At 39.4% G+C, this 288,358-nt stretch overlaps 10 protein-coding genes across 20 annotated transcripts in view; 7 read left to right on the plus strand and 3 right to left on the minus strand.

Moving 5' to 3' along the window:
* Positions 1-18,611: 18,611 nt before the first annotated feature.
* dnajc24 (DnaJ (Hsp40) homolog, subfamily C, member 24) lies at positions 18,612-27,971 on the minus strand. Its single transcript, XM_084934351.1, has 5 exons — positions 27,343-27,971; positions 26,004-26,139; positions 22,651-22,719; positions 20,142-20,348; positions 18,612-19,672 (listed from the first exon to the last, which is right to left on the minus strand). The coding sequence occupies exons 1-5, from the start codon at positions 27,442-27,444 to the stop codon at positions 19,566-19,568; spliced, it is 621 nt and encodes a 206-aa protein (XP_084790477.1). The 5' UTR covers positions 27,445-27,971; the 3' UTR covers positions 18,612-19,565.
* Positions 27,972-34,342: 6,371 nt separating this feature from the next.
* On the plus strand, positions 34,343-35,468 carry LOC146383158 (uncharacterized). The gene is made up of 2 exons (XM_084932549.1): positions 34,343-34,479; positions 34,594-35,468. Exons 1-2 carry the CDS (start codon positions 34,405-34,407, stop codon positions 35,251-35,253), a joined length of 735 nt encoding a protein of 244 aa, XP_084788675.1. The 5' UTR covers positions 34,343-34,404; the 3' UTR covers positions 35,254-35,468.
* A 26,589-nt stretch (positions 35,469-62,057) lies between these two features.
* Positions 62,058-109,992, plus strand: ripor1 (RHO family interacting cell polarization regulator 1). Of its 6 annotated transcripts, none has more exons than XM_084934357.1 (25): positions 77,555-78,018; positions 85,694-85,817; positions 86,127-86,279; positions 86,355-86,433; positions 86,520-86,543; positions 86,691-86,744; positions 87,524-87,673; positions 87,869-87,932; positions 88,117-88,160; positions 92,813-92,938; positions 94,080-94,228; positions 94,402-94,519; positions 95,846-95,962; positions 97,931-98,035; positions 98,412-98,566; positions 98,677-99,298; positions 99,698-99,831; positions 101,177-101,297; positions 101,855-101,990; positions 102,406-102,555; positions 102,632-102,790; positions 103,743-103,939; positions 104,232-104,315; positions 104,466-104,556; positions 105,113-109,992. In XM_084934357.1, exons 1-25 carry the CDS (start codon positions 78,000-78,002, stop codon positions 105,208-105,210), a joined length of 3,273 nt encoding a protein of 1,090 aa, XP_084790483.1. In that variant the 5' UTR covers positions 77,555-77,999; the 3' UTR covers positions 105,211-109,992. The 6 variants fall into 6 exon arrangements, with proteins under 6 accessions (XP_084790481.1, XP_084790480.1, XP_084790483.1 ...); XM_084934356.1 differs by lacking the exon at positions 77,555-78,018 and adding an exon at positions 82,631-83,050 and having other exon boundaries at positions 101,192-101,297; XM_084934355.1 differs by lacking the exons at positions 77,555-78,018; positions 95,846-95,962 and adding an exon at positions 62,058-62,152.
* Positions 109,993-110,673: 681 nt separating this feature from the next.
* On the plus strand, positions 110,674-128,906 carry ctcf (CCCTC-binding factor (zinc finger protein)). Its single transcript, XM_084934358.1, has 16 exons — positions 110,674-111,006; positions 114,112-114,292; positions 114,428-114,564; positions 114,758-114,877; positions 115,324-115,503; positions 120,914-121,129; positions 121,216-121,378; positions 123,118-123,288; positions 123,410-123,543; positions 123,626-123,746; positions 124,016-124,165; positions 124,268-124,428; positions 125,088-125,270; positions 125,389-125,524; positions 125,615-125,857; positions 126,107-128,906. The coding sequence occupies exons 2-16, from the start codon at positions 114,124-114,126 to the stop codon at positions 126,349-126,351; spliced, it is 2,529 nt and encodes an 842-aa protein (XP_084790484.1). The 5' UTR covers positions 110,674-111,006; positions 114,112-114,123; the 3' UTR covers positions 126,352-128,906.
* Positions 128,907-137,528: 8,622 nt separating this feature from the next.
* Positions 137,529-201,129, plus strand: carmil2 (capping protein regulator and myosin 1 linker 2). The gene is made up of 41 exons (XM_084934359.1): positions 137,529-137,848; positions 142,974-143,077; positions 144,209-144,259; positions 144,770-144,829; positions 144,994-145,115; positions 145,637-145,734; positions 145,977-146,047; positions 146,197-146,270; positions 146,350-146,425; positions 147,287-147,375; positions 147,920-148,014; positions 148,522-148,608; positions 149,166-149,275; positions 149,918-149,995; positions 150,467-150,543; positions 151,399-151,503; positions 152,299-152,368; positions 152,485-152,566; positions 153,306-153,402; positions 154,790-154,844; positions 154,959-155,131; positions 155,319-155,387; positions 156,225-156,318; positions 156,631-156,717; positions 156,953-157,081; positions 157,273-157,389; positions 158,679-158,854; positions 159,388-159,475; positions 160,253-160,342; positions 160,446-160,512; positions 164,409-164,944; positions 180,061-180,164; positions 185,798-186,665; positions 187,185-187,289; positions 188,536-188,572; positions 190,306-190,374; positions 191,748-191,998; positions 193,078-193,210; positions 193,334-193,423; positions 194,237-194,338; positions 194,447-201,129. The coding sequence occupies exons 1-41, from the start codon at positions 137,821-137,823 to the stop codon at positions 195,010-195,012; spliced, it is 5,580 nt and encodes a 1,859-aa protein (XP_084790485.1). The 5' UTR covers positions 137,529-137,820; the 3' UTR covers positions 195,013-201,129.
* A 3,302-nt stretch (positions 201,130-204,431) lies between these two features.
* ric8a (RIC8 guanine nucleotide exchange factor A) lies at positions 204,432-228,612 on the minus strand. 2 transcript variants are annotated; one of them, XM_084934360.1, is made up of 16 exons: positions 228,551-228,612; positions 227,285-227,562; positions 221,711-221,758; positions 221,446-221,463; positions 218,016-218,229; positions 215,968-216,119; positions 215,783-215,863; positions 215,101-215,200; positions 214,601-214,788; positions 214,380-214,474; positions 214,138-214,288; positions 213,743-213,838; positions 213,503-213,647; positions 211,044-211,188; positions 209,466-209,585; positions 204,432-207,866 (listed from the first exon to the last, which is right to left on the minus strand). In XM_084934360.1, exons 2-16 carry the CDS (start codon positions 227,375-227,377, stop codon positions 207,725-207,727), a joined length of 1,788 nt encoding a protein of 595 aa, XP_084790486.1. In that variant the 5' UTR covers positions 227,378-227,562; positions 228,551-228,612; the 3' UTR covers positions 204,432-207,724. The 2 variants fall into 2 exon arrangements, with proteins under 2 accessions (XP_084790486.1, XP_084790487.1); XM_084934361.1 differs by lacking the exon at positions 221,446-221,463.
* Positions 228,613-228,999: 387 nt separating this feature from the next.
* ppp6r3 (protein phosphatase 6, regulatory subunit 3) lies at positions 229,000-252,903 on the plus strand. 5 transcript variants are annotated; one of them, XM_084934362.1, is made up of 26 exons: positions 229,000-229,207; positions 233,230-233,401; positions 233,580-233,813; positions 234,567-234,753; positions 234,902-235,039; positions 235,275-235,340; positions 235,797-235,909; positions 236,644-236,757; positions 237,052-237,178; positions 237,513-237,665; positions 238,901-239,050; positions 239,261-239,325; positions 239,430-239,545; positions 240,043-240,128; positions 240,706-240,792; positions 241,339-241,436; positions 243,471-243,525; positions 243,905-244,035; positions 245,063-245,178; positions 245,810-246,002; positions 246,132-246,229; positions 246,452-246,647; positions 247,626-247,643; positions 249,641-249,748; positions 250,680-250,754; positions 250,893-252,903. In XM_084934362.1, exons 3-26 carry the CDS (start codon positions 233,587-233,589, stop codon positions 250,942-250,944), a joined length of 2,769 nt encoding a protein of 922 aa, XP_084790488.1. In that variant the 5' UTR covers positions 229,000-229,207; positions 233,230-233,401; positions 233,580-233,586; the 3' UTR covers positions 250,945-252,903. The 5 variants fall into 5 exon arrangements, with proteins under 5 accessions (XP_084790488.1, XP_084790489.1, XP_084790492.1 ...); XM_084934363.1 differs by having other exon boundaries at positions 250,683-250,754; XM_084934366.1 differs by having other exon boundaries at positions 241,390-241,436.
* Positions 252,904-254,367: 1,464 nt separating this feature from the next.
* tmem170a (transmembrane protein 170A) lies at positions 254,368-260,249 on the plus strand. Its single transcript, XM_084934368.1, has 3 exons — positions 254,368-254,644; positions 255,293-255,463; positions 257,170-260,249. Exons 1-3 carry the CDS (start codon positions 254,530-254,532, stop codon positions 257,298-257,300), a joined length of 417 nt encoding a protein of 138 aa, XP_084790494.1. The 5' UTR covers positions 254,368-254,529; the 3' UTR covers positions 257,301-260,249.
* Positions 260,250-264,570: 4,321 nt separating this feature from the next.
* Positions 264,571-266,525, minus strand: cox8b (cytochrome c oxidase subunit 8B). The gene is made up of 2 exons (XM_084934369.1): positions 266,293-266,525; positions 264,571-264,850 (listed from the first exon to the last, which is right to left on the minus strand). The coding sequence occupies exons 1-2, from the start codon at positions 266,398-266,400 to the stop codon at positions 264,755-264,757; spliced, it is 204 nt and encodes a 67-aa protein (XP_084790495.1). The 5' UTR covers positions 266,401-266,525; the 3' UTR covers positions 264,571-264,754.
* Positions 266,526-277,043: 10,518 nt separating this feature from the next.
* The window catches only part of c7h11orf24 (chromosome 7 C11orf24 homolog), an 11,645-nt gene continuing 330 nt past the window's right edge, over positions 277,044-288,358 (plus strand). The window contains exons 1-4 of the mRNA XM_084934370.1: positions 277,044-277,150; positions 280,331-280,383; positions 280,505-280,665; positions 283,820-288,358. The exon at positions 283,820-288,358 is cut by the window's right edge and continues 330 nt beyond it. Of these exons, the coding sequence (XP_084790496.1) occupies positions 277,091-277,150; positions 280,331-280,383; positions 280,505-280,665; positions 283,820-284,742 (1,197 nt within the window). The 5' untranslated portion in view covers positions 277,044-277,090 and the 3' untranslated portion in view covers positions 284,743-288,358. The remainder of the gene's footprint in view (positions 277,151-280,330; positions 280,384-280,504; positions 280,666-283,819) is intronic.

Below are 288,358 nucleotides of genomic sequence, written 5' to 3' on the forward strand. Positions count from 1 at the left end.
AATCCATGCACATCCTCTTCATCCTACGAGGCAGGTGCAGAGCTGCAAAAATGGGAAATGGTTCACATGGTTCATTTCTATATGGGCATTCGTTACACATCTTTAAAAAATGCCTTACTGTGTCTCAGATCCACTGCATATGTAGCTCTAATGGTGACTTTAAAGAGGAAACAGCAGATTTAGAACAAAGATTTTTAAAAAGGTTATATAGGTTATATAGGCCCCTGAAAACATAGGTCTGCTATTAGAGATCATGATCAGAAAAGTCCAGTTGCCAACCATTTTAAGAAAATGAATCACAATGCGCCTTGTCTTAGTTGATTTGGGGTTGAACATGTAAAGCTTCCATAAAGAGGAGGGGACATCAATACTCCATTTTTCCTTTTTTGAACTTCATTGGATTTTTTTTGCTCTGGACACTTTGGCCCCAAAAAGTCTTAATAAAAATATGAACATTTGTCCTTTTCTGCAACTCTTTCAATAAAATATAAGTTTAAGCTTTTCTGTATATTTCCCATGGATTCGTGAGTTTTCACTTGAGGGTTATATTGTATTTACTGCATCTAATAATGTAGGCACCACTTTAAGAGTTTTTCTTACACTTGATTACAGAAATACCTGATGGCAGTGTAAGAGATTTCAAAGGTTTTTGATATTGTACATTGTGTATATACATTTTAATATTTGCACCACTGTCAGATTTTTTTTTCATGTATCTGTCATTTGTCCTGTATAAGAGCTGATTTTTGATTTGATGTAACTGGTCGTGTGATCATTCACAGGTGACACTGATGACACTGCTTGGTGTTTCAGTGTCTGATAAAGAGCACGTGTGCTGGAAATCACTAGATGGAATGAATAAGGAATCTGGAGTTTCTTTTCTTTGTCACAATCCAGGCAGCACCATGCTTGCCTGGGTTAACTAGTCTGTAACCTCACTCTTACTAAGTCTTTCAAAACTCCACTATCAGTTTGTTTTTTTGCACTGTGAAAGCTGGAGAAACATCTCTCCATTATTATCATGGGACCCACAACCAGTGGACTCGACGTATTCATTTATGAAGTTCTGCAAAAACGTTCATGCTTTATGCAGCTGCTTTTAATGACTCTTCACTGATTTTGGTCTTATTGTTTCTGTCAAGAAGCCTGATGGATTTAAATAACTGTTGGTTATTATTATAGATCACTGGATGGACTGTATTTACAAGCTTTGTGGTTAAGAAGAGAGACTTGCAAACAAATCACACTTCACATAAACTGACACTGATACCAGTTTTTCAGAAATGAACAAACAATTACTCAGTTAAGTTGAAGCTGAACAGGAGCTTGATTAAGAGGCGTCAGTGGTGTGAGAGTCATGTGAAAAGAAGGCAGGTACCCATTACGTACTAGTACTTACTGGCTCCTTTGGCAATATAAGAGGCTTTGATTGCTCTCTAGCTGTATGGAAGCCAAACAATAAACAACTCTAGAGAGCATAAAGCAGTCTAATACAAATGTTGCTATGACTGGGACTTACCCTAACTGGCTAAAGCAAGGGAGGGAGGTCCAGTAAGAGGCTTTCACTGAAGACCTCAGTTCAATAGACAAAGAGGTGATGAAGACATCTAGCCCACCCCGGTCACTTAAGGCTGACAGACAAAAAGATGTGGTAGGGCTTCAGCTGATCCAGAGTCTCAATAAAGACTGATCACAGCACCACTACCACTTTCAAATCATGTGTGACTGTTAGTTAATGAGATCTCAGTGCCTTGGAAATCTGACAGTTTTATACAATTTAATAAATGAATAATAGATAACAAATTGTAAAACATTTGCTTTCATAGGCGATGCTAATAATTCTCGTTCATTTTTTTGTTTTTCTTTTTTGTGGGTTGAAGAAGAGGTCGAGCAAGCTGACACAGACACTCCAGTTTACATGTCAAATTGCCCTTGAGCAAGACAGCAAACTCAGAAATCTCAGAGAACTAGAAATCTAAAGTACTGGTGCTGAATCGGTACGACAGAAATGTATTTGCACATCACAAATAAGTGGTTGCATGGGGAAAAAATAAAACATTAATTAGTTTGTCTTTTAGAAGGAGGTGAAAAAAAATGTCAGAAAATTTACAAAAATAAAATAAAATTTTGCTATACACATATAAAACAAAGCATAATCAAGAGCAAAATGTGTTTTAAAGTAAATCAAATACACAAAAGTAGTTCAGAATCAGCATTATCAATGCTTCAGCTTTACACTGATAAATTACACATTTTGAATACAGTGTCATTGAGAGACGCTAGAATTATCATTTAATGAGATCTCTGTCTGTGTGTGTGTTCTTCTGACACATGTAGTGTTTTGTGAGTTTTTGAGACTTCTATGTTATCGATGTGATTGTTTTCCCCTCTAAATAAATTGCACAACACATTTTTAAGCAATTGTTGTTGTTGTTTTTTAAAAAAAAAAAAAGCTAAATGTAGCACATGTAGCAAATTAAAAATGTATGGAATTAAAAAATTTGTATTTTTTTTCAACAAATTTGTCAGATGGTTTATTAAATTCTCAATTTTTAACAAATTGGAATAATGTCATATTTCGGGCCTTAAGGGGGTATATACAAGCAACTGGATAAAAACATGACATTAGGACAATTTATTATATATATATATATATATATATTAGGGGTGCAACGATACACAAAATTCACGGTTCGGTTCAGTTCGATACTTAGGTGTCACGGTTTGATATTTTTTCGATACAAAAAATGTTCATGCTTTTTTAATTTGTCATTTATTAAAATTATAAATATATATTTTAACTCAAGAGTACAGTTTTTAAATTTAATGTTGCTGAAACAACAAAATAATAATTAAAAAAATAAATCTATCTGATCGAGGAATCACTCATCTTTGGAAAAATGAGTTTATTACAGAGAAATGGCTCTTTCCAAAATAAAAGCTATACTATACGCTTCTTCTGGTGTATACTCTCAGCAGCATATTAAACATATCAGGTCCCCATAAGGAGAATCATGTGCTAACGGCTGTCTAAATGACTCGGGTAAAGTTTGTAGCATGTGTGCTTGTTGTTTTTGTCTGCTTCCACTTGTCTTTGCACTAGGATGCTGTCGGAGTAAATGTGCAGTCATATTCGTTGTGTTCCCACTAGTGCTGTCAGCGTTAATCTCGTTGAAATGACGTTAACGCCACAACACGGCAAATCTCCATTAACGAGCTACCGCGGATCGCCCCGTGCGTGCGGCTGGACGGCGTCAACACGTTAACAAGCTAACTGCGCTAACGCACTAGTTCCCACTAATGTAATTGAGCATTGCGTGGCACATCCCACATACTGTTTTACTTTTGTCCATGACGCGCTTACCTTCAGGGTCATACTTCACATGAAGACCAAAATAGTTCCAAACGCCAGATCTGAATGAGGGTGGGGGAGGTTCAATTTGCCATGTTGCAACTAGCTTTGCTTCTGTCTTGCTAGCTTGCCCTGCGCTCAGTGGATCTGCGCTTGACAGTGCAGCCTAGGCGGAGTAGTCGAACGCAGATCCACCGAGCGCTCAACACAGACAGCATCGTCAGAAGAAAAGTTGATAAAATAAATTAAAAATTTTGTATTGTTCGATACATATGCGTACCGAACCGAAAGCACTGTATTGAACGGTTCAATATCGATATGAGTATCGTTGCACCCCTAATATATATATATATATATATATATATATATATATATATATATATATGACAGCACTGAGCAGCTCCTTCAGTGGGAGACTGCGGCACCCACGGTGTGGGACGGAGAGATTTCGCAGGTCTTTCCTCCCCACTGCTGTCAGACTCCACAATAAAGACTTTAACTGATCAAACACACACATCCACACATGTGCAATAACACTAAGTGCAATAATCTTTTCTGTCATCGTTGTATTTTTACTCAGTTGTATATAGCATTTGTATTCTATTTTTATCTTATTGTATATTTATTTTATTTTATTCTACTGTATATAGTATTTTATTTTATTCTATTCTGTACAGTTGTGTACTGTATTTATTCTTATTGTATCCTAATTTTTGCCTCATAACTTTTGCACTGTCCACTTCCTGCTGTGACAAAACAAATTTCCCACGTGTGGGACTAATAAAGGTTATCTTATCTTATCTTATCTTATATATATATATATATATATATATATATATATATTTAAAACAAAATGATAGAGGGAGAGAGAGAGAGATAGTATTTCCTGCAAGGCACCCGTCATTAATTCAGCTGTTCAGAGCTTTCTAAATTAGTAGTCATTTAATTTAGAAAAAAGAAAAAAGAAAGAAAGAAAGAAAAGAAAAAGAAAGAAAGAAAGAAAGAAAGAAAGAAAGAAAGAAAGAAAGAAAGAAAGAAAGAAAGAAAAAGGAATGACAGCCTTGCAAGGCTGAGAAAAAATCAGTGGGTCACATCATTAAGACTGATAGTCTATTAGTCTATTAGAATACTGAATCAAACTTTACAGTAAATGTGATATTCTGCAGGGTAAATGAAAACGTGATCTTTATGGTTCTGGTTCTGTATCTGTACTAAATTTCATGGTAATCTGTGGAATAACTTTTGAGCTTTTAACAAAAGCCGAGAGTCTCATTTTCCTGGTCTTACAGAACGAAGAGTACAATTTTATTCAAGCAATGCAAAGCAGAAGTAATATAAGCACACTAAGTATAATTTAATTACATTTAATTAATTAATTATATTTAAGCTTAAAACATATCATTTAAATACTTTTTTCTTCTTTCAAGTCTGGAATTTCCAGAAATTGTCTCTTTAGGGCTGCAGATTCCAGTTGCTAATATCAATTTCTGTCCTCTACACATATACAGATACAGAATTCACACAATCAGTCTCCCAAACAGTGTTTGTCATCGTTTAGCTGGTGACTACAGTTGTTTTGCTTTAGGCCCTGGGGACTAAACTGACACACAAAGGGAACCTGAAAGTCTCTGCTGTGTTTCAGCCAGCCAAACATATGTGTGCATGTGCTCAAACACATAAACTTGTGTGCGCACGCGAACACACACACACACACACACAGAGGAAAACAACACCGTTTATGTGTGCTCCTCAGGGAATAGACATGATTCTTGACAGATAGCCCCACCCAGAGGTTTCTATAGCAACGGGCATGTCATAACAGTTCCCTCATTGGTGTCACAAAGCTACACATACACATATGCACAGACATAAACACACACGCACACACACGCACACAATCATCATTATCATTACCATTATCTTGTCAATGGAGGCTTGACCAGCTCTTGAATCAAATGTTACCATGGGATTTAACAAATTAGATTTTACCTGCTGCTTTCATTTCCTCATTTCCTTTGAATGCAGCTAAAATATGTTTAAAAACTCTCAAAGGCAGAATTATTTACAGTACAATCATTTGCAATAATTGTCTGTGAAGGTTCTCAGTCATCCAGGTCATCGTAGTCAAAGGAGCTTGCAAAGAAAAGCGTCTGGACTTCTTTAAGTTTACTTGAAGACGTTTCACCTCTCATCCGAGAAGCTTCTTCAGTTCTAAGGTCAAATGGTGGAGAGTCCCAGATATAAACCTAGTGGGAGTATCCCCCCACAGAGGGACAAAAGGACCCCCTGATGATCCTCTAATCGCCTGAGCCAAGGTGTGAAACTGGGTGTGGGTCCCAATCAGCCAGAGTTTCGGGTGTGTTCATTGTGAAACCTGGCCCCACCTTATCATGTGAATTCCTGAGGTCAGATGGCCCAGGATGTGAGTGGGCGTTAAGGCGTCTGGGAAGGGATCTCAAAACTGGATTATAGATGGCAGAGAGTTGGTGTCGTAAACCCCCGCCTCTGTTCAAAGATGGTCGCTCACAGTGGACATAGATGGCTTCTTTCACTCCTCTTTCAAACCATCTGTCCTCTCTGTCCAAAATGTGAACATTGGCATCCTCGAAAGAGTGTCCTTTATCCTTAAGATGCAGATGGACTGCTGAGTCTTGTCCTGTGGAGGTGGCTCTTCTGTGTTGTGCCATGCGCTTGTGAAGTGGCTGTTTGGTCTCTCCAATGTAGAGGTCTGGGCATTCCTCGCTGCACTGTACAGCATACACTACATTGTTAAGTCTGTGTTTTGGCGTTTTGTCTTTCGGGTGAACCAGTTTTTGTCTGAGCGTGTTGCTGGGTCTGAAATGCACCGGGATGTCATGCTTGGAGAAAACTCTCCTAAGTTTTTCTGATACACCGGCTACATAGGGGATGACAATGTTGTTGCGTCTGTCCTTCTTATCCTCCCTCGTTGGTGTCTGGTCTTCTTTTCTGTGCCTCTTTGCTGACTTTAAGAACGCCCATTTAGGATAGCCACACGTTTTGAGTGCTTCCTTTACATGTGTGTGTTCCTTCTTTTTTCCTTCAGGCTTAGAGGGAACATGTTCTGCCCGGTGGTGTAGGGTCCTAATTACTCCAAGTTTGTGTTCCAAAGGGTGATGGGAGTCAAAGAGGAGGTACTGGTCCGTGTGTGTGGGCTTCCGGTAAACTTCGATGTTGAGTTTGCCGTTCTCTTCAATGTGCACAGCGCAGTCCAGGAAAGGCAAACAGTTGTCCTTTGTGTCTTCCCTGGTGAACTTGATGTTTTTATCCACAGCGTTAATGTGCGCAGTGAAGGATTCCACTTCTTGTGTCTTGATTTTGACCCAGGTGTCGTCCACATATCTGTACCAGTGGCTGGGTACTCTTCCTTTGAAAGAGCCAAGAGCCTTCCTTTCCACTTCCTCCATGTAAAGGTTGGCTACAATAGGTGACATGGGGGAGCCCATGGCACAGCCATGTTTTTGTCTGTAAAAGCCTTCGTTGTATTTGAAATATGTAGTGGTGAGGCAGAGGTCTAACAGTGTGCAAATCTGATCGGGTGTGAAGTTGGTCCTGTCCTCCAAGGAGCTGTCTTCTTGTAGTCGTTTTCTGACAGTCTCCACGGCCTCCCTGGTGGGTATGCAAGTGAAGAGAGAGACTACATCAAAGGACACCATGGTTTCATCTGGATCCAGGGTAAGTTTCTGGACCTTGTCGGTGAAGTCGGTGGAGTTCTTGATGTGGTGTGGGGTGTTCCCCACAAGAGGAGCAAGGATGGTAGCAAGGTGTTTAGCAATGTTATAAGTGGCTGAGTTTATGCTACTGACTATGGGTCTGAGTGGGACAGCTTCCTTGTGGATTTTAGGAAGTCCGTAGATGCAGGGTATGGCATCCCCTGGGTAAAGGCGGTGATATGTAAGGCGGTCAATAATTTTGTCCTTTTCAAAGTCTTGAAGGCAAACTATAACTTTCTTTTTGTAGCTGCTTGTGGGGTCTCGCTTTAAGGCTTCGTAGGTATCGTTGTCACTGAGGAGAGTAGTGATCTTTGTATGGTAATCTGTAGTGTTTAGGACCACGGTGCATCTTCCCTTATCAGCTGGTAAAACAGTGATGTTGTGGTCTTTGCTCAGGGAAGCGACGGCCTTCTTTTCCTGTATTGTGAGGTTGGATGGAGGGACTTTGGCACTGGAGAGCGTGGCTGAGACTTTCATCCTGATTTGCTCTGCTTCTGTCTGTGATAATTTATTAATCCGTATGGCAGATTCTGTGGCTGTGATGAGGTCCACTATGGGCAACTGTTGTGGAGAAATGGCAAAATTGAGTCCTTTGGCTAATACTCTCTTTTCAGGTTCAGTGAGAATCCTGTCTGAAAAGTTCTTAACCCATTTCTCCTGACTGACTTCAGGTGTGTTTTCTTCTCTGGGTTGTGTAGGTTCAGGATGAGGAGTGTGTGTTTTTGAAAGCAAGGTGTGAAATTTCCTGCGTTGTCTTTCTTTTCCTTTAGAGTGTTGGGCCCGCTGAGCCTTGTCCACAAACTTGTAAACCTCTTCTAAGATTGGAGAGGGTAGAAGGATTTCCAGTTCCTGCAGGGTCTGGCTGATCTTGATCTGGAGGGCATCTATGGTGAAATGGACCTGTCTTATCCTTTCACTTAAAAGGTGATTTTGTGCTCTCTGTAGAATCAAGTCTGCTCTGTATCCCCTGACAGTGGATCCAAGGCGCAGGCTCTTAGGAACAACTCTGCTTTGTCTACATCTTAGGTTGAAACGGAGATGGTTCCTATAATCCGCTAGTTTCCTTGATTCCCTTTCATACTCCCGCACCAGTTGAAGGGTGTTCCTCCCAAAATGTACGGCAATATGTCTGTGAAGGTTCTCAGTCATCCAGGTCATCGTAGTCAAAGGAGCTTGCAAAGAAAAGCGTCTGGACTTCTTTAAGTTTACTTGAAGACGTTTCACCTCTCATCCGAGAAGCTTCTTCAGTTCTAAGGTCAAATGGTGGAGAGTCCCAGATATAAACCTAGTGGGAGTAACCCATTTGCAATAATTGAAATTCTATGATTGTAATAGTACAAAGACAATATGTGAAATATTGTAATTATTTAATATTTAAAAAATATATATTTTCACAATAGGGACATATTTACCACCTTTGTGCACTTTTGTACTGTTTCCTTTTAGAAACACTTGATCTGGAACCGAGATCACGTGTTATTACAGGCAAGCAAGACAGCTGAATTCTACTCTTGCAGTATTCACTGATTCAAACTGAAAACTCTTTTTTTCAAACTACTTTTAAAAGGAAATGTCCTATTTCCACAAGCTAATGTCACTGTAGCTCTAAAGTATACTCTCTCACAGTTAGTATATACTGGTTTTGTTTTGGTTATCACACTTGATTTAAATAACCAATTGTGAAGGGCTTTTATTTTGAAAATCAAACTGAATCGATATAAACTAAAACTAATTTTTTTTTTTTTTATGCTGCATATGTAATTATATAAATATAAATTCTAGTTTCACACAGGTTTTAGTAAGTTTATCATATTTCAATATTTCAGTTTCCGCATTGTTGCATATTACATTATTTGTTTTGTTTAGTGTTAGTGAAAAATTTGATGTGTTTGTTAACGCTAAAACCACATTAACTTGAAGATCGGTTAAAAAAAGATCTTACTTTATCTTACTGCAATGCAGAGTATATATGCATAATGCAAAATAATGTGGAGGCTTGCTTGACTGCACCACAGGGTACAGGGTAGGGCCTCACAGACAGGCTGTAGATTTGTCAAATCCAAATACAAAGTGTTTACAACAAGTGTAACAAACCTTTTGGGTTATAGCACCACTAGGGGGGGTTGCCCAACTATTGTAGTAGCTATGGGGGTCTCCTAGTGGGGGGTGTGTGTTGTTAGCGGCAGCCATTCCATGCTGCTCATGTTCCATGCTCCAAGAAAACACCTTACTGTTGTGACAAGCTGGCGCTGGCGGTACCAATCCCCGCGCATGTAGGCTCGGACGGGTACAGCCGAGGAGACCTGGCTTATAAAGTGTAATGTTGCTGACGGCGAATAAAGGTCTGTTATTGGATTTAACCGACTGGCTCCGTGTTATCCGGCTAACCTCCACACCACATGCCCGCTGGACTGGCTAGCCGCTCCTTCCTCGCCAGACTGCTGTTACACAAGCTGCAAATCTCTGGTCACACCCAAAAACAGGAAGGCCGATTAGACTTTGCCCAGTTATGGGAAAAAAAAATTGGGAACCGATATTTTCAATCACATTCAAGTCTGGGCTCGGGCTTGGTTTTCTGTAGGTTGTGGCAACTTTACATGTTCTGGTTTGAATTCATGATTTGTTTTGTTCATTATTAGGTTTTTTCATTCATTTCATTTCTTTGACCCCTGCCTGTGGCCCTGTGTCTGTCTGGCCTCTATGTGCCTTATCTCCGTGGTCCCAATTTAATTCAGCTTCATATGCCTTAGTTTTGGTCTCTATATTACTCACTTCCTTTTTTATTTTTTTAGTCCCTCATCTCGTGTCGTTTGTGTTTGGATTTGCTTCCCCTGTCTTGTTTTTCCTGACTTTGTTCAGCTGTGTTCCCTGGTGTTTTAATCTCCCTAATTACCTGGTGTGTATTTAAATATCCACTTTTCTATTCTTGTTGCAATTTTCCTCATGTTGTGTGCTTAGTGTGTTTTTTAGTTCCCCAGACATATTCCTGGATTATTTGTGTCTTTGTTTTTTCCCCCCCAGTTTACAGCATTAAAGCTATCGTCTTTAGTTCATTTTCCTATCTCACAAGTCCTGCATTTGGGTCCACTACCTGCCTGTCACACAGCAACATGTGATAGAAGTTTAATACCAGTATGGACCCAGTGGACTCAGCTTCGAGTGATTGGGAAGAGGCAGTTCCTTCTTTCCTGTAAAAAATGTTGTGGTAGGAGTTTAGGTTTGCCCTTGAGTGCAAGTTGCTCTATTTTGGAGCCTAGCTTGAAGGGGGCTCAAAGACACTGAGTCTCATCTTTGACTGCTCTTCCTGTACCCAACCCTTTACATAAGAGTGGGCAGGTTCAGTCTACCACCTGCCACTCACTCTCCAGCTTCTCTCTACCACTGCCGCCATAGTATTGCCTGCAAATGAAGGCCTCCTGTCAGCAGAGGAAGAATTTTTTTTGGCTGAGTACTGTGGCTTTACACCAGAGCAAGCGTTTTTCCAGTTTCTGGGACTGAGTGCTGGTCAGTACTTCCACTACGACAACTCCACATCGACAACACCTTGCTGTCCTGCCTCAGCAATGCGTTGTGCCTGGGCTGAACTGGATTATCTTAACCTTCTAAGACCCGAACTCTTTCATGGCATGCATTTTTAATTTCTCTTTGCTATTTGGGCTGATTGGGACCTGACGAATGTAAAAACAAAGAATTACCAGATTTTTTTTTTTTTTTACCTGTTTTTTTTTTCTCAGAAAAATGAGATCCACATGTGAGGACATTCATTTTAAATTTTGATAGTTCTGTGTTTTCATAGCTTTTAATTGTTTTTTTGTACATGAATAAATAAATAAATAAAAAATACCACCACTTCCCATTGTTAGATAAAAGAAAAATGGTCAATGTTTTTCGGTAATAGTTAAAAGACAGGCAGTACAATGTTGGATGTTTTAGTCTGGTCCTGTTTTGTTTTGTTATGTGTGTGTGGTGGTGGTCGCCACATTGTTTTTGCCTTTCTGTAAAAGTCACTGCACAATAATTCACAACTATTTATAAAAGTACATAATGGAAAATATGGAGTGTGATGAACAAATTCCCAAATCACACTTTGTAAACATAAGTTTGCTAAAGTAAAGTATAAAATGGAATGTGCAATTATGTTGAAATATTTTACTGTTTACTCATTTGTTTTGTTTTTAATGCCTTACAAATCACTATCATTAATTACCGTTGAACTACTGAACACTATGGAAGAAAACTAAAGACATTTCTTCTCTGACATTTCGTTGACTGCTCTGTTCAAATCCTTTTTTGTCCTGTAGAGAAAGAGAAGGAGTGACAAGAAGTGACAGGTCTGCTGTCCTCTGCGCTTCACTTCATTTATCAGCACATGCAGAAGCGCTGTTAATAACAGGACATTTGCTCTCAGCAATCAGGTCACATTTGAAAAGCTGCTCCTGTCAACGCTTTTATACTGTTTGAATGTCAGAACAGAATTCGGCTTATGCTGAAGCGAGGCTTCCAGCTGTCCACAGAGCTGCTCAGCATGTAATGATGGACTCTCCGCTCTCCACTTGTCTGTCTTCTTCCTTTTCTTTTAACACTGTACAGGTTTTAGCAGGGGAATGGAGTTTATGTAGAGTACTGTGAAAGACTCGAGCCATCCCTCCTTTATTTCTATATTCCAAAAATAGGAAATGGGTCCATTGATTTATTGAAAGATGTGCAAACATACAATTAAATATAGCATATAAGGCAAAAACAGAGTTCATACAATTGTAACATGCTTGAAAGTCATTATTTGTTATGACCACCTTTATTCATCAGCACAGTCTGACGAATAAAGGTCTCAGTCTCTTAGAATTGTGTTTGTCTGCCCACGTATGCTTTTACTGCCAGTGCAGCAAAAGCATAAACATGGACCACCTGAAGGCCCAGATGCATCTCTCACATCATCCAATAGGTCTTTCCTCTTTTTTACTGAATCCCCGTAGTTATGCTACAATAAGCCTAGGCTGATGGGTTTCTTCTTCAGCAGAGATGGGCAGTAACGCGTTACTGTGATCTGATTACTTTTTTCAAGTAACGAGTAAAGTAAGGGATTACTATTGCAAAAACGGTAATTAGATTACTGTTACTTTCCCGTAGGAACGCTGCGTTACTGGGTTACTAAAGCCGTGATTTTTTTGCAAGAATGTCTCATGACAGTGACGTAAGCGAGTGCCACGTTCGTGACAACAGCTGTGTGCAGATCAACAATGGATCATATATCGAGTGCGGGAGAGAGTATGAGCGTGCAGCGTTTAAAGCGTGGAAGTACTGACCTTACTTTGAGTTTGATTCCATAAAAAGTGACAAAAACATTAGTGTCCATTGTGCGTGGGAAGAAAACTTCTTTTTACACCGAAAAAACCCCCTAAACAAGCACCGAGTGCGCAACGACGTAATGGGAAATTCACAGAGAAACTCGCGGATTCTTCCACTGACCGCTGCGCCACACCTGCACCAGGGTAAACCTCCGCCTACCCTACTCCTGCTTTACAGGTGAAAATAGAGCAACAGGACTGCTAGTCTTTGATTTTATTTACTTTCTGCTGTGTTTTACTTGCATCTATTTGAAAGACTGAGTGTAAACACAAAAAATATTTTATTTTATGTGCTGGAATGTGCAGAAAATAGGTTTAAATGTTAAACTAATTTCTTCAAGTCAGAGAATGGTGCATATAATTTTATTTTTGCTTGATGCATAAAGTTAAAAGATTAAAACGGATAAAACAAGTTTAAAAAAAAGAGACTTTTCCATTTGATTACATTTTGTATGATGGATTATGCAGACAAAGTAGAATTGGGTTGACAGATCTATCGCTTTATCACCTATTCGGGTTGTAAATCGTGTTTTTAAAAAGTAACTAAGTAACTAAGTAATTAATTACTTTTGAAAATAAGTAATCAGTAAAGTAACGGGATTACTTTTTTGGGGAAGTAATCAGTAATTAGTTACTGATTACTTTTTTCAAGTAACTTGACCAACACTGTTCTTCAGTCATCTTTTTTCACTCATATGTTTACACATCACTCTGCATTTAATCATTAGTTATGATTAAATGCTTTTCAGCTTGTGTGTTAGAACTTCGCCTTCCTCCACGGCTGACAGACCAACAACAAGAGCAAGAGTGGCCCACAGACCATCTGACTGTGGAAGGCATCGTGCGACGTTCCTGTACCAAAGACGTAACCTAACACCACTAACTGCATGTCTTTGGACTGTAGGAGGAAGCTGAAGTACCCATAGAGAACTCACCTATACACGGGAGAACACGCAAACTCCACACAGAAAACACCCCCAAAACTTTATTCTGTTCATCTGAACGTAGCGTCCCACATAGAAAAGCCCCAAACAGGTGGTGGAGAGAAAGAAAGTAGAAATAATGTGTGTGTGCGTGTGTGTGTGTGTGTGTGTAGATATCAGATGTAAGGGAATTAAGGGCAGGAGCATTAGAGGTGGATTCAAACTGTTGTACCATGATGTAGATAGGAAGAGATTAGGGGTATTCTTGAAGGAAGAGTATAGATTGCACATTAACTTATAATTAGATAATCAATATGATTTTGTTTATATATCGTCATATATCTTTTATCAAATCTATATGTGCTTTTAAGCTACAATCATTACAGAATATTTGACACTGGGATCATTTTTTATTGAAATACAAGTTGTTTTTTTTTATTGTTTTCATGTTATCAGTGATAAAACTAAGTAGAAACCAAAACAGTCAAATAATATATTTTATGTAGTCAAAATCATGTACCAGAGATTTTAGCCAAATAAGACTGATTTTTTTTTCCTGTACATTTTCCTGATTCACTTTCTGTGGAAAGAATTCAATTAAAACACATAAAGCATTAAAGCATTAAGAAAAAAATGAACAAAAAGCAACCACGTTTAGCTGTGCTTTTTAGAATATTATTTTCTGTTAAATTAATAACTTTATATTACATGTTTTATATTATATCATAAACAGCATACAATTTGAGAGATTAATCTAAAAAAAGAAAGTAATCTGTTAATAAAGTACAACTGATAATTACATTTTCATTTAATGAGCTGAAATTCTGCATATCAACAGATCTCACTGATAATAAAAAGACAGCAGCGTTCTGGGGGGTGAGTGTAGAGACACAGGGGGCAGGCAGAGAGGGCAGACTAAGCAAAGCACACACTGAAGTGAGTGGTGGCCTGAGGCCTTTTGGGGCCTTGTGAGCCATCAGAGCTTACTCACGCTAAACCAAGAATGAAGCAGCTTAACTTCAGCCAGGAAACACTGCCCTCTATTCTGTGTACCTCTACTCAGTAGGCAGCCTTCCCTCTATGTCCAGTCCAAAAATGCCAAAACATAGAGGGGTCGGTTGTGTTTTGCTATTGCTTGTGCCATTTGTGACTTGCTTTGTCACACAAGCCCTTCCTAAATGGTTATAGTCATATTGTTGTAAGTGCCCTTTGTTTTTTTTTTTAAAAAATAGGCAAAATACAATACCAGCCAATTAATTAGGTATGTCGCACAAGCAGCAATTTGGACCTTCGTTTGCTTTTCTTCAGACTTAATTCTTCCTACTATAGATTCAACAAAGTCCTGGTAACATTCCTAACCCAGAGATTTTGGTTCATATTAACATCACTAACTGGCTGCACATCCATGATGTAAATCTTCTGTTCGAACACAGACCAAAGCTGGATCCAGATCTGGTGACTGATGCCACTTCAGTACAGTGAACTAATGATCATGCATCATCATGTATTATTCTGCTGAAAACATCCATCAAAAGATGGGTACAATGTGGACGTGTCATGGTTCCAAAACTCATGGATATGAATGACTTCAACTTTCCAAAATAAGATACTTAAATACACTGGATTCTATATATATAGTATACATAGTCTTCTTTGGTAGTAGCAGGGTCATATACAGTGCCGCTAAGCCATTTTTTTCCAAAATAAATAAATAAACAAAAGAAGGATTCAAGGATTGGCACATTCTCAAAGGAACAGCATTGCTAATATTTGTATTTAAATCATTCTGATATTTAAATGTATTAACCTTTCAATTAGATTGTAAAGAATTTTAAGACAGAAATTATTTACAAAGACGTTACTCAATCGAAATGACATTTTTTAAAATATCATATTATTGCTTGGTTCTATTCTTATTATGCTCCATGTTGTTCATGAATCATTCCTTCCATCAAAAAGGTCTTTCATTAGAAATCATCATGCTCTCTTGACAGGTTGATTGGCTTGCGTGCGTTTTCAGTTTACATGATCCAGAAGACTCATATCACTGTAGCAGCGATTTTACTTTCAGTGAGGCATGTTGACGCTTTTAGCTTCCCTGCATCAGTTGTGACTGAATCAATAAACTGATCTAAGGTCAGTTTTCTGTAAAATATTACTGACATGATTGGAGTAAAATTAATAATGAAACAGATCCAAAATCTAGTCTATATAATTTCACTCTGAACTACAGTCCAAAAACAGTCCAACTTTATTCTAACCTTATTTATTTTTTCCATACATGTTAAAAAAGATAAGTTGAATTACATTTGGTTTAATTAAATGGATTTTAAGATTTTACAGTGTGATGAGAAAAGGGGGTCCTAACAGGGTGGGGTGTAATGAGTTTTTGTCCAGAAAATGGTTAGAAAGTGATCTAAAGGAGCCTAATTGTAGGTGGTGAGCAGGTGAAATGGATTTTGTGTCCCAGCACATCTCAGCATGTCTCTGTGTCTGTCACATCAATATTCTACCAACCCTCAATTACACATCAGCTGTCAACTCCTCCTCCTGCCCACTCCCTCAACACACACAGACATATACACACCACTTCCCCCACCCACATAATCTCCCCTGCACTCTTGACTGTTACTGCTAGAGAGGAAAATAATTAGTGAAAAATTTAGACAATATGTGTCACTCCTTCTCATCTTCTTTTCTGTCAAATCTCAACTATTTGCCCCTCACCCCTCATTTTGAACTCCTATTTTTGAAAAATGCAAAGATGGACGGATGGATGAAAGATGATCATCACTCAGATCTCCTGTTAGATGTGACCTTTGCAGGCTGAGTGACCAAAGATATGAGAGTCATTACCAGTCGTTATCCCTTTGTGTGTCTGTCGCAGCCCTGCTGAGGGGAGAATAGCTCTGTCATTTAGGGTGCTGGGTTCAACTGGAGGGTTAGGACCTCTATGTAGTCACAGGATAATTTTTTTCTGAGTCACAGCATGCTTGTGTGTATGTGCACATGTGTCTGTGTTTTCTTTTATAGTTTTTTATAACCATATTATCAGTGTTTTGACAATACTCAAGGTTGTTTGAGTGTGTATGTATTTACTTAATTTATTAAATCATAAATGTATATATATGACATCGGAGTGCCATTTGGACTGAAGAAGTGTAGTTGGATCACAACAAAGAGAAGGAAGGTAGTCAGAACTTGTGGGATTGTACTCCAGAAGGCAACACTGCAGAAACTGACAGCTACATGGGAATCCCACAGCCAAATGGGAACCATGAAGAGGCCGCTAGGAAAGCCGCTACCACCAAATAGCTGCAGAGAGTGAGGCAAGTGCTGAATGGGAAGAACAAGATCCAGGCAATCAACACCTACGGCCTGCCAGTCGTCAGACACCCTGCTGGGATAATCAACTGCCCAACGGAGGAGGTACAAACCACTGACATCTAGACAAGGAATCTTACCTTACCATGCATGGAGGGTTTCACCCCAAATCCAACACCCTGAGACTGTACGCTAAGAGGAAGGAAGGAGGCAGGGGACTGGTGAGTGTAAGAACCACTGTCCAGGATGAAACAACAAAGATCCCCAAGTACATCAAGAAACAGGAAAATGGCCACAACTGATAGTGAACAGCTCAGGCAGCAGAAATCACAGAAAGAAGAGAAGCAAGAAAAAGAACCATCATGGATGAACAGGCTCGTGCATGGCATGCCCCGCTGGCAGATAGAAGAAGTGGCGGATACCAAGAAATCCTACCAGTGGCTGGACAGAGCTGGACTGAAAGACAGCACAGAGGGACTTATCATGGCAGCACAGGCAAACGTTTTAAGCACAAGATCCATAGAGACACACCAGGAAAAATCCCAGTACAGGCTGTGAAAAGATGCGCTGAATGACTCGAGCAGATCTCAGGAAAAACATGTGAAATCACTGTACAGAAGACCACAATCCTAGGAACAGCAAAGATAGTGCGCAGGACCGTCAAGCTCCCAGGCCTCTGGTAGAGGGCCTGCGCTTAAAGGATAAAGACCGCCATGCAGGGAGAGTGCGAAATTATTATATATGTGTAAGTACATGTATATACATTTTGTATAGGATTCAAAAATAGTTTACTAACGGCAGCAGAACGGACACATGCATAGTGCAGTGGTTGGGTGTTGACAGCAGCAGGGGTTCAGTGAAGTATAACACTCTAATGGGCGGAGCCAAACATAAACAAACATGGGACAAGATCATTGGCCATACACTACATTTTTCAACTGTATGCTTTCTTGTGAATACAGTCGAATCCTTAACCAAGTTACACTGTGGCAAAAGATATAGTTTTGAAAAACATGGTGAGCTCTAAACTGAAATTCAAGCAGGAGGCATGTTGCTGTTGACTGTGTGCAGCGCGTAATTCTTCTAAACTAAAATATACTGCTTAAATTGTCTATTTAAGATGTTGTTTTCCAGTGGCACCATAGCAACATCTTGTGATGGGACTACAAAAAAGATCTGTTAGTTTCTGTGCTGTCTGATGCACTTGAAAAGAATTGGTTATGCTCAGCACCATCATGCCAGCCAATAGGCACGTTCAGACATGTAGCAAGGGCCACAGCAAGTATACAGACTCAGTTCATTGTGTCTATGTAAAACCTCACAGGTAAACTCCCGAGGGGATGAGACCTCATCCTCTACTTCTTTTGAGTCACATTACCTTGGAACAATTCCCATGATTCCATTACCAGCTTCCAAATAACATTAATCTACAATAGCAGTAAAAGCAGCATCACCTTTGTGATTCAACTGAGCAGCCCTGCTGTCCAACATGTCATTTTATCCACCAGAGGTGAACATGACTTTTGACGGCATGGATTTAAAACCACATATAAGAATGACAGGAGAAAGAATATGATTTATAAAGACAATCTGTTGGTCAGTACATTAATAATGTCAGCAGCTGCCAGAAGCTGTCATTTCAGAAACAAAGAGCAGGCAGACTGAACACTGACTAGTGACATATATATATTCACTTACAAATTTAATAATTAGGAATCACCCATTTTCTTTACTGAAGTAAGGAGCAATTAATAGCTTCCTTTTGAATTAAATGATACATCAAATGGCTCCTTTATTGGAAGCGTGACAAAGCAGGACCAAGAAAGCCTGGATAACCAACAATAATATTACTGATAATCACTGCCATCGCACCAATTATCTCTGCCTAGGGTTTTAGGTTCTGTTGAACCCAATAACTCAAAGAAACTCTGGCACATTTGTATAAAAAAATTTTATTGTAGAAAATTTGAGAATTTATAATGATGCTATGAAATTTTGGAATAATCCATCAAATACTTTAAGATATTCTTTTTTTAAATAAAGGCAGCCACAAGTGCTCCCCCTCAGCCTCCCAGCAGATGCACCTATGGCAGGGGTGTCGAACTCCAGGCCTCGAGGGCCGGTGTCCTGCAGGTTTTAGATATCACCCCAGGTCAAAACACCTGAATCAAATGATTAGTTCATTGCCAGGCCTCTGGAGAACTTCAAGACATGTTGAGGAGGTAATTTAGCCATTTCGATCAGCTGTGTTGGATCACAGACACATCTAAAACCTGCAGGACACCGGCCCTCGAGGCCTGGAGTTTGACATCTGTGACCTATGGTGATTTCCTTCTTGAGTTATAGCATTCACACAATCGTTAGAAAACCTCTGTCCTTGAGTTTGAGTTCGCAAGTTTCAAACTCATCCAAGATTTTTAGTATGCACCTAATGGTAACAATTTTAAAAAAATCCTACATAATCTTGTTCTCGGGTTACTGCATTCACAAACTTGGTTGGCCATACCGCCCACCTCGCCACCAGGGATGGATGACAATGTCCCATCAGGTTTTTACAGCTGAAGGGTGAAAACGTTGCAGTGAAACGGCACAATTAAATAAAATACAACTGTATACTGCACAATATTTCAGATGATCTTTCCATCTTGCATTTTTGGAATCCAAATACTGTTTAAGGCAATACATATATACATCACCACAACAAACAACAACAAAAAAACAAAACAAAAACCAGGGTTTTTTCTTTAATTGTTTATCTGTTTCATAACTACTTTGTTATAGCATGAATGGCTGTGAGAGAGGTCTTAATAAGCAGGAAAAGCTGGCTATCAAGAACACAATGTAATTATATTTTCCATAGATTTTCAACTGTATGGAAATAAAGTTAAAATTAAAAATCCATGCCCCCTTTCACATTTTCCAAAGCTATCCAGTGCTCCAGATTGAAGTCTTTGCTGGGTCGATTCTGGATCCCGGGCCGCATGTTTGACACCCCTGCTGTTGGAGGTAGGCATAGTTTTATCAAAGTCTACCCTGAAGAGAAAACTTTAAGAGAAAATATTTTCTCCACAAGGTAAGAACCAGTGAGTTTTCTTATCTTGTCTCTTTCCATCACTCACCCTGAACCTGCTCTTGTCAGAGGTCTCTTCCTGTTAAAAGGGAGTTCTTTCTTCAAGATCTTCCTGCTCGGATTGTTGTGGTCCTTGCTATAATATTGTAGTATTGTATAATATTGTTTAGTGTCGATTTCTCTAATTACATTTGAGATACTGAAAACAGGGGATTCCAAAATAAAGGTTTGTGGATAATGCAATACATTTAAGAGCTGAGAGTCTCAGCTTTAAGCCAGTATTGATCATATAATTGACTGGTGCACACTTGAAAGGAAAATGTCAATACTAATGATTATAAGAAGGGCTCAGAGTCAGAGTTGGAAATTATAAAAAAAAGTATTAATATTACTGACATTTTTGAGCTTTTTCATCAGTTGACCACGTCACATACACACTGAGAGAACAGGTATCACAGCAAACAATTGCTCCTTTGTGCCGTCCTTCCTCCGTTTCCTTTTCACCTTCATCTTGCTGTTTCCTCTGTGGCTCCTCCTCCAGTTCCTCCTCAGTGACACTGAATACTCCTCCACAGCGACAGGAGTGTGTATATAGACCCTGATCTGAAAGAACATACTTTCAAAATTAGAGATGGAAGAAATTTACCAGCTGTAACCAAGTACATCTGGGACAGTACTCGTGAAAATATACAGACAGAGCATGAAATGGTAAATAAAAATCGAGAAAACAAAAATAGTGCTGAGCCTGAGCCTGAGCTCTTGTAATATTTTAAAGTGGTATTAAGTAAGAGTCCTTTCTGAAGGTCATTCAAAGTTTTCATTTGGACATTTTTAGTCCACTTATTGTAGCTAATTATTTTCAGGGAACTTTGTTGTTGTTACAGTCGCTGACCTCTAGGGGCTCTCCCCATGTGAGAGAGCTTTTTCTCCTCCTGTGCTCCAGGTCTGCCTCATAAGCAGCAGCTGAGATGTTTTGCAGCTCGTCAGCCGCTGTATCTCAAAATGCCGCGCCTTCTTTCCTTCCCTTTTCCCTGGGCTGTGAGCTGCAGTGGTTTGGGCAGCAGGTTGTATTGTGTCAATTTATGAAACTTGGTGTAACATTGGTTTTTAATATTTGTGAGTAAAGGTGTCCCTTTACAGAGACAATTGTGAACCACAGTGAAAGCACATAGGGGTTTTCTGCCATTTTGTTTCAACCATTTTTCTCATGTTTTGTGGCAAGACGTGGAGCACAGCCATTGTATTTTGTTTTCTTATAGATAGAGTGGTCTTACTTTGTTTTTTAGCTAGACTGGGCTGTTCTGTTTGTTGTTTTGGCCTTGGAGACCCTGACACTAGGGGTGCAATGATACTCATATCAATATTGAACCGTTCAATACAGTGCTTTCGGTTCAGTACGCATATGTATCGAACAATACAAATTTTTTTATTTATTTTATCAACTTTTCTTCTGACGATGCTGTCTGTGTTGAGCGCTCAGTGGATCTGCATTCGACTACTCCGCCTAGGCTGCACTGTCGAGCGCAGATCCACTGAGCGCAGCGCAAGCTAGCAAGACAGAAGCTAAGCTCGTTGCAACATGGCAGCCGCCTCAACGCTACCCGAAATTGAACCTCCCCCACCCTCATTCAGATGTGGCGTTTGGAACTATCTTGGTCTTCATGTGAAGTATGACCCTGAAGGTAAGCGCGTCATGGACAAAAGTAAAACAGTATGTTGGATGTGCCACACAATGCTCAATTGGTGGGAACTAGTGAGTTAGCGCAGTTAACTTGTTAACGTGTTGACGCCGTCCAGCCCCACGCACGGGGCAATCCGCGGTAACTCGTTAGGGAGATTTGCCGCGTTATGGCCTCAACGTCATTTTAACGAGATTAACGCTGACAGCACTAGTGGGAACACAACGAATATGACTGCAGATTTACGACGACATCATCCTAGTGCAAAGACAAGTGGAAGCAGACAAAAACAACAAGCACGCATGCTACAAACTTTACCCGAGTCATTTAGACAGCCGTTAGCACATGATTCTCCTTATGGGGACCTGATATGTTTAATATGCTGCTGAGAATATAGCCCAGAAGAAGCGTATAGTATAGCTTTTATTTTGGAAAGAGACATTTCTCTGTAATAAACTCTTTTCCAAAGATGAGTGATTCCTCGATCAGATTTATTTTTATTATTTTGTTGTTTCAGCAACATTAAATTTAAAAACTGTACTTTTGAGTTAAAATATATATTTATAATTTTAATAAATGACAAATTAAAAAGGCATGAACATTTTTTTGTATCGAAAAAATATCGAACTGTGACACCAAAGTATCGAACCGAACCGTCAATTTTGTGTATCGTTGCACCCCTACCTGACACAGAGCTTCCCTGTGTTTTATTTGGGCCCAATTGGTTCGTTTGGAATTGTGAAATAAACAGTGTTTTAACGACGTCAACTTTGTGGCAGTTAATAATTACCCCCACCCCACCCCTAACAGTTGTCATTTACCACTAATCTATGAATAAGTTAAAAAAAAAAAAAAAAAACCACCCAACTCAAGTGATGAGACCGCCTTGTGTCGATACAGACAAACAATTTAGCAAAAACTTAATTTTACATTGTAGCTTTAGGCACTTTGTTACCAGCAGCTTGTAAAAAAAGAAAACAAAACATTATTTTCTTTCCAGTTTCTTTAGTAGAATCTATTTAAAAAAGGCCAAAGATGACACAGTTTCACAGGCATAAGATAGTATTTTTGCACTATGGTGGTTCATAAAGGTAAACACATAATTTACTTTAAATTTTTGTATAGAGCATTTCTACTCTACATGAGCACTCAAAGAGCATTACTTGCACCTGCCACTCTAAATATGGTTTCCGGGGGAATGTTTAGTGTACATAATGTGTCATTACCATCATCCCAGGTCATGTCATCCACATAGACTGTAGAATCTATTGGCCAATCCTGTTTCAGTGTCCATGCTGCAGAAGTGACAATGCATCATTATTAGTAGCTGCAGTTCTAGAAAAAACAAGCAATATTATTTACCATTTGCTGTTAAAGTTATTATGTCAGAGTCTGCTCTCAAAATGTAAATCAAAATGTACTAAAAATGTAAATCATTCTGAACTTTACAGTCTTTTTTCCTACTTAACCCCCACAGAAAAGTTGAATTCATTCAGATAACATCTTATATAGGGTTTTTACAAGTCAAGTGCATTGGGATAGACAGATAGTAAGGACTACAATAGTGCAAATGACTGTAGGGTGGATAAATGAACTGAGTGACATACTGATAATGGAAGGATGGACAGACGGGGGAAAAGATAGATGTTCACACTTACTTTTTCTTTGTTTTTACAATTCACTGAGAAAACAGTCATTATCAAGTTATGCAGTTTGACAGTGATAATGACTCTGAACCATGCATAATTAGTGCTAAACTTTGATTAGCTTTTAATTAGCGTAACACTGTGTGAAGAATAATTGCTGCTATACTAGTCCGAATTTAAAATAGGATAAAGAATGAAGGAGAGACGAGTGCTTTCAGGAACATACACATAAAACACACCAGAGGTAAACAAATATCTTGTTTCTTACAGTTTTGAAACCATCTATGGATATTTTATTTTTAACAAACCTTTGCCACACAGTGACTGCAGATGGCAGTGAATCCATACTCACCACGTGAGTAAGTTAACACCTTGGCTAGGCTATAGCCAGACTGATACGACTTATTTTGAAATAAAATCACTTAAGTGAAAATTACGTCTAATCATGGGTTCCCTATTTGAGTAGCTGCCGGGGCCCAGAGCAGAGGTGGAGAACTTGATGGAGCTGTGTGGTGTGAGCTTGTGTGTGGCAGGTGAAAAGCTGCCCAGAGCTTCATCCACAGCGTCTTTATCCCGTCTTCCTTCTCTCACCCCAAATTGGTCGTGTTAGATGGCCGCCCCTCCCTGAGCCTGGTTCTGCTGGAGGTTTCTTCCTGTTAAAGGGAGTTTTTCCTTTCCACTGCCTCCAAAGCGCTTGCTCATATGATTGGTCATATGATTGTTGGGGTTTTCTGACTTTCTGTATTATTGTAGGGTCTTTCTCCCTACAATACAAAGTGCCTTGAGGTGACTGTTGTTGTGATTTGGCACAATATAAATAAAACTGAATTGAACTGGTCAAAAGGACAAAAACTATTATACATAAACATTCAGGCATCCCATAACGTTATGTGCATTGGGTCCTTGTGTCATGAACCCATTCAGTTTACCACTTGTATGACGTGCTTTCTGTCTAACATACACATTAACACTCTGATGGATGCATCAGAGAGCAACTTGTCTAATTCCCAGGGATATTTGGATTGTAGGCTGGAGTAGCCACACACAGAAGAACCAACCTACTGATTAGGAGATGACCTGTTCTACGTCCTGAGCTACAGCCAACCCATAAATCCCAATGTCACTGGACACTTCATACTAGGGCTGCCACAAACGATTATTTTGATAGTCGACTAGTCACCGATTATTTTTGCGATTAGTCGACTAATCAGATCATCATCCATTGGACGTAAAACGCACAGCTTATTGCACCAGCAGCATCTGCTCTTATATAACTATCATTAGCTTACAACTTTAAGTGTTTAAGGTATGTGCTAACTAAAAATAAAGACAAGATGATAGTTTATTAAATTTTAATGAAATTTGCAGATTGTTTCGGTGAAGTTCAATAAACTCCTTGCTATCTAAAATATAACGGGACACCGGAGTATACTCTCGAGCATCTCACACTTCTGATAATCAGTTATCTGCTGGACGTTTATTCAGCTGTGTAAAAACTATAACTTTGATCTCAGCCAAACCGATTTACTCAGGAACAAATAAAATACTGAAAAAAGCCAAACAATAACATTTTTAAGTTATCTAAGTGACTTATATATCATGTTTAACCTGAGTAGCGAAAGACGGTGGTGGGTTTGAAAACGATTTGCCGGGAGTCCGGTGTTCTCACGGGCTCTAGTGAGCCTTGCCCCCGGCTAGCTATCGAGCTAGTGGGTAACAGACGTCTCCGAAAACGTCGGAGCGCTTTTGAAAATATGTGGTGTCTTGATAACCTGAGCAGATATTTGAAGTTTACACAGATAAATTCTCGCCTGAAAATATGTTCAACGTTTATTTTGTGACCCAGAAAGAATAATAAGAGTAACATTAAAACTAACTAGCTGCCGCCATTGTTGGAAACTGAGCTGTGCCGCGCTATGAATTCTGGGATAGGTTGGGCCATGAAGTATGCACCCGACCCATCCTTCAAATCTGGGGAAATGAAGGGCGCATTTGTCGGAGTCTTTGAATTTGGACAGTCTTCATGGTGTCGCTGTAACGTAATCGGCCTACAAATGCGGCCACAGGAGGATGCGGCCCCTGAATTTGGACACAGCTACGATACCAGACACTGCTTCTTCTTCTTCGGGGTTTAACGGCAGCTGGCATCCTTGTACATGCAGTGCTGCCATCTTCTGTTTCAGTCCGTTATTACACTCGGAAATCCTACTACTTATTCCTGCATCTTTTGGGATCTTACAAAGCTTCAAACGACGTGTCGACAATTTTGATAGTCAACGTAATCGTGACTAGTCGACTAATCGTGGCAGCCCTACTTCATACATCATTACTTTCAGAGCCAGCATGTTTAAATGACAGTATTCATATTTGGTACTTGTGTATAAATATTGTATATTTTGAAGTACTGGTACTTTATTCCATCCATAATATTTGTCAAACATATCCAGCCTGCTGAAAGAGATTCCTTTTCTGCTCCAGGACTGAGGTTAGAGCAAATTTTGGTGGACTGTGCATTCACTGTACTCTGCTGCTGGTAAATAAACCTAGGTTATTAATAATGTCTGGTGAGCTGTAGCATTTCGCTGATATACTGCATTCATGCTGAACATTCAGGTTCAAATTAAAAAAAAGATGATTGAGTTCGGAAAGTTGGGGCGAAAACCAGGGAAAAAAGTCTGAATTTTCAAGATTAAAGTTTTACATTCCTTAAAAAAAAAAAGCAAAAAAAAACATAGGAAAACTGTGTTTTTGGTCAAACAACAACACGAGATGTAAAGAGAAGATATGCATTTTCACATTTTTGTGCCAGTCTTGGTCAGTGAAAAATGAAACTACATCAACATAAGTAATACTAAACATTTTTTCCCGTCAAAGAAAACCATCACGAACCTTATCAGTAAATAAAGTAAATGAAGCACAATTTAAAGTCCCACCTGTTCTTTGCAAGTCATATTGTGTCCTAGTGGTTTGGTCACTAAGGACCTTCCATGCAGCGTCAACTTCTAGAAACTTCTTCACACCAGACTCTGCTTTGGAAGAACAATCCCCTCCAAGACGGTCTGGGTGGTACTGCAGATTTGTGCACACACAAACAAACGTATATTCAGACACCTCATCTTCTATGTATGAACTTGTTGCAAATATTTGACATTTGGAGGGCTCAGAAGACCCAGACAGCTGTCCAAAAAAAAAAAAACAAAGGGATTGGCACTTACACAGTGCTTTTCTACTATGAGCACTAAAAGCACTTTTATTCCTGCCCAAGTGTCTTGTCTAACATTCACACACAGTCACACTCTCATGGATGCATTGGGTTATCTCTCCTGCAAGTTGAAAGACACTCTGATATGCAAACTGGAGGGGCTGCGAATCAAATTACCTTGTGATAGGTCGATGTCTGCTCTACCACCTGAGCTACAGCTTATTATTGATACTAGATACATACATTCTAATGGATGCAACAGAGAAATACACAGAAATTAGTTAAGACAGCACAGTCTCATCTGGGCACCTTTTGGCACCTAAGGCAGTCAAATGTGGGTCAGTTGGCTTAAAAGTCTTGGCCAACAATTTTCTAATAGCTTTACACACTTGTCGCTAATAGCTATCCTCCAGCTAAATATCTGTGCGCCATTTAACAAAACTGATGACAGCATTTTATTGCTAGCTTCTCTTCATGCAAACAAAATCCTTCCATGCACAAATGACAGTCATGGAGTTCCACATGTGCTGGGGCTGATCCCTTATCCACCTCCTCTTAAGATATGTTATTAGAAAAAAACTGCATACGCTTCCACTGCATTACTTATCAGGTGTAAATGCAGTGGTGAGAATGAATACAAACGCCACATTTCATACAATCTTATCATGATGACAATGCAATGATCAGATGCTTTCCAAATGGTATGAAGTGGTGGCTCAAAACAGGACGACTTTTCTGTTTTCAAACAAAAGAAACTGGCTGCTAGTAACAAAGTGTGTAAAGATAACATCTAAAGTGGATTTGTTCCCAAATTGTTTATGTATAGACATAACACTGGTTCATCACTGAGTTAGGAGCCTTTTTATGCTTAAAAAATACGCAGGTTAGCCTTAAGTTGCCTAGGCCAAAAAAACAAAAACAAAAAATCTGGTCAGCTCCAGGGACTGAAATGAGGGAAAAGGCACACAATGTGGACAACAAAACAGAAATACATGAGGGTAGACCGCTTTTGCATGCATATAGGTAGTATGGGTCTATAGACAGATGGAACAAATAGAGAATGGATTTACCTGTAAGGCCAGCTGCTGGTACCTGTGTCTGAGCTGCTGAACCGAGTCTGAGGGGTTTGCTCCCAGGACAGCATACAGGTCCTTCTCTATTGTTTGGTTCATTCTTGCGTAAGTGCGATGCTGACATCAGACAATTGCATTCACCATCATAAGGAGAGTCTTTTGCAAATATGTGAACTATTTTTAGGACCTTTAGCAGACAGCTCAGTAAAATGTGCTCACTTAGAAATGTCAAATCAAACCGCAACCTTTGAACGGGTTACAGTTATTCCACACTGCCGCAGGACGAACTGCAACAAAACGAGAGCTCTTCGTTTGAAATTATTAGTGATTACAGTGGGTAATCTCGGTTAACTTGCACAAACACAGTGTGGTACACACATGACAGGCAGTTATTCAGTGTGAACCTGCGGGCTCACGTGTGCCGGGGTCAGGAAAGACGCGAGCTTCACGACAAAGTAACGCTTAGATAAGTTTAACAGACGAAATGTGGTCGACGAAGGAGCTTATGATTTCACATTTTCTATATTTCCCAGAGACCTACATTTAAAGGACTAAACATACCTCTAACACACGAGACAACATCGCGTTCTACGCTGTTATGAGTCCCCTTAAAAACAGCCCGTGTATTTATGGTCCGCCTGCTTGAGTTCCGCTGGGAAAATGAAATACAGAACACTTCGAGTACCGTTTTGTACTCAGACTAGTGCAAAACAGTGCTAGTGGAATCCATTAAAATAAAACTACTTTTGTACAAGATGTAATAAACATACGGAAGAGGATTGGGGCCACTGGGGAAAAAAAGTGGGCACGTCTTTTTTTCATTTCCAGATGAAAAAAAAAAAAAAACGTGCCCACCCAGTGGCTCTAATCCTTCTCCGTAGCAACGTATTTGGTTAACGAACTTTATCAGGAAATAAAATTTACATTTTATTTTATTTTTACATTAATAGAACAATAACGACGAAAAACATTTTAAAAACAAAAAGCACAAGATAAAATAAACAAACAAATTTACGCTCGCTCCTGATTTAGCACAACTTGAAATGAATAAACTTAGAATAATGGGTCCTACATCATGTGCCAAAGCCTCTTACTCAGTGACATCTGAAACTTACAAGATGAAAAACGTTTTAGTTATTTCTTTAATTTGTCAGTCCCCTGTACAACACAATCCTGTAGGCAGTGTGAGAGAGTGTCAGACACGTCTTTGTCTACAGATATGTCAACAAAAGGGAAAAGGCTCAGGTAAAAAACTAATACCATAGTGTATGATTTGATACTTTATTATATTATATTATATTATATTATATTATATTGTGAAGTAGATAGATAATCTGGAAACCATCCCAGCTACCATAGGATGAGGATACCAACCAAATTCTGATTAACTTGGAGCATTTGGAGAATTTTCTTGGGAAAACAAGTGTGAACAACAGCTAACTCCCTTTATCCAGAGAACAACAGTAATTATTGCAGAATATGATTAGGGGCAAAATAAGGACAATATGGTTGCTATGTAAATAGAGAAAGTTGTTGAATAGTTGAACTCTGAAAATATCATGGAAGTGAAACAAGTGTTAGTGATTGTTTCAAACTGTGGTGCAAATAGATAAGATATTTTACTTTAAAGTATCGCAACAACCAATATAAAGTGTTGAATTTCACTGCCAAATGTCTGAGCAAGCATCCAGCAAAGAGCAGCGCAGGACCACATGCTGGGAAATCTGTCCTGAAAATACAGACCAGAAGTGATCTGTTAATTGAAATGGGAACAGAAGTGATGAGGTGACATGATGACACTTTTATGATCTGATTTCCTGTCTGTCGCTCAGTCGTGGCTCTTAACGAGACCACAGAGGGAATGGGTGAAGAGGAGAGATCCTGGGTGAATGACATTGTTGTACAGTTAATTATGTCGTCATTTTGGGTGAATTAAGGCTCAATTAGTGAAGTGACACAGTATTCATTGTCAAACTGTGGCTGCCATCGTCACTTTATTAAATACCAAGGTCTGTACAGCCTCCTGTAGTGTCATCCAGCTGTCCTGAAATACGTCGTGTCTTTGTGAACCTTTTGGTCACACTTTGGTCAAAGGTGTTGATAAAATTCTGCTCTTAGTGGAAGTTTTTGTATGAGACTTTGTTATTATGGAAAAATGAAAAATATTCTAACATGTATAAGCAGGCTGTGTATAATATTAGTCAGATGAAGCTGTTCAAAATAGAACAATTTTTTATATTCCCACCTATCATATAACACATTTTATACACAAAAAGACGAGTAGTGCATTATTATAGTGCATTTCTCTCTATAGAGAGAAATGCACTATAATAATGCACTACTCGTCTGCAAAGTCACCCGAGTCCAGATACAGGCCATATATGGCCTGTATCTGGACTCGGACACTCACCTATCACCTACCTGCCTGCCCTCCTGGAGTCCTTTGCTCTCTGGACTCAGTAACAGAAGTGGTTGGTTTTTCTGGCCCAAACACCCACAAAGCTTGCCTAGCTGCCTCCTCCTGAAATTTTCCCTCCTCAACTCACAAGTACACAATCCTCATATCTACAACATTCATGGATCTCTGGAAGCTTGGAATTAACTCTGCTCCTCTAACGTAGTGCTATCCCTCCCATATACAGGTAACAATACCAGCAATGAAATTCTTAGGCCCCTCAATATTGTACAGAGAAGAGTAAAACTGCACATAAGTAACACTAAATAAAAATAAGATAAACTATATAAATAAAGGAAATATATCCTCCTCGATATTTCAGCAGCTCAGTTGGTTGATGGTTTGTGGGTAGAAACTGTCCCTGAAGAGTGTATGGCTGGGGTGGCTGGGATCAGACAGGGTCCTCTGGGCCTTCCTCCTACAGCGCTGTTTGTAAAGGTCTGGATGGCTGGCAGTTCAGACCTGGTGATTCGTTGTGCTGATTTGACCACCCTCCATAGAGCTTTGTGGTCCAGAGCATTACAACTGCCTGCCAGGTCATGATGTAGTCAGAAGGAATACTCTTGATGGTGCATCGACAGAAGTTGGCGAGTATTCTGGGGTCCATGCCAAACCTCCTTAGCCGCCACAGAAGGAAGAACCACTGTCTCATTGCTTTTGTGATCACATTTGTGATGTCAGCAGCTCAGATCCTCACTCAGCAACCTGAAGTATCTGACTCCCTCCACCTCTGTCCCCTCCATGTAAATGGGAGTATGCCCTCTGCAGTCTCCTGTAGTCCACAGGGAGCTCTTTGGTCTTTCTGACATCCAGACACCGTGATGTCAAGTCTCTCATCTCTGTTCTGTAAGTGGGTGTCGTGCTTCCTGCCAGTCGAAAACATCATACAGCTCATTCAGTGCCTTCATGGCTTTGCCATGGAGGGGAATATAAACAGTGGAACAGAACACAGTTATAAACTCTCTAGGCAGATAAAATGGTCTGCATTTGATCATGAGGTGTTCAAGATTAGGAGAGCACCCTGATAAAACTGTTTGTACATCCACACACCACCACTTCTTAGTCATTATGCATACACCACCTCCCCTGCACTTACCAGAGACCTTTGTCCAGTCCTGGTGGTGAATGGAAAGACCCACAAGGACAATAGCTGAGTCAAGAACTGAGGAATCAAGCCACGTCTCCGTAAAAATAAAGAAATTACAGTCTTTAACAATCCCAGTGCAAAGTCACCCTGGCCCACAGTTCATCCAGTTTGTTTTCCAAAGTTTGGACGTTAGCAAGAAGAATGCTGGTAATTGGGGAATGGGGTTGTCATTCTCTGGCTCATTTCCCCTTTTCCTCCAGGGTAGTTTCCACTCTGGTAAGGTAAGCCACCTCCATTCATTAAAAAGTATGTTGGTGTGGTCTCAGATTGTGAATGCTGTCAAATGTCTATAAAGAGTTTGTCTTTCATAGATTATCAGTGCACTGCATGTTACAAAAAAAAAAATAGAAAATAGTGTTAAAAACACACAAAACATGCAAAATTGAGGTAGATGCCGAGCAACAGCAGCCATCCTCACTGGCGCAATCTTCTTTAGATCCGGAAGTGTAACAAAATTTGGGAGAAATTTTTACGTTTAAGAATTTCTTTAACATGGAAACAATATTTTGCATTAAAAAAAGTTGATTTGTATATTTTTAAAAAATGGAAAGAAAATTGCAAACAGTCCATTTGAAGAAAATCCAATGACAGGGACTCACAGATACAAACAAGAAAAAGGCTCATGTTACCACATACATAGTCAGCATGTGGGTACTACATTAGTCAGTGATAAAGCAGCGACAGCAGGATTGTCAGAAACATCTTAATCTTTGCCACACATAAATATCCAGCTTCCAGTAGATAGATGTTTTTGACAGAAATATTTTATCTGTTTCCCAGGCTGTCACACATCATTTTTTTTACTAAAAAATAAATCAGCTCAGTGTTATTCAGGTTTCCCATTAAAGCTTTACCAACTATAACTTATATGGGATTTATTTCAAACTTGTTCTTATTTAACTGTCTACTGTCTTGTAAAATGCACTGTATTTTCTTTTTTATTTCTTCTATGATATACAATATTCAGAGGCTGATTTCAGCAAAAAAAAAAAGGGCAACTAAATGTAATAAACATCGAGACAATGAGAGAAATTAAGTCTGGAGGGTTGTGACATAGATGATATTCTAGATATGTTAAGTTTTATGTGAGTCATGGTTTACAGAACGATAGGAAGAAGACCCAGTTTCATGGAATATCTCTGTTTGTTTGGAATGAATTGTATAAACGGAGGAATATGATTAAAAATACACGTGGGTGTGTGCTGGCTAGCACTCTCAGTCATAGCGCAGCTGTTCATTAGAAAAGTGTGAGTTTTTCTAATGAACAACACAGATGATTATAGCAGCCATCTCTGGCTCATTAAAGATGGAAAAGAACAGCCAGGCAAATATACCTGTCTACCTGTTTGTGATCATGAAGCTGTTGTTAATTATAAAAGACAATAAAAACATGATAAACAAGCAGAATAATACAAGCAGCTACAACATGTCAGTCAGAATCACTGACCCGTATGCCAGATTCTTCTTCTGCAGCCAGTCTAACTCTATATAGAAGAACTGAGTGATACACACACCCAGCAAATAGAGAACAGCTGTTCATTAGAAAGGTGTTAACTAAAATAATAATCAACACAAAAAATAACAACTACATAAACAGCCATCTCATTACCAGAATCCACTTCTGCCTGTTATTGTCTCTAACATTCAAATGCCTGCATCCAAAATAAAATGTTAGTGAGTTGGTCAATCCACCACTTCTACAACTAAAGTTTTTATGGAAGCAGAGGAAATAGATGAATGAATGAATAGAGGAGTTAGGGTCCAACAAGGTGCATTTTTTTTTTTTGATCTTGGCAGTATTTGTGTGTATGCACATGTGTGTAATTACTTCTATCTTTAGACACAATAGTGTGAAAAGTTTTGAATGAATTCTGATAAAACTTTGTAGGGGTGTAGAGTGGGGTCATGTTAACAATCTGTTCAAATTTGAGTTACATCCATGAAGGTCGTCAAGATCAACTTAATGATTGGCTGATAATTGACAGAAGGCTTAGAAACTACAACTCTTGCAAACGTGCTGTGCATTTTTAAGATATATTGTCACGGCCTGGAGGTTCAGCTGGTCGCTGATCAGCTGTTTCTCTCTATCTCTCTAGTTCGCTCTCTCTCTCGCTCTCTCGCCGGGGCGGAACTCATTATGGGTTCATGCCCTTGGCCCACGCCCTCGGAGGAGGAAACACCTGTGCCTCATCAGTGTGGATGGCATTTAAGCCAGGAAGCAACGGCTGTTCTTTGCTGGATCGTTGTGAGAATCGCCCTCTGGACTGTTTGCCCTGGTGTTCCCTGAGTGACGAGTGTTCGAGTGGATTCGTGTTTGGATTGTTTGGAGAGAGACAAGAGTGTTCACCTGGATTTCCCCCGGAGCCCTGCCCCTCTCACCTTTGTATATAGCGCTGCCCCTCTCACCTTTTGTAGATACACTCATTGGACATTGTTCATTACAGTTTTTTACAGACGCTAGGACACATTTCTCAATACTTAGGTCACTTTTGCAAAACTCCTCACACAGTGAGCACAACAGAAGTCTATGTGGGCTAAACTGAGGATCAGTTATCATTGTTTTGGCACAAAATGCATTCAATGACTACATCTCTCAAATTTCATGAATTATTTTCTCACTCAGACACAACAACTGCCAAAAATCTTTGTACGTACAGGACATTTTGCATGTACTTACATACTGTTTTCAAAACTGTTAAACTTATGGTCAAAACAATAACATAATGCAAAACTGAATAAGACAGCAAAATTCAACAGCAATATTTTATTGAAACATATTTTAAATCTAAAAATGCAGTTTAACCAGCCACAGCTGATTCTCATTGTAGATGAACATCTACACAGGTGTTACTCCTTCAATTTCATTTCAAAAGGAGACAACTGCCGAATAGGTTTGTTTTGTGACATAAACATGGACCCAGCCAGAAATGGAGAAGTGGCTGAAAGAGGAAGAAGAGTGGCTGGGAGGGGGCGAGGAATACGTATGCGTGGTGGAAGAAGAATAAGAGGAAGATCAAGAGCTGTAGTCTCAGATGAGATCAGAGCTACTGTAATTGATCATGTAGTAAATCATGGTCACTCAATGAGAGAGGCTGGTCAGAGAGTGCAGCCAAATCTGCAACGCTCTACAGTGGCATCTATTGTTAGAGTTTTCCGGCAAGCCAACAGGTAACTTGTATTCTGCAAGGGCATTTGCACATTTCAGAAGTAAATAAGCTTTTGTGTAATTGTTGTTGCATTTCTGCTTAGGACTCAACGGTTACCTCACACAGGAGGGAGAGGACGGATTTTCACTGATGTGCAGGAAACTGCCATTGTTGATATGGTCATCAGAAACAATGGGATAAAACTCACTGAAATTAGACACAGAGTCTTGGCAGACAATGTTACTTTCGCAAATATTCACAGTGTAAGCATAACAACAATTTCTAGAGTCCTGAAAAAACATCAGGTCAGGATGAAACAGTTGTACACTGTGCCTTTTGAGAGGAACTCTGAACATGTCAAGCAACTCAGGAACCAGTATGTCCAGGTAAGATCACAATAAAATACAGATCTGTTTTTGAACAAAACCAAACACATACAAAGACAATTTTTACAAATTTACTACTGTAACAGCTTATGTTGCCTTGTGGATTTATGTTAGAGAGTCATGGAGATTGAAGGCAGGCAAACACACCACATTTTCATCTTTGTGGATGAGGCAGGTTTCGACTTGGCCAAAGCACGGCGACGAGGGAGGAATGTGATTGGGAAGAGAGCCACAGTGAATGTCCCGGGCCAGAGGGGTGCCAACATCACAATGTGCGCAGCAATATCCACTGATGGACTGCTGTTACACAGACCACTAATTGGGCCATACAACACTGAACGGCTCCTTGCGTTCCTGCATGATCTCTATGGAAGGGTTGTGCTAGGTGAGGAAAGGGATGCGGAGAGAAGGAATCAGCCAACATTTATAATTGTATGGGACAATGTGGCATTTCATCACCCCCGTGCAGTCACCGAGTGGTTTGCAGCCCATCCCAGAATGGAGTCTCTTTTCCTCCCACCTTACTCTCCATTCCTCAACCCCATAGAGGAATTCTTTTCCTCATGGCGGTGGAAGGTTTACGACCACCATCCACATGATCAAATGTCCCTCCTGGATGCAATGAATGCTGGATGCCTGGAGATATCAGCAGAAGATTGCCAGGGATGGATCAGGCATGCCAGAAGATTCTTTCCTAGGTGTATTGCCCTAGATGACATAAGATGTGATGTGGATGAGAACCTGTGGCCAAATGGAGAAGACCGAGTAGATTAGCATTACTATTGTATGTGTATCAGTGGATGGTGTGTATACAAATTCTTGTATTTTGGGATTACTTAGTGCAAAAACATAAAAATACATAAACAAATATTAACGAATTCTGCATGATGTCTGATTCATTCCAGTAACATATATTGAAATTATAAACAGAGATGTGTCCTTGTTTTACACAAGAAAACACTGTGTAATGCTACATGTTGTTAGTGTTTTTTAGGTCATTGTTTTGTGGGTGACAAAGTGTGTTTGTCGACTGTCAACCTTTGCTAATGTTCTGGAAGAATGAGTTTATTTGAGACCTGAATAAAGTGTTTTGGTAGTTGTAGTGCATTTTGAATGTGAAATGAACTGCTTTGCCAAGCTGAAGGTCAGTTAGGAGAATTGTGTGAAGAGTTTTGCAAAAGTGACCTAAGTATTGAGACATGTGTCCTAGCGGCTGTAAAAAAACTGTAATAAATTCTCTTGTGTGCGTCAATCCCCGGAGTCCAATGCGTGAGTCCACCTTGTACACCGTGACATATATAGAAAGTATCATGTAACATTTGACCTCTGACCTCTCCATCAAGGTCGATAAATTGATCTGAAGGTCAAAGTGATAATGATGCTATATAGAGCTATTTAAAACTATGTTTCGGCCATTGTTTGTGTTGACAACATGTAGGCATATAGATTTAAAGATCTCTACCTACTTACAAGGACAACTATTCCTCAATGAATTTAACGTGAACTGAGTTACCTACACCTGCCTCACAGAGCCCACCGTATACACTGTGCCTCAAACTCAACCACACATACGCTCTAAATACAATCAACTGCAAACTACTAGTGCATAAAAACACACTGAAGTGGAAAAAGACATCTCATCCTCACTTCAGCTGTGTGACATACACACAGATATGGTCACAGTCTGCTCAGCACCTGCTTCCCTCTCGTGGCCTGGTGGCACACTCAGTTATGTGTGTGTGTGTGTGTGTGTGTGTGTGTGTCAGTGCTTGTGTGTGATTGATGATGGGTTGCATCTTGCTGTGCTCTGAAGCACTTCGTTGATTTAAACTGCTGAACCAGCAAGATCCTCTGTATGTGTGTGTGTGTGTAGGTGTGCGTGTGTAGGTGTGTGTGTGTGTGTGTGAGAGAGAGAGAGAGAGACATAGTGAATCTAAGCCAAAGAAACACAGCTGGTTAACAGCAGTTCCCCGGCAGATGTTTCCTAAATAAAGCTTGGTGTAATTCAAAAGCCATCCAGTCAGCCAATCTTTTAGCAGGTTCTGACACATTTTCAGGCCACAGTACATGTTTTAAATAGTACCGCACAGTTTAGTTAAGCTGTAACTAAATTTGTATCAGTATCAAATCTAATTAAACATTAAAGGATAATTTTGCTACATTTCATTCTACAAAGCCAATTATCAAGACCATCACAGATTGCTCCTGTAGCTGCTCTATCACACCTCTATCACAGCTGCTTTGATCACACAACCAGGGATTGTTCGGCCTAGATGAGCAGGTATACACAGAAACTATGCTTTTTTACATGCAAACCTGTGCTACTATGATACAAAGAGCATATTCCGACCTTTCCCCATTGAAATTCAACACACTACACTACAAAACCAACAACACTGTCTTCAGGTCAGCTGACATAGACTACTACACAAGAGTGAAAGTTGACTTGAAGAGAGGGAAAAGGGTCCTAAAAGAACAAGACTGAGGGATTGGGCTACAGCAATAACCAATAATAAAGGCAGCACGAACAACGCTGTAAACAGTGACATGGAGGAACCAAATAATTTATTTGCATGATTTGAAGCTAATGAAGTCACTGGCTCCAGTATGTGACATGTGTGCTAAGCTTAGTCAATCCTAGGAAGGCAGCTGGACCCAACAGAGTTCCAAGTAAAGTACTCCAAGCATGTGCTAACTAGCTTTTTCACAAAAACCTTCAACATCTTCCTGCCACTAGTCACTGTACCATTGTACCATAAGTCATCCACCCCTGCAACCACTGCTCCAAAAAAACCCAATGCATCTGAACAATCGTAAAGCCATTGCACTTACACCGGTGATCACGAAGTGCTATGAGAAACTGGTCTTGCATTACAATTACATTAAAACTACCTTGCCTCCCACATTTGACTCACATCAGTTTGTTTACAAAGGTAACAGATACACAGAAAATGCCATTGCTATAGCAATTCACATGATACTAAATCACATAGAACACAGGGGGAGCTCTGAGAGGATGCTTTCAGTACTGCAGTCCCATACATCCTAATCGGCTGACTACAAGACAGGCCTCTCCATGTCCATTTACATTTTCCTGATTAAAGACTTTCTCAGGAGCTGTCCACAGAAAGTCAAAATAAAACCTCATGTCGTGGTCCTTGGTCTTTGAACCAGCATACTGAGTTTTGGGATGTTTTGTGTTTGTGTGAGCTCATGATTTGTATATGTCATAGTCCTGGTCTCAATGTTTCTTACTTCCTGTTTTATACTGATTGTCCCTCAACTTCTGTGTGTTGTGTCAAGTTTTGTTTCCTCTGTCCAGTTAGATTCTTTTCACCTGTGTCTTGTTTTCCCCAGCTGTTTGCCTTCTGTTTGTAAGTCCACAGTTTCCCTCTGCTCTTTTTTGTTTCCCCCTTTTAGTTGTGTGCCCTTTAGTCATGTTTTAATGTAAATAGTTATAGTTTAAGACTTTTGCTCCTGACCAGCTTATCTTTGTATTTTTGTTTAAGTTTAGCAATAAAGCATTTTTTGATTTTTATACCTTCCAAGTCCTGCATTTGGGTCCTACTCAGCTCAACTTGACCTCTCCTCTCCCACTAAGGACTGGCAAACCTCAAAGCTGTGAGGGGAGTCCAGCCCACTACTCTTTTACACTCATGACTGCATACCAGTCTACTTCTCTAACTCCATATTTAAATTTGCTGACAACACACCCACCACTGAGCTCGTCACAGGTGAAGGTGAGTCTACATATCGGGATGAGATAAAAAAAAAAGAAAAAGAAAAGACTCTCAGGATCGCGCTCATTAAATAACCTGACACTAAACACTACAAAAACAATAATTAGTTCTGGACAGCAGGTGGAAATCAGACACTAATCTGGCCCCTCCATGCATGAATATGGGATCATTCTGGGGCTATCGTATATGAAAATCTCACCAGGTTGGCCAATACGACTCCAACTGTAAGAGGCCACAGCAACGACTGTGATTTCCTGAAAGTGTCCAAGAAACAGAGCTCAGAGAGGAAATTTCTGGTAGCCCTCTGCCAGGCAACCATCAAAAGCCTGCTTACATACTGCATGTTGGTGTGGTATGCAGGCTGCTGAGAAAATCACTAGATGCCCACTGTGTCAGCAGGGCTACCAGCAGGATGTTAAAGTGAATTGTTAAATGTTGTCATTTTTATGCTTACCATCTCTACATTTTTTTTTTAACTCTGTGATGAAAGGAATTCTTTTATCCCCTCCCCAGCCTCTCGAGGTTCTGGGGGGGATGTAGTGTTTTATTGCAGATACATTCTATCTGGAAGATCTGTTTCTTGTGATGTTGTTTCCTGCTTTTATGACCCTTTTGGTCAGCAGGAGGCCACACACACACACACACACACACATTCTCACATGCATACAGATGTTTACACATACACACACATAGTGCCTTGTCTTAGAACCATTTGGGGGGTTTTATGGTGGGCGTTGTTTTGCTGTGATGTGTATTGTGTGAACTGTTTTCCCAATAAAAGGCAGCAAGCGGAGGCCGGATTTGGGGTCATTTTGTGGTAGACACCAACGAGGCCTCCCTTGCAAGTAAATTGATCGATCGCTGACTGTCTTGTTTTCTTCATGATGAATAAGTCTCTAAACCAGCGGGGCTTGTGGAAACACAGACCCAACAGAGGACTTTACATACATCAGTTGTCATCTCTTTGACCTGTTGCCCTCTGTCAGTAAATGAACTGCAAAAATTGTTGTCATTGACAAATACTTATTGCAATAGAGTTAAAGCTTGTTTGTCAGCTTCACTTCCGTTATATTACATTAACTTCAAATCTATTGTTGTGGTCTACAGAGGACACAGCCAAGATAAAAAAGAAGTGGCTTTTGGGCCAGCCAGAGCCCAGACTTGAACATCTCTGGAGAGATATCTACTGACGCCTTATCCAATGTGATGGAGCCTGTACACTGTGCACTGTAATTCTGTATGAACACTATCTCTTAATTAACGGGTGGGCCAATCTCAACAAAACTTTGCATGAGCATCATCACATATACAGCAATCATTACCCTCATGTTTCTTAAAGAAACCATTTATGAGAGATCCCAGTTCTTTGGATTCATATTCATCCCCCTGCAAATGAGAAGTTATGTCCTCGTTTCATGTGTCACATTCAACTTGTGTCGCCCTTTATAACTTAACAGTCACAAAAAAATGAATGAGTAATGTCTGTAGACCAGAATCAGCTAACAGAAAGTGAGCAGTTTATTGAGGCTGACTGATATCCTGACAATAGCAATGCAAAAGGGAGCTAAAACCTCAACTAACAAACCAAAACTGGGAAAAACACCAAGACCATACAAACTGAGAGACACGAGGGAAAGCAAACAGACATTCCAACAAGGGACAAGAGGGGAACAAATGAGACATAACAAGACAGGAGAAGCAAAACTGACTGTCAAAATAAGGCAGGAAACATGCAAACGCAGAGCCAGAGACCCAGAGACCAAAGATAACAGACACATGATAGACAGAGATGACAGAGCTGAGAGAAAGGAAGTGATGAACAGAGAGAAAGACAGATACAGAAAGACATGACAGGGTGGGGAGACCGAAAGGAACAAATATGAAGACATGACAGACTTAACATAGAAGATAATATGGACGCTATAGAAAGACAGGAGGGGGATACTAAAGGGAATGAATAAACCTAAGACATTTAACTAACCTAGAGACGCATAAGGAGAACTATATGGGATGAGAGACACTCACAAAGAACACAAAGTAAATAGAACCTAGGAACACAAACCATTTCTTAACAACTCAAAAATGAAGAATTAACTAGATTCACAACCTTAAGCACCTCAGCAGAATACTAAATTAAACCGGAAAGCCAGAAGTGAAACTCTATTTTAAAACTGATACAGAGGGAAACAGTGAATAGGAAAAACAAAAATAATCAACAATTATAACCGAATATAATCGTCAAGAATGTAAATATTTTACACAAGTGGCAACAAAATAAAAGATTGTAAAAGAACATCAAGAAAAGGATGAGTGAGGATGTGACAAAGTCTTAGAAAGTTTAGTAAAATTCATTTTTAGAAGTATATTGAAGGAATTCACAGATTTTGCAAGACTCATTCAGCTCATTGTAGAGTTTACAAAAGTATGGCCACCTTTAGATTGAAACCTTGGTTTTGGAATGGCCGGGGATTCCCCAGATGAGCAGTTAAGGGTGCAAGCTAGTTCATTTAGGTCAGCATTTCTTTTACAAAGCACCTGACCACGAGGGGCTTTAAAGGTGAAGGAATAAAAGTAAAGATTGAAATAAAAAACCTGCTGGGACCCAGTGAAGAAAAGCCAGAGTAGGGTGTGTGTGAGAACAAGAGCTGCTTGTAATTTTGATTTAATTTTGTCGATGGATCTTATTTAGAAAAAACAAGACCAAACAACTTTCCTGATGTGTACTTTATAGTTTAGGGCTGTGTACTGCTTAGGTTTCTGGCAGCTGGTTCAACATTTGCAAATAAGGGGCCACTGACACTTTCACAATGATTGTTGTGGTTTTGACGATTGAACTGTGAGATTTCTGATTGAGGTATTTCACAGAAGAAGATTTGTGATAAATATATTTCCATGTTTAACATGGAGATTAGCTGGATTGAAAAGATAATCTCTGTGAATACAGCCAAACATTATGATTTGAACTCTTGCTCACTTACTCTGCAAATAACGCTTTGCTTATTTTTTCCTTGTAGCATCGCAAAGTATATTTCTGTAAGGTCACTGTACACGGAAGTGTGCATATACTGTTTCTCTATGTCTGTTGATCTCATTGTGTGTGCTGGGAGGAGTGTGTTAGCAGCAGACTGGGTGTCATGAAGGTGCCAGCGTGTGTGCTGAAGCGTAAGTGTGGGGCATGTGTATGTATTCATGCATGCAGTGAGTTAATTCCAAGTGTGTGTGTTGAAGCATGCATTGTATTAATTGTATGTGTGTGTGAAATCAAGTGGAGCTGAAGTTCATACAAACTCAGACAAGGAACAGCTTAAAGTCTCAACTCCTCATATGTGACTGCTACATGAAAACCCAGATCCATATCTACATTTTAAATGGAAATTGCATTGATTTCCAAACCATATCTATAAAATTAGATCCAAGAATTCGTAATTGCACATGTGTTATGATTTGGAATACTTTATCTTGTCTGGGTCCATTAAAAAGTTTGATGACAGCATTTTGGAACAAACCAAGAAATCTTTACATCTACTTGAAACCACAATAAAAACCTTACCATGTACATTTATTAAGCTCCCTGATGATTTTGGCAAATCCTTAGAAAACATATTTTACACACAAGAAATGTTTATTATCTACCTCTGTCCATGACCTTCATCTTCTGTTGTGGGACATAGAATACATTATTATTATTATTTTAGCAATTTACAAAAAAAAAGCAAAACATTTTCAGAATGCCTGTAAATGTATTAGCAATACAAACTCAAATATAACTATGCAGAAGGGTGTTCCTTATATTTATATATGCTAAGTTGTTATTTGAGATGTTTTTGGAAGCATATACTTCACAAGTGTTTTCTGAAATAACTCCAAATCAGATGTGATGTGAACACAAAGACTATAGAGATCTGTGTTTTGCATCTGAGCATGTTGTGAACCTATGAAATTGTGGATTCCTGAGTCCTAATGTTTCACTCATCACATTCCTGATCCTGTGGCTTTACCTAAGAGCAACGTGTCATTATTGTATATATCTGCTCCGGGTTTCCATATTGTTTTCCTCCATATCATAAAATCAGTCCCATTTTTCACATCTGATGAAAACGGCAACTGCATCATGATTTAAGCAACAGAAGCAAGTAAACAAGTGAGACTGACAACTTCCAAGAAATATAATAGGAGTGCACAAAGATTTGGTGTCACCAACTCAGCTTGCTGCTCTGTTCCAAATATGTTTTTGGCCATGATGTCATTGTGAAACAGGACTTCTTTGAGTTATGATCAATATTTTGCTAGAGCACTATGACCTTTAATTTCTGATCACTCACCAACAAATTCTAATGTATTCATTCTTGAGTCCAAGTAAATGTTGCGTTTCAGCAAAATTTAAGAGCTTTCATAAGACTGAGAGAGGCTCTGGCCAAAGCTGTCACTGGCACATGATAAAATCATTTAAAGGTCCATCAACACTTTGGCAGTTTTTCTCTCCACCTCACATCTTCATCCTCATCAGTAGCAATTACGTTCATATAACAAGAAGCAAAAAATTGTGTCTGAATACAGAAGTAGAAAATTATGGGTCATCCAGGCCTTGAAGTCATGTTTGAAGTGTGACTAACTAGATTAACTATCGTCAGCAGCTTATTAACAGGATTTTTTGCTTTCATGGATCATCGGAAGTATTACAGTGGGGCCTTCCTACATAGTGGGGTCCAAGTACGAGGCTTTATGTCATGAGGAGTCACACTTACCATGTACCAATTAACAACTGAACCCTAACACCACAAAGACAGGGACCCCCTGAGGTGGGGGCACAGTCTTAACATTTTATGCAGAAGGCTGCTCAGCAAAAGTGCACAACCTGACCTCCAAAAAAGTTGGAACGCTTCAAAAGATGCAAACACAGCGTAATGTTATACAAATAACTTGAACCCAATATTTATTTGGAAACAGCTAAAATGAACAAAAATGAAAAACAAATGCTCAGTTTAAAGTTGATGTTTGTGTGCGTTGTGTGGACAGCTACACGCTTAGCATTTTGTTGCATCACTTCATCCTTTAACAACATTTTTTAAGCACATGTAAACTGAGGGGAACAAATACTGTGGCTTTGGTCCATAAATTATATTTTGTTTTGTTTTTTTATTATGTCTTTCAGTCCAGGATTTTTAATGGTTGGAATGCAAAAATAAGTCTGTCTAGTCTTAATAACCACACTGACAGTAGATATGTCAATACAGAAAATAAGGTTAATAATATAAACTTTACATGACCTGCAAATTACAATATTCGGATTTTATTTGTATGAGCATTTTGTGGGAAACTGTTAGAATTCAGATTTGCCCTAAACACAAACAGACACACACAGATGATTTTTTTTTGCGCCCGGCCCAAGTGTTTGTAATGTAGCAGCCCTCTAAAATGACCACTGGACTACAAATCAACTAATTAAGCACTTGTCAACCAGCAGATTATTGTATCATGCCCTGCAACTGGCAATTTTCTGCTTGGTTGTCTCATCACTGTGTTCACTGAGGTGGCTTCAAAGTGCCTCTGTGTAATTACTAATCTTTCTCTGATGGGAGCTGCAGTAAATAAAAGTTTGTGTCTAACTTTCTAATTATTTATCTGACTTCAATATTATTAGTTTGAGGGAATGACCTGTCTTCACATCATGATTACACAGAGAACTGAGCTGTGGAAAACGTCAATTCACGTCTAATCACTTTGTGCTGTGAAATGGATCAAATATCATTCAGCGTCCACATTAGTTCTATTTTAAGTTGACTGCTTTTTCTGATAAAGCAGTTACACAGGATGGGATACTGAATCTGTAAACAATAATTCAGTAATATTAACTTCAATTTTGCAATATTTCAAGTACTTAACTAGATATCCTGCAATCTTTGCAAGCTTGCATTTCAAAACTGTTTGAGTGTTTGGAGTTTTGGGGATGTTGACAGTCACAGTTTGTATGATGTAGAGCATGAATGCCAATAAATCCTAAATCCTAAATTAGCCTTTCAAGTGTTTAACTTTAAATAAGTCAAAGACAGCGCTGATTATTACCAGTGGCATAATAATTATATATAGGGACATTCTTTCATTGTCTCATCCCAGAAAGAAAAGAACATAAATCGCTTCAGTTTATTTTGTAGTTGTGATCTTTGCAGTATATAAAGTCTGCCTGTGCCCTGAGTGTGTGTGTGCACGGCAGGTTTTACAGTACTGTCCTTCATCTGCCCACTGCACACTTGCTTCATGTCACTAATCAGATCTCCATCTATTTGAGGACCAATTCTCCACTAACAGTTTAAGGTCAGTTGTCTAGTGTGTCTCGTCTGCTTGCTGTCTGCTCTTCTTTGTTCCCAGCCAGAGTTTTTAATTCACAGAGGTTAACTATCCTGAGCTCACTCACCTGCCTGAGTGCTCTCCACCTCTCCACTCCTGTGTTTATCCCTCGACTGGATTGAATTCCTGGAATTGCAATCTTTCACCTCCTCAGCAGAAGTATTTCCCTGGCTCAATCGGGAATTCCCACAATACTCTACTTTGTATGTTTAAAAATAAAAGCAGCAAACCTTTTCCCTGCCTCTGTCTCCACTTAGGTCCACAGGTCTGATAAAATTATGACAGAAAATTTTCTCACTTGAATAAGACTTGAGAGAAGTGTTTTGTATACTCTATATGCTTTATTAGTATGTAAAACTAATATTTGATATAATGAAAAGCAACATTTTCTTTTAACTGTTTTTTAAATTCTATCATTGAACTAAATGTATGTTTTTAACCCCTTTTCACTCTAAAGGTCACTGTACCTACCAGGCTGTGCAAATAAAGCAGTAACATCACTCACTTACTGTTAAGGCTGTCATTTTATTTTCTTTCATCACATTTGCAGCTTTTATTGGGTACAAGACTTATGGACTTTTTAAGTTGTCATAGTTGTGGCACTGTCTGACAGTAATGATAGGAATTGGTGCTGGGTTTTTCTTTTGGGGGGGTTGGTACAGCTTAAGGGAAACAGTTGGTAAAGACACCATTCAATGTCATGCCAACACTTGTCTCACATGTGCTTCTTAGTTTTTGCAGTTAAGTTAGCAAAGACAAATGCAGCAGGATTTTCATGACAACTAGCAGTACTTTCAGTCATACACACAAACTTTCTGACATCCTAAGTGCTCTGACACACAAACAACACACAACACGCACACACACACACACAGGTTGATAGGTATTCTTTCTGCTTTCTTTCGCTCTCTCTGTCCACACACCCAGCTCCATACCCAGCTAATGAAGTGTAAAAGATATTTTCTCCAGACCATTGCTACAAAAATGGAATTTGCACTTTATGAAACAAGTGACGCACACATGCACACACACGCGCGTCGCAGCTTTAAAAGGTGTCATTTGTCCGCTTCAGTAACCAAGGTGAATATTCACCCTGACAGCTCCCAGAAAAGAGACAGAGCAAAGTCAAGAGGAACCGTCGTCAAAGAAAGAAAGAAAAAATAAGAGTTGCAGAGAAAAAGGAAACAGAGAGAGATTATTGGACTCATACTATCCCCTCCTGGACCATCAAGAAACAGCAGGCTTGCTTTGCGTGTGTGTGTGTACTATGTTTTTATATCTTTGTGGGGACCAAAAATTGGAAGTTTACTATACTTGTGGGGACCAAGAGCCCTATGGGGGCAAAATCCCCGTCCCCACGAGTTTGAAGGTATTTTTGAGACTCAAAATGTGGTTTCAGTGTCAGGGTTACAATTATGGTCAGGGTTAGGATTACGCATTAATTTTTTGACGGTTAGAGTTAGGGTAAGCGGCTAGAGAAAGCATTATGTCAATTAGATGTTCTCACAAAGATATGAAAACACGACTTTGTGTGTGTGTGTGTGTGTGTGTGTGTGTGTGTGTGTGTGTGTGTGTGTGTGTGTGGGAGAGAAAGGTACCAGATGCTCTCATTTTCACTTCCAAAGCTGTGAGTATACTGTCAGCATGGCAGGTGTGTGTGTGCGACAGCCTACTATTTCCTGCTCTTTCCAGATATATGTATGTATTAAAAAAATTTATTAAAGTGAACATTTTCATAATTGACAACAAAATTATCTACAATTTTATAACTAAAAATTTTCATATTTTTATTTTCAATGAAACATTTTCCAAGTTGTGAGGTAAGTTTTCACCATTACACCGGAGGAAAAAGAATTTCAGACTTTATTTCACAGCTGAAATTCATGCACAACATTAAAGTATGACCAACAACTTTTTTTTGTTTGTATTCTGCCCTAATTTCAGTCAGTATTTCATGTACCATTATTGTGCATGCTGATTTTGAAAGGATTATATCAATATGTAGGATGAGACATCTCTGACCTTTCAAGTGACTGACTAACAAAATGCGATAGGTACTCTATCTACACTATAAAAGTATTCACTCACCCACCCAAATCATTGAATTCAAGTCTTCCAATCACTTTTATGGCCACAGGTGTATAAAATCAAGCACCTCGGCATGCAGACTGCTTCTGTGATAGCATGCCACCAATCTCTATCTATCTATCTATCTGTTTGTCATTCTTTCTGTTTCTGTTTCACACAACATAATCATCACTGGACAGCCTAATACCATCTAAAGTTAAATGGCTTGGAAACAGCACCAGTGCCCTCAAACAATACACATGTACAAACATATAGTGCAGCTGATGTGTGTGTGTGTGTGTGTGTGTGTGTGTGTGTGTGTGTGTGTGTGTGTGTGTGTGTGTGTGTGTGTGTGTGTGTGTGTGTGTGAGAGATAGTGATGTGAGCGGGTGCTTGTGACCTGTGCTGTTTGCTTGACTGACTGCATGTTGACTTGACAAGTCTCTTTGTCCTTTTGAATGAAAGCCTGTGGAGCCACACGTGTACAGAAACACAAACACGCACATCCACATGTCACAGCAGGAGGTGTGAGGAGGTGAGAGAGGAGCTTTTAGCTAATGAGCTTTTTTCATCCCTCATTTACTATCACACCCTGCGCTTCAACAGTTACTTTGACCACTTCCTCGTCTATCTCTGCCAGTTTTCAGTTGTGTCTCAAATTCTCCATTTTAGCGTATTTGTGTGTATCAGGTTTTATTTAATTTATTTTTTGTAACAGTGGATGCAGTGATAACTGCTGAGTGGAATACAAATGGGAGCACATGGTTGTTAATAAATTAACTCTTGGCCAGACACATCATGGGACTTTTAGCTCTAAAACAATGATATATGTTAAGAACAGCATAATAAATGGAACGATGCTTCTCCTGAATGGAAGTGCAACCAGAACAACACCTCAAATCAGTAAACAGATGTTGATGTTTTCATTTTTATTAATCAAACTGATGTGAGAAATAAAGATAATTTTAATTAAAGTATTTCACCTGGTTTTAAGATATTCAGGTTTTGATTCATCTGGCTTAATTTTAAAGGTTTCTGATGTTCATTTGGTCTGTTTCAGTACCTATAATACAGTCTAATCAGGGGCAGTTTGAGCCCCTTTAGAAAGGGACTCTGAATCAGTGCAGACGTGCTCTGAGTAAACTGTTCTAACATTCTTATTACATTATACACACATACTGTACAACAAAATGCAGATGTAGTTCAGATATTTTACCTGCAAAAAATAAATGTAAACTTGCCAAGAAGATAATTAAGTCATAAAAATGAAAGTTTTTGTTTTTTCCTGAGAGAAAAATTGAATAAACTGATCTCACTGCCTTTGAAAAGAAACTACTTTAAAGCTCTGTGGTTTGTGAGGTTTATAGTTAGGACGCTTTGATTTGCTCCTCTCTAAAATACAACAATAACTTGGCACTGAAACATCATAATGTCACTTCTGAGCTTTCCTAAGCGTGGAGACAGCCATGACAGACAGCCTGTGATATGTGCAGGTGCGTCCTCCCCTGTTACAGTGTAACAGCTGTGAGATCAATAAGAATGAGAGAGGATGCCCAGTGATCTGCAGTTCTGTTTGTATTGTTACACATCCCAGGTATTTTTGGTTTCTACTATACAACTAATTTGTGGGTTTTACTTTGTGTACTTTATTTTATTATGTAACTAATGTGGTTTTGAACTGCCACTAAATGCAAATGTGAAAACATATAACATAGGTTGAAACATGTAGACATTTGGTATATAACACAACAACAGAGTCTGTTACCAATCAGGCTGCACGGTGGATCAAATTTTGACGCTACTTCTGACAGTACGATGTCCATCACCACTGGCATAAATACAGCCCAAACCATGACAGAGCCTCCACCGTGTTTTACAGAAGGCTGTAGAGTAACTGTTGCACCTTTAACCTTTTCAATACATAATGACAAATTTCAAGACTGAGTTCATTACTTCATCAGAGCTGCCACTAATTTTCAGTCCAGTTCTTGTGTAATTTGGCAGACCTCAGGGTTTTTTCTTGTTTCCCTTACTTAAGAATGGGTTTTTGTCAGCTGTCCCACTACTACTTTGTGATGAGGCTTCAGTGAACAGCAGATAGATCAACTGATGCCACTTGTCCAGTTTTCTCAGAATGTTTAAGGAAGCACTGCACACCATGCTGTGACATGCCAAGAAGAAAGAATTTCAAAAGTGTTACAAGAATAATTTGCCAAATCAAGTAAAAAAATGTTCCTGCCACCAATTTCTATCAGTCATATTCAAACAACAGGGAAAAACAGCCTTTCAGTTTGGAAGAGTTCTAGGGGACAATGTCTTTTAGTAGTTAGGTTAGTAAAGAAAATGGACAACAGCAGCTGAATTTTTGTTTTCTTCCAGAGAAATTTTATATGCTGCCATAAATGCTGAGGCTATGCTATTATACACCCACTTAAATTGCAAACATACTGTACAATTTGTGCCAAAAATGCTTTAGTAAATTCTTAGTATATTAAATATTCTAAAATTTGTTTTTTTTTATTATGGTCAGCACCTCTGTACACCTGTGATATTACTGGGAGTAATGGGAAACATATAGAAACAAAGGCAATGGGCCAGGAGGCAAAAACTAAAGTGAAAGTAATATGTTTTAAAATAAGGAGAAATAGCAATAGAAAAGTGAAGAATTGAGACAAATGGGAAAGAGTGGTAGATAGAGTGATGGTGGGGCTGATAATTGTGTTTCTGGCAGAAGGAGAGAGACAGAGAAAGAAGAAGCATTGTTGCTAATAGTGTGTGTGATGGTATTGATCAGTCTCACAGACAGAGAGGTGGGACGTGACACCATGACCTGACACTGTGGCTAATCGAAAACTAATTCCCTGTCTCTATCATCATCATCATCATCATCACCATTGTCCTGTCACACTCTCACGTTAACATGTGAGAGTCAAATAGCTATCATCTTTGCTGGAATTTAGGTTTAAGAAAACTTTGAGGAAATATATATAATTCTGAGATTTTTTTTAAAATAATTGTAACTATTAACAGTAATGTTTGTTATAAACAACTCTGGGAAAACAGTTAATCAAACTATAGTTCTTCATCATAATTCCCCAGGAGAAAATGCCATGTTAGTTGCTTGTGTAGTTAAATATGGGTAATTTAAGGTGCGCATAAGGTGTACATTTGTGACATACCCTTCTTCAGTCATATAAATTAGACTACACACATTTGATCTAAAAGATGTGTGTTTCATATCCACGGTAAACTCTACTAACATAAAACCTGAGCTCTGTAAAAAAGACTGAACATGTCCTTGTATGAATATGTTATATTACTGGGCTGGCTCACAGGGGACAAACCAGGACAATGTTGTCAGATTTCAGCTCATGCATATGCTGCCAGTCACTGGTGGGTGAAAAATTAAGTCAACTTAGAAGTGTGTGAAATGGCAGCTCTTCGACTGGCCACTTGATGTTGTGTTAGAGGTGGGAAGTCCTCCGCTATCCTGTATAACTCAACAGCACACATATGCACATTTACAGACTTAAAATTAAAAGAATATGGCTGCTTTGAGTGATGGGTGGGTGCAATTTGGTTTTGTCTTTCTCACCAGCCAAAGTTAATATTCAGTTTACATTGACTCTTACGTATGTGTATGTGTGTTCCTGCAAAATCAGTTAGTCCTGAGGGAACGTAATGTGAAGTTGTGGGTTTTGCTTTGTGCAGTGCTGTCCTTTTTCTTTGTTACTGTAACTGTACTTTATTTTATTATGTAACTAATGCTCCTCAGGTCTGTGATACATTATTTATACAGTAAAAAACATGCTGCGTTTTCAGGGCCTCTTGTTCAAAAATTCTAAATAAACTTTCAAACGAGGAAACTTCAAAGAAGCTTCCAGTCTTTAACAGCCTTACTTCTAGAAGGCATTTCAAAGCCTAAAACACAGTGATACCTTTAAAGTAGCATGTGCAAAGAATGTGTGAACGATCCCATCATATACAGACTGCACATGATGTTCACAGGTCTAATTTCATTCTCTGCTCTATGCTTTTTAGTTGTCTGCTCCCTTCTCTCTGCAGTATGTCTGTCTCCATCTCTCCGCTGTCTGCCACACTGTTTCCATCGCTCTGCTGCCCATTAGTGAAGGTGTCTCCTTAGGTCGATACTTAGCGGAGTGACAAACGGTGACGCCCACTTCTGTGTGAACACCCAATCATGGACCTTATGACTCCCTACTGCCCTGTGACCCTCTCTCTCTTTCTCTCTCTTTCTGTGTGTGTGTGTGTGTGTGTGTGTGTGTGTGTGTGTGTGTGTGTGTGTGTGTGTGTGTGTGTGTGTGTGTGTCCGCTCATGGCAGACTGAGAACAAGAGAACACTGAGTGATTACGTTGTCAATAAATGTGTTTATTTGCCGGGACACACTGGAGCTTTTCTTGGAGTTGAAAAAGTGTTTTGAAGCACTTTGTTGCGAGGCAGAGCAACAAACACTGTAATCAGATCACTTTCTGGAGAACAATGTGTGTTCAATATAATCAGCAGAAATTACAGGCTAACAATTGTCAGCATACAATCAATAAAAGTGATGGCTGCGACAGTGAGAAAAGCAGAGAGATAAAGCAGAGAGGCCAGTTATTAGGACTTCAACAGCCTGTGTGGCGACACTGGGAGTGAGTGAGTCTTTAAAGCCTTTCATTTACATCTGGTTCATAACAAGCATCGAGAAGAAACTCTCCTTTCTTTTGTTCAGTGGATTTGAAATCAAACAAGCAAAAAGCGTTAACTTTCAACTTCAAGTGCAGTGGGTCAACAAAATTTACCATTAACTCTTTAGAAATTGCAGCCATTTTTTACAGGCTTAAAACTTGTTGAACAAATGAATATGACTTTAAACACGAGGGTTGTTTTTAATATAGGATGAAAATCTTGTGAGGTCAATGACTGCCTGAACCCATGGACTTCACCAGATGCTGTGTTTTCTTTGAGATGCTCTGAAAGACTTTCACTATAGCTCTGTGTGGGTTTATAGTTGGGGTGGCTGTGGCTCAGCAGATTGAGCAGGTCAACCACTAAAGGTTGTTGGTCTGATCCCCGTCTGCTCCAGTCTGCAACCAAATACCAGTGGGCAAGATATAAACCCCAAGTTACTCTCCTATGCATCCAGCAGAGAGTGTGAACGTTAGATAGAAAGCACTAAGAAAAAAAGCATAGAAAGAGAAATAGAACATGCTTGTGTTAATGAAGCACGTTTAAAACAAAGTGCTTTGAGTGCAGAGTAGAAAAGCACTATTTAAGAACCAGTCCATTTACCATTTATAGCTACCTTCCCTTGCTGCTTGTTTGTGGGTCTGTGGTAGCAGTAACTCTGATTTTCCTTGACTATCACAGAAACACAGATAAGCTAGGATTTATTCAATGATTTAGTCAAAATGAGAATGTTGACAATTTGAGGGAGCTCTAACATTAGATAATATACCCTAAGGGCACTGCAGTAAAGAGAAGAACATCAAATTTTGATTTAAGGTAGACAGCTTAGAGCACATGATGTCAGATTGTAGACTGGCTGTTAGTCTTATTGCTTCTGACGATGTCTGGCCCTTTCATTTCATGACAGAGGCAACCCTTCAGTTTGAGATGATAACGAGAAAATTATTTTAATTGAAGGAGTCGCCAATCTTGAATGAGGGGAAGCTTTTTTTTCTTTGTGATGTCAGAGTGATTCATTCAGCAGCTTTATTAAGCACATATAGGCTCTCAGGGGTTCTCATTTTAAAATGAGTGAGACAGTGTCCATTGAGATCATATTAGAAAAAATACTGACTCTAAATGTAACACATAAACATTTGTATATCAACTGTAAAAAAAAAAAATAAAAGAAAAAGGGGAAAAAATATAATAATAAAGAGGAAATAAAGAAGAAGTAAAGAAAGAATAAAGAAGGAATAAAGAGTAGAGCCAGACAAAAACATGATATTCATAAACATTACAACATCAGCAGGATGACAGGATATTGTGGCCCATTTAATTGCTTTGCACAGTTTAAAAATATTACAGAGAAGAGGACTTAATTTTTGGCTATACCCCTGTATGTTGTACCAGAAACTTTACATTGCATATTATTATCAATCACCTGTGGCCAGTGGCCTGCCACACTGCACCAGTTAAATTTTTTTCAAGCAAGCCCCATGCATGTCTTTGACATATTGTGGAAACCACACTTATTTTTCTTAAGATATCTGTGGTAGATATCTATAACGTGTTGAGCTATAACACTAATAAAATAATGATGTTTGCATTAGACAACTCAGTAAAGCGCTGAGGTGTTTAATTATTCTCATATTATCTCTCTCTCCTTTGTCAAAGGAGCTTGCAAAGAAAAGCGTCTGGACTTCTTTAAGTTACTTGAAGACGTTTCACCTCTCATCCGAGAAGCTTCTTCAGTTCTAAGGTCAAATGGTGGAGAGTCCCAGATATAAACCTAGTGGGAGTATCCCCCCACAGAGGGACAAAAGGACCCCCTGATGATCCTCTAATCGCCTGAGCCAAGGTGTGAAACTGGGTGTGGGTCCCAATCAGCCAGAGTTTCGGGTGTGTTCATTGTGAAACCTGGCCCCACCTTATCATGCGAATTCCTGAGGTCAGATGGCCCAGAATGTGAGTGGGCGTTAAGGCGTCTGGGAAGGGATCTCAAAACTGGATTATAGATGGCAGAGAGTTGGTGTCGTAAACCCCCGCCTCTGTTCAAAGATGGTCGCTCACAGTGGACATAGATGGCTTCTTTCACTCCTCTTTCAAACCATCTGTCCTCTCTGTCCAAAATGTGAACATTGGCATCCTCGAAAGAGTGTCCTTTATCCTTAAGATGCAGATGGACTGCTGAGTCTTGTCCTGTGGAGGTGGCTCTTCTGTGTTGTGCCATGCGCTTGTGAAGTGGCTGTTTGGTCTCTCCAATGTAGAGGTCTGGGCATTCCTCGCTGCACTGTACAGCATACACCACATTGTTAAGTCTGTGTTTTGGCGTTTTGTCTTTCGGGTGAACCAGTTTTTGTCTGAGCGTGTTGCTGGGTCTGAAATGCACCGGGATGTCATGCTTGGAGAAAACTCTCCTAAGTTTTTCTGATACACCGGCTACATAGGGGATGACAATGTTGTTGCGTCTGTCCTTCTTATCCTCCCTCGCTGGTGTCTGGTCTTCTTTTCTGTGCCTCTTTGCTGACTTTAAGAACGCCCATTTAGGATAGCCGCACGTTTTCAGTGCTTCCTTTACATGTGTGTGTTCCTTCTTTTTCCCTTCAGGCTTAGAGGGAACATGTTCTGCCCGGTGGTGTAGGGTCCTAATTACTCCAAGTTTGTGTTCCAAAGGGTGATGGGAGTCAAAGAGGAGGTACTGGTCCGTGTGTGTGGGCTTCCGGTAAACTTCGATGTTGAGTTTGCCGTTCTCTTCAATGTGCACAGCGCAGTCCAGGAAAGGCAAACAGTCGTCCTTTGTGTCTTCCCTGGTGAACTTGATGTTTTTATCCACAGCGTTAATGTGCGCAGTGAAGGATTCCACTTCTTGTGTCTTGATTTTGACCCAGGTGTCGTCCACATATCTGTACCAGTGGCTGGGTACTCTTCCTTTGAAAGAGCCAAGAGCCTTCCTTTCCACTTCCTCCATGTAAAGGTTGGCTACAATAGGTGACACGGGGGAGCCCATGGCACAGCCATGTTTTTGTCTGTAAAAGGGCAGAGGTCTAACAGTGTGCAAATCTGATCGGGTGTGAAGTTGGTCCTGTCCTCCAAGGAGCTGTCTTCTTGTAGTCGTTTTCTGACAGTCTCCATGGCCTCCCTGGTGGGTATGCAAGTGAAGAGAGAGACTACATCAAAGGACACCATGGTTTCATCTGGATCCAGGGTAAGTTTCTGGACCTTGTCCGTGAAGTCGGTGGAGTTCTTGATGTGGTGTGGGGTGTTCCCCACAAGAGGAGCAAGGATGGTAGCAAGGTGTTTAGCAATGTTATAAGTGGCTGAGTTTATGCTACTGACTATGGGTCTGAGTGGGACAGCTTCCTTGTGGATTTTAGGAAGTCCGTAGATGCAGGGTATGGCATCCCCTGGGTAAAGGCGGTGATATGTAAGGCGGTCAATAATTTTGTCCTTTTCAAAGTCTTGAAGGCAAACTATAACTTTCTTTTTGTAGCTGCTTGTGGGGTCTCGCTTTAAGGCTTCGTAGGTATTGTTGTCACTGAGGAGAGTAGTGATCTTTGTATGGTAATCTGTAGTGTTTAGGACCACGGTGCATCTTCCCTTATCAGCTGGTAAAACAGTGATGTTGTGGTCTTTGCTCAGGGAAGCGACGGCCTTCTTTTCCTGTATTGTGAGGTTGGATGGAGGGACTTTGGCACTGGAGAGCGTGGCTGAGACTTTCATCCTGATTTGCTCTGCTTCTGTCTGTGATAATTTATTAATCCGTATGGCGGATTCTGTGGCTGTGATGAATATAAAATATAAAAACATCAAGTTCACCAGGGAAGACACAAAGGACAACTGTTTGCCTTTCCTGGACTGCGCTGTGCACATTGAAGAGAACGGCAAACTCAACATCGAAGTTTACCGGAAGCCCACACACACGGACCAGTACCTCCTCTTTGACTCCCATCACCCTCTGGAACACAAACTTGGAGTAATTAGGACCCTACACCACCGGGCAGAACATGTTCCCTCTAAGCCTGAAGGAAAAAAGAAGGAACACACACATGTAAAGGAAGCACTCAAAACGTGCGGCTATCCTAAATGGGCGTTCTTAAAGTCAGCAAAGAGGCACAGAAAAGAAGACCAGACACCAGCGAGGGAGGATAAGAAGGACAGACGCAACAACATTGTCATCCCCTATGTAGCCGGTGTATCAGAAAAACTTAGGAGAGTTTTCTCCAAGCATGACATCCCGGTGCATTTCAGACCCAGCAACACGCTCAGACAAAAACTGGTTCACCCGAAAGACAAAACGCCAAAACACAGACTTAACAATGTGGTGTATGCTGTACAGTGCAGCGAGGAATGCCCAGACCTCTACATTGGAGAGACCAAACAGCCACTTCACAAGCGCATGGCACAACACAGAAGAGCCACCTCCACAGGACAAGACTCAGCAGTCCATCTGCATCTTAAGGATAAAGGACACTCTTTCGAGGATGCCAATGTTCACATTTTGGACAGAGAGGACAGATGGTTTGAAAGAGGAGTGAAAGAAGCCATCTATGTCCACTGTGAGCGACCATCTTTGAACAGAGGCGGGGGTTTACGACACCAACTCTCTGCCATCTATAATCCAGTTTTGAGATCCCTTCCCAGACGCCTTAACGCCCACTCACATCCTGGGCCATCTGACCTCAGGAATTCGCATGATAAGGTGGGGCCAGGTTTCACAATGAACACACCCAAAACTCTGGCTGATTGGGACCCACACCCAGTTTCACACCTTGGCTCAGGCGATTAGAGGATCATCAGGGGGTCCTTTTGTCCCTCTGTGGGGGGATACTCCCACTAGGTTTATATCTGGGACTCTCCACCATTTGACCTTAGAACTGAAGAAGCTTCTCGGATGAGAGGTGAAACGTCTTCAAGTAACTTAAAGAAGTCCAGACACTTTTCTTTGCAAGCTCCTTTGACTACGATGACCTGGATGACTGAGAACCTTCACAGACTCTCTCTCCTTTCTTATTTCTCACATTCCCAATTCCTCCTCCCAATCCCTCTCCTCGTGTTGAGGAGTTGAGGTAATGGGCATTTAACAAAATCTGATCCTTCCTGTGGAGCGTCATTGTAAGGTGACATTTTGCAAACAGCATCATAAATTGTTTCTCCTGATTTGTATTTTCCAGCTGTGTGTCATTCCTCGTATATACACTGAATATAAAACCAGTCCCCCAAGGATACACCAGTGCATCCTCAATTATAGCTCCTGCAGCAAGACTCCACTGTCCTATATCTTCCAGATGCACTCTGTATGCCATGTTGAAGAGTCCATCCATCTATCCATTATCCAGGGGAACAACAAGGACTTTTGAGGCCACTCTAGAAACATAATCTCTCCGGCATTTGCTGGGTCTACTCTGAGCACCTCTCAAATGACTTAACTCCTCTACCCACCAGCAGCCAGCAATGCTTCAGAGAACGCTCATTTCCACCTCTTGTATCTGCAATCTCATTCATTCAGTCACTACCCAAAGCTCATGACCATAGGTGGGGTAGGCTTTGCTTTTATGCTCAGCTCTCTCTTTACCAAAGCTGATCCATGCATCATCCAAAGCCTCTGACATTGTCCATACATTGCACCCAACCCCTACGGTGCCTCCTGGAGGTGGTGGGCCTACAAGAGTGTGGGTTCATGTGTCCACTTTGGTCTGCACAAGGCCAGGCCTGCTGGACTAAGGCCTAGCCACCAGGCTCCTCTGAGCTCCTCCCCGGGTTTGGTTCCAGAGTCTCAGATTCTTAAAATTGAGACATTCTTCAACATGGCATACTGAGACTTATTACAAATCAGATAAAAAGAGAAAAGCCACATTTTTGAGTAGAGCATGCCCAGTCTTCCTGGAGATGTGAGGCACACCTATATTTTCAGCAGTGTGTGACGTTCACGCCGTTATCGCCCCCGCCACGACTTGAGCACCCAGCCCTCCGCAGTTCTGGATGAAGCTCCAGAAGCTGCTGCTGGCAATTTTGTGTTTGTTTTGTTTGTTTTTATCAAAACTTATAAGCTAAATCATTAAACTTCTTTTAAGTTTTATTCTTTTCTTTAAAAAAAAATGTATTAAAAAAATTGTGTTCCATTTATACAAATAGTCTGACTGTTGGCTTAAAGGATATGCAGGGATTTAATAGTCTTTAATGCTTCTAAGGTTAAATATTCACTTGCCTCTCCAAGTCCCCCATCCTTACTCTTTCTTCAAAAGGTTGATTTGCCTAGCTATCCAGTAATTACAGGCGGACAGTTCTATCTATATGAGGATATTAATTACACACTGGCCTGCATCCATACACACATATAACAGTGCAGAGACTTAATTACATACAGTTAACAGAGTGAGATAATTGACATCTCAACATAACTATAAGGACATTATTTGAGGTGGGGTCTTTAGCTGATTTAGAAATAAAAATAAAACCCAATTCCAGTTTGTTTCCTTGAAACTTCCTGCATAGTGGAAGTAACAAAACATATGTACATTTGTCCTTTGTGTGAGGGGGCATCATAGTGTTTTAAAATAGTATTATATAATCAAAAATTATGATAAGGCTATAGATGTGGTTGTTTGTCACTGTATAATATCATATCCATTTCTGCTTTGTGCCAAATATAGTTTAAGATTAAACATGTGATTTTTTGTTGTTGCTGTTTTGGTTTGGTGCCACTAAACAGACACAGTTCAAAGAGCTCCACAAAGAAAAGTAAAACCTGTCTCTGTCACGGAATTGTGATGTTTTGTCTTAATATGATGCAAATTAGAAGAGGGTTTGAATTTTCTTTTTCAGTTTTTCAGTCTTATTTATGAACCCATCTATCAGGATTATTAGAAAATCACAAAATCACATTTAAAAGTTTGCAGTAAGTGTTTTATATTCATATAAAACTTCACAGCTTCGGTCTCTCTTTAAATATACATTTAAAAGAATCTGAAAAAAGATTTCGGTTTAACGACATCAGAAGGATTCATATCGCTAATGCTAATATACTGCCAGTGTATGATACACACGCTTTAGAGGCGTGACCTCCCAATCTTTGTAATGAGGAGCAGCAAAGGGCCTTTCAAAACAAACATGGTGCTACAAGATCTCAAGATTTGATGCTCTACTGTATATCCAGTGGCGAAGTACTTTGTGTATATTTATATGTACTTGTGTATCCAAAGCTTTCACAGAAGTCTAACCAGCCTATTAAAAACTAACTCCACTCATACTGCTTCCATAGGAATATAGAGGCTAAGTAGCAGCCAGGAGACATGTTCATTGAGTCATTGGTTTCAAAATGTCTTCCCCTAATGCTTCGACAGGCAACCATCTCACTCCTATTGAAGCCAAATAAGGATCCATTAGAGTGTTCATCATATCGTCCTATATCACTCTTAAATGTAGATTTAAAAATACTGTCAAAAACACTTGCTCTCAGGCTAGAGCAATATCCACCATTGTTAATTTCTCCAGATCAGACAGGTTTCGTGAAGGGTAGGCATGGTTTTTTCAACCTGCGCAGGTTTTTAAACATATTACACACCAAGTCAACTACAACCCCTGAAATTGCCTTATTACTCAATGCTGAGAAGGCATTTGACCAGGTGGAGTGGGATTATCTGTTTTATACTCTACATAAATTTGGATTTGGCCCTAATTTCATTTCATGGATTCAGTTACTTTACTCCTCACCTATGGCACGTGTTAGAACAAATTCGTTATTCTCTTCTTATTTCCCACTTCTCCGTGGTACGACACAAGGTTGTCCCTTATCCCCTCTTCTTTTTGCATTATCAATTGAACCATTGGCGATTAAACTGCGAGCTGACAGTTGCATTAAGGGCATCTTCAGAGGTGACCAGGAGCACAAAATATCCTTATATGCTGACGACCTCCTGCTGTATATGTCAGAGCCTTTGTGCTCTCTTCCCCGTGCTCTTGCCATTTTTGAATGTTTTGGTAATATTTCAGGTTACAAGTTGAACCTGCATAAAAGTGAACTTCTCTGTGTCAACTCTATAGCCAGGAAGATTTCATTTTCAGATTTTCAATTTAACGTTAAATCAGGGTATGTGACCTATCTGGGGGTTAAGGCTACCCACTCATACAAAGGTCTTTATGAAAGAAACTTTGTCCCGCTGCTTAAGAATACTGAGACAGATCTTCAGAGATGGAACAATTTACCACTGTCATTAATTGGCCGCATCAATTCTATCAAAATGAACATACTACCCAAGTTCCTTTATTTATTTCAATGGATCCCCTTCCTACTTACCCAATAAGTATTTTATAACACTGAATAAGCATATCTCTGCATTTATTTGGAATGGCAAAAGTCCACAAAGATTTCATGCAGAGGACTAGGCCAATGGGTGGATTAGCCTTGCCAAACTTTCAGTCTTATTATTGGGCAGCAAATATTCGAAATATGCTGTACTGGATGAGTAATGTTACTACAGAGACTCCAGCTTGGCTCCAAATTGAGTCATCCAATTGTGGCAAAATTTGCCTATCAGCTTTGTTGAGTTCAGCTCTCCCATTAGAACTATACACCTATAAACGTAACCCTTTGTTGTATGACTCGCTCAGAATCTGGGTGCAATGTAGGAAAAGGTTGGGGTTACACTTAATGTCAATTAAAGCACCTATCTGCTCAAATCATATGTTCCCACCCTCCATGATGGATTCTGCCTTTAAAATATGGGAAAGTAATGGCCTTAGAAATATCAAAGACCTTTTTGTAGATGGGATTTTTGCCTCATTCACGCAGCTCCTGAAGCAGTTTAATGTTCCTCGGCAACATTTTTTCCGCTATCTACAAATTCGCCACTTTGTAAAGAGTCGATTTCCTTCATTTCCGAAACTACCTGAGGAAACTTCTTTGGATAAAATTATTAATATAAACGTTCATAAGAGAGGGGCAATTAAAGAAATCTATGCTATATTATTAGATCTTCAATCTCCTTCTCTCTCCATCCTTAAAGCACAGTGGGAGAGAGACCTTGGGATGACTATAACAGATGAGCTCTGGCAATCTTTTCTCCAGAGGGTACACTCTTCTTCAATATGTGCCAGGCACGGGCTCCTTCAATTCAAGGTCCTACACCGATTACATATCTCCAACGAAATATATCAGTATCATAGTTAACTGTACACTGAATGTCCCTTATACATTTTATTTTTATATTTGTTTGTTGTTGTTTGTTTTTTGTTGTTTTGTAGGGGTTTCTTTGGTTTGTTTGTTTGTTTTCCTTCTCTATTTCTGTTATCTTTTGGGGTATTGTAAATACTGAACAGCAAACTACTGTATGTTCAATGTTTTGTTATTAACATGCTGCTGTGACTGAAAATAAAATTTATTTTAAAAAAAATTAAAAAAAAGTAGCAGCCAGGTGCTGCTAATGCAGTTGATGAATTTTATTACTGTAATATGTAATTACAATAGTGACGAATTACTGTAATGAGCCAATGTTTTCCCACAGTTCCTTGCCATTTACAGTAAATTAAAGTACACGTGTTATAGTATCTTACTGTAGATATTACAGTATACTGTTCAAATTACAGAAATCAGTTACAGCTTGTATGCACTACTACAAGATACATGGTAAAATATGTGTTATTATTTTGTGTGTTTACAAAATAACAAAAGATTGTAAATAAAAGACAGCAGCAACAAAAACTACTGACAGTAAAGTGCAAGTAGTATTTCATAGTCCTCTGCATTTAATGTAGAGTTTTATGTCTGAAAAAATACATTTTAAATAAAACTGTCATCTTTAAAAAACAAAACACAAATAAAAAAACAGTGTCGACTGTGCCTCAATTGTGATCTCCGTGATCCTTGGCTGCCATCTTCTGGCAGCTTTGCAAACAGCCTAAAAACATTGTATCAGCTGGCATCATAGTGTGTAAGTGTGTTTACGCAGCCACTGAGTATATCTGCAATTTAGACGAATACTTAGATGGTGATATTATTCTTTATTATTATCCTTTTGTTTTGTTTTTTTAAAATAAAAAGCACAGTTTTTTCTGGTGTTCAGGCCATCATTGTTAAAGTGATTCCATGTATTCAGTCTTCAGTCAAGCAGCTGTTGGGTATTTGAAGGCGGAATATGAATCGTGACATGGACGCTGCTGTAATAAATACCTGTTTAATTTCTGTGTGCATTTAGACAGAGCAGTACAGTACATGCAAGAAGAGGGTAGTATGCAGCAACTTACTTACCGATCGTCTTTTGAAATTTGGAACGTCTAGCATTCAAAGGAATATGGTATATTATATGGTATATTTTGATATACCCGATCATCAATTTCAAGAAAAAAAAACGTTTCACAATATGGTCTTGTTGAGCTCAGCATGTCACTTATATCAAACCATAACCACTCTGAGTCTCATAGTTTTTAGTATAAGTGAATTATGTCAAAACACAAGTATTGTCTGTGCCATATTTTAGGGATCTGATTTTTTTTTTTTTTTTTTTTTACAAATTTTGCTAAGCAAAGAACTAGACAAAGGGAAGACTGCCAAAGATCTCACAGGTATCAAGTATGTCCCACCTAGTCGCCCTTAGAAGTTAGAAGCTCTATCAGGATATTGGGCGTTATAAAAAAAAAATTATCCCAAACCACAGCCGAGCAGTCAGACGTGAGTTGGCATTGTTTTACACTGGTAGTAGGACAGGCACGAGCGCATGAACCAATTAGCTGTGGTGATTAGGCGTTAATTTGAAAGCGTTTAGCTTACAGGAAGTGCTCGCGCTAAACGCGGAGCGTTGACGCTGTTAAGTACTGACTGACCGACTGCTTGAGGAATGCTGTTCACTGAACCACGGTAGTTTTTTTCCTTCTTTCTTTTCTAACTAGGAGGTCAGTGTTAATAAGACTGGTGAACTGTGACAACAAGTGCGCTCGGAATAGTCGACCCGTTTACTTTTCTGAATAAAGAAGATTTGCGTCAGCTGTACAAGGAGAAGGACACCGCGGTCAATATGTACGTTTTTTTTTTGTTTTTTTTTTGTTACTAAATTGTAAATTTTCAAGTTTATCTAGACTTTTCCCCATGCTGGTTATCTTCTCTAGGTTTGTTGTAGAGAACCTACCTTAGCAAAGTACCTCTTCTGTTGTAACCGCCTCCTGCTGCATTACTCTGCTGTCACTCCGCTGTGCTGAAGCCGGTGTGCCAAACCGTGTCTTAAAATCTGTCAAATCTTTAGTATTTCTACTTTAAGTGCCAAGCAGCTTCAAGACAAATATAGCCGCGTTTGGTTGCTTGTAGCAGCACATTATGCGAAACGAAAATGTAATATTGACGTTAAAAATAGCTAAATTCCGTCAAAATTAAAATGTATGGCACGTTTTTAATACCCTGTAGGTTATCCTAATGCCAGTATTTTATCGCAAAAGAGCTAAAAGATTGTAAATGGGAAAACGTGGGAATTGAGCACAGTGATTTTCTTTGAAAACAGATTCACATATCCAAATAATGGGGGAAGATTGGGACAGAGTACCCCGGGCCCCAAAGGCGGAAGGGGCTCTGGCAAACCTAGAATGAAAAGTTTTTTGTTTTAGTTTTTATCTTCTAAGTAAATGTTGCCTTAAATAAATTTCTTGAATAAATTGGTTGGGCAATTGAACTTTGATACCCATGAATACTGGAGAATATCTGATGCCTCCTTCACCCCTTACAAATCAAGTAACATGGTTTCGTCCAGCATTGGGGTGGCCTTTACAGCACAGCCAATTTACTGTATTCTACTGTATCTAGACTACTGCTCATATTCCCTGTAAGTCACGTCTTTCTACAAGAAGGCAAATTCAAAGAATAAGAAGAAAGGACAGTGAGAGAAGAAAGCAACTGGGAAGTCAGTTTTCAGGAAGATTCTATCTGAAGAGAGGTGAGCTGTGCACAGCAAATTTATCTATAAGCAGTTGTTAAATACTAATGTTTAGATGCAAAGCTACCATAATTACCTCGCAGAAGTTAACACCATGAAATTAACTTAATTTTTGGCACAAGGTGAGCTCATATAGTGGCAACTAAAAGTTGCTCCAAGCAGTCATTTGTTTTGATAGAAATTTAAGCATAAAGCTCAGCAGCACTAACATCAAGTAGCATTAAGCTTTATTGTATGTTGGATCACATGATGTAAACAGGGCATTTAAAAATGCCACTGCTTTTTAATTTAAAATAAAAACAACCCAAAAATGTAATTTTTCTACGAGCATGTGCACCAGTATACCCATGGACATGCTCAGAAATGTTTTCATGTGTTAATAAATCACACCATTTTATCCACAAGATCATTAGACTTCCTTACATGACTCTGATCTAAAGGAGTACTAATGATAAAGGGCTCTTAGTCTCACTTCATTGCACATATTAAAAACCCACTTTAATCTAGTGTATTTGAGCTTTAATTCGGTCTACTCAGCATAGGTACTGTCATTGTAGTGCTGGTTTCATAAGTGCAAGTTTTGAAACTTATTTAAACTTTAACAAATATCAAGATAATTATTTACAGTTATTGTGCTGTGCCTTAATGAGGCGCTTCAGCGTCTCAAAGTTTGAATGCAGTGTGAGACTGTTAGCAGGTTAAAGAGGCTAATAGAGTGTCTGTCTGTGATGGAGGGAAGTGAGGTGAAGAGAACAAGGTTGCTGTGAGGGAGACTTTGGAAAGAATGAGAAGAGGACAGATTTCTTACATTTTAGTTTGCTTTTTTTTTTTTTTTTTTTTTTTTTGACTTCATACTTGTGAATCATTGCACTGTAGGTGAGGAAAGCTGATTCTGTCTGTTTCTGCTAACAAAATATGTATCTAGTGGAAGTTTGTCTGGATGTAACTGATAACTGGGTGTACTTAGCCTAAGCATTTTCTTAGAAAACTGAAATTGCTGTTTTAAGCTCTTCTTTTTGTCGAAAATACTTAAATAAAAACAAAGAATCAAACTCTTGAAATTGGAAGTAGTAGTAAAACTCGTTTAACTATAAAGTAATTGTGGACTTCAGTATGCTGAGATACTGTGCAGTCTTATAGATGTACCTTTGCTTGTTATTAAACACACTATATTAATACTTCACTTCTGCATACATGAATAGTTGTCTGTTTCTCTGTTAGCCTTGTGACTGATTGGCGACCTGACCAGGATGTATCCCATCTCTTGCCCTTTGGTAGCTGGGATAGGCTCAAGCCCCCTCCCCCTCCTCTGCAACTCTGAAGTGGATAAGCAGAAGGAGATGGCTGGGTGGTTGTAGCGTGTTGGACATCAACAGTGTAAACCAGACAGTAGTGCTAAGCTGGTTTAGTGTGCTGTGCTTTTGTGAGATCTGGAAGGTTCAGTGTTGGCCTGATGTTATGACGTGACTCTAGTTGCAATGACAGCATTCTTGGCATAACTGTGAAATGCATCCCACAACTGCAGTAGGATGCTGCCTGCCAAAACAAACACACTATTTGATTCCAAGGCAGAAGGTCATGGACCCCATATTGTAGTAATAGGAAAACAGACTTTTTCAGGCTGACTGTGGGAATGCTACAGTGAAACCACAAACACACTGTGCCTGTGTTGCTCTCACAGGGTGCATTGAACAGTAAGTCCATTGTGCAGTTGCTGGACTGTGACTATGTGAATACCTAATTTAGCTAATATGCAGGCCTAAGCTAGCAAGGTGCATGAAACGGATACAGTGCAGTGTGTGGTCATGGCACTACCTCAGCTCATTCTCCTTTCATTTAACATGTATTCATTATCACTAATTTTCAACATTGTGACTGTAGTTTCAGTGTGATGTCACTTGTGAGAATCTCTGCACTAATTATAGGGCATTATAGCAAAACCTACATTTAAAATGAGTTTGGCTGACAGCCAGTTCGGAAAAGACCAAAATGTGATAGTTTGCTTCGTTAGAGGCTTGTTGAATGTTAATTGTTTATTATACCTAGAACCAAAAATAAGAAGAGTGTTCAGTTAATAGAGCTTTAGTCTCAAAGTAGAAACTCAGAGTGAGATAGAATATGCACCTTGAATTATACCCAAAGAATTGGTTTCCAACTGTGCAGCCTTACCAGGCCTTTACTGCAGCTTGTGCAGTTGTTTGCAGGTCTTCCTGTCTTTAGTTTTGTCTCCAGTAAGTGAACTGCACCTGTCTAGTGTGTTAAATGTTGGAACCAATTGGTGAGTAGTGAGTGAGCATTTCCAAACATGTTTAATTATGGGGCAATGAGGCTGTGACAAGCCTCCACATGTTTTAAATGGCTGTAGACACTGAGCCTAACACTGCTGTTCAGCTTCTTTATCTTGATGCAAATGTAACCCAGAAATATGTCTTGTGTAACAGAGAGGCAGGCCCCCACACTGAGAGTGTATGTTTCTGCATGTATGCATTACAATTGCTGTGGAGACTTACACGAACGCATATGCGCGCACACAGACACACACTTATACACAAGCCTTTGAAGTTAATGACTTCCTGTGTTAGATTTCCATGAAGAACTGGACAAACAACCAATTAACTCAAACATGAGCACATACAAATTACACTATAGAACCCCACGTCCACATGCACTGAAAGGACAGCTAAAGTTGTACTGAAAGTTAATAACTTTGATTCTTGAGATGTTCTAAAGTTGGGAACAGTCTCATTTGTTATGCTCCTGAAAGTTATCTGTTTGGAAATAAATGCATAGCCCACAATGGCAATATCAAAATCAAACTGAGGCTAGTGTTCGGTCACATTAGTGACCAATTTTACACACTAGAATAGAACTGATGTGTTAGATGGGTTACTACCTATTATTTTAAAGAATGGTGGCTTCCCTTTGTGTCAAATCATGACTATGATGGGGGTTTCTGTACATGATAAAACTGAGGGTTAGACACTTAAAGTGACCACACCATCAGAAGATCATGAAATTAACTGTATGAAGTCCAGTGAAGAGAATAAATCTAGTACAGTCTTTCTTTCAGAGGAGGAAAGATGAAGCTAGGTGGTCTTGTGTGTGAATGTGCTGAAGCATGTAAACAAAGTAATGTTTGCAACTGAGAAATTTCAACTGAGCATCGCCGCTGTTGCAAGAGTGAACTGTTGCTGTGTGTGTGCGCTGCATGCTTGTATGTTGCACATTACACGTCTTTCATTGTAAACAATAGAGCTTGTTGGAATAGTTGGTGTTGATTTGGTACTGATGTCATGACTGCTATCAGTATTGCAGAACACAGTCCATAGGAACATGTGAGCAGTTATTGTAAATCACATAGGAAGCGTTTGGCCAGTCTTGGGTGCACCTGTGAGTGATTGGTAATAATTTCTTGTACTTAAAGTATAAAAAACAGCCACAAAAGCTGATATAGAGCTGTATTATATTTGTACATAGTAAAGGTGTGACCTGCACAACTTTAACCCTTATCCACAAAAGAGTGAGTGTCCCAGATTTTCATTGGCTATTGTTTTAAAAAGCTAAGTCATGTTCATCTCAGAAGAAATGTGTCGCTTTCAACAAAACTTGCTGATTTTATGGGTGAGACTAAAGATGCTTGGAAGATAGACAAGCAGTTAACTTAACAGTTAGTAATGCAGAAAATGCCTGAGTGCCAATGGACCATAAAGGCAAATTTGATCCTCTGTTGACGATTAGGGCTGTGCAATATGACCAAAATCAGTAGTGAGTCATAAGTAATTTCTTATCCAAATACCTATCACGATATAGTGCAATTTCTGCAAAGTCAGTGAATAGTTTATATAATCACCACATCAAAAGTGTTATTGTTATTTATATTTAAATTAAATAATCAAAAATGAAATAAAAATGCGACTTACATACCATTATCCCATAGTAACACACAGTAGATGACCCAACTCAGTCATGCAAGCGTTTCCCTGAGGCCTCCGCCTATCATTACTGCTCCTTTGTGGTAGTCAGGAAACTAGCCTGTCTGCAAGCATCAACTGCAGAGCATCCAGTCTCTGAAGTGCACAGTTAAACACATACAGGGATGTGTTGTTCAGCTCGTCCACATATCTGTTGTTACAGCGTGTTATGCTACGTTGCGGATTTCTCATAACATAAACAAGGCAACTCGACTTGTGTGAAGTGTTTTTGGCTAGGCCACTGGAATCAAGTGTTTTAAACGATCCACAAAACCATATATATATATATATATATATATATATATATATATATATATATATATATATATATATATATATATATATATATATATATATACATACACACACACATATACATGCATGCATGCATGCATGTATGTGTATAGATAGAAGTTGTAATGGCTGCTGTTAGCTTTGTGAGTCTTTATTATATGGCGTGCTACTGGGAAAAGACAGTTCCGACCTCTGAGTCTGGGGTTTATTTTGAGCACCCGATGACTTTTTTTTTTTTTTTTTTTCTTATTCTTAATCTCTCTATACTTTCACATAAGTCGTGCTTAGGTGGTGAAAGAGATTTGTTCTGTCAGTGTGTGTAGTACCAGGTTGCTGCATAATTTGCACAATAGTTTTCTGCTCTTTGTCAGACTTTCCATAACAAACTATGTCCATGCTACAGAGATGGCCCCTCGTTTAGGAAGAGGCTCCTCAATTAGTTTTGGCTGGTCCTTCTGTTGTTCTGTGGTGACCATTGCAAACCTTTATCTAAAACACTGCTTACTGCAATGAAAATATTGTTTTGCAACAACATGAAATAAATAATAGAGCATAATATGAAACAATAGATGTTTAAATATTGTCACCATATCCCACAGCCCTGTTTACACTTGTGCTGGGTTGTGTAACGACTACTTTGTATCCATGCATTTATAACATTCCAGCAAATTTGCAGCCTTTCGTTAACATTTAGCTTTGTCTTGAATGATACTTTCACATTTTATCAGCAAGTAAGTCACCAAAACTGCTCTTCTACGTCATTATACTTCAGTTTGTGGACAAAGGACGGAAACAGAAATTTGCAGGTGTCCTACTAATGTAAAAACAAACAAACAAAAAAACTAAAACACAACAGCCACATGAAAACACTGGTGGAATTGTTGCCCACTGTTGCCAGAATGGAGTCACTCTCATTATCAAAGCTAAGAAATCCTATTACATGACCTCTGACTGTTACAGTGTGCGTCTGAGTTTTTTAGACTGTGACTCACGCGGTAAGCGAGCTTGTGCTTTACTCATTCATTACACTGTCTGGCACAGCTGTTTATGCTTTTGCTGACCCACTGTCTTCTTCCATAATTAGGTGGGTGGGAGTGTTTGGTTGTTGCTATTTTCAGGACTTTTCTTGTTCCTATTGAAATCCTGAAGAGTTTTTACAGGAAGTGTTGAGTTAAGTACAAATTTGGATGTTGTAAGGTCTTTCCCCTTCTCTCATTCTAATCAACATTTTATAATAATGCTCATGCTGTGATGCTTATCTTTTTCCCTGCATTAAGTTTTACCCTGAAGCGAGCTGGAATTCACCGGGAAAACACGCAAAGCCCTGCTCATCTCGTCTTTCAGTCTTTCCTGTCGATCGTACCTGCCGTGCCAATTCTTGTTAACATACAGTTTCCTCATTCACATTACGCAGTTGAGAACTTTATTTTGACTTGCAGTCAAAGGGATCGTCTACTAGGCCTCTTGGGTTCAACACTAAAAGTGTAGGAGCTAATTTGGAGATAAATGCAGTATGTACAGTATGCACTGTGTATGCATCCCTAAGTGGAATGTGTTTTTGTACCTTTGTGAAAGCAATTTAATATTTTAGTGTTGGAGCACACAACAGTTTATTCAACTTTGTGTGGGTGTGTGTGAGCTGACTTTGTGTAGTTTGTAGAGCAAAGCTTTTAAAATAATTTGGTCCCTAGGTGTGTTATCTTACTCTAAGATAAGGCAAATGAAAGACAGGCTTTGGTTTAAAACTAAAGTAGAGCTATACATGGTGCTGGCCCATTAAATGATAAGCATTATCACAAAAGTAATAGAAATATGAAACATGGTCAGGATAAAGTCAGTAGAACTCATTCCATCCATATTTTGATAGGCTTCACAAAAGGCTACTGATACTGAATGCATGTTAGCATGTTATGCTAATCTTTGGGCTACTGTAGCCATAGACACCAATGCATTAGGAGTTTGATCAAGATCAAAGACAAAATGGCCACAGATAAAACTCGAGTGATGGTGTTACAGAAACAATTGCCAAGAGATGCCAAAAAATGAAAAATTTCCCACCACTGACTTAATAGTAATTCCATATTTATTTATAGAATAAGTGTAGAAATACAGCAAGTAAAATTTAATTATTAAGAGAGCTCATTAGTTTTACCCATCCTGAGATAGGTGCATTGGTAATTAAACACTTTTATATAGGCTATCAGTTGGGAAAGAACCAGCTGATATTAAGGCTGCTTTTAGATTTCAGCCTCTTTTTTTTTTTTTTTTTGGCACCTCCGTTTCTTCATGTGTACTCAATACTTTTCCCTTTGCCATTTCTCATTATTGCACATAACTTAAGTTATGGGCATCTATGGTTTGATTTCTCTGCACATGTGGACTGAATGGGTGGTTACCAACATCTGGTGAGAATTTCATATCAATAGCACCTATAGAGAGATATTGTGAAAATTGACTAGGCTCTGTCATTCACACACCCTTCATTAGTTAAACCTTAATAGTAAGTGGCTGAACCCCCTTTTTTCTCTTTAGAACTGCTTTGATTATTTGTGACATAGATTCAGCTCTTTCACTATTCTGATGTTTGGTTTGTACTTGAGCAGATCATCTTGACCTTGTCTACATGCCTGTTCAGTAAGTAGTGGTTAGTAACAGTTTTTTCAGTAATCTGCTCTCCACCACAGCTTCAAAAGTCACTGGGTTACAGCCAACCACAAAACCAGTAGTCCTGATCAGTTTATTAGTCTGCTGGTGACATCAGAAAATTTCTAACATTTTGCTGCACAAGATTGAGGAACTCAACTTCCTTGGGAAATGGTTTTGCTCATCTACTTGTATTCAAATTCCATATTGGTTGTCTAGTTCTGTGTGGTGTCGATGTAAATGCTCAGGCACGCAGCCCTGTCAGTTCTAAATCTAACCACTGCATATATTCAGTATTTCTATAATTGGCATTGATACAACGCAATCCCCCGTGAAGCTGTACTGCACATCGCCAGATGTGATGTAGCACTGCTCAAGCTCACATACTGCAGTCTGGCAGGTAGCTATTACTATCTAGCTGGGAGTAAACTCTTTACAGCATGTAAATGATTCCACAATCCACTCCCTGAGGCTCATGGTCTTGAGGCTGATGCCATCAAGCCCATGAGATGTTGAGTGGTCAGTTTCACAGATTGCACTGAGGGGAGGGGAGGGGGGGGGGGGTGGTAGTAGAGTCATTGCTGGTGGTAGTAAAGGAAGCAGCAGAGCCATGTGAAGTACAGCTGTTGTTCAGTTCACTGGTTGTCTGCCCCAGTGGTTTTCTTTGTGCTGTATGGGTATAGGTAGCCTAGTAACTTCCTTGATTGGAAAAACTGTTATTCCTTATCAGCAGAAGTCTTCATAAATTAGCTTCTAAAAATTGCCATCAACAAAATGGACACCTGATTTAAGTTGGTAATTGTTAATGCATTATTTAAGATACGTGGGGGATACAGGGCTGCAGAGGGGGACCTTTTTTCCTCAAAGGCACTGACGTTTATCCTTCAGACACCAAACTGGCTGCCAAAAGGGTCAGCTAATTTAGTCACCCAAATTAGCCTCCTAAAATAAAAAGATGATTTAGTATTAGCATTACATGTTGCTACGCTTATTGAGCTCTCAAAACTCTTACACTACAAGCATGTATCTATCCAAACGGCACTAATTAGGATTCATGATAATGGCTATTTTAGTGAGTTTCTTTGCAAGGTATACAGCACCGTGATGTGGGGGTGGGAGGTACACTTGCTGATTTGAGTTCTCTGTCTTGGTCTGAGGTATTATGACCAGGTTGTTGTCACAGATTAAACTATCTGCTCAGCATCAGCTGTGTCGTGCATCTCTACCTGCCCGTGCAGCAGCTTAACCTTCAGAGTTTTACACGAAGGGTTAACCCAGTGACACAGTTTCTCCGCATGCACAGCCTGTTCACTAGCCCAATCAGGTAGTGTCACACACCTATCCACAGTTGCTGTCAGTTTATGTACAGTTAATTTACAGTTTATGATCAGTCTTGTGGGACTCTGAACAATATTAGACTGGTTACAAGCTAGTCATTAGCTTGAAGCACTCCAGTGATAGTTAAGCCGCTTATTTGCCAGCTGGGGATTAACCAGAAAGTCCCCACTTCACAGGGGTCCACACACACACACACACACACACACACACACACACACACACACACACACACACACAGTGCTTAGTGAAGTACGAACAGTCTGTCAGCTCAGTATCAAGCTCATTCTGGTTCACTAGACTGGTTACATCTATTTGTTCTATTGCGCAGTACAGCACGGTATATTACAGGGTTTGGGCCTGTGTGAGTAAATCTAAACTGTGCATGATAGTTGCACAAGATAATATGTTTGGATTGAGACGAGGAGAGCATCTGTATCAAAGTAGTTACTGATAAAGTGTTACTTTCCCCTGAAACTGAACTAATATCTAAAGAGAGTGATATGGTTGTGTGCATGTCCTTTGAAGAGCCTGTGCACAACTTGTAGACCTTCATTTACATGTTGCACTTACTCCTAACTGGTGACAGTAAGCATCAGCAACATGTAAGCTAGTCTTGGTGGTGATGGTGTTTGTTTTCACTCTGCTGCAGAGAGAAGCCAAAGTCATTACATGGAAAGAACTTTTTTTTTTTTTTATAGTGAAGTGAAACAAAATATTTAAAGACTATGAGAATTCATCACTCCTTCACTTCTCGTTCTACTTCATGGTCTTGTGTTCATGCATTTTGTGGTGAACTGTTGCTTCCACAGTTAAGGAGGGTATGGAAATATTTGACTTATGTTTCGAGGACTGTGGTAGACTTGGCTTTCAGTTTGATGTATGTGTGCTTTTAAGTAATTAAGGTAAAATCATGTTGGGTCTAAAACAAGTCTCCTGCTTCTAATCGTGTAATCTCCAAATATCAGATCAACTTTAACTAACGGTAAATGAGTGGAATGGCCTGTCTAAACCTTCTAAAAAAACACAGATTTCAGTGTGTTCCAATAACCATGTTGTTTGTAACAATTTACCATCATCTCAGAATTCTGTGTGATTCACAGCTCATAGAGGCAGATTGTTCTTTGTTCTTCCACAGTTTTCTGCAATGTACTTCCGTCCATCAATAATCCCTCCATGTAGCTCTGTTCTGGCTCCCAGCAGCTACACATAGTTTGCATGCTTGGCTGATTGACTGCATTGTCTAGTGTGTCATGCATAACCACTACTTTAGATGCCATGAAAAGTAGAGGTGGGAATCACCATACATCCCACGATACGATATTATTGCAATTTTTTAAAAATATTTTGCGATATTCACATTCTGTACATAAAGGTAAACTTTATCAATATTCATTTTATCTAATATCAAAGTCTCGCACTCCGTCTTTCTCTCATCTCAGTCAGTTTTATTGTTGACAAACTGAACGGTTTGTATTACAGTCTAGTCCAACTTAACTGAATGCAACCATCTGGTACAATTATAGCTATTCTGAACTATGAAATTTATGAAACCTATGCAGCCCCTTCAGCAACTGAAGAATTTGAAAGTAAATTAAAATAAAATATAATTTTACATTAAATAAAAAAGTTTTAAACTTAATTAAAATAAAACATGTCTTAAATTAAAATAAGTAAACTGTCATGTTTATTGCTGCCATAAAAAAAGTTAAACACATTTGGACAGTGAAGGATTCTTGCTCAGAAAAAGGATCAACATGCTCTGAAGTCAGAGCATGTTCCAGTCCACAAAAACTTTTTTTGTAACAAAATATCGATTTCTGCTGTCCCTGTATCGATACATTATTAGCAAACAAAATATCACGATACTACACAGTATCGATTTTTTCCCCCCACCCCTAATGAAAAGTATCTCTTATAGCTGCAGAGAAAAACAAACGACATCATCAAAATAAATAACATACAAGCAGGACTACACATGATCCAAATGCAGTGGAGGAAAAACTAGTGAGTTTGGCTGGAGAGTTCTAGTTTTCATTAAAGAATGCTTGTATAGTAAATTAGCACTGAGTGTTATTAACTAAGCAGAGACTTCCTGTTGTTTTGTTTTGGGTTTTTTTTGTTTTGTTTTGTTTTTTTTGTTTGTTTTTTTTTTTTTGAGGTTGACTCATGCTAACTTAGTAATACATATTTGTTTGTATCACCATGTAAAACTACATATTACATTTTAGGTTACATTTAGGAAGAGAACCTGTTTCATTGACAATTAGGTGTTCATATGATGGCCATTCTACACAAAAAGTAGATAAGCAAAAAAGAAATGATATGGCTTGCAACAACACTGGGACCTGAAATCTGCAGATTACAGTAGTATCTGTCTTTACCATTAGACTAGCAAGTTATAAAACTGATAATTTAACAAACAACAAACAGGAAAGACTAATTTGGTGTCTGAAATGTTTTTTCCTAAAGTTGTTTAAACTCTGGATAATCTTAGAAGTACAAGAACAGGACCAAGTGTCTTTACAGCAGTCCTATTTCTCACCCATATCACACAACAAGAGAGAGCCCACTTTGGATGTTCTCACTACGCAAACATTCTGTTTGGTTTAGCTGAGGACGCTGCTAGATGGTGCGCAGGAGACAGAGCACATGACACTCACCTGCTCAGTGTGATTTAACCTGCACTGTTCACATGGGTGTAGTCTGGCATCACACAGGCTTTCTGCTAGGGAGCTGGGACATTAAAGACAGGTTAATATTAAATTTGCATTCTGACAGTAACCTTAATTGGGTAATATGTAGAAAAGTTCAGGGCAGCGTCCCAATTTTGAAATACTGCTGAAAAGTAACAAGATGAAGTCATTTTGAACAGACCAGAAGGGGGAGGTTTAGAATCCATCCCTGCTCAACTCTGCATTACCATAAGACAGTCACAGTACACAGTCACAGCACTGGGACAATGCAACTATTGCAAATTAATTCCACCGTGGTAAACTAGCAATTTGCAGACTGTTCTGTTTCAGTGGCTGTCAGTTCAGCCTTGAGATCGTCTTTGTCTCCTGATTCAAATCACATTGTTCAATTCAACTCGGTGTTAATCAGTATTTTAAATCCCGTTTTAGAACACTGATAAATGTATGAACAGATTACTTGTCAGGTGTGGTGTTTGGTACTGTTTCAAACGGTCTTTAGTTGAGTAAAACATTCATTCTCTTGTTAAAGCTGTTAAAACCAATTCAATGCAAAAATAGTCTTTCTGAACATTCGATATTAGCTTAGTGGCTAACAGAAAAGAATTGCCTAGAGGCTTTATTAATTTAAATGTGATTTTTACCAAGAAATAAATCTTCAGTAAAATCCAGCTGACCTGATGCTCTCTCAGTAGCTCCATTGCTAAAACCTGCTGCTTCAGTGAGTGCTTCAGATTGACACTTAGCTGTAATGTAATGTGTTCGCCTACAGGATATATTACCAGACACATATCAAATTATGGAAACGCTGCTGCTGATGGTTTGATGGTGTGGGGAATCCTTTATTGGCAAACCTGTTCCATTAGCAACAACAGACGGGGTTTAAATACCACAGCATACCTGAGTATTGCTGCTGACCATGTACATCCCTGTATGACCTTAATGTACCCATCTTGTGATTGCTGATTCCACAAAATAATTTGCCATGTCTCAAAGCTCAGATCAGCTCACAGCTCAAAATACTTTTATTCTGAAGGATTTTCCACTTTCCCTTGACAGTGGCTACTGTATCACTGAATTAAGTGACTTCCTGATGTAGACAATAATACATTGGGCACTCTTTGTGTTATGGACACAGTAGTAACTTGTCAAACTTATGATATCAGTGGCATGGTCTCTTGGAGGAATGTTTTCTTATTTCTGATTAACCTTGTAATACTTGGCAGTGTGATGTTTATTTTCAGGGTGTGAATTTATTGCAGTCACTGGTGGAAATATCTGCAAATAAAAGATCAGATCTTACATTTACAATATAACAGTGGTAAATACAATCAGCAGTTTATGGTGGATTGACTACCAAAGACTCTACTGCCATCTAGTGGTAACCTCTAATATCACTATATAGCTCGGTTACTTTAAGTGAAAGCAGATAATATTCTAAGTTGAAAAATATATAAAAAGCTAATGCAGTAAAGAAAAAATTGTTACCATCTAAAATTTGGAAGTAAATTCTATAACACCAGCTGTTTATTGTTTGGTAAGTTAATTCTTGTTAAAGTATTCTCTTCTTGTTAATCATTATATAATGACAGCTAACTATGAAGTGGAAGGCCACCTAAAATCGGAGTGCGGTCAGTAGATGCTGAGATGCATAGTGCACCGAGGTTTCCAACTTTCTGTAGAGTCTGTGTCTACAGACCTGCATATTTCATGTGGCATTCAGTGGGTTTCCATGGCCGAGCAGCTGTACCCAAACCTTACATCACCAAGTGCAATGCAAAGACGTGTTCTCTGGACAACCCCCAAAGGTTGATTGTGTTCATCTGTACGTAGCGTTTTCAGTGGGAGAAACGTTTCGTCACTGATCCAAGTGACTTCTTCAGTCTCAGCTGAGTGCAGGTTTCGCCAATCTTATAAACATTACGATGTACAATACAGTTTGCACAATGACTGAAACCAGCCCACTGAATGAACAATAGGCTGTGAGGTCAGTTCCTTGATCATTAATCTGCAAATTGTCATGACCACTGATCAACGATTGATCAAAGCCCATTGACTAAAGACCCTTGATCAATGGCCATGAGTACCATTCACAGAGAGTTGGGGAATGGCTGCAATCACAGCATTGTAAGATGGTGAAAGATGTAAAATTAGGCCCCCTCCTCGATTCCGAGATGGTCTTTCCCTTTTTCCTCCCTGTCCAGGATGTGTACATCCTCATCATTGAAAGAGTGGCCACTGGCCTGTAGGTGTAAATAGACTGCGGAGTCCTGGCTTGAGGAGTTAGCTATTCTGTGTTGTGCCATCCGCTTTGCCAGGGGTCGTTTGGTTTCCCCGATGTATAAATCGTGGCAATCCTCCTGGCACTTAACAGAGTACACTACATGGATGTGACGAAATGTTCCTACCACTGAAAGTGCTACGTCCAGATGTACAGGATCAACCTTTGGGTATTTACTCACCTGGATGATTGAGCTGCGTCCAGACGTTTTCTGGATAAGTTTGGCATTGACGGTCGCCATGAGAACTATACTTGTCTGACTGCATCATGCTAAGTGTAAAGTTTGGTGTAGGGGGGATTATGGTGTAGGGCTGTTTTGGAACTCTTAATGCTTCAGCATACCAAGACGTTTTACACAATTTCATGCTCCCAACTTTGTGGGAACAGTTTGGGGATATCCCCTTCCTGTTCCAACATGACTGTGCACCAGTGCACAGTCCATAAAGACATGAATGAGAGAGTGTGTGCAGGCCAGTCCAGTTCTTCCACACCAAAGTCCTGACCTCAACCCGACAGAACACCTTTGGGATTGATTAGAGTAGAGACTGTGAGCCAGGCCTTCTTGTCCAACATCAGTGTCTGACCTCACAGAAGTGTTTATGGAAGAATGGCCATAAATTCCAATAAAGACACTCCTAAACTGTGGAATGCTTTCCAAGAAGAGTTGAGGCTGTTATAGCTGCAAAAAGTGGGCCGAAAAAATTAACTGAAATAAAACTGAAAGTGATTTAAAAACAAAGAAATCTAATGTAAAATAAAAAACGTTACACTAACTCTGCTGACCAGCTTTTTGAAGCACATTAGTTAACACAAGATTAAAGATGGTAAATGGCCTGTATTTGTATAGCGCTTTACTAGTCCCTAAGAACCCCAAAGCGCTTTACACATCCAGTCATCCACCCATTCACACACACATTCACACACTGGATTAAAGATTAAAGATGAGACTTTCTCATTTTAATCAACTTGAGGAAGAAGATATTATTTTAAGCAACAATTTCACTATGAATGGCAAAAGTGAATATGTTGACACATTCATCATGCAATATAGTATTTTTCCAATGAAGTTCACAAGGTCTCAGGCTGAAGTAACAGGTTTTCACTTTGTTTCTAGAATATTTTCAAATATTTGAAATGCAATTTATTAAAAGGGCAAAAATGTGCTGACTATTGAAGAGAAACATGTCCAGCAGGGAGAAGGAGGGGCAGGAAACACTGATGTCAGCACGGATGAAGTGAAGGGAGGACTGCTTTGCTTTTTCCTGTTTTGTCCCCACTTCTCCTCCCCCTCCTCTTATCACTGAAGTGGAGATGGAAAGAACGGGGATCAGTCAGAGCGCGGACGAAGGATTAACAACTGAGTGAAAATGGGGAAAGATAAAGGCAAACAGACTGACACAGTGTGAACGAGAAAGTGAGGGGAAACGGATACCAAAACGAGTGAAGGAGTTGAATAGATTAAAAAGTATACCACAGAAGAAGCCACAAAGATAGAGGGCTGAATAGCTGTTTTGGAGTTGGGTGGACCCTTTACGAGAAAGTGTCGACATCAACCACCGCAGCTACCATGTACAGTGGATATGGAGGTATGGACAAGTGTAATGCCCTCACAGAGACTAGCTTATCTCTCTAATCATTAACTGCTTATGTTTGTCAGAATGAATTCCCAGTTGCACGTTAACAGGCCTGTAACTTATTAGGTGATGGCCAGAGAATTTGACCCCAAAATACCAAATTTAAGTTATTTTTGTAGTTCATATTTTTCAAGTCTGTCTACTAACAGTGCTTGCAGTTATGTATGTGCAAAACAATGAAACTTGTGATTTCCTTCCTCAGTTACAGAGGACAAATTCCACAGTACTCCACTAAAATTTCCACTAAAGTTAAATAGACTTCGTCAAAGTTTATCGATTCAGGTGTGGCTACAAGGGAGTCGAGTACAAACTTTTCTGTGTTGATGTGTCTCTTCCGATGTCGATGTAGTTTGGAAGAACATTATTGCATTTGTTTAACACAGGCTGATCCTCAGTTGAGCTTCAGATACACTTTTTAAAGATATTTTTGTACATGATGAGGGCCCGCTCTCCTGTTTGAATAACTGATGAAGACATCGGCATTGCTTTTAAACATATTTGAAACATACAAGAGCACATCTGACCTTTTTTTACATATCGTCAATTTACAACTTTTTCATTTTAAAGTTTGTTTTTATTGTTATTGTTCATAATGTCTCCTTTTCTCATCAATGATGAGACTTGATAGAGTGTGTAACAATGATAAGACTGTTACTCAAGTTTGAGGTGTGTTTTGTTTCTGTTATCAGTTTTTCATAGTGACTCGCGGAACATAGTTATGTTATATTCCTGGTATGTTGTGGGTAGTACATATTAAAAATAGTTTAAGGTAGGACAAGAGAACTTTGCCTCTGATTAGGGCTGCCACAAACGATTATTTTGATAGTCGACTAGTCACCGATTATTTTTGCGATTAGTCGACTAATCAGATCATCATCCATTGGACGTAAAACGTACAGCTTATTGCACCAGCAGCATCTGCTCTTATATAACTATCATTAGCTTACAACTTTAAGTGTTTAAGGTATGTGCTAACTAAAAATAAAGACAAGATGATAGTTTATTAAATTTTAATGAAATTTGCAGATTGTTTCGGTGAAGTTTAATAAACTCCTCGCTATCTAAAATATAACAGGACACCGGAGTATATTCTCGAGCATCTCACACTTCTGATGATCAGCTGTCTGCTTGACGTTTATTCAGCTGTGTAAAAACTATAACTTTAATCTCAGCCAAACCGATTTACTCAGATAACTTAAAAATGTTATTATTTGTTTTTTTTCAGTATTTTATTTGTTCCTAAGTGACTTATATATCGTGTTTAACCTGAGTAGCGAAAGACGGCGGTGGGTTTGAAAACGATTTGCCGGGAGTCCGGTGTTCTCACGGCTCTAGTGAGCCTTGCCCCCGGCTAGCTATCGAGCTAGTGGGTAACAGACGTCTCCGAAAACGTTGGAGCGCTTTTGAAAATATGTGGTGTCTTGATAAACTGAGCAGATATTTGAGGTTTACACAGCTACATTCTCGCCTGAAAATATGTTAAACGTTTATTTTGTGACCCAGAAAGAATAATAAGAGTAATATTAAAACTAACTAGCTGCCACCATTGTTGGAAACTGAGCTGGGCCGCGCTATGAATTCTGGGACACAGCTACTTCTTCTTCGGGGTTTAACGGCAGCTGGCATCCTTGTACATGCAGTGCTGCCATCTTCTGTTTCAGTCCGTTATTACACTCTTAAATCCTACTACTTATTCCTGCGTCTTTTGTGAGCTTCCAAAGCTTCAAACGACGCGTCGACTATTAAATCAGTCGTCGACGATTTTGATAGTCGACGTAATCGTGACTAGTCGACTAATCGTGGCAGCCCTACCTCTGATGTGGTGTTTTTTTTTTTTTGTTTTTTTTTTTGTTTGTTTTTTTTGTTTGTTTTGTCTAATAGTCCCCTCTACTTAGATGTATCATATCCTAAGTGTCCTGCTTTTATTAATAAACAGAGTTCTGTCTTAATTTTTATGTGACTTATTTCAGACCTTCTGTTTGAAGCTAGATTCCAGGTAAAAGTGTTGTCATATTAATTTAAGACTGATATTTATTTTCAGACTTTCTGTTTGGATTGAGGTAAAATGATGGTCTGGGTTTAATCCTTTCATAAAGTGAACCACATGTTGGAAAGCAAACTTCTTTAATCTGCAACAAGTTTCTGCTCAGTTTTGTTGGTCACCATAGTGGCAAGTCACATGACAATTGTCTAGTCTTAATGGTTACGTAAGTTGTTTAATGCTAACGGGGGTTCTGATCTTTGCTAACCTTGGTTTTAACCCATTTTTGCAATACATGAAAAGTAAATTCAACAGAAATTCCATTTAAGGAGAATGTGTGTATTAGCAGCACTGGTTTGGTGAAAATCCTACTTGTAAAGAGGCCTTGACTATGGAAGGTATAGGTAGTGTTTGACTGCTTCTTTATGAGATTTCTATGTTTATCTTCAGGATGAACATCAGTCACTACTTTTAACATTGTTGATATCCGTTTCTGTTTGAGCTATGACCACATCTGTTTTAATGAGATTATGTACCTTTCTAAATTTCCTTGAAGAATATGTAGAAGGACTGTGTTATTTCAAAGAGAAACAAAACAAAAAGGATCAAGGTAAGATTTGTTTCAACCGAGAAGTCTCACTATATGAATGAGAAGCATAAATCTTTTTCTTTTTCACTTTGTCCTTTTTGTTATCAGGCCTTCAGTTCATTGTCTCAAACGGGTTCTTTTTCTTTCCTGGAAACAAGCGAACATGGCTGCACTGTAAATGTGTTGGGTTATTCCTGTGACTCAGTAAATCCAGAAACTGCACTAGTCTTTTCCTGACCCTGCCCTTGCAGGATGTACAACACCCCCACCCCCTCCAGTTTCCTTCTCATACAGACAGTAATGTGAGGAAGGAATAGATTTAGCCATGAAAGAAAAACATATGAAGAGTGCACAGGGTGTGGGAGAAGAAAATATGAAATAGTAGTGTTGCAAATAGAAGAAACTAGGTTACAATATAAGGCATCAAGTCATTGCTGGAAATGGAGAGCAATGCTTTCCTCATCTCATAGTCAAGCAAAACTGATGTGATTATATTTATAAAAACACGTCAGTTTATTTCTTATTTATCTAATCATTAGGAATTTTAAAAGTTATAGTTCTTTCTTTCAGGTGTTTGTTTTGCTTGATAACTGGCAGAGTCTGGGGCAGAGACGGAGGAGCAAGCTTGACACGAGTGTTTTTCCTCCTCGTGTGTGTGTGTGTGTGTGTGTGTGTGTGTGTGTGTGTGTGTGTGTGTGATCTGCCAGTCTGTCTAGATTTGACATTCCTTTCATGCTGGAGATGCATGAAAGGAATGACATGACCAAGGGTTACCACTTTGAATAAATACAGCAATTTTTATATGTAGTGAGTCAAGAAATGTTCTTCAGCAGGAAGTAAAAGATGATCAGTCAGTGGAAATTTTAAAGAGAGCATTGCTTAAGTATCCTAAATACTGTGAAAACAACATCTATCAAGCTTATTAGGCAGGTGATCCTGATATTATTGTGTTGGTCCCCTTTTGCTGCAGTATGAGCGACGCTAGCTCGTCCATTGGATCGGACCATTCTTTGCTGCTGATGTGCGTCAGTAAGCCTTGATCACCCATGACCCAGTTGCTGGTTCACCACCATTCCTTCCTTAGATCACGTTTAATAGATAGGCAACTTATTAAAACACATGTAGTCACTACATGTGTTTCGTGGACTAGAAGCACCTCAACGTGTGAAGCCACAGTTGTCACTCAGAAAAGGTGGATTTCCTATTCCAGTTTGGGAACTGGTGCCCCAGGTGGAGGAATCAAAGTATTGGGGGGTTTTGTTTAAGAGTAAGGGGAGAGAGGAGCTGGTCACTGACATTGACAGTGATGTGAATGTTGTACCAGTCTGTTATGTACAAGACAGAGCTGCGCTGTAATGATATCGTGCTCGAAATAAAGATCACTACACTGGGACTGTATGATTATGGCCAAAATAATTATGATTATTTTGAACAGGATTGAAATCATGATTACTTTTTATGATTACTCATTTATTTTTATTTTTAAGTGTCAAAAATGGTTTTGTTGGCTGATCCTCTATGGCAGACAAGTTGTTGACCTTCGGCTGTGCCAGACATCTGAATTGTGCTCGGTATCTGTCCTTTAACATGGTGTTACACGTCCAGACTAGTCCCGTAAACCTAAAGCTGCATGGTACGGGGAAGAGCAGTGATTGGCAGATACAGTCATGTGGTCAGACACTGACTGTGAACGTTTGATTTGCATTTGGTTTTACTTTGCATTCTAATGGCAGAGCATGCATTTTCAATATAATCTCAAATTATGACTCACCATCATGTAGCAGGATTGGGGACTGGTCCAGATATTACTCACTCTGTGTACATGCTTTCACTATCAGAATTTTTTTGTTTTTATCTCTACATAATAAAAAGCTCAGGGTTAGATAAGTCCCAGTTTTGGTTTAGCTTGGAGTTTCCAAGCAGTGAATAATAGTCCCCACTTAGGTGTGGGGGGTGGGGGGGGGACATTTTTCTAGAATGGTCTGGGAGGGAGAGGTCAGACGGCATCAGACAATAGGTGTGGTGTGACAGCCTTCCATTCGCCTCTGTGGTAATCGAGTTTGAGTTTGTGGCACAGGGCCATAGCGCTAGTGTAGATTTGAAACCATGAATGGCAGAGGAGATGGTGTGACTGGAATCTTTTGTTATCATTGGCCAGGACTGCACCACTGTTTGGATCATGTAGGGAACAAACACAGTGTGAAAGACACCCTGTTTGTTAGCTGGATCTGGCCAATGTCTGAATGAGTTAGTAGTTCAACTAAAGCTGATGATTTACTGCAGTGATTTGCTTGTGTCAGTCTAATAATAAAGCTAGAGATTACTTATTGGACAAGATAGGATGTGACAGCGAGAAATGTGCCGATTACCATTGACTTGTTTGAACCTGAAATCTGACTTGGAACACCATCAAGGTTGGTTTTTCTATTTAAATTTATTGGTGTACCATTTGTTTATATAGTAATAGCTCATATGCATATAAATGTACAGAGTCTGTGGTTCTCAGGACTTTGAGTTTTCATTCCAGACATTTTTAGATTTAAAATATAAAGTCATTCCCAAATCTCAACAATGTAAATATGATGAGATGATGTGGAAAGAGCACATTGTTTCTTTAGATTCATGTCTTGACTCTGATTCAATCTGCATAGCTTTTTAAATCAAGTAAAAATGATCCAGTGCTTGAATAAGGATTCAGTCCCTTTTAGTGCATATACTATGTACATGTTGGTAACATTCACTCAACTAGGCTGTTGTTAACTTGTGGTTGTTTCACTTATTTTGGTTCTCAGTCTGATGCGCATGCAAATTAGAACAATGTGTGTGAGAGTGCTGCACAAACAAAATGAAACCTCTTTAACCTGTCCCAGCTGTCATAAGGCTGAATGCAGGGTGCAACCTAGACTGAGGCCAGTCCATCACAGGGTTGCTAACCAGTGCACTACTGTGCCACCTCAGTGTAGTGGGGTCCCAAGATATGATGGAAAAACATAGAGGGGTTATTAAACCATTAACCAGGTCCAGTTATCCTGCTTTTACTGCTCAGCTGACTTTTAGTTAGCATTACATGATGTACTCACATACTGAAAGTGTGTGTGCGTATGTGCCTTTGCGCGTGCATGCATGTGTGTAAACAGCATGAAAGGCCCAGCACTTTTCCAGAAAGGGACATGGACAGCAGAACCTCATTACATTTTAAAGGAGATTCCCATTGAATAAATACACATGTAATCTAACAATGTTTCACTGACTCCTTACAGAGCACTGTAACCATACAGAGCATTCAGATATTTACTGTGTAATGTAGACTTTTCACTGCTGTCAAAGCGTAATGTTATTACTTATCAGACAAAAAGAAGCAAATGTCTGAATGTGATGGAAATGGTATCACTGAGCTTTTCCACTTGGTCTGTTGGTGTGCTGTGAACTTCTGACAGGCTCAGTTTGTCTATGCCTTTATCTCTCACTCCCCCTCAGCACTCATGTTTTTGTCAGTACTTAAAACTAGGTTAAGTCAACAAAAAGTTGACCATAATGTGTGCATAAATGTGCACTTGCACATTCTCTCTCTCTCTCCCCCCTCTCTCTCTCTCTCTCCCTCCCCCCTCTCTATGTGAGTGTATAAAAATCGGCTTGAAAATGTTCTTTTTAACCAGAAAAAATATGTTCATGTTTACAGGAAATGATAATATGAAAATTGGAGACCATTAGATCATTAAGGTATTCTTTTTAGTCTCAGTGATGTGGTTAAAATTGACCTTTTCTCCCCAGCCACAAGACTGTGCCCTTTGGACCTGTCTTCCTTTGTTAAATTTCCTGTCAAGAGAAGGAGTTCCATCTGACTTCCTGTTGGATTGTGACATTTCCTGTGATGTGGAAGGAGGGGGGTTGGTACTTGCCTTGCAAAGGCCTTTCAGCTGTTTAAAGAAACAGGATGCAGGACACTGCATAGGCCACACTAGGAAAAACTCTGCTGAAAAATTTATCAGCTGACTGTGCTGTGTTACTGAGGCTACAGACTTCAAATATCAGTTCAAATGTTGTAGCAACAAAATGGATTCACCAAACGATAAGAAGGAAGTTGGATAGAAACCTTGACAAGATTTAAGATTTATTTGTTCCCACAGCACAAAATACACAAAGATACAAAAAACTTTAATTGCATTTCTGTTAACTTTTACCCACACTGATAAATTGTGTCATTTCATGGCATTCCAATGGTAAAGTCAGAAAAGCCTAAACAATTGGGTTTGTTTTGCCTTTTAGGAAGGCAGAACCATTCATGCTTCACTAGCAACACAAGCAAGCAATTTATTTATATAGGACTTTCAGACAACTCCCAGCTGAAAACAAAGTGCTGTACACTTGACATGACAAACAAAAAATCATTAATTACATTAAATTAAATTAAAAATAAAAATCAGCACATTAGATAAAATGAAAGAAGTAAAATCATAACTGCAACACAATACTTTGTGTTTGTAGTTTGTATTTAAAAACACTGCTGCAGCCTGGTCAGTGTTCTGTTTGTGACTTATTTAGTAGGGCGCAAATACACAATAGTGGCAGCAAAGTTTATAATGTTTTACACTTTTCCTACAGTTTAGATTCAGTTTAGATGCCTGCAGTTTACAGTTTAGATTCCTACATCTTCGTTGTTAACCTTGGGTTGGTGGGGCTGCTCTGACTTCCTGGGTTGGGAATCCTAGTTGTGGTAGTGTCACAGATGAAGATTCCAACTTGATCTAGACCTTATGTTGTGGGCCTATTGCTGGCCTGAGTCAAGACCTCTGAATCTTGTTGCTCATCTGGGTTGATTGATGCTAAGTTTATATTAAACATGTTTTCAGTCAGCACAGCTTAGATGGCCGCTGCAGAAAGCAAAGAGCACACATTTGGACAAAATGTTTTCCTGTTCTTGATTCGAGCAACAATTGCAACAATTTTGGTGGTTTGAACTCACTATTTGCTGTTTGCTTTGGTTTTCATTTTTAAAAGTAGCAGTTTAGTTGTGCTGTGTTGTCAGCAGTGTGCTTTTCTTCCTCTGCTCTAAACAGGGACTCCGTCCCGAACTCTGTCGACGATGTCTCTGTCCATTCGCCCAGTCAGACGCCTTACCTCCAGATCCATCACTAGGAGCCAGAGCTTTACTGGAGTCAATACCCACGACAAACCTTACCGGTATACACATGCATACATACACGCAAAAATCCCTCCTAGCCATGTGTTTTTTTCTAGTGTAAAACGGCTTGTTTACGTACTATCTTGTACTTATGTGTAATAACTTGTCATAAGGACAAGTGTCTCTTTAATGTGATATATTGATGGTCTGTGACATGCTGAAATTTCAATCATCAATTTGATTGATCATCAGTGTTTGTATATGAGCCGTGAGCTGTACAACGCCCAGGTCTGGTCTTGAGGGATGTTATGGCGATCTCATAACTTTAGGTCAGGACTTCTAATGACTTGGTGTTTCTGGTGCTGCAGGAACCTTGTGGTGTTCAGCACTCCTGGTCTCAGCAGGAAGCCCAGCAGAGCAAGCAGATTGTTTACTATGTCGATCAAGGCCAACCCCCCACCGAAGGTTCCTCAACCAGAGCGACTGGATGAAGTGTATGAAGCACTGAAGAAAGGCCTTCAGTGAGTATACACTCAACAAATGCATTTCAGAGAGAGAGAGAGCGATTACGAGTGTGTGTGTGTCTGTGTTCTCAGGTCTTACCTGCAGGTTCATCAGATGGACTTGGACACACTTACCAGACAGATAAAAGAATCAAAGAGGAACTCTAGACTGGTATGTTGTTACTTTTGGCCCAGCATAAGAATAGATAAAGTGAGATAGTTTCAGTTGCCGATGACTTGATGTTTTCTGCCTTGCAGGGTTTCCTGTATGAGCTGGACAAGGTGAGCTGCTTTGAATCCTTCAGACAAGCTCATATTAGAAATAAGTCAATTTTAATATTACTTATTGTTTTAAAATCCTGTGAAAGCTTAGTTATAAATGGAACAAATGCAAAGAATAAATGTGACTTTCTAATTTCCTTTAATCAGCAAGTGAAGGTGACTGAGAGGTACATTAGAAAACTGGAGTTCCACCTCAGCAAGGTAAGACCAGCTTGATTTCCTGACATGTAAGAGTATAGTTGTGAGATGACTTTTTGTATGACTTGCTAATTACATTGCTCTTTGTGCACAGGATGAACAGATGCTGAAAAACAGTTTGATAGAACATATTTTCTACAGCTGTCGTGGCTGTGTTTCTGTTATGATCCTGCATTCGTCATTTTTAAATTCGCATTGTTCATTAGTGTATACTTGATATTGTAACAAACTAGTGATCAGTATACATACATCAATATATTTTTACTTTGTTATTATGGAGTACTTTTTTTGGAATTTGACATGAAAAATGAAGTGAAGCAATTTTGAACTAAGGCTGTACGTGTCAAAATGTAGAACAAGTAGAGCGCTGTGACTGCTTTTGGGATACAGTCTTTTGCTTGTATACGTGTCATTGTGCACAAGCAAAAGACTGTAGGGTGGTTGTAACGCACTTTCTAGTGGCCACTGTCTGGATTACTAGTTGGATGATGAGGTTGTTTTTAATGGTGCTTCACCTTCACCGGTGCTTCATCCAAAATAATATAAAGTGGACTAAAATGACCAGCTGCAATGTTAGTACATTTTTACCAACTCAACGTGAAACATTTATTTATTTATTTATTTTGCTGTGGTTACTACACGGAGCTTGTATTAAGCTGTGATGTTTAAGCACACAGCTCCCTGTCACTGCTGGACAACCTTACTGTCTAGAACAAGACTGGCTTTGTCTTAAATTCTACTCTCAAGTGAAGTTGCTGTGAGCTTTTCCTCTCTACTCTCAGATTGAGGAGTTTTATGAGTCCTACTGCATGCAGAGGAGACTCAGGGATGGAGCCAACAAGATGGTGAAAGCGTACACCGCTTCCTCAGGAAGTAAGGAGGCCAAGGAGAGTTTAGCAGAAGCCAGTAAAGGATACAAGGAGTACACAGAGGTAAAAAAAAAAGAAAGTACAAAGGCATGCAGTGGAAAAATGTTTTAGATTAAACTGAGAAAATTGCTAAATGTCTAATTATTCTTGTAGAAGAAAGGAGCCATTGCACGACCAAGTACTAATAGGGAGTAGCGCTGTAAGTAAGACTGTACAGAAAAGACTGCCTGAAGGTCTCCATCTTTTCATTCTCTTTAGAACATGTGTGTGTTGGAGAATGACTTTGAGAACCAGCTGGGGAAGTTCCACATAAAGATGAAGGGTAAGAAGTAGAGATCATGTGGTGATATGATTACACAAAATCTTAAATAGAGGTAGCAACTCAATTATGACATACGTTATGTGTGTGTTCCTTCTGATATGACCCTTAATTAATTGCAATGTTTTGGGGGGGTTTCGCAGTTTGGCAAAATGCTAAGTCTGTTTCCACTTGTTCTTTTTTTTAGGTCTGGCAGGATTTGCTAGATTGTGTGCTGGTGACCAATATGAGGTTTGTCTCACCCGCCAAACCCTCCATTTTTCACTCTGAATTCATGGCAACAATATAAATATGATTAAAACGCTAAGAATATGGATGTCATGTTACCAGATATTTAGGCTGTGGTATTAGCTTGTGACGACACCAGAATCAATGACTGTATCTTTCAGTACCAAAATTCTGATAGTATGTTGTCACCTGAAAAATCAGCATTAAGATATAAGAAGGCAATAATTTGGATGTTGAATTGAAACTCACTCACTTTGAATTCTTTGAACAGATCTGGATGTTGCTCTTTTATGCATTTTGCTAAATAGGACAGGATTTCCTCCCTTGTTCTGAAAAGCGCAAGGCATCGTTTGTATTACATTTTGTGAATCTATTATCTACCATTGGTCATGCAGAAGAGACTTGAAGAGATTTTGGCAAACTGTCAGGTGACTCAGGTGGGGAAAGCAGTGCGCCACTTGGGTGAAGCACTGCTGACCACAAGGATATTGTCGGGAGGTGGAAGGAATAGTTCAAGGACCTTCTTAATCCTGCTCATGTCTTCCATAGAGGAAGCAGAGTCTGGGGACGACAAGGATGATTCATCCATCACTTTGGGTGAGGTCACTGATTTAGTTAAACAACTCCTTGGTGGAAGGGCCCCTGGGGGTGGATTAGGTTTGCACTAAGTTCATGAAAGCTCTGGATGTTGTAGGGCTCTCTTGGTTGACATGCTTCTCCAATGTTGCATCGAGATCAAGGCCAGTGCCTCTGGATTGGCAGACCAGGGTGGTGGTTCCCATCTTTAAGAAGGGGGACCGGAGGGTGTGCTTAAACTATTGGGGATCACACATAGCCGGATATATGTTGGACTCATTCACGGTGAGCGTTGGACTCTGCCAGGGCTGCCCTTTGTCACCAATTCTGTGCAGAATTTTTCTGGACAGAATTTCTAGGCATAGCCAAGTGCCGGAAGGCTTCTACTGGAGCGATCTTAGGCTACGTTCACACTGCAGGTCTTAATGCTCAATTCCGATTTTTTTTTTTTTTTTTTTTTTAATCAAATCCGATTATTATTTTTATTTATTTTTTGGTCTGGTTGTTCACACTACAAATAAAATGTGACCGCAAACGCGCTCTAGTGTGAACCCTCAAAGCGGCCCACATGTGCAAAAGAAGACATCACACACAACGAGCTGTTTAGACCCAGACCCAACAATACTGTTTGACTGATGGCCGTTAATATAAAGACTTGTTTCGAACTTTACGTTTCCCAATTTTGCTTTAAGTTATAAAGTTATTTTGCTATTTACATATGGCCTAATGATTATCCTTATTGCTGTTTTAGAGAGGAGCGGCGCTTCAAAGGATAGCTGCAGATTTCTGTCAGAATCTGCAGATTATACAGTACAAATAAAATGTTCACATTCCTCCAACGTTGTCTTCCCAACAGTTTCACTGGATGGCCAGGAAGCGTTCACAATGTCTTCTCGGGCGCTTCTCCGGTGCTGATAATTGGCGCCTGTCTTGTGTCAGTGACGTAAGAGTCGGATTTAATGCGACATGACCGTTCAAACAGCAGTCGCTTTCTGAAACATCAGATATGTATCCGATTCAGTACCACATACGTCAGTGACCTAGTTCGGATTGAAAATATCACATTTGTGCTGTTCAAACTGTCATACTATGATTGGATATGGGTCGCATAGGGTCAGAAAAGTTGGATTTGGTGCGCTTTCGCCTGCAATGTGAACGTAGCCTTAGAATCTCATCTCTGCTTTTCGCAGATGATGTGGCTCTGATGGCTTCATCATCACACTGGAGCGATTCACAGCCAAGTGTGAAGCAGTGGAAATGAGAACCAGCACCTCCAAATCTGAGCCCATGGTCCTCAGCCGGAAAAGGGTGAAGTGCCCACTCCTGGTCAGGGACGAGTTACTGCTTCACTTAGGGTAGTATCTCGGGTTTTGTTCAGAGTGAGGGCAGGGTTGAGATCAACAGACGGATTGGTTCTGTGGATGCAGTCATGCGATCGCTGTACCAGTCTGTCGTGGTGAAGAGAGAGCTGAGTGCAAAAGTGATGCCCTCACCGGTCGATCTACGTTTTTACCCTCCTCATCCATGGTGACGAACTTTGGGCAGTGACTGAAAGAACAGGATTGGCTTCTTCAGGCGGCAGAAATTGGCTTTCTCCGAAGGGTGGCTGGCCTCTGCTTTAGAGATGGGAGTTCGGCCATCCAGGAGGGGCTCAGAGTAGAGCTGCTACTCCTCCACATCAAAAGAAGCCAGTTAACGTGGTTCGACCATCTGACAAGGAGGCCTCCTTGGTGAGGTGTTCCAGGCATGTCCCACTGGGAAGAGGTCCCGGGGAAGACCCAGGTGACCCTGGAGAAATTTCTTTCAGCTGGAGGAGGTGGCCGTGGTTTCTCTGCTTAGGCTGCTGCCCCCTGACAGGCCCCGGATAAGCAGAAGAAAATGGACAACTGGTCATCCACCTTAGAGTATCAACTTTCCTATCAAGGGGCAATGCTGTTGTAGCAGCTACACTAGTCGCCATCTTCCACCTGTGGTTTTTCTTCTGCTTGTGGCGTCCTTCTCCTTCATCATGATGTAATGATTAGAGCCCAACCAGCATACAGTGCTTGGAAAAAGTATTTGCCCCCCCCTTTTTTTTCTTTTTTGTTTCTTCTCATATTTGTGACTCTTCACACTAATTGTTTCAAATTATAAATGGAAAGGTTCTTCCAAAGCACTTTTCTGAGCTCTCAGAGCTTTCCATACAACATGCCTCATTTATCCATTCACATCCATCCATAGAAACACAATTGAAAAATAAAAAAATGTAATGTTAGACAAAGGTAATCTGAAATAATACAAAATGGAGTTTTTAAATGTTCATTTCATTTATTAAATGAAATGATCAAAGTCTACCTGCCCTGTGTGAAAAAGTTAAAGCCCCCTCATTAAATCTTGAATTAACTGTGATTAACCACATTATTTGGAAAGCTGAGTTCAATTTCACTAGCCCCACACCCAGGCCTTACTACTGCCAGACCCGATAAATCAAGAAATCACTTAAATATAACCTGTTTGACAAAGTGAAGCAGGTCTGAAGATCTCAAAAAGCAACAACTCATGCCATATTCTAAAGAAACACCAGAGAAACAAAATCACTGACATCTATAAGTCTGGAAATGGTTGCAAAGCCATTTCCAAAGGCTTTAGTAACCATAGTGAGACCAATTAACCACACATGGAGAAAACTTGGAACACTAGTGAACCGTTCCAGGAGCATCCGAGACCACATTAATGACTCATCTGGGAGGTCACAAAAGAACAAAGGGAAACGTCTGAAAAACTGCAGGTCTCACTTGTCTCTGTTAAGGTCAGAGTTCATGATTCAACAGTAAGAAAGAAACTGGGGGAAAATGGCATCCATGGGAGAAATCAAGGAGAAAACTACTGCTAACCAAAAAGAACACAAAGGCTCCTTTGCTCATTTGCCAAAACACAACTTAATGATTGACTTGTGGGAAAATATTCTGTGGACTGATGAGACAAAATGGTTTGACTCTGTTACATTTGACATAAAACTAACACATCGTTTCATGAAAAGAACACTATACCAACAGTTAAACATACTGGTGGGTCTGGGGCTGCTTTGCTGCTTCAGGACCTGGATTACTTGCTGTAATTGATGAACTATAAATTCTGCTCTCTAATAACAAATCCTGAAGGAGAATGTCTGGCTTATCAGTTCATGCCCTGAACCAAATGGCCTTAAAGTCTGGACCAATTGAGATGCTTTGACATGACCCTTAAACAGGTCATTCATGCTCAGAAGCCCTCCAATGTGGCTGAGTCAAAACAGTTCTGCAAAGAAGAGTGGGTCAAAGTTCCTCCATGGTGATGCGAAAGATTCATTGCCAGTTACTAACACTTGTCTGTAGCACATGTTATATGTAGTCATTTTTTCTCGTTACTAAGTTTTTTTTAGTCCTTTTTAAAATAACATCGCTACTTATTGTTGCCACCCTGCTGGGCAGGCGATGTCCTCTGGTGCATCAGCATGATAGACTGCATAGTGCACACAAATGACAGAATGAAAACTGCTGTATGAATGAGTCATTGTGGCTTGTATTGTAAAGGTGTGTTAAGTATTCACTAAGCAATATTAGTATTTATACAGCAAATTGCTATATAAATAGTAAACCATTTAGACTTATCGCGGTTTTGAGAAGGGTTTGTCCAGTGCCTGTGTGAAAACACTGCTTTAGCTGTTCCCTGTGGAGTTATCTCTAAGTGTACACAGCAGCAGGTCCTGTGTGATTGTGTGTATGATCAGTTATGAAATTAGAGGGATACTTACTTAGTAACTTAACCTTGCACATTCATGCTCTAGCCATTGACATTTATAGCTATGTAGTTAAGATGTGAGTTGTCAATTCTTTTCAACCCTGTCAGATTAATCTGAGCTTTATGAAAATCATCACATGATAATAAATATATATAGATATAGATAGATAGAGATATCTATCTCTATCTATCTGCTCAAACTATCAATAATTTTGAAGTAGCCAACCGGATTTTCTGTATTTTAAAATTAATTTATTATTCATCTACTTGTATAACCCTGCGTATGTGTTTGTATGTTTTTGCATATGTGTATGTTTCAGATCTTTATGAAGTATGGTCGGCAGCGGTGGAAGCTCCGGGGGAGAATAGAGATAAATGCTAAACAAGTGTGGGACAGTGAAGAGATTGTATTTCAGCCACTCATCAACGAGTTCCTGTCTGTGAAGGTCTGTCACTCAGTGTGTTGTGGTTTGTTTTTGTTTTTTTTGTTTGTTTTTTTCCCCTTTAAATTTGTAATTTTATTGATACTCAGTTCTGGTTTGGGTCATTGACTGCTTCATCTTATGTAAAAAGTCATAAAAATAATGCATCTAAAAAAAAAAATCCGAGCGTCATGAATATTTTTTTTTTTTTTTTTTTTTTTTTTTTTTTTTTTGTTACATTTTCTTCAAAACTGAAAAAATCACTTATTACATAAATAAAGTTTACTTTCTTGTATTTGTTACATGTAAAGCAAAATATTTTAGGCTTTTTTTGTTTACATTTTGACCAATCATAGTTGTAGTTAATCTAAAAATTTTAGATGTTGCATTTTTGATTTTCATTATTTCCTAAGACCAATCAGAAAGTACTGAAAAGATGTTAATTCATACAATCAATACTTCATTGGGTCACCATTACTGCATCTGTGCTCTGTGGCATGGGGGCAGTTGACTTTCCCAGAGACATTGTTGAGTGGAGGCTCTTGATGCTCTGACACCAGCCTCAGTTGACTCTTTATAAAGCTGTCCCAAATGTTTCAATTTTCCTTGACAATACTCTTTCTTTTACACCTTCTCAAAACCATCCTTTTCCTTCTAGTCATTAATTAATATACATCATCCATTAATATACATCGTTGCAGTGGCCTTTTTAACCAACAGCAAGTCTTTTTTTTTTATCATCATTTGATCATTTCAAAATGAAATGTACCAATTTCAGAAACTGGATCTTTAATTTTCATGAGCTTTAAGTCATAGTTATCAAAATGTAAACACAAAAAGCTTGAAATATTTCACTTTGCATGTAGTGAATATACAATGTATGAAAGTTTACCTTTTTGAATTCAGTTATCAAAGAATAATACTTTAATATCCTCTGGAACTTCATATTGTCCATTATTATTGGTGAATGTGAGTTTTTTACCCCTCAGCCATAAAAGACACTGTGTGATCCTATTGTGTTATTAATAATATCTTTTCCCAATGACATCAGCACCTTGACAAACTTGACAGTGTACTATTTTCAGCCTGGATGATTGAAACTGACTTGTTGACGGCAAAAAAAAAGATGGTATAATGATCAGACAACATTTCTCTGGTTTCCTAGGTGACAGAGCTAAAGAGCTTAGCCAATCACGTGGTGGTGGGAAGTGTTTCCTGTGAAACAAAGGACCTGTTTGCTGCGCTGCCCCAGATGGTTGCTGTGGATATTAATGACCTTGGGACTATTAAGCTAAGCCTTGAGGTGACCTGGAAGTAAGTTTTGTCAGTCATCTTGTGAGTGTACGAAATCATACTGAGCTTCATGAGTGCTGTAGTGTTTGTTCATTTAAAGGTATCATTAACAGAGCATAATGTAAATATTATTTGATGTTTATTGAATTTATCTTCTCTCTTTCCCATCCTTTATTCCTTTTCACCTCTCTCAGTCCGTTTGATAAAGATGACCAGGGATCGGTTGCAAGCACTGTCAACAAACCACCAAGCATCAATAAGCGAATCTCAGCCATTTTTGACCAGACTCCACCTGACACACCACCTTTACGTGTGAGTTTAGCATTCGCTTTAGACTATTAGTTCTTTGGCTTCAGTCTAACCCTAGAACAATTTGTGTAAAGTTGCTGATTGCTTGTACTTACCACCCATATATTAATGTGTATTATCTTGGCATTCATATACAGATAGTTGGAAAACTAACAAAGACTGTTGGTTTTAACAGGAGGAATAGGCCCACTCACAACAGAAAATAGCTGAAAGGGAAGCTTTACTCTCTGTAAAGTGCTAGAAAACAAAACGCAGGAAGTCAAACAAGGCAGAAATTCATTCACAGAGAAAACCAACAAGGAAGAGCCGATAGGAAAATTATTTTTAAACAGGAAGTAAATGAAGGCTTGACACTTTGTTTGAAAAAACAAACTCACAGGGAAAAATGGGAAATGTTCAGTCTGTAAACACAGATGTGTGTGATGAGCTATGTGAACACAACACTGACAGAAAAATGGAGGAAAAGAGAACTAAATGTGGAAGCAGCACTAACAGGAGAAAGACAGATTGATGAAATGGAAAATGACAAAAACTATAAACATAACATCTAAATTCTAAAGGATAATACCTTTAGGAATAAGGAAAAAAACCTCCCAGACACATGCTAAGCAAAAACACTTATCAGTGTGCTCAGGCCTCTACATTGAGGAAACCAAATTGCCACTCCTTTCGAAGCATGGCACAGCATAGAAGAGCCACCTCAACAAGACTCAGGTGTGCATCTTTATCCGTGTCCACTATGAACAACCATGAGAGGGTGGCGTCCAACACCAACTGTCAGTCACCTACAACATAGTTTTGAGATCCCTTCCCAGTCCTTCAACCCCCACTCGTGTCTTACGTCTGGTGACCTCAATAGGTCACATGATAGCATGGGACAAGGTCTCACAGTGGTTTCACCCAAAACCTCTGGTGGTCATGATCCACGCCTTTTTTCTTTTCTTTTTTTTTTCTTTTTTTTCTTTTTTTCCCCACACCTTGGCTCATGTGATGATGCACATGATTAAACGCCCACTAGGTTTTAAATTCCTGGGATTCTCCACCTCCACCAATCAGATAAAAACAGCCTTTTCCAGAGGGGGGGGAGAGAGAGGAGTCAAGCACAGCTTTAAAAAAAAAAACGATGAGAACACAATGTTTTTTTTGTTTTTTGTTTTTTTAAAAATAACAGATTAAATCTATTCTATAGATTTAATCCACCAAATAAAATTAGAAATCTGTAAATGAGAACATTGAGAGTTTTAAAGGACATTCGAGTTTAGCCAGCAGCCCTCACTATCTAACTGCTCCAATGCCCTTTGTTCCACCTGCTGCCACTTTGATGTCCAGTCTCTGCCTCGGAATCTGACACGGCGGCAGCACTGGCCACTGCTGGACATCTTCAGAGGCACTCTTAGCCAGAGCTGCTCCTGTAGTGACAACTCACCAACAAGGCAGTCCACTGCAGTAAGTCGTGATGAAGTAGACCTCGCGGAGTAGAAACACAGGACCTTCTGGTATATTGATACTTTGGTGTAGAGTAAGCACTAGAATCATAGTCTCCATTTGTGTGCTTATGGCTTCATGGAGCCATGACAGATGTGTGAAAGGTTTCCTCATGCATCTCCATGGCTCTCTAATTATAATATTTAGACCCCCACCCTCCGACAGAGCTGACTACTGTTAGCCATCATCAGTGCCAGTTTATGATGATGATCTTTAGACTTATAACTCCTTCTAGCCATTTCACACAAGCACTGAAGCCTTTAGCTTTTTACCTCATCAGTATATTTCTCACCCTGCCAGGTAGGGATGGGTATCATTTAGGTTTTATCCGATACCGGTGCCAAACCGGTACTTTTGAAACGGTGCCGGTGCTTAAACGGTGCTCAAACCGGTGCTTAAAGAATGGAGAACACAAAATTGGTCCAAAAACCTCTCATGTTCAGCTGGTTTTTGTTGTAAAAAGATAACAATGTTAGACTTTTCTGCAGCTATGGGGCATATATGGTATCACTCTTGGCTGGAAGCAGTGCTTAAACAATGGAAAAAACACAAACTTTGTCCAAAAACCTCATGTTTAGCTGTTTCCCACTTTCTTTGGTCATTTTAGCCTTTTTGGCCAGGGTGAAGGGAGTATCTGCCATCAAACAAGAAGACAGCCGCATGTAACTACGACGGTGTTTGCTAGTTCACCTTACATGCATTAATGTAATAACGTGGTTAGCCTACTCAACGTAAATTACACACGAACAACATTACGCTACTCACGCAGAGAAGAACGGCTGCTGCTGCCATCATCATCCGTCATCATTTCTGCTACACTGGCAGGGCTAGGGGCCAGGACTCTCCTCTTCGGGTTTTTGCGGGATGTTGCAAACCGGGTCCGATAACAGGCACCACACCCGCAGTAGATGTGCTCGGTGCGAGGTCTCGCAGCAAGCTATCGAATACGGCGCATTTCTCGGCTTTTAAAAAAACGCTATGCGTCGCCAAGTGTTTCATCGGATTTGAGGTGTTACCTCCTTTGACAGTATCACAGTATCAGCTTAAAGCACTTGTTGCAGGCTGCTGAGTTTGCATATTTTGCTGTGAAGTACAGCCAGACTTTTGACCGCTTCGCCTTGGGCATTTTTAATCTGTAGCTCTGCTCTAAAAGAACGTACGTACCTGGACCCGCCTACTATCCTCGGAAACGTAAAATGATTGGCTAGAATCTAAAGTGTATCACAGCTCAGGAAAAAAAAGCACCAAAATAAAGCACCGAAATGTCAGAACCGGTGCCATCATGGCACCGGATACCGGTACCCATCCCTACTGCCAGGTAAAGGTCAGAGGTCACCTTTTCTGAAAATCTTGCAATAACTCAAGAATGAAGACTCCTTATATTTTCAAATCGATACCATAGATATATCTACTAAAAGCAGACTGATCTCAGATGAGTTCGAATCTCATTGTCCTTGACCTCAAGGTCAGAAGTTAGACAACAAGGTGACATAGGATTTTGAAATTGAAACGAAGGGTGGATCTATGAGGAGGCTGAGGGGTAGCACTGGCCAGTATTTTCTTGAATTTTACACGATAGTTGCATAACTCAAAGTTATTCTCTTTATAAATAAATGCTACAGTGTTACAGAGCTAGACTAAGGATGTTGTACTATACTGATATTAAAAATGGCAAGCAAATAGAAAAAAGTTCCCATACAGTCACCTCTGAACCTTTGGTTAACAGGATAACATGCTGACTCTCATGTCTTGCCTTCACCTTACTTTTCACTTTAAATATGTGAGTAAAGGAAGTGTGTCGCTTTTGCTCAAATAATGTACAACCAGGTGCAGTGACTGCTCAGTTTCCTGCCAGCTTGTTGTAAAAGGTCTCCATTTTTTCCCCCTTTTTTGCAGTCAAGCCTTTTAAAATGTGCTGATCTCTTTTAGAACATGATCCGCCTACAGGGAGAGTTGGAGAATGGACCAGCATGGTCTAATTCTTCAGAATCTTCTGATGATTCAACCAGCCCACAGCTGCCTGCACATCCGAAGGTAACACACAACAGATATGGAACTCTCATCTATGACATGATAATATTAAGGATTCAATCTGTATCTCTCTTCCTCAGATTCAGAGGGGCTACAGCTGTTTGAACATTACACAGTAACAAAAGTATTATGAATACAAGAAACTTTGATATGTATTATGTTTATAGTATGTACAGCAGATCATGGGCATGTGTACAGTCTTGTAAAAACTAAGTACATTGCATGATTCAGTAGCTTGAGGAGCCGCCAGTACCATGCACAAATGGTTTCTTTAACGAGCCTCAGTCCTCACTCGGTCTACTCTTTATCCTGGTCTGGTTTGCTTACTTTACTGTGTTTACTACTTTAACTCTGTGACTCAGTGTGTCTCTCTTTCCAGGCAGTGGTGGTGACACCAGACATCCAGCCAGTTGGACAAAGGAGTTCCCTCCTTCAGCCTGATGTTTCTTCTTGCTCCGGAAACTGGCTTTCCTCAGCTCAAAATGCCAGTCAGGAAGGTATCAACCTACCAAAACAACCAGCGGAGAGCAACAGGTAGATTAAAAAAAAGTTAATGTTTTGTTTGCACATGAGAACAAAGATGAAATAACATTCTTGTTCTATGGTGAGCTCTATCAACATCTGATATATGAACTATTTTGCAGGCATGAGGAAAAGGGGACAGTCACTGTGATAACAAAGCCTGACGGTGAGGAAGAAGCTGCGGGGAAGCACTCCTCTATGGCACCAGTGGATGTGCCAATAATTACCAGCAGTAACTCTACACTGTACTTACGCTCTCTGAGTCACATTAGTGAAAACAGTGCTGATGGGGTTGTGCTGCCTGTCAGTGAATCGGGGGACGTGATGTCTCTGGTCTCTGGAATCTCAATCAATGACATTGAAATGGAGGTGGCCAGCAGAACTCCCGAGTCACCCACTTCTGCTGACACTGACACAGCTGTTGATGTCACTGATCCCCACCCAGACAGGAAGCAACACAATACATCCACCTCTGTGGATACATCGGCCCCTCTGAGAGCAGGAGCAGACTCTAATGCTGTAGAAAGCGGGGATATGACATATCTAGCTCTGCGGGTGCCAGTGGAGGAGGATATCCCAGCTTCAAGTTCCAACTGCCTGTCTGCTAAGGGCGATGGTCCAGTGGACAGTGGACTAGAGGATGCCTTGGTAGCTGTACTTTCCTCTATAGATGATTATAGAGGACCGTTTTCTGAGCTACAACTACTGGAACAAGAGCTGAAACTGCTGCAGGTTACACTGAAGGTGAGAGTAAAGCATAGTGAGAAACAAGAAAACAGGTTAGTAAAGTACAAAAAACTGCCTTAAGCTAAAAGTACTTTTAACAAGTCCCCAAGTTTAATTTTTCCCCTTTTTGAACATTAAGTGGCAATGATTGTATGTATTTATAAATGTTAGCACAGCTTTCCCGTGCCATTAATATCGAAATATTATTACTGCAAATATTAGTTGTGCAATTACTATATAAGTTTCAGTGGTTACAGTATCTGGTATGCCTCCCTTGTCTTTACAGACAGCATACATTTGAGCTGAATGATTACATGCTGTTCCAACATTATGTGACTATGATTCAAAGAACTCCTGAAAAAACAAAAACTGAAGTGACTGCGTACAGCCTGACTATGGCTTTGTTTGTGAGTGCAGGGTGGGAGGCACAGCCGGTCACCCAGTGTAGTCAGCCTCACAGTGGAAACAGCTCTTGGCAGCTTTGACTTCCTGAATGGATCAGACTGGGAGGAGGAAGAAGAGGATGGTGATAAGAGGAGTAGAAATGGCAGGTCAGTGCTGACAAATGAACTGAAAACCGACCATCCAAGCCTTTGCACACTTCAGTGTAATGACACAGTGACACATACAGTCTTAATCAGTAAGCAAAGAAAGTATGATCTAAAGGTCATTAAACCTGAATCACAGTAATACCAGACACTGTAAATATGCCTACTTCATTTAACATCTACAAACTCCAGTGTATTGGTGTCCTCTGGGCCATTGTATGATCACTGTAGCACAGTTGTAAGCAGGGTCAAACTAACACATAACCTGACTGAAATAATGCTTAAAAATCATATTTTATTTTCTTTGCCAAAGGTCATTAGCTGAATGGCCTTATCCCACAGTTGTGCCTGTATATAACTGAGCTTAATATAAAGCTATTCTGCAATCCTAAAACAAAAAGCAAACTTGGTGGAACTTCTCACAACCAGTTGGATTAATCACTGGCAAAAATGAGTTTAAAACAACAATATAAACTCTGTGTTTTTTTTTAATTTATTTATGGAGTTCATAATGTATTGTACAAAATATGGAATGGAATCTTAATGGTTAAGAAAATCCAGAGCAATTTCTGTACCCAAGAGACGAGGCTGGAACAGTACTGAATAGCTCTGACTGTCAGCCAGTCAGATTCATTTACCACTTACTGAACTGAAACTCATCAAAAAGTATTATTCTTCTTGGGAAATTATCAACTGTGTGTCTTCTGCACTGTGCATCAATAGCTTGTCAGTGCACAATTCAAAAGCCAGTGAACTTTTGCACCATAGATGATAACTCCATTATATTGCAGGAACTGAACTAGCAACAGTGTCGTAGTAGTAGCCTTCCATTATAATTAATTTTTTAATATAGCAAGGCGCTGCTAACGTGCGTTCTACATAGATTTATTCTCTGCAGTCCAGACACATCTCCCAGTGAGAACCTGAATTGAACTGAAAAGAAAAAGGCCTGATGACGTGTTACCTCCACAAGCACAGCATGTGGTATCCTCAGTTCCCAGATGCTTAGTGTTCATAAAAGGAGAGTTGATGCATGACGATGGTAAACTACTTTTTGAAATGTTGCTATATCAAATTCAATATAAGCATATTTGATATGTTATCCTTCAAAACCATCAACACACAGTAACAGTGTATTATGCTGTCTGTCATACGCCTTTTTTTTCTTTTTTTTAACTTCCCTGTTGTATTTGACCAAGTCTGGGTTTTAATGTTGAGAGCCTTTTTTCCATGGACAGTACATTTAAACCGTATTGAACTTTATATGGATAAAACAGCGTTAATGGAAATGTTATGTAACACTGGATGTTTTGTGTGTGTGTGTGTGTGTGTGTGTGTGTGTGTGGAGGTCTCTGCTGGATAGAGGCTGGGACAGTCCTTCCTCCTCCAACGTACCCCTAACCACAGGCTGCACCACTCTAGACTGCTGCCTGGTGGTCCATTTGAGGAACTGCAATGCACAGTTGTTGGTAAGAGATCTGCAACACTATCCTCATGTTATTAGCCAAACTCATATGTAGCTACCTCACATTCTCATGGCACATCGATACCTTAAGTTCACTCTGCTCTCATCTACGGCTGTGGGTAGTGAATAATTAAAAATTTCACCGATGCAAGTCATGGGAATTGGCTTCCTTTGAACGGTGTCTATGCTCAGCCTTAGAGATGGGCTGAGGAACACAATCTGCATCATAAGGAGTCAGTTGAGTTGATTCAGGCATCTGACTAGGATGGTTGCTGAACATCTCCTCGGAAAGATGTTTTGGGCAGGTCTGACCAGGGGAACTCCGATGAAAACCCAGTCAAGGTTATGTTTACATACAGTCAATACCATTATTTTCTTTTTTTAAATCCATTCAATTGGCATAGTGTTTGATAGTTATGTAATCATAGTTTCAGGATGCCATTGAAAAGTATTATTCACTCACTGATGAGTTAAAGCAGTAGCAGCTGTGAGGGCTGTTGTATTGCTAATTGTAATATTGGTCACTTCTTTTACAAGTGTTTTGTTTTGTTTGTTTTTAAGCGTCTGGGCAAGTTTGGTCCTCTGAGGTGTGGAGAGATGTATGCCTTGGACAGACTGCTGAGAGAGGCTCGTGTCCTCGAAATCATCCGACGCGTCACCAAAGAAAACCCACAGAAAATCAGACCAGCTACTGAAGGTGATTTGTACCGTTTATGTTCATTTCATGTGCATTTGTTTAAACATCCATAAAGGCATCTATTCAGAATAACTGTATAGACAAGAAAAAGAAGTTGAAGAGGAATTTTCATTAGTGGGAGCATTCCTTCTGGAGCATAAGGGTGAAAATGTCTGCTTTTGGCTTGGATGACAACTAGTGTAATCAGAAACATTTCATGGGTATATGGAAGTAGAGATTCCACTAAATAATAAGTAATTATGGATTTGTGTCATGCAGCCTGTCAAGAAGGTAAAACAGACTTTACAAGGCACTGATTCAAAGCAAGCTGCAACCTTATACTATTAATAAATTTCCTATGTTATGTATGGCACTAACCCCCAGTATCTTGCTTTCCTACCTTGCTTGTAACGGTCTCCTGTTTTCTGTTTGTCAGTTATCCCGGCTCTAGGTCTGTGTCTGGGTGCTGTGTCGCTATGGCAAGAATGTGTGGGACAGGGTAGCATGTACAGCGTCTCTGCTGAAAGGTTCCTGAATACACTGTCGACAATCTACGCTGGTTTACTGCCTGAAAGGGCCGAAGCAGGTAAATCATCATTAGTGGGTATACTGCACATGCTGGTATGTGGAGCATATTAACATCTGTGTTTGTGTGTATGCAGTGTTCTTGTGCCTGGTTGAGCGTGTACTGGATCAGAGGTTACCACGACGAGGAAGCAGCAGGGACAACATGATGGTGACGTTGTTCCAGCTGTGGAGCTACTTGGACTCGAATGCTGTCAGTGATATGGACACACACATCATTGAACTGGCAAAAGAGGGTACACACACACACACACACACACACACACACACACACACACACACACAGGATAGGTCAGATACATACTCGTTAAATGTTTAAGACCAGATTTACTAATTGTCAGTGCCAGTTCAAAACCTTCTTTTCATTTTAATAAGCATTTACACATTTGATACTGTGCCACAGTATCAGGTTGTGGTGTGTGGGAGAGAAAGAGAAAGGTACCAGATGCTCTCATTTTCACTTCCAAAGCTGTGAGTATACTGTTAGCATGGCAGGTGTGTGTATGTGTGGTAGCCTACTATTTCCTGCTCTTTCCAGATGTATGTATAAAAATTTATTAAAGTGAACATTTTCATAATTGACAACAAAAATATCTACAATTTTATAACTAAAAGTTTTCATATTTTTATTTTCAATGAAACATTTGCATCTGCACATCCTGCAGGTCAGCTATTACAAACTGAGTTCTGGTTTGTTCCACAGTAGAGATTATAATATCTTAGCCCTCTGAAACCTGTTGATGCTTTATCAGCTACCTCTCTGAATTCCCATGCTGTTTCCAAAGAGGATCACGTGTGTAAAAACCTGCATTTGCAATGTTATTTTTGTCATTACATTACTTGATCCATCTTGAAGAATTTTCCACTCATTTCCGCAATAATCTGCAGTTGTGGCACGAAGCTCTGTTGCTCTGTTTATTAGATCAGGCCCATGGAGTGTGCTGGAAGCAACAATCCAGCCAGGCAATTGCCTGATTTGTTCCTGCATTAGTTAAATGCAATGTAGTAGGGCAGTTAGCAGGAGAAAGACTATGTTATGGTCCAAAAGTTTTGGATATATTTCTCATTACAGCTCAGCTGTGTGATGTGTACGAGGTTTCAGGGCTGTTGTGTAAAAATGGCTTAAAAGGAAAAACAAAAGAGTAAAACTTGTGCTATTAATAACCTCCAATAACCTTCCTTCAACAGTATGGTTGGTACAGAACCTGGCGTCATCTGACCAGGATGTGATTGTCAATGCTCTACGCCGCCCTGCAGAGTGCAGCCTGAGGAGAGAAGGAATTCATGCCGTGGCCAAATTACTAAAAGATCCTCGGGGCAAAGTGTCTGCCTCTGCCAGCTCTGTACTGAGAAGCCTCGCTGCTCAGCCCAGACAGAGAAAACAGGTGAGGTGTGTGTGTGTGTGTGTGTGTGTGTGTGTGTGTGTGTGTGTGTGTGTGTGTGTGTGTGTGTAAAAGATTTTCAGGGTTTTTTTTTTTTTTTTTTTTTTTTTTTTTTTTCTTCTGTAAAATGGTTACCTGCTAAATTGTCCTAATTGTTTTCTTTCTGAATAGCAAAAGGACCTTTTGATCCTGCTGTATATAGACCTGTGCATGGTGTGTGCTGCAGAATCCAGTAACAACCCCATAATTGGTGTATCAAAGCCTGGAAACATTTTGTGCATCTTGTCCTTCTCAGGCTTTGGTCAGCTGTCTGGAGCTGCTGGAAGATGAGAATGTGGACAATCGAGTGTGTGGATGCAAAGCTTTAGCTTGTCTCAAGGTACAAAAAAGCGCAGAATTTATGCTATTATCCAAAGCTGCTGTTCTGATTTAATAAAGGTGACATTTAAACACCTGTCTGTATGTACTCTGTTTGGGGTGTATTATACAAAATGCATTTGTCACTGTATTCATTCTGCTCTTATTCCAGGCCAAAGAAAGCATTGATCAGTTGGTGTATCTCTGCCGGGCAGACAAGGAAGAAGTACGAGATGCTGCCAAACAAACACTGCTAGTGCTTGGTAATAATAACCTTCATATTATTTACAATAGAACAGCAAGACTAACTCTTTTCAGACTGTAGTTTGGATTTTATGGTTGGTTATACTCCATTTCTATTATGTTCATTTTACTCTGACATTCTAAAATGTAATGATGCACTTCTGTGCAGACTGTCGAGGTTTGGGAATTTCTAATTGGATCCCAACTTATCTGTCTCAGTATTAATAGTATTTGACATAATGGTCACTTAACTGGGAGTAATATTGACCTGCACTATAAAATGAGAACCTTTTTAATATGCCTTGATGCAAATGTTGAGAATAATGCACAATTAACAGTAACGTAACTGTAAGTGTTCTGATCCATTTGTTTTATTCTGTTCATTCATCTATTTGTGGCATTCATCTACAAGTTGATAATTAAGGCAGACATAATGAAATCTATATTTTATTTTCTTCCATTTGTCTTTGATCAGTACAGATGTCTTTGGAGAAAATTAACACATCCATCCAGTCTTTTCCTCCTTTAATTTATTTCTTACATTTTCTTTGCTCTTCCATTCATGTTGTGGAGCAGGTGAGGAAGGGAAGATGGCCCATAGACACGTGGAGACATCTCAGGACAGCATCTCAAGACTTTTTGCACCAGGAAGCATGGCCAGCACAGCTTTTTAACACAACACGCACACAGACGGTTACAGCGGCTGAAAACAAAAATTCAGTGACAACACTGGAGAGTATAATGTCATTTTTGCAATGCTTTGACATGGTGTCACAGGAATATAGGGTATACTGTCCTCTTCAGCTACGACTGTAGCTAAAAACATAAAGAAAAAGATTGTGTTAAATGCAGTATATATCCTGTCAGAACAAAACTCAAAGGGACAGAAACTCCAACACTGGCTGCAAACAAGAAATGCATCAGACGTCTTAATAATGTAAAATATTCATCTACATCATAAGTCAAAAGCTTTTCAGAGTCACCTTGTTTATAATTATTTTCCTGGGTCCACAAATGCGCAACATGTTAAATCTTTATACTGTTTACTTACTGCTACTACTGTTTCTTTGGATGCTCTAGAAAGCTGTGGTTTTTACCAATGATATTACAGTCACTACACTAAGAGTCATATCCCAGTGGGGGTTAGACTTCTGCTATTACATGAAAATGTGTTTTCTTAATGGGTGCTGCTGTCTCTAGCCTAGCTTAAAGGCTGCTTGGACGATCTCTGCACATGTCACTGTCAAAGTAACTATTTACTGTACTTCTGCTTGCTTGCTACTGAATAGATCTGAAGCCAAGTCCAAATGATTTTTTTTTTTTTTTTTTTTTTTTTTTTTTTTTTTTTTAAATAGGACCACATTATAGACTGCATATGAATGATGGACATGGTGATGTCAGACGCCACATTATGAAGTGTAAACTTTGGCATTCTTGCCACTGCCATGTTAGCTTTTTGGAGCAGGAATTTGCTAACTTTAAACTACTAAACTCTAAGCTAACAACTAAGCTTGTTTAGCTAGCTGGATTTCTAAACTGCAATGCACAGACAAGTCTGGTAAGTAGTGATAAGTAACAGAATAAGAACATACTAAAATTACATTTACCAACACTGCCACATAGATTTCTCAGGTGGTCTGTAGCACATACTTTATTAGCTCAAATATGGCAGGTCCAGTTTAGTAACTCCACTTGGTGGACGTGGAACTTAAGCAGACATCTATTAGGTATAACTCCCTGTGCCAAGACAGAGTGTCAAAGTGTAATGAACATGTCATGGAGGATGAATGACAACCAGCCCCTCCCCCACTTATAGTTATTGCAAACCTGTTTATTTCTGCTCTGAACTGGGACATTTTAACAGGGAAATCTATGGGTGGACTTGCCTTTAAGCATCAAGTGAAGATTAGACAAACTACAGCTTGTGGAACGTCTGCAGTGATGGTTACCATTTAGCCCACGTTTTTTAAAAAGAAAAAAAGTACATACAGTGCCCATCAGACACTTTATTATGGTGTTGCTTGTAAATCTGCCTTAATGTTGCATTATTTGCTTACCAGAATTTGACATTTTTACAGATGAAATGCTATAAGAAGCATATTTTTTTTTTTTTTGCAAAGTGTTCTTAGCTAACTGTGAAGCTATTAAAGTATATTTACACGTAAAAGCATAAATTAACATGTCTAAACTGAAGATACTGCTTTTTATGACACGATATTGAAAATGAGCTCTGTCAGTGTCGACGAAGTAAACACAAGGAACACAGACTGACGGAAGAGGTGCAGGATGACTTTACACCTGAACTTTTTACACGGTGTATTCTACATGGCAACACATTCTAATCAAATCTCACCAAAAACAAAGACCAAAGAATGTAACGCATGAAAAGCTAATGAACAGGACATACTACAGTTTAAAAAGTAGTGTGTCTGTGGAGTTGGTAGATTAACTAAAGACATCAGCCTTCTCTGAGGCAGAGTTCATCGTATGAGCCAAAACACCAAAGTCCAAGAGCAAACCTTTTTGCAAATACAAATACTAAAGCAGAAGTCGACATTCCTTCACTGAAGTGGAAATTCATACTAACTTAAATATGGAAAAAACTTTGGTTTGTTCTTAAAATACACATATTCTTGAATTTAATAATATGCATTTTTTGTATTTCATCACAGAAATGACTATAATATTATGAATGTAAGGTTATTAAGGGATAGAAAAATGGTGTACAAAAATGCTTCAAAGACCATTTAATTGATTAGCAAAGACAGAGTTATGGAATATATCTTGAGATTTTTATTTTTGAGTGCAAAGGAGTACTTACTGTCACCGTAAGCGATGCCGCATCACTGTGCATTAAAATAAGATTTTTAGAGGTTAACGCTTGAGGGCCCTCGTGTGTCTCAGGACATGTTGGATGAGAGCAGCACTTTAGAAAGCAAAGTATGTGATAGTATTATTGGGTTTTTTGTTATTAATGTTAATGTCATGGGAACTAGTTGGTTGGCTCTTTCAACAGAGCTGAAATAAATAAGCTGCTCAGAATTGCGTAATAAGGCTGATGTAGAGAGGGGCAATCTCGGGTAGTGCAGTGAAAGCAGTGAAATCAGAAACAGACTATTACAAAAATGAAGTGACATCTAAACGTCCACTGTGCCTGTAGAAAGTGTGGATCCTGCTATTTATTTTTGATATGTACGCCTCACCTAAACATTACTGCAAACCAAATGCACCAACTTGTAGCAGTGACATTCCTTAACATCGGCAGACTTACTTAGCAAGAAACTGAGCCCTACCACCCAAACAACTGCTCAGGAATAGAAAGATCCCACCTTTGAACCCGATCCGTACACTCCCCTAGATCGCAATCAGATCTGCGGGGTGTCATGGGATCCCTACAGAGAGACTGTCCGCACCTAAATTAGTTGGAGCTGTTTTGGCAGCTTGAGAAAATGCTACACAATATTAGGCAGACCACTGTAATTGTGGCTGACGGATATATATATATATATGAAAATGTTTATTTTCTATCATAATATATATATTATATTAATATTGAGTTTTTAAAAATGACCTTTATTTTTAAAGCACATTAGTTTTTCAACAAACAACAAGGGGGAAAAAAGTGTTTTGTACTTGTGGATCATGCAGGTAATAATAATCTTTGTTTAAATACAGCATGATTCGGACACTGTACTAGGACACAGAGTCTAAACAAACATGTTGTGTAATGTACAGATGACACATATGACTGAAACTGCCAAAGTGTCCAAGTGACTTCAGTTCCTCACTTTAATGCATTCTTATAATAGTTTTACAGTGACACTGCTGATGCTAATGTCACTATACTGCCTTTTCTCATTTGCTAAGTACCATTACTGGAATTTAACTTGGGGCCTACAGCTGTATATCCCAATCTCATACTGTATGACACTAGTACTGTGGTAAAGACCAGTTGGATTAACATTGACAGATGAGCAGTTATAGCTGTGCTATCAGATGGAAGGTCTTGAATTAGACTATCTTTGATCAGAATGTTGCAAGGAAGAGGACTGTCCCTCTACTGCCATCATGGGGTCATACTTGAGTATGTCTACCTGGTTTTGCAAAATTAGATTCCCATCAGCCTCAGCTGTACTCTATACTAAGCAAATTGTAGCATACAGTTACACTAAACTAATTCTGTTAACATTAAACAGAATCAAAATGTTGACTTTGTAATTGTGAACGTTTTTGTTAGCAGTTGCGTTTACCTCAGAATGCTGCTGTGCCTTTTGTAGTGCCTCACTGAACCACTAACTTGGCTATAGCGTCTGCAGGCCTGGTATTTTACTTTTATTGCTTTGTGAGCTTTCATGACAATGTCTGATTTTTCATTGTTATATCAAACTCAGCAGTTGTAGTCTCACTGATGCTTGATGGCAGTTTTTAACAAGAATACTTTTTTTTCTTCTTATGTGTTTCTAGGTTCCAAATTCACTACCTAATGGATTAAGTCCACTTAATCAAATTAATCCAAAGTTGTGAGTCATCGCAATGCATTGAGCGAGCTTTTCTCTCCTGATGGGAGTGGTCCCTTCCAAAATTAGACACAAGTGCCAGATCTTAACCCAACTGAACGGCTGTTAGAGATATTGAACCAAAATGTAGAGATCCAGATGCTCATCAGATCAATTTGACGGAGTATTGAAACTGTTCTAGTTAGATGTATTGATCATGCATGTTACTATTGTTTTCCTTTAATTTGTCACCCATCTGAGGTGAGTTGTGAGGAAAAGCCAACTAAAATGGATTTAAATGGTAGGGATTTGGGCAAACAGATTTAAAACTACAAAAAAGATTTAAACTGTGGGACTTTGGTCTATTTTACTTTATGAAATATGAGCTGGATGTCACATTTTAGTACTTATAGATTCAGAAAAGAGTGTTTTACAGCTGTAGTTATCTTATGCACATCACAGATGCTGAAGGGAGGAAAAAATGAAACAACTTGGAATTTCCTTCAAAGCATCCAAAATGATCTTTGGTTTGATTATACAATTTAAGAAGATCACCAGAATGCACTGTCACTGGAATCCTGTTATAGAGCTGATGTCATGCAGGGAATCACTGTATATATCAATGCTACCACTGTATTTAATGTTCTTACTACACTGACTTCTATAGGACAACAGAAATCTACAGGTGTCCCTTTTGCAATCAAGGCATCTCAGTTTTTAAGTGCCTCGATTTTTTTTATAAGATATATGCAATAAGACAGAAATGAGATACTTTAAGAATGAAGAGAATGTGAAGTGATGAAATCCCACTGCAGGACACACATGTATGCAATTGTTTTTTATCAAGCTTGGGGAATTGTGAAACATAAACAAATGTTTTATTTCTAGTGTTCTGAGATGTATTTTCAAACATTCTTGTGTCAAGTATATTGAAAAAAATATTAAAACATTGTAAGATAGCTTCCTGTGCGATTGATCATCTTTAGATGAAGAGCTCTGTGTATCTGAGTGTTAAACCCCCCCCCCCTCCCCCCCTCCCCCCCCCCACACACACACACACCCTACAGTAGGATTTTAGCCATAGAACACTTAATTTTGGAAGGTGTGTGTATGTATATGTATGTATATATATATATATATATATATATATATATATATATATATATATATATATATATATATATATATACACACATATATATATATATATATATATATATACACATATATATATATATATATACATATATATATATATACATATATATATATATACATATATATATATATATACACATATATATATATATATATATATATATATATATATATACACATATATATATATATATATATATATAAAGCAGGACACAGTTACAGCTCAGATGTGGGTGTATATCTTCAGGATAATGATCCAAGTCATTTCATGCAATAAATGGAAAGCTAAAAGCTTTGCATATCTTTATTTTAGTGTCAGACACAAATAAAAAAAGTTAATATTTCCCATAATATTAAATATTAAACAGACTAAAAAATATTAAAAATATAAAAAAATATATATATTTCAGTTAAATAACTTTTTCTTTGGTTCTAAATGAGCATGTTTTCATTTGTATGTTTTATTGAAAACGTTAACGCCTCGGGTTTATTCTCTTGTGAATGTCGCATTTCCGAGGGTTGTGAAAGCGTCCGTTTTCCTAACGTTGTGATAAATAGGCTTCACTGTATTCCAACGGGGCGCCCCTCCTGGCCAATCAGTGTGTCTGCAGCAGCTTCGACACCACCCCCCAGCGGCCGCACAGGCGCACTGAGCTTCCAACTGCCATTTTGTGGCAGAAGCTACTCTGCTAAAGCAGGAGAAGGATTAAAACAAACTGCGAAGAAGCCCGCATTTTTTCCTAGTCGGCTAAACTTTGTAGCACAGACTCTGTGCTTTCCGCCGAGTTAAGCAGAAGGAGAAACAGACTAAAAGAGGTAAAGTATCACTACTTTTCACATAAGGGGGGAGTTTGCAGGATCTTTAATCGGCCTCTAGGTGTCACGATGGGGCTCTGGGTCCGGGCAGCTCGTCGGAGAGTGTTTGTCTCCCTCTATCGTTATTGAAAACCCTGTCAAAATATGCTTAAAAACACAAGTTACAATAAATATGTATACATCCAGTTGTATTTCGTACGTATTTGTTAAAATATAGTCGAAGACATGTTGTGAATACTCCGTCGATTTGGTTGGAGAGTTTAGGCCAAGGCGTCCATTTTCTCGCTTCTTTGTTTCCCATTTTTGCTACCTTGACGACATCGAACTGGCGGGTTTAAGTTAGTTAACGTTAGCTTGTTTGCATTAATATAAAGTGTAACCCAGACAATCTTACAAGCACGAAATAATTGTTGCGACATTGGCATCGTTTTGGGTGATCCTGTTCACGTTACTTTGAGCTTTAGCGTGTTGCATAACGTTTAATCAAATCTATATTTGGGGGAAAAAGAAGCGAGATAGCTACTAGCGTTGGTTAGCAGTCACTGTTAGCAAAGCTAACAGGATCACGTCGACCTGACAGGCTTGAGGCCCTCTCTACCCAACGCCCTTAATACGTCTGAATGTTTCGAAGCAACGGAGTCTCGAAACGTGACCCTAACCAACGTTTTACTCAGCACTTTCCTGACGCATCTGCAATACTGGAACCAAACTCTGATTATTGTGGCCCCTCGTTGCAAAGTACACACACGGAAACGGCAACGCCGAAGCAAGTGCGGGAGAGTGACGAGGCATTCACAGCAGAACGATCTTTGGCGTTCTCGAAGATCAGATGAGCATTTAGCGTTCTCCCAGCCGTCTTCCATTATTGAATGTTGCACCTCTCTCCTTTAGCCCATCACGACCTGCTCTGAATTGTCGGGTGTTGTTACACCCGTTGCCAGTTCGTCGCTTATTCTAAGCCCACCTAGAGCCTCATAGCCACAGATATATATTACAGCAGAGAGCTCCCTCTACGACTCGGCTTGGAGAGCTACAAAAATACAGCTATATAAATGCATTGAAAGGGGACGACAACTGACTGCTCCGCTCCGAGTGATTGCTGTTTTGTGGTAAATTTGTTCTGCTGTAAATGGAAGGATGTATGAAGGCCTTTGCCAGAGCCTCCCCAGTTTCCCATATTTAGCAAATAAAGACAAATGTGTCGAATCTCACAAACACATTTCAGGGATTGCCAGTATTCTAAAATCACATTGGGGTTATGGTGTTTGTAAGAGTAGTCACACAGCCACTACTTCATCAAGTGTGTATATATAAATACATACACATCTCTAAATGTGTGGTGTTTTAAGGGTGAAAAAGGTGAATTTTTAGCACAGTATTCAGATCTAAGCACATCATTTCTTGAGCTACCAATGCAATTTTCTCTGAACTGTGTGGTGTGTAAAATGTCAGCATATTTCAAAGCTGATTGTTAGATCTCACCCTTTGTGTACAGTTAAGGGTTTTGCTCAAGTTAAACAATTAGCAGTGATGGTGTCAGTTTTGTTTTGCTTCATTGTTAATAAAGTCTAGTCTTATAGAAGAATGGGGGAGGGGGGGTTGGTGCAGATTTAATGAGTGTGTTAGTACAGATTCAGCCTACCCTGAAACATACTGATTTATTCAGGCTACACAGCAAAATCTCCAGTGTTAAATTAACACTAGAGTGTCTATATGGGTCCACACCTCTGAGTGTTAAATACAACACTGTTGAGTGTTAAATTAACACTTTTGACAGTGTTATATGTTTAAAAGTAACCTAGTCAGTTTTGAAGATTAACAATGGCTAACACTGAGCAGTGCTGATTTTCTAACACTGGAAAATAACTCAAAATGTTAGAAATATTCCAGTGTTAGAAAATCAGCACTGCTCAGTGTTAGTCTTTGTTAATCTTCAAAACTGACTAGGTTACTTTTAAACATATAACACTGTCAAAAGTGTTAATTTAACACTCAACAGTGTTGTATTTAACACTCAGAGGTGTGGACCCATATAGACACTCTCTAGTGTTAATTTAACACTGGAGATTTTGCTGTGTACTGGTAAATAAAATATTTCAAGGGGGGGAAACCAGCAAATGGCAGTAGTCATATATCGCTGATCCTTTATTCTAAGATATTTTTTAAACCTCTTTATATCAGATTTCACCATGATGTGTAACACTACATAGTTTTAATATTGCAGTGTGATCTTGCAGCGGCAGAGAGAAAAATACATGCTGAATGTAGACACTTTTAGTGCGAAACTTTTTTCCTTTTTTTTTTTTTTTTTTTTTCATTCATAGTACTCCTTCAGGTCCACAACCCTTTTCCCTGCTTTATGATGCAGTTAAAGTCACTGCTTGTGAATGTGCACGAAATACATAAGCATATAGTGCTGCTGTGTAATATATCCCTCTCCTGTCCTTCAGGTTGGCAGGGACAGTCAGGTAGCAGGCATTTGATCGAGCACAGCTCAGGGCTTTCAGCAGCAAAAAAAGGAGCTCTCTGGTACAAGAACCCTGCAGACTGCAGCCTAGTCAGCAAAGTCATGTTTAAGTCATTATCCTTTCTATTCCAGGTAACAGCTGTAGTGTTAAGAAAAAGTTGAGCCTTATAAGTTTCACTTTGTTCCCATTCTGAGAGTACAGCTTGATAGTGGCAGCATGGTGTTTGTTTTACATTTTAATATTATCCAGAATCTTAATATTGTACATATCCGGTTCACTAGTTAATGATATGAAATATTTGAATAATCTGTTTTTCATATTTTCACAAGTTCTGAAAGTAAATGCTATGCATACAGAAATCATGTTTTTATGTGCAATAATCCTCAGTATCGGTAGAAATGGGAGAACGTTAAATCAGAAAAATGTCATGTTTTGAGATGGAAGTTTAGCATGCTGGTGAACAGATACATGATCAAACTGTAACCGGCTACTGATTAGTTTCTTCTCCTTTGGTTTTTATATGGTCATAGTTTAGTCGACTTCTTGTGTTCAGTTGTAAGACTGTATACTGCTGTCCTAGACGAAATATGGCCCCACACTGCTAGAAAATGTTTCTTTCCACAACACAATATTTCAGTTCCTACCCAGCATGGACGGGAGGCCAACAGATGGTGTAGGGGTTGTGGATGTCCCCACCAAAGACTTTCCGTCCATCCAAGCTGTTCACAGCCAGGATGCCATGGTGGCAGATCTCCTTCAGCAAGCAGCCGAGGCTGGGGGTGTGGTGGAGGGACAAGCTGGAGTTGTCGTAGAACAAGGTTCTTACTCATTTCATATGTAATTTTACCGTTTAGCTGTTTAAAAAAAAAAGTATTAATTTGTAATGTAAACAGGGACATTTTGACATTAAAACAGTCAAAGGTTTTATCCAACAGGTCTGTTTTATCCAACAGGTCACGGGGAAGGAATGGCAGCAGCCACTCAATCCCAGCAACAGCTAATGGAAGGAGTTGGTGTGGAAGGTGGCACAGGTGTTGAAATGATGGTTATGGACTCATTGGATCCCACCCTGTTGCAGATGAAGACTGAGGTGAGTTACAGTTACATTATTTTACGTTATTTTTCAGGATTTAATAGTTATTTAAACTTAGAAGAAAAATGAAAATATTATGTTTTGATGTCACTTTAGTTTTAGATATGACATTTATTGAATTTAGAGTACCAAGCATGCCTTCCAGAATATGCATCTTTACCACAGTGCTCATTATTATACACAATTGTAGGTAATAGATGCTGCAGTGGGAGGATCATCAGCTGCGGTGGGTGTGGTCGGAGGGGTACCAGGTGGTGCTCACCAAGCTACTGTGACAACTGTGGATCAAACGCAGATAATCACCCTACAGGTACTTTTTTCCATTTCATATTTGTATTTTTTTTCTTTTTTTCTTTGACTTTTATCCATTTGTGGTGTCAACAAAGCCAGTAGACTTTTAATATAGTTTTAATGAAGTTTATGTTTTCTATGTGTTAATGTTGTCTATTAGTTTCAGTAGAGTGCTGGTTACACAGTTGAGCAGGCGACACATATTCCTAAAGCTAATGCAGGCCTGTTTATCCCAAGGCCATTTACTCTTAGCACTTCTCTCAACATTCCCGTCTCTCTCCACTGTTCTATCAAATAAGGCAAACACCCCCCCCCCCCCCCCCCCCCCGGTTGATTTATATATATATATGTGTGTGTGTGTGTGTGTGTGTGTGTGTGTGTGTGTGTGTGTGTGTGTGTGTGTGTGTATAAAATCTCACTACTCTGTTGAAACAGAAGGCATGATTTCTGTTGTCCTGTCCTCAGGTGGTGAACATGGAGGAGCAAGCCGCGTTGGGCTTGGGGGAGCTACAGCTGGTTCAGGTGCCTGTTTCAGCCACTACTGTAGAGGCGCTTCAACAGGGCAATTTTGTAGACACTACTGCAATGCCTAAAGATGGAGACCCAGTTATCTGTCACACCCTTCCACTGCCTGAAGGCTTTCAGGTACACAGATGTACAGCTGTAAACTCATGCACGACATTTGAAAATTATATATGTACTTTAGTCAAAGGTTTAATTTTTTTAGTCGTTTAATGTTGAAAATGATTAGTGTATATTCTTTAGGTCAGGCTCAGAAGCCTTTGTGTAAGAGCTGCTGCAAAGCTTTGGTCTAAATTGAATGTCACATTAATGTAAAGGCCACAGCAGGTCAAACACACCTTGTAAGAACACTTATTTATCACTTGATGTGTCATTTATACAAGCAAGAATTGGGCGAAAGTTTATTTATTTATTTATTTTATTTTTATGTGTTTTTTCACACTAGCCAACCATTGTGACCTTTCTTCAAATTCCAAAAATTCAGTTTGTATCTATTTGGTGAGATCATCCGTGCCCATAGGTGATCATTAGCTAGGCTGCAGTTTATAAGTTGCTGAGAACAGTCTGCCAGCAACTAGACAAGAAGCTTATCTTACCAACTCGGGAAAACATGGTGCAGAGTCAGCAGAATTACAGCAGTCTCAGATAACCTAAAAATATTGTATCTAATAGTAGTGTTGCAAGAAATGATACTAATCAATATTAAAAATTACTATTGAATCAGATACTTTTTTACCACAGTATCTGATTCAATATACTGTGGTACAGTATCAGTACCAACAGTGTTGTTGCTTACTTGACCCGAAAAACGATTGTTTTAATCTTTTATTGTGACAACCTTAACTATGTGAGATATTTTAAAAACGACTAACACAAGGGAAAAGTTTCATTTAAAAGGGCAAGGTTAATATTGCCCTTTTAATGTGCCTACATAAATTATTTTTAGGCACATTAGTATATGTGAGGGGGCAAACTCCTCAAGGTGGATGGTGACCATTGTGGGCATTTAGAAGTCGGCCATCTTGGATACAACTTTTGTTTTTTCAATAGGAAGTCGGCCATGTGACTAGGGATGGGTATTGATAAGATTTTCACGATTCCGATTCCATTTTCGATTCTGTTTAACGATTCGATTCTTTATCAATTCTTTTTTTTTTTTTTTAAAAAAAGGAGAACACTAAGTTCGATTAGCTTAGAACTTTGTTTTATATCTTCTCTTTGAACAAGATAGAAATTTAGGAGTAACATGGCCTTACAAACCCAGCAGTGAGATCTTAAGAGATCCACAGCCTGCGGCTCTTCAATGGGGTGTCACAGGGTCCCCAGGAAAAAAAATTGTAAATGTAAAATAATAAAATAAATATTCTTCTGTAGCAATAACAAAGTATAACATAAATTATTCTGTAGCAATTACACAAGAATATCCAGTAATGTCCCTGCCTACAATTAAACACATTCACTTACCGAAAATCGAGGGCATCTGCTGTGGCAAATGGGTGCAAGCCTTTTACCACAAACTTAGTCACTGCTCGGTGACATTCGTCTATCCTGGCCTGAAAGGAGACGCTACTGGTAGACTGCAGCGAGAACCGCCAGCATCTGAGCCAGCCAGACTCTGTCTGTCTCATCATGGTCACCTAAATGCACAGTAATAGCAGGTTTTGTAATAAGGCAGATCGTGCTAACATAATATGAACTGTTAGTTGATTATTTACCTGCCGCATTAACGGGAGAGGACGTGCAAATGTTACCGCTGCTGCTGGGTTGAGATTCACGAGTCCGGAGCGGAATTAAAAACACGACATTCATTTAAGGTCATCGCGTGTTTTGTGACAAATGCTTTTGCATATTCGTTTGCAAAAATGGCAAACAATTCCAAGGAATTGAAACAGTGAGAACCGGTTCTCAACAAGAACCGGTTTTCGATACCCATCCCTACATGTGACACATCAAACTTATTGGTAATGTCACAAGAAAAACAATGGTGTGCTTGGTTTCAACGTAACTTTATTCTTTCATGAGTTATTTACAAGTTTCTGACCACTTATAAAATGTGTTCAATGTGCTGCCCATTGTGTTGGATTGTCAATGCAACCCTCTTCTCCCACTCTTCACACACTGATAGCAACACCGCAGGAGAAATGCCAGCACAGGCATCCAGTATCCATAGTTTCAGGTGCTGCACATCTCGTATCTTCACACCATAGACAACTGCCTTCAGATGACCCCAAAGATAAAAGTCTAAGTGGGTCAGATCGGGAGACCTTGGGGGCCATTCAACTGGCCCACGACGACCAATCCACTTTCCAGGACACTGTTCATCTAGGAATGCTCGGACCTGGCACCCATAATGTGGTGGTGCACCATCTTGCTGGAAATACTCAGGGAACATGCCAGCTTCAGTGCATAAAGAGGGAAACACATCATCATGTAGCAATTTCAAATATCCAGTGGCCTTGAGGTTTCCATTGATGAAGAATGGACCCACTATCGTTGTACCCCATATACCACACCAAACCATCACTTTTGTTGGTCCAACAGTCTTGGAGGGATCCATCCAATGTGGGTTAGTGTCAGACCAATAGCGGTGGTTTTGTTTGTTAACTTCACCATTCACATAAAAGTTTGCCTCATCACTGAACAAAATCTTCTGCATGAACTGAGGGTCCTGTTCCAATTTTTGTTTTGCCCATTCTGCAAATTCTGTGAGCCGATCTGGGTCATCCTTGTTGAGATGCTGCAGTAGCTGGAGTTTGTAAGGGTGCCATTTGTGAGTAGCTAATATCCGCCGAAGGGATGTTCGACTAATGCCACTCTCCAGTGACATGCGGCGAGTGCTACTCTGTGGGCTCTTGCTGAATGAAGTTTTCTTGCGTCCACATTTTGGCAAATCCAACACTGAACTAGTTTCACAAAACTTAGCAAGTAGTTTGCTAACTGTAGCATGGGAGATGGGTGGTCTCGTAGGGGGTCTTGCATTGAAATCTGCTGCAATGACCTGGTTACTGCGTTCACCAGATATCAACACAATTTCAATCCGATCCTCACGTGTTAACCTCTTCGACATGTCAATGGCTGTGAACAAAGAGAAACTTGTAAATAACTCATGAAAGAATAAAGTTACGTTGAAACCAAGCACACCATTGTTTTTCTTGCGACATTACCAATAAGTTTGATGTGTCACATGGCCCTCTTCCTATTGAAAAAACAAAAGTTGTATCCAAGATGGCCGACTTCTAAATGGCCACCATGGTCACCACCCATCTTGAGGAGTTTGCCCCCTCACATATACTAATGTGCCACAAACAGGACTTTAATATCACCAACCATTCCCATGTTATTACGGTGTATCCATATAAATGGCCCACCCTGTAGAAAGTTCTAACATATAAAGAACTGAAGTGATCAGTGTTTTTAAAAACAATCAAGTGTCCTCTTCGGGTCTGGGTGTCATTAAACTTCCAGTTTGGGTGATATGACAGTAGGAGCATAAAGTTTGAGCTCCTGATCCTTTAGGGAAAAAATAGGTCATAAATGTAAACCTACTTTATCTAGTTGACCACTGAACTCAAGAGATGGTATCACTATCCTGAAAGGAAGGCATACAAGAGCGTCCCACTTCAAGATAAAGGCCCTATTTGTGGGGGAAGAAGACCCTGATGAGAGCCACTTGGGGATGGAGGAACAGGATACTAGCAACTCAACTAATCTTCAAACCATCCTCAAAGAGTTAAGAGACTTCTGCCATGAAAACAGTACTGAACTCCATGAAATTAAAGGCAAAATTGTAAAAATGAGCAAGGGAATGGACCACACTAAAAAAAAAAAAGAATTACAGAGACAGAAGAAAGAATGTTGACACCCATGATAGCTGGCTGGAAGCCAGGTTAATGACCAAGAAGGAAGGTCGAGATGTGAAAGAATTCACAGAATAGAAGAAGACTTGCCCAATGTAGCTGCTTTTGTAGAAAATGCATTGAGGGAGAAGTTGGCTATTTCACATGCTATGGAGCTGGGGATGGAGAGCGCTCACCACTCTGTCGCTCTGAAGCTGCCATGTGCTGCCCCTCAGTGATCCATAGTGGCCAAGTTTGGCAGCTTCAAGGTAAAGGAAGAAGTTTCAAAATTGTCTGGCAGAAAAAGGGGGTTTGTTTTTCAAGACAGGAAGGTTTTCTTGGAACATGATCATGCACCAGAAGTGCTTAGAGAGAAGAAAGAGAAGTCTTTCAAGAGCTCGACAGGTGGTTTTGCTGTTTTATTTGGCAGGGCAAAGGACCCAAGATTAAACTTAAGACCCTGCAAGTGGCTAAAGACAAAGAACGTCTTTTCCTGCCAAGTACTAGAGATTAGTTTAGGGCAGTACAGATCACAACCTTGACGGACATGTGTAACTCAGTCTGCACAGCACAGTGGAAGGAGATGGAAATATAAAGTCATATTCCATTACAGGGAGTAATGAGTGACAGAACCCGCTCCACCTTAATGAATCCAACCCCTGGATATAAACATCTCTTAGGACTTAGTTCAGTGTCATCAGAGAGAAGCAACCCAAGGAACTCTATAGACTGATACACTGGATAATATACGACCCTGAATTCAGCCCTAATAAAACTGATAGTTGATTTAAGAATGATATAGATATAGGTTATAGGATAAAAGACATAGGTTTGGTTAAATAAACAATTTACTTAGTGGGACCACTTTTAAAATGCTTTGAAGATTTGAAAAAACAAGGATTGGCAAATCAAGACTTCTATAGATTTTCACAAAAATCAACATTATATGGGAAATGTGTTTAAAAAGAAAGATGTTGAAGCAGATGTGTCAGTTGTTTTTAAAGGTTCTCTTAATGGCATATAAATCAATTCAGGGAATTCGATACATTTCTAAAATATACCAAGGATTACACAAATTGAAAGTGTAAAATCATAAGAGCTATAATGGAAAAATGTGAAAAGGAGGGAAATTTTAAAATGGAACCGGAAACTTAGGAAAACATATCAGTACCAGTGGACTTCCTCTCTGTCCTTGAGAGAGTAACTTTCTCCACAGAGAATTAACTTGCTGGAGATCCTGTGGTGAAACAAAATGCCAACCACTTACATATTTTCTTGGCTTTCCCACTGATCCTCCGGTACTGGACATACATTAGCAAGAAATTAGGAAAAAACATTTAACGTAGCAATTCTGTTATCATTTGAAACCTTATACTTTGGTTCCAATCTTCAAATTCTGGAGGGTGATGTAAAGAGGTAGTTGTTGAACGTTCTGCTGGTAAGTCAGTAAGAAACCACTCACTAAAAAGTGGCTAACTATAGTTTCCCCTTTAACTAAGATGCTGCTCACCTTTCTCTACTGGTTCATTAGTACTTAAGTTTTGGTGGGGTTTTTTTGCTTTCATTCTCTGTTTTATTACTCTTGGTAATAATTTTGCACCAAAAGTGCATTTAACTCAATTGTAGTGCCTGTATGTTCTGAATAAAAACTTGAATAACGCCCCCTGACTGAGCAGTTTGTGCCTTTTCATGTTTAGGTAGTTAAGGTTGGTGCTAATGGTGAGGTGGAGACTGTGGAACAGGAGGAGGAAGGAGCAGAAACGCAACCTGACGAGGAGGAAGATGAAGAGGTGGGTAACCAGCTTCTGGAAGAGGGGGAAGAGGAGCCTGTTCAGCCTCCAAATGACGACCCAAACTGGGCTAAGGACCCAGACTATCAGCCACCATCTGGAGTTGTTAAGAAGATCAAAAAGGTAAGAAAGGTGGTGGGATTGTTATTTTTGTAAATGCAGATTTAAGAGACTTTGCTGTACTGGAACTGAACTTGCTGTTTGTCCAGGGTAAAAAGAGTCGTCTGCGTTATGCTGAGGGAGACAAGGATATGGATGTCAGTGTCTATGACTTTGAGGAAGAACAGCAGGAGGGCCTTCTGTCTGAGGTCAATGCTGAGAAAGTGGTCGGCAACATGAAACCACCTAAACCTACCAAGATAAAGAAGAAGGGTAAGTAAAGGGCTTTTTCCATTAGCACCTACTCGGATCGATTTGACACCACTTGAGGCAGTACAACTCTGCTTGAGTTGTACATTAGTGTGCCTGGGGTTGTTTTATCTTTGCAGCCCTAAAGATTGTATAATTTTTAAATCCCTTAATCGGTCGGCTCCATCTTATCTTTCTGATCTCATAACACCTTATGTTATTTCAAGGTCACTGAGATCTGCTGACCAGCTATCCCTCCATGCTCCAAAGACTAGACGTAAGAGCAGAAGGGACTGAGCTTTCTATGTCATAGCTCCTAAATTGTGGAATGAGTTACTTCCCCATGTTATGCCTTAAATCTCAAATTTATTCTGTGCTTTGTATGGTTTGTATGTGTGGTGTATCTCTTAATTTATTGTTTAAACCTTTGTTTCATGTGCTTTATAAATAAATTTACATGGGTTGGAGATTAGCACTGCACTAACCCAGCGTAGCTGCAAAATACTTATAACCACAGAAAGTTAGGTTGAAATACACAGCATAGGAGGATCAGCTGGCTGTTTAGGCTACTGCAGCCATACACACCAGTACGTTAGTGTGTGAATGAGATAAGATAAAATGACAACAGAAACCATTAATGAAAACTCGAGTGGCAATGTTACCAAACATAACAAGCCAGCAGATACAGCCTAAGGCTAAAAAAACCCCCATTAATATCTAGGTTCCTGTACACTATTGTACCTTACAGTAATATACAGGAACATGTGACAGAAAACAATTATTAAATCAAAACTAGCTTTACTTAGCAAACCTACCCTACAGCCATGTGTTTGGTTTTTTTTGTTTGTTTTGTGCTGCAGCAATTGTTCACTTCGCTCATTTATTAAACACAGACATGTATGACAACAGGCGTTAAACAAGTCGGCAATTCACTGTTCATTTTGAGATTAGCCACAACTTGTGATTTTTATAATTTCTTTAAAAATGATTCCCAAAATCTATATATGTACATGGGTTAATAATCCTGGTACTCTAGGCCAGAGGTCTCCAACCTTTTTTGCGCCACGGACCGGTTTATGCCCGACAATATTTTCACGGACCGGCCTTTAATGTGTCGCGGATAAATACAACAAAATAAAACTAGTACCGGTACCGAAAAAAAGAAGATTTATTCATAACACACGTGAAAAGACCCAGGAAAACCGAGTTAACGATAAAAACGATAACAAAATAACGCTGAAAACCGATAAAAACCCTGAAAACCATACATTTCACACCTGAGCCTCAACTCTCGCGGCCCGGTACCAAACGACTCACGGACCGGTACCGGTCCGAGGCCCGGGGGTTGGGGACCGCTGCTCTAGGCAATTGATATAGTAAGTTGGTTGCAAGGATCCATCTTTGTTATGCCAAACAAACTTAAACCTAGTCCAGATTATGCACATTGACTTAATGTGTTTAGACAGGCTACCAAGACGCTTGGACTGTCTTGTTTATTTGTCTTCTCTGATATAAATCAGCTCTGAACGATCAAAACAAAAGTGATCACACAACAAGAATATGAATAGAGATGTACAGTCAGTCCTAACTTAATGGTTCAGCAGCTGTATTTAACAGTTGAAACTTAATATTGTAAGTTAAGACTGTTTTAGTTAAAGGCGCGTGCCCCATAGATGCAGCTAGCCCCAAATGCATTGCATTGTTTTGCTATACAAACACTGTTACTGAATATGAAATCTTTCGATGTCTTTGTTGTTTGTTAGGAGTGAAGAAGACATTTCAGTGTGAGCTGTGTAGCTACACATGCCCTCGACGCTCCAACTTGGACAGGCACATGAAGAGCCACACAGATGAGAGACCTCACAAATGTCATTTGTGTGGAAGAGCTTTTAGGACAGTCACTTTGCTAAGAAACCATCTCAACACTCACACCGGTAAACATGAATCTGTGGTGTCATTAAAATGTACAACGTTGTACTGTGCTGATAGTTCAATATTTTTTTCCACACAAGTATGCAAGGATTGCTTCCATATATCTTACATTTATTTATGCAGGAACTCGTCCACACAAGTGCACAGACTGTGATATGGCTTTTGTGACTAGTGGAGAGCTGGTTCGCCATCGTCGCTACAAGCACACACACGAGAAACCCTTCAAATGCTCCATGTGTGACTATGCCAGTGTGGAGGCAAGTTTATCTATTGTCTGCTTTGTGTTCTTGGTGTTTAAGTGTTTACCAAAATGTAACTTTGTGTGTGACTGTTGTGTAGGTGAGCAAATTAAAGCGTCACATTCGTTCCCACACCGGCGAGCGTCCATTCCAGTGCAGTCTTTGCAGTTACGCTAGCAGAGACACTTACAAGCTGAAGAGACACATGAGGACACACTCAGGTAAAGCCGACACCTTAACTGCTCCTCTCCTGTGTGTTTAAAGAACTGAAGGGCAATGAAGTGTTTTCTTTGGTGCACAGCTTTATTGATTGTTTTCATGCAAAAGAATAATAAATTGCTTCCCAAACTAAATTACTCAAGTTAGAAATGGTACGGACTGCTAGTACCCAGTTACTCCAATATTGGCATATAGGCCTCTTTGAGAAATGAGAAAGAAATGAAAAACATGAAACTGTAAAAAATTGTATGTGCTCAATCATCATTCTTAGGAGAGAAACCCTATGAGTGCTACATCTGCCATGCCCGATTCACCCAGAGTGGAACCATGAAGATGCACATTCTGCAGAAGCACACTGAAAATGTGGCCAAATTCCACTGTCCACACTGTGACACTGTCATTGCACGCAAAAGTGACTTGGGTAAAACACACTGTGTAAACACACAAACACACATGGTGCTTTACTTTAACTTGCTGTTTCTGCCACCTAATTTACTTTCCTGTCATCTGTGTGCTATCGTAGGTGTCCATCTTCGTAAGCAACACTCATTCATTGAGACTGGAAAGAAATGTCGTTACTGTGACGCAGTTTTCCATGAGCGCTACGCTCTAATCCAGCACCAGAAGTCACATAAGAATGAGAAGAGGTTCAAATGTGACATGTGTGACTACTGCTGTCGCCAGGTCTGTAATACAACTGATATTGTGTGACAACCAGGTTTTTCATATTTGTAGTAATATTGTTTCAGTTTAGTATCAAGTGTGAATCATCTACTCATGTTTAAAAGTCTGAGAGTGAGTCTGGAAGCTGAAGGCTCTGCAGTTTGATAGCAGCAAACTGTACTGGGACAGTATGGTGTTATGGTGGATAACCACTAAAACTGTTTTTGAGCCGTTACCCCAGCAGGTCAGCATGCATGGACACCGAGAATGAGATGATGTAGGATTTCGTTTTCAGGAATTTCATTATAGGATTTTTTTTTCAATTCATACCATAAGTGCATGTACAAGGAGGCTGAGGGATCTAGCACCGGCAGCCACCAGTATTCTTGACTTCTCCAGTCATGGTGGACAAAGCTAAGAGTCTTAGCACAATGACAATACTAATTTAATACATCAATTAGGATATGAATTACTTTGATCACTGCGCTATCGCTATTAACTTAACCATTATCGATCCCTGACGTCATCAGCACAACACTACACAGTGTAAATGAGACCATATGACCATACATTCAGCAGTCTGTCAACTATCTAACTGCTGGCCGTTATTGCATGCATGATATATGAAATAATATTTGCTGCTAACAGTGAAAACTGTGGTTTCATGTTGCTGTGTCCAGGAGCGCCACATGGTCATGCATCGCCGAACCCACACTGGAGAGAAACCATATGCCTGCAGCCAGTGTGAAAAGACCTTCAGACAGAAGCAGCTCCTGGACATGCACTTCAAACGCTACCATGACCCCAACTTTATCCCTGCCACCTTTGTTTGTCCCAAGTGTAACAAGACCTTCACCCGAAGGGTAAGGATACATGTGTTTTTAGCTGTCACACATGAAGTGAAAGCTAAGGGTCAACTCCTAGGCCAGCTAGTTACCTGCAAGTCACAACACAGACTGTTTACGAGTGTGTTTCTTTTAGAACACCATGGCTCGCCACGCGGAGAACTGCAGCGGTGAGGTGGAGGATGCTGAGAATGGAGCTACAATCCCAAAGAAAGGAAGAAGAGGAAGAAAGAGGAAGATGAGGAGCAGGAGGGATGATGATGATGACAGTGGTGAGACGTGGACGCTGTTTTGGGGTTTATACAGGGCTGTGTTTTTCTGTAACTATGTTCAACTAGATTGTTTTGTGTGTGTTCATTCAGATGAGGATCATGCTGAGCAGGATGATGATGAGGAAGAGGGTGAGGGTGAGGAAGAGTCATCACTTCTACAGGAAGAGGAGGACCCAGAAAGCATGGAACTGGACCAGGCTCCAGCCGCCATTCCTGTACCAGCCCCCGATGAGCCACCAGTCAAGAGGAAACGAGGCCGCCCCCCCAAAAATGCCCCCAAGCCTCCAACACCCAGCAAGTCCGTTAGAGTTGCTACCAAAACAACTGCTTCTGGTGAGCATTAAAATACAAATTTAAAAAAGAAGTAATCTAAAAAGAGTAACCTCTATGAATAGTAAAGTGTCCTGCTCTAGCATTAACGGGCTTTCTTTTTTAACTGTAGTGTCTGTGACAAATTAGAAATGAATGTATGCCATATATGTTAGTGATTAATAACCGTAGAAGACGAGTACTCTAGTAAACGAACCTGTCGTTTTTGATAGTGCTATGGATAGTAAGACATATGCCTGTTGTGCTTTTTAGCTGCTGCCATCATTCAGGTGGAGGATGAGAGCACTGGGGCAGTGGAGAACATCATAGTGAAGAAGGAGGAAGGCGATGCCTCTGCAGCGACTCCTCTGGAGCAGGGAGTGGCCCTCACTGTGGAGGGGGTGGGGCTTGATGAAGGGGTAGAGACTGTTGAGCTTCCTGTGAACGAAGAAACAGCGGCAGCTTCAGCCAACGGAGATTTGACACCAGAGATGATCCTTAGCATGATGGACCGGTGAACGTAACACGGAAACGCACATGTAGCCGGACTATGACTAAAATTACTGCATATTTCCCCATGGCCTTCATTTCGTGCTTCATCCAATGGCAGCCGTTCTGCTAAAATGGCTTCCGAATGCGACAGCAGGAGCAGTCGTGCACTAAGAGTAGAAGCTGCATGTATGTGTTTAAACACAATGTCTTCACATCCCTGTGTGTCAGCCTGTATGCCCATGTTTCAGGTCTCTGTCACACATCCTTCCGTGACCCTTACTGTACACAGATAATGTCAAAGCTAAAACTGCTCTCTGCTGTTAAATGCTTTTTTTCCAGTTTGAATGTCTTTTCAATGGCTCTAAGTGGATTTTGCTAATTATTCCTACCCAAAGCCACATCCTGTGCCAGTCTCTACCCACACACCCTCTCCATGTCTTTAATATGAGAACATTATTTGATGGAACTTTACATTCAAGTATTTTTTTTTTTTTTGTTTTTTGTTTTTTAGAAGAAGAACTGTGAGATGTCCTGCTTGCAGTTCTTTACAACTATGCTGATTTTGCAAATTCCAAGTGTGTGTGTGTGTGTGTGTGTGTGTGTGTGTGTGTGTGTGAGTAAGTAAGTCTGGGTATAAATGTAGCTTTTCCTAACAATGACATTATATGGTACTTTCAGATGCCATTTTTGCTTAGTTTTGTGATTTTAATTTTTTTTTCCTAAAGCCACATGGTCACCATAGTGGTGTTATTAGTCAGCTGTTTGTACACTGAGTTAGCAGAATGAGTCTTCCTGTGAGTAGGCATGGGGTAAGTGTTGACATCAATAGAAGTGAGTGATGATAGTTTTTCAGCCTTCTTGTTAAACCTTGTTGTGAACTGAAACTAGCCCCCAGTCAACTTATGTAAACTAAAACGGAAGAGACGGCTCATAAATGAGTTTGGCCATATCACACACGCAGCCGAAACTTCAACTGTTTCACACATGGGAGATATTTGTCATTCATATGTCACTGAATGTTTCTCCTCCTGTCCACATTTTTGAAGGAAAGGGTCGTACACGTCTCATGAAACCCTGCTGGTTGGAGAAAATGTGGATAATCCTACTTATACAATATCGTATTATAGCAGTGGTTTTTGAACACCCCAAGCACTTCAGCTAATCCCAGTTCTTACTGTAACAGTCATTATGCATTTTGTAAATCAGTCGCTCAAACACGTTCTTCACCTACAATAATCAGTGAAAACTAGCTGTGGCGGATGGAGTGCATGTACATACACATTTTAACACCTTTGAATGTTTTTATTATCTGAACATGTGTTGGGAAAGAGACAGCAAGGCTTGCATGTATTTTTCTAAACCTGAGTGTCCTGAGCGAAGGGCCCTCACCATCATGCTTTCATTCTACAGATTAGCATATATACCCAAACCAACTGAATTGATTTCTGCCACCCCCGACTGTCTCTCGGTTAGCTTGTGTCTGCTGTGATGCATTACAGTTTAATTTTTGATCTTTCTGTAGTTGTCACTGTTTCTCTGCAGTTGGTTGAGTTCAATGCGTAGTGGGGCCAGTTTGACTTCTAGTGGACTGTAAGTTGTTGCTTGAAGACGGGTTTGTATCTAAAAACAGAAGTGACTTGGAACTCGTTTGTAGGGACAGAATGACCCTTGTGCAAATGCACAACATACTGGATCTTATCTGGCCAAGTTGGTCCCCTGCCTTCATCATCTCTGAGGGAAAGCTGCATTTAAGCCTCTGCGTTCAGTTCGTCATACATTTCAGTTTCTTCGTGTCTGCACACTCACACATTAGCCTTATTTTTGCAGTACATCAGTGGCTTTCAGCTATATGAACACTGTGAAAAGTAACTGCTAATGTAAGCTGAATGTTTTCTGCCATTGCTGCACCATCCTCCACCATCAAGTTTTCCAGCTGGTAGTGCAGTGTGCATATCATATTTTAGGTTTTAGCTAAACTGCTTTACACTAAGACTGAACCAACTGAGGTATTGGAAAAGCCCCATTGATAGAGCTGTTTGGCAAATTGCTACTTTTGTATTTCCATGTTGTCGTTCTCACTTCCACTCAGTTTCCAGGATTCCTCAAGATCCAAGTGTCAACAGATAATATGATTTGATTTCTCTGAAGACAGTTGAATTATGGATTATTACAGCCATAAGGTGACTTTAGCTCTTCTGTAATGTAAATGCCCAGTTGTGTAAAAAATGAATCAGATTTGCACTGTACAGTTGTGGTCAGGCATCTTCCTGTGTAACAAGACAAATGTTCAGTTACCTGATCTGTCATATTCATGTCCTGATGGAATGATTTGAGGTTATATGACTGTTCTGAAATCAGTGCGGGGTTTTGTTTTGGTTTTTTTTGTTGTTGTTATTTGTTTGTTTTGGGGTTGTTTTGTTTTTTAAATTCCATATTGTTTGTTTTTGCAGAAAAATTGAGAAAATTGTTTTAAGATTAAGTGTCCGCATTTTAAGACCAAGAAAACAAATGTTTGTGATGTCATTTTTGAAAATGAGAAATTGTACAGCTGATGAAAATTAAAATCATCTTAATGGGCTTATGACTGCTGCATAATTCTGTTCTTTTAACTTAAACATGTAGTTATTCAAAAAGGTGGGATTATAAAATACATTTGTGATCAGTTTACAAACACCAATGGGCATGAATGCCATAGTAATTTGGGGCTTTTATTGATTTCTTTGAACTTTTTGGTTTGCTTTTTGTTTTTTACAAGGTAGAATGATTACATATCATACATCGATAATGACTTAAGAAAATGAGAATTAGGTGCACAAGTGAATAATTATTTAGTATTTTATCTGTACATGGTCAAAATCTGCACATCATCTTCTTTCGGCTGCTTCCTTTAGCGGTCATCACAGCAGCTAACATCTTTGCTCTGTCACACCAGCCCTGTGCGTGTCCTCCTTCACTACACCCATGAATCTTATCTGTGCTCTTGCTTTTTTTTCCCTTCCTACTCTACAGCCAGTGTCTTCACTGCTCATGTCAAAATTGTCTCAGCCTTGCAGCTCTTACTTTGTCTCCAAAGCACTCAACGTTAGCTTTCCATCCGATATACTTGTATATGCTGTCCATTGTGGTCACACACTCAGCACCTCAAGTCCAGCCTGTTGTTTGTTTGTTTTTTTGTTTTCCAAACTATAGATCACAATGTCACCTGTGAACATCTTAGCAGACAAACTGCCAAATGTCATCTGTCAACCTGTCCATCATCACTCCATGAAGGAGCTCAAAGTAGATCCCTGATGTAACCTCAACCCATCTGTCCCTTCTACCTCAACACTGCCTTTCTGTCCTCACACTGTACCTGTTCTGCGCCACCCTCACATACTTCTCTGCCACACCTGACTTCCTCACAAAGCTTTCTCTAGATCCAGAAATACACAGTGCGTCTCTTTCCGACCACCTTTTTATTTATCCATCAACACTGTCGTCCTCTCGCTTTTATTTATTCATCAGCTTCTCAAAGTACTCCTTCCATCTTCTCAACACTTTCTCACCCCCAGGTTGTAATATTTCGGTCTCAATTTTTAATCATTGTAATCCTTTCCAGCTCGATCTCTCTACCCAGCCAATGGGTACAAGTCCTTTTTTCCTGCCTTATTTCCCTCCTCACCCTCAACCGATCTCGGCAGATGGCCGCACCTTCCTGAGCCTGGTTTTACTGGAGGCTTCTTCCTGTTAAAAGGGAGTTTTTCCTTCTCACTGTTGCCAAAGCACTTTCTCATAGGCAGTGGTCTGATTATTGGGGTTTCTCTGTATTATTGTACTGTCTGTAGCCTACAATATAAAGTGCTTTGAGGCAACTGTTTTTTGTGATTTCAATAAAATTGAATTGAACACTGTGGCGGGGGCGTGGTTTGCTGGCCTGCTGCAGAGGAGGGGTGACACAGTGAGCTCTCTGGGCGGCACGGAGGCGGGGAGGCAACAGGTGTACGGGACTGCGTTAATGAGGGAGATGTGTTTTTGTGTGCCCACAGTGAGATGGGGCAGAGAGACGGAGTGGCTGCGTCCGAGGCGGGTGCCAAAAAACCGCAGATTATTTTCAAAATAAAAAGACACTAAGCATAACCCGTGTGTGTGTGTGTGTGGGTCCTGTGTCACAAACACTAGGCAATCCACCTTTACTGCTCCATAGGCATTAGGAGTATGCCGGCTTGTACACATACACGAGAGACACGAGAGTTCTTCTTTACTGATGTTTACTGTGCTTCTCTTAACGTACACAGGTACACCGTAGAACTTGTGAATACAAATGTACAAGAAAATTATATTTCAGCATTAAAACATATTACAATATAAAATTCACAAAATATAAACAAACATACCACTTTGGCCTGCAAGTAGACAAACCGGTGTAACTGGAACTTAGGGCTTATTTCTTCTTTCTTAGCTTGACTTTTACACGGCTAGACCGTCACCATGCGCAGCTTCTCTGACCTTACTTCCCAAAACAGGAAGTGACCTCTGCCCTTACCTTATACTTACAAAATTAACTGGTTACTTTCCATGTATCAAATTAACTGTACACCAATCCAGTAGGCAAAAAAGGAAAATGTTAACATGCTCAACACAAAAATAAAACATACAAAATAAAATGCGTTAATTACATTATCATTACAAGAGCTCCGCCTAGTGGTCAAATAATAACATTTCACCAACTGTTACACTCCCACCATCACACTATCGCAACAGCATGTGTGATCCTAAAGGAATTTGACCCAACAATGAACTTAGCGAAGGTTAACCAATAAACATTATGTTGAGTCTTTACTCTGCTTCAAGTAAAAGTATAGTCTTATGTATGGGTCTCTCTAAAATCGTCTTAGTTGTGTGCTTCCCCTTATTGTCTCTAGTAGAGTCACCGATGAGAAGCTTAACTTTTCTGACTCTGCCGTCAGCTCCTGGAGTGACTTCCACAACTTTGGCGAGTTTCCATTGATTTCTTGGAAGACAGTCTTCTTGTAATAACACAATGTCATTTATTTTTGCATTTCTTCTGTTTTTATTCCATTTGCTTCTCTGTTGCAAGTTTAACAGATATTCCTTTCTCCACCTTGTCCAAAATACATTCGCCAAATATTGTACTCGTTTCCATCTTTTCTGGAGGTAGAGATCTTCTTTAGCGAATTCTCCAGGTGGTGGTGAGATCACTGCTGATTTCATCGTCAAAATATGGTTGGGTGTCAACGGCTCCAGTCCTACAGGGTCGTTGATAGACTCTACAGTTAGTGGTCGACTGTTTACTATTGCCATAGCTTCATACATGAACGTTCTCAATGATGAAGTGTCTAATCTTGAAGCTGACTGGTCAAGAATGGATTTCAGAACATTTCTTATTGTCCGAATCTGCCTCTCCCAGACTCCTCCCATGTGGCTAGAAGCAGGTGGGTTGAAAACGAAAGTTATTCCCAGCTCTTTGACTTTCTCTTGAGTTGCTTGCGTTAGAAGCTCGTTTCTTGCACCGATAAAATTGGTGCCTTGATCACAATGCAGCTGACCTACGTTGCCACGTATTGCTATGAAACAACGGAGTGCATTGAGAAAACAGTCTGCACTGAGATCATCTAGAACTTCTATATGTATAGCTCGTGAGCACATACATGTAAACAAGAGTTCATATCTCTTCAAGTCTTTCCTCCCTTCTTTTACACAGAATGGTCCGAAGCAGTCCATACCGCTGTATGTAAATGGAGGGGTAGCGTCCAGTCTTTCTGGTGGCAGGTCGCCCATCCTTTGTTCTTGATTGCCTTTCCTGTACTTTCTACATTTGACACATTTGTATATAAATGACGATACTTCAGTACTGCAGCCAATTACCCATATGCCATTGGACCGTATCTCATTTACTGTCATCCCTCGGCCTTGATGATGCGTCTTCTCATGAAAATGTTTGATGAGCAGGTGCGACACATGATGTTTCTTTGGCAGAATGGCTGGGTGTTTGATGTTGGGATGGATTGACGCTTTTGTAAGTCTTCCTCCTACCCTCAAGATATTGTGTTGATCAAGGAATGGACTTAACTGAAGTAGCTTTGAGTGAGATGGTCTGACTTCCTCCTTATCCTTTATGATCTTAATTTCTTTTCCAAATGCTTCTCCTTGAACTGTCCGTATGATGAACTCCTCGGCTTCTTTCCTTTCTTCCAACGTAGTACTTTCATTGGACATTTCCTTTGAGTTCTTTGCATACTTTACACGTCGTCTTAATCTTGCAATTGCTTTCACAACTCTCGTCCAATCTGAGAATTTTTCCAGTCGTTCTAAAATGGATTTCTCTTCTTTTGCCTTAACTGCGAATACTGTTGTGACTTTGAGTTCTGGATCTTCGATACTGATCTCTTTCACTTTAGCATCTTCTTTTGGTATTGACTCTTCTTCAACACCTTTTTCAACAAAGTCCATCTCTAACACATTAAGTATCTCGGCTGGAGTAAGTATTTCTTTGACTTTGTTTCTGCTTACAAAGTGAACTTCCGTTTTGAGCTTGTGAGCTGGTTCTACAGCTGGCAAGACTTGTCTAACAATAACACGATGGCTTACTCCTATTTCATCTTCACAATCACCTTCAGAGTCACTGTAGCCAATGATGCTCCAGCCAAGCAGAGATTTCTGTGCAAATGGCTGGTCTCGATCACCACTGACCACCGCTAGAGGGAGCAATGCTTGAGGACAGTTATATCCGATCAGTAGTCCAACTTCACAGTCAAGCTTGGGAGCCATCTCCTTTGATAAATGTTTCAAATGTGACCAGTTCTCTGCTGTTTTGTTTGTGGGAATATGTGATCTGTTAGCAGGAATGTAGTCTCTGGTATAGCTTGTTGGTAGTTTAATTCTCGTTTCAGAGTAAATGCCTCTTACTTGTAAGTCCTTTAACTTGCTGCTTGAAACAACCTTTGTTTTGGACGTTATAGTGGAAATCTTGAGTTTAACTGGCTCTAACATGGCGTTGAGCGACTGAGCTGTGTCTTTCAAGATGAAAGTGGTGTCACTTTGAGTATCGAGAAAAGCATACACCAACTTTTCATTCTCTGGTTCATCCACAGTGGATACATAAACTGGGATAACTGAGGAAGTACAACCTTTTGACTTTTGTTGCACAACTCTGTTGGATGTAACTTGGTTAGATACTTGCTCTTGTACTTCAGAAACCTCTGTTTCCTGGTTAGCCTTAAATTGTTGTTGGCTATTCTTTCTTTGTTCCTTGTCTCTTTTCTCTCTGTCTTGATGTAGACAAGTTGGGTGAGGCTTTTGGCATTTGTCACACACACTTCTGGAAGTGCAGTTCTTAGAGTTATGACCAGTCTTGAGGCAACCAAAGCACAGTTTTTCAGACTGCACAAACTTTACTCTCTCTTCAACTGACTTGTCCATTATCTTGCGACATTTCTGAAGCGTGTGACCAGGTTTCTTACAAAAGAGACATGTGACATTTGTCCTTTCACTAGAGCTTGTACTAAGTGACTTAGCATTCAGCATGTAGTTTCTTTTGGGCTTGTCTTTAAATGCATGCTTGTCTTGTTCAGTTGGCTTTATTGCAGGCAGAGAAGTGATAGGATTACATGCAATTCTTGCTTCTTTATTCAGGAATTTGACAAAATGACTAAAATCTGGGAACATTCTGTGTTCATCTTGAAACTCTGTCACTGTTCTGTTCCATCGTGCACTTAGCCAATCAGGCAGCTTTGCAGCTATCCTCTGATTTTCCACGCAGTCATGCAAAACTTGTAAACCTTGAACATAAGGTATGGCTGACTCAACACTGCTTAGAAAATCTGCAAACTCACGTAGATCTTTAGTGTCTTTGTTGTTAATTTTTGGCCATGACTGAATCTTGTCACGATATGATTTGCCTATCACAAAGGGATCTCCAAACCTGTCGTTGAGTATCTCCCAGGCAGCATGATAAGCGGTGTCTGTTCCAACCAGAAAATGTCCTTCAATAGCCTTCTTCGCTGAACCTCCAACATACTTTCTCAGGAAGAATAGCTTTTCTTGAATTGGCAGATTCTTGCGGTCAACTAATGTTTGAAAAGACAACTTCCAGTCATTATACTGCAGCGGATCACCTGTGAAGACTGGAGGCTCTGGGATTGGGATTCTGTTTGCAGTGATAGCTTCAGCGAGCATCCTTACAAGATCAGTGGAGGGCGTTTCATTTGCACTACGAATTGCTGTTTGAGGAACAGAGGCTTGGAGAGGTGCAGTTTGTTGCGGAGCTCTAACTTGAGAGGGGATGAATGGTTTCGAGTTCACATTTGGAAAGCTTGGTTGTGGGAAGGAACTATCTTGTCTTACTTGGGAATGAACAGGAGATTTGTCTTCATCCTCACTGTTCACACTTTCAGCATACACCTTCAGTCTTGCTTGTGCTGCATTACGCTTTTGCAATTCTCTCAAAAGTTCCACTTCCTTTCTCTTTTCATCTAACCTTGTCTTTATTGAGGTGCTCTCAGTTAGAAATTGAGCTATTTTCCTTGCATCCTCAACTTCAAGTTCTCTGATTTCTTCCTCACACTGATGCTGTGTTTTCATTATTTTAATGACTTCTTCTGTAGCTGCTACTTCAGCTGCAGCTTCTTGTCTTTGTTGTAGTGTGACCAGAGATGATTGCTTTGACATCCCAGAGATAGACCTTGACTTATATGTGATCCTTGAAGAAGCGCTGGATGAACTGCTGTCATACACGGACTCTGAATCAGGCCAGGGTATACTATTTGGATCACCATCTTCTTCTAAAAGGCACCGAGCCTTTGCTCTGGCAGTTTCACTGATAGCCATGCACACATCACATCTTCTGCGGATTTCAATATCAGGACTTTGTATTTTTCTGATCTCATCATGAATGTTACAGATGTCAGTCATACTAGTGTCTATAACACTTACAGCTTCAGATATTAACTCAATGTCTTTACTCTTCACCATTCTTTTAAATAAGTTTATGTGGTATTTCCACTTCTTGTAAACTCGCTCAAAATTGTTTGTCAAGTCATTTAACTTGGCTTCTTGTAAGGATTGTCCCTTTTCAGTAAGAGTGCGTGTGCGCTGGCTTCTGCGTAAGCTTTCTGACTGTGTGCCTTCAGTAAATACTGAGCACTGTGGAGTTTCTTCTCCATTTGTCTGCTCTTTACTTTCATCATTTTGAAAATTATCATCAGCACTTTCTTCTTCAGTGGGCTGTATTGCATCTTCATTTTCATCTGCCATGTTGTCTTAATAGTATTTTCACTTGACTTTAACATTTACTTGATAAATCTTGATTTTAGCTGCTCCTTAATATGAAAGGTCACTTTGAATTTCAAATGGAACTGAGGCTTGATAACAATTTACAAGTGCTTTGTTACTTCCAAGACACGGACCTTTGTGCTTGCTTGATTATCTTTCACTTGTTAGCTTGCTTCTTTACGTATTCAATGCATTTGCTGGAGCATGTGATACTTCTCTTGCTAGTAGCGTCTCTTGCTAGTAGCTTCGGTCCAACCATCTCGTTGCCTTCTCCGGGGCAGTGGAGTGTTCTACTATGCCGGCTTGTACACATACACGAGAGACACGAGAGTTCTTCTTTACTGATGTTTACTGTGCTTCTCTTAACGTACACAGGTACACCGTAGAACTGGTGAATACAAATGTACAAGAAAATTATATTTCAGCATTAAAACATATTACAATATAAAATTCACAAAATATAAACAAACATACCACTTTGGCCTGCAAGTAGACAAACCGGTGTAACTGGAACTTAGGGCTTATTTCTTCTTTCTTAGCTTGACTTTTACACGGCTAGACCGTCACCATGCGCAGCTTCTCTGACCTTACTTCCCAAAACAGGAAGTGACCTCTGCCCTTACCTTATACTTACAAAATTAACTGGTTACTTTCCATGTATCAAATTAACTGTACACCAATCCAGTAGGCAAAAAAGGAAAATGTTAACATGCTCAACACAAAAATAAAACATACAAAATAAAATGCGTTAATTACATTATCATTACAAGAGCTCCGCCTAGTGGTCAAATAATAACATTTCACCAACTGTTACAAGGAGAATAAATGGTAGCTGGTGCTGCTAATCAAATGCACTTGATTAATTGATCATCAGCAAGTGGAAAAAATAAAAGCAGAAGTTTTGGCCGTTTGCTGCTCTGGTGCATTCAGTTCTCCCAGTAAATTCACCACAAGGTTATACCAGACATACTTGTTTTGCAGCCACCTGGCTTACACAGCTTGCAGTCATTCAGTTGACCTCCTCTATATGCCAAAGTATTCCAGAGTCAAGCATGACAACATCTGTCTGACTGCTATTAATTATTTAATATTGTCAGCCTATCCCAGCTACTATAAGGCAAGAGGCAGGGTACACCCTGCACAGGTCACCAGTTAAAAGGGACCTGTCCAGTGTGACACATAGAGACAGACAACCATTCATACCTATGAAGGTAACTAACCCCACTAACTGCATGTCTTTGGACTGTGGGAGGAAGCCGGAGTACCCAGAGAGAACCTGCACAAACATGGGGAGAACATGTAAACTCCACACAGAAAGACCCCGGCCAGGTGCTGGAATTGACCTTCTTGCTGTGAGGCAAACGTGCTAATCCTCCTGGAGCACTTTATACAACAGGATGGCAGAAAAATTCAGTTTAATTCTTTTTATTTCTACAGCGCCAAATCAAAGTAACAGTTGCCTTAAGGCGATGTACAAAACTGTAAACTGATCAAAGCAGTTCTGCCTTAACTAAATGTAGATAAAACCGTTTGAATGTGCACTTTGGTTCCCCCTGGTGGTTAGAGATAACTACTAATGAAAAACATTTATAATTGATTCCATCATAATAAAAGTAAAAGTCATTAAACCCTTATTATGCTTTCATAAATATTATTTCTTTTATTTATCCTCTGACGTTCATCATTTGATTAGTTCCTAAACTTTTAAACACGATGCACAACTTTGTAAAACTGCAGGTTTCCTGCAGTGTGGGGGTTAGCTTCAGTTCCTTCCTGCTTAGTCTTCTCTGTGTTCACAGTGTTATTGACTCAAAACATGGAACAGGATGTGAGTATCTACGTTCACAAGCAGAGGGTGCATGCAAGCAGAGCAAGAAAGGTGACGTGTGTGCATGCATGCAGGGTGGAAAGAGAAAGAGGGTTATATGCAGATGTGCTCTGAAAAAGAAATCTTATGGTGGTTTCATGTGTGTACCTTCACACCTTTAGTATCTCCACGCTACATTTTCTTGTTTTACTATCTCCTCTGCTCCCTACTCCTGAGTCAGTGCAGTTGGATTTGTACACACTGTTTTATTAGATTAAAATCCGTCTTCTTTTTGTAAATTTGGCGGTATGGACATGCATCTTTCCTTTCGTTATTTCTCTAAGGAGCAGTACAAGATCACAGATTAACTTTTTGTGCATCTTCATATTAATTTCATCGTTTTATTGAAGTCCACAGAATGGAGGCTGTTTCCCAGAACCTGCAAGGTAAGCTGAGCCATTTTCAGCAGCAAAGTTAATGCGCTTTGATATTTTCGATTCTTTGAACATAGGGTGATAGCATTGAAACACCTTAAAAGTTTTTACATGTATTTCAACTCAGTCTGTTTAAGCTGACCTAGTTAAAGCAAATGCAAATAATCCAGGGGCTCCAAATGTTGCCATACTGGGTAAAAACGGGTGCTTAGCAACAAAATGTGAGACTTTCTGTCACAGAGATCATCTTACGTGTATTTATTTTTGTCTAAAACTTCAAACATACAGTTTTAATGATGTAAGATTATTTATAAAGATGTAAATAATCTGCGATTCAGTGATACTAGCCATACAACTTTTTACTGGACTAAATCCTGACTTCATAAAAAACATCTAGTCTATACAGTTAAGTTAGGCTTTTCTTTTTCATTGAAACAAACTGTTTATGCCTAAAGGTCAGCTTCTCCTACTTAGTTACCGTCTGTGTTTCCACTTTAACAGTCAGTGACACCAACTGACAAAAAGAAGGAAACGTGACTCAGTGTGTGGTTTGTTAGCAGTGTTATGAACTGAATAAAGACAGTCCGATACCAGGACTCTCTGAAATTATTACTCTGTTAGTGCTCCGATTAATTTCTAAAGAAGGGTGGGTGCACAGCTGACCTGAAATTCAGTGTAATCTGAGCAGGTATTGTATGTAACATGTCCCTGAATTCAGCACAGCAGTCAGTTGCACTCTGACTGTCAGTATTTCCATGCCATAGACCTTGCCGGTGCCAAAAAAGCCTCTGAATAACAGTGAATCTGGCACTTGTTTGGTGAGGTGACTCCGAGAAATTTCTGTGCCATCTTAAAACTCTAAGCTACCTGAACTTCATTAGAAATGATCACCTAGTCATGTATAATCAGGGTTAGGGTTGAAACTACTAGGGCTCACTTCTGTAAAACATCAAACCGTGATTATACAGCTATTGCATAATAACAGTTTGAATGTTATCTCACAGATGTTTTACTGTCTCTGTGGGGGACGTACCTAATTTCTGTCCTTCAGCAACTTCTGAGCCTCAGGTTCATTTCATATCTGCTGCCCTTTAGATAGATTATTAAAAAACTAATATCACACGCTATTTATTTGTAGATACCGTTCAGGTATGTTTTTTATCAGCTTTTATTATTCATCATTGTCTTCGCTCTGTATCTGATTACTTGTAGGAAATTCAGAATGCTACTATTTGGCCACTTAACACCTGATCAATGTGTCCATCTCCTTTCAGTAGCTTACCGTTGCCCACGTCACCTATTTTCAAACTTGTCAGCCTCACCTACAGAGCAGTGTACTGTTGGTCTCTGAGGTCTCCTGAGGATCAAGAATCAAGAGTTTTATTGTCATACAAACCATGTGTGAGTTTTATAATATAAATCTGTAATTTTGTATGTGAAAAGAATGAGTGAGTGGACACTTGTAAAAGTCTTTCCCTTCTTATACAGGTACATACACAAACCAGATGTTATTGTAACTGCTGATTTTAACTCTGTTTGATTTATTGGGGAATTTGTAAAAGTAAGGTATATAAAGCGACAAAACCCCCTCAAATATATCTACTATACTGAGTTTAACTGAAACTCATTCACATTGAAAGTCGTTACAAATACATTTCCTTTCTGTGCTAAAGTTACAGGGCAAGTTTCCATTATTTCAGTTTGCCTCAAACCGCAAAAAAGAGGTTGCTGGGCAGTTTCAGATCTTGCACTACTTTTGCTTCTTTGAAAACTCAATTTCACAAGTTTACCAAACTCTTAGCATTTCACAAATCACTATGTAATTCCCTACACCAAAGTCAGAACTCCTGCCTGTTCGTTCTTAAAATGGGCTGGAAATAAGAACCACATGGGTAAATAAACAGAGTTTACAAAGGATGGATGTCTTCATGCCTCACAAAGTAGGTGGTGTTTATAGGTGGTGTTTAAAGCCTGGTAATACGACTGTTTAACACGATGACAACAATGAACCAGCTCAGGTGGTAGAGCAGGTCAGCTACTAACTGGAAGGTTGGCAGTTCGATCCCAGGCTCCAGTCTGCTTGTCAAATATCCTTGGGCAAGATACTAACCCCAGGTTGCTCTCTGATGCATCCATCAGAGTGCGACTGTGTGTGAATGTTAGATAGTGAGCACTTAACACCCATTCACACAGTTTAGTGCTTGTGTGGTTAGGTGAATGAATTAGTTGTATAAAGCGCTTTGAGTGCTCAGAGTAGAAAAGCGCTATATAAGAACCACTCCATTTACCATTCTTAAACCTTCCATTGCACGTGTTGTCACTTACCCTTCAGTCCAACACTGAGGATGCTTTGGAATTTTCCCAGGGCTGCCCTTTGTCGGCCAGTTGTACCAGTTGTAACTCCTAATAACAAAATTTCTAGGTGCAGTGAAGATGCTGGTGGTGTACAGTGTGGAGGATCTATGGATCTCAGTTCAGGTTTTTGCAGAAATGGTCCTGTTTGCCTAGTGTCATCTACACTATATTGCCAAAAGTATTCACTCACCCACCCAAATCACTGAATTCAGGTCTTCCGATCACTTTCGTGGCCACAGGTGTATAAAATTGAGCACCTAGGCATGCACCGCTCGCTCTCAGGAGCTCCGTGAATTCCAGCGTGGGACCGTGATAGGATGTTACCTGTGCAACAAGTCCAGTGATTAAATTTCCTTGCTACTGAATCAGAGGTGGCAAAAGTACAGACATTATGTACTTAAGTCGAAGTACAGATACTAGTGTTAAAAAAAATACTCCAGTAAAAGTTGAAGTACTGATTCAACTTCTTTACTCAAGTAAAAGTGAAAAAAGTACAGGCTCTGACATGTACACAAAGTAAGAAAGTAAAAAGTAGCTCTTTGGAAAATGTTTCTACACTGAGTAGTCCTTCCCTTTAAATCTAACCTCTCTTCTTCCTCTCCTGTCCTGATTTTCTTATCTTTCTCCATCTCTGAGTGAAGTTGGCTCTCTTTCTTTTCTCTGCCTGTCAAATATAGCAGCTGGACCTTTAGCTAGCAACACACTGTGCAAATAACTGCACACAAACAGTTTGTGTGTTTGCTGATGTTTGTTGAACTGATAAAATGTGCATTTGAAATTACCTGCACCTTTAAAATATGACTCCTTTATGCTCCTCGCTCCTCTTTTGTAGCACTAACTAGATGCTGAAGTACTGCTACCACAATTTAAATATCAACAAAAACAAAAATACCCATCGCACTTTAACCGCTGACGTTTTGCCTCTTCCATCTCTTTCTATGTGACATGTCCTGGTGAATAATACATGAACAGGACTGGTTTTCATGTGTTGCTGTTTAGGCTCAAATTGGTTTGATGTTTGGACGCTCACAGTGAAGTGAAATAATAACTCACCTTAAATATGTTAAAATTAATACTATTTTTTTAAAATTAAGTAATAAACCTGTTTTGAAAATGTAAGAAGAAAGTACATATACTTGTTCAAAATGTAGTGAGTAAAAGTAAAAAGTAGTCAGAAAGAAAACTACTCAAGTAAAGTACAGATACCTGAAAATTCTACTTAAGTACAGTAACAAAGTATTTGTACTTTGTTACTTCCGACCTCTGTACTAAATATTCCACAGTCAGCTGTTAGTGGTATTATAACAAAGTGGAAGCAACTGGAACTACAGCAACTTAGTCATGTAGTGGTCGGCCACGTAAGATCACAGAGCAGTCCCTTATTTTCAGTGTTGGGAACTCTTAATGCTTCAGCATCCCAAGACACTTTGGACAATTTCAGGCTTCCAAATTTGTGGGAACAGTTTGGGGATGATCCGTTCCTCTTCCAACATGACTGCACACCAGTGCACAATGCAAGGTCCATAAAGACATGGATGAGAGAGTTTGGTGTGGAGGAAACCTACTGGTCTGTCCTCACAAATGTGCTCCTTAAAGAATGGTTGTAAATAAACACTCCTAAACTATGGAAAGCCTTCCCAGAAGAGTGGAAGCTGTTATAGCTGCAAAGGGTGGGCTGACATCATATTAAACCCTATGGATTAAAGAATGGGATGTGACTCAAGGTTATAGTTAGGTCCATATATATTTGGACACAAGTTTAGATTTTTTTTTACCTGGTTATTGAAACATATTTAAATAATAGTTATACAATGGATATCATGTGTAGACTCTCAGCTTTCATTTGAGGGTATCTGCATTAAAATTGGATGAAGGGTTTAGGAGGGACCAAGGTAATTGGACAATTGATTCAAAGGCTATTTCGTGGGCAGGTGTGGGCAATTCCATCATTATGTCATTATTAATTAAGCATATAAAAGCCTGGAGTTGATCTGAGGTGTGGTACTTGCATATGGAAGATTTCACTGTGAACAGACAACATGCAGTCACAGGAGCTCTCCATGCATGTGAAACAAGTCACATCTGACAAACATCTGACAAAGAACAGCTCATGATCCAAAGCAAACCACATCATAAACACAGCGGAGGCAATGTGATGGTTTGGGGTGTATGGCTGCCAGTCCCACTAGGACACTCGTGTTGATTGATGACACAGGACAGAAGCAGCCGAATGAATTCTGAGGTGTTCTGAGACAAGCTGTCTGCTCAAATCCAGCTACATGGAGTCGAACTGATGGGCGTCGTTTCATAATACAAATTGACAATGACCCAAAATATGCAGCCAAAGCAACCCAGGAATTTATTAAAGCAAAGAAGTGGAATATCCTTGAATGGCCAAGTCAGTCACCTGATCTTAACCCAACTGAGCATTTCACTTGTTGAAGGCTAAACTTTGGACCGAAAGGCCCAGAAACAAACAGTAACTGAAGCCTCTGCAGTAAAGGCTGGCAGAGCATTAAAAAGGAGGAAACCCAGCACCTGGTGATATGAGTTCATGAGTTCAAGCCTTCAGGACTGGGTTTTCACCCACGAATTAGAAATGAACACTTTATTTTCAGTTATTTGGATGAACAACTATCCAGTCCTCCACAGAAGTGAAAACCTTGTTAGCCTTGTTTAAGGTGCTGCAGAAACAGGCACTTAATATTCAAACTGTGAAGATGTCCTCAAAAGTATGATAGTAATAGTGATGGTCTGTCTTTGTGTGTAATCCTGTGAGCAGATCAGATATCAGAGCTGCTGAAGCCTCACAGAGTCTGTCTGGTGACGCCTGTTATTTTGAACAACTCCAGTCTGACAACTGGAAGGTCAGCCAACAGGTTTATGGTGAGTATCACTGATAAAAGCCAATACCTTTGGTCTAATGGCTATTTCACTATGACTGCTTTAACTAAATCTGAATCAGCTGGTGCTCTTACAGGATCAGCCTCATTACTACTTGTCTGCTAACAGTTTGTTTGCACACAGAAAACACGTTTATGTGGGCACCAGGGCCGCTCTGGCATCGGCATGTACACAAATCTGCCAGGAGGGGGCACTAAAAGATCTGTTGTGATCTGCGTGTGATTTAGGGTTAGACAAATATTTTTTTATCAAGAGTCAGGATCACTTAAAGTTTACTTTCTTGTGGATTAAAGTAAAAATAAATAAATAAATAATGTTGTTAAACTACTTTTATATTTTGTTCATTTATTTAAGGTGGATCAATGTATTCAAATAAATTTTATTGTCCATTATTGATTGAATAAAAAAATGGTAAAAAAAAAAAAAAAATTACATATTATAAATTGATTATGTGTTTGTTAAAGTGTATTTTGACTTTTTTACTGTCAGAACTATAACCCGCTGTTTAAAAAGCTAACAATGTATGTATAAACATGTACGAAGGTTCTTAAAGCAGGTTACTGAACAACTTCAAGTTTAATGTTAATTTTTACGAAGTAAAGAAATTTACACTACTCTGTCAAAGGTAGAAAGGAATAAAATACAGATTTTTAAGAACATATATTTATGGCATGATTAATTAATGATTAATGATTGACACAAAATCAGAGTAAATAAACTGTTGTAAAAGTAATTTGGGCAACATTATTTTGTACCTATTTTGCACAAGAAGCTAAACTTTAGGTCATCCTGACATGTGACCAAATTTCATATGGTAACTTGTTTCCTGTGTAAGCAGAGTGGTAATAATGAGGATGACGCTCTACGAGCACTAACTGTCCATCTGAGAATTGCATTCGGCTGCTGCAACACTGACATATGGCACGGTTGCAGGAGCAGCATACCACCTGTGGACCTCAGTGCTACTGTAGTTTGGAGGTCAATGTAAAGGACCAAAATTGCATAACAAGACCTGACAAAATGACACTGTTCCTCTGAAGCTGCAGGCATTGGTCTGTCAGTTTGATATCTAATAGCTTTTCTCTTTGTTTTTATGATGTCTGTTTCTCTTAGGTACTGAGTCTATGGAGAGGTTACGTGGTTATAAACAAGCAACCTATCAGGGTAAATTACAACGTCTCTTTTAAACCAAACCAGCTTAACTTAAACATTGTGTGATGAGGTTTGAAATAAGAGAGGTTATTTTTTTTCCTTACTGGTTCTTACTTGATAAATGACCATTGTGAGTTATGAGCCTTATGGATTATCCTCTCTGACTAGGACACTGTTTCTGGAGAGAGATAGAGCTGAACGTGCCAAACATTTTCTTTTTATATGTATGTGCATAAATGCCCCGATGCATCGGTGTGCACAGATTCATTCTCACTGTGCATAGAATAAAGCAGTGTAGGACTGGGCGGATATGGCTTGCAGTGTAAAAGCACTGCATCAGTATCAGGCCATTTAACACTGCAGTGAAAGGATGGATTCGGCCGCACCACAGTTACCAAAAAACAATCACATTTTTAAATGGAATTTGTTTTCACTTTGTCTTTATGTGTGTGTGTGTGTGTGTGTGTGTGTGTGTGTGTGTGTGTGTGTGTATTCACACTCATGCCTTTCTCTCATGCACAGGTGGAGAGCACCTTTAGCTACCTGGAGATTTGCGCCATTAATATTCATAGTCACATGAAGGTACACCATTTATCAGTGCCAATATATAACCTGTTTTTACATAAAATTTTTATATGCACTTATGCATATATAAAACACACATTAAGACAATATTTGATTCTATAAAAAAGACTCTAGTTTTTATATGCGGAGAGTAACACACGTATGGTACGGATGTGTTGCAGATTGTGTTGGAGACAGACAGACAGACTCTGTGTTTCAGTGTGTTACACACTGAAGATCTTGAAGCTATGATCAGTCACATGACCGCCTCATTGAAGAGGATCTTTCCTGATTCTTCACCAGGGTGGGTCCGTCTTGCAGTGGGCTCGTACCAGTCTCAAAGCCAATGGCTTCTCAAATCACAGAAAACATTATATGCTTATTATATACAGTGTGTGTTTTTAAAGATACTCCCCAAGTTTACATACAGTTTGATGAATATAGGAAACAATCATAGACTATATATAAAAGACGTAGCCACTACAATGTCATCAGCTGGTTTCCAAAGGCCTGTTGTTGCACAGTCAAAGTGAGCTTGTTCACCTTTGGGACCTTAGCTTTTTGAAATCAGATCTCACACATGGTAGATCTGTCCAACTTTACTAGGCTTTCAGGACAATAAACATGACTAGAAATTCTAAAAGCAACACAATTATATATATTTAGTAAGACCTTAAGGCCAAAATACTTTGAGGTGTTTAATGAGGGAATAGATCAAGTGAGTCAAGACCTGAATTTCTGAGCTCCCAGTCAATAGACTCTTGGTCTGTCTGCAGAGTATTGCAGTTTCATGGGGTACATTTCATATTTTCCTTTAATTCTCAGAAAGCTGTTGAAGACAATTCCACCCGATCTCAAGGACAGACTCCTCACACTGATTGGTGCGATAGAGGAGCAGATGAACAGTCAGCCTGGCTACTGTGGTGTGTTTCATTTCCCAGTTTTAGATCATTTGTAGTTGGGATATCACTTACTGTACTAACATGTAAACATTTATAAATGTGTTGTACATACTGTGATAAAGCTAAAGACCATTTCAGTTGATCATAAACACCTTATGATTCAAACATTAGCAACACTAACTACATGATCACCGACAGTTTTGCATTTCAGAAAAACAAATGAATTTAAAACTAGAACTAATGTATCTGAGTATTGTTCCCAGGAGGATTCTCTGATACCTATGCTGCTTTGTGTGATTTCAATGAGATGCCGTTTAGAGAAGAGATTCAGTGGGTATGTTAATGTTGCAACAACATAAAATCTAGTAATGCCATCTGCACCAAACTTTAGATGACTCACATTTGAAATAAATTGTACAATTTTAAATCAATTTTAGCACTTTTTATACAAATATTATAATTAATGTCAAACTGTTTATGCAGGATGTTGACAACATCTACTACATCCACAACTGGAGACAATTCAACCTGCAGGACTTCAGCCACTTAGACAGCAGGTGAGATACAGCATTATGATGGCTAATCCAGTCATACTTTACCGCTGTTACATACTTTCTTTGTCTCCTTTCCTCACAGGGACCTGGCATTGGCAGTAGCGGCTTTGTCCTTTAACCAGTGGTTTACAAAGATTTACTGCAAAGATCTCAAACTGGTACACTATGATTTTTATTTATTTATGTTTGAGTGTTTGAAAGAGTTACCTAAAGGTTTGCACACTTGAATCCAGCTTTTTCTCAAAATGACGACTATTATTCTCATGAATAAACTAAGTGGTCATTTAATAATAGGAACAAAATATATGTTAGATCCAACACAACTGTCACAGAGCAAGACTGCGGTGCTACCATCCTGTTATCAAACTGTGGAATCTATATGGAAATAATTATTTGCTTTATTGTTTTGACTGTTATTTGCTTGTGACCCCATCAGTTAATAAGCTGATCAGATGATAATCTTCTTCTCCTTAGCTCTCATTTCAGGTGACATTCTTAAGTGTAAATTCATTTATTATGAATAATATTTAAAAACTATTAGAAAAGCATATAAAAAAACATAAAAGATTGATTTCTCTTGAGGGTTTTGGATCACAATCATTCATAAGTTGTTATGTTCGGGTGTGTGGCGTGGATCTAAATGGAGACACTCGAAGACATGAGTGGGTTTAAACAAGAAGCGAGCTGATTTATTGAGGCTGGTAAAGAGTACAGAGCTGGGGTCTGTAACTTGAGGCAACTGCTGTCGTGATTTGGTGCGACATGAATGAAATTGAATTGAACTGAAATTTTGCTCTTTTCCATTCTTGATATCACTCCAGACCAAATTATTTCTAAGACCAAATACACAATGACAAAATAACTTGGATTAAAAAAAATCCCCACCAGGACTTTATAAAAACCTCTCCCAGCTCCTGGATTCACGGCAGGCTTATTGTGCATGTGTTTATGGGCCACTGCTAATGCAAAAAAGAAAGTTGGAAACACCACTCTGCACGTTTCTTGTTTTGTTCTTTCAGTCAGTGGATATCCAGCAGCAGCTGACATACCTGCTGTCGAGATCTCCTAGTCTGGAGGAGCTCTCGCTGGAGGCCAGTGGACTGAAGCTGTGAGTTTCTGTGTCCACATACAGACGGGTCAAAAATAAAGGAAAAAACTGAAAGTGTCTCAGAAAGATGTGGGGTCATTATGGAGCCCAGGTGCTCTATTGATGAATGCATTATTATCATACAGAAGAAACCACTAACACCAGAAGAGAACACTAAGAGGACCATTAGTTTCATACCAGCAGAATGCTCCCCACAGCTCAAAAGAGCTCCTCACTGCACGTTTGAGCTTTTAACCATGACTTTAACAAAATCTGAGACTCTTGTCTCAGGACCCCTCCTTCTTGTGACAACATAGACCTTTGTTACTCTGGCTGAGTGTTTGCACTCGTCACAGGCCAAGCAGATGCCTCCTTTATGTTACTGTGGTGACTCAAGATCCAAACATCTTAATTGTATAAAACATTTGCACAATATCATGTATTTCAGGAAAATATATGTACTCAGGAAGAAATATTTTAACTTGTTAAACTAGGCAGACTTTAAATTACTTTGATTTACAGTGTAGTTTACAGGTATTGAGACTGACAATAATCTTCTTTACAGGGACTTTGCAGTCAAAATGGCTGCTGCCCTCAAAGAGCATGCCTCGTCTAGCCTGCAATCTATCAACCTCTCTGGCAATCCAATTGAAGACAAAGGTGAGCTTTTTAGATTTGACACCTGATTCATGTATGTGGTTGTGACTAAGATGTGAATAGGGGGAAGGCGTCTACTGCTGCAAATCATAATAACTGGTTTGTAGTTGTATGCCTTCACCAAACAGCTGCAGTTTAGATTCATGTCTGTGCAGACTCAGACAGTAATATGTATATAGTGAAAACTTTTATTAAAGGTATGAAGTGATTGGCAAACAAATTTGATTCTAGTACAACATAAAAGCCTTCCTGAGAAAAGGCAAGCGTCACCAGCACAGACACATCATAAAATGCAGGTAGTAATCATAGATACAGAATAAAATGACTAAAAATAAGAATATTTTTGTTCTAAAAAGTGTCAAGTCAGTGAATGAGAATATACAAATTGCAGCAGAGTTGAATTATTATTAATGTCATTGCCTCTACCTGTGCTTTTCTGCAAAATATGTCCCTTTGAAAGACACTATTTTAACTCACAGTTGTGTTAATGTTTTGTGTTTTCACTGCAAGGTGTAATAGCGCTGAGTCAGAATTTGGAGAATCTGGAGAAAGGACTCAAGCGTCTCTCCCTGTCCAGGGTATCGATGACTGCCAGAGGTACAAACACTATAAACTGTAGAAATAACGTGCTGTTTTCATCAGTTTAATAAGGAGCAGAATGAAGACAGAATCGAGTAAATATGAAGAGGAGGTGAACACTCGGGACTTTTACAGTCTGAAATGATATATTGAATGCCAGAAAGAAACCATTCAGTAGAACATTTTAGTTGCTGAATGTGCTGCTTAAAAGTCACTCGACCAAAAGGTAATGTTGTTCCTGATGACCTTGCACTTCAAAATAAAAGCACTTCCTGTCAACACTGTGCATTGTACCACTAAATAATTATAATTAGTGTGTTAAAACACACCTCTTAGATACAAATTCTAACAATTGCTGAGTATAGTATGATCATATTTTTGTACAATACATCCAGATATATCAGTTTTGCAGATTCCTCTTTTGCTCGTCTTTGAATGAATATGAAATGAATAAAAGGAGGATTCCTTCGGATATTTTGCCTGCCACCATAAATGTGTTTCACACCATCTTTGCTGTTACATCCTTACCCCATTCAAAATAATCATTATTTGTGGTTTGATTGGTTTTTTTCCAGGTCTCGGCTGTCTGAGTCAGGTGTTGTCCTCCAGTCAAAGGTTCTCAACATCTCTGACCCACCTCGATCTGTCTGGTAACACCAGTAGCCTGGTTACTGAGGAAGCCACGGTACACTCTGCTTTATGTGTTTTCACATGATATGGATTGAAGACAAATGATGCAACGAATACTCTTACAGTACTTGCAGTACACGTACCTTTAACATCCAGAAGTGGTGCCGACTATTATCCTGACCTTGCTTGCAACCAGCTTCACTGGTTTGTTGAAAGCTTGTGGTCTTCACAAGGGTAATCATCACCGAAGGCCACAAGGTCCAATACGTTGCTCATGCAACAAAGTATTTCTATGTACAACAAAGGTTGCTGGACTTGTAACGTGTTGTCCAAGCACCGTGAAAGTAAATGAAGGTTTGCCAGAAACAGCAACTCTGTTTCAAGACATACGCTGATGGTTTTCCATCCTGGATAAGAATGTAGACATGTACAGAGCCTAAACGTTTTCTCCAGTAGAGTCCAAATAATGGATTCTGATTTCAGTCAAGCAAGTCTTATGTTTATCAAAATATCCTAGAAATATTCTGGAAATTATTTTCTTTATTATCTTATTATTATCTTCTTCTTCCTAAGTTAATGCTGGGCTGTTAGGATGGTGATTGTGTCTCTCCTTGTCATCATTTCAGCTGCCTAGTCTCTGAAAGAAAGCATGTCTACATAACTCAGACTTTATGATGCATCTGTGTGTGTCTTGCAGTTTCTCTTCAAGTTCTTGTCCAGTACAAACTCTCTGTCTTATCTGGACCTCAGTGATACCAGCTGCCCTCTGGACACAGTCAGTGACATACTGTTTTTATAACTGTGGACTTCTTTCCATCATCTCATTGATTTCTCATTGATTGATATTTGGAAGAATCAGAGGCCATGGTTGGATCTCAACAAAATGGATAAAACAATAAAACAAACCAAAATCAGTGACCTCATAGCTTGTGCCCAAGACCAATCTGTATTACATTACATCTATGTTAATATTTATGTTTTATCCACTCATATATCCAGTTTGATAGCCTCCCCAGGTCGCCAGTCTGATGCAGGGCCAACACATAGAGACAATTATCATCATCATTATTATTATTATTATTATTATTATTGTTGTTATTGTTATTGTTATTGTTATTATTGTCATTGTTCTTGTATGCACAGTATCAAAACAGTGGTTTGAAACAATTGCTTCAGATGCTTGTATTTTACTTGCTTGTCTTTCTGTAGATAACTTTCGCTCACTTTAACCTTTCTTTTCATGCAGTTATTTGTGTCGCTGTCTGCTGGATGTTGTTACAAACTGGTGCACCTTAACCTGGCCAGGAATCCTTTCAGCCACAGGTCAGCTCCACTGTCCATATCTGTAAACTCATTGGACGTCAGTTTCTTAGTTGCTTTGAAATGCAGCAGCTTTTGAAAAACAGCAGAGGGCATTCCAAGCCTATGGAGTCATACTGCGACAATTTATAGGATCAACCAGTCCACAAGTTTACTTAAACAACATTAACGAACAAATTAAATATGAATATTCACCACAGTACTGCAGTACCTCAGGTTACAGTCTGAGAACATAGTAGCATGAAGTGTTCAGAAGGAGCTTTGACAGCATGTGCACAAACTGGCTCATACCATAAACAAGTGGCTTTTACAACATATCACCTGATGTTGTTGAGAGTTGTTAAAGTTGTTAATACCTTTAAATGTGAAACGCCTTTCACCATAGAAAAAAAGAGCAGTTCCAGAATTAGTAGATAATTTAGGTGTCAACATAAATAAATAAATCAGTAAAAAAAAGATGTCCCATAATTTCTTTCATCCAACTGGTGTTTTTATAACAATATGCTTGGTGCTGTGTTTGACACAATCTTGTTACAAATTCTTAGGAACTTGAAAAATGATATTTAATATTTTCCATATACACAATATATTAAGCCATTAAAAAGATATCATATTAAACTGTCATCAGCTGATACATTCATAGATTAATTCACTGATAGATTCAGAGATCGAGAGGTAGTATCTACTAAGTCATCTATTAACTGAAAGGTTGAATATGTGAACCTGATCCAGACACCCTGCTGTCTTCATGAATGTTTATGTGACTACTACAAGAAATCTCTTTCTTTCTCTTTCTCTCTCTCTCCCTCTGTGTGTGTGTGTGCATGCATGTGTGTGCACGTGTGTGCACGTGTATAGAAAAGTGCAGGAGGTCACAAGGAGCATTCAAGAGTTCTTTAGTCAGAGCTGTGAGCTGAAATATGTTGGGCTGTCTGCAACCAAACTACCTCCACAAGCTCTCAGGTGTGTCCGCACACTGTCACATTATAATATGACACGAAAGCTCACTGTTGGCCGTGGGAACTGTAAAGTGGCTGAAAAAGTCTGGCTAAAAATGTAGTTAATTAATGAATGAAGCCCTGAAATGGGAATTAAAATGCATGTTTTTGTACTTTTATATTCTAAATCAGTCACACGCAGTTAGTTGAGACGTTTTTTTGTACAGCCATATTTCGCCACCGCTACACCGTAGGGCACTTTTCACACTGCTTTTCAGAGTAATGCTAATGACCACAAAATTTCTTTGTGGGTTTTATTTTCATCAGTGTATTTTATCAGTGCTTTGCCATTGACCTTTCATTTTTGTGAATCATTACGTAACTCAATAAAAACCTGTTTGTTAGCTGTGCTTAACGACGTCAGACAGCAGGAGAAAAAACGTGACGGTTGATGTTAGTCAGCGCTGGCAACCTTAGTTGTATTTAATATGACAGCATTTTTGACTTGGTTAGACTAAAGATGAATAAAAATATAGTTTTTCCACCTCTCTTATCACAATTACTATTGTACGTACTAACCGTGAAGCATCCCATGTATCAGTAAGAGATGTTTTGAAGCCCTTTAGGTTCATATGTGTGAAAGTTTTTGTCAAACTATATCTTGTTAGGAAATACTAGGTTAAAAAAGCAACCATTGCTTACCTTCAGAGTACTACTGTCCACACTGCCAGCACATATTGTACTTTCTAAAAAACAATTACAAATACTGACGAACTAGTAGTCTGTGGTTAATGAATCTATTGATATGTTTTGCAACTAGGTTATTACTGCAGGGTCTGGCAACCAACAAACGACTGTTTGGGCTGGAGTTAGACCTAAGCAGCTGCGAGGTACACACTCACATACCCTCATGCAGAAAGAATAGCTTTTTTCATTCATGATGAATGGTAGCATCCACAGTAGGTACATGTTTTAGACCAATAAATATGTGTTTGTTTATGTGTAGCTACGTTCAGCAGGAGCCCAGGTGATACAGGAACACATCTCTGAAGCCACAGCCATCAGAAGTCTGGATATCTCTGACAACAGTATGCAAAACAACTTTCTTACACACAAATCCAATTATGCCATATAAAACCTGCAAAACTCATTTCAGTACATTGAAGTTCAGGCTCACAGTCCCCGCTCTAACTCATCCCAAAGGAGTTCTAACTCAGTCAAGTTCTTCCACACCAAACTGTCTCATCCATGTCTTTATGGACTCTGCTTTGTGCACTGCTGTGCAGTCGTAGTGCAACAGGAAGGGGCCATCCCCAAACTGTTCCCACAAAGTTGGGAGGATGAAATCCAAAATGTCTTGGTATGCTGAAGCATTAAGAATTCCTTTGACTCCAGAGAACACGCCCACTGCTGAGTCCACTAGCAACACTTTGACAGGCTTGGATGCAGCTGCACGGCCATGGAAACCAACTCCATGAAGCTCTTGATGCACTTTATCAGCTAATCTGAATGCCACATAAAGTCTGTTGTGACTGACTCAACCCAAAGTTGGTGACTTCTGTGTGTGACAGTGTATCTCTGAGTTCTTTGCCTAATTTTCTCAAGTGCTTATTTTCAAAGTCTAATTATTTTTCCTCTTCAGAGTTAGGTGAGAAGATGGATAGCACCCTCATAACTATAACCTTAATATGATCAACAACAATTTGACAGTTAGCTTTTTTTCACTAGATGAATAATAAGAGAATTATTAAAATACAGTAAACCCATTTACACCAGGAAGAATGAATGCTTCCATTCCACCACTTTTCCCTTGCTCTCTGACTGTAGGTTTTGAGAATGACATGGTGACCCTGGTTCTGTCAGTCGGTCGATGTCAGTCTCTTCGACATCTTGCTCTGGGGAGAAACTTTGCCATGAAATCCAGGTATGATGAAAAAGATTAAGAGGTCGCCTTACTCTACCACCACATTGTCTACTGACATCAGTTTATCACACTGACCCTTCACAATGTTTAAAATGCTTGCAAGTATAGTAAATACAACTGATTATCTCATTTGAATGTTCATTAAAAGTAAGTGGTTATACATAATAGTAGAGTCCGCTGTGTGCAGCGGGTCATCAGAATAGAAACATAAAAATGGTGGCCATCACTTTTATAGAATAAGATTGTCAAAGACGCCAACTGAAATGCAGATTTTCACAGTTATATGCAGGGGTGCACATAAGTGGTCCACATTCACTGTCAAAATAAAAGACGCGCACCAGATAAGACGTTGCAACGCGCGTTTGCGTACATATAAAAGGCAGTGTTTTTGTCCGCTAGAGTGGGATTTTCACGGCATATTCTGCATCACATCTTTGTGCGTTCATCATTTGTTTGAAGCCAGCTCACCTCCTGCAACCACTTTTCCGAGAATACGCGCTTCTTTCGCGGTTCGGACTCCTTCTGACATTTCTTTGGAGGTGGAGGAACACCAAAGTAATTGCTTAAAGGAGCTTGCTTCTTTGACATCTTTAGTGGTTCTAAACAAATGTCTGTCCTCCTCCAGAAAATCTTATGTACGCAAACACGCGGTGCAACTTCTTATCTGGTGCGCGTCTTTTATTTTGACAGCGAATGCGCACCTGCAGACCACTTATGCGCACCCCTGGTTATATGTTTTTAAACTGAGTAACTGAATTCAATTAAACAGCATTTGCATGATATAAAATTTGTATCGCACACAAAGTATAGTAATAGTAATGTAAAAAAAAAAAACAGAAACGGCAACATCAGCAACTGTAAAGCTGCACTTTCAGAATCTGTAACATCATCGCTCAGTATTAATGCAGCAAACTGATGCATGATTTGGACAATATGGTAACATCATTTCTGTGGTAGAACATTTAGTTTAAAAGATGAACACAAACTTGACCTTTGAAACACATAGGTCAGAATATTTCCAGGTCAAACACACATTTGACCTATTTATCATAATCCAAGCATTTATCTGCATTTATATTCCTGACTCTAGCTATATTGGTCCTAGATTCATAAGCTGAGTTTCTCTTTTCCATAGACACCAGGTGTTGTTACAAGGTACACAAAGAACTATCACTTTCTGCCACCCGTTTGGCTCAACCCACAAAACGTGCCACTGCTAATGAAATCTTTCAGATCACAATATTTATTTCAAAGACGGTGCTATTTGTAAACTAGTCAGCCTGTAGTTTAAAGAATGTAAATCAGTAAATGTATTTTCTCCTTGTTCTTAAGTTTTTTCTCTTCTTTCTCCCTTCATTTCATGTCTGCCTACTTTGCTATCGACCAGAGCACTCACTGACGTTCTTCAACGTATAGCTCAGCTAATCCAGGATGAAGAGTGTGTGAGTGAAACCTTCAGTGTACTTTAATGTAATTCAGTAGCCCTGCACTGGATGTCCAGCCTGTCAGATGTGTTACCCTGCCTGTGACCCTGAAATTGAAATCTGTGTTTGCAGCCCTTGCAGTCTTTGTCAGTGTCTGACTCCAAGCTGAAGACTGGGATGCACATTCTGCTGAGTGCTTTGGGTGGTCATGCTGCTCTGGTTGAACTTGACATTAGTGGAAACTTTATTGGAGATACAGGAGCTAAAATGCTGTCCAAAGCCCTGATGAGTAATACCAGCCTGAGGTGCACATGTAAACACACACACACACACTCTCTTTCTCTTTTAAGAATGTTTGTAATTAATAAATGTTCTAATCCAAAGAGCTAATTAGTGAATTAAAGATCACCCTTTCAGAGGCAGAGAAAGTATGAAATATCAGTGGAAGACAGAGCTGTATTTCCTCAAACTGACTGATCTCTCTTTTTTAAGGACTTTAACATGGGACAGAAACAGTGTGACTGCTAGAGGTTTCCAGGATGTAGCAGATGCCTTGGAGAGGTCATAGACACACACACACACACACACACACACACACACACACACACACACACACACACACACACACACACACACACAGGCAAAGCTATAAGGACACCAAAAGACAACCAACATTAAGACTTTGTTAATTAAAATACTTTTTGCACTTGTTAAATAACAGCGTCCAGGTAAATGTCAAAAAACGCTTTGCTGGCTTTTACCAGAAAAAAAGTTTTTTTAAAATATACAATTCCTTTGAGACACTGGCTGCTTTTTCACTCGTGTTTAGTCCAATCCTTATAGCTGACAAATTTCAAAGGAATGTTTTGCGTTTTCACTTGTTTATTTGATTCCTAAGCTGCTTAAGACTGATCTATGGATCTTTCAAACATAAAAAGGGCACCTAACCCAAGGAATGAACCAGTAACATGTCTACATATAATAGACAACTTAGCAAAGAACCATTTAAATCATATATTTATGCAACAGAACAAAAAGCAGCCGATATCCACAAAAGAGCTTTGTAATGTCTTTCAAGATGCTTTGAGAACTATTCCTGAAGACTATTTAGAAAAATTATATGAGAGAATGTAGGCTGTGTTGAAGAATAAAGGTGGTCATATCATAAAAAGGCAAGTCCCAATAAATTGCTGCACCTAGTTCCCATTTTCCTATTAAATATTTTTAAAAGAAAGACAGACTCAATATGGGTGACGGTGCAGTAGTCAGCTCTGGTACTTCATAGCAAGAAGGTCCTGGGTTTGAATCCAGTCTGATGCTCTGTGTGGAGTTTGCATGTTCTCCCTGTGCACAGTTAAACAGATCCATAATTTGATGTTAGGTTTCTTTGTTATGCAGGAACTTCACTCTGCAGCACATGTCTCTTCCCCTTGCCGATATCACACCGAGTTACCGTAGCAACCCTGACAGAACAAAAGAGGCCCTGCACAAGGTCAGTGTGTTTAGCAGGTTGTTATTTAAGATTGTATGTGTTTTATGTGTTTAGGGCATGGGTCAATTTATTTTTACATCACAGTTGAAGTTCATGTTTTCTCTTGTTTTCTATTGCTGTGTTTTTTGGACATCAGAGAACTGAGACAGCAAATGCAGACAGCATACACATCTAACAGATTCATTGTACTCTATGTAGCGATACAGTCCAAATTTATATTATATATAGTAATATATATTAATTGTTGTTTGGAAAGGCTTCTTCTTTTTCTGGACGTCAGCTGCGTGTCTTTGTTTGTGTATGTGTGTTCAGATTCAGCAGCATTTAGACAGAAACAACCAGAGACAGTCTGACAGCATAGAACTTCGACAAGTCTTTAGAACTCAACAGTCTGAAAAGGTAAGCCAGTAAAAATACAAGATATTAATTTATGTAACTACAACATCATTTATTCAACTAGTAAATTTATATAACTAGTAATAGTTGCTGCTCAACCACAAATGATTTTCCTTACAAATGTGGCTCATTTTAAGGGGAATTAAACAGGCTTCACAGCTTAATTACCAAGAAACATTGTTACAACAAAGAAATAATTGACCAAATGAAAACATGTGTATGTTGTCCACCGTTTTAGCTCATCCATGGAATGTGTCGCCAGTTAGAGAGCAGCCTTCAACGTTTAAGCCACTGTAGCATTCAAGAGGACCAAGCTGATGTCCTCAAAGCGCACGAGGTGCTGCAACAAGCCAGGGACTCTTTAAAGGTACATGCTTCAAAGTTAATTTTGGATATTTAAGCATATTTAAGTATGTTTTGATTGTTTTCCTCCTACCTTTGCAAATACACGGGGATACAGTCAAGCATTAGCCTGTAACAATATCCTCACTAAAGTGACCAGGGATTGTAAATGATGCTGGATGCCACCTAATATTTCTTTTGGTATTATTTGTATAGCTGCTGCCGTCGCTATATGAGGTAGGCAGGAAGTGCGCCTCCGATGGAGACTTTGTGAACAGCATTCTTACTGACACGGCTACTGCACTGACCAATGAGTTCACTAGGAGCATACAGGTAAATATTTAGAAAGCACTCACTGTGTGCACACGCGTACACACACACGTTCAAGAAATATGAGGATCCGTGTCCAACTTCAACTTCAGCAACAACAACAAGCACACACAGGTAGCCCAAATCAAACATGAATAAATTCTTGAAAAAAGGCTTCGCTTGCAAATAACTTGGGGGCTTCTTCATCTACAGAACACAGTGTAGTTCAAAGTATCTGAGAATCCCCAGAAAGCTTAGTTAATATACACTGAGGCAAAATAGAGTAGAGCCATGTAGTCTGAGCAATCAAAAAATGAATTTATTTTGGAATGGACGCTGTTTTTTCAGCTAGCTACATAATTTGTCTGCTAAAGTTTTAAAAATAAGCAAAAAAATTGCTGTTTTAACCCTTTTCTTAAAGTTGTCTATATTATTTCCAATTAAGTTAAGGGTGTTAATGACGTTTGAAAATTCTGTCTTTAATTTAAAAAAAAACTCATACATGTATTTATGTGTATATATTTTAAAAAGAAAAATAAAATTAAAAAAAAAATTAGACAAAAAAGTGTGCAAAAAGCGATCAGAAATGAAAATTATGTAACATAATACCATGTTCGAACTATTACTGTAAGTTCTTAAGGCTATTTGGGAGTTTAGTCTGAAGCCAAACGGTAACATTTGAAGCAATTTCTCATCACACCTCACATTTCTCTCAGATGATGGTGGTTAATTGACTTTGCAAGATTTGCAATGACCCCACTTGTCACAACATGCAACCTTGTTAGTGTGAACATCATCAACAACAGGAGCTCTCTTGGGTGACGGTGGTGAAGATGTGATGCGCAGTGATGGGCGTCCCCCTTTGTGAATTCAAAGGATCAGGCTAACGTCTGCCTGGAAGCTGTTTTGTTTCAGTGGCTTTTGGACACCAAGTAGTTTACAGTCAGGGTGTTAAATGCATTGACAACACCAAGCGTTACAGTTTTGAGTTTAATGCCGGATGTGACATGTATGTGACAACGATATTTGACAAATGTCATCTATATCAAACTGTTTTAGAAACGTTGCCAGACTAGGTTATATGTGACATGTTATTTAACGATTAGAATTGTTGAATGGGTTTAAATTTACCTTTGGTAAGAGAGAGCTGGGATTTTAAAATTAGTTAGCTGCCCAGGTGTGCTGCCATTTTGGAAATGATGTCATGGGTGCTTGCCAGGTCAAGCTTGGTCTTGGGGGAAGATTGTTTAATGCTGTTTTGTCTTCAGATGCCCAGTCTTGTCCTTACTGAAGTCCTAGTCTCTGTGTTCCAGGAGCTGTCTCAAGGCCTGATGAGACACGCTGATGCTTTGTACCCACGGGTGGTCCAGCGGTCTAGTGTGTGTGAGTGTCTTTCAGAGTGTGTCTCCAAAAGAAGCACACAGACACACATATTCATAAGAAGCACTCTGGTGGAGAGCACAGGGCACATCATCAACAACAGACTACAGTAAGGACATTTCCACAGAGCAGTGGTTAACATTTAGTTAATGTTTTCAAAGAGATCCCTTATGAGTTAGTACCTATCAGTACCTATTACATATCAGTAAAGTCAATGCACATCATATCAGGATTAGAGATATTGTAGGAGGGCCCTATTTGATGAGTTAAATAAAGATTATTTAGTGTGATGGTTCCATGCTCAGTGTATAAACATTATAAACATTATAGACTGAAATGTACACATTTCTTTGTCTTTTTTCAAAGTTAAATAAATAAATGCCTGATAGGTATGAACCCTTAGTTTTAGAACTTGTGTTAACAATAGGAAACTGATCTACAATACACTGTGAAAGCATCTTTGTTTTAGTTTCTCTGTTTAGACAGAACAAATAACATAAACTGTAAAAGACACAGTCTGGTTAGGTAGAGTTTACCCTGCAGACATTTTTGACTGTAAATCTCTGGCACAGTCATTGCATCTCTTATACCATGTCCTCATAAATGAAGTTCTTCCTTATTTCCTCTGTTGTGTTATTAAAGTGAACTGAAGAAAACACTGACTGTCACTCTGGCTGAAAGCATTGTGCAGCAGGTGCTACAGGATCTAAAAGTGGCACAGGACAAAATAGTAAGTGTGTGTGTGTGTGTGTATGTGTGTGTGCGTGTGTGTGTGTGTGTGTGTGTGTGTGAATACTACACACTCCCAATCAGCTAAACCATTTAAACCAGGTAAAATAATGAAGGTCATCTCGTTACAGTACATGTTCTGCTGGGAAACCTAGAGTACCGTTATTCATAAAGATGTTGCTTTAACACAGTGGTTCCCAAACTTTTTTTGCTAGGCCCCCCTTTGTTTTACAAGAAAATCTTTGCGGACAGTACAGCACGAGCTCCTGATGCAGGGCACCGCCGTCGTGCAGGTGAAGCCAAAGACAAGATATGCGTCATCATATTTTCTAGTCTTTGGCTTGGAAGGAAGTTGGTTTGGAAGCATATTTGGCGATGCTTCATCTCCTGCTATGCGTTTGTGTTGGAGCCCCATCAAAAACCTGTCCATCATGCTAGCAGTGTCCAAGTATTCTTTTTTTTTATATCCATACTGCGCCCCCCTGTGAGCTCTATAAGCCTCGACATCCACGGACCCCACTCTGTGATTTTACTTGTCCTACCACTTCATTGGCTCTGAGAGTTTAGAAGTCTGTTCTGGAAGTATGGTGACATTTCACACAATGCATCTAATTTAGTGCTTAATCCTAATAGCAGTCTATATGACATAAGTAATAGCGATATAATTAATTTTATCTTCAATAGAATGAGAAAACCTTCTTAAGCATTGTGCTGCACTGTATGCAAATATCTTTGGTATATGCAATCATGGGGATAATTGTTTTCTTGTATTATTCAGGATTGTCTTATAAAAGAAAATACATGCAATACCCAGAGACTCAACATCCCAGAACTCAAAGTGGTTGAGAGTGACTTCCCAACTGATGACGTTAGTAACACACACCTATCTATCCATCCACTCTTTTTTTAATTTAATTGTTTAATTTTCCGATTTTTTTTCCTAATATTTTATTCTATTCTCTCCATCACAGTACAGTCCAGCAATTTGGAGAAATAGTTTTTACTCTAAGAGCCTGAGACCCGCCTGTTCAATTAAAAGTAAGTGAAAACTATTGTGTAATCCAGTCTCAGAGTCTGGATTCTGCTCACTTCAACTCATTCAGTGTACATGTGGAGGTAACTGCAAGAACCATCAAAAGAATCCAAATCTAATTTAGAGTCATTTGTATTTAACTTCTATATTTGTCCAGTCACTCACTGCTGTTTCCAAACAGGTAGAGCAAAAACAGTTATTCTAACCACAATTCAAAATAAAATACATTTTTTACACTGTAAAAAATCATATTAAATATAGATAAAAAATAATTAGTGTCTTTACATGATCTGGTTTTGCTCAAATCATAGTCTACTTTCTGTAATCTCGTGCAGTCTTCTTATATTCTGTTTCAGTATAATCAGAATGTCTACTATCAATTATTATCATATATAGAGAGCACTGTGCAAAAGTCTTGACTACCCACTCATTTTATAATATTTCATTAGAAAAAAGGGGATATAGGTGCAGTGATTTATTGAAGCCTACATGGAAATACAATTTATGGGGGGAAAAAAGACAACAAGCTTGAAAGTCAGTTACTGGTATGATAGTTACCAGTATGAATTACTGGTATCACCTTTATTCTTCAACCCAGCCTGAACTCTGCAACAGCTTTCTTGTAATTTCTTAAGTAGTCTTCAGGAATAGTTCTCTAAGCACCTTGAAGGACATTACAAAGCTCTTCACTGGATGGAGGCTTCTTTTGTTCCATTCTCTATCAAGATGAACGCACATCGCTTCAATAATGCTGAGGTCGGGGCTCTGGGGAGGCCCATCCATGACTGATGCTGTTCCACTGTAGCCTTTTTCTATCTAAGTATGGGTTTATTGCAGTGACAGTCTGATTGGAATCATTGTTTTGCAAAAGTCGCATCCCAATCTGATGCTTTACAGATAGTATTATCTACTTTTCAAGATTCCCAACACCAGAGTTTGAGGCTCAAACGTAGCCCTAAACCCTGACCTCCTCCAAACATGCTGATGACTATTTGAAATAAAACTTTCCATTTGGATTCATCACTCTATAAGACCTGTTGCCACTGATTTTCATTGCAGTTCTTCCTTCCTCTGAAAATGGTTAGGTACAAAGACTGGACTGAAATTGAGTGAAAAAAAAAACAAAACACAGCCAATGTCCAAACTTTCAGAAAGCCTGGATGACCTGTGTTCAAACCACAAGCAAAATATAAAAACATTAGCAGAGTACTATATATACAGTGCCTGTTGATAAGCTCCCCAATGTGTGTAGCTTTGCTCTCGGGTCCTCCCAGTTTTCTTTATTTAGGTTCAAACCCCCTGCAGCTTCCTGCTGAAAAACTACTCAAAGGGAGAAAATCCTTAAGGCCTAGGGCACTTCCCGAACTGCAAACAACAGAGGGTCTAAACAGCGATCCCAATTGCATCCGTTCTTGTGAATGGACTTACAAATCAGAGACTTTAACATTTTATTCAGCACTCCACCAACCTGCCAGTCTGAGGGTGGTAGACGCTGTTCCGAACAGATTTAATGGGCAGTACTTCAGTCTGACCATTAATGGTAACGGGCACTTTCAGAATGACTGGCTGGTTCAGGATGCCCTGTGGTTTGCCCAGAGTCAGTGTCAGACCACCTTGCATCACCACTAAGCCCAGCACAGACATCGCAATTCTTTACTGGTCATGAATGCACCCCTGCACGCTTCCCCATTAATCTGTTCCCAAAATTAAGAGGTGCGTCCACAGCCTTCAGTCTATATGTTTTGCCCCTGTATTTAATTTCCACAGGCACTATAGGATATTTATGAGTGTCCCCAATTAAACACCTAATCTCCACACACTCCGATTACTGCAATGCCCCCGGGTGAACCAGGGTTTGGTGGACCAGAGTACACCATAGCTGGGTGTGTACTGACACACTGTAAGTCTCTCCTGGACTAAGGAAGGGCCAGGTAACATGGAACACTTTTTGCACCACCATCAGTGGGCACTCTCAGTGTCCCGGCCACCGACACCTCCAGCACCCCCTCCATAGAGGTGCATCTAATTTATGTGATGACTCCTTCCAAGCACTTTGCAACCTGTTCTCTATTGTGTGCCTTTTCACTTGTTTCTTATTTATTCCTGCTGTTGTACTATTTATATCTAATTCCTGCACAACTGGTCTGGAGCATCCACACTTTCATTGTACATGTACAATGACAATAAAGGGCTATTCTATTCTATGCTATTCTGATGGTATCACGGCCATATTCTGTATAAGGGTAATCTGGTGACAAACTGCCCAGTATTACATCTGAGCTCATGTACATGTATCATGCTGTATTCTTCATATATCCTGTGCCATGCTGAACTATTCTGTGGCAGACATGCAGCACTGTTTGGTTAATTGGAGCATAGCCTGTTTACTTTCACACCAGTGACTCTTACCACAGGAGAGATCAGATGGAGAGAAGATGGAGGAGAGGACGATTTGCATTCTTGAATTTATTTATCTATGCAGCAGGGACAACACAACAAATTGCTGCGTTTAAATAAAACACGACTGATACCATAGAATATTAATAACCACTAATTTGCAGACCTTGTCCCTGGTTAGATTTTTAAGACACAACATAACAATACAAATACAGAAACCAGTAGAGTAACTAACACAAAAATTATAGAACAACATCAACCAATACAGATGCAAACTTCAAAGAACAACAGTTAAGAAGGACAGTAGACTCATTTCAGTGGTCACAGATTTCCCTTTGTTTAAGTCATAATTTTGCCTTTGGATTAAAAACTATAAAATCAGTCAATGTTTTCATTTCTGGTGGTAGAATGCTTCAAATCTGTGGACCTTTATCTGTAAAAGAGGCCCAACCAAATCTTTTCTTTACATTTAGGTGTTTTATAATTACCATTATCAGTTACTCTTGTTGGAAACCAAATGATGAGGGAAGAAAGTAGAAAACAGTGGGGTGAGTTAGGATATTTCAGCTCACAATGACACAATCCATTGTCCTGTAGCTTGATAGTTTTGAAAGTAATAAAATCTGACACACACAAAGATAAGAGAACATCCAGACGTCCACTGTCTGTGTGATTTTGTGAATGTTTCACACGCGTAAGAAAGAATTAAAAGATTTTTTTGAATAAATTATTTGTTTTCGTTCTTAGCAAGAGCTATGAACTCCATATATACAATAGGGTTAAAGCTGTATTAAGGTGTGGGACTTTTACTGTAATATACAGTTAGTGACCTACCAGCCAATCAGATAACAGTATTCCTTGTTGCTGAATTAATTTTTTCCCCACCTTACTGTATGTCAGTATGTTAGAAGCACTCGCCTGTCAATATAGTCCATCATAGGATAATCATCAACCATATTTCTTACCTGTTGGCTGGTGCCAGAATCATCCCGTGGAGGAGCGGTGGCCATCTTCAACCAAAATGCTCGTTTTTAATTTTTAAGAAACACGTCCTGTCAATCATTAGTCTCCGCCCCGCCCCTCCCCCTTGATACACGCAAGTGAAAAAAAAGGGTTTGAAACTGAAACTGAAAAATTTAATTTGAAGCAGGCGAAAAATTAAAACTGCAAAAAAAAAAAAAAAAATGCATGAAAGCAACCGATTCAAAATAAAATAATTCATTTTTTTAAACTTTTTTTTTTAAAAAAAATTTTAAGTAGCAAAAGTTAGAATTTCAGTTTCAAATCACTTTTTCGACTGAATAAAACTTTTGAGTGTTTTTTTGTTTGTTTTTCTCAATGCTTTCCATAAAGAGTGCTGCCTAGATATTCCCATGCACACACAGTACATTCCAGCAAATGCTTGTTTATCCCGTGGATTGGGGACCCAGTCTTTTTAGCCTTTTCTCTTTCATCATCTCATTTTGAATGTCGTTTTTCATCACTTGCTTTATTTCATTCTCAGGTCTCCTGGATGCGGACTGGGAGCAGCAGATCAGGGACAGAGGAGCAGAGAGAGAGTGGGGAGGAGGTGCTGGAGAGAAAGACGGAGGAGGAAGGTGTGGCCTGCCTTGGTTACCAACAGCAACATCACTGTCACTCACAGCCTCAAGCCCCACCCTTTCCCCTTCTACTTCCCCGTCCCCCTCCCCCCCAGGACAGAGGGGGAGTAGGCGGAGGGAGGGGGAGGTGGTAGCAGCGGATGCTGCAGAAGCAGTATCAGGAGCGAGAGGAGCATCGTTCATTCCTCTTCCCAGTCTCCCCCTCTTTTACTCCTCCGCTCAAGCTCCAACGGAGGAGGCAGCTGGCTGCGGAGGCTTACACAGGCGAGAGGCTCCCTTCCCTGGCTGCTGCCCCAGCCCGGGCCCCTTCCCCAGATCTGGATACACTGTTTCTCCCATGGAGCCTCTACCCACCCAGGGACAGACTCTAAGGCACTACACTGCCTCCCGACCAAGGCCACGACGCACACATACGCAACCCCCTTCCTCCAGGCCTCAGGTAAGAACACACATGCCAAAGACAGCGCAGACAAACACGCACGCACACACATACTGTGAGGATGCATACAGAGCCATACATATAGAAGAATTTCAATGCAGAACTTACCCTTTTTTATTTACACATAGGCTGCGTACAGTGCATGGGCTTTATGAGGGCCTAGAATGTATGGTCATAAATTACAGCCACAGTAGAAAATAACCGTAACAGGATGCAGGAGCAGAAAGGTGAGAATTAGCAGGAAAGAAGAGGGATAGAGAGAAGGAGGGGGAGTCTGTCTATCTGTGTAGCTATCTGTCTGTCTAGCGCTTATGCTTGTAATTTCTGTCCTGGTGTAGTAATAATGGTAGCCATCTTTATCTTTGCATTCTCTCCCCCCACGTAGTTGTGCACAGTGTGTGTGGGAGAACAGGCACATAGGTTTTGGGAGTGGTGTTCCCTGGGTTGTTCCCAATGCTCTCTCTCTCTCTCTCTCTCTCTCTCTGTCACTCGCTGTGTGTGTGTGTGTGTGTGTGTGTGTCTTGGGAATGCTTTCACTAAGTCAATTATTCATGTTTTCACATTAGTGGGGGTCTCTTTCTCTGTTACTAAGTGCAAAGAAAAGGGGGATTCTCTTCATCTGATGTGACCTTATTTGTATGAATTGTGTCTTCTTTTGTTTCTTTTTTTTTACTTTATACGAAGCTGCACATGGGCTGTTTTGTAGATATCATTGGAAAATGGTGGGTTTTTTTGTTTTGTTTTTTTACAATATTATTGGTTTTGTAAAGCCATTTTCACTCTGCATTGCAGCTCTGAACAATGTTAGAGATTATTCCAAGGAGAAAAAAATGCAACTGGTCCAACACGTGTGGATTGGAAATCTCCAGCAATTTAGTGTGCCAGGTCCCAGAGTACAAGTCAGTGTGATAGCTAGTTAAAAGGCTGATTAATTGACAGCTTATTTCAGCAGATGCTGGCAGGACTACTAGTCATTACTGGTATCAGCTTACCAGCTTCAGTAATTCTAAAACTGACTTAAGTGGCTTGAACACGATGCGATATTTTCTAATTGAAAAGCAAGAATAAAGAATTTCTGTAGTTATCGTTCATTATGTGGTTACTGGGCAATGTTTTCAATCATGTGGATGCCATGTTTGCCAGTTATTTTGGTAGCTTGGACTCTTGATGAGTCAGTGATTTATAGTAGTTAGTCATTTGCAGGAAAATGATATTGCAAACATCACAAATTCACTGGATCTGTTTTTAATCACTCGAATGTCTTCTAGTTTTTCAAAATGGGATTGCTCTTGTATTATCTTAAGAATAAACAACAGAATTGCATTTTATGCATTTTCAATAATTAATCTGTTATTTATTTAGTACCAATTCACATCACAGAAAATTTAACATAGTACGGTCAAGACAACAGCATTAAACAGAGAAATCCAATGATGCTCTGTGAGGAAGCAGGTGGCAACTCGAGAGAGGGCAGCTACAGAGAGGATGAAGCACAAACTACAGTGTAGGGCTGTGCGATATGACCAAAATCTCATATCCCGATATAAGACATCTATCGTCCCGATAATGATATAAATCACAAAAATGTAACATTTTCTGTAAATTCTGTGAATCTCGGGCAGCTCGACTTGCGGGAAGTGTTTCCAGCTGCGCGTCATGTAGCTGGAGTCAAGTGTTTTAACCGATGCATGAAACGATACATTTTTAGACATAAGTTGTAACAGCCGCCGTTTTCTTTGTGAGTATTTATTACACGGCGTGCTGCGGGGAAAAGCCTGTTCTAACGTTTGAGTCTAAGGTTTATTTTTTAGCACCTGGCGGCTCTTTTTTACTTCTCATCCGTAAATAATCTGCTCTTTCACGTGATTCTGTTTATTTTGAAAAGTCTCAACAGGATCTTGAGCTTTATTGTGAAAGGTTTATGCCGTCATTGTTGCTAACGACAACGCATAAAAACAGGTGCTTGTCTGTCTGTAGTGTGGTTATATTAAATATAAGAGAAACAGAGAACTTTAAGAAATTAATATAGCCACTACAGTGACCATCAAAACGATGAAAAAATATTGCCGTAAACAGTTTATTTTGCGACACCACGAAACAAACGATAGCGTAAAATGAAACGATAGATGTTTTTATATTGTCATCCGATATATATCGTTATATCGAACAGCCCTACTACAGTGTACACATGCATGAGGAGTGGATGATAAAAGAGTAGGGGAGAGATGCGCAGTGCATCTTGGGAGAGCTTTAGGTCTAACTGAGGGGTTACTGGAGGTATCCCTGTTTTTTATCAAAAATTTCCAAACCGAGGTTGTCTGTCTCCCAAACCAAACAGAGGCTTTGGGAAACAAACAGTGGAAAGGAAGGAAAGGAAAGGAAAGGAAGGAGGAAATCTGAAGGCCCTATCTCCTTTTCTACTTTTGCAAAGCTAGAAACAACAAGCAAGGCTGCACTCTCAGAGCAAAGTGCTCTATTGGGATAATGTGGTACTATGAGCTCTTTAATGTGTGATGGAGCTTGGTCATTAAGAGCTTAGTATGTGAGGAGAAGGATTTTGAATTCTTATTTTTACAGGAAGTTAATGTAGACTGTGACGTGTTCTGTTAGTACTCTCACTGCAGCATTTTGGATGGTCTCTGTTCAGAGACGTATAGCGCATCCTAGTTATAAAAATGAAATAATTTAGCCTAAAAACACAAAGTATTTTTAGCATCATTCTGTGACAGAATACTTCTTATTTTGACAATATTGCTGTTGACAGATGGTAGTCCTGGAGGCCGTCCTTTATGTCCGAGTAAGTGAAAACCCCCCAGAAACTGTATACTTCCCCAGAGCAGTGCTGGATGCCCAGGTGATGCCATATAAAATAAAATATATTCTCATTGTGGCCCCGTTTGGGCCATTTTTTTTGTTTTTGTCTTAATTCACACATCAAAAATTAAAGGTCAAAGCTGAAAGTTTTTAAACTTTTCCCTCCAACCAGGCTGAACCGATTTAATCTGGCACTGTGAAAACAAAACTACAGTAATGCTACAAAGTAAGCCTTGATTTTTCGTTTCAATCCAGTCACAATGAGAACAGTTAGGGCAGCAAGTGTGTCAAAAACATTATGTCCAGATCTGAGAGTTTTTTGTTTTGTTGTTGTTCACTGTCCATATAACTCTCCCCATTTCTTTTGTTTATTAGTCAGGTTTTTAAAGTAATTTTTTAATAGTAATATAATTAATCACTAATTTGCCTTCACTCTCCAAAGTAACTTTTACTGACATTGTACTTAAACTGTTTTGTCAGTTGTTTGTTTTGTGTTAGTAGAAGATCTGTTTTTTCCCAGATATTTTACACCTGGATAATGAATCCTGTTGTCTGTATGTTTAGTAATTTATTTCTAATTCTTTAATTTGCACACATTAACACAATAATAAAAAATAAATCAGTTAGCTAGTATTTATTTTGAAAACATAGCACATGCTATTTAATTAATTCATTCAGATGAATTTCAGCTGATTCCAGTGAATTGCCTGAAATTTACAGTCTGAGATTAAATAGAAAAAGACTTTTTGGATAACAAAAAGAGTCTTCTTCCAGCTATATGAAGTGAAAAGCTCTCCTGCTATGCAGTGTACCATATGCCAGTTTGCTAAGAGGTGGCAAAAATTTAGGCTAGTATAACTAACATCTGAAAAGTTAGCAAAAATAAAAAACATAAAAATCTATCTTTCTATCTATATATATGCGTGTGTGTGTGTGTGTGTGTGTGTGTGTGTGTGTGTGTGTGTGTGTGTGTGTGTGTGTGTGAAGCAGCATACCTGACGATGTTTCAAGATTACCTGAAACATCCTGGTCCAGCCAAGCCTAAAGGTTATAGAATAGGTTCTGATAGCTCTGCCTCCCATTCTTGTTCTGGAAAGTGTAGGAACCACAAGCCTGTATTCTCAGAGTGAAGTGTTAGGAGAAGACTTTTGAGTTCCTTCTCCTCACATACCTGCAATATGTTTGTGGACCATAACAACTATAACAGGTGGACCTAACTTCTGGGTCTGGAAAGCAAAGACAAAAAGTGGAAGTGCCCAAAACCTGTGGGAAAATGGTAATTGACTCCCTTATGCTGTAACCACAGTGAACACTTTCTTGATAAGCTTGATGCTCCATTCATTATGAACCAAAACTAGCAGTTAAGTGCATTTTGTAAGTTATTCTATTCTAAGTCAGTCAAAATATTTTGTCTTTCAAGATGGGCTCTTTACAATCTCTATCTATCTCTTTGGAATTGATTTTACCCAGTGACTGTCAGCAAGCTTGAGAAGCCATTTGTCAATCAATTAGGGAACAAGCATTTTTCCCTAGTGACCGCAGGTTGCCAGGGAGTCACCAACCAGTCTCTAGGCCTGTGAGCTAAGGCCTAAGGTTTTGTATTTGAGGCGCCTCTCTGCTGTTGATGCTAACATCATTATCAACATCCACAGTATATTATGGTATTTTATAGAAAAGAGTAAATATTGCCCAGTACACACTGTTTACTATAATATCAGTATAATTTTAATGGGAAACGATGTGCTGCTATTCGGTTTGACTGTTTTCTTACAGGAATTTGTTTTCTGTATTCTGTCAGACAGCTTTTGTAGCTCATCTTGAGCCTGTGGGGATAGGCTTAGCTATTTACAGATACAGGACATGCATTTGATATTATATTTTCTTTCTTGCCTTTGACAAATTTTATATTTGTGGCAGCACGTATAGTAAAGTATTTTTATTTTAGGATTATGATTTTGATACACCATCTGCCTCAGAATAATGAACTGATGCTGTTAGTAAAAGAAAAGGTATTTTTGTTGCATAACAAAATCTCTTTGTGCAGCTAGAAGCATCTGTCTTACACAGGTTCTCAATATCATCATGCTCAAGTGATTCAGCATAAAACACTTATTAAACCATGAAGAAGTGACACAGTTCCAAAGTCTATTCAGGAGCCATAATGAGGTCCTGTGTACTATAACCATTATTGACAGCATTATTGCTGCTTACACCCTAGATCCCCATCATCCATGATGGTCCTAAGGTCAGTCCTTGAAGGCAAATATCTGGGGGTTAAAACCAGGTCCTACCAGTTTTTACTACCAATGTCCTACTAGTTTGTTTGTCTTGGAGACAAATTACATCAATGCAAGTACTGTCTCCATAAGAATGGAAGTTATTAAGTTATTTTTATGAAGATAATTGTTAAGTAAGTATGATAACAGATGGCTAGGACACAAGGCATAGAAGGATCTGGCACATGGAAGACCTCCCACTGTACTGTATATTGGTAGCAGAGAGGTAGAAGCATGTCAGTTGATCCAGATATGTCACAACACGGCTGTAGGCCGATAGCAAAACTGGACTCAAATGCAGAGAACCACAGCAGAGATGGCAAGAATTGTTTACAGTGTTTATTGAAAAAGCAGAGACTAGTACGTGGCAAAGTGAGACATGGATTAGACAGGAGCATGGCGTGGGTGGCGTAGTAGCGTGGCCGTGGGTCAATAAGGGAAAACTGGGAATTTACAGGATCAACTGAAGCAAAGCAGGCACATCTGAGAAAAGAGGGGAAGGGGGTTAGGATGATGGTGGAGTGAAGGATGCTTGGAGAAGGTGAGTATTAGTGGTATAGCTTACTTGTAGCCAGGGTGGAGTTTGGCTTTGAGGAAAAGGCGGCGAGAATCCAGGTGAGTAATGGTAAAGGCTGACCTGAGTTCCACTGCATTTGAGATGGTGAGAGATGGCTGGAGGGCAGGCATGTGAAGTTCAGAGAACGTTCCAGAATGGAGAGGTTTTCCAAGAAGAACTGGAGCTGAAGGAAACTAGCATGGAAGGTCCAGGTGAACTGTGGCACAGGAAAACAAGGTAAACAAAAAACAAGAGACAAGAGCATGGAACTTGGAGCAGATTACCAACTTGAGGTAGTTGACGAAGTGGCGGTGAAGGAGAGTCTGTGTGGAGCTTAAATCCTCAACCTGAGGACCAGCTCCAGGTGTGTGGGACTACAGGAGAGATGATGGCTCCGTCCAGGGGTGGAGACCAAGGAAACTCAGAAGCCTCATGGAATTTTCCAGCCATTCCCCCAGATCATGACAAGGAAGGTGGCAAAGTGATTTAGGACAAGAGTGGTACCTTTGGAAAATCTGTATTATCATATTATTATTGTCAGGTGCATATTATCCACTGAAATGCACCTATCAAATAAAGCAAGGAGGGAATTTGGAGGTAAAAACGAGCCCACTCAAGAGGTTTGGAATAAACTGTGTATAAAAGAGAGAGAGAGAGAGAGAGCTTTTGTGGCAGTGTACCATGAGAGTACCATGCTAGCAGGGAGTACAATGAGACAGGTGGCTTAAAAGAAGTGGCAACAAATGAAAGAAAGGATCATTATTTTTCTCTGGCTGATAAGAAAAAATGGATAGAGATAAATGATACTTTTGCCCAGGAAAACCTTCCTTTGTAATGGCTTTGGAACGCTTATATATTATTCCAGGCATAATTGTAGGCTCGCAATTTCGATTTAGTTTGTAGTTTGGGCATCGTTTGGTGAATACAGCTACCACGTTGACAGCTCAGCCTTTTTTCTACTTGATCTTAAGCATTTTTGAAATTCAGTCCATAAAAGATTTTCCTTTTAATAATGTGTCCATTGTTGAGTGCGGGCGAGAGTTGCTGTGTGAATGTATGTGAGAATAGGTTAATGGGATGTAGTTGGAAACGCACTTTGAGTGCTCAGTAAGATTAGAAGCATGAAATATAAGTACAAGTCTGTTTATTTATGCACAGACTTCTCCATAATCTACATTTCCACACATAATTATCACTAAGAGATTCACATGAACAGTTTTGCTCTAGAGAGTATGGCACGAAAATAGCTTTGCTGTTGTTTACGATGAATGTTGTTATTATGTAGGTGCAGTGTTGGGAAGCATAGGGGCTGTAAGGGCAACCTACTTTGACCTCACTTTAAAATGTTATAAAAATAATAAACTGATGAAGTGGTGTCCATTCATGCGGTCACAGTTTCACAGATAAACTTTGTCCACCATAGATTTAATTATTAAATCTATATACTGGGACACCATTATAGGGTGCACAGCAACCTACTTTTAACCATATGTACATGGTGCACTCATAGACAAATGTAATCACAATTAAAAAGAGCAAACAATACAAGTTTTAAACTGTATAATGTACATAGAAGAAGATAAGTTTTAGAAATGGGTATAAGTGAGTTATTGAACTCACCACATCTTACCCTTATAAACGACCTTGAATGCTGTGTTATCAAGGACATAGTTCTTGTCTGATATTGCTCTTAGTTAACACACAGATGCTCTTTTTTTTGCTCCTGACTGATAGCTCCATATTCAGTATCCTTAGTCCAGTATAGCCACTATCCCTCTTCTACACAAGTCCAAACCATCTCAGCTGTGCCTTTGTCTCCAAATTGCTCAACCTGAGCTGTCTTTCTGATGTACTCATTTGTAATCCCGTCGCCTGGTCACTCCCAATGAATACTTAAGCGTCTTCACCTCTGCCACCTCCAGATATGCCTGCCGTCTTTTTGTTAGTGCCACTGTCTCCAAGCAATATATCATAGCATGTGAACATTACCTTTCACTCTTGCTGCTATCTTTCTCTCACAAATCGCCCCTGACACTTGTCTCCGCTCACGCTACCCTGCCTGCACTCTCTTCTTCACTTCTCCTGTCCACTGTCCATTGCTTGTCCACTTGTTTAAACTCATTCACCTTCACTACCTTCATCACTCCTACTACTTGCATCTTCACGTGGAAAGCTGACCTCCGGTGATAGGATTACAGCTAAAAACTAGCCCAAGGTGTTGCAAAAGTTAAAAAAAACCAATCACTTCTTAGGTCAGATGATCCTAGCTGTTCCTAGTTAACTGTTCCTCATTGCAATAGGAAAGTGGACATTATCTGTTTGAGCCTAACAGCTGTGTAGAGGAAGGGAAGTTAGCAAACTCAGCTTTAAAAAAAACGACAGTTTTTATTTCCACTCTTTCTTTATTCTCCCTGTAAATAGGGTCAAGGTCACACCAAATGCCAAAATCAGTAAAAACCACACATTTTTATAGATTGTCTTCAAACTTCACAACAATACACTTTGGGGGACACGAGTACCCAGGTTGGTTAATCATTTGACTTTCATCTTCATTGTTAATGCCCAAAGTCAAAGTTGTCCTTGAAAAACCATATTGAGTAATATATCATATGAAAGGGCATGGCGAGAGCTGTATTACACACTTTTTATTTTTTCAATGCGACTCCCTATGATATCACAATAATGCCATAAAGTCTGACAAAATCACACATTCAACTTCACCTACAATTAGGGAGTACACGGCAACAAACAGAGCGAGATCCAGACTGTATATACACAGAAGGTTATTTAAGGATAATGGACACACCGGGGGAACACAGCTGAACAGAATTATAATTAGAAAAACTGAACATCACACACATGAGACAAGAGACTATCAAAAGAAAACAAGAAGTAACACACACTGAGACTCAGTTTAAGACATGAACTTGACACTGAGACATGGAGACGTGACAGACTGGGCAGAACAGAGGGATGAACACAGGGACAGGACTACAGACGTATTAATTAGACCAGACAGGGAACATAGACAGAGACAGAACACAGAGAGACATGACAGATATGGGGATATGACTGGAGACAGAAAGGATAATACAACATGAGGGCACTCACATAATAACATCAAGAAATCTAAATTAGAAATAGAAATAATGAAAACTCAGCGGCGCTGGGAAAAACAGAGCTCAAGATTAACTAATGAAAATCCCTTAATTTCAAAACAAAGAATCACAAGACAAGAACAAACTCAAAATACTGGGTCAAAGATCAAGACCCAGGACTGTGACAGTATCTTAAATCTCGAGTTTTTACAGCTTACAGAAACGAGAGATTTCAGCCAGTTCTGCTCCAGTCATATAGATAAAGATAATAAAAAACACCATTTTAGTACGTAATGCTTCAACGTCTTAGGTTGAACATAATAAAACATTAAAGTTTTGTTATGTCCCTTTACCGCTGAAGAGAGTTGGACTCTCTAAGTGCTCTTGGTGACTTCTGTATTTATTTGCATTATGGACTAATTTATTTTAATTTGACTTATTTATCTTACTTGCCATAGAGTTTATACCTTTTGTCCAAATTTTATGCCATTTTTTAAATTATGTTTACTTTTCTTTTTGATTCTGAACTATTTTATTATGCTCTTTAAAGCGCATTATACAGTGGTGTGAAAAGTGTTTGTCACACTTAAATGTTTCAGATCATCAAAGAAATGTAAATATTAGACAAAGACAACATAAGGAAACACAAAATGCAGTTTCTAAATGAAGGTGAAATAGGACCTGCCTGACAAAGTGGAGTAGACCAAAAGATCCTCAAAAGTCAGACTTGATGCTGCGATTGAAGGAAATTCAGCAAATGAGAAACAAAGGAATGGAGAGCTCTCGGTCATTAAAAGTTTATAAAGCCATTTCTAAAGTTGTGGGACTCCAGCCAACAGTGAGAGCCATTATTTACAAATGGTGAAAACACAAAACAGTGATGAACCTTCCCTGAAGTAGCCAGCCAGGTAAAATGACCCCAAGAGCTCATTGATGACTCGTCCAGGAGGTCACAAAAGGCCCCAGAACAACACCTAAAGAACTGCAGGCCTCACTTGCCTCAGTTAAGGTCAGTGTCATGACTCCACCATAAGAAAGAGATGGAAAAAAATGGCCTGCATGCCACAGTTTTAATAGTAAAACCACTGCTGAGCAAACGGAACATAAAGGGTTGCCCCAGTCTCACCAGAAAACATCTTTATGATCTCTAAGACTTTTGGGAAAATACTCTAACGAGACAAAAGTTAAACTTTTTGGAAGGTGTGTGTCCCATTACATCTGGCATAAAAGTAACAGCATTTCAGAAAAGGAACATCATACCAACAGTAAAATTTGGTGGTGGTAGTGTGATGGTCTGGGGCTGTTTTGCTGCCTCAGGAACTGAAGACTTGCTGTGGTAAACAGAGAATTCTGCTGTCTATCAAAACATCCTGAAAGAGAATTTCCGGCCATCTGTTCATGACCTCAAGCAAAAACGCACCTGGGTTCTGCACCAGGATCTGCAGCATCCAAAACACACCAGCCAGTCCACTGCTGAATGGCGTAAGAGAAACAAAATGAAGACTGAGAGAGGACTATTCAAAGTCTTGATCTGAATCTGATTGAGATGCTGTGGCATGAACTTAAGCAGGTGGTTCATGGACAAAAACCTTCCAGGGTGGCCAAATTACAACAATTCTGCAAAGATGAGTGGGTCAAAATTTCTCCACAGCGCTGTAAATGACTCATTGCCAGTTATCACAAACGCTTGCAGTTCTTGCTGTTAAGGGTGGCCCAACCCAGCACTTTTTCACACAGGTTTGTACGTTTGGATTTTTTTTCCTGTAATAATAAACACCTTAATTTAGAAACTACATTTTGTGTTTACTTGTGTTATCTTTTTCTAATACATCTGAGTAGGTACTAGGGCTGCCACAAACGATTATTTTGATAGTCGACTAGTCAGATCATGCGTCCATTGGACGTAAAACGTATAGCTTATTGTACCAGCATCTGCTCTTATATAACTATCATTAGCTTACAGCTTTAAGTGTTTAAGGTATGTGCTAACTAAAAATAAAGACAAGATGATAGTTTATTAAATTTTAATGAAATTTGCAGATTGTTTCGGTGAAGTTTAATAAACTCCTTGCTATCTAAAATATAACAGGACACCGGAGTATACTCTCGAGCATCTCACACTTCTGATAATCAGTTGTCTGCTTGATGTTTATTCAGCTGTGTAAAAACTATAACTTTAATCTCAGCCAAACCGATTTACTCAGGAACAAATAAAACACTGAAAAAAGACAAACAATAACATTTTTAAGTTATCTAAGTGACTTATATATGTTTAACCTGAGTAGCGAAAGACGGCGGTGGGTTTGAAAACAATTTGCTGGGAGTCCGGTGTTCTCACGGCTCTAGTGAGCTTTGCCCCCGGCTAGCTATCGAGCTAGTGGGTAACAGACGTCTCCGAAAACGTTGGAGCGCTTTTGAAAATATGTGGTGTCTTGATAAACTGAGCAGATATTTGAGGTTTACACAGTTACATTCTCGCCTGAAAATATGTTAAACGTTTATTTTGTGACCCAGAAAGAATAATAAGAGTAATATTAAAACTAACTAGCTGCCGCCATTGTTGGAAACTGAGTTGGGCCGCGCTGTGAATTCTGGGATAGGTTGGGCCATGAAGTATACACCCGACCCATCCTTCAAATCTGGGGAAATGAAGGGCGCATTTGTCGGCCGCATTTGTCGGAGTCTTCGAATTTGGACAGTCTTCGTCGTGTCGCTGTAACGTAATCGGCCTACAAATGCGATCACAGGACGATGCGGTTCCTGAATTTGGACACAGCTACGATACCGGACACTGCTTCTTCTTCTTCGGGGTTTAACGGCAGCTGGCATCCTTGTACATGCAGTGCTGCCATCTTCTGTTTCAGTCTGTTATTACACTCTTAAATCCTACTACTTATTCCTGCGTCTTTTGGGATCTTACAAAGCTTCAAACGATGCGTCGACTATTAAATTAGTCGTCGACGATTTTGATAGTCGACGTAATCGTGACTAGTCGACTAATTGTGGCAGCCCTAGTAGGTACTAATGGAAAAGGGGCTAAAAGCGCCCTCTGCTTCCAGATTTCATTGGAACAGGACTGTTGGAGACCCTTACCAAAGTCCCTGATGAAACAACGATTAAAATTTGCAAATTCCAGGAATCTTTGCAACCATTTTTTGGGGGATGAGAATGTCTTCCATTCATCTCTTTCTTTGATGTGGACCACTATGTGCTATGGAGATCCAGCCTGTAAAGATGGTGGCTCTTGTAGCAGCTCAAAAGCAGAAGAAAAAAATGTCAAAGGGTAGCTGCTTTATGGTTATCTGATTCAAATCTCTGAAATCTGTATAGTGACGGAGGGTCTCGGCCTTGTTCTCCACAAAGAAGAGTCCAGCTTCAAGGGAAAGACAATAGATGGATTATTCCTGCTGCCAAGGAGTCATAAATGTAATTCTCCATTTCCTTGCATTTGGCCTTTGAGAGGCTGTAGACGCGACTAGTAGGTAAAGTTAAGTGCTAGGTCATTTTAGAAGACCTCCCCAAGGTAAATGGATGGAACAGTGAATAGGTCAAGAGTCTGAAACTTGACCCTAGGAGACACTTCACCTGTGTTAGAAGGAGATTGTAGACACATGTCATGGGAGTGGAGACTTGATTACTTTTTGGGAAGCCCAGTGAATTAGGAGATTGTGTTTTAGCCAAGAACCAACAGTCTCAAAAGCATCAAAAATATGCAAACATACATACTCAATGTGATTGCTGGAGAGGATTAGGCATACATGAATCCACAGTCTAGGAGGAGATTGATCAGCTGTCACCTCAGCCACCAGGTTATTATGTCTCATTCAGTCGCTTCCAGGAAGCCACCTCTGGCAGGAGAATTGATAGTATTTATCCAGCTCACTGGATTTTAGCTGTTGGGATAGATTTCTCAAGCTGTTTTGTGGGAGGAGGTGGAGGTATGCAAAGCTGGGGGGGGGGGGGGGCAAAGACAAATGAGCAGAAACTGGTTTACCATTACATGTCCATGCTCTTTTTGGGTGGGGGTGTGCCACCCCACGTTCTCCCTCTGGACACACCCCTGCACTACATTAAGCTACTATTAGCCAAAATGCTACTTTTCAGCTTTGTTGTTAGGCAGTGAATTATGCTTCGATTGTAACAGTGTAGCTTATAGGTCTAAAAAATTTTCATTGAAATCCAGCTGCTTTTCTGTTGTACTTGTGCAGCATAACTAACGGGAGTGTATTTTTTATAAGGTAATCCTTTGCTATGTGCTGCCACATGTACAATGTACAGAAAGAACAATGTTAAATTCAATTTTCAACATGGAAGGGATTAGAAAAAGACTTTGTTTTAACACTGCTGCAATCCTACTATTGTAAGTATTTTTTTGTGCAGAGTGGGCTTGACCTAGTTAGAATTTGAGTTGTCCTGAAGTGCAGCTTGTTATTGCACAGTTCACAGCAAATGTAAGAACGGTCTATTTCAAAACTCAACAGAATAGCTGAAATGTGTGGAGTGAATAGTCATGTTAGATTACAATAGGAATGCACAGTGATTCCATAGTTGTATTTTAATCAAGACTACATGAACTGTATTAAAGTTAGAATATATGGGAAATTAAAAGAATGCATTTCAAGACTGTTGAATAGGATGGGGAACTTACAGCAGTGTGCTAATTTACTGAATGGTTCTTTAAGACACATTACTTTCATTGCATACAACGTGGTAGGATTTCCCTTTATAATCCTTATAATTACAGTAACAATATTAAAGTAGGAGGAACAGAAGCTTTTTGCAAAATTATACTCTTTTACTTTGAATGACCAGGTAAGAAATTAATGCAGAGTTAAAAGGTGAATAAAAAGAGAAAGAAGGGACTAGGACATGATACGAATTCAGGGACCTACACAGGAAAAGAAAAGTAGCAATGCGGGACCTATAATTGACATGGAATGTCAATTAAATTTAGTGACTAATAGCAATGACAAAGGAGTTCGGTTGATACTGAGTTTAATTTAACTCAATTTTGAGGCGATGTTTTGATACGACTTCTATCAGAGAGAAGAAAACCATTGATTGAATATGACAGTGTGGTAAATACAGTACATGGTCACCTACATGACAATGCACAATGAACAAATCTCTTACATGTGGCTCACAATGAACAGCATTTCTCAGTCTGGCTCCATCATACTCCAGATAAATTCACTTCACCCTTTAGCTAGACTTTGAAACAAACAGGTGATGATCTGATTGGTTTATGGAAAAACTGAAGATTTTAAAAAATAATTTAAAGAGCAGAATAACCCTTGATTGTCAAACTGCATGTATAGTGAAATTGTGGAAATTAAGCAGTGTTTCCAGAAGCGCGACAATACCGGGTTGATGCGTGGAGCGAACGGAAGAAGTGTTTAATACGCTGCCCTCGAACTGGCGCCTATCAGATATTACAGTGATAAGAACACTTGATCTTAGCCAAAAGACTGACAACTGATAAAAGCTGCAAAAGTATACAAAAAGAGATACATTCGATGTTCATTGTTTCCAGTGTTTGTTTGTTTGGGGTTCTTTTTGTCATTTAATTCAAAATGTAAGCTTTTATATAGTCTATAGTAATTCCACAGAAAGTCAGCACCGTTGACAGATGGCAAGCCCTGCTGGAAGTCAGTATGTCCATAAAGCTTGTCAGCAGATGGGAGCATGAAGTGGTCTAAATATCCTGGTAGATAGTTGTGTTGATTTTGGATATAAAAACAGTATTGACCAACCACCACCAACACCAGCAGACAACATGGCAGTCCAAATCATCGTAGGCTTTGGAAATGTTACACTGAACTTAAAACCTCTTGGATTCGGTGCCTCTCCACTCTTATTCCACACTCTAGCAGCATGATTTCTAAGTCAAGCAGGCCTGTCCTGCATGTCACTGGACTGTAAGAGAAACCTAGAGGGTTTCCAGGGAAGTGATAACATGCAAACTGCACAGAGGAATGCCCCAGCCAACGTGAAGGTTTGAACGAAGAGGCAACTATGCTAAGCCCGCTCGCTGTCCGCTCCACCCCAGGCTCTGTGTGTCTGCATTTAGTGGTCAGATGGAGGCAGTGTACAGATTATGTGCAACAACCAGTCTGTGGAAAGTCCACATGAAAGATACGGCTTGACTTTCCTAGTATTTGTTAGTTTACTTCATTTCTAACAGAAAATGTGTTTGTTTGTTTTTTAGCCAACACATTATCGGTGTGCCACTAGGTGGCAACAAAAATGATCCTTTTTTTACAAGGCTTCAAATCCCTGGTGTCTGTCTGACAGTGAGGAGAATGAAAATGCAAGCACAGCTACACACAATGCATGGTTTGCATACTGTACATTATATTGTATTGCTTACAGGAGGCGGTGTCAAAGGTGGAGAATGAAGCTAGTGAGGAGATGGGCAGAGTGGATGAAGGAGTGGAGGAGTTCTTCACCAAAAAAATCATCCCTGACTATGCACTGTGAGTTGACCTAACACACACACACACACACATGCACAAGAAATGCATTACTCTTCACCAATTATTAGCTTGAACTTAAATTTGAACTACTTAATTTTCAGCAGTATATCGTATACTGTCAAGTAGTTGAAATTTAGCTATTAATAGCTAATTTGGCTATAACTGGAGTTATGATGATGATGATGATCAGGATAAATGAGTAGAGATCAAAGAAAGTCAACCAGATGAAATACTACCAAAACTAATTTTTTGAAACTCTCTGTTATATTTAGATCATCTTTTAAGTGTAACAAACTGCTTTATGCAATTAGAGAACTAGCTACTATTCGTAATAAAAAAAAAGTCCATTTACACAGTTTTGAATTATTGTAAATATTGTAAGAGGGCAATGCTGTGACCTGTTTTTGATTCGTCTGTATTGTGCCTCAATGTTATTGATATTTGCATGCTGATATTTTTACTATTGTAAAACCTTACTGTGGATGTAAGAGCCAAATCATGTGGACATCTTTGCATCTGCTTTATTGTGTAATGTTTTATTAGATTATACTTGATGACTTGGACCCCAGGAAGACTAGCAACCACTACTGTGGAAGCCTATGGGCTTCCTTATATATAATTAAATACATAAATAAATACATTGACCTGAGTCAGATACAAACATACAACCATGCATATACACACACAACATTTCACACACACAATATTTGTACATGAATACCAGACACCACATGTGATGACTGAGGTGTACACACAGTTTTCTGGAGCTGAATGAAAGGATAAGGAGGAGATTAAATAAAGGTTATTATGACAACCTGAGGTTATTAGCTTTATGACAGTTTTCCTTATTGTGTTGTTTTTTCAGTCAGCAAATTTCAACAAGAAAATTAGTATTAAACAGACTGTAAACTGAATTTCAAAAATTTAAATTCTCCAAATCTTTAAATTCTCTATATTGACATTCTAGTCATATAGCTGGCTTACAGGTACAGATGATCAGTGACCCTATAAATGTTATAAGCTGCACCCTAACAGCTCTTTAGTCTGCATGAAGTGCTGCTCCTTGAGCTTGGACTAATGCTGCCAACGTTGTTTTTTTCCCTATTACTCACGCTAGGCACCCACTGCACACAGTATTGTCATAACATCACAAAGTTGAATGTTTTTAAAGCTGTTTTCAGGACTATACCTTTCATGATCCCCTCCACTTCACAATATCATCAAACTATGTCTTTTGCAATTGTTTGATTAGATAATTGGTATTTAAATTCTAGAGACAATAAGTGTGAGGACAACCTGTCAGAAAAGAGAAAAGAGGAAAAAACTCCCTTTGAATCCCAAGACAGGGAACTATGGCTGTTTATTTTTCATCCGTTGATAATCTCAAACCTGACTCAGTAGAGATTTTGTTCTACTACAGAGATTACATATAATTACAATGTTATAACACAGAAAATATTCATCTGACTCCCATACGAACACTATGGGCAGTAATGACGAAGTCATAGTGTAAGCACACATGATTAGAATTCAATGACAGGCATCTCTCCCTTGGACCATTTTGATCCCTAGTTGAGCACATTTCATCCAACATCCATACTTTTGATGACATTGTCTTAACCCAGTCATGAGGATTGTATCAGATCTCATTCAGATATATTTTTGTGAAATGAAACTCGTGTAACTGGCAGGTGCAAAGAGAAATATGTGACCTAACAAAGTAAAACAGGAAGTAGCTTTCTAAACATATTCTCAGAAACTTGACACAAAGGAACACTAAGGAGGCAAGGAAAACAAATCAATTTAGTTCACTTTGATTTCTAAAGCACCAAATCCTAATAACAGTGGCCTCAAGGTGCTTTGTATTGTAAAGTAAAGACCCTAGAATAATAAAGAGAAACCCCAGCAATTGGACGACCCCCTATGAGCATGGCGGGAAGGAAAAACTCCCTCTCAACAGGAAGGAACCTCCAGCAGACCCAGGCTCAGGGAGGGCAACCATCTGGCATTACCAGATAAGGTTAGGTTTAAGGGTATGCTTGGCTCAAAAGCTCAAAAGATGGTTTTCAGGGAATATTGTTAAATGTCCTGTTTCAATACCATATGTCAGAACAAGATCTAGACTGTGATTAAAGTGGTGGGTGGGTTTATTTTACATTTTGAGAGAATCAAATTAAGTCTAATAATAGATTAAATGTTCTGTTGAGGCTGTCATTTTTAGGTCTACATGGTATTAAAATCCCCCACAATAATTATTTTATAGATGAGCACTAAATTAAATAAAAAGTCTAAGAGGTCAGATAGACCCACTGACTCTGAGTAAGGACCAGGTGGACGATAGATAACAGCAAATAGGTTTTCCAGTTTTAGGTTATCCAACTAGGGTTGATAAGGCTAAGCGTTGGTCTTTTAAATGAAATAAAACTTTCTGGGTCTTTGGTTGGTTAATAAGCTGGAGTGAAGGAAACTCTGTTATATTCAGAGAGTTTCACACCGCCCCCTCGGCCTGTGCTTCGAGGTTTCTGATGGTTAGAATGACCCGGGGGTGTGGATTCATTTAAATTAACATAATCATCCTGCTTTAACCAGGTTTCTGTAAGGCAGAGTAAATCGGTGTGTTGATCCATTATTTATTCAAGACAGAGACATAATGTTTAATAATCCACATTTCACTGTTTTACTTTTTGGTGCAGTTGTTGATAACATTGTTCTTCCTTTGTGATATTTTAATGTTTTTTTGCTAATTTTTGGTTTGTTTTTGGTGGTCTGGGAGCAGACACAGTCTCTAAGGAGATGGAGTTTTGGAAAGAAAACAACACAATCAACTCAGATCATGACATCCGGGACTTTCAACTGTATTTCACTGTCTTTGTTTTTCGATATAACTGGTGTGGGGTAATGGCATGACAGGTTATGTAAAGGGCGAGTCCCCCATCCGTATACAGGGATGGTGGTGCTCTTTCTTCAGCCATCCACTGACTGCTGGTCAATAACCTTTAAATTCTTCATAGCAGATTCTTTTTTTAGTGTTAGTGTTTTTAATTACTGTTCACAGACAGCTGACATTTCTTTCAGCATCCATTTGCTGAAGTGGTTGTAATGAGGCTGTGTTCTTCACAGCTGTTAAATGTGATGTCATGACTACAGGTTTGTGCTTTGGTAATATACGGACTATTCAAGGTGCCCAGGCATATTTAATCATAGCCATATGGTGCTACACTTTATCTGCCCACAGACAATTTAGATTTACTGGTTAGTGCCACACAGAAAAGCTCCAGAGATCAGGAGATTCAGACTAGGAACCTTCTTGCTGAAACAATGGTGCTTACCACTGCACCAGTGTGGATCAGTTGGGCCCCAGGTTAACACCAACTGCCTCTAATGCTGTTGGCCAACAGGGTGTCAGTGGAAACTTTGCTAATGTTGGCTATAACGAACAGGAGAGGAGGCAGTGAGAAAGTGTGGAGATGAGAATATGGACTAAATGTTGGACAGCAACTCATCCACACTTAATTGAGTGAAATAAAACTGGCTAAACAAAGCCAATTAAAACAAAACATAATCCTTTCTGTACTGTACTCTGCTGTGCAAGTCAGCCTTATCTTACTAATTTTGTACCGTGGGAATCCTTATGAAAGCGGGGACAATGATGATCTCACCCCCCACTCCAGTCTTCCCTTCAAATGGAGATATGTCTTTAGGGTATACCATCACAGACTGCCTACAAGTTTTTTGGACCTCAATGTATATGGGGTCTACCGATATTTTCCTATAGTAACTAGAGCCCATTCTGGTCTTAAGTCAGGATGCAATTCTCTAAATATCCTCTAATCCAAACTTGCCTCTTAAACATGGTAACACCTGAGGCAGCTCTATTCACTGAAGGAGACTGTGACATGCTGTTAAAGCTCTGGCAGCTGAATCCACTTGTACACATGCAAGATTTTATTTTGTGTCACATTAGGATCAGAATACTTTATTAATCCCTAAGGAAATTATGTGGTTACAGCAACAGACTCAATTAAATGTAATAATACAATATATTATATCCATCCACATTCTTTTGCTTATCCTTATCAGGGTAACAGGGGGGCTGGAGCCTATCCCCGCTACCATAGGGCACACCCTGGACAGGTCGCTAGTCTGTCACAGGCCTAACACATAGAGACAGACAACCATTCGCACTCACATTCACACCTATGGGCAGTTTAGAATTACCAATTAACCTGACCCCACTAACTGCAAGTCTCTGGACCGTGTGAATGACGTTGTACTTTAAACTGTAAACAGTAAAACTTTGTTGTTTTCACTGTAGAGGATGTGCAGATATTAAGGGTGTAACTATTACACTGTGTAACGTGCATTGTTACCACATACAAAACTCAAGCCCTGAGTTTACATGCTACCTTAACTACTGTATATGCCACAACTACTGTAACTATCATTATTATTAGTAGTAGTATTATATGTCAGCATTTCCAGGGGATACTTGGAGTATGGTTGCTGTAGTAACAATAGACATTTTTGGACATTTTTGGTCAGAAACATATTTTCAGTGCTTCTCATTCATCTTGGGAAGTCCCGTGCATGTGTATTTTACAGCATAACTGCGGGTTTATGGTTCGTGGTTCAGGGTCATATGATCCAGCCCCAACTATAAGCTTAATGTTAAAGAAGAGAGGGTGTCTGAAACCAAAGCTGTCACCACTGTACAGGAGTCTGAGGATGAGGTCTATAATAGCACTGGGTCCTTAGTGCTTAGTTTTGATGAAGGATTTCAAATTCTATTCTGGATTTATGGATAATAATATGGGGCAAAATATAACTGTTTTGCAAATTTCTGTCAGTACTCTCACTAAAGCATTTTGTAAATCAGATTGACCCAGCCTGGTTCCTGACCACTCTGTGTGTGCGATTTACATTTTAATTATTACTCAGGCTTAATGTAAACATCCGTGATTGAAAAAATCGACTCTTCCAGTAAATGTAAGAATCAGCCGTTTCATGGTTGAATTAAGACCATATAAGAGCCATTACACCAGAATTGCCATGTCAGAACAGCAGTTTGTAGCATTTTTAGCTTTTACACAGCAGACAGGAAAGTAGGAAGAGAGCAACGTGGAATAATATGGAGGGCATGATCTGGGATGGACTCAAACCCAGGCTTCTGCAACCCTTTAGTTGAGCATTAGCGGCACCAGGTCAGAACAGCTCTGTTGCTGTGTTGACAACATGTTATGTTGGTGTAGCAGGTGTGAACTTCAAACAAATGTCTTTCCCTTTGGTGTTAGCATCCTTCATTTTCTCTATACTAAGCTAACTCTCCCTAAGTAAAGAGAAAACTACATGGACCTGACCGGGCTCATATCCACTCAGGACCAGAGGCATGATTGGACTAATATATGTATTTATTTAACCAACGGGTGAAGCAAATTTTAAGCATATTACATAGAAGTCCAGGCGTAGCTTCCAGGTTTTTTGTCAATCTGTCGGAGCTGTTTTTGCCCTGTGTGATGTTTGCATGCATGTTAGCTGTGTGCCTGAGCTCAGCATGTCTTTGGTCCTGTACCAGTAGTTGTAGTACTGAATGTCTCTTCTTGTCTGTTGCTCTTTCTGCTGTTTTCCTGCTGCAGAAAAGGCCAGTGGGAGGAGTCAAACCCTGCCCAAGCCACTCCCCCAGAGTCAAGCTCCACCCCCTCAGTCTCAACCCCCTTGTCCTCTACGTCTGACATTATCACCTCCTCTACCACCACTCTCACTTCACCCTATGCATCCACTGACATGTCCTTCACATCCACTGATGTTCCACCCCTCTCTACCTCCATTCCATCCACCTTTTCTTCCGTCACCACCACCACCACCACACTTCCCACCAAAAATATCAAGAAAAAGTTTGGTGACTTCTTCGCCTTCAAGAGGGCTCGAGTTGCCCGAGCCACCAAGGCAAGTGGGGGAGAGGGAGGAGGAGGAGAAGGGGTGAAGGTCAAAAGGACCTCCATTGCAGACCTCATTCGACCCCTCCGTGAGGCCAAAGAAAGGGAGAGGGAGAGGGAGAGGGACAAGGAGAGAGAGAAGGAGAGAGGGGCAAGGTCAGTGGAGGATGCTAACATTTCTAATGATGCCACCACCACAGAAGGAATCTCCGCCACCAGCCAACATCTTGCAGGCGATGTGTGGGAAAAGAGATCGCCTGCCCAGACGTTAACCATGATGATGCCACCCAGTGAGACCACTCCCTTGTATCCCACCATCACAACAAGCCCTGATCTCACGACTACTGTACTTTCCAATCTGGAGGAAGAGGCAGCTCCTGTCTTGCCAGCTCGCATGCCCAGTCCTGTGGTCACTCGCACTCTGACTGAGCAGGACAAGCAGCTGGTAGGGACTCCATATGGAGAGAGGAGACTAAAAGTGACCAAGAGGGCACTGAGAGAGGGAAAGAGCCAAAGTCTCATACTGTTGACGGGATTAGAGACTGATGACAAGGATACACCCACTAAGGTCAGTCTTGTGATACCTGTAACATCATAATAACAGTAAATTATGAGATGAATCTCGATGGGAACCAAGGTTCCTAAAAAAGCTAATGTCAGAGACAAGCCTTTATTTTGAATTTCTCTTGTTTTAAGTCTAATTTTAGCATATTAAGGTAGAACCTTTCCCTGTTCTTTGACCTGCTCCCATTTTATATTGTAAATGATGCTATTTGTTGTTGATACAGAGTAAACACTTCCTCAAAGGTCTACCTGTTGTTATGATAAATTTACCACGTTATCACTTTCGTCGCCTGGATATGACCAGTACAACAACACAGTCGCGTCTTTGCTGTGCTCGTGTGTTAACACAGTGATACTATTAGTAAAATTCTGGTAAGGCTTCATGCCCATTTTCATAAAACATCTACTCTATTCTCAATCTTTATATTGACAGTTTTCAAATAATACCAACGGAACCAAGCCAGTGCCTGTGTGTGTGTGAGGGAACAGTTATTGTTCTAAGTGTTTCTGTACTGTCTTTCAGAAACATGCTTCGGAGAGCACATCTAGTTTTGAGCAGAAGCTTCAGGTGATGTTGCACAGAATGGGCGTGGCCAAAACTCCACCTGCTGAAACCAAGATGAGCCAGGTAAATGGGGGAGTGCGCATGTGTGTGTGTAAACATATTAATCTGAACATTGTTTGCCTTAAATATTTTATATGCAGGACTATCGCACTTCTTTTATTTTTTATCTTTTTAAATTGTGAGAAACACACTCCTCACACATTCTCCCACATCCCATTTTGAACGTTTGCCAGAAAACAAAAGTGATTCAGTCTCATTGAATTATTTTTCCCATTTAATGAGTGATTGATTAAGAAAATGGATGATAGGTCGGAATGTCTTAAGAAAAACCACATATCTCAATTTTTCCATATTTATTGAGTCTACTCTCATTAAATGTACATTACAGATGAGTGTGGAAACTTCACAGTTTTTACCCCTGAGCCATAACAGGCTGACTGAGTATTGTCACCATTCTACCAGGCAGCCAGGCAGTGTCCCAGTATTTTTGTAATTAAATAGTACATCATCATAGTTTTATGATTCAAAGAAATATGTAGATCTAAAATGATCTTTAACTTAACAGACATTTCCACTCCTGTGTAGTAGGCTAGTGCTATTAATAGGAATAGAAAGCAGCAGTAATGGCAGTTTTCACACTGACACTGAGAAAATGCTTTCCTACTCTATCTGAACACCCAAAGTGCTTTACACAGCTTGTCTCATTTACACCACAAGCACTTTTTCCTGTGCACTTTCTAACATTCGCACACACTTACACTCTGATGGATGCATCAGAGAGCAACCGGGGTTAGTATCTTGCCCAAGGATATTTGGCATGTGGACTGGAGCAGATGGGGACCTTCTGATTAGTAGGTGACCTGTGTTCTTCTGCCCTAATATGTTTATGTGGATAATCTGGTTCAAAAATGCTGGAAAATATAGAGCAAAAAGCACCAAATTCCAGCCCATACCTGTGCACTTTGAAAACCAGTAACTTGGTCAGTTTTCATAGTATGACGTTAAATTATAACTTTGTTTTAAAGAGTACAATAAAGTTACTACAATGAAAAACAGGTTTAAACTTTTTTAAGTTTTCACTGCTTTTGTTGGAATGACCCAAACCAAACCAGCAAAATAGACAAAAATGGTTGGAAGAGAAAACAAAGGTGAACAGTAAAATCCCAACTACCTCATATTTATCTTATTTATTTATTTATTTAACCTTCATTTAACCAGGAGGGCCTTGAAATTCAAATTTCCTTTTCAAGCAAGATCTGGCTACACGAAAACACATAAAACAAAAATAAGACTAATTCCTCTTTTACAGAATAAAGATGAAGAGCTGAGAAAGGCCAACTCTGATGGTAAGTGTTTTTGCATAAATATCTCTATCATAAAAAATATATGTTGTCTATAAGTGTGTTTTTGTGTGTGGTTGTCAGTGTGCAAGTCAGTGTTGTTTGCAGTGTAATGCCCTTTAAGTTCACTACGTAAAGGCCAATCCATTTGTCATTTATAACTTACCATCCACTTTCCCTCCCACTGTAGCCAAAGTGCTTGCTCACAGGGGGTCATATAATTGTTGGGTTTTTCTCTGTATGTATTATTGACTATGTGCACGAGAAAATGCTAACTTCCTGGTTTGAGACCGGATGTGGGGTTGTACATTTCCGGTAGCTTTACTTTGCGGTCAATCGCTACTGCAAAGATCTACTCCAAAATCATGTCCAAAACTCGAAAACCCGAAAGATTGCGTTAAGTTACAAAGAGCAGAAGGTGGGAACACTCACCGCTGTTGTGTCATAAAAAATCTAATGATCAATTTTGACGTTTAAAGAGTTTAGATCGATCAGTTGTTTACATCACTCAACACAAGCAGAACTGCATTACTGCAGCAGAAGACACATCGTCCACACACTCAGTATAGTGACTGGTCTTATGATTTAAACAGGCAAATGTTCAGCATTCAAACTACAGGTGAAGAATAGTCAAACCAGATGTTTCCCCCTTTATGTCTAAATCAGCTAGTCAAGTACACACCTACACAGCATGTTAACAAACCGTGAAAAAAGCCACACAAAAAATGAATGATTGCTGGTAACGGTTTCTATACATTAATATGTACGAAGGGTATGTTGTGACTTACCTTCAAAATTACAGCGGTCCCTCGCTATAACGCGGTTCACCTTTCACCTCGCTGTTTCGCGGATTTTTTAGTGCAAGTTTGCATGCTTATTTTTACGTCACATTGTGTCCTGCGTCCTGATCGCTGCAGACGATCTCCTCCGTGAAGTCTCTCCTGTACAGTACAGAATCGCTGCATCGATCGCTAGCAGTGTGACTCTGAAGTGCAGTACTGTATGTCCACGAAACGTTTTGCACCGTCAAAAAATAAAATTGGCTACTTGATTTCACCTATTGCTGGTTATTTTTAGAACATAACACCTGCGATAAACGAGGGACAGCTGAGAAATATAACATTTGAATCCCTTTTCTCTTTTGCTCTGAGGCACAGGGAAAAATATCGACAAGTCGATGAACATCATTTACAGATATATTGGGTAAATGCCCAAGACATCTATAGAAATGTAAATCGCCGCTTGATTCATTCATTTGCTTAACTTGTTTTGGACCGAAAACCAGGCGCGAATAGGACACCGGAAACAAAGCTCCCCACAGGAGTTTCTGCACCGGAAGTAGCATATGCTAACGTGCACATAGTCAATTGTAAGGTCTACCTTACAATACAAAGCGCCTTGAAACAACTGTTGGTGTGATTTGGCGCTATATAAATAAAATTGAATTGAACTCAAATTGAACTATTCTGATTAAGTAACACACTGTCTCCCAACCTTTTTACATGGTTATAAATCAAATTTAGTTTAATTCTTTAACAGAACATTTGAGTCTATACTTAGTGTTTCATATAGTTTTATAAATATTGATTTTTTTTTCCATCACTCTTCTTATTTTGTTTGAGTCATCACTACTAATCCTTGTTTTTAGATCTGCCATCTAGAGCTGTGTTATAAGATGTAGGATTCACATATTATTCGTAATATTCACTGTCTTCTACTGTCCTGTCACTGTCCCTCAGGTGCTATTCTTGACAAACCTGAACCACCTCCCACATACATGAAGCCCAGGACTATGTCCACTTCATCAGGTATCAATATTTCCTTGCTCATGTCTACATATAAATTATAATCTCAATCTATAGCTTGGCAGAGCCAGTTCAGCAAAAAAAAAACACGGTATTGCTGTGTGGGACAATGCACCAGTATGAAGAAGTCAGTGATGATCGACCAGTTTTCACGTGTTTTGTAAAAAATTGAAACATGGATCTGTAACACTTGTCAGCTGTTACAGGACCCCAGCACACAGTCAGACATGCACAACCGATGAGGTGAACTTGTGCCTGTGCCACACCCTTTGCAGAAAAGGTGTGCAGCAGCACTGCTTCAGGATGTCGAGCTGCTTAATCCACTGGAAGCAATATCCGCTTGCACAGGGAATTCTGTCCCAGAATTAAGGGATGTGTCTGGTGGAAGATAACTGCAGCCGTAACTTTATGCATTTGCCACTGTATCTCATTTCTAGCGGTCTATGTCCCCATGCACACATCTGACCTCCATGAATATTTCCTCCAACAACACTCCCGGCCGAACCAGGTTTTGGTGGACTGAGGTCTGCGTGTAGCCCGAGTCCACCATAGCCTGCCGTGTACCCCCTTGGCATCTTACCAGAACTCTGTACATGAGTCAGCTGCTCACGCTGTGCGGCTGCCTGCTCCTGGTGCATTTGAGCCAGGACGTGCATCTGCTGCACGGGCTATGGGTCTAACATCATGTGTTGGGATGTTGGGTGCCACTGTAACACTGTTCAGCTGTTACTTGGACCCAGCACGTGCTAGGGTTAGGGATGTGCACAAACAATGTGGCTCAAGTGTCCTTATTTACAGAGTGAACTTGTTTACACAGTTTGTTTTTTCAGACTGTCATGTGGTTCCAGCTGTCCCGCTACCCATCCCAGCGTCAGCTCGTACCTCCCCTCCACAGGTGCCGTCGTGCTACTGAAATAATAGAGGCAGGATTAAACAATCATTGTCAGCTCTGTCTGCCAGCCTCCCCTGGCACAGCCTCTGAACCCACTGCGCCACCTCTCCCCTGTAGCCGAGCCACAGACCACACCCAGCCTCGGCATCATATGTATTTAAAAGAACAACTTTATAATGCTTTATAATAAAGTTTAACATAGTCTGGATATCATGTTGTAATGTACTATATGTAAACAGCAAAGTTTAGTCTTTGGAGGTTTTAGTTTTGGTGGACATGGGACACTGGACAGTGAGTGACATCATAAACTTGTTTCTGTAGTGTAACCAGTCTGATGTATCTAGGCCTGTGATATGAGAACACAGGAAGTTCTGTACTAGTATGCCATGCTTTCTGTGTATAATCTACATCCTTTTAAACATATGTCCAAACTATGGGCACTAACTGGGAACACTTGCAATGTCCCTTTCTCCCTGCTTCCCAGCTGATCCCAGGCATCCGATCAGATCTCTGCACCCCGTTCGACCAGATCCTCTCCTTCCTCCAAAACCCGCCCTCCCAGAGCGTCCTATTGGCCCCCTGCCACCCAAACCTGCCATCTCAGCCAGACCTCCTCTCTCCACCCTGGCTGCTGCAGGAGGAGCTCGTCCCTCTTCTGCTCCTCCTTCCAGCAGCCCAGTGGAGCTGCTGGAAGGAGGAAAACATGATGGCAGGCCAGAGGAGACTACAAGACAGGTAATATATTTCATTTTATTGTTGGCAATAAGATCATTCAGAAGGTGAGACTGTATACAAAGCTATTATTGTTTGATTATATATTAGGTAACTAAGTAGGGCTGGGCGATATGAGAAAATATCACTATAGACATCACGATGTTTAAATAACCCCCCAAAACAAATGTTATTGTCAACCATATGGTTGAATTGGTATACTCATTCAAACTGACAATTCAGTTGTTTTTTTAAAAAGGGTTCTTTTGTGATTATGATATAAAAATTGTGAAATAAAAAATGTGATGACCTCAAATTACAGAAACATAAGCCTGGACAGTGACTCTAAAAACGACTGACCAAGAACAGTCGCAGGTGTCACAGCTGGTTCATTTAAGGTTTTCTTTGGTGTGTGGGGAGAGGCTGACATGCAGAGTTTAAAACACTCTTCTTTATGCAGTGGATGACTTTTCAGCTGGTGAAATAAATTCGTGGTACTGCTTTTGCCATAGTTTTATGGCAGGTTTTGCAAATTACTGCGTTTTGTTCGACATCCTCCTTGTGAAATCCAAACTACAGCAAGTGTCATTCTCTCGCTCATCTGAAACTCCCACAGTTGCCATATTTTCTGGTAGCCATTTTAATCATAGTGTGCGGAAAACTCACAATACATCGAGTATATTCAAAATATCGCTCACCCCTATAACTAAAAACACTTTAGTCAATAGAAAAAGAAAGGAAAACTGAAATTTGAAAAAGAACGTTTAAACAATATTTTGTGCTTTCAGAACTAACTGAACTATGCTTTCTTTCGTTTTGTAAGGAACTAGCCCGTTTAGAACCAGTACAGGAGTTTTCACTTTGATAGCTGCATCTAGGTGATGATTCACATTCATGTTGTTCTGTTAAGAGGAAAAACACCTTTTTGTCTGATCATATTTGACATTCTGAAAATGAAGGACTGCATTTAAAAATAGCTGTTGATGCAGTGCTTTTGTTAAACCCTTGAATTAAACCTTCTTGACTGATTCGCTGATTTCAAATCAATGGTGGCGTACAGAGAAAAAATTGTGTCAATGAACATCTGGTGATTACGTTCCTAGAATGGAAGCGAGGACGGTTTCCAGGGTGGAACATCGAACGTGTCCTCTAGAAAGGAGCTTCCTTCAGTCCCACCTCTCTGGAGAAGTCCCGGTACACAGGATCGCGCTGAAAAAGCACAATCAGTGACAGAGGGTGTGTCTTACCTGTCTTATTAAAAGAAATTTAACCAAAATTTTGGTGGTTCTGATACAACTTTCAATGCGTTTTAAAGCTCTGGAATCCAAGTCAGTGTAAATAAATGATGTGTATTTTCAGAGAGTCTTCCTAAGCCACGTCAACACATGAAGCCTCCTCCGCAGCGTAGAGCTGTGTCTGTCCATGAGGATGCCTTTGCCATGACACAAGGTGAGGCTTTGCACCAGTGTTTGATGAAACTGTGAAAAATAATGCTAGCAACAGCAAATCCCACAACTGGTTAAATGAAAAATATTCAAAAAAGTGTGATTAAAATAAAAAAAGATTATAAGAGTAAATTCCACAGTGTTGTTGAAACATGACATCCATTGTATGGACTGAAAAAGGACCTGTGCTTTGATTTCAGGAGTAGTAATAAGTAGTTGTGTAGTATTGACACACACTGCATTTTTCACAACAAACATATGAATTTTATACTGCATACTAGAGCCCTGCACTGGACTATGTTTTTAAATCCCACAATGTTTGTGTCCAATCCTGCCTGAATGACTTACCAGACAACGGAAAAATACTCGGTCAACTTCACTGTCACGACACAACATTAATGTGTCTACTAGAACCTCTCTGGCCACAGTGTAAATGTCCGAGTCAACAACTTTCAGTTTATCACCCCCAGTGAGTGTTCATGGCCAGAGACACAATTCATTGTAACCTCTCAGGCTGATGTTACTTTGTGCGTCTTGTTTGATGTGGGCCTGACATTTAGAGTTTCAGTGTCCAGCTCCTCCAGTCCGCATGTCAGAGATACTGAACCGTGAGTTGCCCCGATGTCTCCAGAGTGTGTGTGTGATTGTTAGACAGGCTTAGAAAAGAGTCCGTGTATGAATGTGTGATGGTTTGCGTGAGGCTTTGAGTAAAATGTTTCATCCATTCGTCACCGTGAGGTGTTCTCCCACAACTTTCCTGGAGAAAGGGATAATTGATGATTGACTCTTTATTAAACCTCATACCCTTCTTTTACAGAGCTGAAGGCAGTGTTACAGAGGTCACCCATCCGTTTCCGAGGCAACAGAAGTGATCTGCCATCCTGCACTGAAGATCCATCCAGTGGAGAAGGACAGAGAGGTCTTCATAAGTCATGCTCATAATTTTGCCTTTTTGGCCGATCCTTTTCCTTCTTTGTTTTATTATTTATTATTATTACTTATTAATCTATATCATTCATCTTCACAGCCAGTGACATGGGAAGGGAGACTGATAAAGATAAGAAGGGCATTCCCCAGAAGGAGGAGCTGCAGGAAAGACGAGGAAGAATGGGATGTGGAAGCACAGCAGCCGAAACCAAGCACCCCCATCAAGGAAAGGGTGAAAGCCCAGGCTCAGGGTGTCCCTCCTTTACAGCTCAAGCTCTACATGAAGCAGATGCAACCCAGTTTTCCAGCCATGCATTTGACAAAGCTTTACCCACCCAAGAGAGGCTTCCACCACAAACCCGAACACTGGAAAAGTCTCCAGTGATGCCCCCACCCAAAAATACCACTAGCACAGCCCCAGCATTGCCCCAAACTCTAGATAAATTACTAGTCTCCCCAGCACCTCGAGAAAAGACCCTCAGCACAATCCCAGTCACGTCTGGATATTCAGACGTCCCCCAAGTAAGTCCTACATCCCACAAGAAGAAGGTCCCCAGCCCGGTGGATCTGAGAAACAGCACACCAGAGAAAGAGACCATCTCTAAACATCACACAGTGAAGGCAGAGGCAGCAGACCAAAGAACTGAGCCCCCTCTGTCTGAATAGCATCCACAGACTGACTTACCTAAGCAGAAAACACATTTAGGAGGGAGAGGTCTGAGACATCACTGCGATCTGGAACTGAGGGCATATCTGAGAGTAGTGTGAGTGTTTTAGTGCAGCAGATAAGTAGAAAATCACAGTCACTAGACCTTAGTTTGTTTGTTCTTGTGGAGCCATTGATTTGAAAAATCCCATTAACCACTTGAATTTTAAAATTGGTCCCAACGTGGCTGCCCACTGGTAAATTTCAGAATTTTTATTTTGACATTTAAAACACTGAACAGCACTTTGTGGGAAATTTCAAGAGGGCAGTAAAGCTGCAATTTCTACACAATCGAAGTATTAAACAGATAATATTGATAATAAATGTCACCTTAACACATTAACATAAGCTGTTTAAGCTTGTTTATTGGCAATAACCTGCCATCTTTTATCATATCAGATCAAGTATAACCAGCCGTTTTGTTAATGCAGCACTTTCTTCTTAGAATAATATATAATCTTGCTCTAGATATTGGCAGTTAACCATGTCACACAGCGATCAGGCCTTTTAATCCAGCTCTAATTGTTTTTCTAAATAAAGTATTTTTTGTAAATAAATCAAGATGTCAGCCTGTATCTCTGAATGAACTAAAAGCTTATGTGGACCTCACAGGGCAGACTGTAAACCTGTGACTTTGTAGAATATGATGCATCACTATAGATTAAACAATATAGTCTTTAAAAAAACCTGCTCAACCCTAAACATGTGCGGCGGTAATACTGATCCATGTCACACTGATGGGGAACATTTTTCTGAAAAATCATTAGATAAAAAAAAATGTTACAAATTTACTGCCAGGAAGGAGAGCAGAGGTGAAGAAGTCAAGCAACAGCAAGAAGCTGTTTTAATCTAATTCTGTTTGCCTTCTTAAAAGTAGGCTTTATTTATTTATTTATTTATTATTACTTTTTCATTTAGATTTTTTTGGAGGGGTGGTAGGGCTACAGTTCGCTTGCCTTTCTGTAAAAGTCACTATAAGCCAGCGAGTGGTTAACACGTTCACTTTACACGTGAAAGATCCCCAAACCCAGCTTCTGGGAGTACTCCTAGTGCTGGTTGCATCAGCAGGGGCATCTGGCATGAACCTGGTGCCATATCAAACATATGAATCCATCTGTTGTGCCAACCACTTAATAAAGCAGCTCAAAAAAAGGAAACAGCTAAAAGTATCTTTACATAAGTTACAAAGAGAATGACTTCAAACTTCAAAGATGAACTTTTACATGGTCAAACATGCGTGGTTTGATAATAACTTGTCCTCGTCTCTAAATGTAACGTTTCCCACCAGAGTCAGCATTTTGAAATTTCAAATGGCTAATGGGATTCCTCAAGAGTAATCATAAATGAGTATATCTGCACATTTTGGTATCCAATTATGAATGATTTTACTTGCACTATTGTACTCTCCTGTAGAATCGCTCTCATGTCCGGAGTGTTCTCGTTAAACGTGTGAGAACCACAGGTATGATACACCCAGATGGTACGGACTTCCTGCGTGCTAGCTTCTGTATAGTTGGTGCATTTATTCTGTGGGGTGAATTTTTGATTTATATTAGTTATATATACAGTGGAAGCACATGAATTACATTGCTGGCTTGTTATTGCAGTATGTGCAAATTTACCCCAAAGATTAAATGTACTGACCGTTAGCTGTAGCTAGCTGGGCACATGTTCACCAACCATGTGTCTGCTGAGTGTATCAGTGTGTTGACAGCTCATCCTCTCATCTGATGTCAGAAATGATCATGCACTTCATCCTGTTATTTTGCTCCAGACTCATTATTTTTGAATCACATCCATCTTTGCATTGAACAATATGTGTCACCTATAAAATTCATTTCCATCAACCTGCACACATCATTAAGAGTCTGAAATGAGCTTCATCAGCTACGGGACTGAAATCTTTTTCATGCACTTTCCACAAAAACATTAAATTTGTTAACAAGATATTTCTGAGCGTACCACAACATCACACTTGGTTTGATTACACCATGTCAGGCACATTAATAACAACTACTTAAAATTGTTATGATTTCAAAGTGAATTACAAACTCCATGCTGATAGCAGATGTCTTTTTACTTTGCCTTTTTGTCACCTTCTACAAAATGACTCGGTTTCTGGAAACTACATTTGTACTTCATATCTAATTGTGACTAAGGTTATTTAGAGACATTATTTACATCATATTACTTGGTCACACTGTGAATTCTGAGTCCAGGCAACCTCTTTTGGATTATGCCAAGGGGATAAGTAATTAGTCACTAATACTACCGAACTCCTGCTGATTAAGATCTCATATTGCATATCCTTTGGAAGTTGAGGGAGATGCCTCATTAGAGGCCTCCACCATGAAGCAGGATTTGGGGTTAGTGAGTGAGGTAGGTTTAATCTGTGGGTTTGCATTGTGCCATAGTGGTCCCTTCCTCACTGGGGTACATCAGCATGTTAACTTCTGCAAGCCTAACATGCTCTGGGTTCGTTATGTTCAAGAAAAGATATCAAGACTATAAAACATTGTTTTCATATTTGTTCTTTGCTTATTTTCCTAACGACCACAGAAAGAGTAAGGTTACAACTGTCTCATGCAGCATAAGAATAAATTTGAGCAGCATGTTTACATAAAAAGCAATTGTATAGTCAGCTCTACACGTGCCTTAATGAAGAGGCAGTGATACTCATGACGAAGGCAGCATATTAAGTCAGAGTTTCCTTTCAGAAGCAGTTTTTTAGTTTGCATTATATTTTCAAAATCCTCATATTTTTTTCTGGTTGTAGTTTGCTTGACATACGTATGCAACTCTATATACGGTTGTTGATTTTTGGTCATCAGTGCAAACACCACTTTTGCTATAAACACGTGAATAGGGTTCATTTGCTGAGTTGATCTATATGACAATACTTAATGTGATCATTATTGTTAAGCTTAGTTTCAGTTACAGTCACGCTAGGGTTGGAGGCCTCGGAGCCACCAAAGTGATTGGATCTGTGTGCAATCAGCTTGTGGTCAAGCCTTTCAAATGGTGTCTTTGAAGATGGGCACCAGGTCTGTAACCATGTGTAGTGAGTTACATCTTCAAAGTGGCTTTGGTCCATTAAGACAGTGATAAAAGGGCAATAAGATAAAAGTCAGACTATAATCAGCTGGGGTCAAGTTAGCATTTACATGCAGTTCGTTTGTAATAATATGGCAATTACCTGTTATAAACTGGCAAAAATTGCAAATCTGTTTGCTAAGTGTTGCAAATTTCAGTGAAGCAGTGGAATACCAAATGCAAGGATGGACTAGCCACTTGCAGCACAGGCATAATACATGATGACGTGAGGTGCGGCCCACCTTAAACAGTCAGCTTGATAAGCAGTTCATGGATTGTGCAGAATCCATACACAGCAGGTCCGACTCTCAGCCACAGACTCAATCAGAGTAAATAAATGTGGCAAATTTACAATTTATACATTTAAGAACAAACAAAGATGCAGCTATTTCATTTCAGCAATGATCAGAATTTTAGTAAGAGCGGTGCAAATTTGCTGCTCAAAAGTGAGGCAGCAAGTAATGTATTAACAAATATAACACAGTGTAAAAGCAGGTTTGGCTCTTCTGTTTCTCTCTGAAAACAGAGAAAGAAACAGAGAAATAAAGGGGGACTTTAGAAGAACCAATAGGATTGTTTTAAAAGTGAGCTCTTCTGATAGAACTGTGTGTGTGGGCCCTGAGGACCAACACTCAGGGGCGTGCAGGGTTTAGCTAGAAAAGCTGGTTTATTACAAACTATTTAAACCTGAAATCTATGCATAGCAGCGCAAATGTGTGATGTAAAGAGCACAAAACATATTTTACTGTCAGCTCCCGATCCATCTGTGTTAATGAAGATACTGTTTCTGTGTCACTCTCTGGGTTTTTCTGCAGACTCTGTTAAATTCTAGGTTCTTATTAAAGTCAGTATTATGTATTGTAACATTTATACATGAATCTATGTAATAGCACCTGTCAAGCAAAGTGTGCACGCTGCAGAGAAACAAAATGTTTTCATTGTATACTGGTCTCTGTGTAAAAATGTGACTAAAGCACTGGAATGCAGGAACATGTGGGGCTTGGCTCTCGACGCTCAGAATGACAACTCAGTAAGGATCTACAGGACAGAGCCAACGTTCTGGCTCTTAGCTCACAGCTTTAAGCCATCCACCTGTGCTGATTGTGTACTTGTTCTGCTAACATCTCCCCAAACAAATGAGCACTCATAGCAGCAGCTATCACACAAAAATCAGGCATGTTGTTCTGGCATTAAATTCAACACAAGTTGCAGTAAAATGCGAGCCATAAACCTGACTAAATCAGGTTTGTGTGATTCGTTAGATTATATTTCCACTTGGTGAAGCAGACAAGTTGTGTTCATCATCATCCGACTGACTGTAACCTGTAGTCAGTTTGTCTGCATTTAGAAATTAGATCAGGGTTATTTGGAAACCTTTTACTATTTGAGTGTGACGGCAGTCATTGCAAGTCTGGAGACAGGTTGACTCCCAACAGGCGACCTGTGCCTTGTCACTAAGAGAAGGGTGCTGTATGTTCAACTTCACAGCAACTACTTTCAAATGGTTGCTGACAGCAAAAACAAAAAACAGTGCTGTCTCTCAGCAACTGTGTTTTTCTGCTCGCAAATAGGCCATCCTGTTTTTATTCTAGTCTGACTCAGGCTTAAGCCCAACTACAAGGAAAAGGTACTTTGGGTATGTCTAAATTGTTTTGTATGTTTGTGTATTTTATTAGATTTCATTTCTAAGTAAGCACAAGTGAATCCTTTACAACTGAAATAGATGGTCTGGAGGTGAAAATGGCCTCGTCTATTCCTATTGCTTTTCCCCTTTTCATACAGTGCACAACACAGCATGTAACATCTCTGCAGGACCTCAGTAGTGCCCAGTGAAAACTGCTTGGCATTGTGCAATGTTGCTATGAACTCCAAACTTTAATTCTTTGATTTCGTCCTCCAAAAGTCAAGAACGATACGAGTTGGATTTCCTCATAAACTAAAAGTGTTCAGGGTTGTTCAAAATCAAATGCATAAAACAGAAATACTTTTCTTTTGCAGTGTTCACATACAACTGTCATGCCCAGTTTCTTTTCATTTGTCATATGTCGGTTCAGCCTTATCTTTAGTTTGGACACGTAAGGATAGCTGAAATTCTTCTTTAACAACATTCGATCAGAAGTACAGCACAAGACCTTTTAGTCAAGTACAAGTAAAATTAAAAATTAACCTCTTGAGATCCATCAGGTGGTTGGTGCTACTATATTTAGAACTTAGGATTAAGTTCACTGTTTGTACCCAAATGGAATAGAACAACAGTAAGTTTATATGTTTGCAAGACATTTGAAAGTTTGTATCTTCTCGTTTCTGAAACTATGTTTGTGTTCGATTTGGCTAAAATACCACCTAATGCTGACCCTATGAGGTTTACTGGTGAGCTGACCTGAGCTGTTCAGAGTTTGGCATCATACGTTGAATTGCATTGATTTTTTTTAAAAGAAATTTTGGTTGTACAAGTATCTCCAAACAGGTGGAAAAAAGCATTCACATTTATATGCACTGAAAATTATTACAAGTATTTATTTTAGTCTCTTATTTTAATTTTTTCTTTTTGCCTTGTTTTCACATTAAGCCTTTTTATAATCTCCAGCTGAATACATGGGACACTAAAGCTCTGCTCACTCATTTTTGTGGGATCACATGAATATATTATATTCGTATATCCATTCAATCACTCCTTTAGTCAGCTAAATAATTTTCTCCAGAGTCACTAGATTAAAAACAAAACTATATAATCAGAGGAAAATGTTGTGTTTCTCTCAGGGTGGTTGTGGTGAATGGTGTGTGTGTTTTATAAGAGCAGACCTCAGTTCACCTCCCTGTGATGTCTGACCCGAGCCTTCCTCTTATCCTGGAGGAGAGTTTATTTTCTACCTTCATTGTTATTTTTGCCTTGCACGCACAGAATATGTACAAAACTACATAACACAAAGTTATAAACAGAGTGTGAACCTATACTTGTTAAGATTATTAAAAAGTTAACTGAGTTGTGTGATAATTTTGTACTTTGTAAAACTTTGACTCAGTTGTTTGTTGTCATCGGTCCCTGTGAAGACTTTGTGCTCATTTTTTGTCTTTTCTCTTTCAAACCTTTCTCTTCCTGTTAAAAGGGAGTTTTTCCTCTACACTGTTGCTCATACAGCCTCATCGGATTGTTGAGGTTCTCCCTCTTAATATTCTAAGGTCTTTGCCTTACAATATAAAATGCCTTAAAACAGCTGTTGAAGCAAACTGGCACTATATAAATAAAACTGATTAACAGTGAATTAGGAAAAAGCTTCGAAAAGGCTGAGTTGCCCATTAAAAGGATTAACAGGCAAAGAGAACAAAAAGCTGCATCACAATCTCAGGAAGTAAAGTTTGAACAACATTTAATGGTGTCCCACTGTCTTTAAAGATTCAACTACACTATAGAATAAAAGTTAAGGCTTCCCATGGGAGAAAACTGTCTTGAAATAAAGGAGCAATCACACTCCTGCAAGAATTGTTAAATAATAATTTAAAAAGATGCCAAATGTGTTCATTTTCATCTCCCCGACTTTCTTTCTTGGATTCTGCTAGAGAAGGTTTGCATGGTTCACAGTTTACAGTAATTGTTATCTCACCAGCAATAATCTTACCTGATTTAAAACTGGACAATCTCCCCTTCAGTGTAGTCTTCTTGTGTTCTAAACACTTGCACTTGTTCAGTGCAGACCAGAGCAGACCAGCCAACATCAGTGGAGTCTCATGTCCAAACCTAAAGGCAGTTCAGGAGCATTGTTCTTCTCTTATATAGAAAGTTGGCGGACCGGATGCCGAACCATAAAGACGTCACACGTGTGATATTGCAATTAACACTCTCAAACGTGAACAACATACCAGTGTATCGGGTCAATCTTTACAGTTAGTTACTTTTATTAAATTTCAGCTGCTTGAATAAAATAATTTGCCAAATATATGGATATTATCTTACTTTTAGATGAAAGATAAGTAGAGATCTAGAACAGCGGTCTCCAACCTTTTTTGCGCCACGGACCGGTTTATGCCCGACAATATTTTCACGGACCGGCCTTTAAGGTGTCGCGGATAAATACAACAAAATAAAACTACTACCGGTACCGAAAAAAAGAAAATTTATTCATAACACATTGAAAAGACCCAGGAAAACCGAGTAAACGATAAAAACGATAACAAAATAATGCTGAAAACCGATAAAAACCCTGAAAACTATACATTTCACATTTGAGCCTCAACTCTCGCGGCCCGGTACCAAACGACTCACGGACCGGTACCGGTCCGAGGCCCGGGGGTTGGGGACCGCTGATCTAGAACAAAGAGCAACTGAGCAAAAAAAAAAAAAAGCAGGAGTACAGAAGCTGCTCAGAGCTGCACAAGATGACTGTTAACTGTTTAGATAATAACACAAGAGGTTAGCTACTACTGTATTGTCAGGCCACCATTCGGCCATCGTGAATATTCCTGCGACTAAATCTTCTGTTGTTCCTCGTACAGATTGTCTCACTCCATGAATTAAACTCTCCATCTTCTCTGATCTGCCTGCCTGGTCACTGGACCCCATTGCCCCACCTTCTAATTTAATCTTGTGTCTTTTGCTCAGTTGCCAGCCTGCCTGTTTCCCCATGCTCATTGTTCCAAGTTTTCCTATGTTTTCTTTGGATAATAAACTCGTCAAATTATATTCTAGCACCCATGGATCTGATTATCTGCTGTCTTGACAATACAAGGGAAGCTAGGGACAAAACACAGACACAAGCCTAAGACTGACTGGACACGAAAGGGAACTAACAGCATCAAACCAAGGAACTAATAACCAGACACATAAATGACAAAACTCAGAAGCAATGGGAAATAATACTATTCTCAAGACTAAATAACAGAGAACTAACCTACAAATCACATCAAAAACCTAAAAATAAATCACGAGCCTACAAAATTCTTAATACTGTGTCCACTGCCCATGAACCATAACAAAACGTGTAACATCAAGTTAAAACTGAGGGTTATCTTCTAATTTATGCATAGTATAAAAACTTCACCAAAGGTTTGAGCTCTCAATTGAGAAAGCAGTACCAAGATTCGAAGAGAGATGTGTCTAAAGACCACAGAATAAATGCAGTAACACTAGTGAATGACTTAGCTGGTGATTAATTGTAGTCTCAAAGAAGATGATAAGCTAAGGACAACCTGGAGAAAGATTATGCAGACTGGACGGGTTTCTTTTTCTTTTGAGATTAAACTAGAGTTCGTTGGCCATAAAGATGCTGCTTATGTTCAGAGAAAGAAGGGTGAGGTGTACAACCCAAAAAACATTGTCCCCACAGCGAAGCACTGTGGTGGAGGTATTATTCGTTGGGCTGCATCAGTTCATCTGGAACTGGGAATCTTATGAAGGCAGAAGGGCTAATGAAGAAAGAAGGATATGTGAAGATTTGAAAAAACACCTCAAGCAGTCAGCAACAAAACTGGTTCTGGGTCATCACTTTATCTGCCAGCATGATGAAAACTTAAAACATGCATCCCTCCTGATGAAGAACGATCTCCAGAAGACCAAAGGGAATTATTGACTGGCTTGCTCAAAGCCCTGATTTGAACCCTATTAAAAAATCTGTCGGGTGAAGTGAAGACCAAGGTTCATGCCAGGAGACCTTCAAACCTGGAGGCGATTTGTCAAAGAAGAATGATCAGGTGACATGTGAGACTTGCTGAGAACTACAACAAATGACTGCAGACTGTTATCCAGCAAAAACAATACACAACTGACTATTAGCATCAGGAGGGCTAATAATTTTGACCCTGGCAGTTTTGCTTCTAAACTAATGTAAGCATCCATAATAAGACCTTTGAAAAAGCTGTGTTACAAATACCATGCTCTGTTTAACAGCTCTTGGGAAATACTTTTGAAATTTTCATAGTGCAACTAATAATTTTGTCCTCATCTGTAGCTGTTGGAACAAAAGCAGAAGACAAACGAGGAAACAAAAACATCTGAAGAAATAAAAGAAAAACATCAGCAGCACATCAGTGTTTGCTTGACAGTGAACAAAGACTGGTTGTGTTGTTTGTTACGATGAACCCTGGATGAAATCATAGTTTTATACTGTGTATAGCACACAGAGCCTCTCCCTGCCTGAGCCTGACACATGAAGACATACATCCAGGTTGGCACCCAGCATCATCTGCACCCTCTCTTTGCAGCCCTTCCACCATCTTCTTGAGCGGTCAATTCAATTATCTCCTCCCTCTTTTTACTTGAAATTATTACAATAACCACAAGAGAATGAAGATGTGAGAACTTTTGGTCATTTAAACACATTTAATGTAGTTTGCAGTCCACGATAAAATTATCAGCTATACAAGAACAATAGAAAGGAGTATACATATAGTGTTTCAGACTACACTCTGCATTAGAATATTTTACCTTTAATTGATAGGATGATGTCTGCAGTTCATTTCAAGTCTAAAAATAAAATATCTGGAGGACATTATTAAAAAGAATGGGCATCTAAAAGTCATTCAGATTTTTTCAAAAATATAGCTGAGTCCACCATCAAAAATTGAACAGCGGCTCTTTTACTTTCATACATTGCTATTCTACTGCTCTAAAAAAAAAACTGATACATCGTGTCCTCACAAAGAGCAAGAGCGTTCTGTAAAATTCTCCTACAATGTTCAACTTCAAATAAGAGAGACTAGTTTTAATTATGAAGACAGTTTTTCTGCAACAGGTCTCTTGATTGTCATGAGTAGCACTAACTGGGATGGAGGTTCTGGAAAATATGTGATACTTTTGAGTTTATATCAAATTCTTTGCACTTGTAGGAGACCTCACAACGTCAACAAATCAATTACAACAAATCACGGACCCTTTGTACATGTAGAGGTTCTAGCAGAGCCAGGCTCAGGGAAAGTCAGCAGTGGATGGGAATGAGACTGCAGATAGTATGTCGTGTCCTGTAAGAAAGGCCTACCAAAAAAAAATTACCCTGTGCCCTGTAAACAACAGTCACAATGTGGAACCCAGTATTTGTCAGGAAAAAAACAAAACAATTTCAGCTTTATGAAATCTAAATAGACATCTTCATTCTTAACATTCAGAACTATTACAGGGAACCATGCGTTGTCATGACAGTAATATTTCTGATTTGGACAATGGTTACATTTTCTTTGCCTGAAATCTGCAGGTTTTCAGTTTGGTTGAAACAAACTTGTAATGACTGTATAACTGAGATCTGTGTTTTTCAACCCTGAAGGTTTCATGTGGCTAGTTATTGTACTTATGAGCATTCAGAAATATATTTATGGCTGCATCTTGTATTTATGAGGGCTCAAAAAAGCTGGAAAATAATGAAGTAAAACATCCAACCATCTATATGTATTTTGAAGACTTATAATTTGAACATTTTTTTCATCACTTTTTTTCATATACAAAAGTCCACTAATTGTTCAGATTGGGTCCTGGTGCAAATAAGAAGGAAGATCTCTGAGATGAAGGAAGATCATTCTTTGATATTTAGAAGCCGACTAAGATAAATATAGTATCCTAAAAAAAATTGATCCCTAAAAAAACAGCAAAACCTACATATAACTTGAATCCAATCATTCCTCATTTCATATCCTTCCCACATATTTCTTCTTTTTCTCTGCTCCTCTACTTTGACGTCATCACAGTCGCCATCTGCCTCCTTCTCACTTAGGATCCTCCTCTGTCACACCAACCCTCTGCATGTCCTCCTTCACTACATCCATGATTCTCCTCCTTGTCTTTTCCTCCTGCCTGGCAGCAGCATATTATACATCCTTTGTCCAATATATCTACTCTCCTCCTCCTTAACATCTCTGACACCATCTCAGCCTACTTTGTTTCCAAAAGCTCAACCTAAGCTGTCCCTCTGATGTATTCTTTTCTGATCTTGTCCATGCTGGTCACTGATAATGAAAACAGCTGCACCTCCTGCTTTTTTTAGTAGGTGCCAACCTCTACAAGTCATATATCATAAGAGGTCTCCTTACCATCTAAACCTTGCTCTCTTGCTGCCATGTGTCTCTCACAAATCACCCCTGACACTCATTTACACTCACTCCACCCTGCCTTGACTCTCTTCTTCACCTCTCATACACTGTGGGGTGTTTATCCCAATTATTTAAACTCATTTACCTATAGTACCTCTGCTCCTTGCAGGATCACTTGTCTCCCTCGCAATCTCTCTCTCACTTATTCTTCTCTCCAGAGCATACCTCCACATCTCCAGGTTATCTTCCATCTGCTCTCCGTTCTCTCATAATGTCATAGTCCACAGAGACTGCTGCCTGGCCTCTGTGGACTGTAGATCCCTAATGCAATCCCCACCTTGAACCCATCTTACACTAGTACTGCACACCTTCCCTACCACTCCTGTGTGCCTCTTCACACTGCGTCTTATGCTTTCTTCAGAGCCACAAACACACAGTGCAGCTCAATCTTACCTGCTCTATACTTCTCCATCAAAACTCTAAAGAAATAAAATATTGCATCTGTAGTGCTCTCTGTATGAAGCTGTACTGGTCCTTGCTGCCACATCTCCTCTCAGCCTAGCTTCAACAACTCTTTTCCATATTTTCATGGTATGGTGGCATCAACTTTACCAATCTGTACTTAGGACAGCTCTGCACATTACTCTTGTTATTGAAATCAGGACTTGTATGCTACTTGTCCATCCCTCAGGCATCCTACCACTATCCAGGATCGTGTTAAACAGTCCACTGCCCTCTCTCCCTGACATCTCCAAACCTCCACAGGTATGTTGCTTCATCCTCTTCATAGCTGCCCTTTCCAATCCTTTACACTTCCTGATTCACCAACTGACTTCTGTCCTTTCTCATTTTCTTCATTGATGAGCTTCTCCTTCCTGAACACATTCTCTTCATTACATTTCCATCACTATCTTTACTCACCCAAACCTGCTGCATATCTTTTCTAACTCAATCTCTCCAAATACCCTTCTGCCAGTTTCCCTCACCACTACAGCTGTGCTTTCCCAGTCAACTAGCAACACTTCCTACCACCTGTATCGACTCAGCCTTGAACACTGCACATCATTCTTCCTTCTTCAGCTTCCACCACCTAAACCTCTCCCCTGACTTCACTCACTTCCTGTTGATCATGCCCACAGCCATACTACAAACTACCATCTGATGCTTGCTAGCTACATTGTCCCTTGACATCTTTCCCTTATATAAAGTGTTTAAGGAATTTTCTCTTCCACTTGTTGTCAGTTAAGTGCTTCATAACACAACCTAGTAATTATATTTTTATATTTTATTGAACATAAATATCTTGGATGAAAAAACTATTCCTATTAAAATAATCATCCTTGTAAAATTATCTGAATTCTGTAGTTGAGTTTATGATCATTTAAGTGGCTTCTTGTGTACCAGTTATGCCAAGCTGTGTTTTTGACATTTACTAAACAAATTAACATTTTCTTTCCTCTCCAATAAAAATAGGTAAAATGCAACAAAATTATACTTATGATATATGAATCGCTTAAATAGTGACACAGATTTTTTTAGGATTGTCATGGATGGAATTCATTTCCTTCTTCAGTTTTCATCCTCACTGTCTAAATTAGGAGGGTCTTCTGACTGGAGCAGTGGCTTGTTGGTCAGTTCATGGAGATCCTCTGTAGTCATCTCTGTCATTGTCCCATCCATATCGAGCTGCATGGGCTGTATTAAATGGTTTCTGCAGGATAAGTATTATAACAGAAATAAATATATACAGTGGGTAAACTAAGCACTGAAAACATTGCCAATTTTCTAAGTAAATATATTTCTAAAGGTGCTATGGACATGGAAAAAGTATTCAACGCGTTTCCTAAAATTTATTTAATCTGTTCAAAAGCCTTTGATGATGATAACATCTTCAAGTGTGGAGCAACTAGTCATCTGTATTGCTCAGGTGTGATTTTGGCCCATTCTTCCACACAAACAGTCTTTAAATCCTGAAGGTTCTGTTGGCCCCTTCTATAAACTCTGAGCTTTAGTTCTTTTCATAGATCTTCAATTGGATTCGGGCATTTCTAGCAGCTTTTTTCTCCCTTTCTCTGAAGCAAATTGAAAGTTTCCTTGGCTGTGTTTGGGATCTTTGTCTTGCTGAAACATCTGCCCTTCATCATCTTCATCATCCTGGAAAATGTTTTTTTTTAAATCAAGAATGTCTTGGTACATTTTCCCATTTATCCTTGATTCAATTATGTGAAGCGTGGCAGTGCTACACAATGTTGTTCCCACCTTCAAACTTCACTGTTAGTATATCTGCAGTGCTTTATGCCCTCCAGATATGGTGTGTATTATGGCATCCAAAGAGTTCAAATTTCTCCCAGTATTAAACAGCCTTGTCTAAATGTTCTTCTGCACTTCAACATGCTTTCTCTTCAGCTGCGGAGTCTTACATGGTGAGCGTGCATACAGGCCATGGCAGTTGAGTGCATTACTTATTGTTTTCTCTGAAACAATTGTACCTGCTGATTCCAGGTCTTTCTGTAGCTTTCTGTAGCTCTCCACATGCTCTTGAACAACTCTTCTGATAATTGTTTTCATGCCTCTGTCTGAAATCCTGTGGGGAACACCTGGCTGATTATGGTAAAATGATGTTCTTTCCACTTCCCGATGTTGGCACCAGCAGTGCTCACTGGAACCTTCAGTAGTTTCAAAATTCTTCTGTATCCAGTGTCATCAGTATGTTTCACAACAATAAGGTTGCAAAGGTCTTGAGAGAGCTCACTGGTTTATCCATATTGATAAACCAGTGAGGCATTTTATAAGCCATCAGTTGGGACTAATTTGAACTAAGTGGCAGGACTGCTTTCAAGTTACTGATAATTTCGGCTGGTGTCATGACTTTCTATGCCTTTTTGCACATCCTTTTCTTCATGTGTTTAATACTTTTTCCGTGTGTCATTTCTCATTGTCACACATAATTTAATTGATGGACATCTATGGTTTGGTTTCTTTGCATGTGTGAACAGGATGAGTTTTTACCAACATCTGGTGCAAATTTCACGTTAATAGCACCTTTAGTAAAATATTTACTTAGAAAATCGGTGACATGTTCACACTTATTTCACTGTGATGGTATTAATGATTACTGCAAAATATTCTCAACAATCATATTTGAGATATAAGTGTTCATCTCAACCAAATATATTACATTAACCTGGTACTTTTTAGGCATTTCAGAGCTGAACTTTTACATATTACACCATAGCATTAAAGGCTTCTGTTGAAGACAACAACTTGAACAGTGCAGGTTACTTGTGTGACTGTGTGTGCTTTTAGTGACCTTGACAGTTTGTCAAACATGTGGACCAATTTCATGGCTTCATATTCCTTTTGCTCTTCTGTCATTCCTTCCATGGGATTGGGCTGCTCCTCTTCTACAACTCCTGTTATTGGGTTGATTCTGCAGGGAAACAGAAATATATTTTCTTTAAAAAAGCTAAATGTGCATAACAAACAAACAAAGATGTAAAAAGAATTCAGCTGAGGTAGGGGTGGGTTTTGATTATTGATTTATCGATTAAAATCGATTCTGGCTTGGATAACATGATATCGATTCATTAAAATCCTGAATCGATTTTAAAATATAAATTTATTTTGCCCGAAACGCCAGAATCTCAGGTTAAACCTCACAAGATTTCTACAACCAGAGCAGGTACACGGATTCTGCACAAAGACGTAAACACAAAAACGCGGACCCAACGCATCCGAATCAGTGAGATGTCGCCTTTCTCACACGACGGCACGTACGCGGACACGGACACGCCGTCGGGGCTGAAAGCCGACAGCTCACTGATTTTGAAGCGTCGGTGGGCGCTTTGTGTTTACGTCCTTTTTGCGCTCGATTCTGAAGCTGCAGGTTTTATCTCTCTCCAAACAATATTGACTGAACCAGCAGCCAAAGACGAGCCAGCCTTGGTGTTCCCCCGGACAAGCTAGAGGAGGAGGCTGGGGTGAGGGAGGTCTGGGCTTCTCTGCTTAGGCTGCTGCCCCCGCGACCCGGCCCCGGATAAAGCGGAAGAAGATAGATGGATGGATGGATGTACAATATCACTAAAAAGCTATTCTGTCCTATTCTATTCTTCATTTGTTTTGTATTATACCTTTACCAAACACCATATTATAACATATTATAAATGATACATACATACATCCCTATACATCCTCAGCCACATCAAACACTAGTCACCACTCATAGTCATCACTTAGTTGTAAATATATTTCATCTTATGTCCTGTTTACTTTCGTCACTTCCCTGACTATCCCGCTTTTTCTTTGCCAACCTCTTCCTTTGAATACTTTCCTGTACTTCCTCATTCCAACACAAAGTCTCATTGTCCTCTTTACTGTGTCCATAGGATACACCAAATACATCCTTGGCACTTGCTCTCATCACTTCAGCAGTCCTTTCCCAGTCATTTGATAACTCTTCCCTACCACCCAGAGCCTGCTGCAACTCTTCACTGAACTCTATGTAATATTCTTCCTTATTCAGCTTCCATCATTTAATCCTCGCCTCTCTCTTCACATACTTCCTCTTCTTGATTTCATAGTCATCCTACAGACTACAGACCACAATCTGGTGTTGCCTAGCTACATTCTGTTCCCTTCACCTGCATGTCCAATGAAGTCTGCTCTAATCACCGCTCTCTCCCTCCCGTGGGACACTCTCTACCACTTCATCCAACTTCCTCCAGAATTCCCTATGTGCATACACCCCGTGATGCACACACGCTGACAACATTCAATACCCCCCCCCCCCTTCGATTTCCAGCTACAACTTATGATCCTCCTTAAGTTGTTAAAAATGCAAAGTAGAAATTTTGATAAGGAGCTGACATAGTGTTCTGTTGGTACTGACTGGGCTTTGGCCTCTCTGTACTCTTCTGTCTCAGAGTCCTCATCCTCGGAGTAGATTCCAGGGTCTTTACCTCCTCTAAGCAGTCCTCTGGCAGCCAGCAGGCCTGCAGCATTACCGTATCCAGTATACTTAATGAACCTTGAAACTTGAAAGAGAGCATATTACTGTTAAAATGGCAGCATTCTAGCACAATAAAAAGAGCAATGAAATTAGGATCATTTATGCACCTGACGACCTCAAAATAAGCTGATATTTTTTGTCTAAGCATGTCCAGTGAAGAGATGCTTCATACTATAAAAACTGGCCTTCAAAGTCTATCGGAGCAGGTTCAAAGTTGGCTCTTTTTAAGTCACCTTAATTTTTCCAGCATTTATGAATTCTCATAACTTCATAAGTACAGGAAATAGCTACGTGACATTTTTATGGATGAACTTTAGTTTCTACTAAAAAACGCAACCAAATCAATTTTACACCTAAAAATGTCTTTAGAAACAAAACTTTTTATATATTTACAACAGTGCGAAAAATGTTCGCCCCCTTCCTGTTTTCCCGTATGTTTGTTACATTTAAATGTTTCAGATCATCAAACAAATTTAAATGACAGACAAAGACAAGACAAGGAAACACAAAATGCAGTTTCTAAATGAAGGTGTTTATAATTAAGGGTGAAAAAAAAATCCAGACCCACTTGGCCCTGAGTGAAAAAGTGAATCCTGAAAGAGGATGTCTGGCTGTTCACCACCTCAAGCTGAAGTGCACTTGGGTTCTGCCTCAGCCTCAGTCTCATACCTCAGACGATTTATAATCTTATTGGGTGAAAAACACTATGCAATATGGAAGGTCTCCCTTTACCTACATTTCTTTTAATTGAGAAACGTAGGGTGCTACAGAGGGTGGTGAAGGCTGCACAGAGAGTTGTCGGAGGCAGCCTCCCAACCATCACAGACATATACACCTCCAGATGCAGGAAGAGGGCCACCTGTATCATGAAGGACCCCACTCACCCAGCACACACACTCTTCGTCCCGCTCCCCTCAGGCAGGAGGCTGAGGAGCATTAAATGCAAAACCACCAGACTGAGAAACAGCTTCATTCCAGATGCTGTGAGACTTCTCAGTGCATAAATGGGCAAGAACTGATATTGTAGCACCTTAATCACTACTGACACTGACACTGTCATTTTATCAATGCTGGTCATCATGCCCTTTTGCTGCTAAAGTATTTATACCTACATTCTATATCCATACTCCATACTGGTACTCAGGTTGTTGTACTCTATTTATCATATTATTTATCGTGTTATTCTATTACTTGTTATTCTGTTTTGTTTAAAAAACAACAACTATTTATTTATTACTTTTTTAAAAATTCTGTTTCTTCGTTATTCTGTTTCTTTTCACTCTGGGACCGTGTGTACATCATTTCGTTCCACCTCATGTAAACATGTGATGCGAATGACAATAAAGCTCTTTGAATCCTTGAATTGTGATTACTCTGTATTAAAAGAATCTTCCAATATAACATTTTTATGTACAGCTATTTGGAGCCTTCAGTCCTTTGTTTGAGAATCTTTTAAATTTAGTTAGTGTCGGGTACTCGTTCTGTCTGTTTCCACTGTTTCCATCAGATGGAATGCAACTGTCCTTTCTATTGTTGAAAATTTAGCAAAAAAATACTGTTTAACAAAGACTTTGTTCTTAACATCTAGAAATATTATAAGATGCCAACACTGTTGGGTACTGACTAACATTAACTCGTAGTTGTTAACGTATTCACGATCTTGAAGGTAGTTTTATTTTCTTTGCAGACAACCTGGTGGGTTTCAGCTTGATTTGATGAACTGAAACAGCTGTTTCCAGGGACGGTCTTGCTAGTTTAAAAAGTTCCATAAACCTTCTCTGTTGTCAGTAATGTTGCCGGCTCAGCTGGACCTTTCAAAGAGTTTCTGTGTAGTCAGGATATGATTACATTATGTTTGTTGCAAGCTAGTTCTTGCTGCAAGGTGATTAATCATTACAGTTACATGTATATACTTTTGCCATGGCAGATCTCTGCAAAAAGTTGTCTTGTTGCACATATCCTCACAGACGGGCTATGACTCTTCCAATTATATTAATTTTTATTAAATATACAAGCTTAACATGCTCACGGGAAAACTTGCTTTGATACATTCTTGGTTATCATGACAGAACATGTTGATCATCAAAGATTTGCTAAAGTTAGTGCACAACAAAAAGTTAACTGAATTTTTTTCTCATATTTGACTAATTTTAGATGAAATGACCCAGTACACTCACTCCAGTATTCAGGAGGAGCTACTCAGGAATTTGTGGTTTTAAAGGTTCAGTGTGAACTTATTTTTTTCTGGAGAGAAGGTGGAGTGACTTTAACATCACCTGTGTACCTTAGTGATTGCTTCCCTCTCATCAAAAAAGTGAGTTTGCATCACTCTCTCTCACCACTTTCTTTGCAGAGAACAAAGAGGAATTCAGCCGCACAGTCCTTGACGTCAGTGTCAATGAGGGTCATAAGGCGGACTATTTTATTCCTCAGCGTGTTGCCCACCTCTGGCCTGTTTTTCACATCACGTAGTGGTGGCAGCACCTAAAACACAACCCACACATAAACATATAAACATATAAGAGCAATCGCAATAGCTAAAATGTTCAGAGATAATCTCTGTAAGATGAATAACTGACTTTTGACCTGAGGAACTTCCTGGTCTCTCTGTGGATACGGGCACTCTCGGTCAACAAGTTCAGTGATGGAAGAAGGGTCTCCTTCAGCTTATGACCCTTTGAGACAGACAGACAAGCAAACTTGTCAGTTGTAGGAAAGCAGCTAAAATGTGGATTATTAGAGCACATTTTAAACAACCGGTTTGAGACTTTCAAATGTAATGATCTACAATGTGGATCTGAGGGCAGCAAATGAGACACGCTCAGCCTGGTTTGTAGTAAACATGCCTTTGTCAACAACAAAGCAATTTGTTATGAATTTATGTTAGATATACTTTAGTGCACCTCAGCTTTTATTTCATATTAACTGTAGAGGTAATGAACCACCAACAGCATGCACTTGTGGCTCGTCTTACCCGGTCAAGTCTTTTCTCCATGAATTTTAGCAACGTGTTCACAGCATCCATGTTGACACCCATATATTCAATGGAACCTTGCTGCACCTTGGGCATCAATAATACATCCAAACAAGGCAGAGGGAGGTTACCTAGTAAATTCACAGTATGGCTGAAAAAAGAAAGGACAAAGGAATGAAGGCCGTGGCGTCACAGGGGAGCAATGACTATATAAATCAAGTAACCAGAGAACAGAGAATCACCTGTGAAACTCTTCAGTCCGCTCCTCTCCATCAGCATGGCTCATTAGACAGTGCCTCAGTATGGCTCCCAAATGTCTGTACACAGCTGCCTCTTCCTTCACATATACATCAGACACAAGTTGTTCACCAGTCATGAAGAGAACTATCATCTTTCTTTGAATTTACAACAAAATGTTTAAATCTTGTGAATCTCTCCTAATTAATCTAATTTTCTTCGTTACCTCATCAACTTTGCGTCTGTTTATGTCAAACGTGATGTTGAATAGTATTTTCAGTATCTCCATAGCTAGTTCTGTCTGCTGCCGGCTCAGTGGGGGCAGCTCTTCGGTCGGGATGCCTTCAAAACCTGCTCTAGCTGTCTCCAGGGTCCCTGAGCAGCATAGACCCAGTGTGGCTTCCAAGTGGTTTCCTTGAATTACAGACAAGACACAAGTTATCAACGGGTTCTTTAGGTTTGCTTAATTGTACCATGTCTTTACAAAATTTACTTCATCTGGATGCTTTCCTGATAATGTTTGTTTGTTTTGGGGTTTTTTTTAACCTTTTTTTTAATGAAATGAAAATAAAATGAATGGGTTTTTGAACTTTAGTCAGCTTCAGATCTGACTCCATCTTTTGGGCTAAGGTCCACCTCTCATATTTTTTTTCCATATTCATCCAACAAAGAAACAAACAAAGCTAAACCAATCACACAACATCCTTGGAAAAAGTAACAAATCACCTAGAAGGCTGACACCATGAAGCTCCTGAGCCAGCTGTGCCCTGACATCCACTCTTAGGGCAGTCAGCAGGAAGGTTAGGCGCAAGTCAAAGAAACGTACCTGGGAAGAGAAACCTTATTTTGAAATCAGCTAGAATGCATATGTTGCATTCTAGCAAATATTCAGTAACAAATACGCTTTAAAAACTACATCTGCCAGCTATAGTACTCCTTTAAAAACACAATAAACAAACATTTACATTACAATTGTCATAGTGCTTGGTCTCTGACCCAGAGATTGTGTTTGGAGACTAAATTTTGACTTATCATGATTACTCTGGTTTGGTCTTGATGTTTTAAGTCTCTGCTTTAGAGCTTCTCTGTGTCTTTCCTCAGTTTGCCTTCAAGCTTCAATGTACTTATTGTGCTTTTGTATTCCAGGTTTTGTACTGATTGTTTGTTTTGATTCCTGGAGCTTCAGGTTACCTCTGCTTTCCCTGTATTTCCCATTAAGTCTGTGCTGGTGTAACATGGCCCTTGTTAGCTACTTCCTGTTTATTCTGATAGTGTCTTCATGGTGCTGTGTTTTTTCTTTGATTCCCAGTGCTGCCATTTTTGTTTGACTCTACAGTGAACACAACAAATAATTCTACATTTGGAAAATCTCACATTAAACAGCTATCTGTCTGAGTAATGGTCATACCTCATAGTTCCAAGTAGGATCATGACACTGTTTCAATCTCTCTGCCACACCTTTAATCAGCTGCAGATCTGCTGCTACCATCTGACATCAACCCAGTGACAGAAATCCATCAGTCAGATTTTATAGATTATCACCAACCAAAAAAAATGTGTTAATCTGAGGAATGCAAGGCACAGCAGACTGACCTGTCCTGTCTCATTGTGCAGCAGGATGTTGCAGATGGACTTGAGTGCCTCAACAATCACTTCCTGGTCAGGATTTTCTGAAGGAGGGGAAGATTCCTTCAGCACTTTACTACATAGTCCCGTCTCTTCCTCGTCTCCTCCCGCACCCTCTTCTAAGAAAAGAAAGATTTGCAATTTTGTTTAGCTTGGTCTGCCAACAACATGAACTCCCTTCAGCTAATCCATGGTGTTTATTGACGGAGGAGTAAGATTATAAAGTATATGTCATGATCCTGGGTCTTTTGACCCAGCGTTTTGTGTTTTCTATTATTGTGATGTATTTTGGTTCTGGTTTTCTAGCTCTTTGGTTTTTGGTTCTGTTCTTCCTCAGTTTAGTGTTTAGTCATTTCTGCCTGTGTATTCCTCTGTGTCAAGTCCGTGTTTCTTAGTCTTTGCATGTGTGAGTTCTTTTTTTATTTTGTAGGTCTGTGTCTCTCGTCAGTGTTTCTAGTTTCGCTTCCTCTTGTCTCGTTATGTCCAATTACTCCCAGCCGTGTCTCCCTCCTGTTTCTCGTGTGCATTGCTGGTTCATCTGCATAATCTCCATCCGTCATTCTGTGTTCTTTCCCTGCGTCATCTTGCATCATTTTCTGTGTCTTCCTGCATCTCTGTTTCAAGGTTTGTTTTTGCTTAGCTTTCCCAGTTTAGGTTTTCTCAGTTCTGTCTTCAGCCCCCTCGCCTTTTTGTATGTTCAATCTCCATTAACAAAGCTCCCTCACTTCAGTAATGCCTGCATCTTGGGTCCTTTAATAATTCTACACGGTTTGCCCTGCTAACCGTGACAGTATACAATGTTTAGGGGACAAAGAACTGGATTTCTTTTGCGCATAATACATCTCAATAAAATACATCTCAAAAAATTCAAATATGACGAAAAAGTTTGTTTTTATTATTTAATTCAAAAAGCTCGCACTGTGCCAGCTGGGATGGGTCCCATGACCTCTGATTTTCATGAGCTGGGATAGCTCCGTTTAGAATAATAGTTGAGTAAATTACTAGTTAAACAGTATAAATGGCCTAATAAACACCTAACCTTTTGTTATCCTGCCTCTTAGTATCTGCATTTTAGTGTCTCCTCATCAACACTCTGCACATCCTGCATGTCGTTTTCTTACAAATGCACTAAACAACTAGTTAACTAACTATAAATTAACTATTATTTCTGTCTTTAACCCTCCTGAGTTTTTAGATTCTTTCACATCACAATCTGGAAGTGGTACAGCTCACCAAATAAGGCTACATGGCTGGGGGATCTAATTCTGCCATGTTAAACTGTACTGTTGCATTTGATTGTGAGTGCCTGAGAGCTGAACCTGCTCTGCTCAATGTGGGGCTTCTACATTGTATCCTCACTTGGAGAAAATAATGATGGAGTAGACAAGTTGCTCATGAGTGCAGACTGACTCTGACTGATTGCAACCTGTTGACAATTTGTCTGCTGTTTCTAATTAGATGGAGATTACTTGCAGACCTTTTCCAATCTGTCTGAGAATGATTGCAGTCAGTCTGAGTCAAACTGAGACACATTGCCTCCCACCAGGTAACCTGTGCAATCGCAAAAAAATTCACTCACTAACCATCAGTTTTTCGTGGTTGCACAGAGGTGCCAATCTATTTGTCCTCTTGTGTGACTGAGGCCCCTAAGCTACAGAGGGTCTGTCTGTTCATATACTGTCTGTATTGAAGCATATTCAGTTGATGGCAAAAAAGGGTGGTAGAATATGCAAGCAACAAGGATGAGAGCCTTGACAGAACTGTCACAAAAAGCTAATTCAGGAACAGTAGTTATTATACCTACGTAGGTTTCCTAAGTAAAGTCTATGTTTCTGAACTGATGAAACTGAGAGTGAAAATGGAATTTAACTGTTAGATCTTCAAAATCAAAACAAGTCTTCATAACAATATATTTGGAATTACATCTTTGAATTCTCAAAACCTAAAATATAATCCTTTCTTGCTCTGGAAAGATGATGCAAAAAAAAGAATTGATACCTAGCAATATTAATTACCTTGGCCATCCACTGACTGGCTGTGGGCAGGTGTGGTAGCACTGTCCACAGCAATGCTAGCATAGCGGGCAAGAGTGGACATGGCGAATTGGTTGGTGAATGGGTCCAGGCAATTTTTATCCCTGGACAGGATTCGAACCGTTTCCAGACAGGCCAGCAGACAGGAAGGCTGCAACTCCCGATCCAGGAAACCGAGCACTAACTCCCCCAGATGCTGCGTTGCACATATACATATATATATATATTCATGGAGGAACAGTAAAAACAGAACAGAAATTGTGTTAGACTGTAGGCTATTGATCTTCATCAACAGAGTACACCTTCCTTTCTTGTGCAAATAGACACATACATTTATTTAACTAGGCAGATTTACATTTTAAACTGTTGAAAAATGAAACACCAAATCTGACAGCTATATCTGCAGCTTCTGACCTCAGTCTGAATGAATGTCCATCACACATTTCAAGTCAGGCAATGTTAGAACTGATTTTTGATCCATTTGCAGTATACCGCTTCTGTTTTTAAGATCATTTTCTGACTAATTGTAATGAAATCATGACCGTCTTAAGACTGCCAACAAAGTGAAATGTGTTACAGAAAATAACAGATCAGTGAGTTCGACCTACAGCCAGTGGTGAACAAATTACTGAGGATGGGTAACACAACAGATGAAACTGTACATTGAAAACTGAAACATGAAAAACACTACATACTAAACAGCAGTCTTACTGATAGTGACAAAGTATTTGCAGTGCTAATGATAACGGTCTAATGTCAAGGGGTTTCCTTGATAAAAAGCCCCACACTGTAGTGACCGAATGCAAGGAGCTAAAAAGGTTGCTAAAAGGTTTCCTAAGCTGTCATGCACATCTATATGCAGGACAGCTTAGCAGACCTTCAAGTAGGTGTATGCTTAGTGTGGGCACATGATTATTGGATAAAGAAGCCATGCAATAGAACTTTAGCTTCACCTTAAATAAACCTAAACCTTTAGCACTGAACAAACTCACCTTTCTTTTCCACCTTAACAATCAACTACAGTTTCTGTTTGGGTCTGTTTCCTACTGGATGAAATGCTTCCTTTTATAGGAATAAAGCTGTTCTTCTATTTATCAGAGAGGAAAACACTTTGGAAAACGAGGTGTGGTTTCCAAAACCAGATACATAAGTATTTTCTCAAACAGAATCTAAATCATACTGTTTAAAAACATTTTCAGATGCTTTTTGCTGCTAAATGCAGAAATATTGGTTTGTTTAAGTACATTTTTAGATATTTACTGCTTTCTGAATGAATTGCAGGTGTATTAGATACAAAATCACAATAAAACTAATCAATAAATGTTCTAATGTTCTATCTTCTCAGCTATTCACCTTAATCAGTTCAAAGATTGACTTTCATCAATACTGAATAAACTGTATGAGGTTTAGGCCATGAATGAATTTGCAGCAATATACTTAATGATAAACCAGATTTCTTTTTTCTAATCTTCAGAACTGCTTCTTTCTCAGTAGTTTTTGTTCTTGTGTTATGTATCATCAGAATATCTTCTTAGAATCAAAACTAATATGCCAGCATGATTAGTGTTCAAGCAAATGAATAAATCAAATGTCTTCATTTCATAATTCCCATTGGATTCCATTAAACTATTGCCATTGTGATCTCACACCTATTTATAGTTTTCTTTAAACCTTTGAACTGATTAAGTGTGTTTACATCTACTGACAAAAACCCACAGTTTATCCTGGATTCACCCCAACATTATATAATATATCACTTACTTGAGTATTCTAATATAACGCTAAGGAAATGTTAGAACAGGTAAACATTTAACTATTCATTTTACAACAGAATCAACCTATAAGAGCTGGTTTTCCATTTCCTATTCTGTTTATCCTGAGCTTACTGCAGGGAAAAGGCCATGTGATTCATCCCCTGTCGAGCACTAGTGCCAATAATCTTAATATTAATTGCCAGACAGATTTATTTGGCAGACATAAAAATCCCCATTCCCAAGAATTGTTATAAATAGTTCAGTACGTGTAAGAAATTTCCAACAAATTTTCACCAGACGTGTGTGAGCTGAGGAAACAGCAGCCTTCAGGGTTGAAAAATGAATCGGGCATGTTTGTACCTTAAATTAAAAATGACTGCTATGCTAAAATAACAGACTGTAAGCCTTCCACTTGGATTCTGTTTGTATTTATTTCTGTATGTGCTGTAGGTGTTATTGTGTTAAGTAGTCGAGTCAGAGATGGAAAAAAACACTAACAGTCTGTGACTAGTCTGCAGCTCTCATTTGACAGGAAGGTAAACTGGCTTAAATGATGGAGTAATACCATCAGGGTTTGGGTGTTTTGTTGGGGTTTTTTTTTTACATGTTACTCATTTTTAAGTGTTTTACAACAAGTTGCTTACCTTATATATTGGTATATGGTATCATGGATCCAGCTGAGGAACAGCTGAAGAACTTGTAATAAACTAAACCACATTTCAAATTAAAAGTTTTATTAAAATTGTGTATAGACCTGTGTATATACATGTACATATTATGAGGTCTGGCTCTCCTGAAACAGTATGGTGGAAGCACTGATGTATTGATTGTGAACAGCAGCAAACAAACAAGAATATGTTTCTTTGTAACTTTGGCAAACAATCTATAGAAAATCACATTTAGCATTTTAGCATATCTTGTCTGGCAAATAATTCTGGAAATATTTATTACATCGTACATACTGGTTTGGACACAAAGTGTATGCCCCTTCAGTAATGTACCTGTGACAGCAAGTGAGCTCGCCTTGTTTTTTTGGTTTCTTGTTGCCTGTCTCTTTCAGGTATCTGGTAGGTGGAGCTGACCCAATTATAGATGCAGCACACCTGAGAAGGCCAGTCCCCTTGCATTACAAAGCCACTTTGACTGAATCTCCAGCTCTCCTCTCCCTGTCTTTTGAACACTGAAACAAGCTCCAACTCCCTCAGCCTCCCCGACACCAGCAAACAGTGTGTACAGATCATAGATGAAACACAATGACTTCAGTCACAGTTACCTTGAGAAATCAAAGAGCAGTGAATACTGTCCAAATCTGACAGCATTTTGTTAGGCCAGTGTTTATGAACCTTCAACTGACGTAACAAGAGCGACCCTATCAACTTCACAATTCTGGGATGTAATCTATTCACAGCTGGCAATCACTGCCATTTAAGAGCAGATCATTACTTTTCCTCTGGTTAAACACACAGATCCTTACAAGCATTTGATAATCCCTGAGAAGTAAATCACTCCCACTGTCATTTTCATATCATGAATTATTTATATCCTATAATGAATTCTTAACAGGACCCCATCCAGAAAGAGTCACAAGTTGAAGATAAACTGTGGGTTCTAGGTTTCTAATGGAAAAGCACAACATGGTGTTCATTGGTTATTCATACCTTTTGTAACTTTCCTTCCTAAAACAGGCGAGTATACAAAGGAAAGCATAAAGCATGTTGGTACATCCAAAGAAATGATTAATCCTTAGCCAATTTTTTTTCAGATGAAACTGAATTACACAGAACATTAAAAAAAATGTAAACAGACTGAAAAGGACAAGGTGAAGTATTTCGATCCAGATGATCCCCTGCTGAACTTATCAGTTCAGCAGGGGATCAATTAATTATTTGCCCTATGTGTATAAATAGGAAATGTTATAAATACCTCTCTGTCCTTCTGCTCATCCCTGTTGAATGTAAAGCACTGGTTCATCTGAAGAAAAGAGAAGTACAAAGCACAAAAAAGGGAGTCAGTGGATAGAAGAAGCAGACAAGTTTATGTTACGTTATTTGTACCAATAAGTCGTTGTGTTTGCAGTAATCAAGCCATCCATTCTCCTATGTACATCTCTCAGCTACAACTAAGAAGATATGTCTTACGGTCTTCTAATATTGTTTAATCTTGATCTTGCAATGTAAAGTGACTTGAGTTAACTTTTGTTTTGAACTGGCAATATATCAACAGAAATGAACCGAATAATCATAATACAAAATAGAGAGAAAAAATAAAGAAGTAAAAATGTAAAAATTATCCACATCACATCATTTGAAATATGTGACAGCCAGTGTGCTGGCCTTGTTTTCTTGTTGCTTGTTTCTTTCAGGTATCTAGTAGGTGGAGCTGACCCAATTTCAGCACACCTGAGAAAGCCAGTCCCCGGTGTATTATAAAAGAACTCTGACTGAACCTCTGGGTCGTTTCATTATCTGAATCTTAATGAACACCGTTTTCTGTATGAGAGTTTTCTAACGTTAGTAATCATATTTTTTCTTAGATATTTTAATTGAAGATAGGCTTCAAATTACAAAAACAGCATGCTATCATCCATCCATCAATGCATGCAGAACATTAACGCATGCGTAAGCCTTCCAAAAGACATCTCTCCAGTGTGTCATATCTCTGTGTAGCTCCTCAGTCATTCAGGTCATGGTAGTCTTAAATGCTTGAAAAAAATAGGCAGATGGACTTCAGTTGGTAAAGACACCTCTCATCAAAGAAGCGTCTTCAGTTACAAAGTTACAAAGGTCCTTTCTATTGATTTGTTGTCTAGATTTACACAATTATCACAGATTACAAATGAGAATGTGAGCAACTTCCTTTCAGATGTTGTTAGTTTATATACAAATAGCCTCAGTACCAGATAAGCTGAGCCTCACTGTAGCTGTCTTTTGATGCTGACATCAAAAGAAACATGTCCATCACACATGCTGAAGTAGTCTAACCATTTACTAAAAATTAATCCACATCATTCACTTAATTCAAATACCGAGTTCTGAATTAAGGAAAATAAACATAAGTTATACCCATTATTTCATTAATGTGCCCCTACTAATATTTATGTTAATGCAAATTCCCACAACTCCCAGAAGGCTGGATAAACTAGAGCAGACTAACTCCAGTCTACAACTCAGAATATGGCAGTGTCCTCTAACAACCACTAAGCTTCTGATCTGTACAAGCTCTTTGGTGAAGTAGGATTTAACTGGCCTGTAGCTAAATCTATTTGTGTATAAGAAAATCTAATCCTATTGCCTTTGAGATTAACTCCTACACAGTCTCCGTGCTGAGGAAGCCATGAAGCATGGTGCACCTGGGGTTTGCAGAATGTAACAAAACTCATGTGACTTCATATACATATAACATGTAGTTTCAACTATCATTTCTAACATTAACTGACCTGGATAGACACCAAGCTCAGTTACATGGTAACACTGATACTCTTGTGTTTGTGACAGTGTGGTTAGCTTCAGCTGGCTCAGGAGAGCTGACATCAAGCTGGAAGCCACTGTAGTCTGCATATATATGAGTATATATATATAAATATGTGTGTATATATATATACATATATACACACACACACATATATATACATGATGTGCTTTGACTTTGTAATGCTCAGAATTAATAAAATCAAGTTAAAACTGAGGGTTATCTAAAAACTTCAGCTAGGGTTTGAACGTTCGCAACCATTGTGCCAAAAACAAAAGAAATTAGTGTATACTTGTTGACACTCAAACAGCAGGAGATAGATATACAAAGTTATTACAGTATTTCCAAGGATAAAGAACTGGACTGACAAGTATCATAAAGAAATTTAAAGAGAGCTGCACAGTACAGAGCAAGTTTTGCAGAGGTAGGAAGCAAAAGATTTCAAAGACTCTGGAAACAAAACTAGTGAGAGATGTTTTTTAAAAACCACAGAACAACTTTCAAAGCACTGGTGAGTGATTGGCCAAAATCATGAATTGTAGTATCAAAGAAGACCATCACAGGAACGGACTGTGAGACTGCAAACTAAGAAAAACTCCACTTCTGCAGAAGTGTCAACTTCAAGCCAGACTGATGTATGCTAAGGACAACCTGGAGAAAGATTATGCATCTGAAGGTGTGCCTTTTGGTCAGATGAGACTAAAGTAGAGCTCTTTGCCATAAAGATGCTGCTTATGTTTGGAGAAATAAGGGTGAGGTGTACAACCCAAAGAACACGCAGTGGTGGAAGTATCATTCTTTGGGGATGCATCAGTTCGTCTGGACCTAGGAATGTTACGAAGGCAGGAGGAATCATGAAGAAAGAAGGATATTTGAAGATTTTGAAAGAAGTATTCAGCAGCAAAATTGGTTCTGGGTCATTGTTTTATCTTCCAGCATGACAACAACCCCAAACATGCATCACTCTTGGTGAAGAACAATCTCCAGAAGACCAAAGTGAACATTGACTCAGGAATTCAAGCCCTCAGTGGTAAATCAGAGCGGCTGTAGCTCAGGAGGTAGAGTGGGTCATCTACTGATAGGTGTGAAGGGGTGAATAAGGCATGTTGTGTAAAGCACTGAGTGCTCTGGGAGAATAGAAAAGCACTATACATGAATCAGTCCACCTGTTCAGTCCAATCCCATTGAAAAATCAGTGGGGTGACCTGAAGACCAAAGACCATGCCAACAAACAAATCTGGAGAGCCTGACAGATTTGCCAAAGAAGAATGGGCTGGGATTGATCAGTGTGCAAAGTAAAATAATGTAAGCATGCCAAATAAAAACTAGGATGTTTGGAAAAGCTATGTTATAAATTAATTACACTGAACAGTACACACTGAGCTATGACTGTATGTACTTTAGGTCCTTTAGCTTGTACTCTTTTTGTGCTTCCATACAATTAGAGGCTAACAAAACACTATATCTTAGAACAGTGGTAGGGAACTCCAGGCCTCAAGAGCCAGTGTCCTGCAGGTTTTAGATATCACCCTGGGTCAACACACCTAAATCAAATGATTAGTTCATTACCAGGCCTCTAAAGAACTTCAAGACATGTTGATCAGGTAATTTAGCCATTTAAATCAGCTGTGTTGGACCAAGGACACTTGGTCCAACACCAGAACTCTACCTTAATAATGTACGTAGAGTACAAAGTAGTTACCTAAAATAACTAATCTAAAAAGTAATGATAATCCTGAGAGTTATAGATAAAATATGAATTAATATCATCAGTCTTAGAGTAAGCTTATGGTTTAAGGGAAGTAGTATAATGTGTTATGATAAGCTTGAATTTAAAATGGAAATAAAATATCTGTAATATCACTAAACATTGCAGCTGAAATCTTTGACATTTTACTGGATGTACCTCAGCACTGATCTTAAACATGATCTCATTATCTTCGAGTAACCGCTTCTGCTTCTCTGTCCTCTTTTTTCTCTGTATCTAAGCGATGAATCCATTAATTACATTAATTTCAAAACTCCCACAGCGCTCTTTCCCATTACTCTTCAGTGTCCTGACACTGACTCCTTTCCAAGGTGTATCAGAGTTACAAGGAAATCACACGTTAGAAAAACTGAAAGAGCCCAGTGAAATAAAGAAATCTCTCTAGATGGCTTGAGTTACGACATATGTACATGTCAGATTCTGCAAGAAATGAGGATTTAATCTCAGAACAAACACCCTGGAAATTCTGGAGAGATTATATGCCTTGACTGGCTAAGGAAGGCTTTGGTGTCCCCCTGGAAAACTGTGGCTGGCTGAGGAGAGGGACGTCTGGGCTTTTTTTCTTAGACTGCTGGCCTAGTGACACAAACCTGGATTAGTGGCAGAAAATGGATGCAATGGATGTAGATATTTGTGACAAAACTAACTTGCATTTCCCATTTCTATTTTTACGATCAGTGGCTCACATTAATTAAAAATAATTATTTTCAACAAATATTTCTCTCTTTTCTTTTTACATTTCTTTCTGATTTTCTACCACATTATGAAACTGACTTGCCTGCAATTCAAACTGTGTCAGGCTCAACTCTTTGCATGTTGGTGATCACATAATAAAACTTGGAACTAAACTACCACAGAAGTTCAAAGGGTTAAGAGGGAATTAATAGGCAGCTAAATAAATTACACTTACTGTCAACTTATGCCACATCATTATTATTATTGAAATTATTATTTTGGTGCAATGAATGTCTCAACTTTGGGATAAATAAACCATGTTTTATCCTATCTAATATTCATTTATTATTTATTAAGTAATTTAGGTAATTTATGATATGGGTGGTTCTACCAATTTCCCAGCACCAACAGCAGATCCCACAATACTTGAATAATGTTGAGGTCCAGTCTCTGGGGAGGCCAATTCACATCCAATGGAATTTGTGACGGCATTTCAGTGTGTCTTATATCCAGGTAAGCCTTTACTGCATTGTCAGCATATTCACTTTATCATTAAAAAAAGTGAAAAATTAAGCCACTATCACACACTTTCCAGATGCTGTTGCACTGTGGATCCAAATCTGATGGCACTCATTTTATTGCATTCATAAATGAATTCATAAATGAATTTTGACAAGATCCCCAGCACCACTGGCTAAAATCAGCCCGAAACCATAACATGCCTCCTCCATATTTTACCATAGACACTCACTGTACCTTTGTTGCAGCTCTCTCCTGACATCCTCCATACACACTGGCAATGTTTTAAACCAAAGATATCTACTTTGGATTCATCACTCAATAAGACCTGTTGCTACTGATTTTCAGTCCAGTTTTTGTGTAGTTTGGTGTAAGAATGCGTTGTTGACAGCCACCCTTCCACTGAGACCATTTCTTTGGTAAACAGTAGATGGATCAAGGGTCAGATGCATCTCTCAGGTATGTGTCATGTTTATAGAATCAGCTAAAGAAACGGGAATGTGTTTTTACAACAGGCTATTTGTAACAAAGTTCCCAGTGATACAATTTATATTTGGATCTTTAAGTTCTCGTTTATTCCAGACACAGTACTGGTTCATCCCTTAAGTTAGATGTTTTTTTAAGCTTGAATGACTCATGGGTCAGTGCTCAGTTGCTTAACCATCAAAAACACATTGCTGTCATGTCAAAAATCTGTCAGGTACAAGGACTGGGCTGAAAATGAGTGAAAAGCAGCGAATTCCAAAGAAGAACTTTGAAAGACCCAGAGAAAGCCTTGAGAACTGTTGCTTAATATCCCTTTAAAATTACGAGGAAATCTGGCTCCGTGAAAGCAAAACATGAAGAAGAAGAAGAAGGGGAGGCTCAATACACAATATCGTATAGGCTATTAAGGTGTACAATGCAGCTTTAAACCCCATTTAATATAGTAAAGGTTCTACTTTTGAAGACAGTTCTGATTTGGCAATTATTTCAGGATCATCTCCTGAATGGAAAGCGTTTCATAAACTCAAACAGCTGCTCTACAACGCACTGATTCCTCCCGATGTTGGAGGGCTGGTGTTTACCTGCTTGTTGTAGCTCTGTAAAGCCGTCAGAGCCGAGTCTTGGTCGCCCGTCTCCATCTCCTCTATAACGGCACTTAAATCCATGTTCATCATCACTGAGCTAGCTGCTGCTGCTGCTGCTGATGATGATGATGATGATGAGGATGTCTGTATGTTTGTTCCCCGGACTGCGGATTCACGTTATGCTCCGTTACCTCTGACGGATGAAAGCATGACGTCTGAATCCCGACGATCTGATGAGAAGCGATTAGCGAACGGGGATTTGTGCCAGCCAAGTGCTGCGTTTAGAGTCCCAAGAAAAGACGGGAGAAATAAAATTTGTGATTATTTTTTTGTAAATGGAAAAGACAAGTGAGGATGTGGACCACAAGAAACGTTAAGAGCAACATTAGACATCGCTATATATGCAAAGTCTAACGACTGTAAAAGAACGCTCCTCTCTCAGACTGCGGGCTGCTTGTGGTGTTCATCAGAGTTTCTAAAAGCAGCATTGGAGGCAGAGCCTTCAGCTTGAAGTGAAACTTGAAGTGCGGCACACGTTAGACAAATGCGGGTCGGTGAGACTGAAACATCTTTCAGTAACTATTCTTTCATCAAATCGAAGCTCAATGTGCTGGCTCAAAATTGTTGCAATTAATTGCAACATAAAGTAAGCCATCAACGACATTGTTGGATGTCCCCATAGTTAGTGGCGTTTCAATAAAAAGAATAGAAAGAAAGGAGTGAAAATAAAATTTGAACTAGTGATATTTATTATTATTCTATACATGAGCAGTGAAATTGAGGAATTTGCAGTGCTTTAATAACGTAGACCTTTTTGAAGCCACAAAACAACTGAGAATGAATTCCACATACATTGTATTAGTGAATTGATGTATCACTGATGCCATTTTAGAAAGCCCAAAAGTTTCGATTATCCTTTAAAAAGACAAACGGCCTTTGTGTGCAAGATTTTCCAATCAGTAACCTGAGCGATAGTGAGCAAGTCAGTGCAAACATGTGAGAAAAAAAAATTCATATCAAACCGACTCTGAGCTGTTCCACAGTCCTCACTAATGTGGCAGTAGCCAGTCCAGTGAATTGAAAGTTGAGCAGAATCTTCTTTTTACTGATAATTCAATTTAATAACACACAATAATAGCACATTATCAAGTGCTGCTCACATGCCATTCTCTGATATACTATTTAAACTGACATCATAAAGCGTTTTGAGGTTACTGTTGTTGTTAACTGTCGCCATGTAAATAAAATTACACCAACACATACCTAAAAGATAAACACACGTTCGCTTTAGGTAACGAGGGTCTGCGCTCTTTACACTACCGCCATCAACTGGGCGTTTCTCGAACGAGACGTGGGCGTGCGTGTACGCTACTTAGTGTGCTCGATTTAAAATTCAAAGCAAACGGGCGTGCGGGGTGAAGGTTTTACGTTACCCGTAGTTTACCAAAATACAGTTATCAAGTAGATGAATTACACGACATTAAACCTTCAATTTGTTGTGTTACCACATGAGTCTAACTGTTTTGCTTAAAATTTGATAAACAGTATAAACCCCGTTCTTCCGGGACAGTATACATATACTCTGTGTAAATGACGTCTTGACGAGACACGCACCTTGTCCAATAAAAGCTTACGACCTTGTTTGAGCGACAGGATTCACAACCAATAGTTTTGCGGAAATCGTTTGATTGACAAACATTGCAGCTGGAGTGGGGGAAGGGGTCGATGAAGTTGACGGAACCGCCATCTTGAAAAGTGCTCTCCGAAGATCTACATTTTCGCGCCTGTTAGAAACAGTTTTAAACGCTTTATTTTCCTTGCCAAAATTTCATCTTAGCTCTGTCTTTGTATCGCTAAGGTCCGAGGCTAATGTTAAGATAAGCTACATGCTGGAGAGTCGGTGTTTACCCTTGTCTATTGGTAGGTACAATTGCAAGCTCATACACTTGGTGCTGAAGAGACGATTAGCCAGCAGTCTTTAGATAGCCGGCTAACGTTAGCTGGCTAGCAAAGAGCATACTTGGCCATCTTATCACTGCGCTGTCAGGCTGTGGTTTTTTAAGCTAAGAGGAGGCTAACGTTAACATGGCACATTAGTGTTTTAAGGTACCTCGGGATCATATTTTGATTTTATTGTCAAACCTGTCAGCCAGTTAATGTTACCCTCATATGTGACATATATTAGGGTAACTGGTTGAGTTCGATAGTACGGGGTTAGCTAACAATAGCTAGTGACGTTCCTTGTACCGGTGTGTTGTCTTTAACGCCTGCACCGTTAGTGGTAGATAGGTTTGGGCCTTAGGATGTAAACGAACTGGTAATGACGTGAATTAAAAAGGCTGCTGTTTTGATTCGTTCGTGTTTAGCCGAAATTAAAGCTAACCGTTAACTTTGCCTTCGAAGGTTGGTTAGCTGAAATTAAATACAGCCAATAACGATTGCGTTAAATGACTGCCTTTACACATACTTAAGGAAATAATAGGTTTTTTTAAACTGCTCAGTCTGTTGGTTCGGAACAGATAGTCAAGCCCAGATGAACCAGGTGATTCTGGGTGAATACTATGTATTACCACCCAGCTAAAATGTGATATCTTATTGCATGTGTATAGTTGCACTACATAGGCCTGAAATGTAGGTAGAGTGGGTATTTAGATTGATTTTATTACGGGCTCGTAATGTTTATGTGCCTACGGTATTTTTATTATTTTCGCTCTATGGCGTATGTTCAGCTGTTTTGGAGAGTGATAGTTTTATCAAAATATAGGCGTTTTATAGTGTGAGTGTAGTGCAGTTTTTGTGTCAGTTGCATTGCTGAGTTAACACAAAATTCATAATAGCAGAAATATAATCGGCATCCAGATGTCTAGCCGCACTTGATTTGTCAAAGTAGTTTGGGGAGTCACAGCAGCTGGTATCCTGTATGTTTATTACACGCAGTTGCTACAGTCTCTTGGTAACAAGTCACTGTTCTGAATATAAGTAGGAAGGTGCTTTGTACAGTGGGTGAGCTTGTGATTATAGGTTGTCTGTGGTACAGAACGGGTAATTAGAAGACCTTTTAGGTGGGGAATCAATGAATAGGTCAAATGATGAGAGACTGCTAGTCACAAAGTGTTTAAAGATGCATACAATTTAAATTAGGTCTTTGCTAAGCGATTTATCTGGAGAAGTACTGCTCAAAGTTGGTTTAAAAATTAAAAGAAGGTTTACCTCCTTGAAAGCAAAATAAAAAGAAATGGGAATGGATTAATACCTCTCTACAGTAATGTACCGAACTGGCACACATCTCAAGAGTGTCAACAACAAATATTCAGAATAGTTGCTAACAAGAAGCTTTAGTTTAATGTAACTTCAAACTTATGTGAATATAGATGAAATCACAGAAAAGCTAAGATTTTAACAAATTTTCACAGGGATTTAATCAGACATCATAATCATATCATTAAGTCAGGGCTCTAGCATTGAAGAGAAGTGGACTGAAAGATGGCTTGAAAATAGAGGGTATTTACATTGGTCTTGATGGGTATTGTTTGTCACTTTTTCATATCTCTATTGCATGTTCATGAAGTTGTTTGACAACAAAAACTGAAAAACGTATACAAATAAGAGTATTCGTATTATACACATTCTTAACATGGGAAAAACCAGGACATTGCAGCTTAGTTTAATTCCAGCCAATAGCAGCACTTCAGGCATTGTCATTGGCTTTTCATATTATCTGTCAAAACATGGATTGAATGAGCTGTCACTTTTATAATGACCATGTTTTATATTGCTATTAAAAAGTTTTTTGCACGACAATTTATTGGTTTTATTGCCTAGTTCTAATTATGAGGCACAGATGAAGTAGTAGAGTCATGTTAGCCTAGATGCAAGTCTTCATACCCAGTTGGTGATGAGAAAGAGACTGGGGAGTTTATTTATTTTTTTTATAAGATGAACGGTTAAAATAGTAATAATTGAGAATTTGTGCCTTTTGGTTCTTTAACTAGAGAAAGGTCGCTCTTTGTATGTGTGATATTTCTAAATGCATGTAAGTTATTGTAGGTTTCTTATTATTGGTGTTTAATGCCAGCTGGTTAGCCTCAGCTGGTAGTCATCTTTGGCCTTAGGTGGGCTACTGATACATCATTGACATTGTCTCTTTGACTCACTTGACCGCTGTTTAATTAAAAAAAAAAAAAATCAAAAAACAAAAAAAACCTATTCCAAACATGCAAAGAAAATCTGTGTAGCAGCAGTAAAATGTCTCCAAAATGCTGGTTCTTTCCTGTTGGCATTCTCCACGTTATGATAGCTCTCTGTAGCAACCAGTGTGTAGTAAACACAGAACAATGTAAAATGGATCAGGAGGTTGTCACCACTATCCAGTCCAGCTTTTTAAGTCAGGATGAGATGGATATCTGATCCAAATGTTGGGTGGGGGCATTCTTAAAGCCTTTAAGTTATGTAAGCACTTCTAAATGCTGCTGACTATAAGGCTAAGTTCACACTGGAGGTCTTAATGCTCAATTCCGATTTTTTATTTTTTTTTGATCAAATCCGATTTTTTTTTTTTGTCTGGTTGTTCACACTACAAATAAAATGTGACAACAAATGTGCTCTAGTGTGAATCCTCAAAGCGGCCCGCATGCGCAAAGGAAGAGGAGACATACAACGCGCTGTTTAGACCCAGACCCAACAGTATTGTTTGACTGATGGCCCTTAATATAAAGACTTGTTTCGGACTTTACGTTTCCCAATTTTGCTTTAAGTTATAAAGTTATTTTGTTATTTACAAATGGCCTAATAATTATCCTTATTGCTGTTTTAGAGAGGAGCGGTGCTTCAAAGGATAGTTGCAGATTTCTGTCAGAATCTGCAGATTATACAGTATAAATAAAATGTTCACGTTTCTCCAACGTTGTCTTCCCAACATTTTCACTGACATCTACACTGGATGGCCAGGAAGCGTTCACAATGTCTTTTTGATTGTCTTCTCTGGCGCTGATAATTGGCGTCTGTCTTCTGTCAGTGACGTAAAAGACGGATTTAATGCGACGTGACCCAGGTCGGATTTGAAAAAATTGGATTTGTGCTGTTCAAACTGTTATACCATGATCGGATATGCGTCGCATAGGGTCAAAAAAAGTTGGATTTGATGCGCTTTCGCCTGCAGTGTGAACATAGCCTAATAATAAGGTAGAAATCCAAGTAGAAACATGCACACAAAAGAGCAGTGTAATATTAATTTTACATATATGCTAGGGCTGTTCAATATAATGATATATATATATATCGGATGACGATATGAAAACATCTATCGTTTCATATTACGTTATCTGTTGTTTTGTGGTGTTGCAAAATAAACTGTTTACGGCAATATTTTTCATCGTTTTGATGGTCCCTGTAGAATTTCTTAAAGTTCTCTCTTTCTTTTATATTTAGTATAACCACACTACAGACAGACAAGCGACTGTTTTTATGCGTTGTCGTTAGCAACAACGACGACCATCACGTGGCTCCTCCATCCGCTTGTTTATTTTCCACATAAACCTTTTGGAATAAAGCTGAAGATCCTGTTGAGATTTTTCAAAATAAACTGAATCACGTGAAGTAGTATGCAGAGTGTTTACAGATGAGAAGCTAAAAAGAGCCGTCAGGTGCTAAAAAATAAACCTTAGAACAGGCTTTTCCCTGCAGCACGCCGTGTAATAAATACTCACAAAGAAAACTGTGGCTGTTTCAACTTATGTAACACTGGACTCCAGGTACACGACGCCCAGCTGAAAACACTTCACTCAAGTCGAGTTGCCCGAGATTCACAGAATTTACAGAAAATGTAAAATTTATGTGATATATATCTGTGTCGGGACGATAAGTGTCTTATATCGGGATATGAGACTTTGGTCATATCGCACAGCCCTAATATATGCCCATCTGCTTTTGTCTTTCTCCCATAGGTGTGTTCGTGTTGAACTGCTGTATGTGCGCTTTTTGTGAGTGTGTCCATTACCACTATCTGCCTGCTTGCCCATCCGTCTGGTCAGCCTGGAATGGGCCACAACTCCCAAAGACTAGAACAAACCTCTTTTTAACCTGAGCTTTGCTGTGAGGACTCCAACATACTCACAGGTGAGCTGAAATAAGAACTGTTACTCGATTATTGAGTGATCCCTTAGTAAATCATTGCCCCTTAGATGAATCTCGATTGATAATGTTTCATTTTTGTGCTCATTTTAATGACTCACTTTTGCCCATAATCTGTTTTAACATATTTGTGTCCTTTTTTTCATATATGTATGTATTAAAGAACCAACATGTTTTGGAAATTTGACCTCCACACCACATCCCACATTGACACACTGCTGGAGAAGGAGGATGTGACGCTTACAGAGGTAATGGATGAGGATGATGTCCTGCAGGAGTGCAAGGCCCAGAATCACAAACTTGTGGACTTCCTGCTGAGACCACAGTGTATGGAGGACCTGGTTACCTTTATCACACAGGAACCCAGTACTGATGTTGAGGAAAAGGTTAAATACAAGTAAGGAAATGGTTATTAATTTTACAGTTTGACGAAGATGTATGTTGACATCAGGAACATTTAACCTACAGGATGTAGTTTTTCTGTAAACTTATCTGTGGTGCTAAATCAAAGTTGCGTAACTCCAGTGTCTAGCAAACTGCTGACATGTCCACAAAAGTTGAATTGTTAGTATGTTTGTTCACAAGGCCGGAAGAAATTGGTCAAACTGAGATTTGGGAGCTTTTCCCCAAACTTCTGATTATGTGGGAAAATCCAGTTGGGAAAGCTTCACATCCAGTAGTCTGCTTTAAAATCACTCATTGCTTTAAATACTATGGAAGTACTTGGACATATGGCTCCCACTTGAGCTATATGAATTCACAGGAGAATTATCTACACTTGTTTTGATCTGTTGTTCAAATTGTTTTTTGAAATATGGAAATCTGAAGAAAAAAGAAAACAAGTTTGATTCTGTCTGGTGTACCAGTATAACTGAGGTTTGTAGAAAATTCCTGTTACACTACTTACAGAACCGATGGTGGCAGTGCTGCTGTAATTTAGTGTTTTCTCAAAATAAACTGGTGAAATGAAGCAACTAAACTTAAACTCTTGATATCTGGTTGGATATAACTTTGAGAAGAACTCATACCTCTAGAATTTCATGCATTTAAATATTTATCTGCTTTGTAATGAGCAGTGCTGTAACTATTGGAAAAACTCTAAAAGGGCCTTTTTTTTTTTTTTTTTTTTTTTTTTTTTTAAACCCCTCAGGTATCCCAACATATCATGTGAGCTGCTTACATCAGATGTGAGCCAGATCAATGACAGACTAGGAGAAGATGAAAAACTGCTGATGAAATTGTACAGTTTCCTCCAAAATGAGCCACCCCTCAACCCCCTCCTGGCCAGCTTCTTCTCCAAAGTTCTTTCTATTCTTATAGGACGCAAGCCTGAACAGGTAGGATTTTTATTTATTCATTTATTTATTTTCACCAATGATGCCAACATGTAAAAATACTGAGAGGATAAAATGCTTTGCTACTTATAGGTGTAACAAAGTCTGTTTAAATCGGTATGACAAAACCTTGTCTTGTTTTTATTTAAAGATAGTTGATTTTCTGAGGAAGCAGGAAGACTTTGTAGACTTGATGATAAAACACATCGGGACCTCTGCGATCATGGACTTGCTGCTCAGGATGCTCACCTGCATCGAACCACAGCAACTACGACAAGATGTTCTCAATGTGGGTAACAACAAAATGCTTCCCCTCCTTTGCTAAAAAATGATATCCTCTCAGGCAGTTTACACTAGAATATTACAGTCCACATTAAATTATATTGCCATCTGGTATAGTTTATTAACCGTTCTCAGTTGATGTTAAGGAATGAAGGGGACAGCAAAGGGTGAAACGTTGTGAAGCCTTTTTATTTAATAATGAAATTTTATGATTTCCTGACAAAGTTCTTTGTTTCCATTAGTGGCTGAATGAGGAGAAAGTGATTCAGAGACTGGTGGAGATGATACAACCTTCTCAAGATGAAGATGTGAGTTTCTTACATATTTTGCTCTGTACTTCCGGTATTCACCAGGGTATTCGTCAGGGTATTCGTCAGGGTATTCGTCAGGAAGTATATTGGTACTTATTTAATCATTGAAGACATTCAGATGTAATATTTACCAATATTAAACAATACTATATAAAGTGCAGAAAGTCACCTGGAGGGGTGCTGGGCTCTGTACCTATGTGCCCTCGGTGAGAGGCGGTGTTGGGGTGGGGGTTTCTCCCGATGGGATTTTCTTCCCTGCACTTTCAGTCATTCTATTTGACTGTGGGATGAGAGCCTCATTGGAGAGTTGGCTCACTGATCGAGGGCTGCAACAAATAGCCTCCTGGTCAGCTAGCAGGAGGGAAATACAAGACTGGAGGGCTTTTTTTTTTTTTTTTTTTTTAAGCTGGTTAGCAGTGTTTTATTTATTTATTTTTTTCTTCTTGAAAACAGAGACACTCCAATGCATCACAGTCACTCTGTGAGATCATTAGACTGAGCAGAGACCAGATGTTCCAGGTGCAGGGCTCTTCAGAACCTGATCCACTTCTGGCCACACTTGAAAAGTATGTATTTGCTTCTTTACGAGAACTTGTCAGTATTGTACAGAATAAAACTATCTATGAGTACGTCGTTGTTCAGTTTGTTTGTTTGTCTTCCTGTTTGTTAGCAGTCTGGTTTCCGAAATCTCATTTTCAGTTGTGTTACGATGATACCAAAAACAGCTCGAGCTGATTTAATTTTGGTGAAATTGGGTCAGGGTCACACCAAATGTGAATATATCAGTGAAAACTTTATATGAGCCAGTAATTTTTATGGATACTTAACAACAATATCCTAGTCCTTGGGGGACATGAGTACCTGGGTTGGCTAAGTATTAGACCTTGATCTTCATTGTTAGTGCCCAAGGTCAAAGTTGATGCTGTAAAAAAAAAAAAAAAAAAAACCCATATCATATGAAAGGGCATGCAGAGAGCTGTACAACACACTTTTTATTTTTTCAGTACAACACCCTATGGCATTGCAGTGACCCAATAAGAGGGAATGTATTGTAATAAAAGTGTCATTTAGTATAGCCCTTGTCCTTTTGGGGAGTTACGCTCTGAGTGCTCTTGTTTTACTGTGACGTAACCTTTGAAATCAGATATAAGATAATTGGTGTGAATTTTGATAATGATCAACCAGATCAAACTTTAAATCATTCTCTTGTGTCTTTGTTTTTGTTCGATTTCATTGTCATTTTCTGCCATGCAAAAAACCTGCTTTTCCTCATTTAAGTGTCTGTTATCTTCCTCTTCAGGCAGGAGACAGTAGAGCAGCTGCTCTCTAATATCTTCGACAAGGAAAAGAACGAGTCTGCAATTGTCAGCGTTATCCAGATCCTGCTCACATTGTTTGAGACGAGGAGACCAGCGTATGTCTTGTCCTTTCATCTGCCAGTTGATATTTTTAATTTGACATGGGTGGAGATTTTAAAATAAATCAATTTTTAAACAACTTTTAAGCAACACAATACTTCTTGAAATGGGGAACTAAATACCGCAAACATTCTTTCTGTCTTTATTGCAGTATACAAAGTTTACTTCTCCTATTTGGATCCTTAAATCATATAGTCCCAGTCTGAATCATGGTCCAAACTGTACTGGCAAGGCAACATTGTTTTGTTTTCTTTTTTGCACTAGTTCATGTGACTGGACATGTGTTGTAGGTTTGAGGGTCATATGGAGTGCCCCCCAGGGATGTCTCATCCATCATTCTCAGTGAACCACAGCATCCTCGAGGCTGTGAGACCCAGACTCAAAGATTTTCACCAGCTGCTACTTGAACCTCCAAAGGTAAAGAGTATTTACAGCTGTGACTATTGCTCTGTTTGCAGATTTGCAGATTGTAGGTTGAAGATAGGTGGACTATGTTATATTTTTCAGGCCAAGTCTGCAAATATTGATTGATTGATAATACTTTATTTATCCCAAGGAAAATTGTTTGATAATACTATAGTAATATTAATAATACTGTACTATATATATATATATATATATATATATATATATATATATATATATATATATATATATATATATATATATATATATATATATATATATATATATATTAAAAAAAACAAAAAACATTTGTAGTTAAGATAAACACTTTGCTTTCCACCATCAGAAGAATATGATGAAGACAACATGGGGGGTTCTGGACCCTCCAGTGGGCAACACCAGGCTCAATGTGGTCAGACTGGTCGCCAGTCTGTTGCAGAGCAACACACACAGCATCAATACAGAACTAATTAACCTCAACACACTTGGAGTTATACTAGTAAGTACCATCTTCTTTTTAGGGTGTGTGGTGTGGGGGCGGAGACTACAATCAATGCAATGAATTTCGATCTTAGACAAGTTCAGAAGTTTTCTGAAAATTTTTTGGGGCATAAATTTTCCACAGAAGTCCAGTTCAGAGTTTTTGGTCTAAATCTGAAAATCCTAACTTTTATCCCTACACTTCAAACTTCCACACCATTCAAGTCAATGTCCAATCCCAGTAAATTGTTGCATCCCGATGTTATGCAGCCATCTGCCACCAGATGGAGCATTGTTGGTGAGAAACGCCACAAATCCATTAATCTTGGACTTTTATAAACACTATTATTGTTACTTCTTTTAATGGGGTGAAAAAAAAATAGGTTTGGTATACAAATTGCCTTTCTCCAAGGGGTGGATATGCTTTCCCTTAGCAATAGGATGAGGAGTTTAGTCATTCGAGAGGGTCTCCTCCACATTCGGCTTATGGGGGGGTGGAATTTCCTGTGACAGGCACCTCCTGCATAAGGTGTTCAGACCAGGCATGTCCTACTGGGAGGAACCCCGGAGTAGTACCGGGAGCTGCTGGAGAGAATATATCTTATTGGCTGGCCTGGGAACACCTTGATGTTTCCCCAGATAAACTGGAAAAGATGGCTGATAAGAGAGCGGTCTGGACTTCCCCGCTGCCCAACCCCAGATAAGCAGAAGAAAATGGGTGATTTAACTTTTTGTTGTTTTGAATTTTATTTTTTAGCAATGTGGTTGGCCTGAATTTTCAAACGGCCTGCATCATTCATAATGCACGACACGTCATAGTTTGTGTCAGCTATGTCGGCAAAAAAAACCTGAAAAACTTTTGGTTGTGGTTCCCCCTAGTTTTATTCTGTCTGTCAGTTTACTAATGCGACCCGTGGCTCAGGGGGTTGGGAAGCGCATCTGTAACCGGAAGGTCGCCGGTTTGATCCCCGGGCTCTCTGTCCTGGTCGTTGTGTCCCTGGGCAGGACACTTTACCCTACTGCCTACTGGTGTTGGCCAGAGGGGCCGATGGCGCAATATGGCAGCCTTGCTTCTGTCAGTCTACCCCAGGGCAGCTGTGGCTACAACCGTAGCTTGCCTCCACCAGTGTGTGAATGCGAGAGTGAATGAATAGTGGCATTGTAAAGCACTTTGGGTGCCTTGAAAAGCGCTATATAAATCCAATGCATTATTAATGCGTCTCCTTTTGTACTTGTTTTTGTTTTACTCAACAGGATATGTATTTCAAATACATTTGGAACAACTTCCTCCACATTCAGGTGGAAATCTGTACAGCCATGATACTGGCTATGCCTCCTGCCCCCATAGACATCCAACCAGACACAGAGGCAGAACACGTGAAGGAAAGCATCCTCATCAAACATGTAAGATTGAAATACTAGAAGGGGAAAACCACACTTTTTAATGTGTTTATATGTGTGTGTGTGTGTGTACATACACATATGTATATGTGTCCATAACCTGTTTATACAGGCCTATACGAGCAACAGACTTGGAAGTTAACTATACGTCACGTGAGCTGTCTGTCAGATATTTCTTTGGTGTATTTAGTATCTTGTGTTTTTCTCCACCAGCTGTTTCAAAAGTGCCAATTTATACAGAGAATCATTGATGCCTGGAGCTCCAATGAGAAAGAACAGTAAGTATTCTTGTTTGCACTAAAAGCATAATACTTGTGTTTTATTGGTCATGGCGCTAGCACCCTATTAAATATGCTAATACTACTATTGAACCTTGTTTTAGGGCAGAAGGTGGGCGGCGACGAGGCTACATGGGTCACCTGACCAGAATAGCCAACTCTATAGTTCATAACTGCGACAAAGGCCCTAATGGGCCGCAAATACAACAGCTCATCTCTGGTGAGGAATTACATTTCTTTGAGTGCTCATCTAGCACCATCATGTGTTGTTACTTTCCTGTAAAGTGTAGGTTTATCATCGATAGGTCTCATACTGACCAGGAACACATCATCATCAACACACTAACGTTTCTAAACCCTAGCTCATATTCCCCTTCGTTACACTCGTATTTTAGGAAGGACAAAAAGCACTTCCATGTGAGGGGAAAGAGAAGAGCTGGCTTTAAAACACAAGAAACTGTGGAATAGAATTTGCAGCATGAATGTTTTGTTTATTATCTGGGTTTTATAATTATTGGACACTAAAATCATAACTGAAAATAAAGTGAGAGATGTGCTTACCCATAATTTGAGAATAACATTTTTTTACTACTTTGCTGTAAAGGGGCTCAGGGGGTAGCACTGTCTTCTGCCAGTAGTTTTGATAGCTGTGCTCTTTATGTTGATGTAGTGTGTGTGTGTGTGTCTGTGTCTATATAAATTTCATGTCTGTGACAGAGCTCCCTGCAGAGGATCGAGAAAAATGGGAATCTTTTATTTCTGGACAGCTGGCTGACACAAACAAAAGAAACACTGTTGACTTGGTGAGTAACAACACGAACATGAAAACTAGTAAAGCTTTCAGGTTTGTTTTCATGCTGAACCATTTAACAGCTAAAGTGTTTTGGCAGAGCATTAAAATGTTTTTAATGTAAATTTTAATTGAAAATAAACTGCTAGGACACACGAGGAAAAGATGAGCTAATGATTCAGTTTAAAATATACTGTCCAGCAAGACATTAAGAGTCAGTAAGTTATTATGAAGTTGAACTTTAATGTCAGCCAGACTGATTTCCCTGGGAACAAATAAAATGAACCAAGCATCACCTGTATATAGCACTTAAGTAAATTCTATCCAATGTTTATCCTCCAGTCAAAGGTGAGGTCAGATGTTGGGGTCTGTTGACAACCTGCTGTGACAGTTTCAGTATTTCATGACGCACTGTAGTACAGGAACCATGAGATGATAAAATGGTGAAATAATTATGTTTTTAATAAAAGTGTACTTCTAATTTTAATGTAAGCAGAAATTATAGTTTAATGATTATGTTATTTATTTTTGGCACTCTTTGCACTCCATAAGCAGGAGATCATTTTGTATTAAATGTCATGTTTTCTCAGGTAAATACACACCACATCCATTCTTCCAGTGATGATGAGGTGGACTTTAAAGAGAGTGGTTTTCACCAAGACTCGTCTCTTCAACAAGTAAGATTTAAACACAGATGCAAATGAATGAAGGCACACAAAGCAGACCCATGGGCACATAAACCCAGCTCATGTAGAGGTAGCCTTTCTGCCTAGGGGGCCAAATCAAAATCTTCTATATATTAAAAGTTATTGTCAAAAGTGTTTTTGATGATTGGGGGAGGGGGGGAAACCCTCAGAAATTTAAATGTGCAGTACATACATGTCAACTTATTTTTAAATTTTGTCCACTTCATGCTTCACAAGAGAAATTGAAGTCCTCCAAAGTGCATCAGGTTACTTTGTTTGTTTGGGGGTTCTTCCCCCTTGACTTGGCCAGCTGTTGATTTCAGTGGGTACTCTGTGTCCATGGGTCCTGCACAATAACTCTGTCATCAGTGTAGCAGTAGAAAATTCAAAAATTAATGTACTTTAAACATCTATCTAATGTATGTTATGTGTGTGTGAATATAGTATGTGTATACATGTTCTTTGTACTGCAAGTAATGACATTTTTTGGTGTAGAGCCAAGAGTATATCATTATCGTTGGTCCTGGGTTTTGCCAGGCCTTTTCTGATTATCAGATGCAACAAATGACGTCCAATTTTATTGAGCAGTTCGGCTTCAATGACGAAGAGTTTGCTGATCAGGACGATGTTGTGGAGTGAGTACTTTTCCTACATTTGCTATTTAAGTATTACCATGTAACACAAAAGGTACAGCACACTACACTACAAGCTGGTGGGTCATTTTTTTCACTGTTAATTCATTCAGTTATAGAATATTTGCATATGACTTTTAAAATAAAGGTCTTCAATTTAATTTCTTAATTTTGAGTCATTCATTGGCTTGTGAAGGATTCCCATTCTAGGCCTAAACTCAATTTAAAAAGCATAAAGCTTTTTTTTTTCTGAGTAATTTAGATTTTCATTTTCATATAGAAAGAAATGTCATCACCAGCGACACCATTTTATGCTTTATCATTAGCCTGGTACAATGATCACGTCAAAGGCAAAAATTGGCTCAAAGAAGAAATCATATCCACCTTTTTCTGCTGTCGTGGGCCGCCTCTTTTCTGTCTTTCTTAGGGTGAGCTGGAATGGGCACGCTTGTGGTTTTGCCTTTTGTCAGTTGTTTTTCAAAATGCCTGGGAGTGGATCAGTGAAGTACAGCTTTCTTACATAATCTTAGGCTTCTGGTGACCTAAAGTTATTCTTGTAACTAAAAGTTACAAGAATAAGTTTTCTTTTTACTTTCTTTTCTTCCGCTTTAATTAAAAAAAAAAAAAAAAAAAATAGCATCAGTAAAGCGCTTAGGAAGAAAAGATCTGCTCTGAGTAGGTAGCTATATGAACACCTGTCGAAAAGCATGCTTGTTAGAAACATAACACTCATACATGGGAGATACATAAATACAATGGACCCATAGCATTGACCAACCTACCTCAGTGATTGAATGTTTCCCAGAAAGGCTGAAAATGCACATTGACCACAGATATGACCAAATTCTGTTAAGCATAATATTATTTAATGTTAGTGTAATGAAAATTTGGCAAGATCTCTTTTAGAAAATAAAGCTGTTATTCACTGAGGTCTTTAACTGACGTACCTGATAATGCTTCTGCTCTAGCTAATCTAAAGTGTCTAAAGTGGTGTGCCTCCTGTGCCATCATGATGCCTGGAACATATCTGATGTAGCCTAAAAAAAGAGAGGACTTGACTTTCCTGTAGAGATGTACACAGCATAAAACCTCTGCTTCTTTGCTGTAAAAGAACAGTGCATTGTATACAGGGCAGATGTTGGCAAGTTATTATAAGTGGTCACACAGGTGAAAAACATCGATAATTTCTTCATTATTAGTCGTTTCAATAGTGTATATCCAACTGCAATATGCATGATGAGTTTTATATTTATTGTATTTTCATCTTTGTTAGAACTAGGCTAACAATAAAAAAAAAAAACCATGCTTGGGCAAAAAATGATTGCTTAGTGGATGGTAAATTTTCAGCAAAATCTTATGTGACTACATCAGAATATCAAAGTAGAGACTAACGATGTTGGGTTCCTTGTCTGCATTGTTTCCTCTACCTGGAAATGTAGCTTTCCTTAGCTTGGTCAATTTAAAACATGGAACGGGGACATAAAGAATAAGGTGGTGATTAAAAGTTGTTTATTTTGTACTGGCTGCCTGAAATATTAAACAAACTTTTGCTATGTCCTAGAATTTGTCTGTGTGGGGTCATTTGGAGACGAGTTAAAGGAAAAACAAGTGTCTTGATAAGGTGTTGTGCCAGCAGTGTGACTTGGCATTGTTTGTCCAAGTCTATGAAATTCTACACAGTGGTTAAGCAGCACAAATGATATTCCCTCGTTTTGATGACGCCAAAAGTTCAGCTGGCTTTTGAATCTGGCAACTAAAGGTCATGGTGTTTGAGTCACATCAGTCATACTTATTAATGCCATTCTTTCCCTATGGATGGGAGCATTAACATCTCGGCAACAACTTGCATCATTGGGAGTGCTTCATCACTGGTTAAAAAAAGATCACTCTACAACTAAAATGTCTCCCACAGCAACGGCCAAAAGATTCCCCCATTGTAGGAGGGAATCTGGGGTTTTTCCTTTAATTTGTTGCTTGTCTGTATGTGGATGCCTAACAAATCTAACTCAATAAAACTCTCTCTCTTTAACCTTGCAGTATTCCCTTTGATAGAATATCAGACATCAATTTTTCACTGAATACAAATGAAAGTGTAAGTACTTTGATTATTAATCTAAAATTCATAATGTTGAGAGTGAAACTCTCCTGGAATTAGTTAAAATATTTTTAAAGGCATGTTGTGCATATCCTGATGTTGATATTAATTTGGAAGGAGATGACAAGAAAGTGAGAAAATAAAACTGCTGTAGAATACAAACCTTGAAGTAATTTTTTTGTACTTCAAACAAGCCTCTAGGTATTCTTCAGGAAAAGAAATGACAGCATAATGCTGTGAAAGATGCCTGAGGCCTTTCTAAGTGAATGCTTCACAGCCTAGGGTTTTGTTCTGTAAGACTTTACTTTGTATGTGCATGTGCTTTAAGCACAACCGATGATGCTCTAATTTTGACATGTGTGTAAATTTTCTCCAGGCAAATATTGCTTTGTTTGAGGCACGCTGTAAGGAGAAAATCCAGCAGTTTGAAGATGCTGGTTCAGATGAAGACGATATCTGGGATGAAAAAGATGTCACCTTTGCACCAGAGGCACAGAGACGCCCCAGGTGAGTCAGACACACATGCACCAAGAAACTGAACTTTTTTTTTTTTTTTTTGCAATCTCATACTGAATTAACCTTTTGTTGTGACCTTAATGGCCTCATTATACTATCTTCCCACTTGTTTTTAAATTATTTATTACTTAATGTTTTCATTAAGGGGGCGGGGTTGCCTTTATTTGATAGCATTAAACAGGACTATCAAGTCAAACATGGGCATAGTTGTAGTGCTGTGAGAGCAAGCTGGTACAGATGTGAACCATGTGCCACCAGATTTTGAACAACTAAAACATTCAAGTGGTAGGAATGATATAGCAGGTTTTCTCATGAATTCATATGGACACTGTATTTGATCTTATAGTGATTTATTTTTATTAACATCAACGTCAGAAGCTATTTGTAAAACTCTTTTTAGTCTTGTTTAAGGATAATTTATTGTGTTTAGAGTTTTTTGCTTTTTGTGTGATTGCTTTAGAAAAGTGGTAGTTGTATCACCATTGCTGTAGTCATCAAAAAACTTTTGTATTATCAGCTTGTGTTACTTCAGTATTTTTAATACAATGGTAATAATAATCGTTATAATATTTATAATCAACATAATATGAATAATGTCATCGGTACTTAGACAAGAAACATCTATAGGTTTGTCAGTGGTAAATCACACACAAATTCATTCACAATGGAAAGATGAGGGAAATGAGAAAGGTGAAGGTCGTATGGCTCTGAATACATATTTTAGTGGTCAACAAGGCCAGCATTACATACTTATTATTCAAAAATACAAAAAAATGTATTTATGTGAACTGTAAGTTCCATGTAGGAGCATATATACAGATAAATTGTTTTACAAAACGCCACCAGAGCAGCCTGTTTATTTAAGCTGTATCAATAAAATCCTGATATCAATTCCTGCTGAATTGTATATTCTGTTATTTATTTATTTAGTTATTTATCTATTTATTTTTTAATCTCACTCACAGTATAAAGAGGACAGCTCAGATCTTTATTCTAATACTTGATCTGTCCATCACAGGAGTTCAGGCAGCACAGACAGCGAGGAGAGCACAGACTCAGAGGAGGAGGACGTGAAGAGGGATCAGTTTGAAGCTTCCAACCCCAGCAACGATGACAGAATGGAAGTTGACACAGGTTAGTGGTTTTGAGACAACCACATGTAAGACTCAAGTACACAGTGGTAGCCTAATGACAAATTGTCACAAGAGTTTTTATTTATTTAATTTTTTGCCTCAACTTGATTTTAGGATCAAGATTAAACTAGGATTAATTTAAAGTTATAGAGTGTAAAATCTCACTGCTGGTCAGTAGATTGCTGTCAGCTGAGTTTTAACCCCTCCCAGTTCGACTGAATAATCAAATCAACTCCTTTAGATCAACCCAGAAGAATCAGTAGCGGTTGCTTTCATTTTCTCCACAATGGCCGCTTCCAACTGGCGTGTTTTTTATGACCGTTTGTCATTTTTTCACATACTAAAGCATATTTGAATAATATCAACAATAAATTGCGCAATAAGCAATAAATTATGTTGTTGTTGTTTTTTTTATTTATTTAAAAAAAAACACTGAGCCAGTAAAAGAATTTTGGCAGTATTTTACTTTTTAAAAAAAAAAAAAAAAAAAAAAAACCCTCACTATGTAGGCATTGCATTGTGTAATCACGAATAATTAATCACGATAATTAATTGGAGTTATTTTCAGTTTATGCGTGAATTAAAACGTATATATTTGGGGTTGTTTTTGTTGTTTTTGTTTGTTTGTTTAGGCCCAGTGTGGACGGCAAATTTTGATGATATCCCTATGGACACGGGTACATCCACAGCTTCAAACTCCAACCCCAGCAACCCAGCTCCATCCTCTCCCTCCACCTCCCCTGATACAGCATGGAGCTCCTCTCCTGCAGCTAACTCAAACTCAGAAACTGGCTGGGCTGATTTCTCCAACTTCACTCCTGTCAGGTAAGATGTCCTGACTTACTGTGGGTCTGTTTTTCTGTCTGCAGTGTTGCAGTTTCTGGAATAAATAATTTGTGTTTAAGATAGCGGTGAAACTTTAAAGTGCTTTATAAATTTATATTTATCTTTCAGCCCCAAAGACCCCCTGAGATGCAACTCTCCTGTTGCTATGGAAACCAGTATAGAAACAATTGACCCTTTAGGGGTTAACGCACCCATGCAGTCTGAAGGTGAGATATGCACAAATGCATGTCCTTGAGTATTCTTGTCATCTGACAAGGGAAGTATCCAGAATTTCCTGAACTTGATGATGTTTCTTATATTTCTTATATCTTTCTTATATTAGGGGTGAATGTAACCCATGTTGGGGTAGCTGTTGATGCTAAATCAGTCTAATTGACGTTGATTGATTAGACCTGACACCTAATGTCACATTTCTTAACATCCCTCAGACTGTGATGGCTGGTTGGGCACGAGTGTGGCTTCTCCAGCTGCCTCTGCACCTAGTGATTGTGGGAGCTCTAAGGCAGAGGAGGAAGCATCTAGCTCTGAGCACCGCAGCATCACAGAAACGGTCATCAATGGCTCCATGAAAGAAACAGTCAGTCTCACTGTTGATGCCAAGACTGAGACCGCCGTTTTCAAGAGGTTCGAGAATCACTTGCACACAAAAGAATTACGCTTCAGACTTATGGTGATGAGAGTGGTGCCAGTGCCAGTTGGAATTCTGTGATTATAGGCATGGGTTGGCTGGTTTTAACTGGTGTGTCTTATGGGAGGGGGGGCTGGCTCATTGTAGCTTCATGCCAGAAGAAAAACTCTTAAGCTACTGAGGTAGTCCTGCTTTGTGAATAACTCATCTTAACTAAGCTGTAGTCAGTGTAAATTCTTAAAAATTGTTATCACTTTAAGAATTTACTTATTTATGAATACAATCCCAGTTTAGTTATCTGTGCCTCAATGAGGATCAGAGGCTGATCTGATAAATGATTCCTACTTGACCTGGTCCATTGCACTGCCATAAAGAAAGGGGCCTATAAACTGATTCAGTTTTTAACACTGACTGTTCTTTCTTCCACTGTCTAGACTGTAGTGACTGTAGCTAACATAAGTTCTTTACACTATTGGTGTTTTGAGACTTTAGATACAACCACTATAGATCCTGTGACATTTAATTTGTGTGCCCTGTCATGGGTTAGTGTAATGTGACATGATAATGTGGACAGCAGAAAATAGGATTTTGGGGGGATTGGGGTTGATATTTGAACATTTGAACACTAGTTTGTTTGTGTTTTACTCCTTGATAGCCATTTGATGTTCAAAAATCCAAAGTAACTGAGGTCTTGCCTTATACAAACTGGGGATACCAAGTTTTGAAAGCCACTTTTCTGTCCTACAAGCTTGAAAAGTGCCTCATAAAAAGTCCCTTTCATGGTGAAATCCTTGTTTCCTGAACAGTCAGGTTTTAAAGTTGGTTGTCCTCTGTCCTTCCGTCCCTTTGTTGATGCTGCATCATATTGTCTGTCTGTCTGAGTTGATAACAGCAGTGTAATGAACTGAGCGACACTTACAATCTGAGCTTCCCCTCTCTCTCTTGCTGTGCGTTGTGGGTGTGGTCTTCTTCAGAGTGTTGAAATCTTATCGGTATGTACAGCCAATCAGAGATCAGCCTGCAGCCGTGATGTAGTCTTGTTGTCACGTCAACCACCAACTTTTCTTTCGGATTTTTGATCTCCTTTGGTTTCAACTCCTTGTTTGTTTATTTCATTATCTCCATTCTGCATGTGTTTTTACCAAAGGTGTGTTTTTCTTCTTTTTTTTTTTTTTCTTTTTTTTTTTTTTAAGTGCAGTTTTTTTTTTTTTTTTCCCTCCTTTTTAATTTTGCCTTGATCTTATTCAGATTACTCTTATTCTAACACTGCAACACAATCTCATTCTTGGCTGAAATGTTCCAGATGAAATTGGCCCAAAGTAGAAACCAGTTCTCTGAAGTGGCCTCAGTTGGATTTTTATTGGTTACATACAGCTTTCTAAATATATTTCTCCATATGCTTGTTTCATTGGTGTGCTTTTCCCATAGCTGCCTTATTTTTTTGGCTTTAGCAAATAGACAGTGTGTCCATCCTGCGATTGTGACTTATTAGAGAGAAAAACAATACTACTTTTGATCATTACTGATGAGCAAAATACAAAAGCAAAATGTGGTGATTGTATTCTGACTGAAAAACTACTTTAATACGGAATAAAAACATGTACACGTCACAGCTCACTCTTCACATAATAAAACAAAATTTGATATTGGCTGTAATACAACTAGGGCTGTTCGATATAACGATATATATCGGATGACAATATAAAAACGTCTATCGTTTCATTTTGCGCTATCGGTTGTTTCGTGGTGTCGTAAAATAAACTGTTTACAGCAATATTTTTTCATCGTTTTGATGGTCACTGTAGTGTCTTAATTTCTTAAAGTTCTCTCTTTCTCTTATATTTAATATAACCACACTACGGACGGACAAGCGCCTGTTTTTATGTGTATTTGTTAGCAACAACAACGACGGTAAAACCATCGAGTGGCTCCGCTGTCCGCTTGTTTGATCCTGTTGAGACTTTTCAAAATAAACTGAATCACGTGAAAGGGTATGCAGAAAGTTTACGGATGAGAAGCAAAAAAGAGCCGTCAGGTGCTAAAAAATAAACCTTCGTTGTCAGGACGATAAATGTCTTATATCGGTATATGAGATTTTGGTCATATCGCACAGCCCTAAATACAACCATTCTGAATATAACAATAACTGAGGTAGATTCAAATAGAAAGATTTGTGCTTTAATGTGCTGCTAATTGAATCAGATTTCAAAACAACATGTACAAAGGACTGCTATTAATTAAAATATCTTAAAACTTTCAGAATTATAATTGACAAAATATTCAGACGTAGAAATCCTGTGTAAATACAATTCATAAAGTTGCAGTTAGTTTTCTTTTTCTGTACTATAAATTCCAGAAAGTAACGTTTTCTCTTTTTTGGTACTTGACTAAAATTACATTTACACAAGCATGACTATATGAGTTTGAATGTTTTTGTGAAATTGTAAAATTCTGTTTTTAAACATGTAACTGACTGCAGATTTTTAACAGGAGACCATAAACATTTGTTTTCTAATTTTACACATTCTGGATACCCGTTATATAGCACCTTTTTTAAATGTTTGAATAGATTTGGATGTTTGTGAGTGTTTTTAGTTTGATTGAGGCCTCATCAAGATGATTGGTGGTTCTCTGAGACAAAGCAAGACTGACGGCTGGTACAAACAATTTTGGTCTAATCAGTCTCTAGGCCTGTTTACTGTTTGCTTGCTAGCAACAAAGTAAAGACTATCATAGCTAAACAATCCAATCTGTTGACTTTCTCCATTTGCTGTACATTTTGATGCTTTTCCTACATAGACATCAGAGGTGTTCCATTTCGACATGACCATCCTTTGTTTTACTGTTCTTTCTGTCAGTCAGTTCAGCATGCTTCACTGTTGACATCTCACTGTTGTAATGGTTGGTGTGGTTCTGTGGAAAAAGTGACTAATTAGAAGGGATTCATACCAATGTATTAATGCATATGCTGTGTACTTGTGTGTTCCAGTGAGGAAGAGAAGATTGCTTCTTCAGAGAAGTACTCAGTAGTGGAGTATGTGGAGTCAGAGAGAGCAGGCATCAACAGCTCAGCCACAGCCTGCTGTCCTAAAACTGGGTCAGATATAGCACACAGTCTCACAGTCACCACTTAAGTTTGTTTTTGTCTTATAAAAAGCCAGAGTCGGCACGTGCTCTGCAGTGTTCAGCGGTCGTCCGTCACACATTTGTCCCTGAAATGTGCAGGACTTTGCAGTATTCATTGCTACTATCAGATGTGCTTGCAGAATCTGATAGTCAGATTATGTTTCTTCATAACTTCAAGTGCATTAATAGTAATGAATCATCACATTCATCATTTCTGTTATATCGCCATCCAGATGCATCTAGCAGCTATGTCAGTGCCCCATGTTTCTCTGTGCTGTGTGAATAATTGCAGGCCTTTCCATTTTGGTTAAATATGAGCCTGGAAAATAAAAGATGTTATTTAAAAATTAGTAAATTGCTTTTGATTAAAAAATAGTTAGCCTAACAACAAAGTAAACAACTTCATTCCTTCCCTTTTCAATTGGATTAGACCTTTTCCAGAAAGCAGGTCATTTAAAGTCTAGGAATAGTTCCAGATTACCTCCAAAGTCTGCTTTACATCAGCTCAGTGAATGAGGTATTAAAACTGCATGGCAGACAGCTCCTTTGGGCTATATGCCAACAGTTAGAGATAGTTGGGGTTTGGGGGAGAAATCCTGACTGAGTGATCTCCTCGTGTAACTAAACCTCTTAAGTCGAGTTGAGCATCGCACCCAGAAAATAAGTTCAGTGTAACTCCTGGCCAATCAGAGCTTGGTCAGTTGCTCTATTGACTGGAATTTATTTATTTTTAAGAAATTATAGGTGTAGGAATTGATAAATGACAAAACAAAACTATCTTGCTGCAAGATACAAATTATCTTGAGCTGATTTCCATTACAGCCTTTTCTAAACAGTTTCACATGTTCTGGTATTGTAAACTGAATATATTGTGTTTCTCTCCTTATTCGTGTCCTGGCAAGTAGTGAGAAATGTCGGCCCATTGTGGAGCTGCCCAATGGTCCTCTGGAAGAAATGTCCCCCACAGAGGAGGCCAAGTAAGTCTGACTGCCTTTGTGATTCAAGTTTGAATTTCATTAGAATATAATCAGTCTCTTCATAGTCTTCATTTATGCAGTGATATTTCCTTCTGTCTTCAAAAGGTTCCATATCTATATCTCATTCCTCTTTTCTAGGCTCGACAGAAGTTCTGTGTCCTCTGAGCCAGCTGTAAACGGGCCAGCATGAGAGTCACTTAATGCCTGCCAATGGCCAGCCTGTTCTGCCATGCAGGGCCTTTCTCCTGGTCAGCCAGCAGAGGCTGCTGCTCACAGCTGTTCCAACCACATGCCCCATCAGGACCAGCAATACTCCCATCGTCTCATCACTGAAAGACAAATGGGCAGACAGGTGTACAGACACAAGATGGACTAAGAAGTAAAATGAGAGACACTCAAATGGATACGGAATAATTTTTTTTCTGCATTTGTTTATATACTATTGTACTTAGGAGGTGATGTGTGACTGATATCCTGACTCCCAAAATTAAATAGTAATGTTGCGATGGTTAAGGAAATGATTGTATGAATAAAATATTTTATAAAAGGAAAATGTATACAGAAGCATAAGTTGAATTACCACAGAGAGGAATAGCTGATTCATGATCCAACCAATCACCATGTTGTTGTTATTGGCTGCATAACAGGCTGACACTTCAAGTTAGAGCTATATTTAAAATTTCTCCCCCACCGTTGATCTGTCTCTGAGCAGAGCTGCTCTGACCAATTGAAACAGTTTTTTTGTTGCAGCTAATTGCAAATGATTTTTCTCTTGTGATCTTCTGCATTGAATAACATTTGATGAGCTGTTCTGGTATGTTTCTTTCTAATTTATTATGGAGTTGAGATTGTAGTAACAAAAAGGGGAAAAAAATGACCATAGAGATATACCAACACTGTCTCTTTCTTACTGGCTGCTTTCATGCTAACTAGGTTCTTACCTCGCAGCTGGAAGGCTAAAGAGGAGATGTTTGTCACCACAGCCTAAACTAGGAGCTATAAATGCATTAAGAATATGTTCGTTTTTTGTTTTTATCGCAAGTGCTCTTCAGATAACTGGTTTTCAGTTTGCTGGGTCTCCCTTTAGATTGCATTATATTTTTAAAAAATGTCGTTCCAAGTTGAATATTCATCTCCAATGTGCAGAACTGTCAATTCAGCCTGCTACTATAGTAAAATTGAAAGGCATTTAATTGCCAAACTATACACAGAAGTAGAGGATAAATTTATTTAATAATAAATAAATACATTTTGCCAAAACACACAGCTGCCACATGGGGTAGGCCCAAATAGCAACACAATCTACAGTCCGTAACTCTGTCAGCTGTAGAGGGCGAGCAGATGGAGCTACTGTGTGTAGTCCCACCATCTCGGCATTAGAAAGATATTGACTGGCAAGGCTTGGCTCTGGAGGTTTCCTCTATAGGTAAGAAAGTGTTGGTTTTCAAAATATGATTTTTTTTAAGTCAATATCTGTACTGTTCAGCTCAAGCGCACATACTCTAAAAAAAAAAAAAAAGGTTTGAGTTTGTGATTTCCCATTGAGTGCAATACATCATTTCTAATGTGTGCTAGGGACAGCACTTTGCATGCCTCATACATCATGTGGAAGCTGTGTGTTTTCTGCATTACCTTTTGCAAGATTGTCTTGTGTCCACCCTCATGGGCTTACATGTGACAATCAGGTGAAATTGTTTCAGCCAATGACTGTGTGCCAACAGGTGACACTGTTTAGACTGTACAGTGGGTAGGGTGGAGGTACTGATGTAGAAAGTTTGGGCAAAAAAATTTAATGGTGACTTCAAATGATGTACTCTGTCAGCCAGTCTAATCAATGAAAGCAAACATTCCTGCTAGATTACTTTGTAATATGAATGGTGACATTTTACTTTTTACCTGCAAGTTTTTAAGATAAAATGATAAGGATTACTTTTACAGTTATCACATCAGACGCTCTGCAGTGTTTTAGCGTCTGGTATGTGTTCATGTGTAAGTTATTCCTGCAGAGCAGGAGGTCCAGCTTGAGTAAAGCACCCAAGTTTGAAACAATTTTATTTCTATTTTCATTGACTTCATTCTTGTTCATCAATGTTTTGTTGGGAATCGTTCTTCACTTTAAAACCACATTCATAAAGCATTATTTGGAAAATGGTTTGATTTATTTTGGTCTCGAGTTTTAGAGGTGGCAGCTGGATCCTGAGGTGTATGTTTTGTTTGGGGGTTCTTAACATTATAAGTGTCTAACTTTTTTTTTTTTTCGGTTTGTTTTTGTTTTTTTAAATTGGACCAACCGTTGATGCCCTGGGCAAAAACAAACACTGGCTTATCTTGATTGGCACTATTACTGCAGAATGTGTCCACACAGGTTTGACTTTTGTATTGAGCACTAAATGCACCAATCACCAATACTTGTAGGATTTTAAAGTGGACTTGCCATGCTAGTTTCCAGCTCTGTTCCTTCTCTTGGACACCTGGACAACCTAAACTGCTGTGTAACCACCTGACTTAGAATAAGGAGCTGCAGATAATATGATGGTAAAAAACAGACTTCAACTTGCCTTCTCTTCTTTGCTTTAACCCCTTACTTTGCTCTCACCAAATTAGTTGAAACGTGGTTCCTAAGGAAAATGGTTTTGTGACTTGGTTTTCTGTACCAGGATTGGAGATGAAATGAGAGGTTTACAGGTAATGGTTCACATTCACTGCTCTGTTCAGTTGTGCATATTTCTAGACTGTCAAAGGCACAACCCATTTTCTGTTAGATTAAAGGTGTCAGTGGAAACTCGAGTCGGTTTAATATACTGATGTATATTAAATGGTGGTAATCGCACCCATTTTCCTGTCCTCTTGGGCTTTGCTTTGAAAACCAGCACCACATTTTGCACAAAACTTATAGTATCACCGAGACCTAATTAGCAGCGTTACGGTAAATGTGAGAAATAATTGTGTGAAAGTTAACTGAGGTTTTAAGATATTTCTCCATTAGAATTTTTGGAGTTGGCGCATCAGGGGTTGCAGTGTTTAATCGCTCATGTCAGACCACATGACACACTTGTGCTTCCAGTGTAAATGATAAACACGCCTTTGTCATTGTGCCTGTTTTAAAACAGAAAACTGAGTTTTCCTACGCAGCTTCAAACCATCCTCCTAACTGTTATTTCGCTCCGGAAGTTGTGGTGTGTGCATCATATACACAAACGATGAGGATGAGAGGAGCCTCCATGGTTGTTTCTCTGCTGCATTATTTGAACACTGCCCCCAAGCGACATACACGTGGAAGAAACCATACTAAACCTGCTTACACACAAGAACTTATAATCAACAGATGAAATGTTAACATTGAAATAGCATAAGATTTAAAAGTCATCTATTACAAACTACTCAAAAATGTACTATGCTGCCAAAGAATATAAAAAATTATTGTGGTCTCAATGTGCCTTCCTATCATCACAGAATCTACGTCCGAATAAAAGCTGCTATAACGACACACCCCCAATCCATAAAGACGAATATCGATTGAACATTAAATGGTTATTATTAGTTTAATTGTTAGTTGTATAATAGCTCGATCTTTGCACTCTGGTAGGAGCGCGTTGCCTGACAGACTGCACTCTGGGTAAAATCCTCCCATCTACGTCAAAACAACAGCTTGGTTAGCTCTTGCTAGCTAACCTGACGCTAGTTAGTGGTGCGTCAGGTTCACCAACCAACTTTAATGGTTTTTCGCGTCTGTAGGCCATCTTTGCTGTATGCAGTGTCTATTTTGTTATGAGACATGCAGGATAGGTACAACGAAATAGGCTTTGTCCAGCAAATACTCGGTTTGAATTTGGTGCCGAGAAAAAATAGTACAAACCGAGGCAATGACACATCTCTCAGCGACTTCTCAGGTGGGCTAATGTTTGGTAGCTTTTCAGCTAGTCTTTATGTCTTTGCTGTCTACCTATGCTAAAGTATTTGACTTAAAAAGAAGCCATTTAAAATGTACTACGAACAGAACCTGTCACTATGGGTCATTAGCTAGAGGCTAGTTTATACGCAATGTTGTTGGAGTAGTTTGTGAAGCTAGCTAACTTCTACTTTGTCTAAGCGATTGTTGGGTAGTCAGAAGTCTGCATATTGTTTTGTAATTTGAGAGTCTCTAATGTTGAAGACCTGTGTAAATGATACTGTTAAATTCCACTGGTCATGGCTCTTAGGGTATGACCATTCAGTAGTGTCTTCAGTCTCTGTGTAGATTTGACAAATGAAATGTGCGCTGGTGTTCTGCCAGAGTTATTTTTCTGTGACACTGAACACAGCAATGATTTTGCGTTGGTGTGTTACTAGTTGTTAAACAATGAAGATCTAGAGTTCTCCTTAATATTTAGTCAAGTCACAAACTGGTCCTCATTAAGGATTCAACATCATTGTCATGCTTTTTCAGTGAACCACTGTCACCCCTATGGAAATAAATCAAATAAATACATTCGTGGTTATGTAATATGTTCACTGATTGGCATGAAGAGATGCATAACTGTATAATTGTGTTTTCCCAGAGATGTGGTATGGCGTGTTTCTGTGGGCAGCGGTCTCCTCTCTTGTGTTCCACCTGCCTGCAGCTTTACTGTCCCTAGCCTCACTGCGCCAGCACAAATTTGCCCGGTTCATGCCCATTGCCATCCTCCTCATGGGCATTGTGGGACCAGTGTTTGGGGGAGTCCTAACTAGTAAGCCTTTTACCTGCATGTGCTGTGTTGTTGTTGTTGTTGTTTTTTTAATGTATGTATTTTTGATTTTTTTAAAATGAATGATATAACTATTTGTGATTACATTTATTTCAGCATTTATTAAAAAGATTTGTATACCTGCATATTATAAAATAGAAGGTATTTTCAGATGCGTCCTCGTTTCCTAAGTATCACCACAGCAGATTAGTCCACACAGGAGGACATGAACTTGTGTCCGTCTGAGCCTGGTCTCAAACGAGGGATGTATTGCATGCTAGGCAGATGCCTTTGTGTTTTCCCCAATGTAAAAGAACCGAATGAATTGGACCATCACTGAGCAGTGCTGCTGGAAACCTGTTCAGTATGCAGCCAGTTCATTTAAGCTTCCACAGTGTGTGGGTCTACTAGTCTCAATCTCAAGTGTTTACAAATAGGACTCAATGTGTAAATTAGTATCGCTGTAGCTGAATTGGGTTGTGAGCACACCATAATGGTTCTTAATGAAATACTGAATCTTAAGTTGGATCATAGCATCAGGAAATTTTGCAGTTTTTAAGATGCATAATAAATAGATGATAAGTTCTGTATTTTCTCCTGAACTTTTATTTAATTTTTCCCAAGTCAGTCACTTAAGCTTGAGTTAGTTTCCAGAGTGCATTTGCTTGTTTCACTGTAGTTTTTGTTCATGTTTAGTTGTTGTTAAGTCTTCAATATTTTCAGTGCTACTTGTAGTGTCTTATTTTAATGACTTCAAAGGTGTCTGATAGCCATATGTTATTCTGAAGTTCAAAATGGATATTACAGTACGACTGCAATGTTTATTCATTTAATTTTGAAGGCAGGTGACTCACGACAAAATCCTGAGTCTCAATAAGCAAACGCACAAAATCCTGATTGGACAAGTCGTGATAACAAATTCAAACAAAGTAAATGCATATTCTTAAAAAAGTGTATTATTATTATTATTATTATTATTATTACAGTGAAAAGATTAAGAGAACTAGGGATATTCTTATTATTATTATTATTATTATTATTATTAATTCAGTAAAAATCGAATTAGATTTTCTTTAAGAAGTGACACAGTCTACATTCAGTTGTAAATTTGATATTAATCCACCTGTTTCCCCTGATGATGGTAGGCTAAATCATCCATGCCCCACTTTCTCACATCTGACAGTAACATAACGTGTTGTCGTCTGTACCTTCCCCTCTCTGGTCTGCTCACCTGACAGCAGAAATGGAACAAACTAGGACTATTTTATGACATCCAAGAATCTTACACTGAGACACACACAGGCTGCCCTTACGAGACAACGTTTATGGTTACAAACATCCCCTAATTAGGGCATGAGCTGTACCAGGCAACCCTGAATATCCAACAACCCACAACTCTTTCTATTTAAAGCTCAGAAAACCCCAAAAGAAAACATGATTGTAAGTACAATAACTTCTTGAAATTTTAGATAATGAATAATAATGATATGTAGTGAATACATTGACCAAACTAATGGTTATTATGATTTTTGCAGTAGTCAAGCCTTACATTCAGACCCCCAAGTGTGAGGTTCTGATTAGTTGTTGCTTATATCAGGAGGTCAGCAGGCCAAAAGGTGGTTTGTCGGCAGAGCTCTGCTTATCAGTAAGTCAGAAGCCAAACTGGAAAACACACACGCTTAATAATTTTCTTTCTTTTCTTTTTTTAGGTGCAGCCATAGCAGGTGTGTACAAGGCAGCAGGGAAGACGATGATATCTTTGGAGGCGCTGGTGTTTGGTGTCGGGCAGTCGTTTTGTGTTCTCCTCATCTCCTTCCTCAGGATACTTGCCACCCTTTAGCAGTGCTAAGTTTGATGTGGACTTTCTGCTGAATACTGGCATGAACAGTCCAGTCTGGGTTGTGATGTCATTTTCTATGATGCCCCAGGGTGGATTTTTTTTTCCTCAACTATCAAGAGAAAGGCAATGTGTAAATTGATGGAGTGTACGCTATACAGCACTGAATGCTCTAGGTGTTAAATCATTTGTATGATATTGACTGTAGGACAGCATGTTGCTACATTCACATCCAGGCCTCCCCATACTACATCCAATGAAAGTTACTTAGCATTGTGTCCCAAGTTTTTTCTAAAGTCAGGTGTCGAGCTGAAATTCTCAGTTTAGGAGTCTGCACTTTCAAACGTAATGTGAAAGCAGCAATATGCTGTTCTCTCGAGTTAGCAGAGCTTACAGTTCAGCAGCAGGATGACACTAACCTCTCTCAGGGGCTGTGTGAGAGCGTGTGTACGTTTGTGCGCACACGTGTGTGTGTGTGAGAGAGAGAGCGTGCGTGCGTGTGCGCATGCATGCACATTTCTCTGCCAGAGTGACTGCATAGAGATAGAACAGCAGATGGGCTGTTGTACTGTTAAAATGGGGAGATAATGGTTATATGCAAGGTTAATGCTTTTTCTCTTGAGGCCTTAATTTCTATTTTCTACTTTCCAAAGTGGTGTTTATCTTCAGGGCTATATTTCCTTAATTCTTTGTCCTGCTGCTCCTTGGGTTCTCTCTGGTGTTTTTGGTTGACATTTTTTTGACTGCCTGTGTGTTAATAATAATAATTCCAGGTTGGTTAGAAGCACCTATATGTCTCCCTCTATTCCTCTCAGCTTATGTCTTTCACACAGGGATACAGTGGAGATGCTGTTATAAAGCTGATTGTTTAGTTCATAGCCCTGAAAATGCAGCCTGTGTCTTCAGAGCTTCTCTGTTCACCTTGATTGTTCTGTCTTTAGGCTTGATGAAGGAGGGCGAAGATGATCAGATTGCTAAATCAACAGAAAGTGATATAAGTTTTTAATCTTTTAGCTCTTTGAATGATAGTGTGTTTTTAAGGGTTATTTTGTAACAATGAACTGATTTGTATATATTCAAAATTGTTTCCAGGTCTTTGTACATTTTCAGTCTTTATGATTAAATATAAATAATTTTCTGCACTAAATGTGCATGTATAAGTTTCCACATTGTGACAGCTTTTTGGTTGATTTTGGTATCTGAGAGGTGCACTTACAGTAAACTCTACAAGTAAAACACAAGTCATTATGTTTGCTGCGTGTATATATAAGTAACTATGTCACAAGTAATTAAGATAGAAGAAATGCATTTGTTTTTACAGGAATGAGGTGTGATATGGTCAGAAGCTTCTTCAACCTCTGTACACTATATAGGGCTCTAGGGGCTCAGACCAGTAAATGAGCTGTGGACCCTACAGGTCCATCTAATTGGTCCTAATATAACATTAATTGCATAAAGCAAAAAAAAAAAAAGTTGAAGACTGACTCACAATCCTGTACAAAAAGAAAAAAAAAAGATTCAAAGGTCTCCTCAAGCAGGCAGGAAAAGGTCAAGAAAACCACTAAGATGTCTAAGCCATTTCCAAAGGATGACTCACTCTTAATTTACTTTCTGTTTATCTATAGTTTTGGCTGGAGTCGACACAAGGTTTAACTATTATTGACATTTAGCATATCTGCACCTTGCTATAGACTGTATATGATGTTATAAGTTTTCAAAATGAAGCCAAGCCATGAAAGTGCCTTAAAGATGCTCTCCTTAAATTGTTAGCAGGAGCCTTTTCCACTGGTTCCAAGAAGTCTGGTTCTGTCCACTCTGAGAAAATGCATGAATTCCTTCAGGTTCTCAGTCACATCCACCTCGTGCTTATCACATAAGTGCAATAAATGTATTACTGGGCATAACTCCAATCTTATAACTCATTTTACTATTTTTAATAACTGAGTGTTTGGTAAGTCTGGCTTTTTGTTTTTGGATAATTACTTGCTGTACAGTAAAGATGACAGCTAAAGTCTCCTGTTACATATTAACTAATTTCTGCTTGTCCTGCAAGACCTCAGTGGATCGTTTAATACTGTTGACCATAATATATTTTATTTTTTATTACAACACTTAGAGCATGATGTAGGTATTAAAGGTACTGTACTGCGGTGGTTTGAATCATCTGTCTAATATACTCCCATTTGATCATGTAAATGGAGTCTTCTTCTCACACTAAGGTTAATTATGGAGTTCAACAGGGGTCCATGCTAGAACCACTTCTGTTTACATTATACATGTATGCTTACTCTGGATGGCATTACCTTGTCCTCCAGTAACACACTGAGGAATCTGTGAGTCATTTTTGACTAGGATAGATCCTTAAATGTGCACATTAAACAAATATATAGGACAGCTTTCTTTCAATATCCTGTTTTATAGGGTTCAGGCTTCTTTTCTGTGAAACCAGCTCTCAGTTTTGGAGCCCTCGCTACTTTTAAAATTAAACTTAAAACTTTCCTTTTTAAAAAAGCATATAGTTGGGGCTGAATCAGGTGAATCTGAATCCTTCCTTAGTTATGTTCCAATATTCCCAGGCTGCTGCGGGCTTCCCATGATGCATTTTTTTTCCCTTTGTTTGTTTCTTCTTCACTCACCTTATTATTCTGTTTATGCACCAATCTGCATTTAATCTTTAGTTATTATTAATCTCTGTCTGTCTTTTACAGCATGTCCTCATTTTGTTTTCCTCCCCTCACCCCAACTGGTTGTGAGCATGAAACTGACAGATTTTTCTTCCTGTTAAAGGGGAATTTTTCCTCCCCATTATCACCAAACCACTTGCTCAAAGAGGGTCCTACGATTGTTGGGGTGTTCTGTGTTTGTTTGTTTGTTTTTAATTATTGTAGGATGTTTCGTTTACTGTAGAATGTGCCGTGAGGAGCTATATAAATAAAATTGAACTGATGTCCAGCAGGGGCATTCCATCTGAAATCATTATAGGCCTTCTGCTCAACCATCATGCTTGGTTGAAACTTGGTCATGAAAAAAGACAATGGTAAAAAGCACAGCAACAGAATGGCAAAAAACAAAAGAATCAAGGTACAGACCTCAACTCAGCTGAAATAATGTGGCACTCTTAAGAGAGTGGTATATAAATGAACACCTGAAAACCTCAATGAACTGAAGCAACATTGTAAAGGAGGGTAGGCCAGATTTCTCCACAATGATGTAAGAGGCTAATATTCAGAAACAAAACAATTACTTTCAGTCATTGCTGCTGGATGTGGTTCTACAAGCTATGGGACCGTGGGGTGTACTTAGCTTTTCATACAATGTTCCACAATGTGGAAAATAAATAATAGTGACACTGTATAATATGTCATATTTTGCTAGTTAATCAGTGGCTGTATTTACCTAATTTTAAAGCCTGGTATGTACCTGCTAATTATTTATTTCTTAGAATTAAAAGAGGGTGTACTTTCTTTTTCATGATTGTAGACATTTGTTTTCCCTTGAATATTTTTGCATTTAATAGTTTCCACTTGGATGTGATTTTAGATATTTTAGTTATTTATTTTTAATTATTCCTCACATTTTAGTGTTTTGTTTTTTTCCTGCCAGAAACAGGCCTGCATACAGACCTTAATGCAGGTTAGTCGAACACTTTAACCACTTGACTGCTGGGATGGTTTTTTACAATAAGGAGATGTGGTGTCAGAATGCCAGATCTGATGGACAGTCACACTGTCAGAAACACCAGGCAAACTCAATGACGGGATACAATTAGAGATGTCAAGTTAATGCTAGAACAGAGCAAGATATTTCACACATTCATGGGCTGTATATGTTCCGATTTAAAGGGTTTAAAGCTTACATTTATTAGAGGAAATAAGGAACCCGTGGTTAATAGTTTCATGATATAAGATGTTTCAACTAAATTGTTAGTGTGTCTTAATGTTTTTTTGTCCTTTGTAGGTTGGGGCACAACCTACTAAGCATTGTTGCTGCATTGTTCCCTTTGTGGCCACAGTTTATCCATCTTTTGATGACCGCTTCTAGTGTAATAATACACCATGTTATAAAGCACAGATTATCTCAAACTGGTTTCTTGAACATGACAATGAGTTCATTGTGTTAGGTGGTCTCCACAATCACCAGATCTCAATTTAATAGTGCACCTTTGGATGCAATGGAGCGACAGATTCAGGACATGGATGTGTATCTGACAAAACCGCAGCAACTGCAGGATGCTATCAGTTTGGGTCAATATGGACCAAAATCTCTGAGGAATGTTTCCATGGCATAGATTCAATGTTTGTTTGATCTGTACCATGAAGAATTAAGGCAATTAAAAAGACATAAAGGGGGTTCAACCCAATCCTGGCAAGGTCTCCATGACTCTTTAAAACCAAGTGTATTTGATACCTGAGCTTTTGTGACTTCCACAGTGTAAAAGTCTGACCCCCACCCAAAACAAAATAAATTGCATTCTACGTCTTTAAGGAATAAATTGCCTGATGTAGCAAACATGATGCAAATTCACACTCCTATATGCAAGTTAATATTTAATTTGTTTTTAAAATTTTGTCAGAAGGTTCAGTCCAAAGGCATGCAGTTAGTGGGGTTAGGTGAATTGGGAACTCTAAATTGCCCATAGGTGTGAATATAAGTGTGAATGGTTGTCTGTCTCTGTTAGCCCTGCCACAGACTGGCGACCTGTCCAGGGTGTACCCTGCCTCTGGCCCTATAGGTGAATCCAATAGATCATCTTGTTCCAATGCAATGTTTTGCTTGAAAATCTTTGGTCATTTATGTGGATTATAGCACATCCAGAGTTCGTGCTCATAGAGCTTCACTTGTTCCACATTTTGTCATGTTACATGTCATGCTTATTCAAAAGTGGATTAAATTAATTTTTCACCTCAAAATTCTACACACAAAATTAGTAAATGACCGTCCCAAAAACCAAAATGGAAATACACACAAGTATTTCTAGTCCTTGCAAAATAGAACTGGGAGACCAGTAAGGGTCAAGGGAAAGATGAATGTCGCTATGTACAGAGATATCCTTAATGATAACCTGCTCCAGAGCACTCTGGACCTCAGATTGTGGTGAAGATCTAGCTTCTAACAGAAAAACAACCCTTAACACAGCCAAGATAACAAAGAATGGCTTTGGGACCACCCTGTGAATGTCCTTTAGTGCCTTAGCCTAATGTCCTTTAGGATAAGTGCCTCAGCCAGAGCTCAGACTTGAATCCAGTCGACCTGAAAATGGCCATGCACCGATGCTCCCCATCCAACGTGGTAGAGCTTGAGAGGTTCTGCGAAGAAGAATGGGAGAAACTCCCCAAAATACATGTGCCTGCCTATATATATATATGCATATATAATATTTGTAAGTGTGAGTGTAATTTTTTAGTAATACATTTGCAACAATTTCAAGCAAGCTTTTTTCACTTTGTCGTTGCTGTGTGTACAATTTTTAAGGTGAAAAATGATTTAAATCCATTTTGGAATAAGATTGTAACATGAAAAAATGTGGAGCAAGTGAAGATCCATGAATACTTTCTGAATGCACTCTATGTTTAAGATTTACCCTCCCCACGCTCCACAGCAGGGCACTGGACCTCTCCCAGTTCAAAAACGATTAAAACTGCATGAACATGATAAAGATCCATAGCCATTAACCCAGTATCCAAAAGACCCAGATTCCAGTTTGATCAAGTATCCACTGGGTTGGTGGAGGCATAGTTTATTTACAAAAGCTACTCAAAGCTGACTTTGAACCTAACAGACGGAGTCAATGATGTGTTGAACAGAGAGAATTTATAACTGAAAGGTATATTTTTTTACAAAGACTTAAATTGCCTTAAGATAATTTTAATACGTAGTAATAAGTTCATAAAGTAGCTGTAATATTGTCTAAATATTGAACATTGTTTTGTAAAATGACTTCTACCATTTACTTCAGTAAAGCGATGGTATATTACTTTTGCCAGTTTGTAATACAGTTATTCAGCTCAGGACACTATTAACAGCACACTGTTAATGTCATTTAACAATAACACAGTTTTACTGCTGTAGACATATGGGGTATTCAAACATACACTAAGTGCGCCTCCTTCTGGTCACACTGAAGTACTGCTGGTGTTTGGAGAACAGCCGTCTGAAAGAGCAGTGTCCACTCCACCTACACGTTGGGAAAGCTGATGTTTTTTAAACACATTTTATTTATGCTTTGATGGTATTGTGCATGTAAAAAACAAAATCAGCATAAAAAAGAGAAAAAATGTACACCCAGTCTCCTCTACACTGCAGAATGACGACTGATGGTGAAGCCTATACAAGCTTGTCGTAGGTCGCTTGCTAACCTTGCTGAACCTTGTGTGGTTTCTCATTTAATAATAAAAACGTGTTCGCTTTGAGTGTGACTACACAGTTGCGCAGGATTTATATCATGAAGTAAGTAAAACCTGCATCCTATAATTCATACAACTGGAACATTTTGGTGGCTTTCATTGAAATATACAAACTTAATAAAAAGGGTAAAAAGTGCTTAATTAGTATCCTGGGACGCACATAATGACAAATGTAACAGTGAATATAATTGTTTGCATTGGAAATGTCACTGGTTTTTTTGTTTTGTTTTGTTTTTTTTAAGATTTGTTCCACAAGTGCTGCATCTGCAATGCCATTATGTGGATCTAAAACCAAATGAAAACAGACTGGATCTATGTGACTGTTTTATTTTAACAATTGCTCTGAATTTCTTCAATCCCTCCTCAGACAAAAGAGAATAAAAGTGAAACTAATAAAAACTTCACTCAAACATTTCAAACAAGTAACTAAACAAAATTTAGAAAAAGGCACTCTGAAAACTAAACTGGGACTAAAGTCAAATTAAAATCTAAATGCAGAAATAAAAACTGATGAACACCACATTATAACACCTGTGTTCCTCTGGACCCACCTTCCATCAGTGATATGTGGGAGAAATGGAAATCCAGTGTCTCCAAAAATACCAGCAAATTTTAAGCATGTTTTTTATTTGCACTAGTTCAAATCCCCCCAAAATGAGCCATTAAACTTAGACTATAACAGAAGTTTCACCATTCTCAGTTTCATGTCATTCGTGTGTACAGAATATGGTTATCTGTCAGAGAAATCAACAAATCAGGACATGCAACCTTGACTTGGAGTATTTTCTGACATTCTGCAAGCAAATGGTTATTCTGATTAAAACGTGTGGCTTATGTCGTTTCTGTCACTAGAAAAACACATTCACCCATTTTCTGTGGACTGAACATGCATTTATTGATAATGTTTGTATGCGGACATGTGAACATATTATCGCAAGTCAGTGCAAAAAACATTTGGAAAGAGAAGATCAACATGTCATCTCAACAGCTGGTGAAGGTCAGGGAAGAGAGTGCTGACTGGTCTTCATGTGAGCGTTTGGTCTTCCACCTCTTCTATTCCTTCTTCTTGTAGTCCTCCAGGTGAGCCAGTACCCAGCCAGAGGGACCCAAGATGGCCACAAAAAGGGCCGTCATAGCGATTACCTGCTCCTGAGGGGTACACAAAACCACACCGACAGAGTTATTACAGCTTTGTTTTTTTAGGTTTTGAATGTTTGTTTACACCTCCGTTTTACTTCATTGATTAAAAAAGAAGAAGAAGAAAAAGGAAGTGTTAAAAAAAGAATTGCAGACTTAGTTTAAGTAGTTACTTAGATTTAATAAAATAGAAACACTTGACTCAAAATCACACAGAAATCCCAGTCATTAATTATATTTACCTGTGCCTCCTTGTGTTGGCTATGTTAAAAAATGTGACCAATTTGACAAAAACTAAAGACATAAATTGTAAGAGTCTTTTGGTTTTTGGAAAGTCTATTTGTTATTTCTATTTCAGGTATTTATTGTTTCACACTTAGCTTTAGCCTTTTACCCAGGCTCAAATCATATCACTCGGCAGCATAAACACGATCACTGTCTAATCCCCCTAAAAATGAATTGTAATGTGGTATTAAGAGGAAATATATTTGCTGTAGAAAAGTATCAGTTCCATCTGTCCACAAGAGCTAAAACACATCTAATATATCTAAATATGTGAAAACATTGTTGTTTTACATGTTGTGAGGTATCAACATAGTTGTCCCTCGCGTGGCCTTATCCACGGGCAGTGTGCAACCATTGTCCCAGTTAATGATTAAGCCCTTCCTGGAGACGAAATGAAACCAAACATTTCATTGTCAATAACTTCATGCTTATTGTGTCGATGCGACTTTAAAAGCGTCACAGTGAGCTAAAACAGGCTGTTCTTCCCTAAATGCAGTTATTTCTTTATGTATTGTGTGCTTTTCTGAAAAGCATGCTTCTCTGCGTCTGACCTTTCCTGCATCAAGGTTAGTCACCCGTTCAGCGCGGCTGCGAGTGTTTCTGCCGCTACTGCTGTTAGACTACTTTATCAAACTTATGTCTAAATGTGGAAAAATACCAAAACGCTTGTTCGGCTTCACTTTCATTTATTAAACGACCGTGCGCGGTCTCCAAATGTAGTGCGCTGCGCACTTGGCCCACATATTCGCAGCTGTCACGGGTCTACGTGTTGGAATTATGCGGAATAATGGCGAGATAGTGGCGCACTTATCAAAGTCTTAAAAATAAACTGGACTTGCAAGTCACCGTGAAACAATGGCGCGAGGAAACGAAGGATATCCTACATTTGCTATTTTTAATTATTCGATATTTTATATACAATATTCAGTATATAAGCAAAAGAAATTTCTTATTTGTAAGAGAGAGTTGGTCAAACAGGCAGGTTGCCCATCATATCATGCTAATATGTGTGTATATGATGCGGAAGAACTGCTATTAAGGTTTAATAAAGCGAAGGAGCGGGCGATGAAGTTGAGCCTGTTGCTATTAATTAAGAACCTTTGCAACTTCAGCCGGGACAAGACCCCTGCTTCAGGCATGTAAAGCTCACAGAGCGGATATGAACTCACCCCTGCAGTTATGGTGTGTTTAGCAGGTTTGGTCGTCACATTAGCCACAGAGACCAGCTGAGTCCTCAGCGCGCTCCTGAACAGTCGGGAGACGGTGGGCAGAGGCATAGCGTTGCTTCACTGCTGCCAGAAAGCCTGGAAGAGAGCCTGTACTCTGTAACTGACACTCAGCCTGGTGCAGCTTATCTGAGGGGTATGCGCAGTAGCCGTATGACAGGGAGAGAGCGTGTGCGCGCACGCGAGCCCCCAAGCAGCGTCGAAATTTAATTGGCCGTCTCGCCTCCGGGTTTGAACCGTGACCGATGAGCGCGGGGTCGTGTCCTCGCGTCACCGCGCGCAGTGTCGAGGCTGTTTGTGTAGCCGTCCAGGAGACATTACAGTGAAACACAGTTCACAGATTTAAAAAGTTTAGCCTCGTCAACAACGAAATTCACGCTCCAGGTGAAGTCAGAGGTGTGTGTTTGTAGATGGAGGGAATGTGCTGGAGGAAAGGCACAAGTGCTTTGCTCTCTCTGTAAAGGAGAGCGGGCAAAACGAATAAAACGACAACATCCGGTTTTGATTTCTCTGTTACCCCGTGATAAAAAAAAAAAGAGAAAAAAAAGATCACCTTTCTCTATCGTATCTTTGCATTTATGATACTACATGACACCTTCGTGAACTTGAGAGGAAGAAAACCCGGGTTTGGATCAGAGCGCAGAGCTGAGAGCACAACGGGCCAGGCAGCAGTGCCTGTATAAGGACGTTTGTATCAAGCATGGAGCGCACACACCGGCTCCATGCTGCTTTTATTTGGAGAAAATGGTCCCCAAAAAGATTTTAAGAAGAAAAAAATATGATGTGTACATGATCCACATGCGTAAGAATTTACAAATGTGAACAACATTGAGTGTGATTGATTTGAGTACTTACAGCCCCGCAGTCCAGTCAACACACATTCATCAAACCATCCTACAAATGTGTATATAAAAACCCAAATAAGTAATAAAGAATGATTATTCACACACGCAAATATTTACTTCACAAATCTGACCGTTTTCACTTTCAGAGAGCTGCCCGTGACTCTGCAAAGTGTTGGTCACATTCTTTTTTCTCACTTACAAATCGTTCACGAATCGCTCGTACACAGCACGAAGACACACAGAGATAACGGCACGTGAGCACTTCGGGTTTTGAGACCCTTCACGCGGACAGCTTCGCACAGATCCATAACAGTGACAGTATAAAAGATTTGTTTTCTACAGTCACTGATTCACAAATGGAAGCTGCGTTCAAGTACTAGTGGAAAACTGCGACATCCGGACTACTTGTGGTTTCCTAGAAACAGATTTTCCCCCCTAAACAAACAGTTCGTGACTTTTTACTAGAACACATACATTTAACAGTTTGCAGTACACTGGCAGTGTGACCCAAGTTGGTTAAAGAAGTTCAGACCGATCACATTATGCATCAGTTTAAAAGTATTTATAACAGCAAAAGTTTGATTTTAGTGTGTTTACTGGCACATGTGATGAATAGAATAAGATGTGGTAACCCGCCACAACGAGATGGGTTGTTGTTCTTGCCATTGTGTTTGTTTTAAGTAGCAAGCTTGGAGCATAGTGACAGCCTGCCCATCTCATGTTGGTGTTCTTCCATCATAATAATGTTGCTCAGATGTCATGAGTGAAGTTTGTTGGCCCTGCAGTGGAAGAAGTGTGGAATGTCAAAGTCCACATGAAGATGAGGTCTTAGTAGATGAAAGCATGGGCCTAAGCTTCGTTTGATCATCCATCCACTGTCATGGTCCCGGGTGTTGAACTCACCTGAGTTCTAAGTTGTGCAAGCTCCTTTTGGATTTTGTGTTATGCATTTTGAATTCTTGCTACTATTTAACATTCTGTTAGTTCTCAGTTTGATCAGTTTTTACTGTTGTTTGCCACTTTGCTAAACATCTAAAGTTTTAGTTCTTTGTATCAGTTTCTGGTTAATTCCATGTGTACTCTCCTTTAAGGTCATTGTGTATTGTTGTTGTTGTCTTCTTAAATCGGATTCTTCTTCAGTTTTCGTTTGCAAATCGTAGAAAAAGAAAAAAAACTTGGTTTAAGAAGATGTCAAGGCCAAACACAGTTCAGTATGATATCGCCCAGTACAGACACATACACAGCGGTTACAGCTTCACAGTCATTTATTCAGTTTGCTTTTTAAGGCTGTCATCACCGGCTAGCGCACACAGTTGCTTTAGTGGGGTTTGCTCTCATGCAGCCGGCCACTCTCAGCCCCTCTCCCTCCTTCTAGGTCCCAGCATGCTACTGAAATAGGAGAGGCGTGATTAGACGATGACAACCAGCTGTACTGGCCACTTCCCCTAGCGCTGCCCCCTGAACCCACTACACCACCCCTTCCCTGCAGCTGAGCTACAGACCACACCCCGTCACACACAGTTTCCCTTAAATGGGTAACTAAACTTTTCTGGACGGGCTTTCAAGCAAAAATTCAGACTGCTCTGTTATCAGAATCAGAGAAACTTTATTAGTTCCAGAGGGAAATTGAGTTGTCATAGCAGCAAATATACAACAAACAACAAGCACTCATATAAAGTGAGTGTAGAAACAAAGATGATAAAGAGAGAGATGAAGATAAATACAGAGCTATAGGTATAAATATACATATAAATATAAAAGGAAAAGTATGTGTGCAAATATGGCGTGGTGTACAAAAGTGACAGGGTGCACTGAGATGTAATTAATTCTGTTCCACATGTGTAGGTCTGACTAAGTGGATGAATTAAAGAGTCTGATAGCAACGGGATAACGTTCCCTTAGACAGCGAGGTTAAAGGAACCTGTTGCTCAAACCTATCTAGACTTTTTTAGTCGCTGGTGACATAAAAAACTAATTATTGGAACAACATCTAAATCCCCCAAAATTAGATAATGACTGAAACTAGCACCACTGATGAACAATGGGCTGTGAGGTCAGTTTCTTGATCATTAATATGCAAATTAAAATGACCATTGATCAACAACCATTGATCAACTGATCAGTGGTTGTTGGTCATTTACTCAGGGCCTGCCTAAACAAAAAACCCTAGTTATCCCTTTTGTGTCAGGAGTAATAGTTGAGGCGCATCTTCTCTAAACATAGTGTCTCTGTGGTTTTTAAACCCCAAAACACGCCTCGCCAAAAATTGGTCCACCCCAAGGATCGGGTCCTCCGACACAAACAGAGTAATGTACGCTGTTAAGTGCCAGGAGGATTGTCAGGATTTATACATCGGGGAAACCAAACAACTTCTTGCTAAGCGGATGACACAATACAACACAGGCCAGTGGACACTCTTTCAATGATGAGGATGTACACATCCTGGACAGGGAGGAACGCTGGTTTGAGCGCGGAGTCAAGGAGGCCATTTACATGAAAAAGGAAAGACCATCTGTGAATCGAGGAGGGGGCCTAAGGGTACATCTTTCGCCATCTTACAGCCATTCCCCAACTCTCTGTGATACTCATGGTCATTGATCAGTGGGTGTTGATCAGTGGTTGTTGATCAGTGGTCATGACAATTTGCATATTAATGATCAAGAAACTGACCTCACATTGTTTGTCAGTGGTTCTAGTTTCAGTCATTGTGCAAATGTACTGTTTATAAGGTTGGGGAAACCTGCAGTCAGATGAGACTGAAAAAGTCCCTTGGATGATGATGAAACATTTCTCCCACTGAAAATGCTACGTCCAGATGAACAGAATCAACTGTTGAGCTAGTTAATAGGTATGCCCTCATTGGCATCTGTTGGGATTTTATTTTGAAAGGATGCTTCCTGTTATGCTGCGGAGTATACGTGAGAGTTCAATAAATAAAGACACATTGGTGTGAATGTTCCGGTAAAAAAGCCGATGCTCCACATGTGATTATTCCTCCAATAAGTATCTTCAGTATTCATGCAGATTCTGCTGGAAGACCCGTCTCTGCTAACAGGTTATGGGCCTAGGAAAATATTGAAGCTACGCCAGGGGAAAGTTTACCACCAGAAAAGTCGCGAAGTGCAGGGTGTTCGGTGAGGACTAGCATGCTAAGTTAGCACAATGAGTAAGCGTGCTGGTGAACCCAGTGGCTGATGAGTAAGGTTGGTTTTTGACGGAGATGAGAAGAATTATGAACTGTGGGAGACAACATTTTTGGGACATCTTAGATTACAAGGTCTAAAAGAGACAATATTGAAGAGTAATGACGAAGATGAGGACGACGAAGATAAGAATGCCCAGGCCTATGCAGAGTTAATACAGATCCTGCATGATATGAGTTTATCGCTTGTGATGAGAGAAGCTGCCGACGATGGACGCGAGGCACTGAAAATATTAAGAGACTACTTTGCGGGAAAAGGTAAACCAAGAATTATCAGCCTTTATACTGAACTGACTTCTCTGAAGAAAGCAAGCAGTGAGAGCGTCACGGAGTACATCATACGCACAGAGACACTTATTACAGCCCTGAGAAATGCTGGAGAGACACTTAGTGATGGTCTGCTTGTAGCGATGGTGTTAAAAGGTTTACCAGAAGCATTCAAACCTTTTTCTGTTCACATAACGCAAAGTGAATCAGAAATCAAGTTTGCGGAATTTAAAACAAAACTCCCCAGTTATGAGGACACTGAGAAAATGCGCTTGGTGGAACAAGAGGATAACATCATGAAGGCGAGAGTGCAACCTAGCGCGAGACCCGCAGCAGCTGCTAGTGACCACAGGAGAGACATGGCAGACAGTCTGTTTTAAGTGTGGCCAGCGGGGACACAAGGCCAGAGCATGCCGCTACAAATAATGGTGCGGTCACTGTAGAAGCAACACCCATCGAGAGTCGACTTGCAGGAGACGACAACGGAATGATGAAGCGCACACAGCCTCGGAGGAGGGCGGCAACGCAGAGAGCGACGACACCTATGTCTTCCGGATGAGCGATGACTACGCGGAACCTCAACAGCGACAGGACATCAGGACCAAAGGCCTGATGGTGGATACTGGTGCGACATCACACATCCTGAATGATAAAACAGCGTTCAAGAGATTTAATGACGACTTCCAGCCGTGAACACACTGTGTGGAATTAGCTGATGGCACCAGGTGTAAAGGAGTGGCTGAAGGCAGAGGAGATGCAGAGGTGTGCTTGGTTGACAGCAGAGGGAGACAGTGTAAAACAACACTGAAAGACACTCTATATATTCCCTCATTTCCACAGAATATCTTCTCTGTGAGAGCGGCCACCACGAATGGAGCTATTATCATCTTTAAGAAAGGAAGGAACGTCCTTCAACACAGAGACGGTACAAAGTTCTACATCCATGAGCACAACAGACAACCAAAGTCTGAACTGTGAGGTGTGTATCCAGGGAAAATGTGTCCAGACTAGGAATAGAAACCCTGACAGAAGAGCTGAGAAACCTCTTGAGCTGGTACATACGGATCTAGCAGGGCCGATAGATCCAGAATCACGAGATGGACACAGATATGCATTATTGTTTACTGAGGATTTTTCCGGTGCAGTATTTGTATATTTTCTCAAAAACAAAAGTGAAACAATGCAAGCAACTGAAATCTTTTTGGCCAATACAGCCCCACACGGGAAGGTAAAGTGTATCAGGTCAGAGAGTTACCAGGCATTGTTAAACAAACATGGGATAAGACATGAAACTTCAGCCCCATATTCCCCTCACCATAATCGTACAGCAGAACGTGGCTGGAGAACACTTTTTGATATGGGAAGGTGCATGCTTATTGAGAGTGCCGTACCAAAGGAATTATGGACATATGCAGTTCAAACAGCGGCTATTGTGAGAAACAGGTGCTTTAACAACCGGACAGGACAGACACCTTACTTTTTGCTGACTGGGCGGAAGCCCAATCTATCCAGAATGCGAAAGTTTGGGTGTGAGTGTTATGCTTACAAGCAACACAAGGGTAAGCTGGATTCTAGGTGTACAAAAGGGATTTTTGTAGGCTACGACAAAAACAGTCCAGCATACAAGGTTTATTTCCCAGACAGTGCTAAAGTGCAAAAGTTTAGGCTGGTTAAGTTTGTAACCAAACACAATGAGGAAACGCAAACACAAACTGATACGACATCTGAGGATGAGGACATACAGGTGAGGGAGAGACGAAATGTGAACAAGGAAAGCCCCAGTACCAGTTCACAGGAACCAGGTACTGACAACCAACCATAAGTGAACAGTCAGACGCCACTTAGTGATGAAACCGAAAACTCCAGAAGGTATCCTTCTAGAACAAGAAAGAAAGCAGATTATCTAAATGAATATGAGTCAGGAGAAGACATTGATGATCAAGTGCTGACCAACATAGACTACTGTTACAGACTGATAAGTAACTCACTCGTGACATTCAGTGAAGCTGTAAAGTCACCCAACTCTAAAGAGTGGAAAGCAGCTATGGATGAGGAAATGCAATCCTTAAAAGAGAACCACACCTTTACCCTAACTAGCTTACCTGAGGGAAAGAAAGCAGTGGGGGGTAGATGGGTATATGTGAAGAAAAACAGTGGCGATGGATCAGAAAAATATAAAGCACAGTACGTAGCTCAAGGTTACAACCAGTGTTTTGGAATAGACTATGACGAAACTTTTTCTCTGACTGCTAACCTGACAAGCATAAGAGTATTGATGCAGTGTGCGATACAAGAAAACCTGATTTTGCATCAGATGGATGTAAAAACTGCATACTTGCATGCACCAATAGACTTTGAACACCCAGGTTTTTCACTTGTAGTGAAGGGCATAGTGAAAATGCCTGTAATTTAGACAAGAGCATCTCTCTCTGAGCCTCAGGACCGACGATTAAAACTTCAGTTTTGTTCTGGTTAAGCTGCCATCCAAGATTTTATATCTAGAATACAGTTAAAAAGGGCATCCATTGGTCTGGTGTCATCAGGAGACACGGAGATGTACAGCTGAGTATCATCAGTGTAACTGTGGAAGTTCACTCCATGCCTCCTAATGACACCACCAAGAGGGAGCATATACAAATTAAAAAGTACAGGGCCTAAAACCGACCCTTGGGGCACACCACATGTCATTTTATGGATCTTAGAGGAGCATGTATCCATACTCACCATAAAAGTTCTGTCTGCGAGATAGGAAGTGAACCAGTTGTGTACAGCACCAGAGAGGCCCACCATGTGTTTCAGTCTGTTTAAAAGAATAGCGTGGTCTACTGTATCAAAGGCTGCGCTTAGATCCAGTAGCACCAGGACTGAGAGCTTTTGGGAGTCCCAGTTACATCTAAGATCATTTAAAACCTTTAGGAGAGCAGTCTCTGTGCTGTGGTTCACCCTAAATCCAGACTGGAATATCTCCGGGATCTGTCTATCATTCAAAAAATCATTAATCTGAATAAAAACAAGTTTTTCTAAAATTTTACTTAAGAATGGTAAGTTGGACACAGGTCTGTAATTATTAAAATCATTACAATCCAAATTGCTCTTCTTCAGAAGATCAACTCCTTGTGAGCAAAAGTTGAACTACAATGATGATGCTGAGACAATGAACAATGTCAGGATGTACAGAGAGGCAGTAGGTAGCCTTATTTACTTGACCTGTTGCACACGACCAGATTTGAGTTTTGTTGTAAGTAAGCTGTCACAGCACTTCAAAGAACCAACTTTAGAACATTGGACTGCTGTGAAACATGTTCTGAGGTATTTGAAACAATCAAAAGACAAGACATTGTGCTACAGGAAAAGTGACAAAAGATTTGAGAGTACAAGGTCACAGTAACTCAGACTGGGCTGCAGATGTGACTGACAGGAGGAGTACTACAGGTTACTGCATAAGCCTGAATGAAGAAGGTACTTTGGTGTCATGGCGAACAAAGAAGCAGCCAACTGTTGCCTTATCAACTTGTGAAGCAGAGTACATCGCTTTGGCAGCAACAACACAAGAATGTTTGTACTTGACACAACTGTTGCAAAGCATGTATGAGCATCAAAAGGGACCACCAAAGATTTTTGAGGACAATCAAGGGACTATTGCATTGGCAAAGAATCCTGTTAACAGACAGAGGTGTAAGCGTATCGATATCAAGTATCATTTTGTAAGATCAACAGTTAATGCTGGAAATTTGATATTGGAATATTGTTCGACAGGTCTGATGGTGGCCGATGTTATGACAAAGCCAGCAACAAAGGGGAAGTTATTGAAGTTTGCAAAATATATGTTTGGAGTGTAAACAAATAGTAAAGAAAAACTGTTTCTTTTGAAATGCATGTAAAGCTGACAACGTGAGTGCAAGTGGGGTGTTGAGCTAGTTAATAGGTATGCCCTCATTGGCATCTGTTGGGATTTTATTTTGAAAGGATGCTTCCTGTTATGCTGCGGAGTATACGCGAGAGTTCAATAAATAAAGACACATTGGTGTGAATGTTCCGTCAAAAAGCCGATGCCCCACGTGTGATTATTCCTCCGTGTAGATAATAAGTATCTTCAGTATTCATGCAGATTCTGCTGGAAGACCCGTCTCTGCTAACATCAACCTTTTGGGATTTACTTACCTGGATGATTGAGCATGCATTGAGACAACTACATCTAAAGTTCTTTGTATGAGAAATGGACACAAAATACCAAAAGAAAAAAGGGGGAAAAAAAGAAATGCAGAGCAATCCAAAGAAAAACAAACAAGCTCAGCAGCCACTGTCATTCCTAAATGCAGTCTGCAAACAAATGCAGAGAGTGTCTGTCAGTGGTGGGTTTAAATGCTTTTCTTGGCATTTGGCAGGGCTGCACAGAAGCATGGGGTCTAGAAATAAATAGTAAATGCACTGTTTCTTGTATAGCACTGTTCTACCCTCCACAAGCACTGAAAGCACTTTATACAACATGCCTCATTCACCATTTCATGCAAGCACTTTTTTTTCTGCACCTAGGTGTTTTCTGTCTAACACTCACACGCCGATGAATGCACTGGAGATCAGCTTGACGTTCAGTATCTTTTTAACTGTTTATTTAGCTGTATTTTTCACAAATGGAACAAACTTAAACACATTACCAGTTGGTCATACATATGCTATCAATTCACTGATCAGCCTGTACATTTAAAGGGAAAAATGCATAAATATCAGTTGCTTAATTACTATTGATAAATGGTAAATGGCCTGTATTTGTATAGCGCTTTACTAGTCCCTAAGGACCCCAAAGCACTTTACACATGCAGTCATCCACCCATTCACACACACATTCACACACTGGTGATGGCAAGCTACATTGTAGCCACAGCCACCGTGGGGCGCACTGACAGAGGCGAGGCTGCCGAACACTGGCGCCACCGGGCCCTCTGACCACCACCAGTAGGCAACGGGTGAAGTGTCTTGCCCAAGAACACAACGACTGCGGCTGTTGAAGCCGGGGCTCGAACCAGCAACCTTCCGATTACAAGACGAACTGCCAACTCTTATGCCACAATCGCCCCACTATTAGTACTATTAGATAAGACAATCCATTCAAAAAGAAAGGTTCATCTCACTTCCAAGTACAGTCTATGTTGCCTTTGTTACCTCCTCCAAATAAGGCAAAATGACTGGCCAACTCCTAAATATATGGTGGTCTGCCAGCTGTTCTCCACACTTCTGCCGACACAAACCATTTGTCATATTTCCAGCAAAATTCTCTCCAGGAGCCTGAGCTGGTAGAAGTCAGCTGCATTAGATACACATTCTGCCAATCACCCTCTGGTATGGAACCTTGCTCCCAGTTAGATTTTGAAAGGTTATTTTTGTTTTTTTATTGTTTAGATAGTTGAATACAGTCTTCACACAACTTTCTTATTTCTTTTGGTTTTATCCATGTCAGTAAATATGTCAATTATATTGGAGTCCTTTGTATTTCTAAATGTTTTATCTTGTCATTAAAATAGTCTCTAACCTGAAAGTACTTAAAAAAAGTTAATTTTACCTAAGCCATTAGTTTCCTGGATTTTATGAAAGCTATACAGCTCCATCTCCATCTGACACGACCAAACAGGAGGAGGTAATAACGATTTTGTTCCAATATTTAAAGCACCCATTGATTGTGTCTGCTGTGAAATCTGGGTCAGATGTGATCCATTTTTATATTCTAGGATGTTTTTCCAGTAGTGGTGATTTACACTCACTAACCCAAATTCTGAGTGGTACCTTGGACCATTGGTTTAGGGTCTTAGCATGCTGTCTATATAACATTTTGCTTCCCAGAAGAGATTGTAATGAAATGTGAAATTTACCATGTTCTTCCATTTTGCAAAATAACTGGGAATTGCAGCAGCATGCTAGGGATCTTAGTTGGACAGTTAATAAATGGATAGACATGGCAGTGATTCAGCTGTTTCTTTAGGAAGTTGTAATATTTTAAATTGAATCCGTGGCCTTCTGCCCACACATATAAATCTAGAAATTCACTTGTTCCTTTCAATAAATTATTTTGATGTAAATTATTATTATTATTATTATTATTATTATTATTATTATTATTATTATTATTATTATATTACTATTATGCATTTCTAAGGAAAACCTGCTCATATCTGCCTTGATATGTTTGGTCAAAACGGTATTTCTTAACTTTAGTAACGTTCTATGTGTTTAGATATTAATAGCAATAATATTATTAGCAATGAATTGAAAGTATTGGTATTAGTCATGATAAATTTTGGTAAACTGTAACAATAGGAGGCTTCTTGTTTTAACGTGATGTCGCCAGCAGAGGGCAGGAGCACATAGATTATCAGTCAACACAGCTAAAACCGCAGCTGAGGAAGAAGGTCAGCGTCTCGTACAGAAGGTGTGGATGTTTGGTTCCTGGGTACCTGTGTGTGGTTTACAGCAAACGAGCCCCCGCATAAGCCTGGTAAGGACCCCCGATCACACGGACTGTAGCTAGCCTGTGAGCAGTAACTCTCCGTGACCGTGGCTTGTTAGTGTTAGCTGCTCGGTAGTGTGGATGCACTCGCTGCTGAGGGGAGATGTCTCTTCATCATGCTCCGTTAACTCGTTTCCCGGTGTGTTTATTGCCCGGTGACATAGCGATTACAGCATTATTCACTGTATTATCGATGGTGTGGTTTTGCTCGTTACCTTGTTGGTTTGTGTAACCGATCCAGTTAAACACGGGTTAAACTTTGGGGTTTCCCATCTGAACTAAGCTCCGTGTCTTCCTTCGGAGCAGCTTTCACTTGGCCCAGTGTTAGCTTGTGTGAGCTACAGCTGCGTTTCTCTGCTCTGACTTGAAGTCACAATAACACGTGACTGCCCCTTGTTGCTTTGGATTTTTTCTGTTTATTCGGCTAAAGTTAATGGGACATTTGTCAGATGTAATGTTTTGGGTTATTTGGTGCTAAAGCAGCTGCTGGCTGTGTGCTCGGGAGTTCGCGTTTTAGCCCAAACTTCTTTGATTGGCAGCGTGGCAGAGCGCGCGGCACTTCCTCTCTCCACGTTGGCGTCTTCAACGAGTTTTCCTGTTTACACTGAGGGCTGGTCCTGTGCCCCAGCTGTCTAAAACGCATCCTGTTTACAGTGAAGTACCTATCACACAGATCTGGGTCCCGGTGCACTGTGGGGCAGTGCTACAAATCCGGTAAAGGCTGGCCTAATGTGGAGGGTCCCCAAATAACAGTGCATACTCCCTGTGGAGCTCCCTGTTACTTTACACACGTGGAAAACTGCACCAGACACCTGATGAACCAAACTGGTGCTCACAGATCAGTGGATATATTGTTGGCATTTGTCACAAATATCATGCCGCATGTGTTATTCAGTAATGGCTTCTGCTTTTGAAATGCAGTGTAGTTTGTTTTTAGTTATTTTTCCCAAAGAAGCACAAGGTGCTCCACATGAGTGGAGGAGAGCTGATGCCTTACATGTGGACATCAGACTCCACTCATCCCACTCAGCCTGTGTAGAATACAGCCAGGAAATATATCACATTAGACCTCATTAAACAGCACTGTGCTGTCTACTCGTGTATTAGAAGTGATGTTGATATATTTTATTCTTTACTTTTAAGTGTCTTTGAGGTCGGTTTCACACAAAACTTGCTGGCTGTTTCTGGCTCTCACTCACTCACTCACTCACTCCCATCTGTTTTCGTGGACTGTGATTTCTGTGACTACAGGCTTATCGCAATCTTTTGATTTATCTCTAACTTAATTTCTTAAGGTAGTCTAGGTGCTGAGTGGGAGTAGATATTGTAGTAGAATTTATGGACAAAGTCTTGTAAGTGGTACATTTCAGTGCAATCAGCTACAACTCTTTAGGTTTGCAAAACACTGAAGTGTTCCCTTTAAAGTAAAATGACTCGAAGTTTAGTTGTCAAAAAAAAAAAAAATCATGTCCTCACCTTCTTTATACGTGAATATTAGCTACAACATATGGAGAGAATTTCAAAACAAATTCATTAATTTTTGCCTGATTGCATTTATGACTCCTACAGTAATTTACACTGATTATTACCATTAGCTTTGACAATCAAAATAAATACTGTAACCTGTGGTTAAAGTAAAATTCTCTTATACGACTTGAAGATATGACTTGAAGCGCCAGCAGCCTCTTCGGCGACGTAAGCGTACAGATTGTGTGTCTGGGATTGTGCTCTCAGCCTCCTACTGTACACCTATGATTGTACACCAATCCACCCAACCAGCATCATCAAGTATGCCAATGACAACACTGTGGTTGGATTCATCTGTGATTGTGATGAGACAGTTGACAGTGTTCGCCCCCCTTCCTGGTTTCCTATCTTTTTGTATGTCAGTCACACTTAAATGTTTCAGATCATCAAACAAAATAAAATACTGGAGAAAGATAACCTGATTAGGCCTGACTACTGCCACAATCACTTAAATAGGACCTGCCTGACAAAGTGGAGTAGACCAAAAAATCCTCAAAAGCCAGACATCATGCTGCGATCCAAGGACGTGCAGGAACAAATGAGACACAAAATAAATGAGATCTCTCAGTCTGGAAAATGTTATAGAGCCATTTCTGAAGCCGTGGGACTCCAGCGAACCACAATGCAGCGTTAGAGATTGTTAGGTTGGCCAGTAGTGGTAGTTATGGTACTAAGGCTTTGGAAGAAGACACTAGCTGGATGGATCTTTCCTGACTGACCCTTTGCACAGCCAACGAAGCTGCTCACTTCACTTGAATGTAAAGGCGCAACTGTGTCACTGTGTTTCAGTATAGAAAACCATTTCAGAGATTCTGACACTTCATGTGTAATTTAATTTTGTTCTTCTTCATTTGAAAGTGAAATACATGCAGTAATTATTGTTGAGCTAAATGTTGTCATTAACACTTCACTATAATTAGCTCTGTGCTTCTGTAACTTGAGCCTGGAGTCTAATTAAACTCATAACTGATAACGGTGATTATGACTCGTACTACTTCCTCCAGGAGCACTACTTGAGATGTGCATTGTTTTGACACTAGATGGTAGTCATTCCTCACATTTGGGTGGACTAACTGCTCTTTACTGTTGTGCAGGTGAAGAGGCTTGAATGGCGTGCTTCAGGAAATCTGCCTTACTGAACTACAAATCCCAAGATTTAGCCTGGATAATGTAGAACATTGTAAAAAAGTTGTAGTTTCCACAATACTGTTTAATTTGAACCAAATCATTAGTAATATCCTTCAACTTTGACTCTGCTGGTCTTGATAGGGCCTGAAATGTCTTATTAAATGAGAGAGTATTTGTATATTTTTAACCAGTGGAATTATAGTAACTATATTTTAATATCTGGCTGAATGGCCCAGTAAGTGTTATGTGTGTTACTTGTTTGAGTGAAACATGGTAAGAAAATATAAGACTCCATCAAAAGGTTAAGATGAAATGATCCAACCAATATGAATAAATGCTGTCATCCTAAATGTTAAATACAGCTGTAATTGTGGTTTTACATGTTTCTGTTTAAGGACTATCTCTGTTTACTAGAAGAATAAGATGTCCTGACGCAGAAAATCTATAAGAACACAGTTTATCGACCCCGTCTGTCAGGCTGCTTCTGATTCTTGCTTGTGTTTGTCTTTGTAGGTCCAACCAGAAACTGACTTCACGTCCTCCTGGTTTCCCCTCCTTCATTTCATTGTTTGTACAAGTTGACTGTGTGAACTTCATTGTACCCGGTGTGTGTGTGTGTGTGTGTGTGTGTGCGCATATGGATGTGCCTCTGTCTATGTGAGCGTGTGTCTGTCTCGTTCCCTCCCAACCCACCATGTCCCTGTATTCCTCAAAACTCCAGCTGAGCGTATCACTGTGTCTTCTCCTCCTCCCCCCCTGTGTGCTTCTGCTCCTTACTGACTCCTCCACCACAGGACCAAATGGGGACTACTTCTTCTCAACACCCACAGTTAATTGCTCCTCTGGATGTAAGTATGTGGCAGGAGTCTTAAAGGTTCTCTGTGTAAGCATGTGAAGCTTTTTTAAAATCTGTTTTCATGGGCAGTGTGTGAACAGCTTGTGACAGAACTAAAAAAAAAAGAAAAAGGTGAGACCCGGTGTGGACACCGAACATTGTTAACACAATAACTTGAAGATTAGGCAAGGTAGGATTTTCATTTTGATATCCTTGGTGAATCTACTAACACTGGCAGCCACAAGTATCCTTCAATGTTGTGACACTCATGGTCACAATATTGGCACGAATGTATCTATATGTCATTTGTCGTTGGTGCCAGGTTGATAAAGTGTACAAAATAAGCATTGTATGTGTGCTGGACTCACATCTGTGCTTGTCCTGCTGGACCTCAGTGCAGCGTTTGATACTGTTGACTGTAATATTTTATTACAGCGATTACAGCATGCGGTAAGTATTACAGGTACTGCGCTGCAGTGGTTTGAATCATATCTAATAGACTCCAACTTTATCTCTCCACAAAGGCAGATAACACACACCAGTTAAACCGCAGGAATGTCTTAAAGGCATAATAATCTCTCATTTCCTGCTTATAAATTGAGATAAAACTGAGTTTGTTGTACTTTGGATAGAGTCATAGAAATATGGGCTCCAACTACCCTTTTCTCAGAGTGACTCTGAAAAACTAGTTCATGCATTTATTACTTCCAGGCTGGACTTCTGTAATTCATTATTATCAGGATGTCCTTAAAAACTCCCTGAAAAGCTTTCAGTTGATCCAGAATCCTGCAGCAAGAGTACTGACAGGGACGAGACCCTATGTAGAAAGACAGGGTCTCCCTGTTAAATCCAGAATTGAATTCAAAATCTTGCTCCTCACATACTTGAATAATCAGGCTTTATCTTATCTTAATGACTTTATAGTACCATATCAGCCATTAGAGCACATCGCTCTCACACTGCAGGCCTACTTGTTGTTCCTAGAGTATTTAAAAGTAGAATGGGAGGCAGAGCCTTCAGTTTTCAGGCGCCTCTTCTGTGGAACAAGCTTTTGGATTTTGGAGACGGACACTATCTCTGCTTTTAAGATTAAAACTTTGCTTTTTGATAAAGCATATAGTTAGGGCTGGATCAGGTTATGCTGCATTAGGTCTAGGCTGCTGGGGGGTTCCCATGATGCAATGAGTGTTTCTTCTTGTCCTGTCTTCCTTCTCTCACCCCAACCTATCACAGCAGATGGCCCCGCCCCTCCCTGAACCTGGTTCTGATGGAGGTTTCTTCTTGTTAAAAGGGAGTTTTTCCTTCCTACTGTTGCCAAAGCACTTGTGCGTAGGCAGTTACATGATTGTTGGAGTTTTTATACTTTGCCTTATTGTAGTGTCTCTACCTTACAACTGTTGTTGTGATTTGGCATTATGTAAATAAAATTGAACTGAATCTGAATTAAATTGAACAAAATAAGCACTTCATGTAGCTCTAGGCACGATTCATCAATTAATCTTTCTTGGGAATGTTAAAGAAACCATAAGAGGTGTGATCAAGTCCACAAAAAACAAAGACTGCTTGATTTTAATTTGGCCGATCTCTCATTCAACGTCATCTTCTCGGCCAAGTTCAGATGGCTGGCAGCACGTTATTCTAAAGTCCGACTGTGAGAAAATGCCAACTTGTGTTTTAAAGCAACCTGTATTTTGTGTGGATGATTATTACTGCTGAGGATAGCTGGGGTATCAATAGCCTCAAAAAGAAATATTATTATTTCAACAAAATTTACTATTAAGATATTTATTATTGGGGAAATGCTGAAGACCATTTTATCAGTGATTGCAGCTTACAGTATGACATGGTTCAGTAGTGGCATAGAATAATGAAATGATGGCACAAAAGTAACCTAGAGGGTATTTTGCCTGGAAATTTTAAGTAAAGCACAACTGCTTTGAACATTTAGTTTTACCAATAACAGAAATAGTTGAACTTTGTAACTCTTCAGTATTTTCTATACAGGATTGTCGTGGGTTGAGCTTTTTAGCCAGATACACCATATAACAGTCATTTCCATGAACCGTTAGAGTGTAACAGTTCAAGTGCCAGCGTTGCTTTGTTGAGTCATTTGTTTACTGTTGTGTTGGACATCCCCGTCTGAAAGCATCGCCTCCTGGTATGCCTTCATAACCTAGCTGTACTCTTTGGCTTTTGCCAAGTAATGAAGCGACTCAGGCAGTGAATGTGCTACACTTCTACTCTAATCTCCTTTTAGTAGGATGCCTGACTCCAAGGAGCTAATGTAGATATAATAGCACACAGGTTTAACTACTTTGGGCCGTCAATGAAAGCTGCTTTAAGCTGCTTCCTTGTCAAAGCGATCAGCTGTACATGTTTGCTTTGGATGAGTTCCATGCCGGATGCCTTCCTGCTGTATTCCTTTCATTTGCCAAGCTAATGTTTAATCTGCTTCACTATTGAGCCACCTTACTTCTGGCTTCACTAAAGGCATGAAAATTGATGTTTTTTAATTTTGTCTGATTCAAAGGAGCTTGCAAAGAAAAGCGTCTGGACTTCTTTAAGTTGCTTGAAGACGTTTCACCTCTCATCCGAGAAGCTTCTTCAGTTCTAAGGTCAAATGGTGGGGAGTCCCAGATTTAAACCTAGTGGGAGTTTCCCCCCCACAGAGGGACAAAAGGACCCCCTGATGATCCTCACCCTCTGTGGGGGGATAGTCCCACTAGGTTTAAATCTGGGACTCCCCACCATTTGACCTTAGAACTGAAGAAGCTTCTCGGATGAGAGGTGAAACATCTTCAAGCAACTTAAAGAAGTCCAGACGCTTTTCTTTGCAAGCTCCTTTGACTACGATGACCTGGATGACTGAGAACCTTCACAGACATTTTGTCTGATTGTTTTTGTCTACAATTTTGACTTAGATGGTGATCATAAACATTTTTTAAATCAGTTATCAGTGTAATTTCAGAGTTCCCAAACTTGTTTTGGTTGTAAGGGTATCTCGATCTTGAAGATAACACGGCTCTTTGGCTATTTACAGGGTTAAAATTCTTTGAAAGGTACAAACTGATGCTCTGCAAATATACGAGTGAAATATAAATGTATGTTTGGCTTGTAGCGAATGTTTGTTTCACTAGTTTGTGCTAACTAGAATTTGTTATTCCCAGGTGCTACTGATGCAACAACAAAGACCTCTTTGGATGGTGTGACCACTCCACCGAAGACTTCAGTCTCTGCCTTAAACCCTAAAAACACTTCAGATGTCATCACACAGACCCACTCTAGTACAGGCAAGGATAATAACAGTCTGCAACTAAATACAAGCACTCAGTCCTTCCTGAACTCATCATCCACCAACCACACCACTGTCAGCCACAGACTGAATGAGTCTGTAACATCGGTGAACAAAAATGAGCAAATTACAGAAGGAGCCCTTTCTTCCACATCTTCAGCATCCTTTGAGCAGCCATCGTCACAGGAGCATCTCAAATCACCAGAGGCATTTACCCCCACTAGCTTGCCTGCTCAGCGCCTGCATACTGGATCCACCACCAGCACTAGCAGTATAACAGCAACCACTTCAGAGTCTGTTAAGAATGTGGTCACTACACCTGTGAAATCTACAACCTCAGCACCAGCAACTGCAACAACAACAACAACAGGAACAACAGTAGCCCCACACTCGGTGACAATAGCTAAGACAAGTGTTGCTGTTACTTCCGTCCATGGTTCAGACACGTCTCCATCGGCTGCCCTGCCATACCCCAGCACTGAGGTGGCACCGATTCAGACATCATCTTTAACCAAATCACCATCTGCTATAACTGTTGCCAGTACAGATGCATTGGCCAATAAAAATAAATCTTTTGCCTCAGCTACGAGGGTCCCTGTGGTAGAAGAGGCGGGGGCTGTTCTGACCAAGCAGCTCGTCGATACGGCGTCTTTACTGGCTGTCCTGCTCTTTGGCCTGCTTTTCTTCTTGGTCACAGTGGCAGTGTTTGTCAAACAGGCCTACGACAGCTACAAGAGGAAGGACTACACGCAGGTCGACTATCTGATAAATGGCATGTACTCAGACTCTGGGGTATGAGACAGGAAGAGGATAATTATATTTCATGAAGCTTTTTCTTTCTTTGACTCGGAGCAGGAAAAACAAAACGAACTAAATGACAAACTAACTGAATGGTAAGATGGTGCTGTGAATTTACAGGATGGTCCAGTTAGTTCAGCAAGAAATGGAAAAGGATGATTCTGAGTACACTGACGATAAAACGGTGATGCACACTGATCTGTTTTCTAGCAGCTCCTGTTTTTTGTGGGGGGGTTATGTCAAAATTCAAACCTTATAGCTTACATTTGGTTCTGCTAGTGGCCCCTGACAGGATTGGAATCGATTAGATGTTGTTGGCTGGCTCAGTTGGGACGTTTCCAGCAGATGACCTCTTCATCAGTTAATTTACTGCTGGTAAGAAATGTCAAGATTATCTAAAAGTAGAGTTGTAAAAAAATCAAACTAGCAAATAATTTATTGTATTTTTTTTTTTAATTTGTAAACATTTTTTTCCTAAGTGACATCTATATGAGGACCAAATCAGAATGTTATGCCCAATGATTCATTTCCTTGTCATTACCTTGATGCTTATTTTATTTTTGAAAAAGTAAATTGACATACATCTCAGTGCCAAATAGGGTGTGTAACTGACAAAGAATAGCTCTGCGCTTAAGGCATTTAAAATATGTCACGTTGCAAATGCTTTTTAATGTGGTTTAATTGGCCACAGTGATAATTCAGTTATTCAGTGCTTCATGCAGCAGTGCACAAAACAGTTTCTGCTTGACAAGTTTTGAAGTTCTTTCAATTCAGAAATGACTGTTTTAGACGGTGTTTGTTTACATTTTTGGAATTTGGTGTTGCTGATTTGATAACAATAATAATAATTACTGTTATTATTATATTTGCTCTTTACAATTGGATATATAACCTTGATAGTGAAGAAATGTTCATCAGATCTCAGTCACATTTTGTAACCTTCCCATTCCAGCCCCTGTACACAGTGTTGCACTGTTTACTGCAAAGTAGATTATTTGTTTTGTCATTAATACTCTACAGAAAAATGGGGTAAAAATGAATCACACATAGATCTAAGTGTATAAAATCACTCTTGCAACATTTGACAGAAATCTAATGTGACGTCGTAGCTAAAATTTGCCATATTTCTGTGGTGTCGTTATATTTCTCGGCCCTTCCCATCTTTAAGATATCACATTTTCCACATTTTTAACTACAGCTGGCACTGAATGATGCACACTTGTTGTCATTTCCAACCACAAAGCTAGACTCAGACTCACTGTTGAAGCTTTTCTAAAGTAATCATTATCAACATGGTGAATCACTGCAGCTCTGTCCTCACAGTTACAGGTGTGAGACACCTGGGTCTGTTGTAGTATTAGTCTGGCTTGTTTATAGTCTAGTGATGGAAATGGTCAGTAAAGCATCATTTTAGTTTTCATAAAAGATGGCAAAGCTAAAAATCAACTTATGTATAAACCAGGATCTGATCAGCACAGACGGGTGAACTTGAACCAGCCTCTCTCAAACTGTATTCAAGGTAAATGAATATGTGGAAAACTTAACTCTATAGAAGTGTTGATGTTTTCTCAGAAAGACACAAATGCTGCACAGGTGCTGATGCCAGCTAATTACACTGCAAGATGTGTTTCCATTGCGCTGATTAAGTTTCCATCAGATGTGGCCGCGTGTGTTGAAGCCTGATGTTGGTGGATCAGGGCCAGAGTGCACACTGTGGTGTCTGCTTTAGCTAACAGGCCAGAGAGAGACCACAGAGACATTTAAGTCATCAAGCTGAGGATTTTCCACCCACTGTCACTCTGTTAATGTCAGTTCACTTGTTCTGTTGTGTGAAAATTACATGCAGCACAGGCCGCGCTCACAGAGCCTGTTTGGCTGGCAGCTCTTCCACTTGAAGGTCAGACAGACACACTAACACCGCTTCATCTTAAAACACACAGCTCCTGCTATGTTTACAGCTAGCATTAAAACTACTCTGCCCTCTGAGGAGGATTAAATCTGAGATTTTTGGAAACTAGCCAGGTTGGTTTGAAAAGTTGAGGATTGTGCAGGATTGCAGGCTGTGACAGTGTCGTATCCGTCACTGCTGACTATCAGCAGCACATTCATCATGAACAAATTGCAGGTGTTGCTGCCCTTGTATAGCAGCTAAACCCTGCATGTGATTGTGCTGTCACATTATAAAGAAATGACATTGGTGTGGTGTGAACTGAACTCCTTGAATTCACGTGCAGTTATGCTATTAGAATCATTTTGGAGGTTAAACAAACATTTCTAACATTTCAGATCAAACAGAAGCACAGTTGCTGTAACGCCAACCCTTAGTCTGATTGTTCATTTTATGTAAGTCACAGATTATAAATCGTAAAGTTAAACTAGGTCATCTCCAGCACGGCATTTCATATTTTTGATCATCTGTAGGCTATTAAAACTTTTTTTTTTTTTTTTTTTTTTTTGGGATAATTTCAGGTTTTATTATTATTTCATTATTATTTTCATGGCAGTTCCACAAACAACATTCTCTTTTTAAAGAAATCTTTATGAATTCTCCTTCACGTTTTCCATAGAGGTCAGTGAATAAGAACCAGAAAAAATAAAGGATTTTTTTTTATTTTTTTCAACTATTGGACTGCAAGCCATTAATGGCAGATTTTATGTTAAACAAACCTCACTGTGTTAAATACTCGGATTTTCCAAATGTTAGAGGGTTCCTTTAAAAGTATTGACATTTCATTAGCTTTCATTGCTACAGACGACATTTCAGCAGTGTTCCTTTGCACGTCTTCCAGTGAATCACAGGAACAAGGCCATACTTAATTGTTTATTTCTATTTTTTTTTTTTTTTAGATTCTCACAGTGAATGTATTCTTTTAAAAGACATTGAGTATATATTGTCTTATTAATGCATCGTGTCTTTGCCTGTTCATGTAACTGCTATGTTTACTCCAGTTTTCGTCTGGCTTACCTTACTGTGCTCTTTCCCATGCCTTTGTAAGAAGCAACTTGAATGTTAAGCCATTTATTCATTCATTTTCATTATATTTCAACATTCCTTCAAACGTGCACATTGCATTCAGCAAAGAGCAAACGTTTTACACTATTTCCCATAAAGAGAGAAAGCAGCAGATGTTTCATAAAGAATGAGATGGTGTAGCTCATGAAAAACATAACTTCTACAACGGTAAGTAAAAGCTCTGTCACATGAGGCTGGTCTCTTTCTATTACAGAAACTTTGGAGATCAGGTGCATTTCCATTTTACCATATAATCTACTTAATGTCTTGGTTTCAGACTGATTTCGTCCTCCGGTCCTTTGCCGAATGATTCTCAGTGATTTAGCCGTGCGCTACAAACAAAGGCGGTCCTTGAAGTCAGTATCCATTGCCATAAACTGAATTACTTTGCCTTTTCTTGAGCACATTGTATTTGGTGTATTCTTCCAGTAGAGTACACAGCTGATGGAACTTCACCAAATAATCACTGAAGCACATCTTTGTGTGATAAAGCCAAGGGAAACATAAAGCCATGATCAGTTAGTGACTGAATGAGAGGGAACTTGAACTGTTCCACAACAGCAAGGTGACCTTTCTGGGTTCATCTGAAACCTACACAGATTT

This window comes from Perissodus microlepis, chromosome 7, assembly GCF_051167445.1.
Source record: "Perissodus microlepis isolate ML-2025 ecotype Zambia chromosome 7, ASM5116744v1, whole genome shotgun sequence".
NCBI lineage: Eukaryota > Metazoa > Chordata > Actinopteri > Cichliformes > Cichlidae > Perissodus > Perissodus microlepis.

Bases quoted from the DNA above. Each gene is read 5' to 3' on its own strand.
- dnajc24 (XM_084934351.1), bottom strand. From the start codon at position 27,444: ATGAACCAAACAATAGAGAAGGACCTGTATGCTGTCCTGGGAGCAAAC. The intron at 26,140-27,342 runs GTAAATCCATTC...ACAAATCTGCAG, and splicing joins ACCAGCAGCTGGCCTTACAG to TACCACCCAGACCGTCTTGG. The intron at 20,349-22,650 runs GTAATGACACAT...ATGTTCTTTCAG, and splicing joins TGACATGACCTGGGATGATG to ATCAGGGTCTATATACACAC.
- LOC146383158 (XM_084932549.1), top strand. From the start codon at position 34,405: ATGAAACAGTTGTACACTGTGCCTTTTGAGAGGAACTCTGAACATGTC. The intron at 34,480-34,593 runs GTAAGATCACAA...GATTTATGTTAG, and splicing joins TCAGGAACCAGTATGTCCAG to AGAGTCATGGAGATTGAAGG.
- ripor1 (XM_084934356.1), top strand. From the start codon at position 82,993: ATGTGCCGATTACCATTGACTTGTTTGAACCTGAAATCTGACTTGGAA. The intron at 101,298-101,854 runs GTAAGAGATCTG...TTTGTTTTTAAG, and splicing joins ACTGCAATGCACAGTTGTTG to CGTCTGGGCAAGTTTGGTCC. The intron at 103,940-104,231 runs GTGAGGTGTGTG...TGTCCTTCTCAG, and splicing joins AGCCCAGACAGAGAAAACAG to GCTTTGGTCAGCTGTCTGGA.
- ctcf (XM_084934358.1), top strand. From the start codon at position 114,124: ATGGACGGGAGGCCAACAGATGGTGTAGGGGTTGTGGATGTCCCCACC. The intron at 124,166-124,267 runs GTAAAACACACT...GTGCTATCGTAG, and splicing joins TGCACGCAAAAGTGACTTGG to GTGTCCATCTTCGTAAGCAA. The intron at 124,429-125,087 runs GTCTGTAATACA...TGCTGTGTCCAG, and splicing joins GTGACTACTGCTGTCGCCAG to GAGCGCCACATGGTCATGCA.
- carmil2 (XM_084934359.1), top strand. From the start codon at position 137,821: ATGGAGGCTGTTTCCCAGAACCTGCAAG. The intron at 145,116-145,636 runs GTGGGTCCGTCT...TTTAATTCTCAG, and splicing joins TTTCCTGATTCTTCACCAGG to AAAGCTGTTGAAGACAATTC. The intron at 153,403-154,789 runs GTATGATGAAAA...GCTATCGACCAG, and splicing joins AACTTTGCCATGAAATCCAG to AGCACTCACTGACGTTCTTC.
- ric8a (XM_084934360.1), bottom strand. From the start codon at position 227,377: ATGATGAACATGGATTTAAGTGCCGTTATAGAGGAGATGGAGACGGGC. The intron at 214,289-214,379 runs GTGATTCTCTGT...TTCTTTTTTCAG, and splicing joins CGGACTGAAGAGTTTCACAG to CCATACTGTGAATTTACTAG. The intron at 213,839-214,137 runs GTAAGACGAGCC...TCTGTCTCAAAG, and splicing joins TGGAGAAAAGACTTGACCGG to GGTCATAAGCTGAAGGAGAC.
- ppp6r3 (XM_084934362.1), top strand. From the start codon at position 233,587: ATGTTTTGGAAATTTGACCTCCACACCACATCCCACATTGACACACTG. The intron at 234,754-234,901 runs GTAGGATTTTTA...TTTTATTTAAAG, and splicing joins TAGGACGCAAGCCTGAACAG to ATAGTTGATTTTCTGAGGAA. The intron at 243,526-243,904 runs GTAAGTACTTTG...AATTTTCTCCAG, and splicing joins CACTGAATACAAATGAAAGT to GCAAATATTGCTTTGTTTGA.
- tmem170a (XM_084934368.1), top strand. From the start codon at position 254,530: ATGCAGGATAGGTACAACGAAATAGGCTTTGTCCAGCAAATACTCGGT. The intron at 254,645-255,292 runs GTGGGCTAATGT...GTGTTTTCCCAG, and splicing joins ATCTCTCAGCGACTTCTCAG to AGATGTGGTATGGCGTGTTT. The intron at 255,464-257,169 runs GTAAGCCTTTTA...TTCTTTTTTTAG, and splicing joins GTTTGGGGGAGTCCTAACTA to GTGCAGCCATAGCAGGTGTG.
- cox8b (XM_084934369.1), bottom strand. From the start codon at position 266,400: ATGCCTCTGCCCACCGTCTCCCGACTGTTCAGGAGCGCGCTGAGGACT. The intron at 264,851-266,292 runs GTGAGTTCATAT...TGTACCCCTCAG, and splicing joins AACACACCATAACTGCAGGG to GAGCAGGTAATCGCTATGAC.